The 288,358-nt window shown below is 36.1% G+C and overlaps 20 protein-coding genes, 1 long non-coding RNA gene and 1 pseudogene across 35 annotated transcripts in view; 8 read left to right on the top strand and 14 right to left on the bottom strand.

The window, feature by feature from the left end:
* LOC140800777 (callose synthase 10) overlaps positions 1–47,268 on the bottom strand; it is a 49,361-nt gene extending 2,093 nt beyond the window's left edge. Inside the window, exons 1-49 of one of the 2 annotated variants that reach the window (XM_073155616.1) lie at positions 46,826–47,268; positions 44,691–44,788; positions 44,398–44,561; positions 40,154–40,274; positions 39,723–39,833; positions 36,635–36,760; positions 35,692–35,781; positions 29,617–29,714; positions 29,424–29,541; positions 28,629–28,757; positions 28,283–28,359; positions 28,127–28,205; positions 26,231–26,323; positions 26,037–26,139; positions 25,766–25,889; positions 25,484–25,673; positions 25,330–25,382; positions 23,192–23,252; positions 22,945–23,026; positions 20,298–20,347; positions 20,097–20,183; positions 19,871–19,956; positions 19,761–19,788; positions 16,169–16,266; positions 15,975–16,056; positions 15,712–15,872; positions 15,463–15,583; positions 14,694–14,791; positions 14,503–14,593; positions 14,263–14,423; positions 14,065–14,174; positions 12,315–12,446; positions 11,852–12,098; positions 11,412–11,529; positions 10,039–10,158; positions 7,593–7,708; positions 7,412–7,495; positions 7,143–7,255; positions 6,570–6,622; positions 6,315–6,491; positions 6,196–6,243; positions 5,872–6,030; positions 4,495–4,608; positions 4,324–4,412; positions 4,070–4,228; positions 2,805–2,907; positions 2,395–2,514; positions 772–822; positions 488–670 (exon numbers count right to left, since the gene is read on the bottom strand). In XM_073155616.1, coding sequence (XP_073011717.1) covers positions 488–670; positions 772–822; positions 2,395–2,514; positions 2,805–2,907; positions 4,070–4,228; positions 4,324–4,412; positions 4,495–4,608; positions 5,872–6,030; positions 6,196–6,243; positions 6,315–6,491; positions 6,570–6,622; positions 7,143–7,255; positions 7,412–7,495; positions 7,593–7,708; positions 10,039–10,158; positions 11,412–11,529; positions 11,852–12,098; positions 12,315–12,446; positions 14,065–14,174; positions 14,263–14,423; positions 14,503–14,593; positions 14,694–14,791; positions 15,463–15,583; positions 15,712–15,872; positions 15,975–16,056; positions 16,169–16,266; positions 19,761–19,788; positions 19,871–19,956; positions 20,097–20,183; positions 20,298–20,347; positions 22,945–23,026; positions 23,192–23,252; positions 25,330–25,382; positions 25,484–25,673; positions 25,766–25,889; positions 26,037–26,139; positions 26,231–26,323; positions 28,127–28,205; positions 28,283–28,359; positions 28,629–28,757; positions 29,424–29,541; positions 29,617–29,714; positions 35,692–35,781; positions 36,635–36,760; positions 39,723–39,833; positions 40,154–40,274; positions 44,398–44,561; positions 44,691–44,788; positions 46,826–47,054 — 5,505 coding nt within the window. In that variant the 5' untranslated portion in view covers positions 47,055–47,268. The remainder of the gene's footprint in view (positions 1–487; positions 671–771; positions 823–2,394; positions 2,515–2,804; positions 2,908–4,069; positions 4,229–4,323; positions 4,413–4,494; positions 4,609–5,871; positions 6,031–6,195; positions 6,244–6,314; positions 6,492–6,569; positions 6,623–7,142; positions 7,256–7,411; positions 7,496–7,592; positions 7,709–10,038; positions 10,159–11,411; positions 11,530–11,851; positions 12,099–12,314; positions 12,447–14,064; positions 14,175–14,262; positions 14,424–14,502; positions 14,594–14,693; positions 14,792–15,462; positions 15,584–15,711; positions 15,873–15,974; positions 16,057–16,168; positions 16,267–19,760; positions 19,789–19,870; positions 19,957–20,096; positions 20,184–20,297; positions 20,348–22,944; positions 23,027–23,191; positions 23,253–25,329; positions 25,383–25,483; positions 25,674–25,765; positions 25,890–26,036; positions 26,140–26,230; positions 26,324–28,126; positions 28,206–28,282; positions 28,360–28,628; positions 28,758–29,423; positions 29,542–29,616; positions 29,715–35,691; positions 35,782–36,634; positions 36,761–39,722; positions 39,834–40,153; positions 40,275–44,397; positions 44,562–44,690; positions 44,789–46,825) is intronic. The other variant, XM_073155617.1, reaches the window with a different exon arrangement.
* An 11,380-nt stretch (positions 47,269–58,648) lies between these two features.
* Positions 58,649–62,150, bottom strand: LOC140801341 (protein LSD1). Its single transcript, XM_073156405.1, has 6 exons — positions 61,515–62,150; positions 61,195–61,340; positions 60,507–60,620; positions 59,831–59,944; positions 59,288–59,397; positions 58,649–59,045 (listed from the first exon to the last, which is right to left on the bottom strand). Exons 2-6 carry the CDS (start codon positions 61,250–61,252, stop codon positions 59,010–59,012), a joined length of 432 nt encoding a protein of 143 aa, XP_073012506.1. The 5' UTR covers positions 61,253–61,340; positions 61,515–62,150; the 3' UTR covers positions 58,649–59,009.
* Positions 62,151–73,513: 11,363 nt separating this feature from the next.
* On the bottom strand, positions 73,514–83,762 carry LOC140801216 (uncharacterized). Of its 4 annotated transcripts, none has more exons than XM_073156223.1 (7): positions 83,558–83,762; positions 83,340–83,478; positions 81,597–81,676; positions 81,424–81,502; positions 81,231–81,340; positions 80,959–81,023; positions 73,514–73,772 (listed from the first exon to the last, which is right to left on the bottom strand). In XM_073156223.1, the coding sequence occupies exons 1-7, from the start codon at positions 83,654–83,656 to the stop codon at positions 73,679–73,681; spliced, it is 666 nt and encodes a 221-aa protein (XP_073012324.1). In that variant the 5' UTR covers positions 83,657–83,762; the 3' UTR covers positions 73,514–73,678. The 4 variants fall into 4 exon arrangements, with proteins under 4 accessions (XP_073012324.1, XP_073012325.1, XP_073012326.1 ...); XM_073156224.1 differs by having other exon boundaries at positions 81,600–81,676; positions 83,558–83,756; XM_073156225.1 differs by having other exon boundaries at positions 80,959–81,042; positions 83,558–83,720.
* A 1,835-nt stretch (positions 83,763–85,597) lies between these two features.
* Positions 85,598–89,791, bottom strand: LOC140800679 (ent-kaurenoic acid oxidase-like). Its single transcript, XM_073155452.1, has 8 exons — positions 89,553–89,791; positions 87,844–88,321; positions 87,292–87,555; positions 87,100–87,189; positions 86,899–86,977; positions 86,676–86,782; positions 86,441–86,562; positions 85,598–85,895 (listed from the first exon to the last, which is right to left on the bottom strand). The coding sequence occupies exons 1-8, from the start codon at positions 89,774–89,776 to the stop codon at positions 85,805–85,807; spliced, it is 1,455 nt and encodes a 484-aa protein (XP_073011553.1). The 5' UTR covers positions 89,777–89,791; the 3' UTR covers positions 85,598–85,804.
* Positions 89,792–93,995: 4,204 nt separating this feature from the next.
* LOC140800614 (uncharacterized) lies at positions 93,996–97,022 on the bottom strand. Its single transcript, XR_012111283.1, has 2 exons — positions 96,817–97,022; positions 93,996–94,420 (listed from the first exon to the last, which is right to left on the bottom strand). It is a non-coding gene; the product is annotated as an uncharacterized lncRNA (long non-coding RNA).
* A 3,296-nt stretch (positions 97,023–100,318) lies between these two features.
* On the bottom strand, positions 100,319–102,502 carry LOC140801121 (pentatricopeptide repeat-containing protein At5g66520-like). The gene has a single exon (XM_073156125.1). It carries the CDS (start codon positions 102,497–102,499, stop codon positions 100,676–100,678), a length of 1,824 nt encoding a protein of 607 aa, XP_073012226.1. The 5' UTR covers positions 102,500–102,502; the 3' UTR covers positions 100,319–100,675.
* A 1,633-nt stretch (positions 102,503–104,135) lies between these two features.
* On the bottom strand, positions 104,136–108,163 carry LOC140800790 (tobamovirus multiplication protein 2A-like). Its single transcript, XM_073155643.1, has 6 exons — positions 107,340–108,163; positions 106,573–106,672; positions 106,263–106,343; positions 106,085–106,189; positions 104,512–104,712; positions 104,136–104,415 (listed from the first exon to the last, which is right to left on the bottom strand). Exons 1-6 carry the CDS (start codon positions 107,582–107,584, stop codon positions 104,308–104,310), a joined length of 840 nt encoding a protein of 279 aa, XP_073011744.1. The 5' UTR covers positions 107,585–108,163; the 3' UTR covers positions 104,136–104,307.
* A 1,445-nt stretch (positions 108,164–109,608) lies between these two features.
* Positions 109,609–116,458, bottom strand: LOC140800789 (transcription factor MAMYB). 2 transcript variants are annotated; one of them, XR_012111308.1, is made up of 3 exons: positions 115,453–116,458; positions 110,549–110,591; positions 109,609–109,793 (listed from the first exon to the last, which is right to left on the bottom strand). XR_012111308.1 is itself a non-coding variant. In XM_073155641.1 (2 exons), exon 1 carries the CDS (start codon positions 116,412–116,414, stop codon positions 115,476–115,478), a length of 939 nt encoding a protein of 312 aa, XP_073011742.1. In that variant the 5' UTR covers positions 116,415–116,458; the 3' UTR covers positions 109,815–110,591; positions 115,453–115,475. The 2 variants fall into 2 exon arrangements, 1 of the variants encoding a protein (XP_073011742.1); XM_073155641.1 differs by lacking the exon at positions 109,609–109,793 and having other exon boundaries at positions 109,815–110,591.
* An 11,273-nt stretch (positions 116,459–127,731) lies between these two features.
* LOC140801373 (uncharacterized) lies at positions 127,732–146,735 on the bottom strand. Its single transcript, XM_073156451.1, has 14 exons — positions 146,515–146,735; positions 145,515–145,630; positions 143,782–143,902; positions 143,607–143,671; positions 143,355–143,468; positions 142,619–142,693; positions 140,566–140,604; positions 140,362–140,433; positions 133,121–133,234; positions 132,459–132,530; positions 132,326–132,362; positions 131,582–131,694; positions 128,219–128,410; positions 127,732–128,099 (listed from the first exon to the last, which is right to left on the bottom strand). The coding sequence occupies exons 1-14, from the start codon at positions 146,627–146,629 to the stop codon at positions 128,010–128,012; spliced, it is 1,335 nt and encodes a 444-aa protein (XP_073012552.1). The 5' UTR covers positions 146,630–146,735; the 3' UTR covers positions 127,732–128,009.
* Positions 146,736–152,205: 5,470 nt separating this feature from the next.
* Positions 152,206–157,311, top strand: LOC140800928 (haloacid dehalogenase-like hydrolase domain-containing protein Sgpp). Of its 2 annotated transcripts, XM_073155862.1 has the most exons (6): positions 154,389–155,799; positions 155,934–155,964; positions 156,036–156,144; positions 156,236–156,390; positions 156,497–156,758; positions 156,862–157,311. In XM_073155862.1, exons 1-6 carry the CDS (start codon positions 155,709–155,711, stop codon positions 157,057–157,059), a joined length of 846 nt encoding a protein of 281 aa, XP_073011963.1. In that variant the 5' UTR covers positions 154,389–155,708; the 3' UTR covers positions 157,060–157,311. The 2 variants fall into 2 exon arrangements, with proteins under 2 accessions (XP_073011964.1, XP_073011963.1); XM_073155863.1 differs by lacking the exons at positions 154,389–155,799; positions 155,934–155,964 and adding an exon at positions 152,206–152,410.
* A 2,978-nt stretch (positions 157,312–160,289) lies between these two features.
* LOC140801192 (haloacid dehalogenase-like hydrolase domain-containing protein Sgpp) lies at positions 160,290–162,070 on the top strand (annotated as a pseudogene).
* Positions 162,071–162,620: 550 nt separating this feature from the next.
* LOC140801340 (phragmoplastin DRP1E-like) lies at positions 162,621–172,285 on the bottom strand. Of its 2 annotated transcripts, XM_073156403.1 has the most exons (15): positions 172,037–172,285; positions 171,897–171,960; positions 171,697–171,804; positions 170,250–170,351; positions 168,795–168,845; positions 168,650–168,711; positions 167,752–167,842; positions 167,335–167,399; positions 166,947–167,141; positions 166,731–166,850; positions 166,578–166,648; positions 164,459–164,684; positions 163,905–163,955; positions 163,438–163,809; positions 162,621–162,948 (listed from the first exon to the last, which is right to left on the bottom strand). In XM_073156403.1, exons 1-15 carry the CDS (start codon positions 172,184–172,186, stop codon positions 162,820–162,822), a joined length of 1,857 nt encoding a protein of 618 aa, XP_073012504.1. In that variant the 5' UTR covers positions 172,187–172,285; the 3' UTR covers positions 162,621–162,819. The 2 variants fall into 2 exon arrangements, with proteins under 2 accessions (XP_073012504.1, XP_073012505.1); XM_073156404.1 differs by lacking the exon at positions 172,037–172,285 and having other exon boundaries at positions 171,881–171,926.
* Positions 172,286–173,174: 889 nt separating this feature from the next.
* LOC140800621 (pentatricopeptide repeat-containing protein At3g12770) lies at positions 173,175–176,688 on the bottom strand. Of its 3 annotated transcripts, none has more exons than XM_073155382.1 (4): positions 174,284–176,688; positions 173,694–173,780; positions 173,509–173,595; positions 173,175–173,412 (listed from the first exon to the last, which is right to left on the bottom strand). In XM_073155382.1, exon 1 carries the CDS (start codon positions 176,338–176,340, stop codon positions 174,448–174,450), a length of 1,893 nt encoding a protein of 630 aa, XP_073011483.1. In that variant the 5' UTR covers positions 176,341–176,688; the 3' UTR covers positions 173,175–173,412; positions 173,509–173,595; positions 173,694–173,780; positions 174,284–174,447. The 3 variants fall into 3 exon arrangements, with proteins under 3 accessions (XP_073011483.1, XP_073011484.1, XP_073011482.1); XM_073155383.1 differs by having other exon boundaries at positions 173,682–173,780; positions 174,323–176,688; XM_073155381.1 differs by having other exon boundaries at positions 174,323–176,688.
* Positions 176,689–178,087: 1,399 nt separating this feature from the next.
* On the bottom strand, positions 178,088–186,129 carry LOC140801257 (uncharacterized). Its single transcript, XM_073156273.1, has 9 exons — positions 185,873–186,129; positions 185,556–185,802; positions 185,309–185,458; positions 180,672–180,729; positions 180,489–180,581; positions 180,144–180,242; positions 179,055–179,146; positions 178,774–178,833; positions 178,088–178,678 (listed from the first exon to the last, which is right to left on the bottom strand). Exons 1-9 carry the CDS (start codon positions 186,040–186,042, stop codon positions 178,409–178,411), a joined length of 1,239 nt encoding a protein of 412 aa, XP_073012374.1. The 5' UTR covers positions 186,043–186,129; the 3' UTR covers positions 178,088–178,408.
* Positions 186,130–201,350: 15,221 nt separating this feature from the next.
* Positions 201,351–204,669, top strand: LOC140800568 (large ribosomal subunit protein uL6-like). The gene is made up of 3 exons (XM_073155307.1): positions 201,351–202,032; positions 204,119–204,241; positions 204,378–204,669. The coding sequence occupies exons 1-3, from the start codon at positions 201,670–201,672 to the stop codon at positions 204,459–204,461; spliced, it is 570 nt and encodes a 189-aa protein (XP_073011408.1). The 5' UTR covers positions 201,351–201,669; the 3' UTR covers positions 204,462–204,669.
* Positions 204,670–207,806: 3,137 nt separating this feature from the next.
* On the top strand, positions 207,807–209,812 carry LOC140801148 (berberine bridge enzyme-like D-2). Its single transcript, XM_073156153.1, has one exon. The coding sequence runs from the start codon at positions 207,973–207,975 to the stop codon at positions 209,761–209,763; it is 1,791 nt and encodes a 596-aa protein (XP_073012254.1). The 5' UTR covers positions 207,807–207,972; the 3' UTR covers positions 209,764–209,812.
* Positions 209,813–210,343: 531 nt separating this feature from the next.
* On the top strand, positions 210,344–212,207 carry LOC140800904 (berberine bridge enzyme-like D-2). Its single transcript, XM_073155825.1, has one exon. The coding sequence runs from the start codon at positions 210,465–210,467 to the stop codon at positions 212,055–212,057; it is 1,593 nt and encodes a 530-aa protein (XP_073011926.1). The 5' UTR covers positions 210,344–210,464; the 3' UTR covers positions 212,058–212,207.
* Positions 212,208–214,350: 2,143 nt separating this feature from the next.
* On the top strand, positions 214,351–218,257 carry LOC140800903 (protein NTM1-like 9). Its single transcript, XM_073155823.1, has 7 exons — positions 214,351–214,712; positions 214,808–215,094; positions 215,989–216,324; positions 216,513–216,806; positions 216,905–217,603; positions 217,682–217,772; positions 217,864–218,257. Exons 1-7 carry the CDS (start codon positions 214,544–214,546, stop codon positions 218,094–218,096), a joined length of 2,109 nt encoding a protein of 702 aa, XP_073011924.1. The 5' UTR covers positions 214,351–214,543; the 3' UTR covers positions 218,097–218,257.
* Positions 218,258–226,497: 8,240 nt separating this feature from the next.
* On the bottom strand, positions 226,498–227,755 carry LOC140801043 (B3 domain-containing transcription factor NGA1-like). Its single transcript, XM_073156034.1, has one exon. It carries the CDS (start codon positions 227,365–227,367, stop codon positions 226,747–226,749), a length of 621 nt encoding a protein of 206 aa, XP_073012135.1. The 5' UTR covers positions 227,368–227,755; the 3' UTR covers positions 226,498–226,746.
* Positions 227,756–240,714: 12,959 nt separating this feature from the next.
* LOC140800624 (nascent polypeptide-associated complex subunit alpha-like protein 1) lies at positions 240,715–245,700 on the top strand. 3 transcript variants are annotated; one of them, XM_073155387.1, is made up of 5 exons: positions 240,724–240,914; positions 241,045–241,120; positions 244,451–244,569; positions 245,135–245,481; positions 245,567–245,700. In XM_073155387.1, exons 1-4 carry the CDS (start codon positions 240,840–240,842, stop codon positions 245,477–245,479), a joined length of 615 nt encoding a protein of 204 aa, XP_073011488.1. In that variant the 5' UTR covers positions 240,724–240,839; the 3' UTR covers positions 245,480–245,481; positions 245,567–245,700. The 3 variants fall into 3 exon arrangements, with proteins under 3 accessions (XP_073011490.1, XP_073011489.1, XP_073011488.1); XM_073155389.1 differs by having other exon boundaries at positions 240,715–240,914; positions 244,457–244,569; positions 245,135–245,700; XM_073155388.1 differs by having other exon boundaries at positions 240,720–240,914; positions 245,135–245,700.
* A 969-nt stretch (positions 245,701–246,669) lies between these two features.
* LOC140800901 (protein CCA1-like) lies at positions 246,670–268,919 on the bottom strand. 4 transcript variants are annotated; one of them, XM_073155822.1, is made up of 9 exons: positions 268,699–268,919; positions 268,586–268,614; positions 268,293–268,498; positions 268,079–268,190; positions 267,852–267,913; positions 250,457–250,684; positions 248,943–250,364; positions 248,442–248,849; positions 246,670–247,777 (listed from the first exon to the last, which is right to left on the bottom strand). In XM_073155822.1, the coding sequence occupies exons 3-8, from the start codon at positions 268,329–268,331 to the stop codon at positions 248,487–248,489; spliced, it is 2,226 nt and encodes a 741-aa protein (XP_073011923.1). In that variant the 5' UTR covers positions 268,332–268,498; positions 268,586–268,614; positions 268,699–268,919; the 3' UTR covers positions 246,670–247,777; positions 248,442–248,486. The 4 variants fall into 4 exon arrangements, with proteins under 4 accessions (XP_073011923.1, XP_073011921.1, XP_073011922.1 ...); XM_073155820.1 differs by lacking the exon at positions 246,670–247,777 and adding an exon at positions 247,980–248,221; XM_073155821.1 differs by lacking the exon at positions 246,670–247,777 and adding an exon at positions 248,054–248,218.
* A 15,283-nt stretch (positions 268,920–284,202) lies between these two features.
* Positions 284,203–286,810, top strand: LOC140800927 (caffeic acid 3-O-methyltransferase-like). Its single transcript, XM_073155861.1, has 4 exons — positions 284,203–284,985; positions 285,470–285,780; positions 285,968–286,032; positions 286,314–286,810. Exons 1-4 carry the CDS (start codon positions 284,570–284,572, stop codon positions 286,608–286,610), a joined length of 1,089 nt encoding a protein of 362 aa, XP_073011962.1. The 5' UTR covers positions 284,203–284,569; the 3' UTR covers positions 286,611–286,810.
* The last annotated feature ends 1,548 nt before the right edge of the window (positions 286,811–288,358 follow it).

Here is a 288,358-nt window from a genome sequence, read left to right as displayed (position 1 = left end):
TTTCTTCTCCTAGGGTTTCAGCCGATGGTGGGTCCTGAGAGGAGTGGAAAGGAAAGCATGGGAGATAGAAGTGGGCACAGCATGAAAGGAGGAGGTGGAGGTGGAGGCAGAGGCGGAGGCAGAGATGGGAGAACATGAGAGGCAACAACAGAGGAGGATACAGCTGTGGCACGTGCCATGCCATATCGAGCTGATGGGTGACCGACACAACAATCTTTGATTATCAGAAAAATATAAGATTATGTGGGCTACTTATGGACTAGCAGTGGAACTACTGAAAAATTATGGTGACAAAAGGCACATGTCTCTATATGAAACTTCTGTAACACACAAGCATACAATTAGATAACCATGCAAACACAACTAACACATTGCGTGTTTCGAAAGACATGTCTGCCTAAAGCTGATATCACCAAGAGCGTAAACTCAAAAACAAACTTAAAGAATTAGTTCTGCAGCAGAATAAAGGGGATCACAATGGGCTTACACATAATAGAGCCCAACCAGTTGCTATAAATGCCAATGCACTTGCAAATAGATCAGGTATTGTCATTCTTGTGAATACGACAACAAGTACAAGGGCTGCAATGAGCCCTATGGCTGTGACTCCCTGTACAAACCGCATGACAAGGTGAAAGCTGGTTGATTTTTTTGGACTGAACGTGAAAATCTGCAATGGCACATAAAAACAAGTCGTTATCAAGTAGAAGTGGAAAACAACATCAAAGACAATTCTGCAGGATATAATGCGCCGATTTTCTGATGACAAACCTTAAATATCATGACACTGCCAAAAAGAACAACCCAGGAGAAACCATAAAGCTGAAAAAAAAAAGGCAAACCCATTAGACATAACATACATAAAAGATGAGATCTGCAAGACTTTTCCAATTGGCTAACTATATAAAACTAATAAGAGAATTGCTAGTATTGCAGGCACAACTACTGAGACATTTGCACAAAGAAACCTTTTAGTTTTCAAAATAGTAAAAATGGGCTCCTGTATGCAGTTGTGCGCATCTCGTGTACATTGTGCGTATTTCATTATAAAAAAAATTTATATTTAGTATAAAAAAAATGAATACATTCATTTAAAGAGCCCAATCTTATAATTACTAAAACCTAAGGGTTTTTTTTTTCTGTAAATAGCCCCACAGCTACTAAACTCAGGAAGTTCTATATCAGTGGCTAAAAAAATGCACGTTACCATCCTGCAGCTAATTATGCAAAAGAGTAACGCACCCCAAAAGTATCATTGTTCAAGCCTGTGGAAGGCGGTGAATTTTGCACTATACTATCACTAAAGTTACCAAACAGCTGTGCTATTCTTGATTATGGAAAGACAAGAACAGAACTATTACACAAATAAAGACAGAAAGAAATCAAACAACCAATATTGAGCACATATATGTATGTGAGTATCCACAACCATATCTTTAACCAAGCAATAATTTTTTCATGACACAACATGATTACTCAGTAGTTTCCCATTATATACATGCATGAAGCAGTTGCACCTCTTAGCTTACCAAGAAAGTATCTTTCAACTGTTGGACTAGTGATATTGCCTCAAAGTTTTAGCAGAAAGTACAAAAATAATATTGGCATATTAAAATAGATATCAACTTCAGATTAAGTTTGTTTTTATCAAAGCCCACGAGAACGGAAGCGAATTATAAGTATTGGAGTTTTTATCAGATGTTGGCCAGTGTGTAGGGGCGAAAACGAATCAGATATGAACCGGATAGTACTCAACCCACATTCAAATCCATATTTTTAGTTCGAATATGGATTCGGATATTGGACGGATAGCAAAATTTAAAATCATATCCTAACTAAACGGATACAGATAATTTTTAAATAGAGGATCAGATCTTAAACAGATATTGATCGAATTTTAAATAAATTATAATCTTTTGCATGTTAAATATATATAAAATTAGAGAAATTAATCTCTACAAATAGTATATAACATATCATTAGTAATAATATCAACATTCACTATCTAAATAAGCAAACTAAAAATTATAAATCATTTAAAAAAATATGCGGGTAAACGGATACCCGATATCCGTATCTGAATCCAAAAATTATATTTGACCCATATTCGAATCCGTATCCAGAATTTTTTCAAAAATTCTATCCGTATCCGAATCGGATAAAAAAATTTTATCCGAATCCGACCCGAATCAGGTCGAATAGCAGGTCAGGTCGGAGTTAATCCACCATTTCCACCCCTACCAGTGTGGCAATTTAAGCATGTGTAATCAACTTAAATTTTATAAGGAAAAATTGAAGCCCTGACAAGCACCAAACTATAACAATATAATGAGATGAAAGAATTCATGAGCTATTAAAAGAATATCAAGGAAAAAAGGTAAAAAGTGGTCTTACTGCAAGTGAAGTATCAGATCCAGTAAGACGCAGCTTGTATACTATGCCATATTGAAAAATGAGAAACCTGAAGGTCAAGATAGTCTCTAGGATTCTTCCCCTTAGTGTTTGGATATGAACCTGCAGAACCACATAAAATGGTAAGTGAAGAATAACATACATGGAATTGAAATTCAAAATTCTGAAGTGTTGGAAGAGAAATAACACATGATTTTTGTGTTCAAAATTATAAGTTCAAACTATATTGAAGAAATTCACTTTTACCAAGGATATTAATTCAGAATAAAATGAGAATGTTAAAACTGATGAGCAGTATCACTAGAATAATTAGATTAAAAGATTGTCCTTTTTGGCGAACTAAGAGGTGAATCAGCACCTATGCAAAGTGTCTCCAAAATATAGATTCTAACCTGTTCTTCATCCCACCAAGATTCCCAACTGTTTTCCCCTTTCACACCAACTCCACCTTTGTAAAGAAGCCAAGTAGTCCAATCATCAAAATCCTCAACGGTCCTGGTAGATGCACATCAATAATGCAAATAAAAACATCATAAAGAATTGCTCAAGAACAATTTTCTTTTAATAAGGAAAAGGAAAATAAAGAAATCATAAGAGACTCAGTGATTTGACAATTGATAGCACAACCATTGTTGTCGGATATACAACCTAAGGGAGTTTGTAGGCATTTTTATGGAACGGATGCCCATAACAGCAGTATTATATGTTTTAGCTTTGAACCAAACTAGACCGTTTTCAAATTTTTTTTATCGAAATGGCTTATATTCCAAACTTAATACCAAAATGGGTCTATTTCATTTTAGCCCTAAATAAAACGCTAAATTAGTAAGCATTTTACTAAGCCGAAAGTAAACGTTGACCAGATCAGTGTTTTTATTGAAAGAAAAAATGCTAAATATTTCAGCGATTTAGTAGAAAAAATGATACACATAAAATGCTGAAAAATTAAGCATTTTTATTATTAAAAACACTAAATGAGAAAGATAAAATAAAAATATAAAGAAAAGTTTATAACATCATAATTTTGTACTTGGTTATCCACTTTAATCATAAAATATATAATTATGAAGATATGGAAGAGTTTTATAAGCTGGAATGATGTAGTGATTTCTTGAATCCAACTATGCTCAAAATCGCCCAAAAAAAAAAACTGTAGCTCGTTTAAATTTTCAGATAAAATGCTTAATTCTTCAACATTTTCTAAACATAAAACGCTGAAGAGTTAAGCGTTTTGTAAAATGAACTTTTCAACATTTTCATTTAAAGGTAAAACACTGAACTTTTCAACGTTTTACCTAGAGCTACAATGTCACACACCTATTTCGGTATTAAGTTTAAGGGATATGATGTTTTAAGGGTATCACTTAATCATTTATCATATAAGATAGTTTACATATTTATAATATATGATGTTTTTTGTATTTAATTTGGGGAAACAAGCTTATTTATTTTTCCCCTTTTTTCTCTGTTGGTGCTGCTTCTGACTGTCAAGTGATCCACCAAATGTCTGATGGTCCTTAGGCAGTTAAAAGCATTCCCTAACTACTTTGGCCAAGCTCCACCAGCTTGACAACCTTGATTCAACCTAAATAATGAATTTTTGAATTTCAAAAAGACTAACAGAAGCAACTATTTATATTTATATTTATGAACTTACTTCTGCCACTCAAATCCAGAGGGGTTGAAAATGTATGGCGCAAAGAGCCATGAGATGACCATGAACCAACTACTGATAGTAAGAAGGATAAAGGAAGATGCACCACGGTTAGTGTAACCATATGCTATATAGACAATGAGGAGGAGTGCAACTTCAAGTCTGCAGAAAAGAGTACTTGTTAAGAAGGGCAATCGCCAAAAGTATTAAGAATGACAAAAATAACATCAGCAAATTGTCTATATCAACAAACATACGCTTTAACAAAGTGACTCCGTGAATAGATCCTATAATTCTCAGCAAACTTGATGTGGCGAACAACAAATCCTCTTCCAGTGGCCTTATACTGTGGAGGCATATCAACAATGTTAAATGAATGACAGGTGAAAACATTAATAAAGGGATGGTAGTTAGTTTAAACAGCATACTTTAGCTCCTCCATGAAGGATTGTTCTCCCAAAATAATGTGTTCTGGTTCCAAGAGAAAATGTAAAGAAAACAGAGCACAACTGGAGCTGCATAGTGATAAAACTGAAAATAGCCTGCAAAATGGTATATAGTTTATGGTGCTGAATAACAACTGACCATTGTTAGCAAGAATATACATGTTCCAAATAAATGACTAAAGAAATAAATAAACTTTGAGGTAGTGTTCCTTAAAAGTTCTCATCCATGCATAGTTGCCCAAACAGTAGAGATAACAAACACCTTCTTCAAAGAGCACAATACCAACATTAACATTCTAAACAGTCCTAGAAAATATTCCACATTCCTGCAGCCACATATGGAACTGGACATGATTTCTTTTCAAGATCTTTTATTTCTCTTGAATTTGAAATTTATTTGCGTATGGTTAGTAATTTAAGTATTATCAAATATCAAATGCATATGCACGTACATGTCTCCTCATATCACATTATGCGCTATGAATACCTTGATTGCCTGCAAACTGCCTTTCCAGACATTAGTCATACATATAGGATATCAGGATCATCATGGATACAAACAATTTCAGATAGAGTATAAGGCTTGGCTCTATACTCCTGAAATGCTAATTCTCTTGAAACCATAAATATCAAAGATAGGTCTTTATGTCAATGAGACTTTTTTTTATCAATTACTTTTCATTTTTTCTACATTCAAATACTAGGAAACTGCTTAGAACTGAAATTCTAAGGGCCATTTGGAAGAAAGGACATTATAAGTCAACATGAGAATGGCCCTTGATGACAAAGAGTAATTTCAAGAGATCATTTTGTGACGTCTGAAACTCCACAATACATGTCTATTGAACTCCAACCATCATTATGATGTCCTCATTGCAAACAGAAATTCCACTATTCCAAGAACTAACCAACAGATTTCCATCAAATCAATGAGATAAAGATTGCTTATTTATAAGTCCTTCCAACTTCCAATCTGTCCTCTAAAGTGCCAGAATATAAATGTTTTGTACTTTTATCAGATATCCAGACTATGATATACATCAAATATCCCCTTAAACTCTTTTCTTAACCCATGTGACATTAGGAACATCTTCTGAATGAACAGATCCACCTTCAAGAAAATGAAGATGGCTGCAGACATATGAACTGATAATCAATTGTCAACAGTGAACAATAAGGTTTTCATTCTTGTGCTTTGGATAATCTTACGATAACAAAAAAGGAGCCTGGATAGAGAGTTAATGGCTTATCTAAGGGGAATGACGACTCTTACACCTTCACAATAATAAATAAGACCAACCAGACAAATCATGGAAAAGAAAAGATAATTAGGTTTACTCTGGTAAATGATAAGCATACCTGCATCAATCCTAGCTCCAGTATGAAACCCATTATCATGGGCACTGCAGTAAAAATACCAATCTGGACCAAAAACTGAGCATTTAAGGCAGCATCAAGTGCAGTATTGCCCAGTATTCTGGCCTCTCTTGATATTGCAGCATCAAGTCCAGAAAGTGCCTGCAAATTGGAAAACTCACGGATATTAAACAAGTTGCAGAAATGATTCATATGAGTAACAGTAGTTGCAAGATAAAGTAGAATTTTACTAATACAATATCTAATAAATACTTCTTAAACCATGAATAACATAACAACATTCTAGGAGGAAGCAGGCTAACTTACCAGGTATACCCTTCCATATAAGAAGATGTACACAGTAAGAACAGTCATCTGTAGAAAGATGTAACGTTCATTAATAATCTATGCCATAGCCTAAAGGACAAGACAGTCAAGAGGTTTACCATTGTGCAGACATAATAACCAACAGTGGTGAAATAAAAAGATAGCATCCGGAAGAAGTCAAAAAGCTGCCCAAGCCGATATACATCTCGACTTAGGACTTGCTCTCCATTGCCACCAGCGACTTTTCCCTCAAAAAGTGCAATTTGGTTCAAGCCAACATCTCTACCTTTGCCAACCTAAATACAGGCAAGGATTCAATTAAGCCCAACGTAAGATTCTCCAAGTTCATACTAAGAAGTCCAATTGAGAGAAACCTGAATATATTCATGGTGTGTGATATTCCCCTGTCGCAGTGTTGAATTGAATCCTGCAAAATATGTCAAGCTTAAGCAGAAGTTATGTAAAAGTTTCTCAAATATGTCCATCGACTATAAATATTATATGTCAAACTTAAATTCCCTTGAGAATAATTTCTGTGAAGTCCTTTTTCTACAAAATATCAATCAGTCGACTAATTGCCTTTCTCCTTCGCATTTATTTGCCAATAACATGTTTAAACTATAAAATATCTGCATCTTCCTATCGTATTCTCTCATTGTCCTCAGGTAATCTACCATCCCACATATCCGTTCCTTGTCAGCACATTGAGCACTGCATCTTTCACTGGTACATCCCATGGACAAACCATTTTATTTAAGGCTTTGCACTATAGGTAGACAAAAAAAAGCCTTACTCAAAGGGCAGATTGTACATTTTGTTCTTCTGGGGGTACAACATTATACTGAGTCACAGATCAAGGAATGAAAATCTAATTTAGCCAAAAATAAAATGGCAAAAATCATACATGAACAATAGGAATAGAATACTCTACATTACTTCTAAAATACCTGCATATATGTCTTCACTTATATTGATCACACGAGATGCCTTGCTTATGCCACCTCTTGTTATGTGGAATATCCTGTCAAAGACATCTGGATGCCCATAGTGCATACGAACCCTGTTAAAGGACGACATAGGTTGATGGATGATAACAACATATAATCAGGATTAAGCATAGGATATAAAATTGTTTCTGGAAAAACAGATGATAAAAGACATAAATATGGTTAAAAAGAAGATTCACAAAAAAGAGAAAGGATAAGAGTAAACTTACTTGAGGGGATAAGCAAGAACACGTTGTCCCAAGGTAACAAAGCTAGTTTCTTGATTTGACATAAACCAAGCTAATGATGACACACTGAGATAACAAGAGAATAAGATCACATACATAAATTTAGATATGTTCCTCTATATTCTAACTTCAATACGAAAACTGAAGAAAGAGTTTGCACAACCTTCCAGTGAAGACATGCTCTCGAACGCCAAGAATAGTGGGAGGTCGAAGACCGTAATTTCCACTAAATTCTTCAAGTAAATTTCTCATTTTCAGAGCTTCCTCAAGGTAGTTGTCCTGTATTTGCGAAATAATTATTTCTGGATTAATCTCTGAAACTTCAAAACTGAGATTCTCAGTCTAATGTACCAAAAAGAAAAAGAATTAGAAATTTAAAATTATTTCATGACATAGCAATAAAGAAAAAAAAGGTATCTATACAAAATATACAACAATAGAAGTAGTTAATTCCCACATAAAATGATAACTCACAAGAATGAGATGGTAAAGGTTCTATCCTACATTAGAATAGGGCTAAGGAATATAATTCTAAAATATCTCTCTTGTTGTGGTCAGACACCGTAGGCCTCAGGAAAATTATTGTACATGTTGATGAATTAGCAAACTCTAATAGTTTACTATAGTTATTAACAAGAATGCATTAGTATATTGTTTAGATTGTAGATATTAATATTAACATATTCTCAAACTATAATTTCTTTTATTTGTTTATTTTTTAATTGCCTTTAATTCTTGTCACTGGCCTAACGCCTAAGTACTACATGATCCCTTATTCGCTCGTCTACTGCCTATGACCTTTTAAAACCTTGAACGAAGCTTATCTGGAATTAAGCTCCAACTAGAGTGACTGGAACAATTGTGATGGATCCTTTTTATTCTTTGGCAATAGCTATTTGGTACATGGAAGACTTGAAGCCATATTTTTTATCAGAAAACAACAGAAGCACCAGGAGTGTAGAATATGTTGTTAGTTTACGATATCTTTAGAGATAATTTGTGTTCTAAATATGGAGTGTATGTAAGACATTCAACTAAATAGCAGTGTAATGAAAAGGACCTAAAGGATATAACATGACCATAGGGAGTTATAATGCTTAGCCAGTAGTGGCACCAATGCTTTGAGCCCAAAATAGTATGCTAAAGTATACTAGCATTTCCCATCATGACAGTTTGTATAAGATTTGATGAACAATAGTGACAGTTTGAAAAGACTGAGAATGACTTGCATCAACGATACCCATCTCTTTAAGAATATTTCCCCAATTCACCATAAAGTCAAGGTTCACTCTACTCTCTCTTTCTTCATCTCTGTTCCTCTCTCTCTTTTCTATTGCGGCAATTTTTTTTGCCGTAGAACAGATTGTCCCTCTATCTAGCCTTTCTCTGACAATTCCCTCTCTTTCTTCCTCTCACTTCCTCTGACTCTCTGTTACTGCAAGCAGAAAGAGAGGGGAGGAAGAGAGCAGAAGAAAGAGCGAGAGAGGCTAGAGAGAGAATAGAGAGAGGTCAGAGAGAAAGAGAAGGTGGGGAGTCAAAGAGAAAGGAAAAAACATATAGAAAATAGAAAAAGAAAATGACATACCAAGTTGCTAGAGGTTAAGGAGTCAAATCTTCATCAGATGAGCTCATCGGACCGTCAAACGGCATTGGTTTTTGTGTTTGTGTGTGTGTCTGTGTGTGTGTCGGGGAGGAATGAAGGATCCGACCCATTTAACTATATAAAAACCCATATCGGGTGGTATAGGGCAAAACGGCAGATACCAACCCAAAACCAGTAATAATTGAAATTGGTCATAACCAATCCCAATCCATCTCAGGATTGGCCAAAAATGAGATCCTTTAACAGCATCTAGAAAATAGATTTAACATATTCCCATGGTCAAGAGACCCAACCCAGCCCCAACCAAGTCTAATTAGTTATTTGGGATGATAATAGTTCATTACAGTCCATCAACATGGTAGAGCCATAATGGATTTTAGCTTGTATTAGCATCCACCATGAGCTTGATCGTCATAATAAACAGTCAAAGAGCATAACATGGTACCAAGGTATTCGTATGGCTATACTCTGTAAAGTCTTATGGATTGTTTACAGCAAGCCCCAATCAGATCTAAGAGATTACCTTCTACTGTATGGATTAGCTGCAGTTATCAATAATAATTAGATTACTCAAGTTTGAGGGTGAAAAAAGATATGCATGACCATGTTTGCACCAACAAGAATGCAACTAAACAACAGTACAACTTAAAAATAAATCATTAGAGCTAGTAGATCTAACATTCCTCAAATAGAAAAAGAGCAAGAAATTAAAAATAAATCATTAGAGCTAGTAGATCTAACATTCCTCAAATAGAAAAAGAGCAAGAAATTAAAAATAAATCATTAGAGCTAGTAGATCTAACATTCCTCAAATAGAAAAAAGAGCAAGAAAAGCAATCAATCCAGTAAAGAAATAATAGGAAAAATATTATTCCCAGCTAATCCCAAATAGTAACATCTTATAATCCCTTATAAAATATACTAATTTGGCAGCATAAAAACCAAAAAAATCTTTCAAAATAATCAAATGAATATCATCAAATAAGGAAGTTTCTTGCAACGTAACCTGATTCATGTCAATAGTCTGGATAGCATCCCCACGGGTGAAAACTATAGCATGATTTTGATTTTCAGGTTTCCCTTCTCCAAGCTTAGGGTCTCCTGGAAGCTTGATAGAGTATATTTCCTGCATAAGTTAAAAAGTAAAGAAAAATGGAACAAAGAAACTCTTATAAGTAGGAAAAAGGCTTTAATGAAAATTGCAGACAAAATAATCCTCAATTCTTGAAAAATGACTGATGTCCTTTCAAGAGAAAAGAAGCTTTGAACATGGTGTTGCCGTTTAAGAAGTAAGAAAATATCAAAATTAACTTCAAGAAAATATCGAAGTTAATTTCAACACTAATGTATACCATACTTGACTATATCATGCACATACATTTAGAAATAATACTCTAGAAAAGATTAACCATTATAGCTTATATCATAAAGAGGAGCATAGCTATTTAAACTGGTATTCACTTCTTAAATATAACCTCAACACTATTTCCAAGAGTTGGTCAGGGGAAACTTACAAAACTAGATTCTAGGTTCAGCAGGGTAGGAGTTAGCACTTAGTCCTTTTCATAAAACAGCAAGAAATAGGAAATCTAAGCATCTTACCTATTTTAGATGACTTCTCGACATATTCTCATTGCCTTATGGTTATTTCCTGGAAGATATAACTATGTGACTGTATGACCTATATCATAGCCTTTGCTTTTATGTGCGAGGATCTATATACTTAACAAGCAGTCCTTGATGCTGTGAGTGACTAACCTGAAGTTCAGTGTCAAGTGTCCCAGGAAAAGTTTGCTAAGACTAATATATTACATAGTTAAGCAACTGCCTTCTGCTATCTGATGTTTGGACCTCCATTATGAATATTTAGTAGAAGAGGAAAGGGACAAATTAAAAGTACCCAGAAATGATGGACGAAAAGAATAAAAAAAAATTAATGTCCTGACAGTAATGCTAAACAAAAAACAATCGTTTTAAGTAACTTTATCCTTCAAAAATTAGAAATATTTAGAGCTAAATCTCGTTCAACATGGGGGAAGGGCAAGCCAGTTCAAACCAGAAAACCACTTTGCAATGGCAAATTAAAATCCTTGACATAGATAACATACAGATTGTAAGAATAAAAAGAGACAAATTAGGATTTTATGAAACCCCCAGAATGAATAACGAAAAGAACACCTCTTCACAATTAACTTGTAAGGCCTACATGTTTCTCACAACCTTCTTCCGTATGTAGGATAATCAATATACTTAACAAGGATACCCAAGAAAGGTCATCATGGTATTTAAATAACAAGAAAGAACAAAAGCAACTGGCAAACACAACGATTATTCCTACATTTCTGGGTGGAAATATTTAACAATGAAAAGTGAACCCACCTGATCCTTTCCATGAACATCAGCTTTCACAAGCTTTGAGTAGAATTCTTTTGAGACTTTCCCATCACTTGATACATTTTCCTCCACATGTATGAAAGCAACACGAAGTGCCTCATTTCTACAACTCCAGTAGGGGCAAAAGAAAAGGATCATCATGTAGCAACAGCAATGATAAAAGGAAGTGATGATATATATGCAAGAGGTGCCAATAATTTCCAAACATAGGAAGCTTAAACCAATTAATCATGTTCAACGATAAGAATTCAATACCTAGGAGGCATTGGACTGTTTGCAGCTTGGGAAAATATCTAACCTAATATGATTAAATATTGTGAATAACTCATCTAAGTATGATAATTTATAATTTAACTATATGAAACCTAAAGGCACACTCCAATGAAATAATTACATCAAAGAATAAAAAAATGAAGTAAATTAACCTTTGCATCAGAAGAGCAATGTCAGCAGCCTCTGGAGCTTTCTTCTGTTTCTGTTGCCCATATATTTGGCACGATACTACATAAGTAAATTTAAGATCTGCCTGGGCACGTGCCTCGGAAGAAAACTCATATCCTTGCGTATTTATATAGTCAATCCCAGAATATCCAGCTTCCACACCCCCCACGTATCTCTTTTCCAAATAGCTTTGCAATATAAGAGCTCTTCTATAGTACATCATACCACGTACTGCTTCAATGTATAGAATTGTTAATAGCAGGACATAAGAAGAAACAAACTACATCTGAAAGAGTTAACTCATGAAACCAAACACGCAACCAATTCCTAGTTTCTGCTAGAGAAGATTCAGTGTATGATAAAAGACAAACATGTGCAAAGTTCAAATTTAGGTGCATTGAATGAATACAGTCTGTAGGATTCAGCAAGCTGACAACACAAACTGACCTGTCCTTGCTAAGGTCTGACCACGATAGGATACCCAAAACCGTAGATCCAAGGTGTCTGTTGAACTATCCTGGAGATCATCTTCTGAATACTCACTACGACCAATTCGCTCCAAAAAGTTCTCCCACTCATCTATAACAAAGAAATAACCAGTTACAAAAGCTTCTGAGATCAATTCTTTTATTGAAATAACTGAATAATGCAACAGTATTTGGTTGAATAATATAACAACAACATAGATATCTCTCTCAATTAATTGAGGTTAGCTACATTGATTCTTCTCCTGATTTTTCTCTACCGAACATGAATAATTTGAGGGGCAATACTCTCGGCGATGAAACTAGCATTACGTAGTTGGCTTCAAAGGTAAATAAGCTGATATTAAGCTTGCAGAAGAAATGGATAAAAGCCTAAAAAGATTTCCAGGAACAGACAAATCACTATAAAACACCTGAAGATACTCTTGTTTACCTGAAATGGAAGATAGCATTACCTCGACAGAGGCCTAAATGTATCATTATGAGTTCATACCGATGCCAACTTTAGGTGCATCCAGTGTCTCATTTTAAATTTTTTAAAGAACATCATAAATTGGTTGGACTCATTGAAGTAAAGGAGAAGAAATTTACAAAGCTCAATGGGTCCACTGAGTCCAATATACACCACCATTTTACTTTATAATTGATGAATAAAGAAATTTCATTGTATGGAATAAAGTTGTTTTCCCCAATAGTTCTTTACTAGGGATCAATCAATATCAAAAATTTAATAGAATGTTAGGAAATGAAATATCAAAGAGCATAATCTAAGACTACAAATTGTCCAGATCTACTTTCAATTGTAATTAATTACTTATTTAAACGTATTTTAGATTCTTTCATTTTTTGTGCAAACACTTTTACTGCTTCAACCCAAAACTGAGAATTCTCATGCTTGTCGGGTCATCTGGCAACCAGCACAGCAGGACTCACAATCTCACAAAAATGGCAAGTCTAGCACCACCTCCTAGAGGAGATTTAATAAATGGGTTGAATGGTTGATTATGCGACAGAGGAAAGAAATAGCTAAAAAGAAAATAAAAATATGGGAAAATAAATCACCACATAAATCTTACAAAACTTCGTGAAAAGAACTTAAACTTAGAAGTACACAAAGCACATCTTGGACATCACAGTTATATCTAATCAAATCATTTAATAGAAATCCATTAGTGAAATTGATATCAGGAATATGCTTATAGACATCCCCAAAAATAAATTCTTATCTTTCTCCTTCAACTTAAGGTTTGCTGAAAACAAATTGATCAACATAGAAGTTTTTAATTCGTCTCATGAATCAGAATATCCATATCGAATCTCTACCTTTGACGGTTTATATAACAACATTTGCATAGTTTATCACTATGAAAAACAAAACTTTTGGGGGGGCAATAAAACAATTATAATAATTCTATTATTAGTTCAAAAAAAAATGAAAACAGGCAGACTTTACAAAACTTCACAAATTTTGTAAAAAAATTTAATTTGTAAAACTCAAACAAAAAATAAATATTTGTATTCGTAGTCACTTATTAACACTACATATATTAGAATCGTTCCACTCCAGATGTCAAGTCTACACATGCAAAACATAAGAATTTATTTTTAATAACAGGTTTATAAATGCATAATGCATAACTCAAACTAGGCAGATACAAAAGGGATCCATTCTAAATAAGGATGGCTAGTAGTTTTGGCAACTGAAAAATTACCAGGAAAGATTTTCTGAAGATAGAATAGGATGGAAATTCCATCCTCATTTTCCATCCGTAGCTCTGATGAACTATAGAGCACCGTCTCACTGTAGTATGGAGTAAAAACACTATTCCACCACAGGTAAAGTTTTTCAGTAATACTGTTGAAAATGTTCTTGGAACTTCTGAGAAATTAAGAAGATACTATAGCACTACCTAAAAGGCACCATCTCAGAAACAGGCTTTGCTGCAGGCAAGTCCATGAATAATGAATTTGTAAAAAATTGCAATCTCCTTCTAGCTTCCAAATTTTTTGGAATATTGGCAGCAGAATCTTTGACGGTCAAAAGCAAATGTAAACGTTTAACTTGCTCCTTCTGCAAATACAATAACAAAACATCAATATGACATTCCAAATAAAGGTAATCTATAAGAAGTGGTTAAGAAAGCACTTACAATTTCAGGATCCCTGGGCCAAGAAACTTTCGAAAAAAGGCGTCCTTCTTTCCTTGCTTTTGCTAATATATTCCAAGTATCAAACTGCTCCCTGCAGTACAAAAGAGTTATATTTAGGTCCTAGAGGAGGAGAGGCTACCATACAATGCACATGTTCACACTGAAATCGTTCATCAACTGTTCCTTGATACCTCAATTGTGATGTCAATAAATCATGTGTGACAACATCATATACATCATATATAGCTTTTGAAACACCTTTTGCAAGTTCAGGAGTTTCATTTCTTATCTGCACAAAAATAGATGTAACAGTAATGAAACTCCATCATAAAAGACAATATAAACCAACTGAAAATTTAAAATGAAGAGTAATTGTCCAAACATGCAGGACTGGGTCACTAAGTGAAAGAAGAAAAAGAGAATTGACAACTATGAAAACCAGAAAAGACTCACATCAGAACCACAAGTTGAACTATTAGGAAACTGCCCAAATTGGCAGCAAAGTGTAAAACATATATGAATTTGTGTGATTGAAAACAATCAACTTTATCAAACTTATAATGATGTACTCCTCTTTATGACCAGCCATATTCAATTCCCATGGACCAGTAAAATTTAATTAGTCTTGTAAGCCTTATCTTAAATTCCACTGCAGTAATATTAAAGTTAATATCTTGTGATGGAAAAAGCATCCAAAGGCATAATAAAATTACTTATTAAGCTACCAAAATCATAAAATGATAACTAGTATGGATTTGCAGAAGACAAGAAATTTTTTTGAAGAAATATAACACCATATTATATCACAACATTCAGCATTAGAGCAGAACATTGTTCAAATCTAGCAGAATACAGAAACTATTAAATCTGCAATTTAAATTATTAATATTCCAGACTATATCTAAGAAGAATCCAAATAAATACTATGCACATCACATGTACAAAAAAGTGCAGACTTACTAGTAGTCCAGTCAAGGCAGTAAACCTTGATAATACGAGCTGCAATTTTTTAAGACTAATAGTCACCACAAGTGAACCCTCAAACATACTACTTTTCAGCTCGCGGAAAAGCCTTTCGACCCTGTTCCAATGTGTGCAAAAGTATATAAAATTGTTCTAATGAGAAATGAACTAATGCAAAACAGAGGAAATGAGAAAAAAAAATAATCACAGATTTCATTTTTTTTATCTATTAATACGGAAGCATACCAAAGCCTCCCTTCATCCTCAACTATGGAGTACAAAATCTTTTCTGCACTATAGTAGCACTCCTTAACAGCATATGCCATGTATTCATCTCTTGATATTCTATTCCACAAATCAAATTGGGTATCTTTGCAGTCCAACGCTAAGTCAATTGCCAACAAGATCTACAGCAATCAAACAACAATTGGAATCAATATCACATTACTTTACCAAGTAGACTTTCCATTTTTTTTCAGCATAATAGTCCATGACTTTAAATAGCACACCTTACTAGTTAGAAGGAACAAAGGCCATTGGACAAGTCTCAAGCTTCCGCAATTACTTGGAATGGTAAGCAAATCCATTTCCCTACAAATGAGATTTTAGATTGATGACTAGCTCTCATACAACATATCTACTAAAATAACAAGCATAACTTAAGACAGAAGTATTCTGCACTACATTATACAGATATGGATACCTGTTACTGACATAATCTTCTTCACGCAAGCTCTTAATAATTTCATTCCAAAATGGAGAAAATGTTGCCGCATAAACCTTGTTCATATCTTGAGGCTCCTAATAAGAAATCATTGAATTTCAATATTTACACTACTAGATTCAAATAATCCAGTTAAGAGAAAGCACTGCACAAAGAAGCTGGGAGAAAGATTGCAAAAATTTAGCAACTCTTTCAAGGTTATCAACTTAACTACTAAACACTCCGAGAAATCATTCTTCAAGGATAACAAGGTTGATACAAACTTATTATAAAGGGACAAAATCCCATAACAGTATGTATTAATGATTCAACAACATGATTTAATGATAATGCTTTGTTGACTAGTAGCTGAAAAAAAACTGTTTTCACCTCATCGGATCTTTTCACTTGTTCATTTAATGGGCTTTTACCATGTTGAACATTGACCATTTATGACTACAAAATTAAAATGGATTAAAACATGACTAGGGTTCTAATGTCAAATAGACCATACTCATAAATCACCAATATCTTCCCTCAAATGAAAAAAATAGAAAGATCACCAATGTCACTTTACTTCAAACCAACAATGGCCATGCCAGTGGCACGTGCCATGTTGTGCTATCATTAGCACGGGACATGCTTTAGGATATTTAGAAATGCTTTTAAATTTTCGACATGTCAATATTTAATTTTTAGTTAAAATATATGTATTAAAACTTACATTATAGTATTTTATCTATACATTATTTTTGTAAATGACATATTTTATTAAAAATAAAATAACAGATAAATATATAAATATTATTTAACATATAATATGATTGAATATATTCATTAAAACTAATATTAATAATTGAACACTTCATAATATAATTGAACACATAATATTAATTGATAGTAGTTTAAAAATTAAAACTAATATTTAGTTTAACATAGCATGATGAGGAGGATCAAATATTTTATTTGTCAGCACAAGAATAATACGAGAATGTTGTACTTAATACTGTCGATAATCTTCAAAACTCATTCACTAATAGTATTGTTTGTTATAACGTCTTACATAATCTTCATACTAACGATGACCGTGCTAGTGGCACGTGTCGTGCCGTGCTATATGTCAATCTTAAGTTTTTGATTTAAACATATGTATTAAAAATTTAAAACCTACATTATAATATTTTATCTTTAGATTATTTTTGTAAATGACATTTTATTAAAGATAAAGCAGCAATTAAATATAAATATTATTCAACACATACTATAATTGAAGACATTCATTAAAACTAATATTAATAATTGAACACTCTATAGTATAATTGAACATATAATATTAATCGAAAATAGTTTAATAATTAAAATTAATATCTAATTGAACGTAAAATGATGAGGAGAATCAAATACTTCATTTGTTGGCATAAGAATAACACAAGAATGTTGTATTAAATACTATCGATATTTTTCAAAACTCATTCACCGATGGTATTGCTCGTTGTAACGTCTCACATAGTCATCAAACAAATAGAAATTTTCTAATTCAGTAATTCTCCTATGATATGCTATGAATATTGTACATGCACGGGAATGAACTGCACCGGCACCGGCACAGGCACACCATAAGTATATGCAGATTGTAGATATAGAGTATAATAATGATATTCTGGCTCTGATGGATGTGATTGATATAATAGTAATTATGATGAACTTATATCATCATATAGGTACACCTCTCCTAAAATTCTGCTACCTACAGACTCAAGTCCTATGTAAAAAGAATACCTCTCTCTATAAAGGTTGTATAATAGGGACGCATGTTTCATCTCCATAATCACCGCCACAAGACTGAGTATCGTTATTATCACCATCACCATCATCATCTCTAGCCTCATTATCATCAATTTTATCTAAGTCTTCTAAATGATCAATTGATCAGTTGATATGATAATGACCAATGAATATAGAAAAAATTTAAAAAAAGTTTTGGCTCAACATGGCACAATGACTGGCACAAGGCTGTGCCAAACGGCACACAGCCGTGCTAGCCCCCGGCACAGGTCAGTGTCGTGCTGGTGAGCACGCTTCGGCAAGTGCCGGTCAGCACAGCACCCGTGCCAGTCGGCACGCTTCGGCAAGTGCCAGTTGGCACGGCCATCCATGCTTCATACAAATAAAAATGTGCAATTCTCAATATCAACATGCATAGGAATTAAAGTTGATTTGATAATTATCGATGAAAATATAAAAAAATTTAAAAAAAGGCTATACATGCCATACCAGATGGCACCCAGCCAACGCAAGACCGGCACAGCACGCAGCTCGGCACAAAGGTATGCCACTAACACACCCCGTGCCAAATGTCGTGCCACTACCGGCACAACCATCCTTAGTTCAAACTGCATCCCAAATACTACATTGATTGAGAAGCAAAAGTGTATCTTCTCATACATAATGGTGTAAGAATGTCTGAACTTTTTAAGAATAATTGGGTTATTCGGCACTTCTTGAATTTCTTTTGTCCTTTAATCCCCTCAATTTAATCCTTGATTGGTGAATAAAAGCTTAAAAACAGTACGAAAAATGCCATTGGAAGCATTGCCAGTTCTTTCAAGGAACAAGTTAATTGCAAAGCAATCCTAGTGATACAGCAAAGTTGATATTTCACAAATATGAGAAGCAAACAATATTTTCGCTAGTAATTTGCTTCACAATTTTGTAGAAGAAAAGGAAACCAAACATAGACCAAGGAAAGAGGCAGAAGAAGAAATTAAGAAAATAAACGGGGAAGGGAAAGCAGACAGCAGCTGGTGCTCACAGCCAGAATATGGCAAAGAACTGGAAAGAAAAAAAAAAGAATAATACCAGCAGAAGCAACAAGGAAGAGGGAGGAGGAGAAAGAAAGGCATCAGCAGCAGCAAGAAGTAAAAGCAGTCGTAGGCAAACGAGAGCAGAAAGCAGAGAATTGGTAGTCTTAATTTCACAGATGACATCCCACACCTACGATCAACAGCAAATGTTGTTGATTTCATTTATTTAACCCACCATTTAGGTTATATCTAATTTTTGGCAGTACTACGAAGCTACAAAAATTATCTTTCCATATATAATTCAAAGTCCGGTTTACAGATTTCTACAACGAATCTCGATGAACTTCAGGGATGCATTAGATCTCTACCAACAATTGGATCCAAGCTCAGATCAAGGATTCCTTAGATCAAAACAGCATCAAAATAAAGTCTGGGTATTCTCATTACTAGCAAGAGAAGAAATTGTAGATCATCATAAAGATATAGCAAAAATTGCAATGCTGCGTTACAAACTGATCACCAAAAACAAACTATTAAACTATATAACTTTTAACAATGACTAAACTATTCACTTAGCACTGTATATCTAAAATAAGATATCAGGGATCTATATAGGAACAATTGTCAACAGAAAACATGAGATGAAGTGTGGGTCTGTTGCTGAGAAGGTAATTATATGAACCTCAACAAGAAAAAAAAGACCATAAGTCCATAACAGCTTCCTAGTAGAAGAGAATAAGAAAAGTAGAAAGTATTCACAGTATGTCAAAGAACAAGTTTATATTTACCTGAGTAGCCTGCCTATTTGGAGGCATCCTAAAAAAGAGCAGAAATAGTCAATAAATGAAAATAGTGAGATAGTTACAAGAAATAGGAATAAGCAGAGTGGAGTAGAGACCCCTTTGCTTGCGGGGAGACGAGATTCTTCGTGAAAGCCTCTGGAAAGCTCTCAAAACGTTTATGAAGCATTTCAATAGACCGTATCTGGCACAAATATTATCAAATCAAAACAAGCAAGTTTAATAACAATTCTTCTAAATAAAAAAAAGAAGTCAAAATGCACGTTTTGTAATCCATTTCAGAGAAAACAAAAACAGAAAAACATTGACAGATGAGAACATTACCTCCCCTAAGCGACCTCGTGCGCCCATCAGCCCACCAATCAGAGCAGACAAGAGAGTGTACCATATATGAATGTCCATCAGGTAAATCTACCAAAAAGAGACACATACATCAAGTAATATTAACAAAACAAAAGGTGAACTCTCAAAGCATGCAAGGAAGTTCCTAACGTGTTACATAGAGCCAAGCAAAACAGAACTCACAGCAAAGACAGGTGCCCATAGACTAAGAATAGTCAAAGCATTTCTGTTGCCTAAACAAGAAAACAAGAAACTGATTAAATTTGGACAATGAACTGCTCTGTCGAACAGCATCAAATAGAGATTACTAGCAGTTAAGCATCCCACTATACTAACACAATTCTATATATCATGTTTGGAACAAGATCAGATAAGCATCCTGTCAAAACCAATAAAAAAAAATAAAAATAAAAAAAATAAAAAATTTAGGGGTTGAGAGAGGAGGGTGCACGTGCAGCCCCTCCTCTCTCCCTCTCCAGCACGCGTCGAGGCTGATAAGGGGGGATTTCATCTAATCCGAATCGGATTAGATTTAATCCTCTTCTAATCTATAAATTAGCCCTAATCCTCTCTCTCTTCAACCCCAGCCCTTTTCTCTCTCTCTTTCCTCCCTTCTTTCGCTTTTTCCTCACCGTCGGAGTCGTCGCCGTGGAATCGGCCAGCCGGAGCGTCGCCGAAGGAAATTGGAACCACCACACTCCTCCCATGTGAGCCCTCTCTCATCCCTCTAGTTTTATTTAAAAATAGATAGGTAAATCTGAAATACCTAATTTGCGGAATTCGGCCTCGTCGGCAAATCTGGCCGGCCGGCGGCTTCGAGTCGCAACCGCATCGTCACCGGAGGCTCCGTGCTCCAAGCCTAGTGTCGGAGATGTCTTCTACGGGGTCCTTGTGGCTCTGATCGGCGTTGGATTCCGCGTCGGCCGTCGTGATGAGTCCTCCTCCACCTCGTGAGGACGACAGAGGAAGGGTGAGAGAGAGAGGAGAGGTTGAAGGTGGTCGCGAAGGGGTCGCCGGCGAGAGGTCGCCGGCGGTCACCCTCTCCCTCAGTCATCTTCTCGCGTCGGTCGCGAGGGGGGGAAGAAAATGGTTGGCTGGGCTCGGGTGAAACCCGAGCCAACCACCTTTTCTTTTTTTTAAGTCGGGTTCGGTTCGGGTTTGGATTTCGGATCCACAAACCCGAACCGAAACACTTAAGTTGGTGGGCTACGGGTTAGCCCGAGCCCAATTCAACTAATTCGGCTGGGCCTCGGCCCAATCCGATTTAGTTGATGTCTTTTGGATTGGGCCAGGCCAGCAGCCCAACCCAATCCAATGGGTAATTTTTTTAAACCCATTTTAGTTATTTTTTATTTTTAAATTTTAAAAATATTGTTATTATTCAAATTAAAATTTTAAATATTATTTATTATTTAAGGTGGTGAATTCTAGTACGTGAGCTAGAGATTTGAGGTTTCAGTTGTCTTGCCTAGACTCAGGTGAGTGAATTCACTCACGTGTTTATTTTATTATATTTCGTATTTTTTGTCAGAAAATGTAAATTTTCTGTGTGCAAATTATTTATTTCACCCTTATATGTAAAAATTAAATTGTTGCAATTTATGTGTGCAAATCTATTTATTTCATCCGTACGTGCGAAAATTTAATTGTTTTATTTTCCTATGTGCATTTAATTATTATATTCAATGCATCACCATACTTCGTGCAAATATTGAAATTTGTGAAAAGAAAAATAAGACTAGTATTGATACGACTTAGAGAACAGTCCCGGTATAAATCGTTTGCGATTTTCCGTAGTGACTCAAGTCTATCTGGCAGTCCAGGGGAAAGTCCTAAATTATATCACTGCGGTGACTTTCTTAGGTGACTCTGGCAGGGTTAGGGAACAGTCCTAGGAAGTATGAGAAAATTTCCTAGGTGACTCTAACTTCTCTCAATGGTTAGAGAAAAAGACAGAGTGTGTTGATCACAGGGTGATACCCTCTGATGACCCTAACCGGATCAGCTATGAAGAAAAGTCCCGAGCGTCATCTCGAGATGACTTCTAGTTGATGTGGATTCACAGGGTTTAGACCCATTGAGACATATGACAGTATAAATATCAAGAAGATGTTAATATATTGAAAACGTGCAAGGTTACAAGTTGTGACATTTCTCTATTGTTATCATTGTTATTATGTAGAGAGCATGCCTATTGCATATTATGATGGATATTGTTGCTTTTAGTTTAATTTATTCAGCATTATTATATTTTAAAATTTATTTGGTTCGAGTGGATTCCACTCACTAAGCTATAATTGTTGGCTCACGAGTTCTTTTTTTTTTGTATTTGTTTATTTATTTCAGGTAATAGTCAGCGGGGCGACTGAGCGTGATGTACCCGGATTCCACCTCCACTTAGGATTCACCTATTTACCTTTTCGCTCTTTTAGATTTTGTGCTTTAGATTAGAAGTTTTTTTTTATTTTTATTTTTTGTTTAGAAACTCAAAAACATTAACATTGTTTTTATTTTAATTGCATTTAGAAATAAAATTTTAATATAGCACATTTTTATTTATTTATTTATCTTGTCATCGTATACGTAAAGAGTATTATTAAGGCTTCGTGCATCTCAAGCATATTGAGATATATGGCCGGTCATGATTCCTATTTTGGATCGTGACACATCCCAAGCATAAAACATATGTTAACCTCTCCTCTGTAATAGTACTTTTCTCATAAGAAGTCAGGCTGAAACATTGGTGCAACAAAAGTCTCATGAAAATGATTGACGTACAAATACAAACACTACAAGTAGGATGAATTTAGCAAGATACTTATGTACTAACCCTTTGATACCAGATCATGCCAGGAGTATTTCAAATCATGAAGTTGCACGATTATATTGGTTGGTTGGACCAATGGCTTAATCTGCCAACATGAAAATGGTTAGCAAATGTCCAAAAGCCGACATTAGGATTAATTAGTTACCAGTGTAGAGTAAAAATAAAGATTGTAGAAATTAAATCAATAATATATTATAAGAAAACTACATAGTATCAACATAAAAGTTGTGTGAAAGAAAATCCCACTTACCTGCAGATAGTAAGCAAAAGTAAATTTGCAAGCAAATATCACCAACCAAAATAGCACATATCTGCATTGCAAATGTTGTGAAAAGGTGTGATAAAAGAAAAGCAAGAAAATATATCACATGCCTACAAAAGAGTGAGAATGACAATATTCCATCATTATCATGAATAACCATTGGAGTTTTACACCAGCGAATAGAATTTCAATATGTTAACCAAATGAAAGAGTAGATAAAATTAATTACAATTAGAAGTAAAAACCATGGTTCAAAGTTCCATTTCAGTTTTGGTTTCAATTTCAGCTCGGTACAAAACATTTTGGTCAGTTTCAGTTCTAGTTTTGTTGTATCGATTTCAGACATCTTTTGATAAATAGCCTCACTTATCTTGTTTTTCAATGCATCACACAAGATCTAATAACATTTAAGCAATGAGGTTGATATTGAGTTAGTACAAGTTGTAATTAGGTTTGTTTTCAATTCAATGCTAGTTTCAAGGGGCAGTTTCAAATCAGGGGGACTAAAACATAGAAGGTCTCAGTGAAATGGCTTGATTTCGGGTGAAACTTCAAACGAAGGTAAGAACCATTGCTTACATTGGAAATTATCATCTATTCCTCCATCTGGAATCCTTTTGGGTAAAGGAACAATCACTCTAGGATTCATTGGCATATACAGTATCAAATTGGTAAATAACTGCAGGCTTATGACTTCATGGGAAATCCCTTGCTTGCCTAATTTTTCTTTGGCAAACAACTTGATAAAAAATTCTATAGATCAATGTAAGATTGATATAGTCATAAAGTTTCTCTTCCGTGCACCCTTCTCAAACTTCGAGGTGCTCTTTGTGCTCATATTGCTGGGAGAAGGCCATATGAATGACAAGATGTGCCACATCCCAAGCACAAATTGATCTGTTTATTGCAAACTTTCAGTATTCCTCACTAAGTTCAATCAGAGAACCTCACCCAGAGTTTATCCATTTGAAAAAGCATATCTCCCTTTGAGATTCTAAGAAGATAGCGACAACTGACAACCGGCAAGGATCAAGCAGTGGGAGAAACGATATTATAGAAGAAGAGTACTGATATTGATGGAAGTTCATAAATGAGGGGCAAGATCTAGTATCAAATGAATCAAAGGGAATTGAAGTAACAGTATTCCAAGGAATCAACTTAATAAAGCTTTGTCATAAGTTTCTAATAGGACAAAACTGGATTTAGGTTAAACTACGATAACAACAATACCCAAACTTTGGGCTGTCTATTTAGACCCTTTCCTCCATTAGCACTATTAAGTTCAAGTTCTATGCCAAACCAAGTGCCATCATATCATTTCCTCCTTCCCTTCCTTCTTCACCGTCCGCTTGACATGGACGTGTGTCTACCCTTTTCATTTGATTAGTAGTTAGATTTGACAAGATTAAATTTGGTCTGATCTTGCTTGATACAACCAATTAATCTAGCACTTTTAATGTTAGCCAAGTTGCAGGGAGCTTTTGTCCAAAGTTTGCATACCAAAAAGATGTACCCAAGTAGGTGAGCTGCAAATTTATTTACCTCAGTAGATACACTCTGGGCCACATGAGCTTTCATGGGACAACATGGGCATGCCAAGAAGAACCTTCCCATGACAACAATTTCGTTCAATAGAAATTGCTAAACCAATAAACAATACCAGGCAGTTGCTATATGTAGGATTAGAGTGCAGCCGTTAAACAACCAATTGTTTCAGAGGTTATTTTGGCATGATTTCCCTGGTTACAACTTACAAGTACGAAACCTCGCTGACGGAGTTCACAACTAACATCAAGTATATTCTCTAACTCCGAGGGGTGCTTAAATTCAGCCCATCTACCATACCTTGTGTGGCATCCACATGGAGCATAAGTCACCTATTAAAGTAAATAAGTTTCCAAATCACCCATTTGAGTATATTTTGGTGTACAAACTTTGGTCAAAAGCATGTTGTGGCAGAAAGCAGAACGTGAAATATCATGTCATAGATACTGAACGGGAAAGCACATTGATATTCACTTACAACATCTGGTAGAAATCATTGAGGATAGCCAAAAGAAATCAAGTATGAAATAAAAAATGTCAATACACTTATGGAAACACTCTTTCAAGAGAAAAATAGATACCTGGCATAGTCACTGGTCTTCTCAAAAAGACCACGTCCGACATAATATCGCTCCTAAATTCATCAAAGTAATTAAAAGGAGTATTTAAAGGAATTAATCGCACATTCATATGTCAAATTGGATGTTTAATGATGCTAAAGGGAAGTGCAATTACTTGGTAAATCCACTTGAAAAACTGAAAGAAAGGCCATCGATCAGATATGTCTGACAGAGTATGGCAAGCTGGAATTTTCACTAATAATGCAAATGTCATCCGTATAGCAGCATAAACACCAAGAACAAGAACATATAGTCGAAAATAAGTTGAATCTGAATTCCGGTTATTTCTCTCATCCAAGACCTTCCTGGCTCATATTCAACAAATATGTTCATGAAAGCAAGAATTGGACAAATACAAAACCAAATGCAGAATACATGTAGCTGACATAACACTCACCAGTAAAGATAAGTCATAAATGTTGAAACTGCGCCCAACCAGAAAAACCTGATAATCAGCCTTGAAATTGCAAAAGCTCTAGCTGTTCTATAAGCACCAAACATAAGTAGAACATCCAAACAGCCTACAAGAAAAAAACAATAGTTCACCTGAAATAAATTAGTACTTAAATTTAAAAAAAAAATATTGCATTAAAAAGTAAATTAGTCAAGAAATTAAAAATGTATGTCAAGTAACAACTGAAAAACATTAGAAAAATAGATTAACGTACTCTCTATGAAGTTCAAGATAAAAAATGCTGGTCCAGTGCTAAGTACTACTTTAAAGGTATCCAAGTTAATCTTTCCCTTGTGAAAAGCTATGATAGTTAAACCCTGCACAACATAATCAAAGCAAATGATAATTCCATTTTCAACTTGATCACAAATATTGACTTAGAAGGAAGTAGTGACTAAGCAAACTTACTTGGAACATTAGAAATAGAAAAATCCACAAACGGTGAAAACTGCGATACAGATGTAAAAATGTGCGGTGCTCAACAAAGCTACTTTTTCCTGTCTGCAAATGACAATAGATACATGTCAAGATGCCGCTTCGGAACCAAAAAAATTAAACAGAAGTCTTCTTCCCTTCCACCCACCATGCTTCCCCTTTGGGAGAAAAGCACATAACTCCAATAGTAGGCACATCCAAGAAGCACAAAAAAAATTATATAAGATAAGGTATGTAGATTATAAGGCATAAACCTTATAATGAATTGGCACAATTAGCCAATATTCTTTAAAAAAGTAAATATTAGTGTCACACTGCTTCATAAAGGGAAGATAGCTATATGAAAAGGAGGGGCAAACAAAGTATCAGTGCTGCATAGGCCCACATACATAGAGTATATATTATATATCCTATATAATTCATTTTTAAATATTAGAAATGCTAGATCGCCTAGGCATTATGCTGTGGAGACAATGCCCATATGTTGTAGGCACCTTTCAAAACACTAAATGAATGTGTTCTACCTTCTACTAAGGTATGCTATAATATACCAAAGGAAAATCTAATTTTTAGATCCTAACAAGCAATGTTCGACCTTCAAGGAATGCCAACAACTTCATATTTAATTGAAGAATCTCAATATTATGGTATGAGTAGGAAAATATGCAAACATTCTAAGATAGTTGAACTTATAGCCATATGATATGGGGATAATGTAATAACTAAAAAAAAAAAGGTCATCTGCCTTGCACATGCCTTGCATTCTTCTTCCTTTTCTTCTTTCCTTTTTCTTCTACCTTTCTATTCCTTTTTTTGCATGTATCCAAAAGCCCTTGACTTATCCTATAAAAGCCTTACCATCTTCTCCTCCCCACGCCGCAACGATTTCCATTTACCTCATAAGCAACCTTATCAAGCTCTCTTTTTCCACTACTCTATCTTGAGCAACCTCCTCATGCCAAACCCACCACAGCCCCATCACCGGCATCACAACTGCCATTACCCCCTCAGCCACCAGTGACTCCAGCGAGCCCAACCCTTTCCGCACTTCATTGTCATCACACCTAACTCCAAGCAACACCAGCAACCCCAACCCTTTCCACACCACAAAAACATCTCTCGATATCTTAAATTTTTTTATTAAAAGTATGATAATGCATGTCAATGACATACAGGGAAGTGCCAATGGCACGTCGGAGCGTGTCAACAGTGGTACGACACGGCATGTGCCACTGCCACTGCAATCATTGCATGAAATAACAAGAATGAAGCATATGATTAATATTGGCATACTACCTATGTTCATGAAGTTAAAAGGCATTTATAATAGAAAGTTTAGAACATGAAAAGCTAAAACTATATTTTCGTAAGCATATAAAAATATGATAAAATCATAAAGAAGGAAATATATTGTTTACATAGAATGGTGTCTTGAGGACAACATGGCAAACAACTACAACTGCTAATATGGAATACTTTATGAAAGGTATACCCATGGGCATGAAAAAGCTGAGTCAAATAATACCACAGTACAAAAGGAATCCCAAAGGAGAAGTGTACTTAGCATATGACAAGAATGAGAAGGAAAAAATGATTGTCTAATTATGACAAATAAAGTCTTTCATCTAGAGATACAAAAAGGAAAAGAATGATCATTCTAGGTAGCAAGTAATGCTACTGAAATACACCAAATTTTTTAACAGCAATAGGCCAAGAGCTAAATGAATTTAATTTAATGACTATGACATGAACCAAGAGAATAAATGCAAGAAGCAAAAGTGTTCAACCATGTCTAGTGTTTCAACAAACAAAGCTCATAACTATTTTGTTGTTCATATGAAATTTTGGCACCAAAGTTATCTGACATACCCTCTTCCATTTTTTTGGCTTCAGCAAAAACTTAGAATCCTTCCTAGGTGGCCAACGCAGCTCAAAGCAAGAAGGTGACCTGAAATTATAAAACTCATATAAGCAAAAAGAAAGAAGAAAAGCATTGGAAACAAAATAATATGATAAAAGTACAACCAGAAATATTCATTGAAATCATCATAGTTCCGCCATGAAGAGTGTGCAGCTTTCCCATTATTATTGCTAGCAGCTTCCTGGAAATTGCAGGAGGTATATAGATTAAGAAAAGCACACAACATAGAAAGAAAACCTTGAAGCAACAATTTCGATATCAAAATTTAAAAACTAGCATAAGTGTTTAGTTTTTTATTGTCAATATAATCGTTTAAAATAACTATATATGAATCAATACTTATTTATCCTTAAAGCCATTTACAGTAAGCATAAAAGCATGCAACTTCAAACTAATAGACAATGCGGTCAGTTTAGCAATTAAACAATGTACACAAATTCAAAATCCTACCGCTGCCATAGTCTCATAGATTGGAGAAATTATTTCCCTCAGATATGAAACAGAACCATCACTAGAGGTACAACTTTTCGCTACAGTCGCTTCAGATGAATCTAGGATAGCATCCAGTTCCTTTGCCATCTGCAATAACACATCTTCACAGAACTCAATGCATGGGAATAGATACAATAGTTAGATACTAGATAGGTATATAAATTGAAAAAGAATAATGTGCATCAAAATGCATTAGCACATTCTTATATGTAAAAAGCACAAGCAAAGAAAATGCAGAATTGGGTTTTTCTTCTGATCGACTTGTAAAAAGAAAATGGACATTAAAATAAAGTCATCTGATGAGTCGGAAAAAAACCAAGCAAGCCAACAAAAAAAAGGAACTGAAGCTGAAAGGCATGAAAACTTGGCATTTACAGTGTAATACTAGGAAAAGAACAATCACAACGATATAAATCTTTTATTTGGAAATAGGAAAATAACAAATAAGATATAGAAAAGACAGAAATAAGATCCAATGAACACAAACAGAAGCCGGTAGAAATCTCAAAAGAGAATATCTTGTATATTGAAGTTTTCACATATTGCTGATTCTCCAAAGTCATCATCTAGAATGGATTAGGTGTTCCACCGCAAAAAATTAAATAGCATGAATGAAGTGATTATATCGTAGTGTGTCTGACATGTGCCATGTATACATGAACGAGATTATATGATTCATATTTTTCAGGTGCAAATGAATGCATGTGGTTTTCATAACTATTCAAAACTTGACAACTAGAACAAATCACTCACATTGTGAAATATGTAGCAAAGGCATTCTGGAAGAAACCGAACATTTGCAGCCTCACCCCAAATAAGAAAATACAGAGAAATCAATACGAGTTTCCTGCTTTTGTTCAGTGCTTCTAGGCTGCAATTAATGATTTATATAAGTGACAGCCAAATCAAAAGGACAATTATCTCCACAAAATATATTAGTGACTACCTGTTCCATGCTATTCGTATGCCCAGGTATCTACACCACTTTATATAGTTGTCTAGTACTTTGCGGAAAACTTCAGTGATCGCCTTCTCATCAATTTTCTACAGTTGAGTCAAAGAATTAAAATATATCCATGCCTAGGCTATAATTTGTAGCCATTAAAGATCAGGATGTACACTTGCATGATTCACAATCAGATCCAAAGGGAATCAGAAAAATAATGCATGCACAATCACAGTTCCAAGTTTCAAAGCTAGTATGGACACAGCAAGTCTCAGTTTGAATCTGACATTTGAACAAATTCCATGCTACAACTTTTCAGATATCATCTATTCCTCAGTTCTTTTTCCTTTAAATGCATAATCTGGATTTAAATTGATTATCAATGAGAACAACAAGGAAGAACAAGAGCATGCTTTAAATTGTTGAGAAACATCTAGTGAGACACCAAATCTCTTGCATTTTGTTGGGATACAGACTGTATACTGCAAAACCACACAGAAAACAGACAACCAGATATAATCCAATTTTGGCATATGCAGCTATCCATAATGCCTTAATTAGTTCAATATAAGTTCAAGAGTTACTTGGACATGTGACATGCCTGTACATTTGTTGGAAAAAAAGACTGAAATATTGCAATACCACAAGGAAAAAAAAGGCAACCAGATAAAATAAGTTTCAGCAAAACATTCATAACAGAAACAACCCAAAATTGCAAGCAAATGTTCAAGAACATATTATCAAATGTAAGCTAAATGAATTCAGCAATACAGAGAATGAAAGTTGTAAATGATCATTAAACCGTCTATTAAAATATAAGCAAGATTAAATCCACTTCAGCTTAAACTTAACAAACCAGGAAATCTAAAATTCACAATCAAAATATTTCCAAAGAGAACAATAGATCGACTACTAGACTTAGATCAATCAAGAGCGAGCTAAAGATAAATCTAGGCTTCAATACCTCAAAGATGGTTGCAGGATTTAGGACCAAAACAGTAGCAAAAGTTAGATCTCATCCGGTGCATTGTTTTAAAAAACTTCTGCCTTCGGCTCCTTAGATAAAGTATAACTAGGCTCCACTTAAGTCCCACCTAAGTGCCACCTTAGCATCTCCTATCATATTTTACTATGCAGATTAACTTTGCAATTAAAAAATTGTTGTGCATGTTGCTGAATTAGTGGATTCAAATAGTTCACTTTAGTTCTTAACAAGAATGCATTAGTATATTGTTTAGATTACAAATATTAATTTAACTTCTTCTCTAACTATTATTTATTTTATGTATTTAAGTTTAGACCATCTTGAATTCTGGATGCACACCTAGGCACTACATGATCTCTTGTCCGTCTTTCTACTGCTTACATTCTTTTAAAACCTTGATCCAATGTGAAGGATAGTGTTTAATTTAACACCTTCCCTTCGTCTTCAACTTCGAGCACTAATAGTCCTTGTTTTATTGCAACAAAACATCAAATGGAGCATAGTGATAAGATAGATTGACAACAAACCCACAAGGTTTATGGGAGGTTTATAGAGAGGAGATAAAGGGAGGAGTCACACAAGGACAGTGGGAAAGAGTAAGAGTAGAGGAGAAATTTATGTGCAGAAGAAAAGTGTTTGATATCCTTCCATAGATGATCCCCCTCTAGAGTCTTTATAGGGTTTATAAAGAGGAGGGGAAGACCAAAGTTTTCCCTGAGAGGTCTAAAGGTTAAGAACTTAAGGATCTATATTGGGAAGTTCAAAGGACGAGAAGAAGTCTAAATAGTTTTCTTGAGGATTCCCAAAAGGTGGAGGCAGCCCACTAACCTAACCTAACCCAAACTGAGTACCTAATCTAATAACTGATCCAATAGCCAAGCACAATGGTGCAGACATCCTCGCACATCATGCTAATATTATAATTGTTCAAATAAAGAAAGTAAAAAATCCAATTGGAAATTGATGTCACATCAATAGCATTAATTAGTTGGATATAAGTTCTAATTTTACTTGGACATGAGACATGCATGTTCACTAATACAGAGTGAGAACTGATTTTAATGAAATATATAAACTGAAACACCAACTTCTCATCAATATAAAATTTCATGTTAGGATAAATAAACACAACCTATCCTTGAGTAATCACCAATTTCACTTATCTAACTCTTTTCTATAGATGCCTCAACTTCCCCCGTATACAAACAGGAAAGCTTCATTCTAACCTAATTTTGTTAAAAATTTCAATATTCTAAGCATCGAGATCGGCCACTGAAAAAATGATATGTAACTGTCAAATCAATTGGATTGGGTATCAGCTGCCCCTATCGGGTGATACAGTATCGAACTATTTTTATAATTACGTAAAATTATAAAAAAGATTTTATAAAGCATGAAAATTTTTAAATTTTAGAAAAAGTGATAAAAAAATAATAATGACTCACATATAAAACCTAATAACTATAAAGTACTCACTCAAAAGTCAAAACCATAATAAATTTCGAGCTTAATCTCGTAAATTTCTATACTTGTAACTTATTACTGTAGAAGTGAAATGATTCACTATTGTTTTGCAACAATAAAAAAATAGGGAGTTAAAAGAACAGTACATAAAGAGAATTTATTCTATATTCAGACCATGAAGCATTACGCTACTTAAATTCACAAAAGAATCTTAGTAAGTGGCATGCTAAGTGGTCATCATTTTTACAAGAATATACTTTTCATCTGAGACATAAAGCCAGAGTGAGCAATCGAGTACCTGATGCTTGGAGTTGGAGATCAAATTCACTGGTTACTATGTCAATACAAGTTGTAGGCATTGAATCAATTAAAGGTCAATATAGTGATGATCCATACTTTGGACCTATCCTACAGTCATGGTATTGATTCAACATCAAATTTTCTTCTGCATGAAGGATATTTATTTCCCGAGACACAACTATGTATTCCTATTGGTTCTCTGAGAGAAAGTTTAACTCATGATTTGCATAGTGGTGGGCTAGGTGGACATTTTGGTCAATATAAAACCCTTTCTTTAGCACAAGAGATATATTTTTGGCCTAAGATGCGTAGTGATGTTGAGAGGTATGTGAAAAATTGTCATATATGCCAATCTTTTAAGGGTCATACACAGAAAACTGGATTATACACCCCCTTACTTATTCTTACTATGCCTTCGAAACATATTACCATGGATTTCATACTAGGGTTACCTCGCACTGCACGTAAAGTTGATTCAATCCTTGTAGTTGTTGATAGATTCACTAAAATGGCACACTTCATTGCATGTCAAAAATCATCTGATGCATCTCATATAGCAAATTAATTTTTCAAGGAAGTAGTTCGTCTGCATGGTTTTCCGAAATCATTTATTTTAGATAGGAATACAAAAAATTTGAGTCATTTTTGGAGAACTTTATGGTCTAAACTGGGCACTAAATTACAATATAGTGGTGCATATCATCCTCAAACAGATGGTCAAATTGAAGTAAATAATCGATCATTGGGTAATCTATTGAGGTATCTAGCTAGAGAGAAACCCTCTTAGTAGGATCTAATTCTTTCTCAAGCTGAATTTGCTTACAATAGTTCCATCAATTGATCCACTGGAAAATCACCCTTTGAGAGTATTATGGTCATCCTATTTCCCACTACCTTGATAGAACCCCTATACCATATAATGGAAGAAATAGTGTTGATGCTAAAACCTATGTTCAAAGAATTCACCAAGTGCACTAAGAGATTCTTGAAAACTTGCAGGTATCTATAAACAAATATAAAGAAGCAGCAAACCAACACCGCTAGGAGAAAGATTTTGCCAAGTTGGGAAGTAATGCTTATTTGTTAGAACTTCCACCTGTGATGTCTACTTCACTGATCTTCAATGTTGCTGATTTATTCACATATCATGGAGGCCCAGTGTAACCAATAAATGTTAGCTCACTACCTTTTGAGCAATCGACAGCTGTTGACCAGATTGATGATATACTTGATATACGTGAGACCAAAACACGACGGGGTACACACCGACAATATCTGGTTCAATGGAAAGATCGCTCCATTTCTGATGCTAGCTGGATCGAGGAAGACAAATTAAGGAGACTACAAGAAGATCTATACCAGAAATATATGGAGGCTATCTCATCGGAGTCAAGATTTTTTCCACTCATAGGGAATTGATGTGGGCATCATCTTCAATTTGACCAAAATAAAATTGGTTGAGTCTAATTTTGGTTTAATTGAGCTAATTAGGCTCAACTTATTTTCACATTTAATTTGTTGAGTTGATTTTTAATTCAAATGATTAATTGAATTAGTCAATTGATAGATATGATCAGCCTATATATGGGGGATGTCCGCATTGAGTTATTACCTAAATTGGGTTACTCAATTTAGATAAGACCTAAGCAATTAGGGTCCTATTAGAAAATGAATTCTATTAGAATCTTAATTGATAGTTATGGTAAGCTTATATGTGGGGGATGTCCACATTGATTTATTACCTAAGTTGTGTTAGTCAATTTAGGTAAGATGATCAATTAGTGTTCTCTTAGAAAATAAGTTCCTATTAGAATCAGGTAGAATTAAAATTGTTAATCTATTTTAAGAGTTATTACATGAGAAACAAGGAACGATTGAATAAAATTTATTTAAATTTCTCATTTTCTCTCCTACGATCTTCTTCTCTCTCCCTCTCTCTCCTCCCATCCTCCTACTCCATCTTAAGATTCTTCTCTAATCTCTTTTACTTCCTCTTTAAACATCTCTCCTTCAATCTTTACTTTTCATTTGCTACTGTTGCTGTCTAGAAGATTCCAATAGTGAAAGAGAATTTTTGAGTGCCCGGATGTGAAGAGGAAGACCAAAGTGAAAGCACTACTATTTCATTTATTGATAAACCTAAACTCTAAAGTCTTTCCATATACCATATTTTATGTCTTTCTACTGTCAACATATCTATTTGAGAGTTGAGGAAGTTGCTGCCTTATTAGAGTGATTTTCTCTCATTCCATCTAGTAGTGATCATTTTACTCAATTAACTTATTATCAATTATTACTTACTATATTTTATTGTAGTTACTTATTAGGGTTGATTGTTCTCCAAAACATTCATTCATACAAGATTTGCAATAATTGTGCAATCAGTTCTTCCACTTGGCTCAATAGACCCAACTTCCTCATTGTTGTCCTCCTTCTAGCACTTGAATGTTTCTAAATTAAATAAGTGATTCCCAAGCTCATAAGCCAAATTCATGCTTGAAATAACTATATATCAATCGATACAAAAGGGTATTGCGGTACCCTACATATCTATGTCATGGAAGGTAAGCACACTAATCATCCAGTAAATCCACACCTTGCTTGGGCCCTAACTTTTCTTGAAAGTTTCAACTTGATTCTAGCAAAACTGGTTTAGGTACAAATTAGACTATGGTCACTTATGTTAATCTGTCACTAGAAAACAAATTGCCACCTGATTATCCCCAAATTACTTTCAATAGATTGAATCCTAATTAGCATTTTTTACTAAGATTTGAGAGAGTACAAATTGAGAAATGGAGAGAATAATTTAGTTACTATTGTTGACGCCCAAAGTTGTAAAATGAGCCGCCATTTAGTCTACCATGACTAGCTGCTACTCGCTAAGGTAGCCACTAGCCACTATAGTCCCAAAATGTCTTTCCAACCTGCTATAGTTGTAGAATAGCACTTAGAGAGCGAATCCCCCATGGCAGCCACTGCAACATTTTTTGGTGAACACTGTTATTAACAACTTAAACCTATAGCATTAAATATCAAAAAAGCAAGTTTGCAAAGTGTTGAGTTTTGCATATATGTTTTAAGTTAACATGACTTAAAGCTCAGCAAAGGATCTAGGACTGTCATTAACCCTGCAACTCAAATCAATAATTAGAGAAGAAATCATATAATATTAAAGCAGCAAAAACAGAATTAGAATAGTAATTGTCTCATTCACCACATTACACAAAGTAGCTTACAAGGGATGCAGGAGCTGGTACAGGAAAGAGTTTATAAATGACAATGTCGTTTGAAACCATCAACAAGAAAACTAACAGACAACTAACCGGTTCCACTCCGACAGGTATGCCAAGTCGAGCCTGAGCATTTGCTATGGTGAGGACAACATTTTCACGCTGATTCCGAATGTTATCTTTCTGGATATATCAAAGGAAACAGACAGTTAGTGCTAAATAAAAATACAAATTAGACACCTAACTGTAGATGACTCCATAGCTGACAAATATTTAGAAATATGTGTATATATATATAGGTAAATCATATACAACATCCCTTAACCTCTCTCACCCTCCGTTTCTCTCCCTCTGACACAGTGCCAAAGCACAAACCAGACCAGCAAGATGATGGTGTGCCACAGCGGCCAGTGTCGAGACACACCAGCATGCCCCACTTGATTTGACTAATTGCAACACTCAGTAACACCATATTTTATGGCACACCACCAAGATTTTGAAAGACAATATTATAAAGTTGTTGAGCTATAAGTGGAAGTTAATCGGTGCAAATAATGCTTCTATCATTTTCCCAAATCGTATAAAACTGAAATATCTTTCCTAAAAAATTGAAACAGATGCAGTAGAAGAACAAAGGAGATAAATTATTTAACAATATTAGCATCACATAAGTCACAGGAGGAGAAGAAAGTAAGCCTAGCCAAGAATAATAGAAACAAGAAAGAAACATAAATACTTTCGAGTCAGCAGAAGATGAAATAGCATCTCTAATGCCTCATTTATTTCAGCCATATTAGACAGGGTACTTTCAGGTTGTAAGGCGTCATAATTGAAGTGTAAGTTATCTGATAGCATTGTGAGGGCAGAATTGTACAGCTATTTCTATCTACTTATTTTCAAATTGCACTAACTAATAAAGTGAAGAATGAGAATTTCGTCCAGTGCAGAAAAAAATACCAAATGCAAAATCAGTTATTCCATAAGCACCAAGTAGCAATGAAATGCATGAGTTAAAGGACAACGAGCAAGTACAAACCTGGAAACCAAAAACAAATTCCAAGAGATCAAATATATCCAAATTTCTCAGCTTTGGAAGTTCAAAAGCACTGGGAAGTCGAGGGAAGTCTGAAGTGTATCCAATTGCAGATAATGCAGCCCTGACCTGATAAGTCATAGGAAATTATAGCACTTTTAACTTATCTAATAGAAAATCATTTTTCAAATAATAAATGCATATCAACAATTTGTATCACCTTATTCTAGAAGTTTTTTTATAACTTGGTGAATAGACTCAAAATATGCAAGTTTTTTAGTTCTTGATAGATGTGATTTGGACCTAATCAGGTCTCATGGAAGGACATTGGGCTCGATAGATTAAGTTCATTTACCTTATCTGCTTTACATGCTTATGTGGTTTAGTCTGAGTCCTAGTCGTTTAAGTCATTCATTTATTTGCATGAGCTAGATGGATCACATCAGAGTCCAAGTAAGTAATTAGTCTAAGTCTCTATATTGCATGGAATTATAGTATGCGCAGTTCCAAAATAATATTCATAAGATATTCATACGAGGTTCAAATAATATGAAACCAGATAAATTAGATCGGTGACATCAAATCGTCTGCTGTCAAAAGCTATTTGGGATCACTTCCGTATTCAGACTTTGTTCCATTTAGACTCTACCTTGGGCAAAACAGAGTTACAATCAGAGAAAAAGTTCAAAGACAATTTAGATGGTTAAATTATTTGGTTCTTATTTGGTTGATTTATTCTCTATAAATAGCATCTTATGACTTGTATCTTACACATGCTTTTGAATTATTGAATAGAATACTCTTTTCTTCCAGCACTCTATTTCTCTTGGTTCTAGCCTTCTATATGTCTTTGACTTCTCCCCCATCATCTCTATTTGCCTTAACCATCTCTACCTTCTATACGGTTCTTGTCTTTGCTAGCTACCACAGCTATAAGTTAATAACCTTCAACCATTTATCATATCAATTTGGTATCATAGCTCGAGTACCCCAAGCTAATCCATATCATTGATTAATAACTTGCAACTTTGATGAGTTATTAGATTTTTCACATGATAGTGCATAAGAATAAACTAAATGTCAAATGATATTGTACTTCATATGCAAAATCTAAGATGGATATAAGAGATAAGATATGTTAATGTATATACTCTTATTCTCAATGAGAAAATATCTAAGGGCCTCTCCAATCGTACATGGTATCAGAGCGACATCTTCTAGTACGTGCCCTCCCCAACATTCTCAGCTTCTCGTCTTCTCTATCGCTAAGAGCAAAAGGAAGGAATCCCTTGCTTTGACAATCAGAAAGCTCGTATGCGCTTAGGGTAGATCTTCCCCTACTCCTCTTCTCCACTGGCGAAAGCAAAAGAAGAGCTTGCATACTCCTCGCCTTTCACCTTTCGACCCACCCCAACCTCCTCTGGTGTCGTCCACCTCCAACAAGTTACCAAGAAGAAGGAAACCCTTATGTATCACCAGACCAGATATTTCTCATACTGTAAGCATAGTTAGTTTGTGGCAGCCCCTCGATCTATTCAATATGCAGCACTACTTTGAATTCGCAGATATGTGTAGCCATGTAGGGGATTATTACTCACTATCTTTTGATGTTTGCTCATACCTCTCGTGTTCCGTGCTTATTCTGATCTAGATTAGGCAGGTGATCCTACCACTAATCTTTCTATCACTGGATTTTGTGTGTTCCTTAGTGACTCTGCTATATTTTGGCGAAGCAAGAAGCAAGATATTCTCTCTCTCTAGTACTAAAGAAAAATATAAAGCCATGTCCTTCATTTCCATCATTTATTGGGAGACATTGGCATGTCTATTCTTTTGGCCACTGGTCTTTATTGTAATAACAGAATTGATATATAGATTGCAAACAGTCATATATTCAATGAGTAAACAAGATAAATTGAAGTGGACTACCATTTTGTTTGACATCAGTCTCTCTCCTATGTCAACAATGGAGTAGATAACTGATTTCTTGACTAAGTCGCATCTCACTCCACATTTTGAAAATCTAATAGGCAAACTCCTTTGCTTGATCCACCGTGAGTTTGAAGCCAGGGGTTTTGATGTATATATTATTATACTCTTATATTGTACCTGAGACATGTACATGTATATACTCCTATTCTTAATGAGAAAATACCAAAGGGTTTCTCCAATCGTTATAAAGTAAATGTTAGGATTCACGATAATGGCCAACAAGCTCCTAATGTCCACTAAAGGCATGAGCAGAAATTACTTAAATGTAGACCCTGAACCAAGGATTCTAGTTTCGGCCGATCCCGAGTGGGATCGGCCGAAACGGATCGGGATCGGCTGGTTTCGGCCTGCTGGGTGCCTGCAGCAGACAGCTGCCTGCTGCAGGTGCCTGCAGCAGACAGCTGCCTGCTGCAGGCGGCTGCAGCAGAGAGAGAGAGAGAGAGAGATTAAAAAAAGATAGGGTGAGAGAGAGAGAAAAAAATGAAGAGAGAGTGAGGGAGAGGGAAAGATTAAAAAAAAAAAGAGTGAGAAAGAGAGAGAGAGAAAGATAGGAAAAAAAAGTATGGGAGAGAATGAATATTTTAAACTAACAGTTAGAGGAATAGGAAAGAAGAGAGGGAGAAAGAGAGATTTTTATTTTATAGGCTTTATATATAAGTAATTATTATTTCTTATTTTCTTATAATTTTTCTAAATTTTTAGAAATTTCTCAATATTTTTAATAATATTTAGAATTTTATTTAATTAAAATAGTCCGATCCGATACAGGCGGCCGATACGACCGATACGTATCGTTTTTCTGGACGGCCGATCCCGATCCCGATCCCGATCCCGATACCGATTTTTGGAACCTTGCCTTGAACATATCTTATTAACATTCAATTAAATGTTTCATCAATAGCAATCAGGAGCAACTTATCAAGATTGCACCTTGTATTGATTGGATTACAATATTTACAGTTCAGTATACTTGTAGAAAAAATTGTACTTTAAGTAAAACCTGTGTAAGCAGTCAGCATATCACAACTAACTTCTACAAATAATGCTAATAGGCAAGAAAATACTACCTTAAATAACAAGATTAAACAAGGGCACTTACTTCTGGTAAGAAACCAACAGCATTGGTTAGAGACGGTGCATCAAGAGGTACAATGTTGTAAGGAGTAAGTTCTCCTCTTAATGTTGCATCAGATTTCTTTATTTTCCTTACCTGAAACGAATCAAGAAACGCAACTGAAAAGGTGTTGGCGTGTTGCAATGCAAACTCAATACTGAACAACAATGCTGCAAATGAGACAAATCCTGTATAAAAGCTAACAAAACAGAAGTGGCAACCCATCCATCATTCCAGGAAAAAATGATGGAAGGAGCATGAGATCTAGGAGGAAGCTTAAGGAATTCTACAACTTCAAGTAAGAACCACTGTAAGGTAGAGTTGGGTTTATAAATGCCCAACAGAATGGAAAAATATACAGCGTGAACCTCAGAAAACCAGAAAGCTTGTTATCAAGAAGTAAATATAAAAAATACCTCCTCCATAACTAGTCCACCAAGTCCATCAGCAGAATCATGAACAAGAACTTCGAGTACATCAAGTAAGGCCCTTAAAGTAGCATAAACCTTCTTCATTTCTTGTGCCCTTGTTTCCATCCTGAGTTGAAAAGTAAAACAGACTGTTAAAAATAATCTAAACAAAAGCAAGCACAATGCAAGAACAAGAATAGTCAGCTTGTTATCAACATAGAGCTTGTGGTGCACTTAGAATTATGAAGTTATAAAACAATGGCTGTGCCGATCGGCATGTCCTGTGCCAACCAACACTTGCCATGCCGACCCATGCCAACATAAAGACCATTTATTTAAATTCTTTTTTCTATTTTCATCGCTCATCATTAATTAATTTTAATGTTATTCTTGTGCTGGCAAAATGAAGCCATCATCATCAATATGATTGAAGATTATCAACAGTATTTAACGCGACATTTTTGTGTTGTTCTTGTGCTGACAAAAGAATGCTAAAATTCAGCAAAAACTCCAACCAGAGAAGAATAGAAGAAAACCCAAATTTGCTTGTAATAACCAATAAATAAATAAATTTAAAAATATAAAATAATGATAAGGATAATAAAGCACTTCTCCTTAACCCCTTTAATATCGAATCCTATTAGTAACTAGAAAAGAACACTAAATCATATCTCTTTAGGTTTTATTTTTTCATATATATAAATATATATATATATGTGAGGAAATATATATACACACACAAACTAGGGTAGAGAAAAAAAAAGAGAGAGAAGACAAACCCTAAACATTAGGGACAGAGTGAGAGAGAGCGACAGCAGCGACAAACTTCAACGTCGGCAGCAAAGAGCATGACCATGAAGAAAGAAGAAGAAGAAGAAGAAGAAGGAATGAGAAAGAGGGGGAAAACAGGGATTGCCCCTATAGTACACTCGATACTATGGAAGCAACAACCTAAGGTCTAGGTTAAGAAAAAGGTTAGAGAAGAAAGAACGATTAAAATAGAAAATTGCATCAAGAATAGCGGTGAAAACGGATCGGATAATGCTCAACCCATATCCGGATCCATATTTTTAATCCGGATATGAATTCGGATACGGACATTGGACGGATAGCAAAATTTAAAACTATATTCTAACTGAACGGATATGGATAATTTTTAGATAGAGGATCGAATCTTAAATAAATATTGATTAAATTTAAAAGAATTATAATATTTTATTTATATATAATTAACACAAAAATATTAAGAATTTTACAACAAATAAATTTTTTGTATGTCAAATATGTAAAATTAGAGAAATTAATCTCTAGAAATAATATATAATATATTATTAGTAACAATATTAATATTTACTATTTAAATAAGTAAACTAAAAACTGTAAATCATTCAAAAAAATATACAGGTAAACAGATATCCGATATCTGTATTCAAATCTAAAAAATATATCCGACCCGTATCCGAATCCGTATCCGAATTTTTTTCAAAAATTCTATCCGTATTCGAATCGAATAAAAAAATTTTATCCGAATCCAATCCGAGTCGAGTCGGATAGATTCGGCCCGTTTTCACCCCTAACCGGGAACCTTGGTTATTAAAAGTTTCAAAAATCAGAATTTATTGCAAAAGACACTAACATCTACGCATTATTTAGGTGGCGTTTGGTTCGTAAATAAGGATATTTATTCATGAATTAGAACTCTCTTAAATACATTTTGCAATAAAATACTCATATATATATATTGCCATATTGGTCAAGCATTGTATAAGATAAGTCACATAACAAGTTATACATAAAATCTTATCACAGGTAGAGAGTATGATAAAGTTATGCACGTTTTTTAAGCAAGATTTTTAGTTTAAAATAAGTTACGTAATAAGTTATACACAAAATCTTATCACAGGTAGAGGGTGTGATAAAGTTATGCACATTTAAGTAATGTAATAAGTTATATATAAAATATTATCACTAGTAAAGCATGTGATAAAGTTATGCACATTTTTTAAGTAATAAAATACTAATTTATATATATATATATATTAGCCAAATATTATATAAGATAAGTCACGTAATAAGTTATACACAAAATCTTATCACAGGTAGAAGGTGTGATAAAGTTATGCACATTTTTTAAGCAAGATTTATAGTATAATTCAAGGTTCCAAAAATCGGTATCGGGATTGGGATCGGCCGTCCGAAAAAACGATACGTATCGGTTGTATCGGCCATATCGGCCGCCTGTATCGGATCGGACTATTTTAATTAAATAAAATTCTAAATATTATTAAAAATGTTGAGAAATTTCTAAAAATTTAGAAAAAATTATAAGAAAATAAGAAATAATAATTACTCACATATAAAGCCTAAAAAGTAAAAATCTCTTTTTCTCCCTCTCTTCTTTTCTATCCCTCTAACTGTTAGTCTAAATTATTCATTCTCTCCCACACTCTTTTTTTCTATCTTTTTCTTTCTCCCTTTCTCACCCTTTTTTTTTAATCTTTCCCTCTCCCTCACTCTCTCTTCCTTTTTTCCTCTCTCTCATACTCTTTTTTTTTAATCTTTCCCTCTCCCTCACTCTCTCTTCCTTTTTTCCTCTCTCTCATACTCTTTTTTTTTAATCTTTCCCTCTCCCTCACTCTCTCTTCCTTTTTTCCTCTCTCTCATACCCTTTTTTTTTAATATTTCCCTCTCCCTTACTCTCTCTCCCTTTTTCCCTCTCTCTCTCTCTCTCTCATACCCTCTTTTTTTTTAATCTTTCCCTCTCTCTCTCACTCTCTTTCTTTTTCCCTCTCTCTCTCTCCCTTTCTCTCCCTCACTCTCCCTTCCTCTTTTTCTCTCTCTCTCTCTTCCTCTCTCTCTAGCCGCTCTGCCGACAGCAGAGAGCCGTCGCCAGAGACACCGTCTCTGCAGCGCGCGCCCGCAAAGGCCAAAACTGGGTCGGGATCGGCTATAGCTGATCCTGATCCGTTTCGGCCGATCCCACTCGGGATCGGCCGAAACTCGAATCCTTGGTATAATTAACATATGTATCCATAATTACTAACCAAACATAAATTATTGCATAAATTTATTCAAGATAATCATTACGTTTTACAACCAAATAACAAAATATAAGTAAAATTACATATGTACATCATTTACATTTAAAAGATGTGCATAAAGTTATCCTAAGAAAACTTTATGCACAAACAAAATGAGACATTAGTTTATGCATAATGAATTCTTTGATAAAAATTAAGAAACTAGATGTCAAATGATCACGACTTGATTTTGAAATGACTCTGTATGAATTACACTAGTAAAAAAGATATTTAAAAGCCAATTTGAGCGATAAATCCAAGCAAAAGATTTTTCAAATATAACGTGTGTAACGGCTAGTATAAAAATCAATATGGTACTATAGAGATACTGTGACCCCAGACGGATTGACTAACTAGAAAAGTCTCAAGTGCTAACCCGACGGCGATTAATGATGCAACACAGCCACGGATCACAATACTCATTAAAAAGACAACATGACATTTTGTCGGTTTGATGAGTATCCAAAATATTGATTTCAACAAATATAAATTCTGTTTTTTGAGTAATTTTTTCAGATATGCATGTTAATGCAATATTTATAATTTATGCATTTTGGTTTTAATAGTATGGAAAAATTCTGCAAAATATATTTATTTTGGGAAAATTGTTATATATGAGCTATGATCCCTTGTGCATTATATTACATGCTGATTTTTCTGTTATTAGACATATTTATAAATAGAATAGGATAAATTGCTGAGCATCGAGCTCATTACACATCTATTTTTTCATGAGCAAATCAAAATATTTTAAAATTAGAATCTCGAGACCAAGCTCAAGATTGAAATCTTCTACATAGGAGTCTACGGATAAGCCTTAGTTATTTAAATTTTTATTATGTTAGATTAGTGATTGTTGAACCTTATAAATTATTTGGTTATTATTTTAGTTGGATTAATATGTGAATTAAAATTTCGAATTTATTTCAGTTATGATAAATTTTGTTATCATTTGCTTCATGTCTTTTGAGATTATTTTCTCAGGTTATATAGCATATCATGTCTCTAAGCAGAGTGTGACTTTGCAGCTCTACTTTATTTCCACAATAAATACAATTTTCAAACACCATGTCCTATTTCAAGGAAGACCATATGTTATTGCTTGGCATTGAAAAACTAAGAATAAAAGGCAAATGGTTGTATAGAGATTAGAAAATAAATTATGCATACTCTCCAAGATTTGTACTAAAGGTTCCAGATTCCCTCCATTTTTGTTGCTCCTTTTGGATATCATCAACTCGATGACGCCTCTTATATCCTAAATAAAATTTCCACAAACGCTCAATGTCATGATGACGATCAATGGCAGCTCCATCTTTCTTAGCAAGCTTTTGCTGCAAATTATCAAAGCCAGTGCATCAATATTTTCATCAAAAACACAACAATTGTGAAAAGAAGATGGATGGAAAACCTGAGGAGTCGAATAAATGGATAAACAAAATACCATGAGATGCATCTCATACCTTGATCACAGACATTAAACCAGTCTTGAACTGCAAAACACCTCTGCCCTCACTGCTAGGGTCCAAATTTTGCGCCATAGTATATGCTTGCTCACACACTGCACGTAAATGAAACATAAGGTAGAGCGAAATAACAAGCAAAAAAGAAAAGGTAAAAGGTACACTACCCATTAACAGCCATCACATTCACCACCAAACACATTTGCGGAGGAAAACATTCACGAGCATGCACATGCACACAAGTCCCAACCAAAAATCAACACATTGAAATAGATACACACTAACAAGATAATTGTTTGAATGCTCCTATCCAAATGCATGAACTACTCACACTTGGTAAAAGTGTTCTCAAAAAGCAACCATAGAGACCATTTGTGGAGTTGAGCTACCACTACCATGCCATTGGTCTCACCGGCCTATCATGCAGTTGGATCCACAGTGTCTATGGTGGTCATTACTAGCGACAAGCATCAAAATGAATAAGGTAGGCAGAATTGCAGAATTGACCAATATATGCATAATGTGATCCAACATCAGGGGTATAATTGAATTGGATTTAGCCGGATAGGCTGTACCTTTGAGTTTGAATCAGCTTTATGACTTTTATCAGATTTTATGATTCAATGCATTAATAGTCAGAACACTTTGGATTCCAGTTGGATCATACTTGAATAGGATATTGAACAAACTTTCAATGCAAATCAACTCTAAGCATAATATTAGAATTGATATGCAAAATTGTTTACTGTTGATTATAATTATAGGTACATGTGTGTACATTGAAATATGCCAGAACTCCATAGGCAATCCATTTAAAATTGATTCTTAGAGATGACAAAACCATCGGGCCTAAATCTATGTCCATCTTATTCAGATTGGAATCAGATCATCCAGATCCTAGAGCATTCCTATCCAACATCAATTAAAGCATGCTAGGTTTAATTCTGACTAGCTGCTCGTCTAGTACTGCATATTTAAATTTTTTCTGAAGCATCAGTACTATGAAAAAATTTTCCCTATTTACTAAGAGAGAGAAAGGAAATGGATAAAGAGGAAAAGAAAAAGGTCAGTGACAAAGAAAGTCATCCATGTCTCCAAAATGCCTATGACTTTGGCGCACAACTATCATCAAAGGTAGAAATTCATCGGCAACATGTATCAAGACATCACAGCTATGTTGTTAAAGTCATATAACATCAAACCAACCTCCTACGATTCCAATGGGATCCATTTCCTGGTGCATTTGACAGTGTCACATGGTAGGATTCTTACCAATTGAAAGCACAGTTTATGAAAAATATAGCATTCATCGTCTCATTATATCTCTCCAGATCATGTACTAGTTCCATAAGAAAGTGAGTAACTTCACCAAATATGAACATCACTCATCACATTCATCATTCATGAGTTCCATTTACTCAACCTAATGACTCATCCTTTTTGCCTAACTGAACTGTATAAACACGATAACTTTAGCGTGCAACTTCCTTTCAGTGACAAAATTATACATAATTGGTAAGGAAAAACAGCAAATTTTATCATATCAATAGACCACAACGATGGTAGCATGCTAACCAGTATATACTTGCACAGTGGCACCCATATGTGCATTTTAGGAGATGCCCAGCCTATCCTCCCAATCCTTAATTCATTAATCATAAAAGTTCAATCAAGTATACTCTAAATCTAACTTAACCTAAGCATTGTTATACCATTATCATAGAAATGCTCATCACTGCAACCGCTACAACAATTTTAGATCCACCCAAATACTTTATATATTCTAGCAGCTGCAAATGCTATCTGAGATCATGTATTGCCATGCTAAGCAAAATAATTATTGTTCAAGTGTCTTAAAACTATAGAGAGGGAACAAGACTAAACAGATAATCAGTATTCAATAAAATTAGTTTCAAATAATCCTTCTTTGACACACTCAGTGACTGGTGGCCGTACCACGTTTTGACATATATTTTCAATTCTGTAGCAAGCAAAACAGATAATTTCATAGAAAATTATATATTTTCAGCGGCGAAAACCTAAACTTACTCAGAAGAATACTTTTCCCCCGTAAAAGTTTACTACTTTACTAATTCATCCAACTCTTAGAAAGCATAGGGAGAGAAGTAACTCACGGATCCTGGCGACATTGGGGTCCTCGTCCTCGATGTCATCAGCCGCCTGCAGGATCTGGTCGATGTTGGTAGTCTTGGCTAGCGACTGCGGGACGGCACCGGCGAGACCGGATCCAGCGAGCCGTCCGCCAGCGCGGCCTCCGCCACCAGCATTCCGGAGCTGCTCCCGCTGAAGCGTCGCCCGCAGGAGGCGCTCCCAGTTCCTGTGAACCCTACTATTCCTCGACATCGCTTAAAAGCGAGGAACGAGAGCTCCCGCGAAACACTAGATCGCGTCAGGAGGAAGGAGAACGGCCGGATCTGAGCTCGGAAATGGAGGAAATGGAGGGAGAGGACGAGAATTGCTAGGGTTTGTTCGCGATCCGCGTGGAAATCTGAAGAGGAAATGGGAAGTGTGAATAGAAGAGATGGTTTCAAAAAAAAAATATTCCAACAATGGGCTTAGTCCAATGACGGAAGAACCCGCCAATGAAGAACGAGAGCGTGGAGAACTATGACACGTGGCGCGACCTAATGAGTGAGTCGAGAGAAATTAGGTGACTATAGAATTAAACTGCAAGGAAGTAGACAAGATCTGGGCCGTCCGATCTGTTCGCTTTATTTAGACAGACGGTGATAGGGGAGTTTTAGAACATTAGCATCTTTTCCTCCTTTCTTTGCTCATGCAACTTTTTTGTCAAAAAAACAAGGGAAATATATTGAAGATAGCCTGTAACGCTCCCGCCCGACACGAGCACGTGCACGCCCACGTACCCACACGGCACGGCATACGCGATAAGTCGAGCGGAGTCTGTCACGTACAAATACTCTTTTGTGCACATATAATCATGACATCATCAAATAAAATATGCTAACATATCCATGATTACATAATTCATCACCAGATAAATTATACTATTAACCAAATAAATCTGTTAACATATGAATATCCCAGTCCACAATAATATACATTAAACCACTACATAATCAGGCAGGACCCACACAGGCCACAACAAACCATCAAGATACAATTAAAATAACTAATACAAGAGTACGTCATGATTCAACATTTATCATACAAATCATCGTCTAATACAAAAGAGTATAAAAATATTAAATACTGGTACAACTCAATTTCTATATAAACTATCATCTATACCGTCTCGCATCTATAGTTTACCTTATCTTTGCTCTAAAATATCTTATTAGGATATCTTAAGGCGGTATCACGTACCATAATATCTGTGGGGGTTAAAAAGAAATAAATAAAGAGAGTCATAAGCAAAAAGCTCAGTGAATAGACATTACCCCAAATCAGTGATGTCAAACAGAGAGTAAATTATGTACTGAATAATATGAATCAGCAATAGCATCAATAATATATAAATGAAAGATGATAATGAAATCACATGCATTTTTTTACATCTCAGTCACTAATGTCATCATCATACTAGACCACTGTGCACAGTCCACACCCAGTACTCGGTCTCAACATTATGTCCGAAGGCTCAAAGCATACTTCGTCACCCGCAAGAGTATCTCGAATATAACCATACCCCGCCACCGGCTAGGGTATCAACATCCATCCAGACCAGGTACCCACATAATTGATAGAAAACCTCGTGAGGATAACTCGCCACATATGTCTTAGCGAACGACATGTGTCCGAATGTCTGCTACGCACACAGACTAACAACCTCAGATGTAAGGCCAACAGGATTGCGACTATGTCAAGTGATCAATCATCTCTAGGCACGCCCTAACCCTTGCGCCCATTCGGGTATCCTCACACTTTCTATCAACTATTCAATCAATTACATTTCATGTTTTCCTCTAAATGACAGACCATATGCATATATCTAATATGATAATAAGTCAATGCATAAAAGAAATTTAGGTGGAATAAGAATCAAGAGAAAATGATGCAATGTAGTCTCCAACTGTGTATCTAACACATGCATACTCCTGCTAGTCTATCACATGCACACTCATACTAGAATCACTCCGACACAAAGTCATAATAGTATAATCATCTCTAATAATATTTATTTATCATCATCATACTCATATCTAAGATCACCGAATTCTATGCATGATAAAAATATTCTCAACTGTAATCATCTCTAGATAAAATCATATAATCATGTTGCAGGCCAAAACATGCATATACATAATATATAATATAACATAATTTGAGAAATACGTCTAGGGAATAAGACTACTCACACTTGATAAGAAGACGCAAACCACGTATCCCTCACATCCGTCAATCAAGCGAGTGACACTCATCGCTAGCAAGGTCCACGAGGTCTCAAATAAGGGGTTCGAGATCTGAAAATACATAAGTAGTATGATGTTAGCCCTTCATCTAATTAGAATTAATTCAATTAGAATATAAATGTTTATTAGGTTTAGTATCACTTGTCTTTATTTTTTTATTACATAATTAGGTCTATATTATAGATACGCTTCAAATACTATAATTATATTATTATCATGAAATGTTAGTTATAACATAAGGAGAAGAGGTCTCTTTCCCTTTTTATGAGAGTATTTTTAAATATATAATTATAAAATAAAATAAAATAACTATAAGTATAGACAAGGTCTAATTATAATTAATTTTATAATTCATACACTATCTTAATTAATTAGGGACAATGCAGTCTTTACTCTATAAAATAATAAATAAATAAATAAAAGTGTTACCTATATTTATACCTAATTAATCATTAATTATAAAAATTATCATTAATAAAATTATATTGGAGAATATATAATATTATTAAAATAGTTAATATCTAGATACTCTATTTGCATTAATTAGGAAGAAAAATACATAAATAAATAACATAAATAAAGTAATTAATTAAATATGCCATCAGTGCTGGGCCGAGCCCAGCACTGTGCAGAAAGAAGGAGAAGGAGCTGAGGAAGAAGGAGAAAAAGAAAGAAAGAAAGAAAGAAAGAGAAAGAAACAAGAAGAAGAAGAGGAGGAGAAGAGGAAGAGAAGAAAGAGAGAAGGTGATGGAGGAGGTTGCGGACCCGGGCCGGTGGGGAGGGCACCGACCGCTGCTGGCCAGCTAGCAGCCGGCCTCTCGCCGGCGGCTCAGCTCCGACGAGCCCGAGCTCGGGCGAGAGAGAGAGAGAGAGAGAGAGAGAGAGAGAGAGAGAGAGAGAGAGAGAGAGAAGAAAAGGAAAGAGCTAGGGAATGAGGGATCTCACCGGCGGCAGTGGTTTCGGGAAGGTGGCGGCGGGCCGACGTTGGCAACGAGGAGAGGAAAGAGTGCGAGAGAGAGTATAGAGAGAGTAGAGTGAGAGAGTGACTAAGAGAGAGATAGAGATAGAGAGAGATTTAAAGAGAGATAGGGAAGGCGGTGGAGGAGGGGTTGCGGTGGCGCCGGGGCCCGCCGCGGCCAGCTGGCCACAGCCCGTTGGCTGCGACAGCGACAGTGGGCGCATGGCGCCCCCACCACGCAAGCTGCATGAGCAGCTTGCATGGGCATGAGGCCGGCCACACATGTCGTGCCCAAATTTTTTTTTTTGGTTTGGGTGGTTACATAGCCATTATTGTAAAAAGCGCCGCTAGCATCGGTGGCCAAAAGCTACAACAAAGGTGTAAGAAAAAGAGCCTCCCAAGTGCACCCAAAATTTGAGAGGCGTCCCATGTTTGGCAACCAATCGGAAGCCTTATTGACTACACAAGACACATGGGAGAATTTACATCGTGAAAAATATTGTAAAAGTAAAAAAATATCATCAATTATTCTTTTGGTAGCCCAGCTAGGGTCATAGACCTGATTCAACATATTTGCTAATAGTATGCAATCGGTCTCAATTCAGATCTTTTGTGAGATGTGTTTACATAATGTAATGCCTCTAGCAACGCCAAGCTTTAGCTTCAAGAGGGGATTAAAATTTTCTACATCTCGTGGGGAGCCATTAGGGCACCAGGCCACAAACTTAATATTGACGAACTCATGGATACTTCTAAAATACCCATCAATGTTCACTTTTAATCACCCGATGGGTTGGAGCTCCTATTTGACAAGTGAGTTAGGCTTATTGGGTTTAAGGATACCGGTGTATAGAAGCTCAAAATATTTATGGGTAAGACACAAAACTCGATCTCATACCTTAGATGTTCCCTCATCCTATTAAATATGTGTTCATTTTGTTGTTTTCAAATTATCCAGTTTACCGTGCCAATAATAGCAAGGAGAAACATTTTCTTGTTTTTCGGCATATAAGCCCCTTCAAAGTGTCAACCACCATTAGGCCAATGATTAATCAATATGTCCAAAAGATGATTGACTAATTTATTAATAAGAACCCAGTTAGGACATGTGTCCATAAGACTGATGTGTAGATAATTCAAATGGTCAATAATGGGCACTCTGCCCTATCAAAGTTTTCACATGAGGACTTTGATTTTGGGAGGAGAGAGGAATGACCAAAGTATTTTCTATCCCTCTCAAGAAGGGGAAGAATGGTGGTGGTTGGCTCTCAGGAAACAACAAGTTGACTTAGAGGTAGCATTGCTAGGGGGTGAGGGTGTCGAATCCATAAGTCGTTAGTGTCAGAATGAGGAAGGTGAAGACTTAAAACATGGTTACAGAGATAAGGCACAACCAATCGATTCACCTTGTTATCGTTCCACACCCTATTAGTGGTAAGAGTCGAGACCATCGAGTTGGTTGACTAGAAAGGGGTTCACAAAGTAGATGCCTTTTTCCACGAAATACTAGAGAGCCGAGAATCTGCCTAGAGGTTCGTGGTCCTACCATTACCAATACTTAATTACAAATAGTAAGTTAAGAACTAAATGCCAGCTCTAGGTATATCGCATAGGACGAGTAAGCTTTTATGGATGTGGCACCATACTTGGCCAGAACTAAGGAGGTCCATAGATCTAGGGCTCGGTTCAAAATTGACAAGACACTATATGCAATTAGATAAAGCCGCACAGTTTTAAGATCACGGATGGCAAGACCACCATATTTATGAGGCCTAATAATATTATCCCATCCAATCAAATGAAGCCTAGAGGAACCATCGCTTTTGGCTCGAAGAAATTTCGTAGATAACTAAGAGATTCTATTGGTGATACCCGCCGGAGTCAACGTAAAGGAAAAGAGATACACAGGCATAAAATTTAGGACGACATTATGATACAATTCGAACTTCACCGATGTCATCTCGAGCATGGATACACTTTATGGGTGTCTTTTCTTATTTTTTTAGTATTTTATTCAGAGAAAAAAATAAGATTTTTATAGGTTGTGTTCCAACGTGGGTGGGTGCGTTCAAATGCGTTTGTGAACGCCTGCAGACACTACAAATCCAGAGAACGAGAATTGTGCGTTCGAACGCACTTGCGAATTACAGAGAATGTATTTGGTGCGTTTGAACGTGTTCGACCCCGTTCGAACGCGGTTGGCGAAAATCAACCATTTCTAGGGTTAATGATTATCATTTTTGAATTGTTTAGTTAGCCTCTTAAAGTGTGGATGGCAACCAAAAAGGTGATATTGAATGAATTGAAATTTTTATCCTAATCTTCTTCTTCTCCTTCTCTCTCGTTCTCTCATCCTCCGGTTCCGCCGCCTCTAGCCTCCCTCGACCGGCCACTCACCCTAGTTCCCGCCCACTCCTCTCCCTTCTTCAAATCTCTCTACCCTCGCCCTAAATCTTTCAATCATCCGTAATCCTTCCACCACCACCTTACTCACTAGGTGCCACCCCATTACCGTCGGCCTACCACCTCCATAATCCACCTAGGATATCATGCCTCCATCCACGGATCCAAAGAATGGACTCCCTGATGTTCGCCCACTTATTCGAAGATATCTTCATATCTCGCCATCCGATTCTCTTAAAATTAGATTCTTTTGAAAGCTTTTTTCTAGGGCTATGACCTATCAAAATTTCACATTGATCCGACGGCTATATCTTTAGGAATTCTTTTCTAAAATTTTGTGTAAGATCTTGTCTAGATCTGAAAACGGGATAGATCACACCTTAATCCAAGGAGAGATCGTATCACATTAATAAGAGTATGTTGGTTAAGGTTGCCCCCTTCTAGCCAGCAAGCTTATCATCAATGGTGGTAAGAAAATTCTCATGGTCTTTAATGAAAACTGCTTGAGAGAGATTTTGGCCCCAAGGTAAGAGAAATGAAAAGTATCTTCGCACATATGGAGAATGTCAAGGATGTCAACCTTACAGTCCTTAGAGAAATTATATGAGAAGTAAACTTTCAACTTGTGGCGATTAATATACATATTAGTGATCAAGAGATACCGGGAGAACAACTTATAAATGGCATGACAAGAAGAATTATTAACTTGAATAACAAGTACTAATAAATCATTCACATACATCAATAGGAAACCTGATAGTTAGAATTAACCTAGAAAAGCGAGATCTCATTTAACAGAATGGACTCCTTAAGTAAAGACGAGAAAATATTTGAAATAATTAAGAACAGCTAAGGAAAAAGTGGGTCCCCTTGCCTGATGCCCTTTTCCCCAATGAACTATTTAGAAGAACCACCGTTGAGATTGAAAGAGAAATTAGAAGAGGAAATACAAATAGTAATCCAATTCACAAATTTGGAAGGAAAACCCATTCTGGTCATTGCACTCAAAATTGCCTCCCAATTAATCCGTTCATAGGCTTTTTCCAAGTCAATTTAATCATGATAAAATTTTAGTTTTGCTCTCTCTGATTGATGGAGTGAGCAATTTCCTAGGCAATAACAATATTACCATGAATGTGTCTACCCACCACAAAGTTAATCTACTCAGGACTAATAATGTCATTTACGATAGGCTTAATACAATTAGCAAGGAGCTTAGCCAGAATCATGTAAACAACATTACAAAGGGAAATAGGCTTATAGTTGACGACACTAGCCGAATTAGCCCGCTTGGGAATTAGGATAATACAAGTTTTCCCCTAACTAGGAGGGATAACAAATCTGTTCTAAAAATACAAAATAAAATTATAAGCATCCACATCAATGATATCCCAATAATATTAATAATATCAATGTAAAGAGTTTATTATGACTAATTAGTATAATTGTTTTTTTATTTTTAATTAATATGTAAAAATCATAAATAATTAAATTAGAATTATCTCATAATTAATATTTAGAGATTTTTATAAATCACACATTACATTTTACCTATTTTGTGATTCACACACATCTTTGATGATTTTGTAATCCGACCCTTTATTTTTTTTTTCTATAATTCTTATTTAACACCCTGACGTTATTTTGACTAACTGACGTCAATCAATTACTAAAATACTATCATCATGTTCTTTTATTTTTAATATATCTCCGCCATCTTTCCCCTCCATTTCTTCTTCTTCTTTAGGAAGAGAAAAGGAGGACGAAGAAGATATAAATAATTTAAATATTTATAAATTATTTTATATATTATAATGAAAATTTTTTTTCGCGTACTGTATAAATTAATGTTTAAAATGAAATTATAGAAAAAAAAAGAGAGGTTAGGTTATACAAAATCTTCAATGACGGATATAAATTATAAAATAGATAAGATATAGGATATAATTTGTAAAAATCCTTAATATTTAATATCTCAATTTGATATGATCAAAACTAAACAAAAATACTAACATAAATAAATAATCAAACTAAACTAACCTATCAATATAGTCTGCTTCTTCATCTTCTTCTTAAGAAACCATTGAAGAAGAACGAAAAAGATGGTAAGAAATGGAGTTCATCATTCGGTGAGGACGCTAAATAGACCAATGATAAATCCATCCTAGAATTACTTCTAAAACGTGAATGAAATCTATGGTAAAGGCATGATCGATTGTTGAATGGAAACAACATGCATGATCGATTGTTAAGGTGGTTCCGATTATACTAAACAACCTGTACGGTCTGTTCATCAAAAAATTATAAAATTTTAGTGAATGATTGCTTTGTGAGTTAGAGAATTTTTAGCTTCAGAATATCTTGATTCCGGGGTTGAGATTGAAAGATATGATCAAAATAGCAAAAATATATAATAAAAATATTCGACATTGCAACGGTAATCGGAGAATAATAATAATCTGACTAAATATGAATTATGACTACAAATAAACTATAACTACTCCTATTTATATAAATAAAATCATAGTATATCATATACTCACGTGAATTACTCACTTTAATTTAAAAAGTAAATATAACTAACTAGACTCACACTGGATTCCATGGAATACCTCACAGGGCATCAATAGACTCCCTGAAAGAAGGGAAATAAGCCGGGCTAAAATGTCTTAGCTAAGATCAATGATAGATTGAACGCGAGCTTCATAAGACGAAGCTCTCTCGGAGACCTTGACATGCCTGCTCTTCGGCTCTCCAGACCGGTGCAACATTTCAGACGAGGAAAATGAAGAGAAGAAAATAGTGTGGAAAAAGAAAACGAGTGGCCATTAAACCGATCATATATTTTTAGTGTTGACTTTAGATTTTAGGCCTTGGATCTCTCTTTCCCTTTAAAAGGTAGATAAAATAAGATAAAAATAGACGAAAGAAATAGATAAGTACCTAAACAACTCTAATAATAAATTAATAGTTCAGGGAAAAAAAATAAAGAAATATTTATGAAAACTGAATATAGTTTGCAGTGTAATTAACCCTACGGCCTCTAATATTGAGAGATTAATCCCTCTTTGAGAGTATCTTTTATCGTTTTGAAAAAATTGCTATGTAGTTAATATCATTTAAAAAAAATATTAGTATAGTAAATATTATCATTTGATACTTCTAAATCCATAAGAAAAATAAAAATAAAAAGAGAAATAATTTACACTTCGAATATCACAAACTTGGGATATCCTCATTAGATCATTTGTCATATAAAGGAAAATTTCTGCAATATATTCATAGTATAATTGGTCTTCTGCCACACACAAAAAAAAAAAAAAAAAAAAAAAAAAAAAAACCTATTAATCCAAATAGAACGCTACTATATATTTATTTTTTAAAAGAAAAATACACATGCACGTACTTACGTAGAACAACAATGACAACACGGAGTAATTATTTAGATATCCTCTCCATCTACAAATACTTATTCCTCTCCGGCGGACGCGTCCCATAAGCGGCCGCGTACCCAGGCGGGCCAGCGGTTGCCGCCGGCGCTCCGATGGGTTGGTGGTGGTGAAGGTGATGGTGCGCGAGGGCTTCTTCCCGATGCTGAGCTTTCTCTACATGCATCTCCATCTTGGCCTCCGCCTCCTTCGCCTTGGCGCGCTCGTGGGCGATCTCTTTCTCCACCTTCGTCCTCGCCGCCGCCGCCTCCATCTTCTCCTCCACCTTCGCCTCGTGGATCTTCACCTTCTCCTTCGCCGTGCTCACCACGTCCTTCACCTTCTCCTTAGCTGCCTGCATCCTCTCTCTCTCTCTCTCTCTCTCTCTCTCTCAATTCTGTGTTCTTTGGAGCTTGGTTGTCTCATGACGACGCTTATCTAGTGGGCACGACGTCGGAATGAGAGGTCCGAGAGGACGCCACGTCGCGTCCACGTGGCGTGCATGCAGAGGCTATGCTCTTCAATGGCCGACACGTGGATATAATGTCAAAAATCCTGCTCTTTAAACTTAACCGACTTGATTTCGAGTTAAATGTGTTAGAATAATAAACAAAAACTTAACCTGTTTAATGATCGCATCAGTATCAGGTGAGTCAAATTGTTTATGATCGAATTCAACTATAATAGATCTAAATTTATTGAAAAAAAATCTTTTTGAGTCAAAAATTGCTACCTTACTAATCCAAGTTATTTATTAGTAAAGTGTCAGAATATTTGATTAGTTTTCGACCCATTTCAAACAGTTTATGTAATATTGTAAAATAGTAGTACCTTAATCATCTTAATTAAGTTTTTAGTTTTAATTAGTTAGATTAAACTAATAAAATAAGAAATGATTCACTCCAAAAGTCCACCCATTTTAAGGTCAAACATAATATTGTCTCCAGGAGCTTTATTTCTGTTATTTAATCACCTTATATGGTTCTATGTAGCCGTTTAAAATATGTTAATTTTGATAGAAAAACCTCAACATAACTTCCTTTTTTTGTTTTGTTATTTAATCACCTTCTATGTAACCGTTTGAAACACGTTAATTTTAATATAAAAACCTCAAAATAATTTTATTTTTTTTGGTTTTACAACAACTAATTCACAAAATAATTTCTTTTGTGAAATCCTTTTTGTCTTATGCTTATTTTATCTTAATCTTTCTTGCTTTTATATTTTAAGACATTATAAACATTCCAAAACTAGATAGTATAGCTAGCAAAATACTAAATACTTATATTGCTTTAATAAAAGATTACCTTGCACATAGATTATGAATTCTTTTAGACACGCGTATGTATTTAAAATTTATGCAATATTTTTATCCATTTGCTTAAGTAAATATGCGGAATAAAAGTCAATGAGTAAAAACAAATATGAATACTAAGATTTTTATGTGAAAAATTCCAAAGGAAAAAAAAATCACGAATCTAAACTTGAATCAAACTGATCACTATTAAACTATAGCAGCTTATAAGATTGACTTACAAAATAACTCATCGATCCTCATGACTTTATTTAACTCAATCTTGATTGCTAGAGCCCGCGGTTCATTGTTTCACGTAATTGATATACAATCTCAATAACTCTCGAGATTAATCTTTCGCCTTGATGACTCTTAAGACGAAAATCTTGATATGCAGAAGATAAGACAAACCTTAGATGATGGAACCTCACAAATTGCGGATATTAATTTGTCGTTGTTTCTTCAAAAATTTCACTTCAAAAGCAATAATCGACATCACTAGTGTTAGGGTATCTCAACCCTTATATACATTATAAAGATAAGATCAAATACAAGTAAAATTAGGTCTCAGTAACCCAAAATTTGTTAGTTATGTAGGGGCAGTCGAACACGACCAAAGTGTGTTTGAACCTATTGACTTGTTGTGCCAAGCACGTTTGAACAATCGAATATGCCCCTTTGTATGTGTAAATGTGCTGCGAATTTTTCATGGTGCACTTGAACGGCCAAAATTGCACTTCTGTATATGTGAACATGCTACGAACGCCATGACTTATTTATTCTAAATCTCAAAAATCTTCAATCCAAATATTATTAAATTTATAGATATGTTTATGTATATGTATAAAAATACATAGAGTATTTTATACTTTTTGCCAACACTAAAAACATTAGAACTACAATGGTGTTACGCGACACAAAAAAAAGTGCAAGGACACTTCAAACTTTAGCCAAACTACGTATGGGTAAAATATATTTTTCTCATATTTGAAATCAAAACCACTGACTCTGAGTTGCAAAATCCCCAATTGCCTTGTTTAGTGTTCAGCTCATAGGAGCACTTGTGGAATTGTATAATTGAGCCAATTGATCCATCTCTGAATTCCTTTTCAGAAAGAACCAGAAGTACATTGAACTTGCTTCAAATAGAGGTTGAAGACTACTTCAACTTGTCATGGTGATCAAGATATTCTTTTAAATTATCAAGTTGAATACTTACACATCCCTAGGAAGGTGGATTATTAAATCACCAATGGCAGAAGAGAATGTAAGATTTTGTTTTTGTTTTAAAAATTACACAGTCCAATATGAGTTCAATCCAAGCATTTTGATCTTGTTTATTTCTCCTTGTATATTTATGCTCAATTACTCAACTTCTTACAATAGTCTCTACAGTTATTTTCGGAAGAAAATCCATTGAAAGATGCAATTTCTGATCAAGGTAATCATGCTCAAGTATCACAGCAGATAATAACATGCCCTTAGAAAATTCAAAAATTTCACCAAACACTTGACAAAGATATAGCTGATGTTCGTACACAAATATAACAAGTTCAGACAAGCACCAAAGTGTGAAAAATATAATATCTCAACTGTCCAAATCGAGGAGAAAGCTTTTGTTCCTTCAACAACCTTGGAAGCTAAATGATACCAAAACTGCATTTTATTCGCGAGTTGACAAGAAATGGAACTCCTAAAGAAATACCTCTATACAAATCGAGCGAAGAGAAGCTAGATAAGCAGCAATCTTCACCCTTAAGATCAGCATAAATTCCTCAGGTAACAAGAAAAGTCGACGTAGTTTTATTAGTCAGGAGTACCGACATTATTGATCTTAGAACTTCAGTTGCTAGATTTTTGTTCGGCGCTTGGTAAAACCTGTAGGGACAAAAATATCATCTGAAATTATAATTGGGAACGCATCAACAACATTGACAAATACTAGCTTATGTGAATTGGAAATATACAATCATATAAACAATGTATAAGTCACTGATGATGTATGCAGAGCAACTCAGTTCATATATCTGTCAATATTAACCAGAAGAGAAAAAAAAAAACTGAAATAGAGTCATAAGATGGCTAAGGAATAACAGAAGGTTGCATGGACGAGTACGAACCCCAACTGATGTCACAAAATTGCATACTGCACATTTAACGGATCTTGCTCCATATTGGTACATCAGCAGCATTCGGCAGTTTCCACAGTTGACGTGTGCGATCTGATTTGCTGCAACCAACATTTGAAATTCATTCCTTATGTAAATGAAACCTAAGTTGTTAAATGGCTTTAATTCCTTAAATCTTGAGCTACTTCTTTCGTAATCTCTGAAACAATCAGATTAATGTAATCTCATACTTTTTCTTTTAACATTGTTATCCTGCAATGACTCATTCCGTCACAAGTCAATATATTATCCAGGAATTCATGAATGTTCAGCATTACTGTTTCAGAAGACGATTTGATCTCTATGATTGTTACCATGTAGATCATTATCAAGAGAATCACTACTTCCTTTTGATTAATTCCTTTATCTTGTCATCCTTACTTTAGATGCTATTCCAAAATAGGGTGGTTTTGAATGCTGATGGACTTCATTTTTCAATCATGCTTAATTTACTAGATCAATTTAAACCCAGATAAACCAATGTCTTTTGCTCACCTTCAAGAGCCAGATTGACAGTGTGACAACAAGAACATTGAACGCTGGTCGCTCCACGTATATACATTAAAAGAGTGTGGCATCCTCCGCAAACTAACTGAGCCATTTCTGTTCCTGTCCAATGTCAAATAGGTAGTAGTTTGTGAGAAAAGAAATTAATTTTCCTTGACTGAGAATCAGAATAAAGAACGTTAGAGTTTCAAGCATGAAATTAACACATAATCATGACAATCTCATCAGACGTCTGTTGTGCAGTACATTCTGTGTAATAAGTTAATAAGAACCTACTTGCTTGCAAGGATATTATCTACTAGAATCAAACAATTGTGCAGAAGTACATATATATCCAAATCAAATATGTATGGCCAGCTCTAATCTCAAATTAAAAACCATCAGAAGGTCCATTGGAGTAGCATTTATTTACCAGGATTAATGTTTAGATTCTGGTTAACTACTCTGAGTTTTCATGAACCTTTTGACATAATTCCTAGTATTCCCATGATCATCGAAGATAAGAATAGATAGTATATAGGTTAGAAAGTTAGAAGCAAGTGAACACATCAATATTTGTACAAAATATCCCATGAGCATTCACACTGAAGGAATACCAAAATTTAAGAGTGACACAAAAGAAAGGGAAAGAAGATCAAGTAACTGTTTAATTTTGGAAATATACCAGGAGGAGGTACAGAAGTCACAGCACTGCAAACAGCACAACATACTGACGTTGCACCTATCGGATAGAGAAGGAGATTTCGGCAGCCTGAACATACCAATTGGCTTTGTCCACCTGTTGAAAAGTAATCATTCTGTCAGCAATCTAATCTTCTCAACGAAAAAGTCAAGCATTACATTTGGAGTATGACTTGTAAAAGAAAACACCTATTTAAACCCCAATCAAAGGCAAGAAGATAAGAATAAAATGTAAATAAACCACCCTTTTGTAACTTTCTTCTATGAACTTGTAAGTTGCTGCTTTATTCATATCTCCAAAACTTTAAAGTGTAAGTTTCTGTCATACAGATATTATCCATGCCTAGTTCTGTTAAAAATAGGTATTACAGCATGATATGATACTTTGGTAAAAGAAAACTTCTACCATCTGTCAGTCTGTCACAGGATGTTAGCCCATAAATCTTCAGATAAAAGTAAGAAACTGACAAGTGAAAGATGTACTGATTAATAAAATTACTACCTATTCGTCAAAATTCAGAACCGATAATTATTCGTCAGAGTTCAATAACAAAACCAGATATAAAAGCAATCATCTTAAATAAAATCTTTTTTTTTTTAGATTCTTGGCCTGGATTACCTAAAAAAAGTGGAAAAGGTGTAATCTTTCAATATATAGAAGTAGGATATACCATTTGGTGGTGTGACTGGAACTGGAGGTGTTGGATATGGGGCAAGAGGAACTGGCATTGCTTCTCTAGATCAATATCTTCGCACAATACTTCAGATCCTAGAGTCTCAAGCAGAGGAGAGGAATACCCAACTCCTCTATCCACACCTATTCACAATTAAAGGGAAGATTAATCAGAAAAAACAACACAATGAGGGAAAAATATGCATCAAGAAAATGGAACAGAATTAAAGCTATATCCAAGCTCCACAAGTTCAAAGGAAATCCACTGCATTCTTAGAAAGTAACCAAAGCAAGATGCAAAACAGGCTAATGAAGCACCTTTGTATAGTATATATGTACATAAAAATATGTGCAGACCACTGAATTCCTTCAGTTCCAGATTAAGCCTTTCAGTCCTCCCTCTATCTTCTTTGCTCTTTATCTTGCTGTTGTTTCTTTTAGAGAGAGAGAGAGAGAGAGAGAGAGAGAGAGAGAGAGAGAGAGAGGATTGAAGCCACAATCTCAAACTCTTGTGTAATATATATATGATGTTCCACAATCAAATAAACCAAAGCTACCTAAAAAAAGTACCCATTAACTTAACTTTTTCAAAACAATAGGCTTGGAAAAAAAAAGAGGAGACATAATAGTGTCAATGAAATTGAAAAGAATGATAAATGCACCAAGCCAAATGCACGGCTACATGGGTTCTACAAGTAGCTCAATTTGAACCAAAAAAAAAAATTTATATCTTCTCGTCTCACACTCACAGGGAGGTCTTTTAAACTTTTGACATTTATCTCGAAAAGGATGAAAAAGTTAGTAACACCTGATGCAAAATAGTAAGAAACAAGTAATCAAATCTTGCTGTAATTGTAATTGGAATCGAAATTTAACTTTTGAAAGATAATATGAAGAAACTAATAATGGAGCCAGAGAGTTTTGGGTAGTTGGTTGGTACCATAGATGTGTTGCTCAGAAGTGTATAATATTATATATATATATATATATATATATAGTGATTATCTTATCACAGTAGGCAAAAGCCTCCTCTTTATTTTATTTATTTTATTTTATTTTTTAAAGTTACAGTGGCTGGAAATATAATCCCTCCAGGCACGTGAGAAGCACATGCGGAGAAACTAGAGGCCGTCGAGCTGCCACGCGCGGCGTGACAGGTCGGCAGACTCGTACAACGAGAGATAACCACAGAGATTGGGTCCCACCTACGTGATCCCCACCCCCACTCGGCCATTTGAGCTACTACTCACCTTCTCTCTCTCTCTCTCTCTCTCTCTCTCTCTCTCTCTCTCTCTCTCTCTCTCTCTCTCTCTCTCTCTCTCTCTCTCTCTCTCTCTACTCAAAAAGATTTTTACCTCTTTGGTTTCCTTGAGAAGAAGAATTAAATCACTTGTTTTGTATGCCCTTGATATATATATATACACTCATTGAAATACAGGTTTCGTGTATATATATTTTTTAATTTTCTTTAATGCGAAGCTCTCTCTCTTTTCTAGTGGCCATTCTCATCGCTTGTATTACTCCGCCCTGTGTTATCATCTGCCACACTGCCGCTCCTTCGTCACTCTACCATTCCTCGGCTCTAGCCATCATAGTTGTGTTGCTAGATTTTTTATGTATTGCTTTTAACTGTATTTATTGTGATGCATTTGCTTTAATCCGGTGCCTCTCCTTCCACTTCTTATTGCGTCGATCTAGACATTGTGCATTTTGTGGGTTTTGTTTGGTTTCTCTATTTCACCTTATTGTAGATTAGTGTGTCATAGTTTTTTTCTTCTCTTTTTACTGAGGTGTAGATTAATCTTGGATCCTCCTACTTTAAGGGATTCTCAAAGCCGTGTCTCAAATTGCTAGCTTGATAAAACATGTCGGTTGACTCAGGACTCTCTGATCTTGTGAATCTGCCTGAACTATGCTTTATTCTTTTTTTTGTGCTTGCAGGTTTAATACTTTGCATCATCTGTAGTGCTGCCAAATATAAGTCAAGTGAGGGGCTTGTGCTCTACCCTCTTTCTGTGTATGCTATTTTACTGTTCTATTAAAATTAAAGAATTGTTCGGGCCTACCAGCTTTTTTTCCTTAAGAAAAAAATGGCATTTATTTTGCATTTGTGGAGGGGGATTAGACTTAGAATCTGGTGAAAGAAGATGTGGTGTATTTGCTTAATTGTCTCCCAATTAGTGAAAGCATTACAGAGATATTAACACATACAAAAGTTGGCTCTCATCCTATTTAATCATATCTAGTAGGTGAATAACATGAATTTTACAAACAAAATTATTCCTGTACTTTAGTTTATATATACATATACATATATATATATATATATATATATTCATAAGGACTAGTTTATTTAAATGCAATATATTTTGTGCAATTATTAAATTGCCTTTTGTTGTACTTACTGCATCAATCCCTTTCCTGTATACTTATGAACACACAAAACATGGGACCATTCCTAGTCCATCCCATGTAGGGAGGAAGTCTCTAACATATGCCTTCAAATTTTAATGAGGTGTTTGTTTAGGTGGCTAAGAATTTAATCTCAACTCCTCACCTACTCCTAAAAGGTTTATTCATTCTTCTATTAATTATCTCAACATAATTTCATAAAATGAGAAGCCAATATGATAATGCTTAGATAATCAAATGAGCCCAAGAGCATATCTATAGCTAAAATAGTTCAAGGTTTTTAACTGAGACAAAAGAAATCACAAGATGAGAAGAAGAATTCAAATTATTAATAAAATGAGAATGATAGTGAAATTATTGTTGTAATTAGAGCATACTTCTCTCATCCTATATCCCCCTTATTCTTGACCACAATTGTTTCAGATTATATTGAACTGGACTTGATTAACAGCACCATTTGGGTTAGAATATGGTGATTAAAACCATTGATCCCCAAAAATTCAATCATATATCTCAACAAAACCATGTAAAAAAAAAAAAAAACAAAGCTTTCTATATCAGATGGACAAGAAATGGTCCCATGTTCTGAGGAGTTGAAATGTCAACATGAAAAGGACTAATTCATTAAGCACAATCAATAATATATTTGTACAAATTCCAGCCTTATACATAAGTTTTTTTTTTGTTTGTTATATAGTACTGAATCAAACCACATTACCTTTGTTCATTTCATATGTCACTAACCTTGCCTTGAAACAGATCCATGTCAATTTCTTACCTATTTGGGAACTTCTCAACTACCTCACATTTTAGGAGGCAAGAATATAAATGAACTCTTCACAACCTCTCAATTCCTCATATATATATCTATATAAATACAATAATTTATAATAATTAGCTTATTCTACGAGTAAGTTTATTTTGAGTTTGGAATATTTGCGCCAGTCCACAAGAAAGTATGTCATCATTGTAGGCAATGTTAGTTTGATTGCAACTTCCTCCTCGACAAAAATAAGGTGAAATTGCCTATCTATTTGAGTTGAAATTCTTTTGTTTTTACTATGATATTGGCTTTTGGAGATTGAATTATCTTGAACAACAAGACAAATACTACAGATCTTTCTCTGACTTATTGAAGAACAAAAAATCTATGTCCATGTCTTTTTTTTTCTTTCACAGCATTAATGATTTGGTCTAACAAATTATTTGTCTAAAATATCTAATCCAATTATTGTTGCTATTGCTAGAACAAATGCACTTTATAAGGTTTGTCGAAAAATCGACGACAGAGATGCGATAAAAGCTTCATCTTGTAACAATAGAAACACAGAAGCATCAATGTCTTTTTTTTTGTTGGCTATCTAACCTTAGAAAGAAAATATGCAACAATACCATTTGGGTTATAGTATTGTGTTAAATGGGGAGTTGAGATTAAATTTTTAGACCACCCAATTTCTACAATTAATGACAAATTTCAGCAGGCATCTCAGAATCAGTTCTTCTTATAAGTGATAGACAATAATTGGTCCCATGTTTCACATTCTATCAACTCGAAAAGGGCTAATGCAGTAAATGCAATTCAATGATTGTACAAATATATATCAATTAAAGACACTAAAAATGCCATCTACCATATTCCTGTCTATATTTTTTCTGATGTATAACTCAGACATGGATCATGTCTCTCACCTGTAGTTAAAAGAACCAACATAATATCTGCGACGATTGTACACGTGTTACGGTTTTTGATCGTTGCTTCTCACATATTAGGAGACAAGAAGTAGATAAAACACATCTTTCACCAGGTCAGACGCATATCGTTCGTCCAAACTCTAATCGTTGCAACTGAATCAAATGAGCATGTAAATAGTCTAATTCCTCTCATTATAATTAACAAGATACCAAAAAGTGTTCACTATTTTGTGCTAGTTAAGCCATCCAACCTATCCATTCTAGCTTTTCACTCATTTTTAAGTGCAAATTTCTGCAGGTTATAATCTTGTTTCTCCTAAATCAGATAGTGCTCTCTAAATTGACCAGATATCACTAGTTTCCTACTTATAATTTTTTTTCTATTTGATTTTAAAGCAGTTTGGTGTCTATGAGAAGATGTGTGTATTGTTCTATTGATTCATATCAGCAACCTAAAGAAAGTATGTAGTATTTGACATTGCCATCAAAAAGGTAAGTGAGCTGATATAAGGTGAATGTAGTCAATGGTAATGCATGTCACCTTCTGATAGATGCCCAAGATCTAATAAAGATACATTGCAGATTTGTAGTCAATGGTAAAGCCATCCAATTAATTTACATACAGTTCCCAACTTAAAGAGTTAGATAGATGTAATGGTTCAGTATATATATAAAAAAATCCATTAAATTCATATCCTCCAAAATTTTATTGATATTGGTAGGTAAGGAGAAAACAAAGTCATATAGAAGAGTGAAATATAAAGAACATAGAGAAGAATGTTATTATTTTGTATGAATAATTCTTCACTTTAATTTCATAAACAAGCAATTCTTATTTCAATAGCTAGAACATTGAACCTGAAAGACTATAGCTGATGATGAGACTTTTTTTTTGTCAGATGAAAAAAATTAGCAGAAACTGCTCAAATATTTAGAAAAAAAGAAGTATTGACAACATTTCATTAGCCTATAGGCATGTCCAGTTTTGTTCCAAATGGATAAGATTAGCATAACTTTCCAATTTTACTTTTGAGTTAAGTAAAGAAGCAGATTAACCTCATCCATAGATTAACCTCATCCATCTATGGCAAAGATTTTCTCTTTGTGGACCAAATAACATTGGAAAATGACATTCTTGTTACATCTTGAATAAAAATAAAGGCATCCAATTTAGGTCACTGTCAGTAGAAGATAAGTTTCATACACCTTAGAAGAAATTAATGGCAAGAACTTAATGAGCCTTAGGCTGGTCATTATCTCTTTCTTATCAGGTGACAAGATCAAAAAAGTGATCAATTAATTGAACACCATGAGGTACTACATGACCAATGAAAAAGAGATGTTTATGTCATGCTAGCATGAATATATATATATATAGATTTTTTAATTAAAAGCTTATATCATACCATTTAATGAATTTCAAACAGATATTACAAGCTTGATATACAGATGAAAAGGCATACAAGATGGATATAAAAAATAAAATTAAACTGAAATCAGGTTCATATGTGTAGAATCAATAAAGGAAATGAAAAATAGTTAACTTTTCAATTGTAAGTGACAAAAAAGAGGATTGGGCTAATTTTAACTTAAAAATTAAGTGGTTAGGACCAAGTTACAATTGTCAATTCTTCACCCAAAACTAATGATGGTTCATTTGGTATCAATATCTTTTTTAACAAATAAGTTGCTAAGCAATCAAACTATTTCTACCATTCTCCTACTAGACTACACTTGCCGAGAATAATTAAATCTTTTTATATTCTCATTAATGGTTAATTAACAGTTACAACTTAGTAAACGCCATGTGAATTAAATACTTAAATTTAAAGTACGTGAGAGTAAGTTAAAATCAGGTGAAATCATAAAAAGGTAAATTGTAAATTACCCAACAATATTTTATTGGAACTCTACTATCCAATTAATTCTGAAAATGATATCCATCTCAATCAGATTTTGTAAATCCTCTTTCAATCACTCAAGCACATAGTATATAGTATCTCCTTGACTCTTGAAAAGAGTTAACCACTCACTGGTCCCTCCACTGATAGCAAATTTGAGTACAACTGCAAGCTGCTATGCAAGGGACTTAGAAGAAGAAAACAATCCATTATTGGGACCCCATCTCTCTGCAAGTATTAATGCTCAGATTCTGCACTCACATATCCATCAAACTTAGTTGATGCTTACTAGTTAAGAAAGATTAGTGATTGTGCTTTGCTATCTTAAATTGCACTCTATGATGTTATTGGTCAATGAAATTCTGACCATCATCGACAGCATTCTAGGATGCTTTCTCAGAGACCCAAATATTTAGTCCTTTTTCTTTTTAGTAAAAAAAAAATCAAGAGGCAATGACATTATTTTAAAGGATTTTGTCTCTGATGACAAGGGAGAGGATGAGTCGCAAATTAATCATTGATAGAATGCAACAAATTTTAGCTGGCGTGGCATAGGTACTTGTCCCATGCTAAAGTCACAGAAAATGCCATGTTATTTGTCCAACAAGATATACCCTATGCCTCAGCCTTACCTTGTTAATGAATGGCCACAAAGAGTACACATGCTTATTGAGTGTGTGTGTGTGTGTGTGTTGTAGACTACCATCCTCATGTCCTTGTTGGTCCTAATAATTGTAGTTACACTACTTCACAAATTTCACATGATGCAATCAATTATAATAATGAGACCTTAGGGATCCATTTAATTGCTGAGTAAAGCAGTAAAGTTCATGAATTAGCTCCCATTTATTGATGAATTACAGCCAAACAAATATTTTATGTATTTCCTTCTCTCTCTCTCTCTCTAAAATATACCAATAAAAGATTGATATATATAAAAAATAGGAGCTTTGATAGAGAATGCATGCTTATAGCTTGATAAAACTTACTATATGAGTTAGATTTTTTGGGCATTTGATAAACCCTAACCCTAGCCGTCAGCTCTTCCTTGCCCTATGTTTGGCCAAGACCAGCCAGGCCAAGAGCCATCATCCCCACAATTAGTCACTTCCATTGTTGCACCCACCTTATAAGCGCAAGTGCTTAAGATTGGCTGCTATCATATTAATGGAGGAGCTGAATAAGGCCGACTCCAAGAAGAAGCGATTTGGATAGTTGAGTCAGACTACTTGGCTTGTTTTTCGATGTTCCCACCTTGAGGACAGGGTGGATGGAAACATAGTGGATTGTCACAGTTTGAGCTGAGTCCGCATTTGAGTCTTAGCTAGCCCAAGTCTGTCGATCTATTGAGTCGAGTCCTTTGCTTATTGTATTCAGGTAGCCATATTATTGTATTAATTTAGGTCCTTATAAAGTTCATCCTGAATCAATTATTCATTTACTTTGGTTGGGTCTTAGCTAAATCATCTAGTTGGTTCAGTTTACTAGGGTTAGCCTTATACATATATGTGGAGTGTAGTCAAGTCAATCCCATGTTGAGTCTGAACTAATAAGTCTCCTCCTCTATCTCTCATTTCCTCTCCCTCTCCCTCCTCATCCTTAAAACCAACCATAACCTAGCCATCGGCTACTCTTACCTAGCCGAGCTCTCCCCTTATCTCGGCTACCCCTTTCCTTCCTCATTGGCCCTCACGTGGCTGCCTCTCCCCCATCCTTATCTTCATCTAAGACTAGTTAGATTGAGATCCACTATCCCCATGGCCCTAGCAATGTTACGACCACCCTCCTAACGGCGCTAGCCTAGCACTAAGCGCACATAAGCCCTCAACCTTCCCCTTCCCTTTGATAGCTCGTCCTCACTTGTGGCCACCCTCAGCACCACCCACGGCTCAATCTAGGCCACCACCAAAATCCACACAATCATCCTTGTTTGTGTGCACCACTCTACCTAGATCGGCTCCATCTCTAGTCGGCCGCACCCTAACACTAGTCGAGTTTAACATCCGTATCCAAGCTAAGCCATGCTATAACTCTTCCTAGGGTTGTCCCCACCACAATCGGCACATGATAGTAGCGACAGTAGTGATCGTTTCTTAGCACCACACGGTCCATGATAGTAAGAAGAAATACTATAGATCTGAGTTCTTCAACACATACCATGATGCAGCCCGATCCAACCCAAGATTGAGGGCATCATGGAGGAGAGATCACCCACCCAACCAAACAACTCGATCTCACATCACTAATGGCTATAATATGCTCTCCCCTCACAGAGTTGAAGACATCCATCGTGGAGAACACCCGTGTTCTCCTTGAGATAAAGAATGAAGGCAAATTCAAATTAGTGATTGGATTGTCGATCATGGCTACCTTGGCCACATGGTGTGAAGCCCTATACTACCTCCTTCATCATATCTTGGCATGAAGACATGACTCTTCCACCAATGGGATAGCTACCATATGCGTCGTTGTTGCCCATGCCATATTCGAGAGCAACTAATTCACCTGCAGACTTGTGCAATGCTACAAAGAATCCATAAATGAGCAATTTGAGCCATGACTACTATAACAGAGGGTAGCGGAGGGGCCCTATAATGGCAGAGGAGATTTTAGATTTGGGGACACTCGTGTACCAACAATCTAAGGTCGGACCACACGACTGGATTATCTAAAATTCAACAATAAAGACTCATTTAATTTTGGTTTATAATATGCAACAATTCTTTTCATACCAAGGCACATGAAAAGCATAAGTTATTGTTGGCTTCTTTCATCTAGAGAACAACGTGATATGGTTCTAATTACCACAATGAAATTATCTATTTTTGGACATGGGATGAGTTTATATAGGCTATTTGCTAACATTTCAGACTGTCCAAATATGAAGACTTTGAGACAATCTTTTCGAAGCACACTCAAACCATCTCTGTCTAGGCTTCATGAGGAGTTTGAGAGTGGTCAAACTTTACTCTTCGATGCACTTCTATTAGCAGACTCTACCATGACATCCAAGTAAAGTTGAAGATGGTTTGACCCGCTTATGGATGCCTTCCACGTAGCTCAAGTGATGGAGAAGAAGCTTAAGATTGAGGGTTAGAGGAAGGACACCTGCGACAACTATGGATATGCAAGAGCTGCGTTAGCCACCTATGGTCAGACCCACCCCCATAGCAAATGTGTGTAGCTAGCTCGACCACCCATAGTTAGATTTGGTCCCATGATGCATACAACATTTTAAGAGCAGGTACGATCTACTACATAGCATCTTATAGCAGTCCAAGTTAAGGAACGAAGGGCAAATGACCTAAGCTATTATTGTGAGGAAAAGTTAGTTTGCGAGCACATGTGCACAAGACCAGTTGCTATCATGTTGGTGGGGGAGCCGAAAAGGTCGACTCGAAGGATAAAGCAATTTGGATGGCTGAGCTTCTATCTTAAGGACAAGGTAGCCTTAGGTCTACCCCGAGTCAAGTGTTTTGCTTATTGTATTCAATTAGTCATTTGCTTTTGTATTACCTTGAGTCCTTGTGTGGTATATCTAATACCAATGATTCATTTGCTTTTGTTTGGTCCTAGTTAGGTCGGCTAGTCGGTTCGATTTTAGTCTGATTAGCCTCCTACATAAGTGTGAAATGTAGCCGAGTCAAATGTATGTCAAGTCTGAACTAATTAGTGTTCTCATCTCCTTCTCCTTTTCCCTCTCCCTCCTCTTCTTCTCTCGTCAACCAATCCTAACCCTAATCGTCGACTCTCCTTGCCACGACCACTCCTACCTAGTTGAGCTCTACCCCTTGTCTTGACTACCCCCTTTCCTTCCTCATTAGCCCTCACGTGGTTGCCTCTCTCTCATCCCCACCTTCATCTAAGACAAGTTAGGCTGAGAGCTATCATCTCCACAGTCCTAGTCACATATATTGTTGCGACCACCCTCATAATCTCACCAGCCTACAACCAAGCACATATCGGCCCTCAGCCTACCCCCTTCTCTTCCATTTCTTGTCCCTACTCATGGCCACCCTCAGCACAACACTACGGTTCACACGAATCAACCACCAAAATCCTAACAACTAGCCCATCCCATACGCACCACCCTTACCCCCCAATAGCTCCATCCCTAGTCGAGCATGCCCTAGCCCTAGATGAATTCACCATCCATATCCAAGCCTTGTTCGCCATCTTCTAGCCTTGCTACTACCTTCCCTATGATTGTCCTCACGATAGCCGTCCACTTACATATCTTAGATGTAGCCCACAGATGTAAGACACACACCTCTCTATATCCCAATCAACAACACTTTCTCTATGAACCCTAGCAAGTCTAGCGTAGGCAACTCTCGTTTGCCCTTCTCGAACATGATGGGGCTTGGGTTAGAGAGGTCAAACCTCAGTTTAGGCCAAGATGATCAACCCTATATTGGGATGTTCATTATTTTTTTTTTACAACATTAGCTTGCCATCTCTTTGTCCAGCATTCTAGCTTTTCTTACCAATTCAAGCTGCGCAGACCTCATCTTAGCTCGCTCGACCTTTTGCTTGTTTACCCTCCTACTTAAATTACTCATAATAATTAGTGCGCCTTAAATTTTACTTTCTAACAATATTACTTTGAGCTGTTAGACAAGGATACAGAAATTAGAGATTAGTACCGAATCATTTTACTTTGTCAACATGACATTTATCAGCATAAGTATCATGCTGAGAAGAAGAAAGTTCCAGTGCTCACTGCTAAACCTACTGGTTCAAAAACTCCCCATTTCTCAATTGTTTTATTCCACATGCCAAACAAGGATTCCATATGCCTAAGAAAATTGTGCCATCTGAATGAGAGAGAGAGAGAGAGAGAGAGAGAGAGAGAGAGAGAGAGAGAGAGAGAGAGAGAGAGAGAGAGAGTCCAAAAAAAGGGTTAAGGACCCACAAAAGGGACAGTGTCCTTCGTTTGCACCCAAGTGGGATTTTCTCCGCATCCAAAGCACCATCCTGCAGATCCACAGTGGATATTCCACCCATTTTATTTTTCTCCCTCCACCATCAAAATATTTATCACCACAAATTGCTGTCGGAGATCCATTACTTCCAGTCAAGTACTGCACGTTGCTGTCAGATATCCTACCAAAGGAAATAATTAAAGTGTCCATATCTTGCAACTTTAATAAATGTTAAAAGTTAAGTTTGTGGGATAGATATTTATCGAAACAAAAAACTTAGATGATTTTTTTTTAAAAAAAATTTATTAATTATATTTAAAAACTTTTGACCTAAATATAAATTACAAAGTTTTAGAAAAAAAGTTTCTATATAAATTATTTTCAGATTCAAACGACTTATAACTGGCTGAATAAACAATGGACTCTCATAATTAAACTTAGAAATAAATTAAATACGTTAAAAGAAGGAAAAATTAAAATAGTCAAATACTCAATTTAGAATGCCACAAGTTTTATTTTATTTATTTATTTTTTCCTAAAAGTAGATTAGTTTGTAGTCAGTAAAAATAAAATGGATAAACTGTTCGGAGACCAGGGGAAATTTTTTGGTACATGGGCTTTCCACCAAAATGGTACTTAGATTTCTAACTTGTATCTATCTTATCAAAGAAGAAAAATACATGGTTTTCATAAAAAGAAGAGAGAAACTAAAAAATTAAGCAAATCATAGAGAATCATCCTCATTTGGCTTTGTAAACTCTGCAATTTTAGAATGATTCAAATGTGCATACAACATAAGATAAAGTGTTTGTGTTAAATAAAACCTCATGCGTATATAAGTTGTCCTAAATAGAGGACGTTGATGAAATACAACATAGTAACAAAAAGGATATCAGCAATCAACCTATTAAACAACTTTGATTTCAAATGACATACAACATGGAACTGCAGTAAGATTGAGAGAGAAGTCTTACAAGACTGAGGGTAATTTAAATTCTGGTATTTAATGGTACTATCTGCATCGACATAGACTGTTATCAGCTAGCCTCTCTTCCATGTCTCTCGCCTAGTATACAAATGCAAACAAGTAATTACAGCAACATTTGGAGAAGCAGTATCTGCAAAACTAGAGCATGAGCAATTCTAATGGGAATCCAGAACAGCACTTGCTTAATACTTCTGGTGAACAGCATCTGATTTGTCCGTCTTGATGGATATAATAATGTCAACGGTCTTTCATTTTTAGTCTTCTGAATATTACTGGATGTGTACAATCTTCACTTGATAACTGGCTGCATGATTAACCTTTGTCATCTTGCAAGAGAGCAGTCAACTACAATGTATGACCATTACAATGCTCACCATAATCACAGACAGCTCTTGCACATGGCGGAAGTTGGAATACACTTTTATTAGTTTAGAAAACTGTTTTCAGAATTACATATGCATGAGAAATCTATGGTGCGAAGAAAGAAGCAGCTGTGAAGAAAGACGCTCCATAGTGTGCTCATGTACAAACCCATTTTGGTGGATTACAAGGTAGTGAAAGGGATCAAAACTGACCAGCTCGAATGTCTCTATCTAAACGATCTGCATTAAGTGTACCTGGAAGCTCTCTGAAGTCATCGTTGAATATTGAATAAGCACTGCATAAAAGAAAAGGATCCATAGAGCGAAGAGTGAATCAAGGTGTAATGGTTAGATATGAGTTGATTAAGAAGGAAATAAAAATTCCAGCAGTCGAAAGAATTTATCTCAAATGAGAGCAGAAGAATAAATAGGCATTCGAACATCCCCAAAGCAGTTCGAATGCATTTTTCCAAGAGCCAGAAAATAAAATTGGTGTTCGAACGCCCTCAAGGCCATTCAAATGCCCAACAGCAAGTAACTCTATTCTAGGTGTTTTATTTTATTATTTTTGCTTATGTTAAGTAATAGTATTCGAGCATGTTCTATCCTATTACCAAGTCTAGTCGAGTCAGAGAGCCACCTATAAATAGATGTGTGCACCTAGATAATCATCTTGGATTATTGAAGTTAATTTGCAAGATCGTCTTTTTTCTCCTTGTTCGACTACCTCAAAGCTTTGAAACCCTAACCATTATCTAGAATCTTCATTGCTGCCTTCTTTTTCGTCTGACCGCACCCCTTTGACCCTACTTCTTCTCTATCCCTTTCCAACCGACTACCTTGACTTTCACCATTGTCATCTCCACCACCTTACCATAACCCTGGGCCGATCACCACCACGTCTCTTCGGCCTCTTCTTTCCACAATCCATCTCGAATCTATCTCAATCCCAAAAGTACTATACCATCTAACCGTTTGATCTAGAGTTACATCTTAACTTTTGAGATCCACGGTAACCCTAACTTTCTCTACGTGAGTCAGAATCTAATTTTGTCTTCGGATTTGAACTTGCAGTGGTCGTGGGGATTGGACGTGTTCGCTACAGTGTAGTGCTAGAGCTGGTTAAACCTTGGACCATCTTGAAGCTCCATTAATGGTGAATACAAAGTCTTGAAGGAATTTATAAGAAATGACGAATATGGAGGATCATCAGATTGCCTTTAACCAAGAAGAAAGATCGAGGGATGCTCCGATCGACCCTAGCCAATCGGAACCCACGGTTGGCCAAGTTAGGTTGGAGGGTAAGCATGTCTCCATGGACATGCTACTCCTTCGTATGGTGGGTGAAATGAGGGCCAAATGAGAAGCCGCAAGAGCAGCCAAAGAGAAGATGGTGGCACTCTTAGTCGATGCACTTGCGGTTAGGGTGAGCATCCCCACACCTCTGGAACAACCTCGAGAACAACCGTCACCAAGGAATGAACCATTATTGCCCATGCCACAAGGGCGAGAAAGAGAAGTAGAAGCAGAGCTACCGCTCCACCGTCAAGCGTACCAATTTATCGGGAGAACCTAAGGGACTTCGCAAAAGACGAAGACTAGCGTGACTCCGATGAAGATGAACCACATCATGAAGACATGAGAGGCTACCACTGAATAAGCCAAAAGTGCCCTCCTTATAGACTTGCACTATCGCGCCCACCTGTGGAAGATCGGAGTATTCGCACCCGAACGACGAACATTGACTTTCCCAAATTTAAAGGTAGAGACTTTGTCGAATGGATGTACCATGCTGAGCAATTTTTAATACTGGAATTTTTCGACGTTTCGTTGTTGGAGGTATGAAGGCTTTGACGCCTTATTCACCAAGCTTGTGTAGCGAACTACTGCTAGTGCTTACCAAGAGGAGTTCAAAAAAAAAAGTAGTAGGTGCAACCCAACGTGGTTTGGTGCACTACTACGAAGTTCGTTTGTATCAAGGTTGCAAGGGGAGATCCAAGTGGATGTGAATGCTCTTCGACCTACCACCTTAGAAGATGCCTTCCAATACGTCATCCTAATAGAAAGGAAGCACCGAAAAATGAAGAACCAAACCCACACTCTAGTGGCAAGTCAGGACAACCACTAGTCGGCTCGGCTGCTAGCAGCGTTTGGTGGACCGACTACGAGATAGAGAGCAGAGAGGACTTACCAAGGCCAAAAGACTCTACTTAGGCCATCTACTGATGTAAAAGGGAGTACTAGACTTGCGGTCTGAACTCTCACACTTGCGTAGGTGGAGGAGCAAAGGGCTTAGGGTCTTTGCTTTCGATGTGATAAGCATTTCACACCCAAACACCGCTGCATGCAAGTTACAGGTAACGTAATCTCATTTATGGTCAAGAGGACTTCGAAAAGGATGTTGTTGTTGAGGTACAATGCCCAGAAGTGAACCAGGTTCTGAACCAAAATGAGTACGAGGAGGAAGACATACCGGTAGAGATCTTTTTACATGTGTACTCGAGTATTGACACGCCGAAAACTTTTTGAGTAGACAGCCTGATCAAAAAGTGATGTGTACATATCCTTATTGATTTAGAGAGTACACATAACCTCTTAGATCGACGGTTGGTAAAAGGGCTTGGATTGGAAGAGGAGCTGACAATAATGTTCGATGTAGCGATCGGCAACGGCATGAAGTTGAAGTCGGAAAGTCTTTGCCACGGGTGGGAATAAAGGTGCAAGGATATGATCTTATTGTCAATTTATACCCTCTTGCCTTTCGAGGAGCTGACATTGTCCTAGGCATGCAATGGTTGCAGAGCCTAGGGCTGGAAACTTTTGATTTCAGCACTGTGGATGATGTTCAAGCGAGGCGGCATGGTGGTGCGGTTTGATGGAGTTAGCACATCGTCCAGCCCTACTTTGCAGGCCATGGCGGGTCTATCAAGACCAAAGAGATGGCCCACATGCTGCTCATGGCTCCAGCAACCCCTGAGCTAAAACCAAGCTAAGGTATAAATGCTAAATTGCATCGATTACTAACTAGATTTTTTGGTGTGTTAGAGGAACCAAAGGGGCTGCCACCAACTAAAAATTCTGATCATCGCATAGAGATTACTCTCGGGGTTGCACCTACCAACGTGCGACCTCATAGGTATCCACATATCCAGAAAGAGAAGATCACGAAGATGGTGAAAGAGATGATTGACTAAGGCAACATTCGGCCGAGTATAAGTGCTTACTCGTCTCCCATTTTGTTGGTGCGAAAGAAGGACGACGAATGACAGTTTTATGTTGATTATCGGGCCTTGAACTTCATCACCGTCAAAGACCGATACCAATACCGGTGATAGAAGAGCTCTTGGATGAGCTAGCGAGAGCGGCATACTTCAGCAAGTTGGACTTGCGCGTTGGCTACTATCAAATACGCGTCGATTCTGCCAATGTGCACAAAACGGCATTTCGCACTCATGACGGACACTGAGTTTCTGGTGATGTCATTCGAATTAACCAATGCTCCAACGATATTCCAAGGACTAATGAATGATATTTTCAAACCTTTATTACGTCGGTTCGTCTTAGTATTTTTTTTTACGATACTTTGGTGTACTGGCGGAGTTTTGAAGAGCATTTGCAACACTTTTGTGAAGTGCTGAAAATTTTGGAGACAAATTCGCTGAAGGCAAAGATGTCCAAGTGTTTATGGGGCGTACAAAAGCTGGAATATCCAGGTCATACGATCTCAAATGAAGGAGTAGCGGCTGACCCAAGCAAAATTGCTGCTATGCTCAATTGGCTGCTTTCGAAGACTGTGTGAGCTCCAAGGATTCCTCGGGTTGACGAGCTATTACCAGAGGTTCATTGCTGGGTATGGGAAGTAGCTCTTCTCCTAATGGTGCTGTTGAAGAAGGATGCATTTGAATGGAGCAATAAAGCTACTACTGCTTTTGAAGAACTAAAATCAGCAACGATGACGGCATCGGTTTTAGCACTACCGAAATTCACCAAAGGCTTTTGTGTTAAATACGATGCATCGATAGTTAGGATAGGTGCTGTTTATATGGAAGGTCGATCTATAATGTTCATGAGCAAAGCCTTGTTTGAAAGATCACAACTCTTGACATACGAGAGGGAAATATTAGCTATTATCCATGTCGTTACTAAATGAAGACCATATTTGATCGGGCATCGCTTCACCATCTGCACGGATCATAGGAACTTTTCCTACTTCAGCGGATACATACCCCGGCGCAGCAATGGTGGGTGACCAAACTTTTGGGGGTATGACTATGATCTACAATACAAGAAGGGCGTGGAGAATTGGGTGGCAGACGCACTATTGCGCCAAACCGGGGGGGTGGTGGTGTTGAACTTGCTACCTACTCAGCCCCTATTTTTCTCTTCCTCAAGGAGTTGCTACCTACTCAGCCCCTATTTTTCTCTTCCTTAAGGAGTTGAGAAGAGCAAGTATGACCCACCCAATCATTAAGAGTTTCTTACATGAGATAGCAACGGACTCGGAGAACCATCTAGAGCTAGAGGAACGAGATGGCATCCTATTGGACCACAGACATATCCAAGTGCTTGCGGATGCTCCGTTGTAGTCACGGGTGCTTGACCACTTCCACAACACTCTAGAGTTGTACATGGACTGGAATGCGAAAGGATGTACTGGCTCATGTGAAGGGATACGAGACGTGTCAACAAGCAAAATTGGAGACGTTGAAACTAGCTGGACTTCTCCAACCCTTACCGGTGTCAGATCGAGTTTGGAAAGATATTTCTATGGACTTCATAGAAAGTTTTTCGCTTGTACGTAGATTTTCAGTAATATTTGTTATTGTGGACAGGTTGAGCAAGTACGCTCACTTTTTAGCTTTGGCACATCCTTTTTTAGGAAAAACGATCGTTGAATACTTTGTCCAAAATGTTGCCAAACTTTATGGCATGCCGCGAACCATTGTTTTAGATCGTGATCGAGTGTTCATCAGCGAGTTTTGGATGGAATTTTTCAAACTGCACAACACTCGTTTGGACCTTAGCTCGGTATATCATTCCCAAACCGATGGGCAAACGGAAGCGGTAAATTGGCGGATTGAATAGTATCTTCATTGTTTTGTAGGAGACCATCTAAAACGCTAGTTGGACTTCTTGTCATGGGCCAAATAGTCATACAACACCGCTCAACACAGTAGCATCGTAATATCTCTATTTTAGGTGGTTTACGGTCGCATTGCATCGGATTTACGAGTTTTCGCATTGCATCAGATTTACGAGTTTATGACAGATCGGCCACTTCGAACTGTATGGAGGTAGATATAGCACTCTTGGACAGAGACGAGACTCTACGACAGCTACAAGCACACATGAGAACAGCCTAGATTGCCAAATATATGATCGAGGCATCGTGAGCAAGAGTATGATGTAGGTGACATGGTTTATGTTTGGGTTGAACCTTATCACCAAGTACCCTTGAGGCTAGTGCAAAACCAAAAATTATCGCATTGTTTCTTTGATCCTTTCAAGGTGTTGGAGAGGATTGGACCAGTTGCATACCGTTTGGATTTGCCGAAGGGAACATGTGTGCATCCGGTGTTCCATGTCTCTCTACTGAAGGCGAGAATCACCATGGACCAGATTGTGGGAGATACATTGCCCAAGCTAGAGGATGAGATTGAGAGGGTCAAGCCGATCAGTGTGCTAGCAAGGCGCCGTTGGAGACATGAAGGGAGATTACAGACAGAGACACTTGTTGAGTGGCTTGGCAAACCCTCTGATCAGGCTACTTGGGAGTCCAAGATTGACATGATAGACAGCTTTCCTAACTTCACACCTTGAGGACAAGGAGGGGAAGCATGGTGAACTGTAATGGTTAGATAGAAGTTGATTAGGAAGGAAATAAATGTTCCAGTAGTCGAAAGAATCCATCTCAGAATTGGGCGTTCGAACGCAAATTCTTGAGAACAAAAGAATAAATAGGCGTTCTAACGCTCCCAAGGCTGTTCAAATGCATTTTCCTGAAAGCATGAAAATAAATTGGTGTTCGAACGCCCAACGGCGAGGAATTCTAGTCTAGGTGTTTTGTTTTATTATTTTTGCTTATGTTGGGTAATTACACTCGAGCATTTTCTATCATATTGTCAAGTCTAGTCGAGTCAGAGAGTCACCATAAATAGATGTGGTGTGCATCTAAATAATCTTGGTTTATTGAAGTTAATTTGCAAAATCGTCTCCTTCCTTCTTGTTCGACTACCTTCAAACTTTTGAACTCTAGCCGTCATCTAAGATCTTCATTGTTGCCTTCTAGTTCGTCTGAACGCATCTCCTTGACCCTACTTCTTTATCCCTTTTCTACCGACTATCTCGACTTCCACTATTGTCATTTCCACCATTACCACAACCCTAGGCCAATCACCACCACATATCTTCGGCCTCTCCTTTCCACGATCCATCCCGATAGATTCATTCTCCAATCTAAATCTATCTCAATCCCAAAAGTACTATACCATCTAACCGTTTGATCTAGAGTAACATCTTAACTTTAAAGATCCATGGTAACCCTAACTTTCTGCACGTGAGTAAGTATTCAATTTCGTCTTCGGATTTGGACTCGCAATAATCGTAGGGATTAAACGGTGTTCGTTAAATAAGGAGATCAAGGTAATGGCAAGACACTTTCAGAGACAAAGAATTGCCACTAGCTACAAGGTAGAAAGTCAAAATGCTACTGAAGACTCGTACGATTTGATTCAAATCTAATACCTAAAATTTACAGTATACAACATGATAAAGATCATGAAAGGCAATTTTAGCTTTCTTCTATCGCCCTGAGGTAAAGAGACCATCCACTGGTTGAAAAAGTAAAAGCATTTCAGACAAATGTTGAACCCCACAAACAACCAGGCTTCTTAGGACTATCTTCTCTGGTGCAAAATTTGTATACACAAACTGTGTGAATACTCTGATTGTTGGTACTAGTGTAGTTTCCTTTTTTTAAAGCTGGCTGTCCCAGTCAATTAGGTAGACACCTTATCCAGTGTCATATCAGGATTGACAACTACCTTTTTGCTACTTCTTCACCTTACAAAATTTTGCAAAAGGATTTAATAAACCTTTTTTTTTCTTGTGGTGTAATTGGTTGACATGGTTTGTGTGGGTTACTGAGCATTCTATCTCATTCTCAAGTCTATTCTTGTCTATTTGTAGATTATAGAATGCCTCTGTAGATTAGGGCTGTCCCTTGTTGTGTAGGCCAAGCTAGCATATGGCTAATCATTCCAATAAGGAAAAGAAAAGAAAAAAAGAATAACCAAAATTCGAGTAATGAGATAGAACTATGACAAAGATATAAAATACAGCGCATAAAAGAAAGACAAATGAAAAGCCAAAATAGGATAACCTTTTTTAATTGAATATGCACGACTTATACTGACATGCTTGCATCAATACTAATTGGCCAAAATTTGAAAGCAAGAAAGGAAATATAAAGTTAGCTCATACCTAAGATCACCATGTTGCCGCTTTCCAAGATTCAGAAGTATGATCAAAAACCCGGTTCCAAGAATCTGCATAGGGCATGAAGCACTAGAATGAATCAAAAAGTGCTTTGTCAGATCCCACAAGTCTGAATTCTATTCTAAAATCTCTATGTTATTTCGTAATTCATGTCAGCAGAACAGACATCAAAATCTTTTACCTATCTCAAATGCCCAACAATCTTATAATCACTCCAGTGAAGGCAATTAAAATTTATGAAAGAAAGGAGTACTTACATATAGGGGTCCTAAATCCCATCTGTGAGCGACAGGTGCCAATGCAAACCATAGAATAATAGCAACCCATGTCCTTAGACTGATAGAGAACATTGCCATCAACAGGACATCTAGTGAAATTGATAAAGAACGTGGTCATATGATCTGCAGACCACCCTCTCCAAGAAATAAGATATTTTAAGTACATGAATACCAGGCAATCTCAGTTTCTCATGAAGAAATAAGAAAATCTTTCTTTTCCACCATCTTGTTGTTTGTGGAATCTGAAATTTCTGAACATTGGAAAGATAGAAAGTTACTGCAAAGAAGAATATCCAGTTTCAATGCTATGAGTAAACACATTAAAAAAATAATTCACGTAATAACCACTTCATCGTCATTATCGTCGTCATCCTCGTGAAGATGCTTAGCAGGTGGCTTAGGCATGACAGCTACTGTTAGACAATCTAAGAAAATAATATACATTTAGCAACTCAAAGAAACGAATCAAAACCTCAATATCGTAATCCATTTAAGTACATCAAGTATCAAGCATGCATTGTAGCAACTATATGTACAATAGAGGAACAAAAATGGCAAATACATCCATAACTTAAAGGTATTATACTGCTTTCTCCTGATAAACACAAGTAAATTACATACATATTCAGATAGCACTAATTGCATAAATGGCATTCTCCAGTACTCTGAAAGTGTTGAAATTTACATGCTACAAGTTCAGGTCAGTACACTACCGGTCTAGAATACACATGTTGAACAAAAAGAAGTTCAGGTCAAGATGACTATCATATATCTACAAACGATCACTACTCTAGATACAGGAAAGCATCAGAGTACCCCTCCTTATACATGTAGTTAGTGCAGAATATAATACACATCCACTGGCACATATTATATAAAAAAGGGACACATTGACATGATCATCCATGGTATCAAATCTTCAATAAAATACTCAAGTAAATGTAGTTTGGCGTCCATACTTTACACATGTATTCTACTCAATTCTTTGCATTCCACATATATCTTATCTCAGCCACATGATCACCTAGGCATCCACCTTCGACAGAGTATATCTATGCTTCCCTTCGTGTTGCCCAGGTGTTTTCTTGGTAAACTTTATCATGTTTTAGTATATAGTTGACCTCCATATTCAAATTTGTTGTGGATTCCATTACCGTGTTACAATTATTAGTAGAGATGCAATCATTAATTTATTAACTTGAAGTTTTTTTTTAATGATTATTATTTTTGTTTACTTTTTAATCTCCTTGATTTCTAGGCATCTGCCTAAGAACACTTACTCGGTGTCTACATAACAAGTGGCTCCTTATCCACCCATCTACGATCTACAGTCTTTTAACACCTTGACCTAAAAAAGAATGACTACAAAAGTGATATATCTAACTAAGCAAATTTTGTTCAGCACAAGTGTAGAAATTATAGAAAGAAAGATAATATAAATGTGTCATAACGCTGTATGTCAATCCTAAGTAAATGATCAGTTGACCATATGTCAAGAATTTTAGTCCAAGAGCTAACAAAGGGCACATGGAGGCTAGGGAAATCATTGAAGATGTAACAGGAGATCTTTTTCTTGTTTTAAATATTTCATTTACAAAGTATCGTTGCAACTGATAAGGCACAAATTGAAAATTATGTTTCACATAACATCAACTAAACCTTTAAGCAGGGGCATACCACAAGAGAAACCATAATAGAGTCTCATAGTCAGATCAACCAACAAAAGGGCTTCAAATGATAGTCCAAGCTATTCGGTATCATAAATCATTAAATCCTTTGAATTATTAACAAGGTATTTCCAAGATTCCTATCTTATGCATCATTTTAAAATGATATGGAATGATGGAAGGTCATCTGGTATAATCCTTGAACAGCTGCTCCACTAGCAGCTGAGTGTCCTTAATCACAAAATGCAGATTTAATCCATTAAGGATACCACTTAAAGGTAGAATTGATCAATATTATATAACATCAAATTAAACAGATTTTCGATTGCATCAACAAAATTCCACCATTACGTCACATACAAGAAAAAAACCTAACTACCTCGATCCTCTAAATGTACCAACTTGGGGTAAGGTGACCCACCTCGATCCTCGAGCCTAACGCAGACGTCTTCGATCCCATCGCTCTTCTTGTCGCAAAGGGTCTTTCCTCGCAGGACGAGCTTCAGCCGGTCCGCCGGAAGCCGGCGTTCGGCGGCGACCAATCTCCTCAGATCTCCGACCTGCGTTTGAGATAAGCCGAGGGGAGGTAAGAGATAGAAGGCGGAGAGAGGACAAAATTAGGTTTAGGTTTAGGGTTACCGAGACGGGGGAACGGAGGCGGAGGGTGGTGGGGCGGGTTGGGCCGATCGATCGGATGGTGATCTCGACTACCTGCCTCTCCTCTTCCACGCCCGTCATTGCTTCCGTCGACCACGACGACGGACTCGATGGCGTCGCCGGCGTTTATCGTGAAACGGGCCTCTGTATATATGCTTATTTACGGATATTAACATATAACACCCTACATTTAAAATTTATTGGGTTTTTTTTACATATGCCATCGTATTTTTAAAAATTCTTTTGTTTCTTTCAAATTGCCATATAATTAGTTTTTCAACATAATATTCCTAACATATTATTATTATTTTAAATTAACGAACACATATAAAAGCCTAAATTCCCTTTTTCTTAAGTTGAGTGTAAAATATTTATTTTTTTTGCATAAAAGGGATATTTTTCCTTGTACTATGATATTAAATAAAACATTTGATAGTTTTTAAACTATTTAAAATAATATATACAAGGGCAAAATATATTTTTTAATTTAAATGTGATTTTAATCATAATTAGTTAGATTTAACTAATGAAATATTATTTTTAAAAGAATATAATAATTTTAGTAGTAATTATAATTGTATTAAAAATCCCAATTTTTTAAATTTTCAAAATTCCTAGCCCCCAATTGATTTCAGACTCTCTTTCTTTTCTATTATAGTTAGAAGATACCATTCCAAAATAGAAAATAAATACCAAATTATCCAAATTGTAATTAGAAAAATTATTTAAATTATTACATATATAAGCAAAATTTTCCACCTCTCTTCTCTCTCCTATGACCCACATATCTCATTACATATTTATAAGTATGCATTGCATATCTACACGTCTGCAATTATACCTATAAATATGTGATGCATATCTACAATAAATAAGACTACTTAAATTTAAATTTAGATACCAAATTCAAAAGCATTTGAATCTTTTTTTTTTTACTTTTTATTTATATTTTATCTTAATTTTATGTCACGTTAAAAATAATTATTACACAATTATACTAGATTACAAGTAAATATTAGAATGTCTTACTCGAAATTAGAGTTATAATAATTTTTAGGAGTAAGAATCTAGAATAATTATTCTAGATTTTCTATTAATCTCAAAACAAAGAGGCCTTAAAGTGCAAGGTGTCAAATATAAAATTTCTAAATAAATTTCAGCTTGCAGTTTTCAAACCACTTCTTGTCTTTGGATAAATTAACTAAAATAGTCAAGATTATCATCATTGAGTAGATGAAATATAGTGAGTAATCTCTACTTGTTACAGTCATGGTAATGCTCAATGAAATATCTATTCTTCTCAATTTTTGGGGGTAATAATTCTTAAATGAATTTAGCACTAAATCTTGTAGAAATTACTTTGGGTACTTTTCATTATTTATAACTTTTTTTTTCTTTTAAGAGAGAAAACTAAGAACTTCATTGCGTCATAATTAAACTAGTACTGCTAGAATTCGAACTCGGGAATACTCATGAAACATAAGCCTCTTTAACTATTTGAGCACAATCCAATTTAGCGACTTATACCGTCCTCTCTCCTCTTACTGATGGCTTAGCCTCTCTCCTCTTACTGATGGCTTCCAATCTAATCTCTTATAGAATGAGAGCTACCCTGAATATTTCACAACTGTAAAAGATGTAACTAATTCCACAGTTTCAGGATATCTTTGCTGAATGCACAACCAACCAACCAACCAGTTCAAGAAATTTCACTATTAAATCTCGCTAACGAAAACTACGACACTTCTTATCCTTGAAATTATCTCATAATAATGCTTCTGATCTTTTATTCAGTGTTGAAACACAAGATAACTATTTGTGTAGTATTCCTAAAAATAATTCAAGAATGACACAAAGAAAGAAGAAGGCACAATAGATAAAAATCGAAGTATTACGTTCTTCGCTATTGTAGCATCAAACCAAATAGTTCTAGCAATGCAGCAGTTCTCAAGTAAACCTTATCATGAGCTCAATCTCTGCAAACGGCTAATGAAGGTCATTGCGCCAATCTTCGCCAGAAGGTTATTAGCGAAATTATCAGAATAGATGAACAGAGCCTCTATATTAGTGGATCTACTCTTAGATCACTTATGAAACTAGAACATCTTATAACCCTGCTTTGTAAGTTGTAACTGGAAGAAAGAAAATGCAGCTATCCTCATTCAAAATTTATGATGTTGAGAAAATAAAAAACAAAACAACAATGTAACTAGCTAATGCTAACACATTTTAAAGCTTCGTAATTTTCGCCATGCAGTTGTCAATGGGACGAGGATGAGGCAAGTATCTAACTGGACACTTTGGATTTACTCTTGTAATCCTGCACAAGAAAAAAGAAAAGATTTTTAGGTAAGTATATCCTGCACAAAAGTTATGTTTTAATTACATAACTAAGTCAGTATATTTTATTGGAAACTTTTGACTTGCGATAATATTTACTCACTGCAACTACCATTTTTAAGGAAAAAGAATTTGCAGTGAAAATGGGCGTAAGACTAGATCTTTTGAAGGAATTTTGGCACAACCGTGCACCAAGTTTTCAGCACAATAACTAAGTTTAGTTTCTATATTAGCAAGTGATAAAGATATTATAAGAACCTTAGACTTGTAAGATAACAACCTTTATCAGAGAAGAACTAAATTCACTAAAATAGTTGCCAATTATTCATCTTGATCTTTATCAAGCTGGCAGGAAAAAAGTCTGACATATGCTTATGTAGATAGTTTAATTGATCATTGACCTAACTACTTTTAGTACTCCCTAAGATCTAGATTTAAAAAGAAAAAGGCAAAGAAAACACAGTCTAACTTGTGCAAAGATGGATATGTTTCAGTAGAAAGTGTCTACTAGTACAAAAAACTGACCGATATCCAAGGAGAAAATGGTGGAGGAAGACGGAGATCTCTAGTTTCGCTAGCTCATTTCCGGGGCACAACCTGCTTCCCAATCCAAAGGGAAGGAAAGTTCCTGCTTTTGGTAGGGGACCCTGGACAAGTTAAAACACATTTGTAGATTTACTGATATAAATCAGATCTTCTAAAATAGTCCAAAAATATGCAAAATTCATACATAAAATATTTTACAACAAGTTCAACTTACATCCCATCTAGATGGATTGAACTTCTTAGGATCAGAGTGAACCTCTGGATCCATATGGACACTTCTGTACCAAAGCTGAACTCGCCAATCTTTCGGTATGATATAACCTGTAAATAAACATCCATTACCTATCACAATGTTATATCATCTGTGACTAAGTCTCCATGTTTGTTGCTTTCCTATGCCTTAATAGGAAACTAACGGTTTATGAAATGAAACTAACCATTGAAGTAAACATCATCGGTAGCCTTGCGGAATGACACGAATGAGATGTTCACTACACGTAGTGTCTCATCAATAACCTTAAAGAAATAATTAAAATGATGCACTTAGAGTTTAATATATCCAACCTCAAAAATGTATAGTCAGTAAACTTTAATGTAACATAGTTTAGTAAATTAGTAACATAATCATTTAGACAGACCTTTGACAAATAGTCCATCTTCCTGACCTCCTTGAGAGTTAATCCCTTTTGCGTAGGTGATTTACTTTTCCTGATCTCCTCTTGCTCTGCCTAAAAGAATTTAGCAAATTATAGTTGAGATTATTTCAGAACAGAAAACCTTAAACTATCAAAAGATTAAAATATGATGGCTTATTTGATTTGTTGAAGGACCTTGGCTTTTTTTAGAACTTCTGGGTGTTCTTGTAGGAGCACAGTGGCCCACATGGTAATATGACCAGAAGATTCATGGCCAGCATTAAGGTACATGATCAATACATCGATGATCTCCTCATCAGTTAACCTTCTACCATTTTCATCTTCAACCTCCACTAAACCATCCATCATGTCTTTATCTGTTCGAAGTGAATCTCTCCTTCTTGTTGCCCTTCTTTCATCAAGAACTGTTTGGAGAACTGCCACTAACTTTTTCCGGGCCTGTTGTAGAAGAATGTACTGATGAATATAAGACAAGGAGAACATATCTAGCTAAAAATGTACTGCTTGATTTGTTTCAACTGTACACTAACGCCGTAAGAAAAAGGATCTCAATGCTAGTGGCATGGAATTTGCTGATGGTTGGTCAGCATGGAATGTGATGACACATGGTAAGCAAGAAAAGCAAAGGAACAAAGGCAGAATACTAGATAAACAAATGCAAAAGTTTAACGAGCTGACAAGTATCAAAACATAGATGAGAAAAAAGAGGTATAGGTTGGATTATACCTTAAGTGCCCTATGGTAAGCAAAACCAGGGAGGTTAATAGCCATTGCCCTCATTCCATAGTTCAGATCAGTGTACACTTTCTCCAAGGGCTCAATTATGCTATCACCCTCCTTGCTCAGAAATATTTTCATAATGATCCTAAACGTAAACCTCCGCAACTCCGTGAGGAATTCGATTTCTCCCATCATGGCCCATCTCTCTAGAGTAGATACAACGGTTTCTTCAATGAACTGGAGATAAGTAGTGAGTGCTTCATAACCATTGATTGGAGTTGCTGTAAGTTTCCTGAGCCACTTGTGTTCATCCTGAGTTATGCCAATGAATGATTTCCTCCCAATGAGATTGCAAGTAGCTTTAGGCCAACCAGTCACAAAATGCTTGTCATCCATCAATACTTGCTTGCAGGCTTCTGGTGTAGTAAGAATGATGGTTGGGCTGCCAAACATGAAGGCCTTGTATATCCCAATCCGGTTATATCTGCATTCAGACATTAAAACATATGCTTGGAAATCTAACACATCAAGAGAGATAAAAAAAAAGTAGTAATATGCTAAAATTTAACTGTATTGCATTGATGCTAGTCATACTTGAATTAAAGTTTCGGTTCATAAATTTTAATAGGTTTCGGCAGCTACTCTTCTGTTTAGAAGTTTAAACAAACATCATTCATCATACCTAGGATGTCAGATCATGATGCATATCTAAGAATAAATTTCGGATCTAGAGCTTGATGCAAAGGATTCAAATAATTATATTACTCTGTTTGTCATGTGTAATCTCCAATAATGTAATCCTAGAAACAGCCATCACTTAAATCCACTGAGGAACATGAGCAGAAGCCCACTTGAGCCACTATCTAGACCCCACCACAATGGCTTATTGTTCTCATTCGACCTCCTTCAATCTTCTACACCAGAGTCTAGACTAAAATCCCAAGAGGATCATCCATTGAACAATTGAGTCCAAAAGAAGCAGACAAAGGTCAAAAAACAAGAAGAGAGGACACCACTGACCCACAATTGCATGATGACCCATCTCCACTCCCACCATAGCTAATGACAAAGCTTCATCACTACACATTGTACTACTCCATCTGCATGATCCAAACAATGCTTTGATGCATGATGGAGATGGTCAAAGTTACATAGCTTATAACAATTACTCAAATTGTCTTCTTGTGCATCAATTATTTTATTTATTCCTTGTAGAATATACTGGACTTGTTATTTTGTCATGTCAATGAGACTGCATTGATTCTATCCGTTGTCCCCACATAGATGAAATCCAAAAGATTCATAAGTTCCAATGTTAGGATGGCCCCCACAAGCTGCAACCTACAAACAAACAACTCTTGCATAGTACTAGAGTTGCTTATATCCACACCAAAATGGATAATGAATTCTGATATATGCTAACTAGTTCAATATTTATTCTCTAGAGGATTAGATAACCCAAAAGGATACGAAAGAATGTGGCCGCAATCCGGCGTAGATTATTCAGAGCAAAAGAATAAGGATAATAGTTATATTATCACCCGTTCTTATAATAAAGACTTTCTCATCGGCTATTTCTTCAGACGCTCTGACCACCTAAATTGTTTACCATCTTTCGCCCAAGATAGATGGGAAGGATAAGGAGGAATAAGCACGAGTTTTAAGGCACGGTAAATTGCAGAGAGAGGGAGAGGGAGAGGGAGAGGGAGGCTGACCGTTTGATGAAGGAGTTGATGAAGTGATCAGGATCGTTGGATTTGAAGGCCCGGAGGAAAGCCCACATGTTACCAATGACGGGCCAACCCATATCTCCCGGCGGAAGCCGGCGCCGCCGCCGGTTCCCGAGGCCCCACTCGTGCACCCACTCGTGCACCCACTTGGAAACCCACGCCAGCCCCGCCACCAGAACCACCACCCCCGCCGCCCACCACGGTTCCATCTCTCTCTCTCTCTCTCTCTCTCTCTCTTCTCTCTCTCTCTCTCTCTCTCTCCTCTTTCTCTCTCTCTCTCTCTCTCTGTCTAATAGTGAGAGATGAAAAGGGGAATGATGGTTGCCTTATATATAGGGGGAGAGAGAGAGAGAGAGAGAGAGAGAGAGTGTGTGCTGGCCGTTTCGTGAGTTAGTTGGTGGGATTTTGTCGGGTCATGATATGGTGTGATGCTTTTCATGCGCCTGCCCCTAGTCACATGCCTCTCTCTCTCTTTCTCTCTCTCTCTCTCTCTCTCTCTCTCTCTCTCTCTCTCTCTCTCTCTCTCTCTCTATATATATATATATGTATATTATTTTCTAGCTCATTAGTTTTGAGAATTTTACAAAATTATTCAGATAATTATACTTAGTATCTCCAAAACTACCACCATTTTCTATTTTCCTTATGCCTCTCATGAACTTTTTTTTAAACATAAACTTCTCATCACCCTGAGAAGCTAAAAAGACCAAAATACCCTCCCCGGAAGGTAAGAGTAAATATCGGGGCATTTGCGTAAAATATACATATATACACTTAGTTTTATATACCAAGTAATTCATAAATATAACATATAGTTGTTATTTACAAGACTAAGTTTGACATAATTGCAAAACATATCATTATCTTCTATTCTTTTTTATGTGGTAATTAAATTAGTAGAGATGGAGAGAACTTTTGAATCAAGAGTACTTAATTTGTGGAATTAAATCTCCAACACTTCAAGACTAACCTTCTATGTAAATTATATATACTACATTCTAAAAAGGATGTGCATCTAATGCAAATGTCTCCTTGTAGTGCTAATGCTCTAGGACAAATCCACATGATGTTATAGGTAAATTTTTTTCTATTGGTGGATTTGATTGGTTCACACATAGGGATAGGAAGTGTGAGTTGGAGGTGTTCTCTTTGGTGAGGGTGAGGTGTCAAACCTTTTGGCCTTTGCCACATTGGTGAGGTTTCATCACCATCATGTTCCCTCAAGGGAATGCACAAGGGATGGGGGAGAGATACAATATGGGCTCACACAAGATGGTCCCTCCTCATGGGAATATAGAGTTCACTTTGGTCCAATCAAGCTTGCCCTTAATTGAACAAGCATTTGATGACTAGGCTCCTATTATTTGTTCAAAAGATACATTGACCTAACCCATAGGACACTTGGTAGTTTGTGAAGGACCACATCACTACCTTCATTGTTAATGTTTTTGTTAGAAATATAAAATATCAAAAAAATATCGTTATCTAGCTGTTTAAGTGTTTAGAGTAATTGATGAATTCATATGATACCGGAGTAGATGTATTGAGTTTGAATCCACTCATTTAAATCTAAATTCACTTCTTGAGCTTACCAAAATGACGTTATCGAAAACTGCCTTAATTAAATGACTCTTTTATTTTTAACATTACTGTTTGCTACACTAGCAGAGTTACCAATTACTAGCCCGCAGCAAACTTGCTGCCCTAGCCTTTATGAAACCAAATGTACTCAATCTTGGGACTAGATTCCCACTGTGATATGTGTTTGCCCTAACTTAACATCTTAAGTTTTTAGAGTAATTGATGAATTAACAGTTTTATAATTGAGTTAATTATATTCTTACCCCCGACACTATGACCTGATATCGCCTTTTTGCCAGAAGAATAAAAATCTACCATTTAACCCTTGTACTGTCTAAAAAATTAACACACCACACCTTTTAGCAATGTTGAAGGTCATTATGTTTTAGAAGTTCAACTTTTTAGGGAGGATGGAAGATGATACTGAGTCATAAATCAGAGGGATGAAAATGTCTTTAAACAGTGCCCTATGATTTACAAACTTTCTACTTAAACAATGAGACATGCAGCATCTCAGCCCATGATGGTTTCTTTCTCTACATCTCCCTTGATAATGGCATGGCTGCAATATGATAGGCATCAAGATGGTAGTGCCACATCTAGTTCTTTTGATTGGAACATAGTGATTGGTGGTTGTTGGATAGAGAATATATAGATGAGTAGAGAAAAGGAATGAAAATATAGTCAATCCCTTGTGATTGACTATATTGGTTGTTTGTGATTGGTTGTTTGTTGTTGATGTTGCTTTTAATGAGCATTAAATTAAATATGGGTCACTTTTAATATTTCATTATGATGTGCAATTGTATTGGTTATGTAACAATCTGATGAAGAATTTTATTGTTGATGTTACATGATTCCCAATTTTATTACTTTCTCTCTGTTGTGTTTCCAATACAAGGAAACTGTCTACATTGATTTGCAATTTTATATCTAAGAAATAAAGTTCTAATTGCAAATTTGCAACCCAGTTAAATAAATGTGTTATTTATACATAATAAAAAAAACAAACATAATTAAATAAGCAACTATTTGGAACTATAATTCTATCTAGATACCTCTTAGGATGGAATAAACAACAGAGTCTTGTAATCCTTATATTTATATTCATGTTAATGGTTACTGCCTCTATATTATTAGGAACAAGGATAATAGAAAATGCAAATAGCACTAGCCTTGAATTACTTTATTCTTGATGACTTCATTCACCTTTCTCCTTCACCATCTGCTGAACTTAAGAAAATTATCTAGCAGACAAAGATCAGAAGCCAGACTTGACTGATAATATCTAAGTCAATTGTTTTAATCTTTTGTATCTCTTTGTTTATAATCCTAATGTGTTAGAAAGTCTTATCTAATGCATTATTTAAGAGGTGGGCTGCAGGCTGTTCCTAATTAAGATGTTTGATCTCTTCATCCTATTATAGTAGTTGGCCAGCTCCCTCTGTAAGATAATTTCAATAGAGTCAACATATCTTAAGGCAACTACACTTGATAAAAGAAACACAAAAGACTAAGTCTTCTATCAGAGTTGAGTTTAATAATAGATAATGTAGTTATGAGATGTTATTCAATTAAGACAAACATAAGATATGAATGTGCAAAGGCATGTATTTAATATTACTCAAGAGTTTAATAAAGAACAGAGGACATAAAAGTTCTTAATGAGACTCGGAGCAATTTGTAATTTTGTTAAATAACCAGTTGACCCAAGTCTTGTAGATCAACTTGATTACTCAATAATTCTTAGGCCATTAGGACAACCAGATTAACTTATACTTCATAGCAGGATGATTCACTAGGTGATCTGGTACTAGTTCATAGAATCAAGTACTTGCTCTTGTTCTTTCTCATAATCTTAATCAACAAAAGGTAGAAGAAAAAAGAACCAATTTTTAGAGGATAAATACTCTAGCAAAGGAAAAGAAAACAAATGGACAGGGATTATGTGCAGATTGAAGGCTTAAGCAGGCATTTCTTGCCAATTGCTAGTTTTAACAGGTAATCCATCTTAAACAACAAGACTCTCTTCCAGATAAAAAAAAACACAGACACAATCAAATTGACTTATGATGCATGGGCAAACATGTTTAATTGCATAGACTTATCACTAGAGGCAGTACACCAGAATGTTAAATTTAGAAAATGTTCTGTGAAAATATAGCTGGAAATTCAGTACTAAAGATATCTCTAATTCATATATGAAGCAGAAAAATCTCTTAAAAAATATACTGATTGTGAGCTGTAGAAGTACTGAATAATTATGTTGAAACATTGAAATGCTACCAGAGGTATGCAATGTATAACGACATGATATCAACAATGTCAACTAGAGCAGTACGGTATCTTAGAAAAATAGAAGTCAAATGCTACCATCTGATTTCGGAATCATGATCAGCATGTACCCAAGATACACGAAGCTTTAATATTTAATTCTCAAATTCTAAACTATATACAAAATAATTATAAACCAAGAACTCTTAACTCAATTAATAATAAAAACTTTCCAAAGGCAAGAGAGAAGTCTCGTACAAGGCAGCCAATGCCAACCAAAATAGCACTAAAACTTAGTTTTACTTTGCTTCGTATTAATAACTAAAAGTTAGTTTACTCTACCTTGTATATTGCAAATATATATATTTGTCATAAGTTATCATTTCTCCGTGTAATTGTATTCTTTGTGTTACATTACTTTTTGTGTCATCTTATCCTTCATAAATTTTTATTCTTCATGCAAAAATTCAAGTATACTGATCATAATTATCTATCGGAATGAGAATAGTTTCAAGCTAATTGGAAAACTTCCTGTGACGACTAAGCCTACCTTGAAGTCCAAGAAGTAGAAACTTTTCCAAGTGATGCATTGTAAATTTGCACATGAAGAAATCAGTTCAAACAAGATTAGGAGTTACATAAGATACATACAAGTTTGTATCGCATACAGAACATACATATAACATGACAAATCCCCCCCCAAAAAACAATAGTTTCCCAGCTAAGCACCAAGATTTTCCAGTAACGACGGCGAGGGTTGGGTGTCAGGCGATTGAGTGTAGGAGATGGAAATCAACTGAGACCTAAATTCTTCTGCTGCAACAAAGTCATCTATGTCAACATCATCAGCAAAAACAGGCATATCAGGCAATAGTTTTGAAGTAGAGACTGTATCTGGAATGCACTCTGAGATTGCTATAAGTGATTCACGAGCAAGTTCTTGAATAACCTCTGATTCAGAAGCAGTGGTAGCCATGAAAAAAAATGTTATGCTCTGCCTGAAAATTAAAGGTGTTAGACAATGATTTATACCTGTATTATTACAACTAAAATGTATGAACCATAATAAGTGAACGCTGTGAAGAGCACTTTGTCTCTCTCCACCCTGAAGAAGGGAGATGTGCTAAAACTTTTCTCCGAGTTTTAATATAAAACTTATAGTCCAAGTGTCCAACTCATGCGTATTTATACAAAAGCAACATTGATTCTATCAGATTAATTGAAATTTCATACAATAGGAGCACAAAATTCAAAACCGGTTGTTTCACTTCTAGTTCGCCAGTTTCAAGTGTACATGTAGAGAAGAAATCAGATATCTATCAACTAACATAAAGACAAGTAGACCAAAACAGTAAAAACATATACAATAGTTCAGGAGAACAAATCAGACCATTTTGAATTAACTCCACATAATCTAAGCTCAATGGATGTGCCATATCATGGCGTCACCAGGAGTTTTTTTATTACATATTAAATGAAAAAGTAATAATTGTGTTAACTGAATTATCATGGTGTTAGATAGAAATTCAAATGAGTAAGAAGATTAGAGACCTAATATAACTCAATTATGTCAAAGAATTTTCGTATCTCTGTAATTTTGTTACGCAAATGCCAGGATTCTCTTATATAATCAATGAATATATCCTATTTAGATTTAAAATTTACCATAGCTAAACAATTCTTAACAATTAGACTAATAAAACTGCGAAAAAGTTACAAACTATTATGTTAATAGGACAATTATCATCTATAAGAAAGTTTTGAATGCAACAATTATTGTTTTTCTAGTTTCTACTGGAAGTCTTGAACCATATCGTTTTGTCTCAGCTCACTTTTGTTTTTCAAGTTTGAGGTGAATATCTGAACCAAAGCTAACACAACATTTTCTTCATGATTTTGTTATATTGTGAAGCAATATCCAAGAAGCATAAAGAGAAAATTTATTATGAGAAATATCACAATAATCGAAATGAATTACACCAGATAACAAGACAACTGAAACACTAATCCATATATAGTATTCATGTAACTGATCATAATCATTATTTTGAGGCCAAAAGCCCCTTCTGAACCAAACAGTTGCTTGATATACCTCTTTCCTCAACTCTTTCTTTTATCTTGTGAAATATAGATCAAACAATCTTATCAATGTGCCTCAGAGAAGATTTGTTAAATAGAATATCACAAGTAAATTTACATCAGATTATGTTTGATGTCAATCTAATACATCCTTTTGTTGAGGTTGCTACAATTACTAAGAGCACAATAGAGATGATCCAGTGATGGAAAAGATGGCATGAGAAGATGAGGAAACAAATCCTCCAAACAACTAAGATTTATGAATGCACACACCACCTGAATTCTGAAACTATGGATCATTACTCATTAAATATCTAACTGAATTAAACTCCCAATCATGCAAACAACATGCCTGCAAAGTTTGCTCACTTTAACTCTGGACAAGATGCCTGCAAACTTTGCTCACTTGAAAGAACAACTAGGAATTCCTCTACAGGCCAAAAGAAAAAAAGAGGAAACAAACAACATTGTCCGCACTAGCTCGATTTTACAGCCTTCCACATAATACAAGTCTTACCTTATCGGCTCGTAGAATGGAGGAACTGTATTGTTAGATAACCAATGGACTTAAAAACTTATGCTGTAAGGTGCCAGACCACAATGTATAGCATACCTTTAACACATAGTGGTCTATCACATAGTTATCGACCTATTGGTAATTCAAGTTGTAAAACAGCAAAATATATCCATATACATAATTTTCTAAAAGAAATGATTGCAGAAACACTTACAATTCCTCCTTAAGAAAGTAAATGAGGTATAAAATAATTTGCCATGCCTTTCACTATAAAAGGAAAAGAAAGCAAATGAAGATGCTGAGCTAAGTTACAAAATCGTATAATTCACATAAAAGTCTTGTATGGCTTAAGACAGGAAGCCCTATAAAACAACATGTTTAGGAAATCTCATACTACAACAGGAAGCATATCTTTTGCTCCAAAGTAGGAAACAAGTTCCTAACTCCATTATGCAGAACATCCTGCATACATCCAAACAAGTGATCCATCATCTAGATGGTCAACCCTCTATAACCTAAATCAAATCAAGCTTAATTGTCACAGTAATTCGCAGAGTTCTTTCTCAAACACAAACAGCGTAAAATTTAGCCACCCAAACATGCAAAACCATAATCTCTCGAGACCAATCAACCCTAAAACATCCATATTCTTCGCGACGATTACCCAACCAACCAACAAGGATTAAAACACAAAGAATTGATCCCATCCAAGAAGACCCACAAGAAGAACAGAAGCAAAGTAGTAAGAAGTTAACAAAAAGATCGGATGCTGCTACAAGAGAAAGAGATCGACGATACCTGTTTGACCTCAAGCTTCCTCTCTCTCTCTCTCTCTCTCTCTCTCTCTCTCTCTCTCTCTCTCTCTCGTTCTCGATGAGGAAGTGTAGATAGCTTGCGTTCGCGTTCGTAATTGTAGAAGTTTCCTGGCGGCGACTTCTCTCTCTCGTTCTCGACGAGGAAGTGTAGGTAGCTTGCCTTCGCCGTTCTCTGTTCTAGAAGTTTCTAGCCGGAGATTTGTCTTTATATATATATATATATATTCCAAAAACGTTCTACTAAGTACTTTCGGAGATTTTATAAAATTCAATGGCCGAATTGCATTGAAATTTCTTTAAAAAAAAAGAGTATAGGGGGTGAAACGTAATAAAAGCATAAAGCTAAGGTGCCAAATGAAAAAAAAAATCCTTTGGAGAGCCAGACAAGTTGATTCCCAGAAGCCGGCAGCGAATTATGAAATCGGCAACGATTAGTAAGTCAAAAATAGCTTAATTGGGTTAAGGTAATAAACATGAACATAACCGATTTAACGATTCGTTTATGATCTGAACTCGATTAGATAAAACTCAAGCCCATTTAATATTCGAATTATTGTGTCGTATTATTTTGCCGCCCTAAAGTCAATGTGTTAGAAAATAAGATCTTTATTTTAAAAGTAATTATTCTTATCTTTATGAATAAAATAAGAACGTAATAATTATTTTATTTTTTATAAAATTATCATGAATGCTTTTTAATTTGATATAATGTAGATTGAGGAATGGATTTTAAGAATAAATTAGTAACTAAGTTGGTGAGCGGTATAATTATAATTTTGATGCATAATATTTATACTATAGAATGAGTTATTACGATGTTTACTTACTTTTCTCAAATAAAATAAAATAAAATTGCTCTATGATTCTTTTGATATAAAAACTTTAAGTCTCCTTTATACAATTAATCCTGTATATATAGGTAATAATAGTCATTCAAACTAGGTACAAGAACAACTAGTACACATTACTGACGAGGTCCAAAGCAATCTCAGAGAGATTGATTAAATCGTTGTTCTCCTTCGACATCGGTGACGGAATGTCGAACTCAGGGAAACCCAGTTCGCAGATCATGGGCCCGTAGATGATCGAGCCCAGAGTCTGCGTAGCTTCGTCGTACCGGTATGACAGGATGAGTCTCTCGGATTCAGCTAGAACGTCTGTTGCATTCGAGTATATACGTAGACACATCTGTAGGCATTCTTCCAAACTGGGATCTGAAGCCATGTTCATCCACCGATGGATTTTAGAGAGAGTGCTTGTGGCGTTGGTGATCGCTAAGTTTGTCGCAATGAGAGCTAAATCGTTCATGTCTAACGATGAGCTTCTCGGATCGACCTGGAGAGATGACACGCAGAATTCGACGCTTACTTGCGGATCGGAGGAGGCAAGAGCCATGCAAGTCTGCAGAAGAGAAGCATCAGTGAGAGGTAGAATGTAACAAGAGAGGAGGTTTACAAGGAGGAAGAAGAGGATAGTAGAAGAAGAAGAAGGCTTCATTATATTTTGTTAGGTGTGATCTTAAGTGTGATCCTTTTTGTAGTAGTTTTGGAGGTGGGGTTAGTTTGTGAGTTGCTGTGGCATGAACAAGGTGTGATCTTAATATGACATAAGTGTTAATTCTACAACTAGGTTTGATTATGAGCAAATGCATCCATCTTTCAGTGTCTTATAAGTAGGTGATCACTAAAACAATTGATATTTGTATGTAACATCACACATATGATGCATGTTTTGCCCAATATAACATGATTTGATTTAGAACTCTGTGGACCAAGTACTTGTTACTCAACGCACTCTATCATCATCACGTATATTTAGAGTACTTGACTTAACTAGGGATCCTCCATCCCTCAAACTTAATTAATATCTAAGTAGATGTTGAACACATCAACATTTTATATCAAGATTACAGATATTTAAAGACACTGAATTATATTTATTAGAGCTTATAAATTCTTTCACAGAGAAATAAATTTCCAGAGGCTGGCCTAGTTTGGCTTTTAAAAAAACTCTATATTTTAGAGATGAGAGTTACAAAATAGTTACCTAACAATTAGCTTAATTTGAATTCATTCAAAGAGAAATATCCATGATATATTGATATTAACACTGGATCTTAAACATTAAACCTTCAAATGTTATAACGTGCACATATCATCATAACGTACGTAGTACATAAAACTTTTTATTGGTCACAACTCACAAACGAACTCTCTCTTTCATCTATTCGATCATTTAAGCAATGTGACAGAATGCTTTGAGGAGAGGAAGGAATCCTGGGGTGAAGGGTGGGTTGGCGAAGGCAGTGCGCGTGCACTTCTCGTCGGTGGCGAAGCCCTTTTTAACGGCGGCGCAGCACGCGGAAGACACGTTGACACGGTTGGCGGAGGCGGAGTCGAAGAGGGACGGGACGCAGCCCTTGGCGTCCTCCATCACGTCTATGCAGTTGTGCTCGCCGTCGTCGTCGCCGCCGGGCGGGGCCGGGATTCCTGCGACTGGCGTGATGGGGACTCCGTCTATAATTAGATCCTCTGCTCGTGTGATCGCCAACGCCGAGAGGCCGAGGAGGAGGAGGAGGAGAAGGGCAAGGGTAAGGAATGATGAACTAGCCATTATAGCTATATATATACACATACAAGTGGAGGTGGTGGTAGTACTAGTAGAAGTAGAAGTTAGTAGTTTTGGATGTGGGTTAATGAATACTGGGAGTATTTATAGGGGAAGAGAGAGAGAGGGAGAGAGAGATATTATAGTGGAGATTTAATGTTCTTTTCTGTAACTTTAATTTTGGATTTAATTTCTGGACGTTTTCAAATGGGTTTGTAAATTAAGTGCTACATGCTCTTGTGGTTTTATACTGGTTTTATTTTCGCAGAGTGGGAGAGAGAAGTTACTGTTACTTGAGGCATCTTAATAGAGTTATTTTAATTTTTTATATTAGTATGAGAGAGTTTATGTTGGTATAAGTTATTTTAATATTTAGTTGTATATAAGTATAATGTATAATAATTAAATTTGATGTAATATAAAGTTAAAATTATAGTTTGATAAATTACTAAAATATTCTTTACAGTGAATGGATAAAAGAGAAAAGAAAGCTACTGTAATGTCTTTGAAAAGTAAAATAATAATTGATAATTATAAAAATATTAGATGGGAGGAGAGAGAGAAGACAAATGAGGCTTATCTTAGGGGTTTATTTTGCATGCTTGTATATCATTCTAAATTTCATTCCTACTTTTCAAAATCTATTTTTGTTTGCATTGATACCTATCTTAATTATATATAAAAATCCAAACCAATAGATGAAAAGATTAAAGATTCTCTCCACTGAATAATGTATGCAGAAACAAAACAGTAAAAGTAATTTTTTTTGCAATTTTTTAATTGTTAAATGGATCAAAGTTAATTTTTATGGTATCAAAATATCTTTTTTTTAAAAAATTTTTTTTGGTAATAACAAATTTGAAATCTTGGGCATATCCTATATAAATTGTGCATACTCCGCTATAGAAATAATAATTACACTTAGTTTTCAAGAGTCCAATCTTCTGTGAGTTTTCTGGCTTTTATAGCTTCTAAAAGTATCTCAAACATGATACTTGAGTTCATGCAATGTACCATTTATGCCTGTAAGGAAGAGTACAATTACTAATCTGGTGGTATACTTACTTGCCGGTTTGTGAGCTAAAAGGCATGGCAAAAATCTCAGAGGAGAAGAAAATCTTTCATGCTTCATGCTCTTTCTTCCATCTTTTTCTCTCTGCAACTGAAGACAAAACCAGGAAAGGTGAAAAGTTCTTCTTAGTTTACAGTATCTAGTGATGCGCCAACCTCTCCTCCTACCAGTAGTCCCTGCAGGAGCAAGACCCATTCTTGAAGTGGTGGAAACGGTTGCGGTCCCTAACAATGACGACTCGATCGAAAACTTCAGACACCAGTTTCATAACCGAATGGCAATCCTGGCAAATCCTGAGGTTCTTCACAATTCGAATGACATCTCCCTTTCTTGTATTGATCAATCCAAAAGCAACAGCCAACTTCTCACTGTGTTGAGATAGGCAGATTTCCTTGTCCTCCTCATCGATGTCGAAGGTAACCCCTTTTGTTGTCGGCCTGTGCCCTCTGAGGCTTGAGATCTTTGCCATCTCATCGAGCATTGCATATATACGATCCAATTGGGGATGTGAACGGTCCCCAGATAAGAACTCATGAACAACACCATCTAGCTCAATCGAACTCGAGCCTGGCGGCTTATATACTTTTTGCTCCTTCATCAACTTCCTAACTTCTTCCACCAAATCCCATTTTCCAGTCACAGCGTAAACATTGGATAAGAATACATGAGCCCCTGCATTATAAGGATCCAATTTGAGCATTTCCTTTGCGACAGTCTCTCCCATTTCGACATTCTTGTGCACCCTACAAGCTACTAAAAGAGCACCCCATAGAACAACATCAGCTTTGGAAGAAACCCTCCTGATCAAAGCCAGTGCTTCCTCCAACTGTCCAGCCCTGCCCAACAAATCGACAACACAACCATAGTGCTCGATCGTAGGCTCAATGTGAAAATCCGTACTCATCCTGTCCAGAAGTTGCACTCCCTCTTGCACCATACCGCCATGGCTGCATGCACTCAACACACCCGTTAATGTCACCGAATCCAGACCAACTCCATCTGATTGCATCTCGGAGAACAGCTCCAACGCGTTGTTAGCAAGCCCATTGACTGCAAGCCCACTAATCATCACGCTCCATGTCCTGACGTCCTTCTCTCGCATCCCTCTAAACAAGCTCCACGCACTCTCAACCTCCCCGCACTTCGCATACATGTTTATTAGTGCAGTCCCCAGATTCAAAGTAACCTTCATGCGGTTCCGATCAATGTATGTGTGCACCCATCGCCCCATATCCAACGCGCCAAGATGCGCACACGCCGAGACGACACTCAACATTGTGATCTCATCTCCACGGATGCCTACCTGGTCCTGCATCACCCGAAACACGCGAATTGCATCCGCATACCGCGAGCATCCAATATACCCCTTGATGAGCGCATTCCAAGAAGTGACATCTTTCACAGGACTTTTATCAAACACCCACCTGGCACTCTCCAAATTCCCGATGGTAGCATAGAAGCTGACCAGCGAAGTCTGGATGAAGGGGTCGAAGCCTTCGAGGCCACGGCGGAAGAGGGAGGCGTGGAGCGAGAGGCCAATACGGTGTTCAGGTAGGCGAGAGGAGGCCTTGAGGAGAAACGGGTAGGTGTAGTTATTGGGCAGGAAGCCATGGGCGAGCATGGATTGAAACAAGAGGAGGGCTTCCTCAGGGCGGGCACCGTGGGCGTAGCCACGCAGGAGGGAGTTCCAGGTGAAGGTAGTGGGAGGAGAGCGGAGCTGCACGAAGATGGCGCGGGCATAGGGGAGGTGAAAGGAGGACACGTCGGCGACGAGCTTGCCGGCGGCGAGGGGGTCGTCGATCTCACCATTGCGGAGGAGCTTCGCGTGGATTTGCTTGAGATGAGTGACAATTTTACTTGGAGAAGAAGAGGAGAAGGAGGAGGAGGAGGAGGAGGAGAAGAGGGAAGAGAGGAATGGATTGGTGATTTTGAGAAGGAAATTTGAATTTGAAGGTGGAAGGAATCTAACGGCTATGTGAAGAATCATGTGTCCATGGAGTGAAAAATACGATGGTTTGTCTCTATTAAGGATGACTACATGTATAGTTTACTCTTTTGGATCTTTTTGCATATTGCCACCTATATTTTAAGTCTTATTCCCCCTCAAATTTTCACATATTGTAATTCGCTACCTCTTTTCTGAAAATATTTGCAAAAAGAAGCCTACAAGTAGCATCCAGAGGAATACTCAGCTAATGACTAAAATGGAGTTTTTGACCAAACTAGCCTTGTTCTAATATATTTTTATCCGATTAAACTTATTACCCAATAGAGTCTAATTTACTGTAACTCTAATAAAAATACTAAACTAATTAATATTTTATCTTTAAGCAAAAACGCTAATTATTTCAGTGTTTTTTGTGTCTCGTCCTAAAATACTGATTAGTTTAGCATTTTATGTATGTAAATTCTTTTAACTTAATCTTTCATTAATTGAGGAAAAAAATTACCTAACAATAAAAATACTAAAATTATTAGCAATTTTAAAATATGCTAATTAGTTTAGTATTTTTATTAGGACTATAATAAATTAGACCTCATTTGGTAATAAGTCTGAACGGTAATCTATTTTGATAAAAGAAAAAAAAAAAAGGTGTCAAAAACTCACTAAAATGCCTTCAGATGCTTTCCACAATTATCTTCCTTGTAAACTAAAATGAGGTGATATTATGCATGTATATACTGAAAATGGAGGAGTCAATCTGCAAATCTTTCTCATAATTCTTAAGAAAGACATAGGAAAAATGTCAAATGAGGAGGTATTTTGCAATAATAGCTAAAATTTTGTTAGATATGCAAAATGATCCTTTTTTTTTTAAATTTGTAGAAGGATATTGTAAGTCTTAAATGCTAATTTTTATATTCATTACTAAGTGGAAAAATGTTGACATTAAGATTTATTTGAAGCTTTTGTGCTTCTTTTTCCACATGGGATCTATTTAATAATAAATTTACTCCATCTAGTGATAAATTTACTCATGATTTCTTAAAAAGAAAATGAATTATACTTTTAATGATTAAAAATTATAAGCTTGAGCTTCAAAATGTATATAACAAAAGTTGATTATATTTAAACCCTCTAAACTATTACTCTTATTCACGTAACACAACTTTTTGAACTATTGAAGATATTTTTAACACCATTTAATTTTTTTTATCTATAAATTGCTACGTGCAAGTCACGTAAATAACTATACGAAGAAGAGAGAAATTTTAGGTTATTAAACATATTCTTATCATTTTTATAGGAGTATCGTAATCCTTTTAGCTTTTTAATCTACTGCATCAAAGAGGTAAAATATTTTTAATAATTTAGAGAATCCATGATAGAAAAAAAAAATTCAAAAAAGGTACGTAAAAAATTGTGATAGTTTAGCGTCCAAGTGTAATTATCTATCTAAAAAAATGCTAATATTTCCCTTTGCTGTTCAGAGCAATTCAATGGAAGGCCTATTCCCTTTGCTTACAATTTTCAGAAAATGCATTCACAAAATGTTTACCTATAAAGCAGTGCACATATATAGCAAGCAACCAATTGTAACAAATGCACAGTGATTAGTCTTCTTGTCAAGTCTCAAGGCCTACTTTTCCCCAAAAAGGAAATAAACAAGAAAGACTTCAACTTGTAAAATAGAGATGGTTTTCATAGACTATGAGGGTCAGGATACAATTAGACACAAGTCCATACTCCATACTACAGAGTTATCTCAGGTAGAGATCTCCAAATGTTTCAGGAAATTACAACCATGACTAGAAAAATGAAGTTCAGATTGAGTACATGTCAAAGTTTATGCTTCAAAGTATAGTACATCTGCTGCTTTTTTCTGCGGGAGTTATTGTCGCCTGCTGAAGTCTGCTAGGATCTGATGGGTTGTAGGTGAACTCCGATATATCAAGACCAAACTGCCAAAAGCCAAGAACGAGAACATTAGAATTTTCGATAGAGAATCCATACAGTTACAAATGAGACATAATTTCTTTCGAGAAGGAAGTTGGCACCTTTTCCCTCATCCGTTTGCTCCAGGCATCGTTCCGAATTGGACGGTTCTCAAGGGCGGGCACCCCAGATGCTGGAACACTCTGTCTGTTAATCAGTGGCTGCCGGACTGCAGATCTTGGGTTTATGTACTCATCATCACTGTCGTAGTCAGCAGGTTGGTTCACTGCTCGCACAATGAGAGCTAGCAAGAATGCTGTTGCCTGCAAATCATTAGTTTCATAATTATGTGTTACAGCAAAACAATGGGACACTAGAAAATTTGAGTTATGATTCTTTGCATCTTCAAACTTAAAAAACTGCAGCATTCATGTTTCGTTTTTCTAATATGTCCAACTTGGATGGGAATTACAGCATTTAGGCATTTAGAAACACAATTAGAATATCACTAGCAAGAAAAAGGTTGTTAGATAAGCTAAGGGAAAGAAAGATTGCCATGAAGAACACGCCAACCAGTATCTATCCATTGGCATCTTGGTTTGCAGATCTAGCCACAAAACAATCAAAGCAATCTTCAATGTGATTTACCTCTATTTAGGATATCTTCCATTAACAGAACGATCATCATATCTTTTCTTACTGTTCACATGGTGTCTTTCAACTGAACTGAATTATTTTTACTTTATGTTGTCTTCCAGCTATTGCTTAAGACTCAGTTAATGAAGGATTAGCCCCATGACAAATAACATCCATAACAAAGCCTGATATCCCAAATGATATGCCCACATGAATCTTTTTTCTGCATTTCACTCTTTTAAAGATAATGTCAGCCTTGTTAAAAGAAGGCTCATTATATCTTTCCTTACTATCTTCCTTGCTAATTTTTTGTCTTCTTTTATAGTTTCACCTTCACCTTCACCTCACCATCATCCGTCTTTCACATTAACACAATTATTCTTTTCTTGGCATTGCATTGTTATGTAGTCTTCCAATGATGTTACTCCTCACGAATCTTTACATGGACTGATAGTTCATTCTAGACTAGTCATTTAAAATGACAACCTTCAGAACACTAGACTGCAGGGAATCTCATTTATTGTCTATACATTTGATTGATTATGCCTTCTCAAACTCTCTTAATATTGCAGACTGTTTGGTCCGTGAAAGTTTATGTAACTCTCTATATCCCCTTATTCTTAGATGTAGGTAAGATACTCTCTGTTTACCTCATCTATCATCCTCTTTCTTCACAAATAAGTGATTATCAATCCAAACAACCATGTAAAATTATTTCCCCTAGAACTTCCAAATGCAAGAGAAAGGTAGGTGACTAAAGAATACACATGCAGAAGACAGGTAGGCGACTAAAGACTGCAACTAAAATCAAATAAGAATGTGCAAGAACATGCAGTGCAAAACGCAAGCAGGAAGTGATAAGCAGCTGACTAGAGAATGAAATTGGATATTCCTAAATTTGTGACATCTAATACATAAAAAGGGAAGAAAAAAGGGAATTGTAGATGAGAAGCCATTGAAGGCTTGAAGCATTTGTGTGCAAAGACATAAGATGCTCACTTTCTTTTCTGTTTCAACTTAATAAGACAGAGAACAGAATAAGGCATCATCTAACTATACCTCCAACAGAACTGCTCCTAGGGCAACCCATTTTGCGATTTTCCAGTTCTCATTTAAAAAGTTATAAATCATGTCAAAGTCCCCAGTTTTGTCAGCTGGAATTTCCTGCATGAAGACCATAACCATTAAGTTAACAGAAAATGATGAACCAGAAAACTACAGTAAATGAAAAACACACCTCCTTCCAACGATGATCGAAGAAAATGAAGGCCGCAGCTCCAAGCTCCACTAGTATCAACAAAATAACCAGGAAGGAGTACTAGTGTAAATTAAGAAAACCATGAGCATAAACTAAGATAAAGCCTCAAGTGTTCTTGCAGCATCTATTGACATATATCAGCAGGGAAGTTATAGAAAAAGGAGCATCAACTTAACTGCATGTTTCCCTTTGAACTAATTAAATATTCTTAAGAAGATAATAAAGAATGAATGTCCTACCAGCAACAATAAACATGATAAAATTATAAACAAATTGGAAGATAGGATACACAAGACAGGCAGCATCCATTCCTTGTTGTTGCTCCAATACAGCCAAAGCAAGAAATCATTAAGAATAAAATTCCAATACCAATGAATAGGTAAATAAACCTGCAAGAAAATACCACAAACAGATGATGGTAGCAATCCTCGAAGTCACAAAAAAGGTAGTAGGATACTAGGATATCAGAATAGGAAATATGCTTATCAGATGTTTTGCAACATGTGGATGATGCATGTCTTGCTTTCATAGACCAAGTATATCAGAACTAACATAAGCAAGTATAGCTTCAGCTGACTCGCAGATAGGTCGCTTCACTTTGGGACCTCCTTGTTAACCAAAACTGATGATCATTAGGAATGTGTTTGACACTCCACACACATGTATGAGGGTCAACAATGAGGGGAAACCGAAGGGGCAAATCCAACCTTAAGACACATGGAAAGTTATTGCCATTATCATATACGGCAAAATTCTCCATCTATAAGGATATAACTAATATCCTTACTATATATTCACCAATATGCAAGAACTGCTCATACAATTAACAGTAGAAAATGCTTCCTCTGTTCTTTTTCACCTAATTTGTCTTTTTAAGGATGGGGGTTCTGCTCACTCATTCTTAGCCTACTCCATCAAGATCCCAAAGGTAACAAAAGTGCCAATAAAATTTTCTAACAGTATAATGACAACTTATAGATAATTACAAATAACAAATCAAAATATCTAAACTTTTTTATGAGTTCACATAAGGAAAAGAGAATAAAGAACAGATACCAGGCTCTGGAGAATTCATCGACGGCAGTACTTGACAAAGATACCACGAGAAGCATGGGCCTCCCAAGCTTCAACAATTCTATATTATCATCAATCGGCGAAATGGGATTCTCGTTATCCCCAGAAGAGACCTTGATCCATTCCGCCAACAAGTAGACTCCGTACCCAATCATCGCCAATCCAGTGACCGTTAACAAAAAGTTAAGAGTCTTCAGAACGCACTCGAGGAATCCACAGCACGCCATGGCGCCTCCTCTCCAATCTCTTCGATCGCCAACACTGAATTCGAAGCCCTACAACTCTTTACGCCGAGTTCTTGACGACCCAATACGGCATTTGTGGTAAGAAACAAGTGATGGGCACCGCGATTAACAGTAGAACTTGGCTCAGAATCCGATGGTAAGGGAGAAAAGTCGCCCCGCCAAACTTCGAAGCCTTCAATTCCTCGCACCGCGATTTCGACGACCCAAATGGGATTTCAGATTGGGAACGGGCGATGGGCGCAAAGGAATGAACTTGGATCGGAATTCGATGGTAATTTCTGCTTCTTTTACTGGTTGGAACGGAAAAAAATGGAGAAAAATCGGGAGAAGAGCTATAGAACGGAGAGCAATCGGATTAATATATTGGGTGGGAAAAAGAGAGAAGAAATCGAAGCTCGCATGAGAGAGAGAGAGAGGAAATAGTTCTCGCTCTTCTCGCTTTACCCTTTCTCTCTCTCTCTCTCTCCAGTTTTGCCGGCGCACCGTTGTGGCCGGTAGACGAGGACGGCTTGCCACGTGGCGGACGAAGGAAGGAGACTGGTGGAAGATGGACAGCGGTCTGTGAGAGAATACGAAGTTCCACAGTGTAATAGGAGCTCTGATCATAACGTGGCGAGATATTATTCGTTCCTTGCGCCGACGTGGCAATTAGAAGGAAAAAAAAGGCTTATGCATTGACTCTTTATCACCAAATTTCGTAAGATAATCTACAGTCTTATCAACTTAATGCATCCAAAGAACTCTAATAAACTATTACATATTTTTTAACATAAACTACTTATTTACATAACTTATAAACCCTTCAAAATACTCTCTTTTTTAAAATTATTTATTAAAAATAGCTGATTAATTTTAAACCCTCTCGAAACTATTTTAATTTTTTCTTTTTTTTTTAAAGAAAGAAAAGTTAAAAATTAAGAGGGGTCAATCCCAATTAAAGAAATTGGTCCTCTTCTCCTGGCTACAGACAAAGAATCTCTCTTGTGCTACAGACGGAGATATTTCAACATTTCTCAGCTCCACTTTTGGTATGATATTTTTTTATTATTATTCTTGAGCCCAAAGACTAGATATGAGCCGGATAAAAGACCAATCATCTCTAGATATAGAGACAACTTAGACTCCATTAAGCTTTTAGCTGCCTAGTCTAGGTTTCAAGTCATATGCGTCCCTGAATAATTGCTCCGAATCAAATGCTGTAAAGATTTATCTAAACTGTTGCACTGCCGAACTGTTCTTCCAAGCTAACCGCACCATCAAGCGATCAATCGAATTGAGTCAAACTATCAAATCACCAAACAATTTCTCTAAGGTAGTATTTAGGATTAGAGGTGGTCACAAAAAATATTCCTACCAACTCTACTAAAGTTGATTGGTCTTCTTGCATGGCATTATCAAAATCAAGGAGATTTCCTATTTGGTTGGTAATAGATATCATAGGATAGATAACTGGTCAAAGAAATGGGATACGGAATTATCTTTGAACTACTTTTTTCATTGGCTCCAAAAAACTGCTAGATGACTCAACTGCCCAATTCCAAAGAGCCTTACTATGATAGTTAAGGTTCTAGTGATCTAACCTCCATCTTCCCAACTCCTAGGAGATTAGATCCTTTGATCCGGAATCATATTAAGGATCTGCAAGCACAAATACAACTCATTTCATTACCACCTCATCAGACCAAGATATGATCATTTGGAGCTTCAATCCTGTAAGGGATTTTTTTAATTAAAAAAAAATCAAATCTTACTATGAGTTCCTTCGATCAAATCATTCACAGAAAATTTGGAAACTTATCCTTCCCTCTGGCTTACTTCTTGGACAAAACTCCACAGCCAACTTTGCTAAGCCTTTCTCTGAAGGGATTCTTTAGAAACAGTTGAGTATATCCTACTCAAGGCTGCTATGCTTCAAATCACCTACTGACCAAGACAAAATTTTTACTTTCAAGGCTTTAAGCCCAAACAATTTCTTCACCAAAATGACTTCCCTAAATAAACTGGAATGCATGTAATAAGATAAATCTTTATTCCCCTTTGAAAGCATCAATAAGTTATTCTTACAATTGGAGATCAAAATATTCTTGAAAATTACATTGAACATGGAAACTAATTCTTCTTTAATTCCTGACAAGGTGTGTGACGTGATTTGTTTCAAGTAAGAGTATAACAGCCTTGATAAATCATCCATCTGATAGACAGATCAGAGGAGTGAAAGAAAGTCAAACTAATAACCTTATCATCATGAATCAAGGAAAAGAATACAGAACTTTTTAAGTTCAAAATGTAGTACATATAGTAACTCATAACTGACTTCCTACAGAACACAAGCACTAGAAGAGAACTAAAAGCATGTGCTCATTCACATGTACAAACAGAGATAACCACAAACAGCTAGAGAGGAGCATGCTATTATCGATCCTAGCAATAATTGCAAAAGTGTTCTTCGTAATTCAGAATAATACAGCCGCTTTCTATTAAATGTAACCAAATAATCAAAATAATAAGATATGAACTAGAAACAAAAGTAGAGAAGCATCACCTATAAGACCTCTACGAACCTCTAACAACTTTTCAACATAAAAGGCAACAGAAAACATAGCATGCTCTTGCAAAATATAAATATTCTTGAGAAACTAAGTGATAGTATACTTAAAATGCAAATCAAAATTCCTTAGTCGACTTTGAAGCATTTCTAGCATAAATTGCCCAAGTCTTTTTAAGAGAAAAATCTTCAAAATCATTCTGATAATTACTCATTTTACCATGCCCTATTTCAACAAAGACATCTTAGCCTCTTAGGATATTTCTTAAGACTATGCTAACATTTTTTTTTTTTGCCTCGTGATTTTTCACAAATGCATGACACAATATAAGAGTAGAAAACATGGAGTTTTAAAGGCTTAGAACTAATAAATCTACAAATGCAAAAGAAAAAGAACCCACTTAGAGATCACATCTTTTACTTGTCTCCAATACTTTGATAAACCTGCAACCAGAAAGGCAAAAACATATTAGAGGAGAAACTTGGTCTCTTGGAGAAGTTGGTCCCAAAAGATTAGAGAACAGGGGAAGTTCAAATAAAACACCATGTGATAAAATGCATCAATAATGCATTGTATTTTTTGTTTCGCAAGTCATTTATATATATATATATATATGATGTAAACTTACAATTTCACAGAAAACCAAAGTGTAAATCCATAAGTGGTTGCATCCTGGTTGAAATATTAGTATATTACAGTTTCAACAAGACCAAATGTTTCCCGAGGCATCTTTTGTTTTGGCCCAGCCATGTTCATTCACATGTATGACTTGTATCACTCAAGAGGGAGGTGGGTGATGTCCATGCTTAGGATTTGAAATTTTAAACACAGCATAACATAACTGTAACTGAAATAGCTTCTCTTGTCATTTTTCTTTTTCCATTTCCTTCTGATAAAGAATGACTCAAGGCATTTTGGTAGAATGAATCAATGCAGTATGGCACAACTCAGTACCATAAATCCTTTGTTTGGTAAGTGAAATTTATCCATCCAGTGATACAAATGTACTGCTTGAGTGAAGTCAAAGTGAACGCACAGCATGAACCACACTAACATGATTCCCACTTTCTGTGTCAGAAAATCAAATTGGAAAAAAACCCAACATATTCCATCTTACATTGTACAATCCCTTTCTCCCACTTCCTATCCCTCCCAGCTTTCTTTCACCTTTCCCTGATGGCATCCCCATTACATGATGTTACTCAGACTGAGACTAGGAAAGGTCAACTTTGTGTTGTTCTTTGATTTAGATATTGATTGATTTACTGCTAGGCATTATCACCTTCTCTATTTTTTCATCAAATTGTGTTCCTTTCTACTGATGGAAAGAACAGGAAGCCGATAGTCCATAACATGCAAAAGAAGATAGTGATACCCATGGCCGAAACGGATCGGCAGCCGATCCCGATCCCTGGCCGAAACCAATCTATTGATTGGTAAAGAAAGGGGAAAGAGAGAGAGAAAGAAAGGGAGCAAGAGAGGGAAAGAGAGGGAGGAAGAGAGAGAGGGAAAGAGAGATGGAGCAAGAGAGAGGGAAAGAGAGAGAGAGAGAGAGAGAGAGAGAGAGAGAGAGAGAGAGAGAGAGAGAGAGAGAGAGAGCGGGAGAAAGAGATAGAGTTTGTGGGTTGTAGCAGTAAAAGGGAGAGGGAAGAAGAGAGAGAGAGGAAGAGGAGAGAGAGAGAGAGAGACATGGAGAGAAAACAAAAATTTAAAAACTATGTTAAAGAGGGAAAAATGTGGCAGTCGGTGAGGGAGAGAGAGAATTTTTAAAGTTAATAGGAGAGAGAGTTAATTAGGGAGAGAGTTTGATAAGAGAGAGTTAGTGAGAGAGACACAAAAAGAGGAATTAGCATTATTGACCCTATGATCAAGCACTAACACCTTCCTCGTTGGGGCTCTGTAAATGGGAATTTATTTTGTCCCACAAAAATCAAAACAATTTTTTTGAACTGTAACAAAGAGTTTGATTAAAAAGAGAATTAGTGGAGAGAATGTAAGAATTTTTTTTAATTTTGTGTGGGAGAGAGAAAGTGTGAGTGATAGAAAGGGGGAGAAATAGAAATTAAGAAAATAGTATTTATTTTTTAGATTTTAGACTTTATATATGAATAATTTATATTTATATTTATATCTTATTATTATTTTTCTAAAAATTTAAGAATTTTTCTGTATTTTAAAATTTAGGCCGATACGGACTGCCGATACGGACTGCCGATACTGCCGATACGACTGATACGTATCATTTTTTCAGACGGCCGATCCCGATCCCGATTCCGATACTTGGAACCTTAGTGACATCTGCCCAGGTTGAACAATCATGATAATGTTTTGTCAAATTTGCTACTAAGTATTGCTGAATTTTCTTGTATGCATTGGATTCGACTCATTAGAATCAAAATAACTGTGTCATATCCGAATATTTTCTATTTTCTGTTTGACTGTTGCCAAGCTAATATTTCTCTTTATTAATAATTATAGTAGTGATAATATCAACTAATACCATAATGCTAAATTTTATCTACTAAAAAATTCGTCTTTGCCACTAGACATTACAAGTCTCAACCTAAAAAATTATAGAAATGTGAGAATCAACATGATGATATAACCAATTAGAGTCCTAAAGTGACATTGACCTTATCATTCTCTTAAATCTCGTTTACATGTGAAATAGGGTTGGAATAGGAATAACAATTCTCACTTGTTATTGCTAAAATGGGGAATTTATTCTAAATATAATTATTCCTATGTTCACTTATATTTTGAAATAAGAATGTAATGTAAATTATGTGATATAAAGTGAATAAAAGGATAGAAAATTGTACTTTATTTCTTATGAAATTATGACAAATATCATTTGATTTGATATAAAATAGGTTGATGCGATCAAGATTCTAAATATTGGAATCGAGATGGAAATCCGCCGTCTGAAAAAATGATACATATCTACCAAATCTATAGTATCGATCGTTTGTATCAGTATGTATTTTAAAATACAAAAAAATTATAAATTTTTTGGAAAAAAATAACAGTCATCCGAATAAATTAAAAAGTTAATATGATTTTCTCAATCTCTCTCTCTTCCTGTTTCTACCACTCATACTCTCACACAAATAAAAAATAAAATTCTTACATTCTGTCCCACTAATTTTCTCTTATTAAACTCTCTCCTCCACTGACTCTCTCTCTTAACTCTCCCCTACTCACTCTCTCTCTCTCTCCCACTAACTCTCCCTCTTATTAACCCTCTTTCCCTTAAAAAAAAACTTTCTTAAAGTATTTTATCATTCTTTGCAACTTCAGGTTTATTGTAGATATTGCTCAATTGGTGCATTTCCATTTGATTACCATACCCTTAGTAAAGTACAATACTTTGTTTCTCAAATTCCATTTCTTATTTTGGAATTTTAGTCACACTATTTTTTGTTTAGATATTAACTTTTAAGCGGCCTTAGAGGTTGTAGTCATAGTTCCTAGTTTTGGCTAAGCTCGAGATGGACCGAGATCAGGCCTAATGGTCAAACTGGGGGTTTTTTTTTAAGATTTAGGTCGAATCTAAATTGATGTTCCCAGCAGGTGGATATTAATAACTAATATGTCTTTCTTTTAAAACTTTTAGTCTATCTAATACACACACACTCTCCTCCCACACTTCATTGAACTCATTTGGCAACCGATACGACGAGCTCCTCCAGCTCCTCTACACTCTAGTAAACTCAAGTAAGTATTTTTTTTTTTTTCAATTTCTCTCCCACTTTTTAATTTCCTTTCTCTTATTATTACAAAACAATAGTGAGAAGAGAAAGATTATCCCATTTCTGCAGTAGTAATTCACAAGCACAGAAATTTATCAAATCTAGTTCAAAAATTTATTATAATTTTGAATGTGTACTTATTTAGTATTAGGTTTCATATGTGAATCAGCTTTTCTAAATATTTAAATTTTTTCTATATTTTTAAATAATATTAGAATTTTATATAATTAAAAAATAATGCAATACACTAACGGCGACTTGCTATGACCGATTACAATCGATATGTATTATTTTCTTTTGGATGCCAATACTGATCCTCATTCCGAGTTTTAAAACTTTAGTTGTAGTGCATGTTCATCTATTATCTACAGATAGGGGTATAACCAAATTGAATTTGGTCGGATATGTACAAATATTAGATTCATATCCATTTAGTTTTGTCGAATTCAAGCTTGAATCAGATTTTAGATGTATAGATAATTGTAATCCATGTTCGGTCCATTTTTAATTTGACTATGTCAAACTCGAGTCGAATTCAAATTCAATCGAATAACTGATTATAACTGATTGGATTTGGATTACTCATGGATAACCAAGTACTATGAAATAAAAGAATGTAGTATTCTTATTCCAAAGCAACAAGTCAAAGCTTTTAGCATTCAATTATGATAGTTTAATAGCTAAATAATAGAGCACAATATCTTAATTATCTTACTAAAGTTTAATATATTAAACAAACATAATACTAGTAGTACAGATATTATTTTTTAAGAGAAGATTACTCATACCATATGGAAATTAAAGTAATTCTAGGCTTCTATATATAATTTAAGCATTGGACTACATAATCATTGCCAGCGGACAAAAAAAAAGCTATATATTCTATCGGAGTTCCAATGGATATTCACTCTCGATCCAAATCCAAATTCGATTGCACCCCTACTTATAGTTTTTTAAACCTTGTAACATATTGCTTTCATGATATGATTCGGCCATGTAGGTTAGATCAGTCGAGTCAGTTGAATCAAGTCGAGTCGAATTGAGTTAGTTAGTTAAATTTACTTATTACTTTAAATTTCAAATAAAGTGAATATAAGTCTCCTAGGGTGAATTAAATTTGATCTACTATGATTCTACTCCTATAAATAAGAGTGTTCATGGGATAATTATCATCATAGAATAATTCTTGAGTTAAATTATTTTATTATCTCATATTTACCGTTTTATCATAGCTGTTAAATTGCATTTATTTTCGAAGGAATAGATTGTAACCGTAGTCCTTTCCAACCTTCCAAACCTTAGCCACCATCTTTCCACAATTTTCTTACATCCAAATGGGTTGAGATCTAGTTTGCATCATTTTAGCATTAAACCATAACCGATTACGAGTTCAAAAGAATGCAATTCATCAGCTCAAAAAAGTATTTGTGGTATAATTGTTAAGAATTTTACCTCAAGGGGTCTGTTTAGGTTTAATTTATCGCCTTCCAATTAATTCAATGAAAAAAATTATGATAGAAAACATGGATGGAAGCACTTGCAGTAGACTCACTTCATTAAATTAGATGAAATTGTCTATGATTCAGAAGCCTTGGAGCTCCGGAAATCCTTCTTCAGCTCAGCAACTCGTTTGATGCAGCCGGCCTTCGACTTCCCTGGTACTGCCGCTGCAATCTTCTCCCATCTCATTGTCGCATCTTTTGGAAACACCTTCAATGCGTTGAGCAGCGCAAGATCGTCTCCTGCACTCCATTCCTTCTTCTCCAAATCATCCGAGTCCTCCATCAAAATCTCATTTTTATCCGCTTCTGTTCTTTTATCCAGCGGTTTCCGATGCTTCAAGAATTGCTGAAACGAATCCGTCGGTCTCTTATCTGGTAGAGATTTCGCCGTCCGGATCACGGAATCTAATGCATGCCGGCCACGGAAGGCTTCGGCTATCCGCTCCCACCTCTGCGGCTTCCCGACCGGATTCTTAGCGATCTGCTTCTTGAGGAGATCGAGGTCGTCGTCAGTCCACTCCTTCTCGTCTCCTCCGACCGAATCTCGATTCGTATTGGGATCCGGATCTAGGGACTTCTCCTCGGATCTGTTTTGTTCTAAGGCTTTGGGAGCGATTGGAGGTAAGGAAGGGGGTTGGGAGTCGATTGTCTTGCGAGATCGGGAGCGACGAGCGGGGATCGAGGAGGGTTCGGTCGGAGTCGGCGACGGTGTGGGGTCGGGGAGTAGATCGCCGGCGCCGACGTGGATGTCGCCGCCTGTGACAGAGGAGGGAGCGAAGGGGGCGAGGAGAAGGGAGAGGGCGGACCAGAGGAGGAAAGTGGCGAGTGTTTGGGAGGACGAGACGAGGGAGAAAGCGGCAAGGAGGACGACGGAGGCGGCTGACAGACATAAGAAGAAGTGCAGCTTGGAGAATCCTAATGTGTCGGAGTTCTGTTCGGCGGAAGTGGCGCCGCCGCCGCTCCCACCGCGGAAGACGAACCGCGGCCGCGCTTCGTCTTCGAAAAAATCCATCCTCTCTCTCTCACTCTCTCTCCCCTAACGTACCATTTAGATTTAATCCAAGAAAACGTACAGTTTAGAAAGGTATTTTTTTCCTTCTATGCCCTTCTAGATCTTTTGAAATATAATCTTTATTATACGATAACAGCTGATCATTATAATAATTTAATTTTAAAATATAAATACTATTTATTAAAATTATATCTTATATCACACACTAACTCAATTACTAATTTATTCTTCATATATGTCTCATCAACCTACTTTATATTAACACAGAGTATTTATGATAATTTCATAAAAAATAAAATAATTTTATTCTATCTTTTTCTCCACTTTATATCATATTAAAAATAATTATTATACCATTATTTTAAAATCCAAATGAATATAAGAATAGTTATTTTTAAAAGAAAATTCTTATTTTGAGAATAACAAAGCCGAATATATTGTAGAATTGACATTATTTTTAAAATAAATGATGCATTAAGTTTTAACTATTTGGATGTTTAGATTAGTTCATGAGTTTTTGACCAAACTAGCCCTCTTTTTAATTTTATTTATCTAAATAGATAACTCCTAAACTTAATATTAAAATAGGTATATTTGACTGTAGCTCTAAGTAAGATACTAAATTTATGAAAAAACATCGAAATATTTTTGTGATAAAACGTAAAATTGTTCAACATTGTACATTTTAGAAAACGCTAACAAATGAGCATTTTATCATAAAAATTAGGAAAAAAAATTTAACTGTAAAATTTGGAGAAATTATCATCCTTTTCTTGCGATTTTGAGCACAATGATAGTGCCTAAATACTGTAATCAATTGTTGATCGTAGATTTGGACTCACAAAAATATGAGAAGTCCATATCAATTTTGATAAGAAACGTGAAAGCCGACGGTGGTGGTGGTTAGCCAGAGATCCGATCATTAGAAATGGATGAAATTAGGTAGATTGGTAGATAGACGATGGATGAACGATTCTACTACTGGAATGAATGATGGATAGGTGGCCGAGTGATGGTGGTGGTGGATGAAGATGGTATCGATTGTATAGAGGAAGAGGGAGGTAGATACTCTCTCATATACGAGAGACGCCGAGCAGATGAGGAGGTAAGCGGCAGTGGTTGACATAGGTCCGCCATGACTTGGAGGGAGAGAATTAAGAGAGAGAGAGAGAGAGAGAGAGGGAATAAATAAACTACAGGGTCTAAAACGTGATCCTCTGGATGGTAACTCGCAGTTGGTTGCGAGGAATAGCTATACAATTCCAACTTCTAGATTTTTTCTATATCTTCACAATGACATATTTTATAATTAAAATAGATAACTAAGCAAAAATTTACGATCCTACAAATTTTTTATATATATTTTTATCTATATCTTCCTGTTTGAGGTCCGACTAAGTTTCAATCAAAATAATTACATTCGACTTTCTTTCATCTTCATAACACTATATCATATGTCCAAGTTATCTTCCCGTAGTAAAGTGCTGAATTTTTTAGCATATTTTTCTTTCAATAAAACCGGTATTAAGATCAGTGTTTACTTAGAACAATGTGGATATAATCAATATTGGACTCGTCTAAAAGTAAAATGCTTGACAGTTCAGTGTTTTACTTATAGCTATAATGAAATAGACCCCTTTTGATACTATTTTAAATGTATTGGAAAGCCTATCTAATCTTCTACAACTTTGTTTATATTAAGGATTTTCAAATTCGACTTCTAATATGATACTGATGCGCTTTAATCAGAATTAACCATATGCAGGGTTAAGTGCTTAAGTTAAAAATACACAGTAACTTTGTAAAATTAAGCCAAATCAATAAAGGGTGAAGTGTAATTAACCCTTTTTATTTTCTTATTGTAGGGCTTGGTTTAAACCTTTAAACATATATTGCCTAATGTTAAAAATGGATAGTATGAGAGGCATATGTAAGCCAATTTTAGTAAAATTTTCAAAGTAAAAAAAAAATACAAGGATAGCGCACACACACAGGGGTGCTAGTGCATACACTGTTTAAGAGTTTGAAAAGAAATTAGAGAAAATAAATGTTAGGAAATTTTAAAAAGTAGTGGAATCAAAACAAGAATTTAAGTTTACAAGGCAAGATGCTAGAAGCTATTTTTAATATAGTATTTTCCTACCAAGATATAGATAACTCTTGGAAATTCTCTTTTTAAGATATAATGCCGTCACAAATAAATTTCCAAGGATTGTACTTCCAAGAAATTTGGAGACTAATTATTAACTTAAAAGATCAAGAAGAAAATTAAAAATCAATGCTTTTGTATGAATAAAGGAGGATGTTAGGACTCTGATACCAATTTGATGGGCTCTGATACCAAACTGATAGGCTCTGATATCAATTGATAGGCTCTGATACCAGATTGATGGGTCACAGAATAATTCCTTAAAAATCTGAATTTATTGTAGGAATCAGTCCGTGCAACCGTGGGAAAATATTTGTTAGATATTCTCCGATAGTCATAAAATTGCGAAACCAAGTGGATTCGATTCGTAACTTCCTTATACAACTTTCGTATTTACGCCTTTCACAGATTCGGACTAAAATTGGGGCGAAAACATAAAATAACGTGGGTGATGGTGGTGGTGACGGAGGGAGTGGATGTTAGGGTTATGGATGGGTATGGAGATGGAGGTGGATGGTAGATGTGATTAAGGGATATAGACGAAAGGAACGAAGTGGTCGAGATCCCAAAGAAGATGGGTGACTCGACAGTCGAGGGAGATTAGAAGTTATGAGAAACCTTGCCAATGGTAGAGGTGGAAGGATGGTGAAGAGGGAGGAGGAAGATTCAGGTAGATAAATGATAGAGAGGCAATAAATCAATATTCTAATAGCATTATGAATTTGGCCGCCATCCACATATATATATAGTCTAGCTAACAAGTTCTAACACAATAAGTAACTATAATTCTAAAGGATTCTCGCCGATCGCGTTCGAACGCGCCCGATCGCGTTCGAATGCACAAAAGGCGTACTTTGTATGTGCGAACGCGATGCAAGCATATGCGTTCTCTGTATTTGCGAACCTGATGCAGGCGTTCGCAAGGACGTTCGAACATGACGCCTCCTGCTTTTGAATGCAACCTACATAAATTTTATTTTAATGAAAATAAACAACTAATACAGTAAAAAAAATCCTAACTAAATGTATCAGCCTACCACGTTTCCCCCACCTTCCTCTCAAGGTGTAAAGTTGGGAAAATACTCCAAAATGTCAGTCTTCAATTCCCATGTAGCCTCATCAAATGGCTTGCTAAGCCACTCAACTAGAATCTCCATCTCCAATCCATACCATGTCGTCCTCGGCGTCTAGCAAGTACACGAACTGGCTCAACGATCTTTGTCTCCTATAATGGCTCTGGTAGAACTGATTCAACGACCTCATGATCTCCAATCCACTCCCTCAGTAATGAAACATAGAAGGCAGGATGCACTCTTGACCTCTCCAACAGCACCAAACGATATGCAACCGGACCAATACGCTCCAACACCCAAAATAGACCAAAGTATTGATGAGCTAACTTTTGGTTACGCATCGGATGTAGTGTCACCTGTCAATATGGTTGCACCCTCACAAACACCCAACTGCCAATGTCGAATTCCTGCTCCCTATAGTTACGATCATAATTTGCTTCATGCAGTTTTGAGCAAGTTTAAGATAAGCACACAACCTCCTCAATGTGATGTCTCTATCTATCAACGCTAAGTCCACCTCCATCCGATCTGCCAATGCCACTAGATCATAAGCGCGTAACGTCGAAGCCGTGCGTCCATACACCACCTCAAATGGAGTCATGCCAATGCTGCTATGGTAGGCGGTGTTGTAGGATCACTATACCTATGGTAAGAACTCCAACCATCGTCTCGGCATCTCTCCAACAAAGCACTTCAAGTACTGCTCAATGCCTCGATTGACCACCTCGATTTGACCGTCCGTCTGTGGATAGTAGGCCGAACTGAAGTTCAATCGAGTCCCCTGCAATCTGAAAAACTTCGTCCAAAAATCGCTCATAAATACACGATCACGATCCGAGACAATAGTGTGTGGCATACCATGTGTAACCGAGCAACATCTCTAACAAAAAATTCGGCCACCGACTTAGCTGAAAACGGATGTGACAATGCCAAAAAATACGCTTACTTACTCAATCCGTCAACCACCACCAAGATAATGGAATAACCACGTACCAGTGGAAGACCCTCTATGAAGTCCATAGAAATGTCTTCCCAAACACGGTCCGGTATAGGTAAAGGCTGTAGTACTTCATCCGTCCATCTAAAAGAGTCATTCTTCAACAAAAAAGTGAGAAGAGCAGCGATCTTGCCATATCCGGCGATGAAATGATGATAGTATCCCGTAAAATCCTCTCAATTCAGTGGTAGTAGTAGGAATAGGCCAAGCAGTCATGCATGCAACCTTTTGAGGATCCGCCGCGACACCATCCGCTGAAATGATATAACCTAAATACTCCACTTGTGGTACTCCCCATAGGCACTTGGACTTCTTGATCTTCAATTAGTTTTACTTCAATAAATTCAGCATGTAACGCCTCTGTCCAGCACGGGCACGTGCACGCCCGCACGCCCACACGACACGCGCGGCGCACACGATAGGTCGAGTAGGGCCCGTTACGCACAGATACTCTCATGTGCACATAATATCATGACATCACCAAATAAAACTTGCTAACTTATCCATGATCACATAATCCATCACCAAATAAATTATATTAGTAACCAACTAAACCTGTTAATATATGAATATCCAAGTCCACAATACTATACACTAGACCACTATATAATCTGACATGACCCACACAAGCCACAACAAACCATCAAGATACAACTAAAATAACTAATATAAGAGTACGCCATGATTTGACTTGTATTATACAAATCACCGTCTAATATAAAAGAGTACAAATATCAAATACTAGTACAACTCAATTTCTATATAAACTATCATCTATACCGTCTCGCATCTATAGCTCACCTCATCTTTTCTCTAAAATATCTTAACATGATATCTCAAGTCGGTATCACATACCATAATATCTGTGGGGGTTAAAAAAAGAAATAAAAGAGTCATGAGCAAAAGGCTCAGTGAATAGGCCTTACCTCAAATCAGTGAAGCCTAACAAAAAGTAAATCATGTACTGAAATAATATGAATCGAAAGAGCATCATGTCATGATTGAGTGCATAAATGTAACCTCAATAATATATAATTAAAATGTAGATAACATGTCATAACTGATAAAAAATATATAATCCTCGACAATGAGTAAACAAATCTCCATATCATACTATCATCATAACCCTCTCTCAAATAAGACACATGATGCATGCCGATCATGACCATGCTATGATATCAAATGCAATCATATATGATGTATATTGATCACTCGATAATCAGGTAACCAAATGATAATGAAATCATTTGCATTTCTCAACATCACAATCATCATCAACATCTCAGTATAATATCATCATACTATACCACCGTGCATAGTCACCACCTAGTACCCGGTCTCAACATCATGTCCGAAGGCTCAGAGCATACTCGGGTATCCTCCCGCTTTCTATCAAATATCCTATCAATCATATTTTATGCTTTCCTTCTAAATGCCAGATAACATGCATATATCCAGTACGATAACGAGTCAATGCATAATAGGAATTTAGGTGGAATAGAAATCAAGAGAAAAATAATGCAATGTAGACTCCAACCATATATCTAACACATGCATATCCTGCTAGTCTATCACATGCACACTCATACTAAAAATCACTCCGACACAAAGTCATAACAGTATAATCATCTCTAATCATCTCTATTTATCATCACCATACTCATATCCAAGATCAGCCTAATTCTATGTATGATAAAAATATGCTCGACTATAATCATCTTTAGATAAAGTCATATAATTATGTTGGAGGCCAAAACATGCATGCACATAATATATACTATAACCTAATTTGAGAAAGACGTCTAGGGGATAAGACTACTCACAGTCTGATCAGGAGACACAAACCACGTATCTCTCACATCCGTCAGTCAAACATCAACTCATCGTCAGGGTCTACAAGGTCTCACATAAAGGGGTTTGGGATCGGCGGCGGCGGCTTCAGGGAGGTGGCGGCGGGTCGACGTCGGCAATGGGGAGAGGAAGGAGTGCGAGAGAGAATAGAGGGAGAGTAGAGTGAGAGAGTCGCCAAGAGAGAGAAAGAGAGATTTAAAGAGAGAAAGAAGGCGGTGGAGGAGAGGTAGCAGCAGTGTCGGGGCTCGCCGCGACCGATTGGCTGCGGCAGCGACAGTGGGGGCGTGGCGCTCCACCACGCAAGCTGCATGAGCAGCTTGAATGGACACGAGGCCGGCCATAGTGTGGCCTGCCACATCGTGCCCAAAATTAATTAATTTGTTTTTAAGGTTGGGTTGTTATACAGCACATCCTCCAAATGCCTCCGATGCTTCAATTAGGTCCTACTATACACCAAAATATCGTCAAAGAATATCAAGACATACCTTCGCAATAAGGGCTAAAATGTATCATTAATGAGGCCTTAAAATATAGCTGGAGTATTGGTGAGACCAAAAGGCATCATCCGAAACTCATAATGCCCGTTCGGAGTCCGAAATACAATTTTGTGCACATCCGCCTTGTGAACTCTAATTTGATGATACCCGGCCCTCAAGTCAAGCTTATTAAATATAGTCACCCCTGCAAGCTCATCCAGCAACTCCTTAATAACCGGAATAGGATACTGGTCCTTGACGGTAATAGCATTTAATGCCCGATAGTCAACACAAAAATGCCATGTTCCATTCTTTTTTCGCACCAAAATCACGGGGGATGAGTATGAGCTATGACCTGGTTGTATGAGACCTTGCTCCAACATCTTGGGTACCATTTTTGAGATAACTTCTTTTTGCACATGTGGATACCGATATGGCCTCACATTCGCTAGTGCAGCCTCGGGTACAATCTCTATGCGATGGTCTGCCGATCGCCTCGGTGGCAATTCCTATGACTCCTCAAATAGTCCAGAAAAGTTATCTAATAAATTAGACAATTCAATAGTAGTACCTGAACTCGTTTGAGGCTCATCTCCTGCTGGTTCTAACTGTAGAAGATAGGTCAAATCATACGTACATGACAGCCCCACCATAGGCTATATCACACGAATCGGCTAAGACCGAACGCCATCAAGCCGCACATCTTTATTTCCTTGTTTAAATTTCATCCACATGCTTTGGAAATCAAATGTGACGAGTCCCAAACTCTGTAACCACCGCTTACCAAGGACAATATCCACTCCTCGCAGTGCTAACGGATACAAGTCCACAATGATGCCTTGTCCTTGTACCTGTATACCGACTCGGCGACACAAGCTCTCCGCCTTAAGCTTCGTACCGTCTCTAATAGCAACGTCAAATCGCGTGGTTGGTTCGGCCTCCAAACCCAATCTCCTCACTAACCTCTCGTCTAGAAAATTGTGTGTACTCCTCAAATCGATGAGGATGTGCACACAATACTTTCTAATGAATCCGTCTACCCATAACGTCATCGGCGCGGAAGTACCCGAATATGCATACATCGATATTTCAACTTGGATATCTTCCTCCGCATCCTCTACAATGACCTCCTCATGGACCTCCTCTGGACACTCTCCATCATCAACAATCTCATCATCCACCTCAAGACCGTCGATAAGCATCACACTCCTGATCGGTTTAGAACATCGATGACCGGGGGTGAAATGTTCATCTCATCGAAAGCAAAGGCCTTTCGCTCTTCGCTCCTCCACCTAGGCAGGTGTGAGAGTTCGAAAGGGGGGTTTTGTGCCTCCTCTAACATCGAAAGAAGGTCTCGAAGGTGGTCGTGGTCTAGTACTCGCAGCCGCTGTTTTTGAATCCGCAGAATTTCCTGCTGGCGTTCTAAGTGCAAACCGCCCATCTAGGTTGCCCCAACTTATTTTTGCTGTCATCTTGAGAGCCTTATGTTTTTGCTCCATCCTCACGGCCTTCTCAAAGGCCTCCTCAAGAGTAGTAGGATAAAGAGCACAAACATCCGTTTGTATCTCATCCCGCACCCTGAAATAAATGTGCTCATCAATGTCGGTTCGGGCCAAGGTGGCTCACAACGACTACTAACTCTTTCAAACTCAGCTTGGTACTCCAATACGTTCGCCCTGTGAACTATCTTGCTTAATGTGGTAGCAAAATCTTCATATGCCGCTGTCCCAAATCTGTGTAGTCTTCCTACAAAAATCAACCCAACCGATAAATTCTCTACCACGAATAATCGATCTATACCAATGCAATACCGTAACTTGGAGGTGAAAGCTTTCCATTTGAACCTTTGCATCTTTCGTTGTACCTTGACAATTAAAGTATTATTCAACTTAAAACACCCAATCTGTTGAATCACCGTCTTAGAATTTTGCAAAGTCCAAGCATGCGGTTCGCCCCCGAATAGCGTTGTCGTGTTCGTAAAAGATCCTCGGTTCAGTTCTAAACCTTTGGGCATGTTGATCACCTTCTCTAAATCCTCGAGCACGTCCATCACCATCTACAAAGGGATCAATCTCATCCTCTAAGTGTCAATCCTCCTCATCGACAAAGCGCATCAGTGCCGCATGCCTCTCGGGTTCCACCACCGCCGGTCTTGGGTTTTGTAATGGAGGTGGGGGATGATGTGTAGGCATATGTAAGAGGAGATCATTAACACTTACATGACGCACCTAGACCTGTGGGGTATCGGTTCGATGAGGTCCCACCACTGATCCTTTTTGAAACTCCGATCGTCGTCGAGGAGATGACGAACCCAATCGGTTCACGACATATTCCTTGAATTCATTATGATCCTTTTGAATTTTGTCAACTCTATGCAGCAATGTTTGGAACATGCCCCTAAGTTTATCCATATTCGCACCCATGGACGTTGGTTGACTCGGTCCTGCCGTGATCTCTCCAAAGGAATCGGCCTCACGGTTAGAATCATCGCGGATTGAGTCTTCCCTTGTCAGTGTGCTCTCCATAGGTTTCCTTGCTGATGTTATCTTCTTTGTTTCAACCATTAATGGAGGTCTGAGGTTCACCTGCTCTGATACCAGTTGTTGCGAATTAGCCTAATCCGATCAGCAACGGTTCTAGACTCGATGAAATATGTAACTTCCAAGGGAATCTGCGAAAAATCTAACCAATGGATCCTCCTAAATTTTGGATATGTTATTGTTATTGGAGAGATATTTCCAACAAATCCAAGATCATGAAATTCGGACGGTTAGATCTCAAGATATCGATCAAATAGTGGCCGAAGGTCGATTAGATCCTAGCTTGATTGCCCTCCAATGGCTAGATGGATACTAGATTTAGTTTTTGGTGTGAAGAGGGAGAAATTGTTGTAGAAGAGGGAGGTTAGAAGCTAGAAGAGGCCGACCAAAAACTTGGATGGTGGAAGAAAGAAAGTGGGAAAGGGCGCATTGGCTAGAGATAAGTATAAGAGGAGATAAAGGCCAAAACCAATTCCAATATCATTATCAACATACTCCAATTAGGGTTTCCTCCACATATATATAGAGACTCACCTTATGACTTATCAACTAAATTAAACAACTCTAACAAATCCTAACAAATCCTAACAAATCAACAACTAAGTTAACAAACCAACTAAACTAGTCTTCCTTTAGATAGATTTCGAATCTGGAGAAGTCGTGAATATCAAAGTTGTAGATCTAGAGATTGGAGAACTTATCCAACTAGTTTGATATTATTTGGATATGTGTAGAATATTCTGCGAATATTTTTCCAAAACTGCGCGGAGCTGAATTTAGCTAATTAAATAAAATCATAACCTACTAAGACTCTAACTAAACTAAATAACAAAATAAACTAAACCAAATAACCAAATAAGACCATTAGACTCAATCCATTGAGCCCAATCTCCCTTTGATGTGATATGATATGACCCGGTTCGTGTATCAGAGGATCAAAGTATGATTATTTTTTCTTCTCTATTTAGATCTCTCTCTTATTTAAAGAGTTTTTGAGATGAAATATATATCTCTTCGTAGTAGGAGAGATCTTATTTGAAATGACACTTTTTAGACAAAATAGAACTATTTTTTTAACCAAAAATAATTATTTTCTAAAAGTCATTCAAATGGGTTTCGAACATTGAATAGAATTTGCTTTCTGAAAAATTATGTCCGAAGAGATCAATCTCATTCAAATGGTTCAATTTCGTTCGAACAATTTTCTAACAGTTTTTCTTGCAATATTATCTTTTCAAGAAAACAGCCACATTTATGCACATTTTATTTTATATTATTTACGAAAATACTCTCCAATAAAAGCTCTCAATCAAGCCGCTTATGATTGGGTTACGAAAGAAAACCCTTGACATTAAGCAAAATGTATGTTTAGCACATTGAAGAAAAACAAAACAAAACAAAACAAAATGCTACTAGGGTGTAAACTAGTCGAGTCTGAGCGACCCTCTAGCTCAAGTTTAGCTCAAAATTAATTTCAAGCCTACTAGTTTGGGCTATGCTCAGCTCAGCTTAACTAGAGCCGAGCTAGAGCTCAGCTTAGCTTAACTCGAGCCTAAATTGAGTCTATTATCCAGCTATATTCAAGCCAAGTGACTGAGCTGGAGATGGCAGCTTGAAGGAAAAGGAGGCTGATGGAGAAGGGGAATGATATGGATAGGATGGATGCTCGCTTGGTATGGGTACTCATGCGCTGCTTGAGTGGACTACACTTGCTATGTATGCGATGGGCATCCATGTAAATGTTGTGATGGGATGCATGAGGCCAGCTACTAGATTTGGGTGCACTTCATCCTCCTCTATCAACACTATTAATAATACAAATATTTACTTATATAAGAAAATATACTTGAATATGTATATATAGAAAGAGAGAGAGAATCAGAGGTGTAATGTAGCCTATAGAGCTGAGTCAACCAGCTTCGACTCAGAAATTTAAATCAAACATCAAAATAAGCTAAGACGCTGATCATCTTGAGCCGAGCCGAGTTAAGCCCAAGTTGGTCGTTTTATTTTGACACCCCTAAAAATGCCATGATGAGGGTATTTATTAGATAATTTTGTAGAAACAGGGTTTTTTTTTACAAGTAGCAATAATGTAGATTCAAATCATAAAAAAAATCCATAATATTGGGGCTTTTTTTTAAATTTCTTGTGGAGAAACCACTGGATTATCGCGTCCATACAAAACTAGAAAGGTTCTTTGGGGTATAACAACATCCAAGCATTTAAACTTCGTTGGAGATAGTAACAAACAATCCAATAAGAAAATAAAGTGCTATACATGTAAAGAGAGAGAAAGGAAGTAACAAGTACAACATTTTATGAGAACCTATGTTATTGCTACATGTCCTACATGTTTCCCTTTGCCTTTCTATGAATAAGTAATCTGAAGAGAACCACTCTCTTTTGAATGTATTGACAGAGGAAAAAGAAGAAAAAAAAAAGAGAAGAAGAGAATAAGCATGGTAAGATCAGCAATGGTTCACGGACAAATAGCACCTGTAGGAGCTTAAGAACTTTCTGCCGTTTCTTGGCTTTCTTGATCGCTTTTGATTCGATCCATCTGGGAGATTAGCAGCTGATGAACTCTGCCCTTAAGCTGGTAAGAGGAATTTGAATGCTAAGAACTCTGGATGTTATTGCTTAAATAACGATCATCAAAATAATAAAGCTACAACACAATATTATTCAAGAGCATATCATGAACTGTGAGCTAACCTCATCAACACCAACTTCGCTTGTTATTGAAACACGTATAGCACCATGAGGTCCAAACCTTCTGTATCTTCCCACATCGTCGTCATCTTCCAGTATGCAGGTTGTAGACTCTTCCAACAGATCACATTTGGAAATAACATCGAGCCATAGGTGATCCCCAAACTTTTCCTTTATTTCTTTGTATGTTATGAACTGAAAGAAGAAAAGGAAAATATATTAATGAGTAATCATCAACACGGTGAAATAACAAAGGTAAAAATAGATGCTTTTGTATTTAATGTTCTTGTCAGGCGTTATAAGTTACTCAATTTAGTAAGAGTATTCACATAACCCTAAGTGGTCATAATCAAAGTATGATCCGTACTGACCAAATTGAATTCAAGCTTGCAAGCACCTGCCTGTGGAAATATGAGCTTAATTAGTGGTTAGTTGGTACAAAGACCTACCCTTGGCTGTTGTTACTTAGTCCACGCAACGAGAGAGGAACACTCCAAACCAAACTTTCCTTAGGAGTAGATAATTTAGATGAGAAATGAAAATTCTCAGGGAATACTGCTGATCGCAGGACATGCAAGAAAGACATACAGCGGGGGTGGGGAGAGCATAATCTATATGGATTCATATTGTTGTTATATTTGGCTCTTGAATACATAGTGGGGGCAAAAGTGGTGGCTCCACAATCATGACTAGGAAAGCCCAAAAGCATAGCAAAACAAAAAGGATACCAATTTTTTTTCTTCCATCAAGATGATTGAGAGAAACAACAATCTGTTAGTAAGTGTTCTTGTAACCGCCAATTTTATAGTGCTTTATTTTATCTCAAAGAAGAGGTTGTGTGATTTTTTATTCTTGGTTGATAATAATTTTTTTTACGTTAAGTTTATGTTGTTGGAGTGTGTCGTTACTTGCCCTTTTCATTTGCGGAATACCATTTGCTTAAAGGTTATTCTTCTAATAAGTAATTAGTTCTTTCAAGTGCTATTAGAGATTAGACCATTTTAGAGATGAAACTTTCTAGAGAAGAACTATCTACTATTAGATCTCCTCTGCTTGATGGATCGAATCATCCATGTTAGAAAGCTAAAATACGAATACTTTTAAAATCTATTGATGAATGTGTTTGACTTTCAGTTATTTGTGGTTATGAATCTCCTACTATTATTGAATAAAACAGAAATTTTATTGCTAAGCCTATTACTCAATGGGATAAGGTTGCTATAAAAATGTTGCCTTAAATAATAAGGCAATTAATGCTAATTTAATGGTTTCACTCCCGACAAATTTCGTTTTGTGTATACTTGGGAGATTGCTAAGGATGCTTGGGACATCTTTAAGACTACTCGTGGGGGAACCACCACTGTTCAGAAAGAGACCTAAGAATATTTCTGACCACCTCACTCTCTAGTATTCTTTCACTAAGATTGAAACTATAGTTCACCACATCAATCAGTTTCGTGTAAAAATCATAAAAGCACTCGTTCTTCCATCCCAAGGTTTTCAAAGGTTATGATTAACCTTGGCAACTTGGACAATTTAACAGTGGTGATTCCCTCATTAGTACTCTCAAAGATGTCTCGAGCATCCTTGACGACCTCACAAGTAGACACAATAAAACTCGTTGGGAGTGACACTATTGAAAATAGTGTTAATCGTCTTACTATTGAAGCCAGCATTTTCATAGTCAACCTTATCTTATTGTGCAATAGATTTAACAACAACATTCCTATTCTCATCAATAATAGTAGGAGATTCATAACCATAAATCATTGAAAGCCAAACATAGTCATCAATAGATTTTAAAAATGCTCACATTATAGCTTTCTACTATGGATAGTTTGATCAATCAATCAGAGGAGGTTTAACAGTAGATAGTCCTCTAAGAAGTTCTATCTCTAAGAGGATATCTCACTTAAATGAACTAATTACTTACTAGAAGAAAGACCTTTAAGCAAATGAAACTTCACAAATAAAAAAAAGCAAGTAACAGCACACCCAAACAATACAAATTTAACGTGAAAAATCTCATATCAACCAAGAGTGAAAAAACAATGAATCTCTTGTATGAGGTAAAATGAAGCACTATAAAATTGACGTTTATAATAACACTTACAAACTGATTGTTAATTCTCACAATCGTCTTAATAGTGTTTTGCTCAATTCCTCCTCAATGTGTCAACATCTGTATTTGGTTCCCAACTTTGTTGACACTTAATGTTGTAGCTCAGTCTCTATAACCCTTGAGACAATAGTCAATCTCTTCTTTAAATGCGAGATCAATGAACATGAAATGAATCAAAAGTCTCCAAGCTTTCATCACTTCCATGGCACATTCCAAAGCATCATTCTTATCACCTTTGAGACGCACCTTCTATTTTTGGCAAGTCCCCCTTTTATATCACCAAAAAATGAGCCTCCATAAAACCGTAATTTGGTTCATTAAATGAAACATTTGTAAACCGTTCGAACCAAATCTAAGGCGTTCGAACGGACTTGCATTTCAAGCATATCACGTTCCAACAGTTTTCAAACATTGGAAATAAATTCTTCTTTGAAAAAATATGTTCGAACGTCATTCCTACGTTGGAAATAGTTTGCTCTCTTGAAATCCGTTCGACCGTATTTTCAATATTAGAAAAATTTTGCTCTTTAGAAAATTCTATTGGAACGTGTTTCCCATGTTGGAAATTTTTTTGCTTTCTAAAAGATTCTATTTGAACATTTTTCCCACGTTGGAAATTTTTTGCTCTATTGAAAATTGACTTCAAACCGTGCTAGCCACATCCAAATGGGAATGATTGTTTCAAAATCCGTTCTAACAGTTTTCTAACTCCTCAAGAAATCAAATTTTGAGCGAATGAAACATACTTGACTAATAACCAACATTTTCGAACAAAATATCTTCCGCCTCCACTGGTCTCCAAAACTGATCAACCGAAGAAAGATTATGCTTTTGGCCTTTGTAATGAAATCTAAGGAAATACAACCCATAGGGCTTTCCTTTGTCAAAATTTTCTCAATTACAAGTGCTAATAGAAGATAGTCTGTATGGATTCACATTGTTGTTATATTTGACAATTGGAAACATAGTAGGGGTAAAATTGGTGGCTCCACACCATGACTTAGGAACATCCAAGAACACAGCAAAAAGAGAAAGGAAAACCAATCTGTTTTTCTTTCAATTATGCACAAGTCCTTTTTTTCATTTCAATTACCCAGTTAACAACTATATATATATATATATAAGGTGTTCTTAGACTGGCAAGTTCCTGTTTGTGTTCGTTAAACAATGATGCTGAAAATAATTTAGCTACATCACAGTAAAAACGTAGTAATATGTGGACATTAACCATCAGAAATGTATACCTGATCATCAGGTGAGGTTCCACATTGTCCAGAGAGGTCATGAACGTATAGAATAGCCGTTGGCAGATGAGAAAGGACAGCAAGAGTTAATCTTTCTATGTTATTCCTGTCATCTGGAGGTTTCAGAAAGAAATGCATGAGAAGCACAAGTGTGTAAATCATTAATCTAGACTAAGGTACAGTCATAAGAAATCCTAAATTCTCAGGGGAATGGGTAATTTTGCATTATTCTTCTAATAATTGACCTAATATTGAAGATATTGAGTTTTAAATTCATTTACACTATATATCTGCTACACACCCAGTAGCACCTATTCCTTGGTAAATTCCGTTGAGAAATAAGAAATTACAATTTCTCAGAATAAAAGATCCCAGTTCAAATAATAGACATTCTCCCAAATGACATCATATACTATTTTAAATTTCATTAAATAGTCATCTTCACTCATACATTTTTAAGCCTGCATGTCCTCCAGGTGCATCTAACTAGTTTTATAGAAGAGAGCCCATGTCATCTTCATGGGTCATTCTTATTGGTAAAGCATCTACAATAACTCAATCAAAGAAATAAATCTAGTCAGAGCTTTGAATAGCCTTCAGTGTGATTGAGTAATCAACAAACATAAGAATACAGCAACTAGTAGCCTGAAAATAGATTATGTAAAATTCTAAAATATGTCTTCATCTATGATGAAATGTTACAACATAATTATTTACTTGAATATAGCTAGTCAGCTGACTCACCATCATGTCTCGTAAGAAGACCTGGAGTATCAGTAACCTGCATCAAATTTATTTGGTTTAGATTAGTGAGATGAGACTACTTTTTGATCTTTTTTGGGGTTTGGGGAAGATAGAAGTCGCAAATACTTTGAACCTGAAAACGCTCGTAGTTCAAGACAATGTGACCCATTAAAATTCCTCTAGTCGTGAAAGGATAGTTGCAAACCTGAGGAAAATAGCCAAAAATTAAGAGGAAATACAATATAAACAAAGGTAGATATTTCCATTAATATGTTAAGAGTTTAATTACTGTCCTAAAGACTCATGATTTCATTATTTATTTAAGTACATGATTACTCATAATTCAGCAAAAAGAGTACAGATTTGTTTCAACTGGATCTCATAATTGCTGCTTATGGCATCTGACAATCAACAACATCAAGGTATCGGTTGAATCCTATAACTTACATACTAGCCACAAAGACGTACTTACATACTAGCCACAAAGACGTACGATGGTAGACTAACTGATCTCAAGTAAAAGATTATTTTAGTCGTAAGCTACAATGTAGATCATCTTTCCTGTCTCCCTGTTCTGGCAATATGCTATTTCTTCATATGGGAAGAGGCTCTAAGTGATATGATCACAACTAAATGGCACTTTCATGTATCCCAATTTTCTCGGAGAATGCTACTAAGTACTAACTGATGCTTATGCATCAGTAATCATAATTCAATTATGCCGCATCAAACCAATTAAACTGCATATTGAGCACAAAACAGTTTTCCATATGGAGGCTGGGAGAAGATGTTTACCTCTGGTTTTCCTGTTGAAAGTATACGAACTAATGATGATTTCCCCACATTGGGTGCTCCAACAAGACAAAGTGTAGGTGTCTCTGGATCAATAACTGGCATACCACGCAAAGTCTGCAGCAACTCATGAATAAGTAAAATGCATCTGCTTCATAGTTAGATTTATTAATCTAGCCATCTAGAAAATAAAATTAAACCAAGTGAAAACTGCACCAATAACAGGTTCATGAAATCTGTACAAGCAAAAAATACAGCTACAAATACTCTAAAATCAGATCATGATTTAGAGCTCCAGACTATGAGGTCAGTTTCATGAGTCTTCATGCATGTTCCTACTTAAAATATGCACTAAAATCATGAAGTTAATCAACTAAGAACTTGATCCAAATTTTGTGGCATCAATTTCATGTAATTTTCTGCAAGTTCCTACTTAAAGCTAAAATCATTTTTCAGAAATGAATTTCAATCCAAACACACATTAAGCCATGTTTTCTCAGGCTACTCTTTGTATTACAACACTTCTTTTGCAGTTTTACATGAAACAATATTGAATAGCATTTATCTGTACTAAACTTATATGGCTGAACCCTGTTCAGTAACTAACAGTTTGACTCAGAGAATTGCCAACCACATTCTATCTTCATGGTATAATCATCAAACATCCTTGAGAAAACAGGCTTAAAGATGAGATTAAATAAAGGGGGTGTGCCATTATGTTTATGCAAGATGGCCTTCTGAGGTACACTCTGAAAACATATCCATTTTACATGATTTTGGATCTCAAATTCAAATGGTTAGGAAGTGCCTGAATATCCATCCCTTTGATCGAACCATAAAGTCAGTGGCTGGATCCTTCCAAGTTACGCTTATGTTATTGCTACAAATTCAGCAGGTATGCTCTCAAATGCATTCTATATGTTGAATATACTATCATGCTTGCTCTAGATTCTCTTACATGGGCAAAAAGGTAGTTTAAGAAAGTTACGACAGAAGACTTTTATCCTAGACCTCCCAACTCTCACCGATCTCTGTTGGTTTTTCATCTGGAAACTTTGAGCAATAAAAGATCAGGACCTTCATGTATAAAATTAGCGGGAATAGATGGACTGTCACTCTTTCAGAAGGCCAATCAACTTGCTGTTGTCAGTCAAGACTCAATTCGAGTTTTGACTTTTGAGGGTATACATATAAATATCAACATTAGAGTATTAAGAATTACTAAAATAACTGCTTCAGATTAAATTAGTTTTCAAGATTTTCGACGTATTATACTTTACAATCTATATGAGTTACCACTGAATAATATAGAAGATTAAAGTATTAAACAGCTCCTTCATTTACTGTGATATGAAGCATCTATGCTTATATTTACTCTTTTAGGCCATAATATTTCTACCCATCACACTCAGTATCTATCCTCTCATTGGCTTCCTCTGAATAAGACAGACGTTTCTTTAAGGACTTTTACTCCCTCTCTAACTGGACTTCTTTACATATTATATTGCAGACACTGATACCATGTTACCTGACTTTCCATTTAACTATTTATGTGAAATTAATAAATTATTGTGCTTGACACAACCCAAATAAGCAAGAGTATCAAGTTGGGCCAAGGCCAACCTTAGGGATTGTCATACAGGCCATGTCAAATCTTAAACAGGGCATGCACATTTACACCGCTCACATGTAGAGTAGAAATCGCCAAATACTGGATTGTGTTGTCTCATTGGCTTGAGTACAATGAATATGACCATTCTATATTTCTATGTTTCACATCAATCAAGGAATGCTTTACATTTTCATATCCCTTTGCAAAGAAGGCACAACAAAGGTAGAGAGTGTTCAACCACGAACTTTTTTGATCAATAGCATCAGTTGAAGTTTCAACATCTAATATGAGCCACAAATCAGAGAAATTTTTTCTTGGTGCCACCATATATCATAACAAAAACTCTTTGCAACTCTCATACGAATCATCCTTGTTAGCTCTTGCCTATATTTAAGCATAAACTTAGGTTCTAAAAGTCAAATCCATAGCTGCACGGTACTAGGCTATGAAATAAAACTACCACTAGAAGATCTTTTTCAACATGACTATAAGTTGATAATATGGCACCATGAAGATAATGCATCGGGTTTGTAAACAACTACTGTAATAACCAGAATAAAATAAAATAAAATTTGAGTGTCATTTGCAGCGCACATGCATCTCTTTCCCTCTCCCTCGCCATTACACAACGAGAGGAGTGGCCGCAAGTTTCTCGGGAGACTTAGTTAATTTCCAAATCAAAATCAAACACAAAAAAGCTTCCCTCTATAAAGCCCTAGGTAACCATTCTCTTTTTTCTTCTCTCGACACAACTATAATATCTCTCTCCTTCTACTTCATCTTCTTCCCCCCTTATCAGAGCACGTCATTGGATCCGGCCAACAGAGCTTTGTCGGAGCAATCAGAGCTTACCTTTCAACATATCTGTGAGTCCTCTTCCATCCCATATATTTTATTTGAATTTAGTTGAGTAAATAGTATAGTACCTTAATTTCTAGGTTTATGGCTTCATCAGCGAGGTGCATCGACTGGCGACTTCGATTTCATTATTGCACCAGTCTAAACAGTGACTGGGAAGTGGCAATGGTGAGGATCGCCATGACTCCTTTCGTGGGAGAAAGTAATGGACTTGAGTTGAATCCAAGTGAATTGATTAGGGTTTTGTTTTTGGGTTTGGACTTTTGGTTTAATTGGATGAAAGAAGACCAACCCAAATTCATTAGTACATGTGTCGCAGGTTAATCACAGCCAGTCCACGAGTTGGGTGGATTTGGGTCCTGGGCCAACCATTTAAATGGGTTGAGTGGGCTGTGAGCCAATAGCCACCCAGCCCAATTCTCTAGGTTTGATTGGGCCTAAATTAATAATTTAATTAATTTTAATTTCAAAAATTATGTTTATGGTCGGACTAAAATTTAAATTTATTTATTATTAAAGGTGATGATTTTTCTTCGCACCGGGACTAAAGATTTCAACTATTTACTTAGACTCAGGTTAGTGGATTATTCATCTCATATTTTGTGTTTTTACACTACCATGTTATTTTCGTGCAGATATATATGATGTTACTTTCGTGGAAATATTTATGATGTTATCTTCGTGCAATATCATCATATCATCTGTGTATTAAAATTATTAGAGTTATATTTTATTTATTTATTTATTTAGATACATGATGGCTTTATATAAATAAAGCTAAAGCCCCTTTTTTATATTAAGCAATATAATTTTCACTGAATCCTCTCCTCTTCCTCTTCTTACTTACCTAAACTCATTTAAGGTTTAGAGCTTAAATTATTTCATGATATCATAACATCCCGATCTTTATGGACTCATTATTAAATTTCTTTTCCTTCACCCTTATTGTTCACCTTCATGGAATAGACACGAATGCACTGTGTCTTCTTCTCCATCTTCATTGAACCGACTCACGGCGACAACTCCGCCGCCGTCGCCGTCACCGTGCTCCTATTTGAAGACCTCGATAGCTTGAGCAAGCTCCTTGTAGTCCTACTATTGTGCCAACGAAGGGGTCGTCCAACTTCATTGAATGGCATGGAACAATGATGCTGGAAATGAGGCTATAGGATGCCAAGACAGAGTTTGATGAGGATAGTGAAATTGAGCAAGATGTAATTGATGGATTTGGTCCTAAAGTTGGTCACATAATTGCCAATACAACTAGATTCTCCTCCAATTTGCAATAAGTTATCCCCACGGACAGCTAAGTGCGTTTTTTTAGGATATAGTCCTTAGCATAAAAGCTAACATTGTTATAACAATTCTATTCATCAGCTTAGGACATCACGCCATATCAGTTCTCTGGAAAAGGTACTCTTTTTTTACCTCCAATGCCTTGACTCCCTCGAACTTATCCTTTTTGGATCTTTGTACCCCTATTCTATCCTCTGTTCCTTTGAATGTCCTTGGTCCAGTTTCCATATCTTCCTTCCATTCTCCTCTACCCATAAATACTCATGTACAATCAGTTCCATTTGCCCTTCCGGACTACTCTATCACTGAGTCCCCAGCCCAAAGAAGAACTTCCCTTTCCATGATAATCCAACCATACTTCTCTACTTGCAGGCCGTGTGCCCTTCCTATAGCTGGGCCTTTTTCTCTTGGTAGTGTCTCTCCGATCATCCCATCCTCTATTGTGATGACTTTTGTACCCGCTCGTCATTATCTAAAGCATGAGTATCGCCCTTCTAACTAATATATTTTCATAATGTTTTCCGCTACATACTCTCCATTATCTCATACATTCCTTGCAGCCATCCACTCCACCCTTCGGCCCAAGTCCTATCGTGAGGCTATCCAAATTTCAGGGTGGCAGCAAGCCACAACTAATAAGCTTCAGACACTAGCAAATGGATACTTTGAATGTTGTCCCTTACTCGCCCGACATCGTGCCTATCAACTGCAAATAGATCTTCAAGATCAAGTATTGATCTAAATGTCCATTGCCAGATACAAGACTCATCTGGTTACTCAAGGCTTTACTCAAAATATAGGATAGACTATGAGGAGACCTTTACTCTTGTTATCCAGATGACTTCTATTCATACTCTTCTTATTATTGCTTTCAGTCGTCAATAGCCTCTGCCATCGATGGACGTGAAGAATGCGCTTCTTCATGATCTTCTTGACGATAAGATATACATGGACCCTCCACCTAGTTCCCACATTCCTTCAGATCATATCTGTCGACTGCGACAAACTATCTATGGGCTCAAGCAGGCTCCTTATGCTTGGTTTGATCAATTTTATAGTGTTTTGACATATTAAGATTTTCAGGAGAGCTCATCTGAACCATCCATGTTCTGCAGTCTTCTGCTCAAGCTCGGATCCTTCTATATGTCGATGATATGATTATCACCTCCGATGACTCGGCAAGCATTCGCTTTCTTCACCAACATCTTCAGCACTAATTTGAGCTGAAGGACCTCGGTCCCTTTTAGTACTTTATGGGTATCGAAATTGCTTACTTATGTTATAGACTTTTGCTATCCCAAGAGAAGTATATTACATACATTCTCAGTCGTACCACCGTCACTGACACTCGTCCCACCACTACCCTACTTGAGCTTCATATGAAGCTTCAACCTGACGGCAGTCAACTTCTTCTAGATCTGACTAGATATAATTAGTTAGTCGAGGCTCTCGTCTACCTGAATATTATCCAACCTGATATCTCTCATGAAGTTGGTCTTGTCACTGAATTCATACATGCTTCTCAATCTACGCGCTATGCTGCTGTCATACGTATTTTTTAATACTTTCATAGCACCATCACTCACTCTATTTCTATGCCATTGACTTTCATCTTAGCACTATAGGTTTTTTTTCGATCGAAAGTCTAATAGTGGCTTTTGCATTTTTCTAGGATACTCTGATAAAAGAAGCAGAGTATTTTGTCTCTCTCTAGTACTGACTTTAAGTATTATGCTATGTTTGTTGTGACTAAAAGAGATCATTTGGCTCCGTTGCCTTCTTAGTGAAATGGATGTTCTCTTGCCATTGCTAACTCTTTTTCATGTCGACAATGACAGCGCTAAAAGAATTGCTGAGAATCCTATTTTTATGAGAAGACGAAACATCATCTCTCTCCATCGTCTCATCACTGAGTAGATTATTGACTTCTTCACAAAGTTTCTTCCTTTCCATGCTTTGAGCATCTAGTTAGTAAACTCTTGGTTTATAATCCACCTTGAGTTTTAGAGGGTTATTAGAATTATTAGGGTTATATTTCATTTATTTATTTAGATGTATGGTGGCTTTGTATAAATAGGGCTAAGGTCCCCTGTTTTATATTAATCAATACAATTTTCACTAAATCTTCTCCTCTCTTTCTCTCCTTTCCCTAAACTCATTCTAAGGTTCAGGGCTTATATTGTTTTAGTGTGCAATATATGTATCACGTTATCTTTGTGCATTGTTATTCTTTGTGCTATTCTACTGTAGAACAACAGTGAAGAAACATATCTCTCTTTTCACTATTATTCTGCAGTAGCAAGAAAATGAGAGTTAAAAAGTGGGTGCAAAAGAGAAAAAAAAAAGAAAAAGAAAAATAAGTACCAATTATTGATATCTCCAAGGTTAGAACAATTTTAGATTCAACCTAAATTTAGAAAAAAGAATTAGTTTTGGTCGAGGCGGATTAGTCGATCTGGCCGAAACTGGCCAAACCTAGCTTAAACTAGCCCGATCCAGATAGACCGATTTTGGGAACTATCATTATTATTGTTGTAAGCATGCTTAGTATTACTTTTATGCCATAAACTACTGAGTCATAAATTTCTTAAACCATGCTTACGGATTTTTTTTTTAAAAAATTAACTCTTGTGTTGATTCTACTAACTAAACTATAGTTGTTTGGCTTATAATATCTCATCTAATAATCAAATGCTAGTCAGCGTGGCGACTGAGCGTTGTGCATTGGGACTCTACCTCCGCATAGGATTTGGTCATTTACTTTCAGTTGTATTAGTCATTTCTTTTTCCATTTTAACACTATTTGTTGACTTAGTTTATTTGGGAAGACATTGGTTGTCAAATTTGATTTCCATTAATACCCTTTGGAGTTTTTATTAATTATTGACTTGGAATTAGTAGTTCATATTGAATTCTTTTATATTGTGGATTTGAGATATTTATTTGTTCCGGTCATAATTCCAAATTCGGATCGTGACAACTACAATATAACTGAAATATAAAAATCAAATTTGGGTCAAGATACATCACAACTAATATTAGGAGTATCACAAAAATAAATAATAATACTGTGTATAAATGTGAAGATGACCTAATTACAAAAAATACAAATTCAGAAAGCTAGCTCAAAATTGGATCTTCATTCATGACCCATATATTACAACTTTGAAAAGCTCTCACATGCATATGTATATCCCTGCATAAAGAGAACAAATAGGTAGAGTGGTAGGCCACCAGCTAGTCTTGCTTTCTACATTAACCACCCATTGTGCAGGTGTTAGAAGGGGAAGAAAATGGAACCACTTTTGGTGGTTTGACTGACCTATCCAAGTGTACGTAAACAAGACAAACAAAAAGCTTAAATAACTTGACTTCTTTCTATTATAATTTGGCTCGACATGTATTTTGATGCTTGTGTATCAAAATAACCTATTTGATAAGTAACAGGTATGACTATGCAAATGATTAAATAAACTACCTTTGCAACATATAACAAATCATCAATGGCATTTCTCCCCAGCTGGAAAACTTCCTCAACCTTCTTTAGACCCTGCATATTTAAGCCAGAATTGAGGTGATCATTAAAATAAGCAGTAAAATTGAAACACTTGCTAATCAAAATTGAAATGAAAGAAACAGAAATAAGGCTATAAATTGCATGTGCATGAAGCTTTTAACTAACCTCGCCAAGACGCTCTTCTGCTTCACGTTTTGATGATGACTGTCAAGTTAAATATTCCTGAATAAAAATCTACTAATCATAGAATGAGCAGATGAAGCATAGACATACTAAGTTTATCATTGACAAAAATTTCAACGATTACCACCGTGATAATTAAAGAGTAAAGACATCACAACAATAAGGTCTGAATGTGGTGTTAGTTCTCTTTACCAATTTACTAACCATAAAGCTACTATGTGATGTGAACTAGGTGAGGTTGGATTACATCATGGGGATATTGGTCTCGATGAATTGAGTCTATTTATCTTATCTTCTTATATAATTTAGTCAGAGTCTTAGTAGGTTAGAATTTATTTAATTAGCTAAATCTAGTTATGTGCAGTTTCGAAAAAATATTTAGAAGATTTTCATGAAATGTCCAAATAATATGAAACCAATTAGATAAGATCAATGATGTCATGATCTAGAACTTTCGTATTCAAAGTTTCTTTAGATTTGGACTCTATCTGCGGAGGAATAAAAAATAAATCCGAAAAAATAAGGAAGACTAGTTTAGCTAAAGTTATTTAGTTTGTTTAAAATAGTTAGCCTCTATATATGTGAAGTGCAACTCTAATTGAGTTATACATTCATAAAAAATTAATTGGCTTTTGCCCTTGCTTCTCCCCCCTCTCAACTTGGTCGCCGACTTCAATCTTTCCCTCTCTCTCTCATCAACCACCGTCGCCTCTCCTGTCGGAACTGTCTCATCTTGTTACTAATCTCCCTCGTTCGTTGCCCCTAGACCCGTAAAGCCGGCCTATTTCTACACCGACAATCACCACCACACCAGCCACCAACACCACCATCAGCTTTTTGTCTAGATTTGACCTAGATCTAATCTAAATCTGACAAGGGTCTAAACATCAAAGATCTACTTGAAAGTTACAAAGCTACTTTGATTGGTTTCATAATTTTCTAGCATCAGTAGAATATTTAGCAATTATTCTCCCTAGACTGTGCAAAACTACTCGTGATTCGAATCGACCCTAACTCAGTTCGTATCACCATGCCTAGATATTGCCACTCTTCTTAGACATTAAAAGTAAGTAGAAAAACACTTTGATTGATGAATTATCACCATGCTTAGATGTTGCCACTCCTCTTATACATTAAAAGTAGAGTAGAAAAACACTTTGATCGATGAATCACTTGGGCATGGGTAAACACTGAGATATTAGAAATAGAAATGCCTACCATTTCTGTAAATACCTGGGCCAACCATTCTGATGGGGGATCTAAATGGGCCATACTCCATATAATCTCTTCTATTGAATGCAATTGGGCATATTGAACAAAAATACAGATTCACACTAATGGAGCTCAGCCAAATTGAGGCGAATGGAAATGGATTTTAGAAACTTAAGAAGAATATCATAGAAAACCATCTGCCACAGTTCCCATGTTGTAGTGATTTATGAAATCTTGCTACAACAGTAATGCGGTACTGCTAATACTGCCAGTCTGCCAGTAAATGATCAGAGTAAGTTTGCAAGGAAGACAAATTAAAATTTGCTAAGGATATAAAAGGTATTCTGTATCAGGGGCACTGGAGGAGCAAGTGTTCTCATGAAGAGTAAGTAAAACACCAGGTAAATTTGGCAAATGATATCGGTAAAAGAATTTAAGAAAGCCAAAATCGGATGTTAACCTAAAAGACATTTATTTTCTTTTCCTTATTTTCTTTTCTTTTTGCCCTTTTTTCCTTTTTTGTTTGGTGAGATTCCAAATTGGACAAAACAACAAATATATATATACACTCAGAAGCCTAGCCACAAGAGTTTTTGTGAAAGTGATAGATGCATCTGGCAAGAAAGCTGGAAGTGTTAGGAAAATAAGCAGATTGCAGTAGCCTCCTGCAGTGTCCCTACTTACTACTAAGAGTAATTTTAGACGAACCAAGTAAGGTCCATATATATCATCTGGGATCTTCTCTTCCCTATGCACAAGACTTTCAGGTATAGAACTGCACATAGATGATAGTTTATGGAAAAGTCAGGTATCTGTGTCAAACCTGAGCACAAAGAGCTGCATGCTGCTTTGCCACAGATATAAGCTTTTTCCTGAGAGCATCAACTCTTCCCAATACCTGTAAACATACCATGGAACACCACCAAAATGAGATATCTAAACGCTTAAACACATGGATGAAATTGCATATAAAAGATAGTTATGATATGTATGCACAATAATAATAAGACCTGCAAAGATAATTTAAGCTAAATTCACTTTCGACATTCAAGTGGAAATAAGAAGTATATGAGGAACTTTATGTCTCGTTTCATGTGGTTGCTGTCATGCATACAACCTTAGTCCGGAAATATTTGCGCCTATATCATACATCAACATGTGTGAAGTAAAGCAGAGTAATAAATTTATTTTGCCAGTTGCTTCTTAAATATATAATCATAGTCGTCAATTCCAACTCACCTACAGTTCCATATACAATAAGGATATGCACATCTAACAAGGACAATGATCTGTTTCCAAGTTTTTACAGTTACATTTTTATGGGGTACTAGCCAAAAGACATAAAGATAAGAAAAAAAACTAAACAGAACAATACTTCTCCATGATAAGGAAGCAGAGATGATGACCATCCAATACATACAACAGATGGACAAAAGTAAGGGAGGATTCAGATTCTTATATGTGAAGATTAGAACACTGCCAATAGAGAGTGGTAGAAGCTGATATGCTCATATTACAAATAAACCATATGGAAGTCTCGATAAAAGAGGCAGACTTACCTTTTCATAGTTGCCTTCACCCAAGGTCAGTTCAATAAGAGATCGCTCATATGGATGAAGATATCTTTTATTGGGGAAGTTTTCAACGTAACCTCTCAAAGGTACAGCTAATTCCTGAACATGAAGACAACTGCACATTCAACTACTTTACAAAATTCCATTAGTAACATTGATGTTATATTTTAAAATTGGTAAAAGTACTATCGAAGTATCAAGTTTCCAGAGGATGATAAACAAAACCTCATAACTTACCTTCATCAAGGCATCAAGTTGTTTTGCACCTCTATTTCTCTCCCGCTTCGCGATATTTGTAATACCTATACCAAAGTAAATCTTGGCCGTTGAAGATTAAACTATATTAAATTGGCAACTAATTGATAGAATCAAGATCACAAGAAATATACATGATACCATGATAATTCATTACCCTTTGTAGGAGAGATATTTCTTGTTTTCCTCTGTGCTGAAGAGATTATGTCAACTGCAGGCATCACCATGGGTAGCTTCTGGAATGCTCCAACTAATTCATGTTTCTTTAAAGGTTTCTCCTGAATACAGATTTGTTCAACAATAACAGTGAACATCAAGTAACATATCTAGAAAGAAGAAAGCCTCGTGTAATCTATTTGTTTAATATAATTATATAAGAAGCCAATAGTGTTGAGAAAGAAATGATTTATTTATTCAAGCAAGCAGTAATAGAAATGTAGAACAATGAGACTAAAATACACGTGTAAGCAAGTAAAACACAAGCACCATTGGACTTAACCAAGCAAGCTCTAGGGTTTAAGGCAGTTCGGTTGCAGATTTGCAGGATTAAAATTTTGGGGCCAAGAATTTCCTTTTAGGATTATCCACTATTCTAGTGTAGCAGAGAAGCACAAATTTCCCTATGGTTGCAGGTTGCTTACTTGACTATAATGATTATGGGGTTGTTTAGTTGTGTTTGCATAATAATTACATGGGGATTACAGTGGTCCAAATCTCAAAATTTTCAAAAAATTAATAGATTATTCTTCAACACTGTAGTCATGAAATCATATCGACATAATCCAGTGGCTTCTTTATCAAATATTGGAATGATATCCTGGCTATAAGATATCGCTGAGGACTTTATATATATTGGCCTTATGAGTATGACTTCTATCAATTTTTATTCTAAAAGAAGTTCTTACATGGCAGTAGTAGTGGAAGTTTTGGATCCTGTCCACCTTGACATATGCCTTCACCGTCTCTTATATTGTCTAGGTTCATAATTGCTGCCGTGATTGACTGATATCTCCTAAGACATTCTCTCTTGGATAAACTATAGTGGGCTGCCATTAACTTGTGCAGCTAATTAGTCCCTTATTGGTCCTATATGTGCTGATGATTTTTTGTGACCATTTTAATTATGTTATTTTATAGATCTTATTTTCCCATATTTTAAGTATGTGTGGCTAATCATGTTACTAATTGCTTTAAACTTTTATGTTTTCTATTGCAATCATGAATTACTACTTTTCTACAAGAATTATTGCTGCTTATCAAATAAAATTTAAGTAGTCTTTCATAATTCTTGATGCTACTAGATGTACCAACTACCAAGTTAATATCTTTCAGAGATATAACTTGAACTTAAGGCATTCCCAGTGGTTCCCATTATTCACTCAACCCTATAACTGCCCATCCTTCTAATTCAGAATAAGAAATTAAGACTCCATTTGACTTTCAAAGCACAATTCTACTTGTTTAACTACAAGCTGACCTACTATCAACAAGAAAATGCACAGCAATTTCTCTTCCAAGTTTCCAAACAGTGAAATCATACAGCACAAAAAAGATTTATTTGGGTAAGAGCATATACTTTGTGAAGAGTAAGGATATATAGGAGAAGAGACCTTTCCCCCAAAGAACTTAACAAAATCATGTATTCCTTTCATCAATGTTGCAAGATTTAAAAATTAGAGTTGGAACTTTTCCTATAGTTGCACACTAATAACTCTTAAGCTTTCTGAAAATTTGTCATCCTTCATTAATATCTTCTGCTATTATCTAATATAGCATCTAACCGAGATTTTGTTGCGAGGGCTTCCAACCATAATATTTAATCAAAAATGAAAAAGATATCCAAAGAATTATATCTTTTGCATAAGACAGTTCTGTTTCTGTAGGAATTACCGTGGTGCCAACTGTTGTCTCCGCATCAGATCTTGTTGCTTGCTCACTAGAAATTGTGCAACTTGATCTCTGCAGTTGCCGGCAAATGCATATAGAAGAGCAAGAGGGAAAATAACCTGACAGAAGACAATGATAAATTCAGAATCCAGAATCCAGCAAAAACTAACAGTCAGTCAGTCAGCAAGATACAAATTCTATACCAGAGTTTGTGATGTCAAATCATTTTTAATAGTAAAGAACTACAAATTTTAGCTGAAAATCAACAAATGTACCAAGCAATTGCATAAACAAGGTCTCCTCGAGGCAGAAACTAGCAGCACAAGCCCATTCAAAGCTAAGAAAATGTTTAAATGTCTATGACCCATCTCTAATCAAGCTCGGCTTAAAATTAATTTCAATGCCTTGGATCATGATCAAGCTTGCTCATGTAATTTCAATTCAAGCTCAATTTTGAGCCAATTATATGTCGAGTGAAACAAGATCTGCTCAAATAACGATAACTAGATGAGTTCAAATCCAGCTTGAAGTTACTTGAATTAGTTCGTTCAAGCTTAAGTTTATCAGGCACGCAATGGATCAAATATGAATGTGATCAAGCTTAAATATGGTGTCGTGAATATACATACATATATCCATTCCTTTATAAATTTCGAGCCTAATCAGGCAGAGCTTGCCCGCCAACTACGCTTCATGCTCGTCTTAAAAATAATTCCGTGGCAGAAAGAAAAAGTGATCAAGATTGACTCGTTAAATTCGAGCAAACCTCGAGCAAGCCAAATTCTGAGCCAAGTGGATACTGACATACATATATGAACCCAAAAGAACGCCTCAATATACTGCCTGAAACATGTTCGACGAAATGACAATAATAAAATAAAAGATAATTTAGCTCCTCTTCGTTAACATAATAAAAGTAAACAAAAACCCTCTTCTTTTTAACAATCCAAGGCCACAGAAAGGAAGTTCTTTTGACAACCAAACACGAGTTTGACGAAATTACCTCTAGGAAGATGATAACCGCTGCAGTTTCTTCTAATTCTTCTACTTCCCTGGGATAGTTTGGCGGAAGGAATCCGCCATTGCTGAAGCAGATTGAAGCTTCTGCTAACGCTCATGGCTTCCTCTTCTAGTGTGTTATCCCACTCTTCTTCTCTCACGGATGCTTTATTAACTTGCGAACGAGATGAGTTTGAGAGCAGAGCCCGGGCCAGTACGTTTTGGGCTACTAAAAGAAGGGTAAAGCCCAAGAGATGTCCATTTATCATTTTAGAATATTTTTTTGAAAAAAAAACACCTTATATTTACCTTTATTATCATCCTTCCCACATTATCCAATGAATATTTATAGTTCTTTACTTAAAATGCCTAAAAAAACACTCTCGCACTAGTTTTCTTAACAGTCACTTGCCTTTTAAGGAAATAAAGTAATTATAAGTTTTTTAGATTAAGGTAAAAATTAATGAAAAATTATATTTTATAGTCAAATGAGGGGTATTTTATTTATTTATTATTTATAAAAGTATCTATATTGTTAGTCATTATTAGAGTAAATTAACTTAATATGTTTTTAAGACATTAAAAGCAAAATATAGAATGATTTTTGATAAATTTTCCAACAATTTATAGAGCTTTATTGTATGTATACTCTTCTAAAATCTCTTATTTACATGTATATCCAACTAAGTTAATATTTGCCCATTATTTAGTTTTTGTATAGATTCTATAGTCTATATCCTTTAAACCCCTTGTTTAATTAATTATTAATTTTTTTATAAAATAATATAAATATCCTTATTCTTATTTATATTCTTATTTTTAGTTAAGGCTATTAATTGTTGAAAAGGAATATGAAGGGTTTTGATATAAAATTCATAGATGTTGAAGGCAATACATGCAAATCTAAAATTAAAAAAGGTATACATGCAAAAGAAACTTTAGAGGGTATACACACAAAAAATCTAATTTAAAATTTGAAATAATCATAAGCATTGATAGTTGTTAGCAACGCAAATACGCATGTACTAAAAATTCAAAGATAGGAAGATCGAAGCTCATCCACTTCGAACAATAAAAATTAAAAGAAAATCTTACAACATCTTAAACCCAACAACAAGGCATAATAAAAAAAATAGAGCCACAAACCCCCAAATAGCACGGTGTCTAGATCCGATCAATAATAATAATAGTTAGATAAGAATGTTGACGAGCATAGGCTGCTAGTGAATGAGTTTCATACCAGCACCCCACCTAGTGAATTCTCACCCGCTTGGCAAGCTAGTAAAAAGCTAACAATAGTTGAGAACCAATTAGAGGAGGAGATCGACGGCTACGGAGCAATTGCGGTAGCAGCAAAAAGATCAAGTGGAGGAGGCAAGAGAGAGATGTAGGAGAAAGAGGAAGAGCTGAGGCGAAACATGGGCGAACTTTGAGGAGGAAGGCGACTGTGAAGAGGTAAGGCTCGGATCTAGCGAGAGAGTGGTGACAAGGCTTGGATTTAGTGATAGAGCTTGGATTTGGCAGAGAAGCGGCAAAGCCCAGATCTAGCGGGGGGCCGATGGCAAAAGCACAAATCTAGCAAGAGAAGAAAAGAGGAAGACGATGGCAGGTGTTAGAGATAAAAAAAATGAAGCTTGAAGAGAGAGTGTGTGGGTGTGATGGAGATAAAGAAGTAGGAGGTTGAGATGGATGGCAAGAGGGAGAGACAACGACCAAGAGAGGTGGTTGAGGGGAGACACGAAAGAAGAAAAGGGGAAAACAAGGAGATGAAGAGGAGACTTCTCCCTTTCCCTAGCCACTCGGGCTAGGGGAGTGAAGGGGGAAACTCGTCAGTATAAGGGGAAAAATCTTCTAAAGAATGAAGAAAGATATGCACCAAACTCTAGCAAAGCTAGGACTGACATGGGGAGAAATCCAAGAGAACTCATGAGATATCTAAATCTTATCAATCAAGTGAATTCTAACTAACATAACTCACTTCATTAATCAATCAAACTAACCCAAATGAGTACCCAAACTAATTGGTCATCTTGAATGTAACACCCTGAAATTAAAAAAAAAAACTGACGCACGCGCAACCCCTGCCACTGTCCTCTCTCTTCCTCCTTCTTCTTCTCTTGTCGTGCACACCATCCATCTCCTCCTCTATTTCTCCCCCCATCGCACCATCTCTCCCTCCCTTATCTTCTCTCGAATTGCCGACGCCGGAGCCGACGAAGCCAACCGCGTGACCCCCTCGGTAAATCCTCTTTTTTTTATTTTTCTTTCCCTTTACTTACCCTTCTCAGCCGTCGTGCCTTACCCTGCCACGTGGCTATGCCGTCGACGCCGTCAACCTCGGTGGTGGCTGCGTCTCTCTCCTCGATTTTATCTTCTCTTTTCCTTCTCCTTCCCTCCGACTAGCCACTCGCCCTAAGTGAGGGTCACGGGTCGTCGACCTCAAGGGCGGGCTGCCGGCGACGTGGGCCACCGGCAGCAGCGGGCCCTTTTCTCTCTCCCCTCTGTCTTCTTCCTTTGGAGCCTTAGAGTTTGTGGGCTACGATCTGAACCGTAGCCCATGGAGCCCATAGGCTGCAGTTTGGATCGCAACCCACAAGCTAGTTCCTCCTTTGCCTATTAGGTTGGACTCAAGCTAACCCAACACCCCAGCCTAGGCCCATTTGGGGTCATTTGGACCATATAGCCTCATTTCTCTATTCCACCTGATTAATTAGCCTAACCACTCCCCTAAAGACAAATTATTATTATCGTGAATTTTAGGATGATATGGAAGTCACCCTAGGGACCCTTGACTCATGTATATGCCTAAACCTAAATTCGCTAATAAGGTAATTAATTCTATTAATTCGTTAACCTTACGTATGGCTTTATTTGGGTGAATTAATTAGATGGACATTGCGTGAGAAGGATTTTGAGATTCCGGAGGAGCCAGCTAGCTGAGGAAAACTAGAGTACTATGGAGACCCTCCAAGCGAGTAGAGTTTATACTATAGGAATGTTAGTATTAATGCATGCATCTGGTGTACCATGATATATCTTAACATGTGTAGTTATTGATAGTTTACTTATCATGATGTTATGAGAATGTAACAATGATCTACATGTATCCTGTATGAGAAACCCTTGTATGAATATGTGTTGTGAATATATAATGTAACGATCATGATGACTATGACATGACTTATACACTCACAAACACTGCACCACTTTCACCTATCATTAATAGTCGGGTTCTGACTAGGCAGTGCCCCTACTCGCTCAGCTTGGAGTTAAAGGTAGAGTGTATCATATATGACTTATATTATTAGCGGCTTACACTTGAGGTCGGGAGCTTGTGTGATATTCAGGTAATTATATTGAATAGTCAGAACTGGATTATGATGATAGTAAGAACATGATTGTGAGGCGAAAATATATCTCTAGCGGTACCTGACGACGCAGGGTTAGGGCATCCATTGATAAGCTGAGGGCTCTTGACTCTCCCGCTGAGGGCGGTGATGATTTAGAGATAGTGAGATATGGGCCCAGTATCGCCATGCATGTTTAGGTGACATTACCACTAGAGTATATATATCTCTTCTCGATGTATGAGATGATGGATGGTTATGTGATGGATGATTTTTTTTAGAATATCTATATTATGTGGTGAATGGCTCGATGAGCTATGATAAAACATGATTAATGCCTTGGTGAACATGTAATGACTAAACTACTATTTTACTTCTAAGCATAACATGTAAATATTATGATTGAGATTTGTATGAATAAGGGATTGTATCAAGCTTTATACATGTGTGGACTTATCCTGATATAATTATGAGTTGGCATGTTCCAGAATAGTAACGTGTAGTTTTTATCGATTGCATTAATTTAATAACTCATGATAAGTCATTTAAATAAGCGTATTTTATTGCTAGTAACTATAGACATGCATTAGATATGCACCTGTGATTTTATTGTTATAGATTGTATGGATTCTATTTACTAGGCTATGTGCTCACTACCTCTTGGTGGCATCATTTCAAAGCTAGGGGAAGTAGATGCGGGTAGCGAGGAGTAGCTGCCTTTATTTTAGTTATTACTATTTCTATTAATTGTATTGAGCCCCTACGAGGGTGTTATAATTGACGTTGTATTTTGGACATTAGAATTGCATTTTGAATGTGTATCTTTGAAGGCTTATTGTGGCCCGTGGAACTTGTATCCGGACTCATTGCTTAAGATTATTTATGGTATGAACCTATATTTCTATGTATCTTATGGAAACATATTATTGACAGGTCATATGATGAACCGCGTTGGAGAATTTACCCATGCGGTATACACATGCATTTGGAGTTTTTGGTGTTTCATTGAATTTTTGATATCACAAACCCAACAACATCAAACCCTACTTAAAAATGAGAATACTTTGACTCATTCATATCGTCACGCATAATGTTGCCTTTTATTAGGATAATTTACATGACAAGATTATAGATGTATAAAATTTTTAAATTCTTTGTATCACAACTTTAATTCTAATAATGACTACATTATTTTTTATGTATTAAGTTTGTGACCCTATCAAATTACACTGAATAACAAAAAAGGATTCCTATGAGTCCATTATAGAATTTTTTAATAGTACCAATAATATCCCATGTGGCATAAATAGAAATATAGGCTTGAGATTCAATGCAAATCGTCGGTATAGACCGCCGACACATTATTTGCTTATATTTGATTGTTTCGATCATGTTTGCTCAAATTTCACAACCTCTTTATAATTTGTTTCAAATATGATCAGTTGTTGATCAACGATGTGTTGATATACATCTAATTATATGTTAGGACTAACATGTACAAAGTGACATAGTAAAATTATTACGATAACCTACATAGTAAGATTATAGTTGTATAAAAGGTTTAAGTTCTTTTGTATCACACTTTTTATCCTAATAATGACTATATTATTTCATTGTATTAAGGTGACGTTCTATCAACCTAAACAATAAATAATGTTACGAGTCCATTGTAGTGTTTTTCAAATACTACTAATAAATAGGATGCCCTATGTGGTATAGATACAAATATAGGGTTGTGATTTAATGCAAGTTGGCTTTCTATAAATCAATTCGGGGATGACAACATATTGATTAGGCACATTCGATAGCTCCGATTATGCCTAATCAAATTCAAATATTTTTTTTATATTTATTTTTAAATATGATCGAAATGTCAAATGCATGCGATCAATATATTGATACACATCTAGTGATATAATATAACTAACTAGCAGATTGACACACAATAAAATCGCGCTGAAAAACATAAGACATGAGAAGATGGTAAATATTAATTCGGATAAAATTATAATAAGAGAACTTATGTTATTAATTAAGGTATTTAGTTAGTTGACTAATGTTGTGCTTACTAATTACAAATAAGATGACGTGGCAACATAAACCGGTTTCCAGAAATATAGCTTACTGCCACGTGGGAGAAAGGATCTCCACGTGCTAGGTATGCTGGGACTACCGATCGTTCCCGAAAAGGCCAAGTTTGACCATGGGAGAGAAAATGATTCGGTCCTCTGGAAACAAAAGAAGGATGCAGGAAACATCTCCTCAGCCAGTAATATCTCGCCAAGCGGTCAAAACTACTAATTTCTGCATCTAAGAGATGCAGGAAATCCTCTTCCCACAGAGAGAGTTCCTTATTTGTCGGACGGAAGTTGTGGTAAGAGACAGGCAAAAACGAATCTTCCCTTTTCCGATTCGTAGTCTCTTCTTTCGTCTCCTCTCTTCTATTATAAACCGCGAGGGAGGAGAGAAAGAGGAATCGCTAATCGAGATCGGTGTTAGTTGTGCACCGCATAATACGATGTCGATCGTATCGAACGGTCGCGCTTCCGAGAGGTACACTGTTCTCGTCTCTGCTCTGATCTGGATTTGGATCTCTTCGATGAGTTTAAAATTTGGATTTGGATCTCTCTTGATCGTTTTCATCTTGGTTTCGAGATTTGCATTGAATCTACCATTGATTTGAGTAAATCAATATAGGTATAGTTATGATGTAGATCGACAGGATTTAGGGTTTCAGGAAGCAAAGGAAGTGTTGGAATGAATGATTTAATCAAGTGATACAAGAAGCTCTGTGTATAATACGGGAGAGAGTAGACTATGGAAGAAAAGGAATCAAATGATTTTTGTTTTTGTTTTGTTCGACTGTTACTAACCATTTAAAGTATTGATTCTAAAGAGCGCTAGCTGTACTAACTCGCAGTTGCTGTTCACTGGTCTTAGTTTTTTTTCTTCTTTATTTTGATCTAGTGAAGGCGACTTGCATGCAGTAGGCTGTCGTGGAGAAAGGCTCAAATACCTTGTTTGGAATTCCTAAATTGGTGAAATTCAATTGATTTGGAATTCTAGTTTCAGCAAATCTACTGTTTGGAACCATTAATTTATGAGATTTCAATTGATTTCAGTGGATTTAGATGGATTTCAGTGTATGTAATGAAATCTGAGGTCAGATTTGGATAGAATTTATTTGCCACTTAAGTTACTTTTCCAAATCTCAAGACTAACCCTTATTTTGTTAAATTCTTATTGAAGCCTATGGGTAGAATAGGAAAATGTAACATAATTAAATGAATTCCTATAGTGAGCAACTTTTCTTCTTTGAGGAAACTTTGCCTACTTACCTTACTATCACATAGTTGAGCAGCTTGGGCTTCTCTCTAGGATTTTAAATAATCTAGAAGAGGAAGGAGGAAATGTTAACCTGAAGTGGGATTATAGGTGTAATTCTATATCAAATGAAGAAAGGTCTTCTAGCAGATAATCTAGTGTTTACCATTTTCCCCAGTAAGAGGTTTACAATGTTTCTTGAATTTTTCATCCTTTGACTTGGCTGCATGCATAGCATATTGTCAGTTGAGGGGAACATCATGACCTTCTTGAGAAGTTATGGGGAGATAAACTTTATATAAGATTAAAGTCTCAATCTTTATTTGTCCATGAAGTTGCAGCCATTTACTGATTGAATTAATGTGTAAGTTGGGCATATTGTGCATGTCATTCTTTGAGATGACTGCAGTGGCAGCTTAAATATCTTTCGACTTGGTCATGTGTATTGACAATTTGAAGTATTAATATTTTTCTCTAGAGCTTTATCTCAAGGATATGGACCTAAATGGCTAAATGTGTCTATAGTTTGTCATTTGGTATGAAATTCTGAAATGTCAAATCTTATAGGCCAACTTGTTTAGAACTGTTATAGGTGCATGCTCATTAAGTTAAACCATCTATAGTGAATAGCTACCTAATGTACTTACTGAATGAAGATGTATTGTGTAGCTATTAAGCTTTTAACATAAATTAGTATGATACCTAGTTAGTAGTTACGAATCAGAGAAGATGAGATGTTTGCTTTTTAAATGTGATCTATAGGAATGAGGTCAAAATGTGTTTGGTGCCTATTGTCTTCATGGAGGATAGGACAATAGGAAAAGTTAAAAAGGTTAGTTCATGGAAGACAAAATTAATTTTTTCTCAGGAATATAAGGTTGGTTAATGTGAGGCACTAAAGTTATACTGAACTTATATTTCATTGGGCAAGTTATTACAAATTAACATATGTACTAACTAGAAAGCCAATGATGTAGCAATAACATAAAGTTGTCTCATTCCAGTGGAGTCTCTTATGCATTATGAGATGTAGAAAGGAAAACTAATAAGACCGTTGATGGTATGGCGCTATAATTTTCCTAGAATATCAGGTTGCACTGCCACTCACCTATGGTCCCCTTCATTGCTACGATGCTACCTAATCTTTTCTTTCATTATCTATGTCCTATTCATCTTTTACATTTGGAAGGAGATTTACAATGGATATTACAAGTAGTGAGATGTCTTCAGATGAAAATTTTAGGGAATAATTAAAAATTAATGTTTTGCTCTAATAGAGAATCTGTGTGGAAGATAGAGTTACTTGTGTACAATGGAGAATCAGCCTTGGCTTATTAATAAAATTAGGTAGTTGCTAGCTCAAATGTACGCCATTGATCTTTGTTATAGGCATTATAGATTTTTTTAGTTCCAATATCCTTGGTTTCAGTTTCCATGATTGTCCTCATGGCCCTCCATACTTGCAACTTCTTTTTCCCATTTCATTCCCTTGAGTCCTCCAATAACAACTCCTTCCTTGCCATTTGGTTCATCACTGCCTCCCCGTTGACCGTCATCTAGTTCTCCAACGGCGGTACACAGGTTGTGCCCATTGCAATATTCCTTCATCAACTCAAACAAGGAAGTACAAAGGCTGCCCCCTGGACTGGTCAGAATGTGATGTTAGCTTGCTGGAAATCAGTGCCTATATTCTGAAGGACAAAGTAAAGAGAAACGCAGAGAGGGGCTTGCAATATAAAAGGCTGTGATGCTTAGATTGATTTTATTGGTTGCACTTCAGATATAGACAATTGAGAAGAAAGACTTTAAAAACTACTTTAAGAATGGGAAGAGTCCAAATGAAGGGCAAACGTTTTGACATTTGAACCCAAGAGTTGCCTTCTACTTTCTGCCAAATAATCTAAATAGCAAGTGAAAGGCAATTATGTGCTTGATATTATATGTTTGATGCAAATTGCAGTATTGTTTAGGCTTTGTTGTGCCATGTCTTAGTTCATTATAAGCTTGTTTAGGAATGCCAGGTAGTGAAGTTCACCTATTGTTTGATGTTATATATTTGACACAAGTTCCCATATTGTTAAGGTTTAGTTACATCTTGCCTTATTGTATGCTTCATGCTTGCTTAGGAAGACTTATTCATATATTTCTTGCAATTAGAGAGAGAAAGAGTAGTTGACCAAAGAAGGAAAAGACAGGAAACTGAGAAAAACTCTCCTATAGTTTTGTTTAAGAAAGTGCTTCAACTCTGTCATCCACTTCTTTTTTCCATGATGTCCTTTGAAACCTAATCGGTATTATATATTTCATTACCGCTTCTAAGTTATCCAAGATTTTTCTTTTGGACTTTTTGCTACTCTTGGTATGTGATTGAATTGATTTATTCATGACTGGATTCAAACTTTACCGAGTTGGCAAGTTACCTTTTACTGAGCTTAATTTATTTGATTTTGTCATGACAAATCTTTGAGTTATCTAGATGTAATTTCAAGCCTTTACGAATATTAATTTGCGATGAACATTGGGTCTTATGTTAATGATTTTTTATGCAGACATATATTCAAGGTCTTGTTTTCCCCCCCAAATTATAAGTGCTGTTTCCTTGTTCTATAATTCTATCTGTAAGAAGCTGATCTAGCTGTTTCCTTTTACTGAGCTTAATCTATTTGAATTTGTCATGACAAATCTTTTGAGTTATCTAGTTGTAATATCAAGCCTTTATGAATATTAATTTGTGATGAGCATTGGTCTGCAGACATATTTTCAAGGTCTTGTTTTCTCCCAAGGTATGAGTGCTGCTTCGTTGTTCTGTATTTATATCTGTGAGAAGCTGACCAATCTATTGAATTTATTGCAGTTCTCTATGTAAACTTGCTCCACTTGAAGCAGTTCTTTTCGATATTGATGGAACCCTATGTGATTCAGATCCGCTCCATTACCAAGCTTTTCGTGAATTGCTTTTGGAGGTATGAGATCTTTTAAATGGATTAGCAGTGTGTATTTATACTTTTGTAGCCATTGCCAATGGAAGTTTGATAGAGCTGTGCCTATTCACAGATTGGGTATAATGGTGGTGTTTCCATAGATGAGGAGTTCTTCATAAAGAATATTGCTGGAAGGAGTGAGGTGGATGCTGGTCGCAACCTATTTCCTGATTGGGATCATGAGAAAGCTATGAAATTCCTTGATGATAAGGAAGCTATGTACCGTAGGTATACTTCTGCTACCATTTTGAAATGCCCTTTTAATTTATTCAACTGATAGTTGATATGCACAACGTAGCACTGAGGAGTGAATAATTCTGTGCTTAATTTACAGACTGGCATCTCAGCATCTGGAGGCGATAAGTGGCCTCCACAAGTTATGCAAATGGGTCAAGGACCGAGGCCTAAAGCGTGCAGCGGTGACTAATGCTCCAAGGCTTAATGCCGAGCTTATGATCTCCCTTCTCGGCCTATCGGACTTCTTCCCGGTTGTTGTAGTTGGAAATGAATGTGAGAGAGCAAAACCATTTCCTGATCCTTACCTCAAGGCTCTGAAGGAGCTCGGAGTATCACCAGAACACACCTTTGTTTTTGAGGTTGTTTTCTTTTTAGACAGAATCGTATGCTTCTTTTCTTCATCTCTTTTTTTTTTAGTGTTTTAAATCATCTTTTAACATTGTCGTTCAATTGTTTGTAAAGGACTCGGCATCAGGAATAAAAGCAGGTGTAACTGCTGGGATGCCTGTAATCGGTCTGATGACAAGAAATCCGGAGAAATCCTTACTGGATGCAGGAGCCACATTTCTCATCAAGGATTATGAAGACCCAAGGATTTGGACGGCACTAGAAGAACTCGATAGAATAACAGAAATGACACCGAAGAAAATGGATGTCTGAGGAGGATTCTTTCTTCGCTCATCATGAATAAGATGGTTTGATAAAAAAGGATTAAAGCAAGCCAGCAGCAGTTCAGCAGCGGAGGGTTGCCATAATCCTTGGAAATCTTGGTCAGCCGTCATTGGGAATTAAATTCTTTTGATGTTATGATCAAGTTAAATTATTATTTGACAAATTTGAAGAGACATTACAGGATCGAGATATTCTATTCATTATTAATACATGAATAAGAGGCGAAAATCTTCTTCCCCAGAGCTAATTCTCCTTTTTTACCTGGAGCTAACCTTCTCCCTTCCCCATTACTTCCCCTTCCCCCCTACCCACTCACTGCAAGTTCTCTCCACAGTTACCCTTTCTCCCCTTTGTGCCTCGTTTTCAATCAACCCCGACTCCATTAGTAGTTATAAATCTTCTAATGGCCCTAACTGATGAGGAGCTTCTGAGTAAGTTTTAATTGTGAGGAGGGAGTAAGTTTTAAGTTTGCCATCCTCTTCTTTGACGGAAAGATCATCGCCCTCTAGACAGAGAATACCCTCTCAAATGGATCGTAAACCTGAGCTATGCTTGGTGGGGAAACTGATAAGTGATAACTGATTGCCCTATTAATGTCAATGGCCTCAAAATCTCGCTCTCAAAGGCTTGGAACTTGACCGGCCTGGTAGAGCTCATAGAAGCAGGTAAGGGTGTTTTTCTCTTGGTGTTTGAAAAGGAAGAAGAAAAAATGGAGAACCTGGTTAGGATCTCCATTGTCTTATAATAGAGATCTCTTCATGCTCAACGACTTCTTCCCGGATACTTGGACGAACTGTTGGTGCTTCAACGTCAATTCTGGGAGTAATTCCACGGCTCAAAAAATGGTCTCAAGGGTGGGCTCACCGGTCCTAGGGGATGCTTTCGACGTTGCAAAGTGGATGAGGTTTATCAAACTAGGATACTACAGATTGACATAACCAAGTCATTTATGGAATCCTTCTTGCTCACTCTTCTCAATGATGGCACAAAGAAAGTCCTAGTTAGATACGAAAAGATGCTATGGCATTATGTGTTCTGTGGAAGGATTACACATGACTTGTCCGAATGCCTCCATTGAGGAGCACTCGAAGCTCAGATGAGGAGAGGTCTTCCTTCCCTATATCCATGGCAGACTAGTAGAGCTTCTAAAGCTATAGTATCTTCACTTTGCAAGGAATCTAAGCTCGTTGGAAGCCACCGGCAAGGGAGGAGACAGATCACATCAAGGGCAAATGGTGCCATTTTAGCCCAGCCTCGTACTCGACGCCCGAAGGCTCCTACCACTACCTAGAGGATGTTTTGTGCCCAAGCATAGATCGCACTAGAATTAATCATTAATCATTATTCTTTTAGCGCGCATCTTATAAATTATTACTTGAAAATCTTACACTTGATTAATCATCACCTTAGTGTCAACCATCATGTACTCAGAAAATTTACCGATTATAAATTCCTTTGAACTGACATTTGCTGCTTCGTACTTTTTATCCAAGGATTTCTATAATTTCGTATGCATATTACTACTGAACTATGTATATGTTATAGAATATGTTGTCTATCCCATTGAGGATATATTATTACTTGAAAATTATTACTTGAAAATCTTACACTTGATTAATCATCACCTTAGTGTCAACCATCATGTACTCAGAAAATTTACCGATTATAAATTCCTTTGAACTGACATTTGCTGCTTCGTACTTTTTATCCAAGGATTTCTATAATTTCGTATGCATATTACTACTGAACTATGTATATGTTATAGAATGTGTTGTCTATCCCATTGAGGATATAATTTCTGAAAAATAAATATAGCATGCTAAAGCTGCCACTTGCTTATATGTTTCATCCTAACTGTGTTCTAGTAGATCTTTACGAAGAAACTTCGCCAAATTAAGAGAGGTGAGATGTTCTACATATCACTTGAGAACTACTAACTTCTCATACTTTTCTCCATAAATAGTACTTACTGTTGGGAGGCCATTTATAAGAATGAAAGTGAAAAATAAAAAAAACCAGTAACAGGGACATGAATTAGATTAAAAACAAATTAGTCTTAAGATTGTTGTTGATCAATCCGATTCAAACAATGCCACCAATAAAAAAAAAATTTAAAAATTGATGGTACAAAATTTGCTGCTCAACCCGCAACCATTTAGTATGGCTATTAGCACATTGAAATTGAACCATTATCAGCTTACTTATTGTTTGCATTTTATAATGGCAATGATGGATCTATGAGAGTTGACTCTGACCAAGAATTAATTAGGGGTTAAAACGGATCAAATAGGGATCGGTAGTGTTCAACCCACATCTGAATCTATATTTTTTTTATCGGTATACTGAGTTTATCGGTATACTGAGTTCGAATCGGAATGATGATCGGATTTTAAACGAATGTTTATCGAATTTTAAATAAATTATAAAATTTTATTTAGTGACAATTAACATAAAAATATTCAGAGTTTCAAAAGAAAAAAAATTCTTGCACGTCAAATACATATAAAATTAGCAAATATAATTGCTACAAATAATATATAACATATCATTAGTAATAATATCATTATTTATTATTTAAAATAAACAAACTAAAATTATAAATTATTTAAAAAAAATATGCGAATAAATAAATATCCGATATCCATATCTAAAAATTATATTAAACTGATTTTCACCCCTACCAAGAATAAAAGAAAATCAACTATTCTCTGAAAAGGTAAGCCGTTTCATCTGTCAACCAAAATTGAATTCAAATTTGAGAAGATTTCTATTGTGGCAAATTTGAAATAGAAACTTACATTCTTATCGTTTCTTTTCTAAATTCTACACACAAAAAACAAAAATAAAACAAAATATTCGAAAGTTACCAATATACCGTTCGTGAGAGAATAATCTGAATACCCATCGACACAGAAGAACTTAAACTAAAAAACAAGAAAGAATTAAAACAAAATTGTCATTGTGAGAACAAAACAATTACATGTGAGCTTGATAATATTATTTTAAATAAGATAGAATACTCTTCTTTAGATTCTTATATGTTATGATGAGATAACATAGAATTAAGATATCTCTTATTCTAAAATGGTAGGATCTTTTTTTAAAAGAAATAAGTAACGTAAACGAAGTTAGGCCTTTGAAGTAGAGAATGCAATCAATTCATTATTCTTTGGAGGAATCACCATTTGAGACCACAGCAGCATTAGTGAGGAGAGAAGATGTCCATCTCGCCAAATCCTCAACCTCTGGAATGGTATGTTTCTTCCCATCCTCTTCTGTTTTTACTCAAATTTCGGCACCATTGTTGGCAAAGAGTGCTGACCCATTTGGTTTCTTGTGCTAAATTTGAAAGTAAATTTGTTCATATGGTTGTGTGATTTGCACCTTTGTAGATTTACTTATTGTTGTTTTATCTCTATTTTTCGTCAGAGAGATTTGCAAACTCTTATTCTTAGTACTTACGTTTCGATTTATAGCAGACATTCCTATTGGGTTTTAACCAACTCTATATATATAGTTGGTACTAGAAACTAGTTTTGGGTTTATTTGTGCAATAGAGATCACATCTTGTGACTCCAAATCATAGGGAGTAATTTCAAAAAGTCATGAATCATGAGACTTATTCAATATCATAGCAAATTATAGGGTTCTCTATGATGAACATGCATTCAGATGAGTACTTAAAAATTGGAATACCAGATGAATCTAATAAAGCAAAATCTCAAGGTGCAATTCCTTTTAGAAGTTCTTAGTTCTTCAGATGTCAGAGTACCTGATTCTGCTGCAAAAACTTGATGATGAAACAGTAAATTGACGTATCGCCTCAAATCTTTGCAGTTTTCTATCTAAACTTGGTCCTCTTGAAGCAATTCTGTTTGATGTTGACGGCACCTTATGTGATTCAGATCCTATTCATTTCTTTGCTGTCCGTGAACTGCTTCAAAAGGTATGTAAAGTTTACTGAAAGGATTCACTTCTGGTAATATCGAGTTGTTTGAACAGCAGATTAATTGCAGATTGGTTTTAATGATGGCATCCCTATAACTGAAGAGTTTAGCCTCAAAAATATGGTGGGGAAGAACATTGAGGAAATCGCTCTCGCCTTATTTCCAGAATGGAATCATGAGAAGGTCATGAAATTCTTCGATGACAAGGATTCTTTGTTTCGCAGGTATATCTTTTCAACGCTTCGCTATAATCCCTATAGAGGAGGAGTAATTTCTCTAAAAACTAAAGATATTAGGCAATGAATGAACGATATATATCGTACCTTTATAATGTCTGCCTAAAAGTTCAGCATTAGACTAATATACTTGTCTAGAATTTTTTAACCTGTTATGCATGGACCAACAATTTATATCATGCCTTAGCAATTATATATGCAGGTTGGCACCCGAACAGCTTAAGGAAATTAACGGTCTCAACAAGTTTTGCAAATGGATTGCAGATCGTGGACTGAAGCGCGCAGCAGTGACTAATTCTCCAAGGCCTAATGCTGAACTTATGATCTCTCGTGTGTTGGCCTATCTGATTTCTTCCAGGAAGTTGTGATCGGCGATGAGTGCGAAAGATCTAAACCATACCCTGATCCTTACCTGGCAGCTCTAAGGAGACTAAAGGCTTCCCTTGGTCACACTCTTATCTTTGAAGTTGTTCATCTAAACTTAAACTGTTATTATTCTTGTAATTTGGATGGAAAATTTATCATAAATTTAGTCTTCATAATTTCTTTTTTGCATTAGGATACTGCAACAGGAATAAGAGCTGGAGTTGCTGCTGGGATGCCAGTGATAGGAGTAGTAGGAAGAAGCAGTGACAAGAAGTCCCTCATAGAAGCAGGAGCTAAATTTCTCATTAAAGATTATGAGGATCCAAAGCTTTGGATAGCATTGCAAGAGCTAGATAAGGTGAGAGCTTGACATCCATAAGAACAGTCATTAGTAGAGTTTCTTGCTTACCATGTTCAGATATCCATTTAGTTCCTTTGTTCATATCTATGCTTGGCTCTCTATGTATTAATGAATGGTTTGGTAAGGCTGATGCCTGAGTTTGTCTAAATTCTGGTATATTTAAAGGAAGAATTTTAAGTTCTATGACTCTATTCATGATGCTGTTCAAGCATTCCACTTTTATTATTAACATATCTCCCTTTTTTTTCTTCTTTCCCTGAGGGTGCACTAAACATGAGTTGGACTGCCATAAATTTCCACTCTCTCTCACACAACGAGAAAGAAAGGAACAAAAAGATATCAAAGGCACATACAAAAAAATTACCATTTCTTTTTCTTTTCTTTGTTTTTCCTCTCAACGTTTGATTGCCTTGGATAAATGATCTTATAATCCTTATAAATTTAGGATTCTCCTTAATAAAATTTACATTAAATCCTTTTGCTGAGACCACATTATACATATGAACCACTATATTCAAAGATGGAAAGTTCAGTGGTAGCTCTAATGTTTTAAACCAAATGAAGAACCACCAAACGACAAGCTCAAATACTTCTGCATCACATGTAACGAGAGAGCGAGAGAGAGAGAGATAGTACACATAAAAGAAGAAGATTCATATTAATCACTGTTGTATATGGAGACTGATGTGTACAAGAAAAATACAAAGAAATGGGAGAAAAATAGGGTGAAGAATAGAGAATTTCGCAAAACTTAACAACATCAATCACAGACAGTGATGCGGATGGTGCTCAAACTCTTAACAGATATAATAGTGCAAGAGTTACTAGTGGCATAACCTCATTTAGTCCATGCGACAGTATCAATCTCATCCCTCACAGACTTGTATAACTCAAGCCTCTTGACATATTGCAGCCTGCGCTCCATCATCGCAGGGTCCTCGTCCAACAGAGCGGCTAGCTCTTTGCCCTGGAGAAAAGAGATTCATTTAACAAAATAATGTTAACCAAAGGGAAAAAAGAAAGATAAATGACTTTCGAATATTATTATGCTATGGAAAACCCTAATATCTTCTACAAATTTGTTACCATAGACAATCATGCATCCATCCTTTGTTGTCATGAAGTTAGAAAGGAACATTCATTGAGTGTAACCTTTTTCTTTTGTTGTCCAAGACATCATTATTTTAGTGGATTGAGGCCTATGCTACACACTTAGAGCCACAACTCTACAAGAAGTGCATTCTAGTCAAAGGATAGGTAGATTATGTGATTTATTCCTCTAAACTGACATAAAAAAATGGGACGTGAGTTTTGCAAAGTACTTCAAACATCTGAAAACCAGAGGAGTCGATTGGAAAATATATGTGATATAAAGGATGATTTCCGCAATGGCCAATGATATAGGCGGTGATATAAAAAATGAATAGAGAACCGAAAAACAACATTGGACATTTACCTCTTTATTTCCAAGTTGTGTATAGAAACGATTGAGCAGAGAACGTTTAGCTTCTCGAACTTGGCAGTAAACCACTGCCTTTGGAATTGTGTTTCTAAGTATTTCTGATACCATCTTTACGTAGGAGGATACGTTTGAGGCTATCCTCCTGAAATGACCCTCATTGTAACGGTCCACCGTCGGAGCAGCACGATTGCCTTCCTTCGGTTCCACCTCCTGAGGGAGCTTCCGAAAGAATTCCACTGTCAAGTATGATGCCTCCATGTCTACGAGGCGAAGCGCTGTCACCCGACCATCTTCACGAAATCTTTCTAAGGCTTCGTATGAGGCAGCCGCCAGTTCACCTTGGAGAGTAGGAAACCTTTTGAGCTCCTGTCATTTATAGGAGAAGCATACAGTGTGTCAAATGTCAGCAAGGACAAAGCACACAAAGCTCTCTATGATGTTGAATTGCTTAAAACTCTCACCTGAGTCTCCCCTATGGATTTCCTTACCAGTTCCTTTAAAACATAGTGCACCTGAAATGAAATACAAATCTGTTAAGACTTTGAATTTGAAAAGATTGAACTCCTTATCCTTGAAAACTTTGTCATGAAATTCGCCCTCCCAGTGAATATACCGTAGGTAGAATTTCATTTCACACTGTCTTTTAGCAATATTATGGTTCACACCCTATATTTGTTCACTGTTTTTGCTGTTTACAAGTAAGGCCCTCCCTTTCTGAGTTTTTGCCTTTAAAAAGATGTACACTTCGTCTGCCAAAAAGACCTTAAAACAAAGGTTTTTATTAAGTTGCCCACATATAAACTGCTGCCAAGTTCTGTCAACCTAACTATATTAAACAAAGCCACACCCTACCAAAACCCCAAAAGAGAAATTTTGTATTTTTTATTGGGTCAGATCTAATTATAGGAACCTTTTCGGAAATAAACTTGAAAACTTATGGCTTGGTATATAGATAGTGAACATGCAGGGAATGAAATGCCATTTCCCTTCAAAGTAACACAGAAAGATCACTTACCGCATCTACTGAAGCTTCAGCTGGACCTCTAAAATAACTGAGAGCAACCTCTATGAGGCGACGATACCCTTGTTCTGGGGCAATTAGGTGAGGCTGATAACCATCTGCTTCAGAGACGACCTTCTTCACGTTTTGCAAAGAGAGATGCTTGTCAAATGGAAGTTTCCTCAAAGCGGCAGGGAGTTGATTATCAAATACTCCATATATTCGATCACCACCAGGCCGCCTGTGCTTAGGAAGCCATACAAGTCAGAAAAGCCAGATGCTTATAACATATCCTTAATCTAAGAAAAGATTAAGGAATATAAGAAAAGTAGTTCATCTTCCAGTAGCTTAAACCAGAGACACTCCTTGTGCTACGTAGTTTATATTTCAGTAGAGTTTCAGTCAATATGCATAATGGCAATAATGCAACTCTAATGATCTGGATATACTTCCGTGAAATCAGATTCTATAGATTACTGTTTTGCCACTGACTCTTGCAGTATAAACACAAGGGATGAAAACATTAAGGCAATAACCAATCCAACATGGCTCCGAGCCCAAGTTTTGGAAGATATGGACGTACCTGGATGTCCTAACACCTAAGTCATAAATGCTATAGATTGAAAGATACTATCCTAAATTCCTAATAAGCATTGGTAGATCCAGATAGTTCAAAATACTATGAAAATAGAAAAACAAGAATATAATAAAACATATTTTTGTTACATCACATTTCTCATAGCTTAAGAAATCAATTATGAATATATCCAACATCTGCATTACATGAATAATTTGCTACACATCTAATATTCATTTCTGTATTCATTCCTGGGAATGAAAAGTGAATTCGGATATATTTTTTCCACGATCTGATCCGTATTCAATCTGTTTCTACCCCTATACAACCTTATATTAACAAATAGGAACTAGACTTCATAAAGGTGTTATTTCAGTACACATGATAGTATGATATTTATGCTCATTGGGATGTGATCAAATAATAAGTTTAACTAGAACTTGATGTTTCTTCCCCGGTATTGCCCTAACAGTTTGCATTTCCAATAGTTAGAACCATGGATGGCCGTGCCGATCGACACGGAGCCTGTCGGTCGGCACTTGCCGTTCCGACGGCGTACTGGCACGTTGCACGAGGGGTGCCGCACGGCACCCCTCCTAATAGCTTCGCCGCTCACCATCGACCTCGTTGTCAGGCTACCCGTCACCGATCGTCGCTCGCCACTTGCCGATCACTGCTTGCCGTCGCCGTCGCTCTGTCGGATGACCTAGCCTGAGTAAGAGAGATAAAGAGAGGTGGGTTAAAACTTAAGTTGGATCCGGATCCACAACTTAAGTTTGAACCTCCCTCTCTCTCTCGATCTCGATCTCTTCTTTCTCGGGCTAGGGCATCTGACGAAGCGACGGTGACGACGAGCGGCGAGCGATGGCGACGGCGATGACAAAGGCAAAGATGAGTATTCTTTACCTTTTTCTCTCCTTTTACGACACGTGTCGTGCCGTGCTGATATACAAACAAACTCAATAAAGAAGCTCCCATTTTATGACTAACAAGAGGCAATCATAATTATATCACAGTAATACCATTTCCCAAATAACCAAACGAGCTTAAGCCTCTGTCCTCCTTAGTGGGTATGTACTTACTACTTACAGACCCTACATCTTCAGTAACCAGGTTAAGATTTGCATTGCTCAACATTTGTTTGAGCTGAGTACATCGAAAATCACAAGTGGTACCTTATTACATCCAACCAAAGTAACAGAGGGGTTTACCATAATTCTTGTCAGCCACTAACATAAACAGTAAGCTAATACAAAAAACCAGCATATATTTTCATATTGATAAAACAAAATAAATCCTAGTTCGAAGTAACTGCACTACTTGACTGTGCCAGGAAAGAACTCATACTAATTATTCCTAATAACCCCAAATCTGGACTGCATGTAGGCTGATAAAGATGTCTATCTGACAGCTTATTTCTTCACAAACAATAAAGCCGATAAATGGTTGTTAAAAACAAAATATATGTACCGCAGAGTAACATCTACCAATGCTTAAAAACATAAAGAAAGGGCAGGAAAGAATCTCTTTCTAATAATTAAAGGCATATGCACTCACCCTCCATCTAGATGTTCCTTAAAAACCCGGTCAAATGCACGGCAGAGATCCAAAATAGTATACAATTGGGCCTGAGGATACACAATATGTAATAAGTTTCTGAGAAAAGAAATCTTTCAGATGTCACCAACAAAGTTGATTTAGATCCCTCACCCCTGCATCAACGGCCACCGGTTTACCGATCTTATCCATCTCTGTTTCAAGTTCATCAATGGTCCTATTGACCAAAGATATGATACTTGGAATTCGGGCCTTGATGACAGACTCGAGATTCTGAAATATTGTCATCAGAATATGGCGATTAAATCTTGCAAGTCATCCAGGAGATTGCTTTAAAATTTAAATACTGGAAAATTTGCATTGTCTAACCTGTGAAAGAAGCTTAGCAAGATATTCAGAACCCATTTTACTGGCTAGGTGTGAATAGTCAGGACTAGATGCAAAATATTCTCTTTCCTTCCGTCTGGCAAGAATCATATCAACATTTTTTTTAATATCTGCTTGTGAACGGTTGACAACTCCAACCCAAGGATGTTGCAATCGATAAGATCTTCCTTCAAGAACCTTACAAGGCAATAAAATACAAACAATTTTAAAAAAGAGAATTCAAATGATAATATAGGTGTGCCTGAAGCTGCACAGCCACAGGAATATTAATAAAGGAGAAAGACAGAAAGCAATCTGCTAGTTAGCACTAAGAGCATCAAGGCTCAGTATCTGATAAAAATTATAATATCGAGAGAACACTTAATCTTACCTCAAGAGCATTTGTCCCTTGATCCATCAGGTCCAGCTTTGTTAACACCCCAAAAGTTCGTTCACCTAATCATGAATCACGAAGAGCTTCACTGTTAAAGGGAGGTAATAGTATCTGACAGTACTGACATTAATAGCACTTGCATTAGTTAGTAACGGAAACACCACTGCCACCAACACCAGCAGCAGCAAATGCTGAAAACAGAAAAAATTCCAGCAATAATAGTTGCAGCCTCATAATATCATTATGCTTTTGCTCCTACTGATGTTGTGGCAATTGTTTGCCTTCATTCCTAACCAAGTTCTTTCCCAATATATGGACTTAACTACTGTAAGGACCTCATACTTAAGGAGGCGTCATGCAAACTTTTTGGATCACTTTTACGAATTATTAATCATTCAAAGTTATAAAAGTTACCTGTTGGATCAACATCCCGAGATAGTTTTATGGCATCAGAAGTTGCAATATCTTGATTGGCAGGTGATATTGCCAGTATAATGCAATTAGGCTACAACAAAGAAAAACTATTATAGTAAGAGAATAGCTCAATAAATAATCTCGGAGATGACAAGATGAAAAATACATAGTAGAAAACCACAAAAATGCTGCCTACGTACCATAGTAAACCAAAGATCATTCAGAATGATGATCTTAACATTACTCATGTTATAAGAATATAAGAAAGAATGTATCTCATGCTATTGATATTTCAGGGGTCTATCTTAACATGCTTATCTCTTATAACAAATCATAAACATATATTTCCTTATTAAACAATGAGCCTCGACAAACAAATTATACAGGAAACACTCTATTTGAGAAGAAAATGATGCTCAGATTTAGATAAGTGATGTATCTCATGACATGGAAATACTCCATGTTTAACAACTTCAAATATCACACTTGTGCAAATAATGTCACAGTTCTTTACACTGGACAAACTTATCGAATAATCAGAGAAACATAGCTGATATCAATCAAATAAAATCAAGAGGCCTGACAATAGAGTATGATCCATAACCATGAAATATCAATAGCATTATTCATTTGATAACTTTGGATCTCTAAAAAGATATTGCCTTAAGAACCTAAAAGCTTCGCACTTGAGGAGAAGAGAATCTATTTAGCCAAAACCACTTGAAACATTGTTACGATGATTGAAACAAATATATATAATGGTTTCTGTGCCTCAATATTCAAGATTCTAAGATACTAAGACGCGGATTGCAGTCCTTGTGACAGATACTGAAACACCAAGTACTTGGTCTTCAGGACATAATCAGTACAACCAGTAACAACAAAAACTTGTGTATACCTTCTCAACGTATGAAAGGACCATATTTTCAATATCTTCAGCAATACTTTCTGGCTGCCCCTCTGCAAATCATTGACTTACTAAATCAAAGGATCATATTTACTAAACCAAAGTAACAAATAATCACTTGGGAAATTATACATACCTACAGCAACCTTTGTTAGTCCAGGTAGATCAATCAGTGTCAAGTTTACAACTGCCAAACCAACCAAAGCAATAGATAGTGTCAAGGAAGATCTGATCTTCAACTCAGACATAACTCACGATAGAGTACTAAAAAACCTAATATATCTAAAGAAATGTTAAAAAGTGTTGATAAGATATGTACCAACAACAAAAAGAACACAAATGTTGGAAATTCCATCATTTGAATATGAATTTTATCCAAATTTTGAACCCAAATTTAAGTGGGGTCCACAAAAATAGTGGAATTGAAAGAGCTCAAAAGGTATTTTAATATCATATATTCACTTATTCAAATTTATGAAGAGAAAAACGAAAAAAATTTACTTTAAGGTAGTTATCATAACAATGAAAAAAGAAAGAAAGTAAATTTAGTATCACATCTATTATTTAAGAAATATTAATAGGATATATAAGTACCAAGTTCTATTTAGGCTTTGGGCCCCAAGGGTATCCATTTTTGTATGTAAATAAAATCAACTAACATGCCAATTTGCACATGAGATAAGTCCTAAAATTTATTTTTGCCAGATAGGATTTTAGTGAATTCATTCGAGTCTTCTGTAACTGAAGGAGTACACTGTATTTTATTCTAGTTCGATAAGATACTTGAATAACAATTTTCTTTCATATGACCTCTTCCGGTCCAGGCGAAATGGTCGCTGTAGGTCGGGACATGACTCGAGATTTGAGTGCGTCTGGCCGTATGGGGACGCTTTGTGGTTGTCGCTCAAGCAACTGTGGAAGCAGACGTAGTTCTAAAGTCGTGTGCAACAAAGAAAGTTGGAAGATTGAAATCTTTGCTTCCAAAGTCGAAGACGCATATGGTGCATCGCATGCATGTTCTGCTTGAGTATCCTATAAGCCAGAAGCAGGCGTGTATGAGTTGCTTCTCTTTTCGAGATCAGCTTCTCCGCTTTCGCGGCTCAAAGACAGTCTAACCTTATTCTTCCCCATCCAACAATAAAGCAAAGAAGAAGTCGTAGTCCTTGGGGCTACTCCCGTAGAAGACAGCTTCATTTCCAGTATCAGATCTTGCTTGCCAAACTATTTCCCCGGTATGCCGACAACTTACTACTGGGAATCGTGGGTGCCGTATTTCTTCTCATAGAAATACAAAAACGTAGTCTTTTTTCATTCATTCTTTCTTGTTCTACTGGTGTGAATGACGCGCTTCTTTGAACGATTCGTTGTATCCTATCATATGTAAGCTCTTGTAATTTAATTAATTATTATACTTGAATCGGCTTTTGTAATTGTTTAAATCAGATTGTTACCACCAACAACAAATTCATTACTGGCAATAATACTAATAAATTATATTACAGTATAGCAATTAATACAAATATAAGACAATGACAATAATATTAGTTTGATCGGATAACAATAAGAAAAGAAAAGGTATGATAGTGCATACCATGCGGTGAGTAAATACTAAGATGAATTGGAACGGGGGATATCTGCTTTGTTTTCCCAGTCATTCTATCAGTTTCATCCTGGATTTCATTGCGAACAAGACCTGTGAGATAGGAAAGAGAATGAGTAATTGAGAATAATTTCCTCATACATCTTATTAAAAGGAATACACATTACATCTTTCTAGAACAATCTTATGCATAAACATAAGATTTCTACAGGAAACAAGATTCCGTACCAATTGACGGTACCTTGTAGTGTAATATGTAGCTCATCCTTTGTATAACAGGAGCAATTGGTTTAACCAAAAAATAATCACCTTAAAAAAAACAACCTCTGGTCCCCATGACTGATAATTGATCATCAGTCTAAAAGTTTCTAACATATGATTTACTCCAGATGTGAAAAAGATAGCATAGCCTAAATTTATCAGAAAAGTTCTAAAGAACCATATGTCAAGTTTTTTGCTTCTATCAACGCCAAGACTACAATGTTTGGAGTTAATGTGATATTCCTTTATAAAAAAAAGTTATACTAGCAGTAGAAAATTATGGCCTCTCACTTTCTTGCAAAGCATCAGTAGATATTGGCTAATTCAACTGACTCATCTATTTAGACAATCCAGTCATTTGACAGAGCTGAATAGTTCTGCAACCTTATTTATAACCCAAATTTATCAGAGGATCTGGCTTCCAGTAGTTCCTGCATTTACTGGATGACCTGCTCCACTGCTACATCTATGTAGTTTTGAAGTAGCCTTCATGCCATGATCTTTAACCAGTTAAGAAATATATCAATCTTTGATATTATATGCATTTTCTATTAGTTAGCTCTTCCAATGCAAAATCTTCAGTCAAATCAGAGTTTAGGGAAAAAATATATACATATCCATATGGTCAATCATAAAATTCCTGAGCAGTTAGTGATCAATTGGCCTTTATAAGAACATGGTCCAATAATCACTTATACAGAAATTTTGGTTATAAACCTGAAATTTTGTAGATTCAAGGTGTTGCAAGACTGAAGATATATAGTTCACAACCGTTTAATCCAGGATGATGGAGAATATTTCTAATACAATTGATTCTCATAGGACGATCAAGATTGTCCCAGATGGCCAGCAGCAGTCAGGGCAGCTACAACAACTGCTAACTTCCCTGAAGGCCTTACCTCTTCCAAAACCCAAGATACAAACTTTTTTTGGCTGCTTAGAGATATTATTCTCTACTGTTGTTTATGTTCCGGGCCTTAATGTCACTCTGACAAGTGCTGTTCAGCTTTTCCAATTCCACTCTCTATAGTTTCTATCATCCTCCAAAATATATGGAATTCTCTCTTATAAAAGGAGAAATACAATTCCAAATGAAACTTTTATTAAACAACCAAAAAATTTCAGCACAGCACAAACAAATCAAGCACCTCTATTTTAAGGGAAAGAACATATATACCAAAGTCAGTGAACTTTTTTCTCGGCAAGTGGAGAAACTCGGCATACTCTTGCTGCCCTTTCTCTATCTGTTGCAATTGCAGCACCAATGGCCTCCTCGTCACGATCCCTTCACAATACAAAAGAATCCAAACCTCCTCAGACACATCTCCTCACATCAGAAAGTAATCGATCAACGATCGAACCTTACAAAACACGAACCAGATCCACGGGGGAGGAAATCTCTTCCGACTATGCTCTCCAACACCGATGACTTCCCCGAGCTCTGCTCTCAAATCGCACCAGAGTACAAGGTTAGGAGACGAAGACGACAACGCTGAGAACAGTTTAGAGTTACCTACCTGTCCTCCGACGACGGCGATTGAGGGGAGGGACTCCCATAGAGTCGGCAAGTCGGCGCCGCTCTCGTCGCTGATGCCGTGGTCGCCAAGCACCGTGCACGCCCTCTGGATCCGGTTCATGAGCCCGATCAAGCTCTCCATCGACGCCATGTATCACCCGAAGAAACCCTAACACTAACCTTAATCCTTGTCTTTAAAGAAGACCGAAGAGAGAAAGAGAGAAGAGAGGAGCAGAAGGAAGGAAGAAGAGCGGGTCGTTGAACACGGCAACCGTGTTCAAAAGCGACTATTCTTTGGAGTTTCGATCGCCTGCAAGAGAGGTAGCATGATTGTTTTCCAATAAAGCCAATCAAAACGTGCCGAGTGTTCTCTAGATATGAGAGACTATCATCTCCACCGTCCAAAATTTCCTGATAGGGTGATATCAGCCGTCCACTGTGGCTTGGTCGGACTGACGGTGGCGGGAAATGTCGGTTTACTAATAAAGTAAGAAGGGACGACGCGCCTCAGCGGGAATAATCTTTATGAATCACGGGTAGAAACTTCCATGCGAATCTCTCGAAATATCTATAGACTTATTTGGATCAAAGAAAACCCCTAGTTTCTGGGTCCATATGTTGATGGTTGAATTCTTCCTTCCTATGGCGGCTGTATTAAAGGAGATTCTTTACACCATGGGTTGCAAGAATTCCATAAATCCATTAGTCCATGACCACCTTTTGGGCTGTTGTCCTAGAATTTGATAGCTTTAAATTAAGAGTAATCTTCATATTTTGTCACATGAGATTTTTTTTTTTTTTTTTTTTTTTTTTTTTTTTTTGGGAGTTGATTGTAATGGTTGGACCGATGAGTTATGACCTGTCCAAAACTACTATGAGTTGAGCTTGGCCCAATTTAGAACACTTATTACAGCTTGTGAAAAATAAATATATTGTATAGGAAGACTAGCATGGAATGAAACTCACAACAATACACCTTCAGCCTAAAGTCTCATACATATAGTTTAATTTATCAACTTGATATACACAATATTTAATAACTTTCCATTTCTTGATACTAAAAATTGATTTTATGATAAACCCAAAGAGAAGAAAAAAATAATAATGAGGCTACAACATGTAGATCAAGTAATATGTGATTTCAGTTGGATAGATGTCAATTTATTTCATTTTGAAATGAATTCCATTGTATGAAAAATAATGAAACTGAAAAGAAAATTACAATGCATGATTTCTTAAAACCACTAAATACCATCTCCATGCATGCGATTTAAGCAACATGGCAAGGATAACAAGCTTCTTGGCAGCAATACAAGACATGATTCTGCAAACACCGATCTCAAATCGATCAGCCAAAGGGGTCCTTTAAGGCGAGGCCTGAAAAGGACAAGATATGTTAAATTAAAAGGATGAACATGTGCAATGAATCCAATGATCAATCACTTGGTAAATATTTGAGCTCAAAATGGGTACCTCATATGGGCCATGAGCCTAGCAGCTCCTACAAGTTGATCTCTCCTTCAAAATACTCGGGTTGAACTTAGTTGCTTTCAAGTTGTGCTAAAGAAGGCCAGTAAGAGACAATATGTAAGAAAAGAGATGAGCAAGCAGCACACTTCAATAAAATCCAAAGCTTTAGTTATTACCATTGGACTTACATCGCATACAACTCTGAACTACATGAAGCAACAAGTTTGCCAATATCCATATGCTGTAATTCGGGTCACTTTCCAAGCGCAGACTCTCTGGAAAATTTTCATGAAGTGAGGGGCCATATATGCATATACAGAGTTATGTTGTACACTAAATTAAAGAATTTTTTCAAATCAAAAACAGGGAATGAGCATCATTATACATTAAGAAATGTGAGTGATGATTTGAGAGCCAAAAAACTTATAAGCTTGCTATTGCTTAATCAGATACCATAGGATTAGTTAGCTTTTTCTTCATATACCAGTCAAATGCCAATATATTATATTTATTACATGGAAACATTATTTTAGAGCAGTTACAACCTTACAATATCGTATTCAAATTCAGGCATAGGAAGCAGAATTCAATATTTGCCTACAATCACATGTACTTTTTGGCTTGACTAGGCACTAATGTCATGTGGCTCACCATGTAATAAGATAAATAGGCCATCCAACTGCACTAGATACTGGTTGCATATAACAATCAGATAACAACAAAGTGCATTTAATAAGCTACAAACTCAGAATTAATTTATAAGATATAAAGATTTGACCTGTCTCGCTAGTTGATTCAGATGAAAGCTAGAACTCACCAGCAATCCCTGTAGGAACAATCCCACTATTCAAGTGCCAGATTCTCTTTTTATCCCCGACGGCAGTTTTCTTTCAACCAGATTCAAGATTACTTTTCAGCAGATTTGTCACAGAGTAGTACTGCTCAGCCAAAAGCAATGGCCATTCTTTCATTCTGATTACATAAAAATTCTTCATTCTCATTGATGTCAAGGTCAAGTAAGACAGACTCCAAATGCGGCAAAAATCCAGAATCTTTTAGCTTCCTCTCCATTTCATCAGCCATAGTGAAGATCTCCTTTGATCTTGGGTGTCGTTTGTCCCCAACACGGAATGAGTGAAGCTCTCCGTCTATCTCAATCGAACTGCAGCCAATCCCCTTCATAACCCCCTTATCTTTCATCATAAGACGGACCTTAGAAACATCATTCCACATGCCAGCGGAGGCATAAATATTTGAGAGCTGCACATAGTGCCCAGCATTTGAAGGTTCAAGACAGAATATATGTTTAGCTGCATATTCGCCTAAACTTACATGGCCATAAATCTTGCACGCTGTGAGTAATGCCCCCCAAACCGTTATCTCCGGCTCTATAGGCATATCAAGGACAAATTCATAAGCCTGCTCAAGACGACCAGCACGAGCAAGGAGATCCACAACGCAGGCAAAATGTTGATGTCGAGGCATGATGCCATAATCTTTCATGGAGTGGAAATACTTCCACCCTTCATCTACTAAGCCTGCATGATTACATGCCGAGAGTAGTCCTATGAATGTAACATCATTAGGCCTGATCCCAGCACACTTCATCTCCTCAAAAAGACTAATAGCTTCACTACCACAACCATGCATTCCATAACCCACAATAATAGCACTCCAAACAACTACATCCTTGTCATGTATCCTCTCAAAAACTGCATGGGCATGAGCAATGCTTCCGCATTTTGCATACATGTCAATAAGCGCTGTATTAACGAACACATCATCCTCAAATTCACTACAATGAGTGTAATCTTCCATCCACCTAGCAACTTCAAGCGAGCCCACTTGGGCACAAGCTAAAATTGCTGACCTTATCGTTATTGAATCAGGCCTCACAGATCTCACAATCATCCTCCGAAATAACTCCACTGCTTCCTTGGCATAGCCATTCTTAGCATACCCAGAAATCATCGCATTCCAGAGAATCACGTCGGGTAATGTCACTTGATCAAAGAATGACCTAGCAATCTGAACATGCCCACACTTTGCATACATGGCAGTGAGAGTAACGAGCAAGTCTAGCTCATTATCAAACCCACCTTTCACCACTAACCCATGAACCGACTTGCCATGCTCCAAGTCGTCGACATCCGTGTATGCCTTCAGAACACTAACAAGCACCACAAAATCAGGTCTAACATCCGAACCTGTGCTCCGCATCATTCTAAACAATCTAAGGGCCTCCAATGGTGAGCCATTCTGGACGTACCCTGAGATGGCCGAAGTCCAGGACACAACATTCCTCTCCTCCATTTTGTCGAACATCTTCCGGGCACTATCCAAGTCGCCGCACTTCACATACATGGCAATAAGCCCGTTCTGGATAAAAACCTCCTCTAGAAAACCGAGACGGAGCACGTGGGCATGGACAGTTCGTCCAACAATTGGCGCCGGGAGGCCACCGCAAGCCTTGAGGACGCTGGGGAAGGTGAAGCCATCGGGGCGGATGGATTGAGAAAGCATACGGCGATAGAATCGGAGAGCAAAAATGAAAGAGTTGTGGCGGGCGTGAAGGCGAATGGCGGCGTTGTAGAGGAAGATGTTTGGGTGGGGGAATTCATCGAACAGTTTGCGGGCGTGGGAGAGGAGAAGGGAGGAGCAAGAGAAGAGAGTAAACGAGTGGAGAAACCTGGTGGCGAGAAAGGGGGAGAGATGGAGACCGGAGAGGACGAGGTGGGCGTGGAGTTGGAGAAGGTGGGAGGGGTGGGTGGCTGAGTCGATGAGAGCAGCAACGCGGTGGACGGCGTTGGCGGTGATGGGTGGCGGCATGAGCATACAATGCTCTCAGCTCAGCACAGCCATTGATCTCACGAGGAATTGGCCCAAGCAAGCAATTTTAATAGAGAGCCTTCCACAAAGCCCCACATACAAATCCAAACACAAAAAGGTGACACCTTTACCTGCCAACCACCATCCTTGCTCCAAAAAATCTCAAAAACCCCAAATCAATTCAAAAAGAAAACACGAGTACATGACAAGCTTGCAGAGATCACTCCTCGAAACTGTGTATTAAGGAAGATTTCTGCAACCAAGTACCAAAATTTAAGAAAAAAAATGGAGAAAGAGAGAAAAATAGATTACTTCGTTTGCATAATCTATTTTATGCGGTGTCTCAATAATTCTATGTTCATCAGTCAACTGTTCCCTAAGTGCAAGTATATTCTGAAAGTATAGTAAACATAAAAATAGTCAATATATCACGGACGGCAGTAATTAGAAATCTTATTTTATTTACTTTTTACTACTAGAAAAAAAAATATTAAAAAGCCATAAGTAATAAAATAATTATTAAAAAATCTTTATATAAATTTCTTATAGTTAGCACATGAGAACATAGTCATGAGTCATCTTTATCTTTATATAAACCATTACAAAGATTGGTCTACTTAAATTTAGGTTCTAATAAAATGTTAAAATTAAGCAAGGCATCCAAAAAATGTAGCATATTTAGCTTTTAATTTTCATAAAATATTTTATAAAGATCAATCAACTTAAAAAATTAAATAATATTAACTAATTACGTTCCCACGATGGTAATCATATCATAGGAGACTAAGAATTCGGCCACATCTTAGTAGCATCAAATAATATTTTCAAAAATCACTCTATTTTTTCTGTATTTTTTAAATTAGTATGATATTCTAATTCATTATTAGTATCAAAAGTACGAAAAAGAAAGAATTTTTATGTAATCAGAATAAAAAAGAATAGCCATTTCGTTTGGCGGCTGATCATAGCTGCTCGGAGACAAATCCGCTGAAATTTAAGTTTCAATCTGGCACTTCAAAAATGGGATTAACTAGCGAGATGTCAAATCTTTAGGGTTTAAGTCCCGTAATCGATTAGTTAGTCTTATTTTTTAGCGTTAATTTTTTTAAAAATAAATTTAATTAAAGATAAAAAAGACGAACAAGTTTAGAAGTCCCTAAATCAGTTCAGAAGGATCCTAAACTCAAAACAAAAAAAACCTTATATATTATAATTTAGTTCCGAGTATGCAGCTTATTGCATTCTTTTTAAAAGGTACATGTGATTGTAGGCAAACATTGAGTTCTTCTTCCTATGCCTGAACTTGAATGCAATACTGTAGCTGCTCTAAAATAATGTTTCCATGTAATAAATATAACATATTGAAAGGTTTATAGGGAAAATGCTAATTAATCCTATGTGATTAAGCAATAGCAAGCTTATAAGCTTCTGTGGCTCTCCTATTATCACTCACATTTCTATATGTATAATGATGCTCATTCCCTGTTTTTATATTCTATGTTTTTTTTTAATTTAAAGGAGTCACAAACAGCTACTTACATCTCCCGAGAGTCAAAATTCAAAAGGTCCCTAAGATCTGAGGAAATATGTTCATAATCCCCTTTAATCTTGCAAAAAGAACTGATACCTAACGAGTGGGCCGTGGCTTGCAATCCAATCAGCACCTAATATTCTTTTTCCTGTAAATTTGTTGAATCTTTAAATTAGTAAAAATGGATGACAAATATTTAATTTTTCTCCACCAAATTCATGATTGACCAAGAATGGATATCAGCACATTATATCAGAATCCAGCTACAAATGACCAGTATCTCCTTGTATGCAAATTGGCTTTACCAGGGAAAAAGAAAAAGTAAAAATAAATGAAACTACTCTGATCATGCGAAGAAAGACAATCGTCTAACTTATTGCCCTGCCCTAATTCTTTTCAACACTAAGGATACAACATCAAAAATATCAAAATCCCTTCACCTGCTTCTCAGGACAAAGTAAACGCATGTAAATCTCATATCAGTTCCTTTCAGAAAAGAACAGCTGAATCTTTTTCTTTTAAACTGGTCGAACCCGCCGCCAACTAACTCAGTCCTTTTGGTGGACTCTGGAGAGAGAAGACGCTCTCGGCAGAATCATCACTATGGACAGGTGCAGTATATGTATATGTAGATTCAAAACCACTAGGTTCTGGGAGGCCATTGGTTTTGTTCTCATCTGCACCTTCCTTCTGGTGTCTCTCACCTTGTGACAAATGAGAATTGTGGACACCGAGTTGTCGGTATATAGCTAGAGCTTGTGCTATCATAGCAGAAGGATTTCCAGCAGCACTTGGGAGCAACATCGTGGTTCCCTGCATGGTGGAGTGAGGAAGCAAAACATAACAATGATCAATGGTTTATCAGACTTTAGTTTTATAAATTAATTATCACAAGTTCGTTGCTTCACCTCCTTGGCAATAGAACCAAATGCTGTGATGTATTGCTCCGCGATTCTTAAACTTGCTGCCTAAAGAGTGATAAAAGAGAAGACAATTGATCTTTCAGATAAAGTAATACTTAACCAAGAAAGGAAGCTAAAGTTTGGAAAATGGAAAGCATCTAGATCTACAATAGGCTAACCTACTGAGACAGTACCTGCGATGACCATGTCATAAAATTCAGTTCACACTTCACACGGAATGAATCCAGAAAAAGAATCAGATATTAAAAAGGCAACAGAAATCTAACCTCAGCACCACCCTCTGCTTTCATGGCTTCTGACAAAACCCTGAGTCCTTCTGCAGTTGCTCGTGATCTAGCAAGAATAGCTTCAGCCTCTCCTGGTGGATTCATCAGAGATGAGTCAGCCCAAATCTTGGTACAAGTTTAACCAGAGAGCAAGTTCAGAAATTGATATCCTAAATAGTTGTTTCCCAGACACTTGTCCAGTGAAAAAGTAAAATAAATAAGGGGCACAAGAAAGCATGCACATTACAACTGAATCAGTGCTTCAAAGAACAGACTTCACATGCATTCTGATAGGCATAATGAAATTTTTTATTAATGATACTTAGAAAAAGATTGTCATATAGTCCCCAGAGTACTAATATAGATGACTCATATGAATATATAGATAGATACTATCACGAATATGTGATGAAGCTACAACTAAAACAAGGATGATTTTTTTCTTTCTTTGGTGTGGGGGTGGGGGTGGGGGTGTGTGTGGACCACCCTGAATTGGTCATCAACGAACAAACTACAATTATTCAATGAGGTTCCATATTACTTGATAAGTTTGTTTTTACCACATTAATCACTAGGCTAAGAAAAAAAAGGGTAGGAAATTTTGAAGTACTTTACCCACTAAAAATCTTTTGTTTACGTGTGTACCCATCTAAAGTTGATATTTATACATAAATCCCTCAAAACACTTCTATTTTTTGGCATGGATATCCTTAAACGAAGTTTCATAAAAAAAAATAATAATAATCTTACTCTTGCATCCATGCATTTCTTCAGTTAAAGGTATTTATATATTTTTTGTTTATTAAATTAATAATATTTATTTTTTATTTTTTCCAGAGAGAAGTGAGAACTTAATGGCAATATATGCTTGATGAACAAGAAGTACCTAAGATAGAATACTTTGACGATACACAAGAAGGAAAAATTTCAGGGATCCTAATCAACAAAGTGGTCCAGACTCTTTTACATAGATCCAAAAGAAGCTATTATTATGATTTATAATCAAGAAGGGTCTAAAAGGATTGTCCATGCATATCAAGGGTATATGCAATGCTAGAAACTATATATATAAGGAGACAGCATGCATACCTTTAGCCCTATTCACCTGATCCATCATTGCAGCTTCTGATGCCAAAATCACAGAACTCTTTTTCCCGTCAGCAATGTTAATGTTAGCTTGTCTCTCTCCTGTTTGCATCAAATGAAATTGAAGCATCTAGAATATATTATACAAGATGAAAATGTAGGTCCAGCTTCCAAGGGTCGCAACAAAATGCATAAAATTCTCTATTTTTCAATTTTCTCCAATAAAGACACCACTATATTTACCATACTGACAAAGAAGAAAAAGAAAAAAAACCTCTAGAAGAGATGAATTAGTAACAGTACATAGAAATAACAAACAAATGAACCTATTGATTTTATAATAATCACCTTCTGACTCAAGAACTTGGGCACGTCTTCTTCTTTCTGCTTCAGCTTGCATTTCCATAGCTGCCTTCACTCCAGGTGGAGGAGATATATCCCCTGTAAAATAGAAGCTTGAGTAAGACATGCAAATCAATCTTAAACAAAGAAAACATTACAAGAAGAATAACTCAGCATGCATATACTTACTTATTTCATAACGCAGACACTTAAGACCCCAGGCTGTGGCAGCCTCATTGATAGCTCTCTGTTGCAGAAACTCATTCTATTATATTATGAACCAAAAAAGAATATGCATAGCCGTTCATGCTCACCAAATGCAACTAATGGTTCTTTAAAAAAAATGAATTAATGCTCACAAGTATCCTAACTAGCATTGAAGAAACAGATGGGAAGTTTCACAAAATAAAATTAATGACCAGATGTCCACAGAGCTACAATTTGTCATTATGTATTATTATACAGGATTCTAGATGGAAAAAGTGAGTGCAACAACAGTCATGCCGGTCAGCACAGAACATGCTGATTTTTAGGGTATTTAGAGATATTTTTAGGTCTTCGGCATATCAATCCTTAGTTTTTTTTTATTTGAATATATATATTAAAGCCTACATTAGAATCTTTTAAACGTAGATTATTTTTATAAATATCCTATTTAATTAAAGATATAACATTAGTCAAATAAAAATATTATTAAACATATAAAATAATTAAATATATTCATTAATTGATAATAATTTAATAATTAAAACTAATATCTAGTTGAACGTAGAATTATGGAGAGAATCAAAAACTTCATTTGTCGACGTTGCATCAGATATTGTTGATAATCTTCAAAATTCAACTATTAATAGTATTGTTCATTATAACGTCTCACATTATCTTCATACAAAAATGAATTTTAAAGAACACCTCTAATATATTTATTTTTTAAAATATTTAGAGATATTTTTTATTTGAATATATGTATTAAAGCCTACACTAATGGGTTTGATAAAGCATTAGACCTTTCAGGACCAAAGGATGCCACAACTATGGTCAGAAGAATCATATAGCGACAAAGTGCTCTCAATTGCCTATTTAGGACAACTGCTATCAATGCAAACAATCAGGCCATATAAGTGTGAGATGCGCATTGCTATATGCTACGCTAGCCCCGCACTCTACTACCATCATATATAGAGCCTCTCAAGTTCCTTCTTCCAGAGGCCGATGTCGGATATCTACCGAAGCTAGCCATACCCATCGAGTTTTCATGATAACAAAGCAAGATGTCATGGCAACCAACCAGGTGGCAACAAGTATCATAACTTAGTTTTCTTAGTTTGTTGAGGTTATGGCACGAGGACCACACATTCTTTTGTTGCTTATTTTTTTATGTAACAAGTTGATCATATAATTGAGCCCTTCAAGGAGCCTCTTTCAATATCCACACCTATGGAGTATGGCTTTAAGATAGATCAACTGTTTAAATCTTGCACGATCGATTTTGGAGAGTGGTGTAACTTACTAGACCCCCTACTCTTGAATATGCAAGATTTTAACATGAGTTTAGGAATGGTGAGGTAGTGGCGTACTATGCTAGCATTGATTGTTTTTATGAGGTAGTGTTGCAACCTAGCAACAGATAAGAATAACAACTTTGGAAGACGCATTCAGGTATCTTCTCCTAGCACTTTTCGGCATTTCATGCCCCGTGTCTAGTTCATGGGGACTACTTTGGCCTCTTGGAGAATATGATTAGTGTGCCCTAAGCATCTCACTGTTTGGCCAACATTGCGATTGTTTATAAGTTCGCTGATGTTTTTTTCTGAGGATATTCAAAGTGAGGTTTTAAGTATCAATTTCGAGACTAAGATAGGCAACTTGAAAAAACAATACATACCAACCAAATCGACTAAATCGATCGTCCATTTCAGATGATTCAAATTAGAGATCAGCCAAACTATTTTAGCAATATGAATTGGATCGATAAAAACTTCATTCCATAATTCAAAGATTGCTCCCCAACTAAAAGGTCAGGTTAGCAATCGTCCTATTTCTTGGGGCAAAATCTGTCTCAAAAGCTCCCTATTAAAGATCAGCCAAACTATTTCAGCAATATGAATCGGGATCGGTCGAAACTTCATTCCATAATCCAAAGATTGCCCCCCATCTAAAGGGTCAGGTTCGCCATCGTCCTAGTTCTTAGGGCAGAATTTGTCTCAAAAGCTCCCTATCAGATGGCTCATACGAAGATGGCAAAGCTCTGGAAATAGGTTGACAATTTGTGGGTCAAAGGCTTCATTCACCCCAATGTGTCTCCTTGGGGTTCCTAATGCTCTTTGTCAAGATGGGATGGCACTCTAAAGCCTATGCATCGATTATCAGGAGTTAATTCAATTAATCATAACGAATAAATATCCATTACCCCGCATCTAGGACCTCTTTGACTACCTTTGAGAGTCTAGGTGTTCTCTAAGATCAATTTGAGAACGGATTACCACCAGCTTCAGATTAGCACAGAGGATGTGCGCAAGATGTGCGCAAGACAGCCTGCCCTTGTATTCGAGAATTATGTCCTGTTATTGTACCATCGATGGATTGTTGCGGCCTGCAGGCTCTTTTGTGTTTCTATTATTTTTTTGTTATGTTTGAATCTTATGTTGTTAGCCATCATAGCCTCCACGTGAGACTCATGTAATGATAATCTCACTTGAGGGGCATGTGATAAACTGCAGGTATTTCAATAACATACAGTAACATATATGACCTCTAGCAAGTGGGCAATATACATGAGAGCTCAACATCAAGAAAGCCGAATGCCATAAGAAAAATAATATTATCCATAGTAGCATTAAAGCCAACGTACAGACAATATCACTACAAACTCTTGCTAACACAATGAAAATGAACTCAAGACTAACAAAGTATTACTACTAAACCATGAGGAAACATACTTTTTGATACATCACAGGTACAAGATTCAAAGAATGAGGATGATCGGATGCCCTAATAGAATATCAATATTGACATATGGACATGCCATGGGTGGGTACAATTCCTGACTTTTTCCTCCTCTTTGCCCTTTTTTAGAACTAATGATGCAGTAGTTAGATAGAGCTTCCTTACAGGCTTGATATATAAATGGGCTTAATTTAATGTAAATTTCAAATCTTGGAGACGTTGACTTAAAAATAGTTAGTTTTCTTATTTCTTTCTATCTTCCTTTCTTTCTCTATTTCTTTCTTTCTCTATTTCTTTCTTTCTTTAATCTCTCAATGTATTCCTTATCTCTTCATCATTTCCTAAATCTCCTCCTTACACTTTCACTTCAGATTCAAAGCCAAAATAAGTTCCCAACAGGACCTTTTTTGCAGTTCTAAGTTGCAAAATTCACTTTGTCTTTCCACATTCAATTTCAGATCTGAGATAAATCGGTACTTACCTTGATGGACTGTACCCTGAAAGGCTAAAAGCAAGCACAAACTTTCATAGATGCAGCCATTTTAAATTTCTAGGTTCTTTTCACAACAGAGGCAGCTTTGACACAAAATTAGACAACCTAACTAGATGAAGACAAAACAACCTAACTATAGGACATCTGATAGTTGGAAGCGCCAACCAAATATATATACACTTATTCTTTACCTTCATGAATTGTTGCCATAGCAGCTGACTTTCCTATAAGATAGGGAAGCAAATTCAACCATTGATAGAAAAAAAAAATCATGGAAAGATCGCATTGTTCCCACTTGTTTCAGAGTCCTCCACTGACTAAAGACCTCATCAAAGATGGATGATGTTTCAAATTTCACAGGAACCTCTATATTTTATACACAAGTCTTATAAAACAAAAGACTACTTGAGATAAAACTCTGCCACTCAATAACATATGTAATACCAAAACAAATTTGCATTCTCTATATTATTAAAATGATTAACCTACAATATCTACACAAAGGGATGACTATTAACAAATACAAACAACCAATTAGCTCTAATTGATGGCCTTTTAAATTATCAACCTTTCATCAATAACTCCGCAATTGTTCCAAAATCTTATCAATTTTCTGACTGAATGCAATGTTGATCCTTACCGACCACAAGCATACCCCTGCAGCCATGGATTGACTTGGTAGATATAACTCGATATAATCTTCTGGCATCTTTTGGAATTAGTGAAGTAGCTCAATTCACTTTCAGGATATGCAAGATTTGCACACCCCTTCATTGATACACCAAAGGTTAAACTCAAAAACATCACACTACAAGAACTTAATGAGTTCTATCAGGTGAAACAATTGATATAAGTACGCAAAACAAAAACTAAACTAACGTAAGAAAAACATTTGAGCTTGACAAACAAAAAAATATCTCTTGGCAGCACTAAGAGCCAACATATAGAAAATTGTGCCACCAACTACTCTTTGAAGTGTAAGACAAACAAACACAAACATCCAAGGGGTTACCGTGAAGTGAAACTATGGGCATTGTTTGTCAGAAGCATCACATGTCCAAGATCTGATATGTTTTTTACCTTTTAAGATAGGGATAAATATACTCAAAATCATCAACCAGACAAACTGTGGGATTGTACCTAAATCAGTAATTACATTCAGCGGGACAAAGGCATCAGTTATGAATATGCAACATCGGTTGGGATTATGTACAAAAGAGCAAGATACAGAATCTCCTTTCCATAGAATGTAATCACGAACCAACGAAATTAATGTCGGTAACCATCAGAATCTGACTTTAAGATTACTGACATAACCTAGCAATTTAGCAAACTCCAAATTAAGAATGTAACTCACGGAAAACAAAACAAGGAAAAAAAACCATACCACGATGTTCTCATTGAGCGTGTCCCTCTCCTCGAACGTCTTATCCAGCGTGATCTTCCCCAGCTCGCTCCTCATTGTAGTCTGCGCCAGCTGGATCACGGCAAATATCGGATTCTCCACACCATAAGAAGCAAGAATCGGATCAACAATCTGCAACAAATCAAATAACACACAAATAGAATCACGCGAATTCACCAAGCACGAGACAAAACCGAGACTTAAAGAGAAAATTTTGGCAAGCTTCGACCTTGACATAGAGGACGCCATCAATTAGTATGCTGACATTGTCCTTGGTGATGGCGGACTGATCCGGTATCGGAATCGCCTCCTCCTTGAGGGAATGGACGTAGGCGATCCGGTCGACGAGCGGCACGAGGAGATGGATCCCGGAATCGAGGGTTCTCAAATACTTCCCAAACCTTTCCACCACGTAGGCCTTCTTCTCCGGCACGATGCGGACCCCCCAATTCGTCGGCGTGGACGGCTGCTCGAACCTACACAATAAGAAGAGCTGAGAGATAAAGAAGAGAGAGAAGATATCTCGGATATTAGGGCTTTAAATACCTGGAAGAGGAGAAGTCGTCGCGAGAGCGGCCACCGCGGTAATGGCGGAGGAGAGGGAGGAGAGAGGAGGGGAGGAGGTCAGCGTGGGAGATGGGGGAGTTAAGAGAGGCGACGTAGACGAGAGAGGAGCGGAGAGGGAGATGGAGGGATTTGGCTCTCCACATCGCCATTTCTTGGGGAAGAAGAAGGAGAAATGAAAGTGTTTGGCAACGAGTAGCGGAGAGGAGAGGGAAGGAAACCCTCGGAAAACACACGTGAGGGGTGTGCCAAAGCGGCTACTTTTGATTGTAGGTTTAATGGATCCGAATCCGTTAGCATAGAGAGCGGATTAATAATTTATTAACATGTGAGATGCACAATTAATTCTTTTATACAAAATATTTTTTTTGAGGATAACTTTATGTACTTCACTTAAATATAAATTATATATATCTACAATTGTACTCATATTTTATTATTTAGTTGTAAAATATAATAATTCCTTGAATAAATTTATACAAAAGTTTATATTTGATTACTAACTATAAATAAGTATGTTAATTATACTAAAATTTTACGTAGAAAATGTGGATAATTCATCACACCCTCTACTTCTAATAAGATTTTAGGAATTTTACTAGTCACACTCCATATTTTATCTATTCTGTAATTCACATATCGTTTTAAGATTTTTATAACTCGACTCTTACAATTTTCTTATAATTCTTATTTAACACCTTTTGCTAATTTAAACGATACTGGCAAAAAATATTCCGTTATAATATATAAAATAAGTTATAAATATATAAATTATCTATGCCTTCTTTAGAGGAGTGGCAGAGAGGAGGAAAAAAACGGTGAGGGTAGTTTAGTAATTTAGTCAATATCAGTTAGTCAAAATAACGTTAGGGTGTTAAACGAGAATTATATAGAAAAATGATGGGACGGGTTACAAAATTGTTAAAGACAAGTGTGAATCACAAAATAGGTAAAATATAGGTATAATTTATAAAATGTCCTAAGATTTATTAGATAACTTGTCACGTCACTTACATATATAATGTTTAACCAAAATATATAAGTGAGCATTTGGTTGTAGATGTATTTAAGAGAGTCATAATTCATAAATAAGCATCCCTTGTACACAAAACAAACGGCACAATACATAAATTAGAAATATAAATACATGACTTTCTATCGTGAGTTAATATGTCTACTACTAAATTGTAACTATGGAAGTCATATTATACTTTATAAAATAAATAATTCGATACTAATATCTAATTTTTGTCTCAATTCAACTACTGAAATTATATAATATTTTATAAAATAAATTAGAAGTAACAGCTAGTTTGACCTAGGGCTGTCAAGCTTTGACGAGCGGCTCAAGCTCGGCTCGAGCTTGGCTCAGCTGAGCTCGAGTATCGGCTCGGCTCTGACCGAGCCGCTAAAAACGGCTCAAAATTAATATTAAGTCGAGCTTGAGCTGGAGCTGGCTCGCTCAGGCTCGGCTCGATAGGCTCGGTTAAAAGGGGTGAGATTTTTTTATATATATATAACAGGAGCTTGTATTAGCTTTTAAATTGGCCCAGCTTCAACAACGCTGAGGATTAAATGCAATAGCTGGCCAACGTTGAGGATTAGATGCAATAGCTTCAACTTCAGCAACAAATGGGAAAGAGATCCACTACTTGACCATGCACCAAGTAATGGATCTCTCTCTCTCTCTCTCTCTCTCTCTCTCTCTCTCTCTCTATGCCGGTGCTACCTTGTCCTCCTTCGCCAAGCCGCCGCCGTTGTGCCGCCTCGTCCTCCTTCGGCAGCGACATGCCTCCACTTCCCACGTGCATTGTCCTCTCCATTTTGGATCTTCTTCTCCTTCTAGTTACTTGAGTTTGGAAGTCTTCGATCGAGAAACCCTCGAGCTCCAAAACCCTAAAAGATGATCCATCAACAATGGTGAGGGTCGCCTCCCTACTCCTCTTTGTCGTGATCTCTGTCATGCCTCTGCTCTCCCACTCCTTTGCTAGGAACCCTATCAATCGTTGCCTCCTCATCCTCGTCAATAACCATGCAATTCGATCCTCCCACTTTATCTTCTTCTTCTTCTTTTTATTATTCTTTTTTTTAAGCCACGATGCCGCCTTCTCCATCAGTGGCAAATATCTGTGGTGCCCCGTCTCCTCCTCCTCCTCCTCCTCCTTCTTCTTCTTCTTCATATTTGGCTCGGCTTGGGCTCGATCTGGCTTGGCCCGGCTCAATGTGGCTCGGCTTGAATGAGACTTGATGATAGGCTCATTTTAGGCTTGAGTTCGGTTTGGCCCGACTCGGGCTCGGCTCGAGTTGAGTTGAGCCGAGCCTGAGCCCAATTCTAAGACTTGAAATTAATTTCGAGTCAAGCTTGAGTCGGAGCCAGCTCGCTCAGGCTTGGCTTGTTTACACCGATCAATCACCTTTTTAATTTTACAAAAATAAATTATCTTTTCATCATTTTTTTTTACTCATTACGTAATATTTGTTACCTTTAAATTTTCAATTTTCAATTTTATTCGTTGGAAAAGCGAGCTTGATTTGGAGAAATTAAAAACTAACATTCTTATTAATGATAAACTATTTATTATACTCTTGATTTATTAGTAGATAAAAAAAGTTTAATAAATACTTATGTTATATTAAATGATCGCTCAACAAGGAAATAGATATTTCATATTTTATTTTGTGTGCTTTAAAGTGAAAGAAAGTTTATTCTTATATTTGAATAATTAACATTGGGTCACTCAATAAACTCTTCTATTTCAAAACATATTTATATAAAAAAATTAACAAGTTCAAGAATAATTATAACTCTCTCATTTATTAAGAGTTGAATTGCACTAAAATTAGATATAAATATTGTCCTAAAATAGATCTCTCAAATTTATCATAATGATTTCTTATTCAATCTTTACAAAGAGTTATCATGGCTAATAGTATACAAGATGAAGTGCAATTTGCACTCGTGTTGATTGATGATATATTCAATATCTTTAAGGATGGCATAGATTACTTGAACTTAATACCAACCCTTTGTTCTCGTCTATTGAAAAATTAGTCTCATTTACATATGATGCATCGCGAAGCTAGTTTCAAAACATGATCATAATATCATTAACCCCGTTGCAAAGAAGCAGAAGCAATGAAGACGATGATGATGAGAAAGAAATAAACACTACAAATGAATATGATAATGATGATGCAGACGACGATGACAAAGATAAGTTGACTAAGAAAATCGGTTGCATCATATTGCAAATCCTCTACTAGATTTCATAGCACCCTGGATAAATATTTGAGGTGTCAAGTAAGGGGCATTAGTAGATTTGTCGACAATTTATTGTTTGAATTGTTATTTTTTTCAACTTTTATTTAAATTTATATGTGGTTATGAAAAAAATATATAAAAAGTTATAATAGAGCGAGATGGCACTAACTTAACGTTTTTCTTGCCCTAACTCGAACTCATGAGAAGGATATGATAAGTTTATATATATATATAGTTTGCCCTTATATAACAATAATAAATGAACACAAAATATATATAATGTGACAAGGCTATTAGAATTCAGCAAGCATCACCTTGATCTTCTTGTATACACTAGTAAGGAGACTGGTAGCAAATGGCTAAGGGTGAGCTCCCATTGGCTCCTATTATCATCACCATCCACATAGATTGTTAGCTGATTGAAGGTTTCTCCCAAGTCTAACAAAGGTTGCATAGTTTATTCTTATCCAGCAGTGAGCAGTAATCAAAATAGTCATGTGTGTTAGTAGATCCCTTGAGCAAAATACTTAAGTATCATTTAGGAGAACAAAGTGAGTATCAAGGCAATAGTTTTAAGTTAAAAGATAGAGTGCTCATAACCTGCTTATAACCTAGAAAATGATAAGAACTTTAGACTTGAGTAAATTAATAATTTATTAATAGGTCGTAAGAGATAATACACAATTAGTTTTCTATACAATTGTACACAAATGTCTATTATTGCTCGAATACTCTCCAATATATAAGTTGGATATAAGCGACCATTCGGCACAATACCCCTTTTTTCTCTTGTAATAATACTTACAAAATTGACGTTATATTTATACTCATACTTAACATAAAATTTATAAATCTTTCTTCTATATTTTAAATTATATTAGTCATAAAAATTATATTACAATTCAAGTGAGTAAGTATAAATTTAAATTATGTTTTAATGAAGCAACCAACAAAGTATTATATGATTAATTTTTTGAAGTGTTACTCATAATTTTATTTTTAATATTTCATCGTGTAAAATAATAATATTATCTATAATTGATAATATTTTGGGTCATATTACTTTATTTTATAGCTTAATATTTCTATCAATGAAATATGTGAAAATGTGTGTATATGTATAATATTTTTTATAATTTAAAAGGCCTATATATAATTAGGTCAACTCTATTCGATAACCACGTTAGATAACTAGACCAACCCTCATATAAAAACTTATTACAATAGTTCATAGCGTTATTTTCTTGTAATGACTTAAACCATCAACATCTTAGTTCGTGGCACAATCCTTCCAAAAGAGCTTGAGCCTCACCCTCTAAAGTTGAAGAACATGATTGGATATAAGGAATACATTTATTCGGAAGAGTAAGATAAATGCTTAGTCTAGCATTGGAACCCTGACGCCAACTCGCATCAACCCAACATGTATAATGTGTATCCAGAGGAAAGGATGCAACGTTGCTAGTGATATGCTGTGTAGGGAGTGAAGTTGAAGGAGGTATGGTAGCAAGGAACCTCTTGATGTCTTTAATGAGTATCTCATGCGATGTAGGAGTGTTGCCAAAGTTTACCTCATTCCTAGCTTTCCACAAGAACCGCATAACAGAAAAGTACATTGGGAATAAGTCTTTGGTCCTTGATGAAATAATCTCAATCATCCAAGCCTGAAGGGAATAGATATAAGGCCATCGAAATCCAATTCCAAACCAAATAACTTGAGCCAAGGGGCAATTAAAGAACAAGTGAGTGATAGTCTCTCAAGTTCCTGGACATTGGCAACAAGAAGGCTCTATATCCGGCCACCTTCTATGAAGAATCTCATTTGTGGGAATAGCATGAGAGAGGCAATGCCAAATAAATAGAATAATGCGTGGAAAAGTGTGCTTGGTCTTGTAGAATGTCTTCCACATTGTCATCAATGCCACAAAGAAAGTACTCGCAAAACATAAATCAGCAGAAGCTAGTCGATAGGCCGACCGAACAGAGAATAAGCTTGAAGTAGTAGGCTTCTCGATAAATTTGTTTGCCGCCAATGAGCAGGGTGGAGGTAAACGTAATATGGTAGCAGCATCAGGCTTAGAAAATAGAGAAGATATCAACTCCCTATTCCACCCACCAATAGGAAAGGCTAAATCAGTAACCCACCGAATAGTGAATGGTAGCGAGGAACATCCAATCTGTGCCCCTAAATCCAGTTGTCCTAAAGAATAGAAATATGTTCTCCACTACCAAGCTCCCAAAAGAAATTAGCCTTTATAATATCTGAGAATGGATTGCCAACGCCAGGAAGCTATTTGACGAGGCCCAGCAAACCATAAGGAGCAGTCCCAAAAATATTTTGCCTTTAGATTATCAGTCCAAAGACCTCATTGGGTGAGAAGATGCCATGCCAACTTGATAATAAGAGCTTGGTTTATAACAGCGAAGGATCGAACACCAAGCCCTCCATTTTCCTTTGGGCGACATATAACATTCCAACTGCAAAGACAAAGAGGCCGGTCCTTTGTTAGATTCCACCAAAAGTTTCGTAGTATTCCATCAAGCTTATGGAGTAGCTCCTTTGGCAAGAGAACCATTGATATGTGGAACAATGGCAAAGAGAAAGAACCGACTTGATCATCACCAACCTGCCTGCTTGACTAAGCAATTTTGCCTTCCACATTGTTAATCGACTCTTTAGTTTTTTAGCAAGGAAATTAAATGCTTGATATTTGGAGCGAGGGCAAAGCAAAGGAGAGCCTAGGTATCGTTCAAAGTTCTCCAACTGCTGAATCTGAAGGATGTCCATCACAACTAAATGTGATTGAGGTAGAGTGTGTTACTGAAATAAATTTTGGATTTTTCAAAATTTAAGGCTTGACCTGATTAAAGACAATATGAATCTAGAATATCCTTTAAATACAAAGCTTCCTGAGATGTCACTTTCCCAACAAGAAGGAGATCATCAGTGAATAGCATATGTGTAAGGACTGGAGCAAACCGGGCAATCCTCAACCCTGAAATGGCCCTAGAAGCTAATCCTTGTTCGAGCAAGATAGAAAGGAAATTAGCCCATAAGATAAAGAGATAAGGCGATAGAAGGCATGATGGATAGAAAAAACCACCGCTACTACCATTAACATCCACCGAGAAAGCAAGGTAGTAGAAATACATTAAAAGATTAGATGAATGAACTCGTCCGGTGTAGGTGGGCAGAAAAATCCACTGGAACCGAAACCAGAATATTATTAGCAGTGGCTGAATCCTGTTGGTGGTGGATGGGTTTGCTGATGTTGATTTTTGTCTGGAAGGCTCGCTTGGTGAGGATGGTGATCTTGCCGAGCTAGCAGATTCTGACCGATAAGAAGGAGAGCCTACTTTCTCATATCCTGAGATTCTAGAAGGTAGATGTGATGTAGTAGCTGACAAATCTTTAAATCTTGGTTGCAAAAGAGATAAAAGCATGTCATGTAGGGGTGAAGGATAATCCAATTTGATTTTGGTTGTTAGAGACAGACGATATCCACAATCTGCATACTCATGTCCAATATGACCACAAAATGTGCACATACGAGGTAAATGCTCGTATTTCAATTAGATAGTTATAGCATCACCATTTGAGAGGGTAGTATGAATAGAGCTAACAAGCAGCTTTGTGATATCAACCGCAACATAGATACGAATAAATTTGGACTATGTAGAAATATCGTCAGAATTATCTAAGTTCCATGAGCCTATCAAATTAGTAAAAATCTTGGCCAATGCAACAGTCATATAATCTAGAGGTAATCCATAAAATTGTACCCAAATTTTATTAGATGAGAAATCCCAAGAATCCACTGAGGTACCTGGCGTGAACGGCGCAAGAACGAACAAGTCTCTAGAATAACACCATGGTCCACTGATCAAAATCCTCCATTTATCGTCCTCGGAGGGAAAGATAATCAAGTAAGTATTCTTTTCCATCTCTTCAAATTTTATCCACCATTCTAAGGACCATGCCTTGGACAAGGCGGACCGCAGCCCATAGGAGTTGACTGATATGGACGTGATGAGTTTTCCTACTAAGCAATTTTCTGGTCGACGATCAGGAAGGATGCAATCATTCTGGAAGTTCACCTACAATGGCTCCTTAGAAGGAAAAAGTGCAATAAATTTATCAATTATCTCTTTTGCGTTTTCCGTAGAATAGAGTACAGGAAACACTCAAAGAAGAGAGATTATAGAGGTGATAGGTGGCAACACAAACTCCAAGGCATGCAACGTAGAAAAACAAAAGTTAGGTAGGGAAAAAATAGATTTCTTTGTCCAAGGAAAGTTGTAACACTCGCTACCAAACACGTGCCCCTCACGTGGGTAGAACCAACGTGATTACTACGTGACTTGCAGGTTAATATTTTAACACAACATACAAACGAAAAAGCTCATATTTCCACAAATAAAATAGACAAGAAGAAGCTCATTGTAATAAGCCCCAAAATACATATTTATAGACAAATAAAAATTACACATGCAGGATCTACAAGCCATCTAGCTTAATTTACAAGAATAAATAAATAAGAGAAATTAAAAATAATTCTTCACTAGCTCATCTACTAATTTGAAAATATTTCTACGAAAAGATGATGAGTATAAAACTCAGCAAGTTTCTATATCTACAGTCTAAAAGTAGTGTAATGAATAATGCAACAATAAGTAAATATGAATATGCGCATCATAATCAGCTCCAAACTATCAAATCCTTAAACTTAGAGCTCATACTAAGCTTCGCTCATAGGCCATGTTAACACTATACCACATAATATGCATCATCTTATACTACCAAGTTTGTAACATAGGCTCATGTAGAGCTACACTCGTAGACCACATCAATACTCATGTCTGGCCACACACATACCCCAAAAGAGGGTAAACCCTAGCGGTAGAATCATCAACCCATTACCCGACGAACAGCATGACCAATTATCTGCCACCGCAAACTAAGAACCTCAGTTGTAAGCTTATCATAAGGGTCAGTATGCACAACGATACTACCATTCGAGCCCTCAGCTCTAGTTCATTGCACCACCGTGCAAAAATCATGAGCCGTCGCTCACGCCCTCACCCTACGTCATCGGGTACTGTTAGGTCTACGTCACCCGACCATTTTTGCCCTTTATCTTAAATACTCTAAAGGGTATACTCTCGTCGATTGACAGTAAATTGCCTATCATCCGGTGAAACAGTTGCTTGATTGTCTATGATTAACAGACTAAAACCTCAGGTGTGGGCCCTAATATATATAAGTATAAGAATATCCCCTGCCCCTAACCCTGGTTAGAAAAATGTAGGGTGCTATCGAGACCCAACAGTCATCCCCTTTATGGTCATATACGTGTGCAGGTGGCATAATATTACACATCACAACAAACATAATGAAACGCATCATTATCATGATTTACGTGCGAACATACACGTTCATGCCCAATAAATATGCGCAGAAATTATGATATGTAATATCTTACCGAACAGGAAAATAAATTACTATGCATGACGTGCAATAATAACAATAAGAAAAATGTATGCACATGCATGCTATGAATGTAATGATATCATAAGATAAATTATTTCATTCTCTAAAACTACTATTATATTGTAGTTGTTTCACTTGCCTGAACTGCTTTCCTAATAATAGTCGCCACAAGATCATCCTCATAAGGTATGGAATCCACCTCGATAAGGAGAGGAATAAAAAGCATAAACACAAATACTTCTCACTGATTAATTAAATAACTCTACTGACATTCACTATAGGCTTGGGTAGGTCAATCTATAGATTCCTATATTTATTAATTAGGCTGAGCTAGCATAGTTGTACTAGCGCCTAGCACATTATTAAAAGTAATTTAAAATAATTTACCTCAAATTCTCGTTCCACTAATTATTATTACTTAGGTAAATCACATAGGCGACACTGAACTAATCCATTTTGCTAATTAAAATAATCTGCTTACTATACTTTTTCTATATTAATTTGTATTAATTCTCCAGCAGGAGAAATTAATATAGATATAGCCGGATCACTGACTCAAATTGTTAAAATTAATTTAACCAAGTATACATGACCACACTAAGTCCCAATTAGAGTTGGCTTCTGCTATGTGTTATTTATAACGGCACTCTCAGGCCACAGTCTAATTCATTAAAAATTAATTTATAAAATAATTAATAAAGTGAACACTACTACCCGCTAAAACTGATTAATGATTAGGGCTTAGGTTGACAAAAAATAAAAGAATAAGATGACTAGCATAAATTAAAAAAAGATTATTATGAACTAATCGGCTTGGCTAGCTCAAGGCTAAGCACAAACCTATGAAAATGGGCCCAAAGCCCTAAGGGAACTAGGCCTAAAGGCCTCATGCCGCAGCCCACTCACCAACAAACTTGGGCTGTGCTACTAGCAATCCAAACCCACAACAAACTTGGGCTAGGCTACCTGTAACCCAAACCCAACACAACCTGGTTTAGGCTACTAGTGGCCCAACCCACCACATGGTTTGGGTTGCCATATCCCAACCAAGCCTGAGTTGGGCTAGGCAGCCCAACTCAACATTACCCTTCTTCCCCCACCACACCTCTTCCTCTTACCCAATTGAAGACCAACAAAGAAGAAGGAGGTGGTTGCCAGCGTGCACCACCATCGGCAGTCAAGGTTAGTGCACCGGCTGAAACCCACGATAGGTACGGCACCTAAGGTGCGACCCAGCCGGAGGCCGAGCAAGGAGTCCTCAGCAAGCTATGACTCCACAAGAAGAGGGGTTATTGGTGGTCCCCGCCAATGACACCCCCAACCGACCACACCAAACGTACTCATGCGACCCACCCAGCCCACATGAGGCTATCCTGAGACTATCAAAACTAAACTAATAACCATAATATATTTTCACTATCATACAAGATATATCCTGAGAATTTCAACTTTAGCAACTATCATCACCCTATATAATTCATTTCATTATTATTCTTTCTATCTAATCAAATTCACACAGTCAGCAACTTCTAAACTAAACATATTATCATGTCATCCAGAAAGATATACATTACTTCTCAATTACTAACATTACTCACAAACCAATAACTGTATCCATGTCATATTTCTTATACCTATTACCCTATTTGGTAATCAACTCAAAGGTTTAAACGAGATGTTAACCCTCTAACAATATTGTTAGCTACACATATCCCTACTAAATCACCCATCTTATCGATATAATTAAAATTTCATACCTAGTAACACAAATATCTTGCAAACATAATTTATCATACTACTCATCCGAAAATTATTTTATATATACAATCTACAATCATTTATCACAACACATAATTTCTTTTCCAATATACAAAATCATCATGTCTTACTCATCCATCCACAATCCATAATTATAACTCTCATAAAGATCAAAATAGTCTCTTTGCACATATATCTCTTTACATCAATCTCCTAATATCAAATATATCCATAACAGATCAAAAATCCAAAAATATGCTATATCTGCTCAGAATAACTTCAAATCTACTTATAATAATTCTTCTGTATAAAATACATATCTCCACATATTTATAAATTTTTACACTTTATCACAACATATGAACAACTCTATATATCCAATATTATGCTCCACAGACTATTACACCTCAATATCAATATCAATGCATAATTTTAATAATACATCTTCCTATTCATTAGTCGCTCAGATAAATTCTCCATATATCAATATCACAAATTATTTCTATCAATATCGACAAGTATCAAAACTTAATAATCTTAACATCACAACCTAGATTCCTATCTCAACCAATTAATATCAAACTCATCGAGATTGACTACTAGGGTAGCCCTAAGATAAACCGACAACTACTATACTTGATGGTTTGCCAGATCATCCTTAAACCTAAGCTCTGATACCACCTGAACTGTAACGCCCCCGCCCGACACGGGCACGTGCACGCCCAAGCGCCCACACGGCACGCGCGGCGCACGCGACAGGTCAGGCAGGACCCGTCACACCCAGATACTCTCCTGTGCACATATAATTATGACATCATCAAATAAAACATGCTAACCTATCCATGATCACATAATCCATCACCAAATAAATCATACTCTTAACCAAATAAACCTGTTAACATATAAATATCAAAGTCCACAATAATATACACTAGACCGCTACATAATCTGGCAGGACCCACACAGGCCACAACAAACCATCAAGATATAACTAAAATAACTAATACAAGAGTACACTATGATTCGACCTATATTATACAAATCATCGTCTAATACAAAAGAGTACAAGTATCAGATACTAGTACAACTCAATTTCTATATAATCTATCATCTATATCATCTCGCATCTATAGCTTACCTCATCATTGCTCTAGAATATCTTCTTAAGTCATTATCACGTACCACATATCTGAGGGATTAGAAAAAAAATAAAGAGAGTCATGAGCAAAAGGCTTAGTGAATAGACCTTACCCCGAATCAGTGATGCCAAACAGAGAGTAAATCATATACTGGATAATATGAATCAGAAAGAGTATCATGCCATGAATGAGTATATGAATGTATCATCAATAATATATAAATGAAAAGTAGATAACATGTTATAACTGATAAAAGTATATATAATCATTGACCATGAGTAAATAAATCTCTGTATCATACTATCATCATAACTCTTTCTCAAATATGACACATGATGCATGCCGACTATGACCACGTTATGATATCAAATGCAATCATATATGATGAATATTGACAACTCGATAATCAAGTAATCAAATGATAATGAAATCATATGCATTTCTCAACATCATAATCATTACCGACATCTCAGTATAATATCGACATATTAGACCACTGTGCACAGTCAATACCCAGTACCCGGTCTCAACATCATGTCCAAAGGCTCAGAGCATACTCCGCCACCCGCAAGAGTATCTCTAATATAACCATACCCCGCCACCCGCTAGGGTATCAACATCCATCCGGACCGGGCACCCACATAGTTGATAGAAACCTCGTGAGGATAACTCGCCACATATGCCTTGGCGAACGGCATGTGGCTGAATGTTTGCTGCGCACACAGACTAACGACCTCAGACGTAAGGCCAACAGGATCGCGACTATGTCGAGCGATCAATCATCTCCATGCACGCCCTAACCCTCACGCCCACTCGGGTATCCTCACGCTTTCTATCAACTATCATATCTATCACATTTCACGCTTTCCTTCTAAATGACAGATCATATGCATATATCCAGTACGATAACAAGTCAATGCATAACAGGAATTTAGGTGGAATAGGAATCAAGAGAAAATGATGCAATGTAGTCTCCAACCGTATCGTCAACACATGCATACTCATGCTAATCTATTACATGCATACTCGTGTAAATCTATTACATGCATACTCATGCAAATCTATTACATGCATACTCATGCTACAGATCAACTCAGTAAACAATCATAATAGTAGAATCATCTTTGATCATCTCTATATATATCACCAATGTATTCATATTCCAAATCAGCATAATCGAATGCATGATAAAATATGCTCAACTATAATCATCTTTAGATAAAATCATATAATCATGCTGGAGGTCAAAACATGCATATACACAAATATATAATATAACATAATTTGAGAAAGGCGTCTAAGGGATAAGACTACTCATCGTCTGATCAGAAGCTACAAACCACGCATCTCTCACGTTCGTCAGGTAACCAAGTGACACTCATCGCTAGCAAGGTCCACGGGGTCTTAAATAAGGGGGTTCGGGATCTGAAATATTTAAGTAGTATGATGTTAGCCGTTTATCTAATTAGAATTAATTCAGTTAAAATATAAAGGTTTATTAGATTTAGAATCACTTTTCTTTATTTTTGATTACATAACTAGGTCTATAATATAGATACGATTCAAATATTATAATTCTTTATTATTATAAAAAGTTAATTATAATATAAGGAGAAGAGGCTTGTTTTTTTTATATAAGAGTATTTCTAAATATATAATTATAAAATAAAATAAAAGGCTAAATAAGTATAGAGGTGGTCTAATTTTAATTAATTTTATAATTCATACACTATCTTGATTAATTAGGGACAACGCAGTCTTTACTCAATAAAATAATAAATAAATAACTAAATAAACTTAGTATTTTATTTGTTGCAGAATAATCATAAAATTAATAGAAATACTTAAAATATATATGATGAGGGTATTAGAATATAAATCTAATAATTATAATTTACAAATCTATCTATTAATCTAATAGATATGTAAATAAATAAATAAATATAAGTATTACCTATATTTATACCTAATTAATCATTAATTATAAAAATTATCATTAATAAAATTATATTGAAGGATATATAATATTATTAAAATAGTTAATGTCTAAATAATCTATTTGCATTAATTAAGAAGAAAAATACCTAAATAAATAACATAAATAAACTAATTAATTAATAAATTAATTACATCGCCATCGATCTTTGGGCCGAGCCCAACACTGTGCAGAAGGACAGAGAAGGAGCTGAGGAAGAAGGAGAAAAAGAAAGAAAGAAAGAAAGAAAGAAAGAAAGAAAGAAAGAAAGAAAGAAGAAGAAGAAGAAGAAGAAGAAGAAGAAGAAGAAGAAGAGAAGAGGAAGAGAAGAAAGAGAGGAGGTTGCGGACCCGGGCCGGTGGGGAGGGCACCGGCCGGTTGGCTGCGGCAGCGGTCGCAGGCGCGTGGCGCCCCACCAAGCTGTATGAGCATAGGCACGAGGCCGGCCACAGTGTGGTCGGTCGCGTCGTGCCCATGAATTTTTTTTTTTTTTTTTGGGATTGGGTTGTTATAGCTGGTCAAGGCAACCAATAGTGAGCAAGCCTCACACTAAGGCCAGCGGTCAAGAGGATGAGTCACCTGACAATCCCGACCACGCCGGTTCCAAAGGACGATGTCGGAAGCTTCGTCTTATGTAGAGGAGACTTCAGACCAATTGAGGGGAGGAGATGGCGCCCTTAAGTTCGGCGCACATGTCGATCAAAATTTTGTTTTGGATGTTACAAAAGCAAGGCGTGGAAAGAAAAAAAAAAAACCAATGCAAGTTAGTATGGTAGAGGGCGATTAGGACAATGATGTGGAAGTGGAGAGGGAAAGATGAAGATACAAGAAGGCAGTGAGGCAAAAGGAGAGGCTCGCCAGGAGAAGGGAGCAATGGGAAGAGCCTCGCTAGGAGAAGAGAGCAGTGGGAAGTGGGATCGTGGGGGGTTTGTGGGAGAGGGCGCGATCAGAGATCTGCGAGAGTAGATATTATGACAATGATGTGTAAATGTAGACATTCTAATAACCATGAAGTTACACTCATGATTTTATGGTGGTAATTCTTTTTCAACTTGAGTAGTATAATTATGTCAGAAAATAAAAGCAAATACAAAATTTACTTTGTATGTATGTTTAAATATTATTCTATTAGTAGAAAATCTTATCATTCTATATCTTTCCAAAATCTTACATAAAGCAGTAGAGTATTGTAGATAAATAAATTAATTCAAATTGTATTGTTGAATTTACATTTCCTAAGATATTCTAATTTTTTTATTTGTAAATTCTCACCCAACTTTATTTTATTTTCATGTATGATATCTAGCTCACATATTATATAACCTATATTAAGTTAAAATATGAATTTATTGTGAGAAAATTTAGCAAAAACTTATATAATTTCATTCAATTGCATACATAGAATTGTCTTTGAGGTAATAAATATACTAATATGCTAATAAGGCTACAAATTAATCACTATCGCCTCATGATTATAAATATTAGTGATACAATGATGATTCACTAATTTATTTTCTTATTTCATTCAATGTGAAATTGTAAAAATAATAGTGATAAAAGACTGAATATAATTCTATTGTAAAAATAAATTAAAATATTAAATATCTTACCATCTCCTTACTCTGATCTCTCTCCTGAGGCCTCCTGTCCCAAGCGGCTCGCCGCGGCCTCCCCATCCCATGCAGGGGAGGGAGGGAAAGAGGGAGGAAGAGAATAGGGCGGTGACGATGAGGAGTGAAAAAAAGAAATTAATTTTTATTAAAATATTTTTTTATTCTAATTTAACTAATGGGTTGCGTAAATATTATAAGGGCATTTCGATTATTTAGAAGACTAGCCTAATTTTTTTGAGGGTGACTTTGAATTTTTTTAGGATGTTTAGAGATGAGATTGTAAGATAAAAAAAGTTGAGGGATCTCCTTAAAAATCCGGTACAGTTGAGAGGTTGTTGAAGTAATTAACCCGAGGTTCCACTAAAAACCCTAATTCCAAACACCCCAATATAAAACACCGCGGCCTCCCCACTAAAAACCCTAAATCCAAAATTCCTATATAAACGCCGCCGCCTCCTCCGGTTCCCATCCCTCTTCTCATTTGCATTCCATCGATCAAAAGGGAGATCGAGATCTCAACGAAGCCTTCTATCGATCCGAGATGAAGACGATCTTAGCGACGGAGACGATGGACATCCCCGAGGGGGTGGACATAAAGGTGAAGGCGAAGATTGTCGAGGTCGTCGGGCCGCGAGGTAAGCTTACTCGCAACTTCAAGCACCTCAACCTCGACTTCCAGCTCGTTGAAGGCGGACGAAAGCTGAAGGTGGAGGCGTGGTTCGGCACCAGGAAGACCATGGCGGCGATCCGCACGGCACTCTCGCACGTGCAGAACCTCATCACCGGGGTCACGAAAGGGTACCGATACAAGATGAGATTTGTGTATGCTCACTTCCCAATCAATGCCTCGATCACCAACTCGAACACCTCCATCGAGATCAGGAACTTCCTTGGGGAGAAGAAGGTGAGGAAAAGGGGGAAACCCAACTTGGATCTTTGCAGATATATTGGTTTTGTTTCAGGTTTTTCGGCAAAATCTCAATTTTAGGTGTTGGTCTGTTAGATCCGTTTGGGTTCTTTTTTTTTTTATCTTTGTGGAAAATTAACATCTTTAAAGGTAGTCTTCAAAGGGTGGGTTTTCTTTTCTTTTCTTCTGATCTTTCACTTGGGCTTTCGTCTTTAATGTTTTGGTCGTGCTTTCACTGAAGTTGTTTCATGATTAGAATTATTCAGTTGCTTCCTGTGATAAATTGTGGTGTTATAGCTCTCTTGATTTAACATGTAATCTGTTCTCTTTCAATTGCTCAGAGAATAGAAAAGACAGAAGATTGTAAAAAAAAATAGTAGAGGTAATGAGAGTGAATAATCTGATAACTTAGTACAGATGGTATGCTTATCTTATAAGCAGGACTTGTTGTATCCTGGTTGGTGAGCCACAGCTCTTTATCCGTGCAGTGGTGCATCCATTGTTTAATCTACTGCCTTGAACCCAAAGGACTAGAATGATAACATATCATTACACTCCAGTATTACTTGATCATCTTTCTTACGTTTCGTGCACATATAAATTTTACAAGGGGTCAGGTGAGTCTTATTGGTTTGAACAGTGCAGCACCTTACCTAAATGTGGAGGATTTCAGTCCTTAATTAATCCTAGATCAACTTGGCAATTTTGCGATCATACATAAATCTTACCATTTATCAGTTTGGTAGACTTCTCAGTAAAATTGTGTATTGAGAAGAGGGAAGTTGGATTGAGGTCAGTTGGTTTCAATTAAACCTTTGTTGGCTCCAACTGGAGGCGAGGTTGACATACTAAATTCTTGCTAACCCAAAAAGACTTTCTCATCTAACCTAAACTCAAAGTTTCTGGTGTGTTGGGAGGTTTGGGCTTATGTTCTCCTCATGTATACCATTCCTACTTCCTACTCATTGCCCCTTAATTCTGAACTCCTTACACTAATCAGTTGGAAGTATACCTGTTTATCCAGAGAAATGGAATTTCTCTCATCATTCTGTCTTTCTATACCCACAGAGGGACTATTTTGTTCCCCTCATGCCTACTGTTCCTACTCAGCTGCGTTTAGGTCTTAACTCCGAATACTGATCAGTTGGAAATATGACCTTTTAAACTTGCAAAATGGAATTTCTCTCATCATTCTGCCTTTGAACTCCCACATCCCCATTATGTATTATTATGCTGACTCAGTGTTTGCGTTCATGTCCCTGATTCTCAATTTAGGACTGGTTCCTTTTTTTCCAGGCAACGCCTCATGCTACTGTAGTATTGTCGGCATTAGCTTCATATATTTTGTGAAAGTAGTCTTTCTAGTTTATGCAGCTAATTCTTTGAATTTGATTTAAGTTCTGTTGATGATCCCTGTTAGTATATGCATACTGAAGTACTACCTTTCTTAGCCATGAGCTTCTATTTATTAGTAAAACTACATATACCAGTTTAGTTGAAATAACAGATGATTCCTGGAAAATATTGGCTAACTCAGAACTACGAAATATAAAGAAGTGTGTCGCAGTGAGAATTTCTGACTTATATTTAAGTCATGGTTGGAATGAAGGGAATCCCTTTGAGTAGTCTTTAATTTTTTAGCCTCTTATACAAAAGTTGTTGTGTAGCTTTATATAGAAACTGTATTTTGTCCCTTCAAGTGTGTTTGGTTTTTGACTAGTCTTTAATCATTAAGCTCATTTTACAAAGGCTTTTAAGTAACTTTATGCCCTAAATCCTAAACCCTAAACCATAAATTCAAAGTTTGTGTTTGTTCTCCAATTTGATGCACATTCTCTATTCTTTCAAGGAGTTATTTTAGTTGGTTACCAATTTCTTACTCAAAATTTCGAGAGATTGATTTTTGCTTGACACCATCTTTTTCTGTAGGGCAAGCATAGTTGTTCCTTGTTTATTTATGTTGTGCCTTTTTGTAGAGTGAAAAATTTAGGTTGTGCTTTTGCATCTTGCTGTCCTTGCTTCCTGTCTCCTTGAACGATTGATTCATATTCTGAACTGCATTTTCCTTTTTGGGCTTCAATAGGTAAGGAAAGTCGATATGCTTGAAGGTGTGACAATTCTTCGTTCTGAAAAAGTTAAAGATGAGCTCGTCCTTGATGGCAATGACGTTGAGCTTGTATCTCGATCTTGTGCACTAATCAACCAGGTTTGCCCTTGCTCCAGTGACAAGCTTGTTGCTTGATCTGCTAGTCCGAGAAATCTTTCCCATCTTTTAGAATTTGCTATTTTTGATGCATTTAATTAGAATACTAAGACTGAAGTTATCTGTTTTGTTCTAACAGAAGTGCCACGTGAAGAACAAGGACATCAGGAAGTTTTTGGATGGTATCTATGTCAGTGAGAGGGGAACTATGTCAGAGGAGTGAGGTCCAGTTAGCACTGTAGTAGTTTGCAGGGTGGTTCTAATATTTTTAAGCAGTGTCAAATTTCGTTTGAGACCTAAATTTTGATATCATGCTATTGTCTACTCTTTTGGACAATTTGTTCTCTTACTTTTTGCTAGTGAGTTGGAACCCAATTCTATATTCTCTCTTTCAAGACAATTAGTCGTGAGTTAAATTTTCTCTCTTCTAAGATATCATGTTTGGGTATGTTCTTTTAACTGAATATGCTTGCTATTCTTTTTCATGTGCATGTGATCTCTGCTTAAGAATATCATGTCTGTAAAACTACATGAGTTCACAGTAGCTGCTTGTTTTCAGGATAAAATTGTGACAACTACTCTCTCTCTCTCTCTCTCTCCTGTTTATCTGTGAGTTGTTTTATTCATCTGAACTAGGAACTTAAGGAGAAGTATATTTTAAGGGTAAAGAATAATTAGGTTGGTGTGTGGTATGTATTTTGATGAATAATATTTGTACTCTAGAATGGAATTATTATGATGTTTAGTAGTATTATTATGAAATAAGAAAAAAGATTATTTCTGAAGTGAATGTGTTATAGTGTAACGTTTACTTTGTTGCTATCCATGAGCTTAAAGTAGGTAAATCAAATCTTTATTATGCAATAAGTCAGTTTTTGACCAAACTAGATCTCCTCAAAACCTATTTGCCTAGTGGTTCATCTCCTAAACTTAACATCTAAAGCGATTTATTTTGGACAGATTAGATAGGATCACAAAAATTGGCTCAACTTTTAGATGATTTATGTAAGATATAAAACATCAAAAGGTTTAGCATCTTATCTTAAATATAAAATACTAATTTTGTCAATGCTCTAATTGAGAAGTACAATATGTGAGGAAAATTGCCAGTGAAGATTTAATATGTTTTTATTTTATTTAATTAAATTTATTACTATCTAGCCTATTTCTCTAGCTTATCTCTAGCTTATCTAATTAACAAATAAACAAGAAATAATATTCTCTTTCTTTCATTTTTAATATGAATGAAATGCTGATAATTTCAGCATTTTATGTTTAAATAAAACAATAAATTTGTCAGTAATTTACCATTCATACCAAAAAAAAAATGTTGTTCGTGTCTAAATCTTAGTTTTGAGTGGTGATCTTCTTCACAAAAAAAAAACCTTTGAGTGGTAAACTATTTGGTAAATAAGTTTATAGGGAGATCAATTTTGATCAAAAGCTCTGCACAAAGTTTACTAGTGTGATCAATATTTTATTGTTACCAGACTCAGAATTGGGATAAAAGAACATGATAATTCCTTTTTTATCAAGATTTTTTTAATTTTAATTTCAGTGACTTATAAGTTATTTCGTTTCATCTTTTTTTATCCCATTAAAGTTATGGTCTTTATATATGTGCAACAAGAGAGAGATACTTTGAAACTCAAATGCATCACATAATATTTTCTTAATTTGATATGCTCTGTATTATCTAGAAAAAGAATTATGGTTGGTTGTCCAAGTGATTACTCTATGAATTATTCCTAACATAATCACTTGAAATTAAGGTTTTTGCTAACAGAAGTAATATATTCATGTCTACGTGATTAAAATATTTGCATCCATTGGAAGAAGGTGGAAGTATTTAAGTTAACAAAGAGCATTAGGTAGTTGCTATCAAAATAAACTGTATAGGTTTGGTAGAAAAAGTAGAAGGATTAGGTGATGAGTTAGGATATTGCAATCAACACATTGAATCCAATTTAGCTGAATGCATTTGTTGGATTAGGCCTCATGCTTAGGAGTTTTTTTTTTTTACTAATATTTTTATATTTATATTTTGTTTGATTAGATTAGATTACACATGGAGTGCGAGAATACCTCTGATGGTTGGTGTTAAATTATGTACGAAAGAATTTCATTGGTAATAGACTACGATAAAATTAGCAATCGAAAATAGTTCTATTTTCACCTTTCATGAGCAAATAGGAAAGATCATGAAATTCATGGTCAAGAATGTGATTGAAAAGTTTCGATGAATAGGAAGTAGATAAGGAAGAGAAACTTGCAAGGGTTGAGAAGGCTGAGGGCAACAACAACAACAAAATATATGATGATGGCATAGAGCATATGTTGATATTAGGGATGAGATGACAAGGGATAGAGAGCCATATTAGATATGTAAAGAACATATAAATGTTGGAGTATAGTTCTCAAAAGCTTAGCAATTTTTTGAGTCAAATCATAGTAAGTCATTACTCTATTTTATATATCTAAATATTTAATTAAAATTAACAAAAACACGAGTCTCAAATCTCTCAATCTAACTTTCTTCAATTCCTTTCTACATTAGTCTTAGCTCTACTAGGGTTAGGTCACAGATTTTTTTTCCTCTCTTAGAGGGGATTTTCTCTTATTATATTAACCCCACCATCGTCGTATTTCAATCTCCATCCCTTTCAATAGTTAAATGTTCAAGATTGTTTTAGTAGCCATCGACCCACTTCTCTCTTATTCGTCTTTTATTTTATTTTCTTTAAGGTCATATTACAAATCACTCCTAAATCCACGACAAATGAAATGAAGCTACCGTTGGCCAATCAACTGCGTTTATGGGTTCTGAAGGTTGTTTTAGTTTGATCTTATTCATCCTCTTGGTTTGATGTTCATTTCTCCTTATTGCGTGGTTAGTACGGTTATTCAGCGTATCTTTCCTTTCTCATGTGTATTAAGTTTCACCACAAAAAAAAAAATTAACTGTTTCGGATTTAAAGGATCCGAACAAATGATTGGAGTTCAAAAAATATGAAATTGGATCAACAACTTAGTAAATATTCTAAGCTACTCTTGTTAAAAGACTAGTCAATCCCATTATAGAATATCTTTGTGCCATGAAAAGGATATTCCATTTGATATAAATTAGCTCACTTTCTAATTTAACCCTCCTCTCGCTCTCACTTATATAACTTCTAAATAACTAGGTGACAAAAGGTTGGTCATGTAACTTAATCACAAACTAATCAAACCTAACTTCATTATCACCTCAAAAATTATCACCTTCAAATACCTACACGCAAACTCCAAACTAAAGATGCCCCACTAATTATGTTATTAACCACAACATTTTGTTTTTTAAATGCAGGGTGTTATTTGAAAAAATACCCTAAGTTGCACCATCCCATTGGTTGCAAGAATTAGGTTGTACGAGATCTCTGCGACCTAGTCTGTAGTGGATCCTTCCTGGCCGGCTCCCTTCCGCCCTTTTCTTCTCTTTCTCTGGATAACTTGACGGATAACTCCCACTATCCTGATATAATTGTTGTTGTTTTTAATTTCTCTATCCTGATGTTAATTAGATAGGACAAGCGAATCGCTTTACGATTCCTCGCCGGCATCCCCGATATTTTGTCAGCAATCCGGATAAAATTGTAATACTCCTTATTCCACCCCTCAACTCTTCTTTATATGTCCCGCTCCTATTCACCTTTTTTATCCGCTATTTTTATTCGCTATCCGCCACCGCTATCGGAATGGCTACTTACTTGCGGCTGCTAGTCCTCCTGCTCTTCTCTACCCCTCGCGCTGCAGACTCCGACGCAGGAGATCATCTTGCGACGAAGCAGGATCTCGCCACGTGTCTTTCCTCCGCCGGAGTGAATAACTACACTATCCGCCCTGCCGAGCTCTGCAGTGACGCCACGTTTTCGTACAACCGTTTGCTAAAATTTTCAATTCAGAACCTTCGCTTCGCGCGGTCCTCCGTGGCGAAGCCCGCCGCGGTAATCCTACCAAGGAGTAAGATGGACCTGCGGAGTAGCGTACTTTGCCTTCGCGCAAGTAATCTCGCGATACGCGTCCGCAGTGGGGGGCACAGCTACGAGGGGCTATCCTACTCCGCGGAGAACGGAACCCCGTTCGCGGTGGTCGACCTTATGAATCTAAACCGGGTCCGAGTCGACCCAGTTTGTCGAACCGCTTGGGTCGAAGCGGGCGCGACGCTCGGCGAGTTCTACTACGCCGTCGCGAAGTTCAGCAATGGAACCCTGGCCTTCTCGGCTGGTTCGTGCCCCACCGTCGGCTCCGGGGGGCACATAGCCGGCGGCGGGTTCGGCCTCCTCTCGAGAAAGTTCGGGCTCGCTGCCGACAACGTCCTCGACGCAGTCCTGATCGACTCCGCCGGCCGAGTCCTCGACCGAGCCGCAATGGGCGAGGACGTCTTCTGGGCAATCCGTGGAGGCGGCGGTGGGAACTGGGGAGCGGTCTACACGTGGAAGGTCCGGCTCAGCCCGATCCCGGACCGTGTCTCCGCTTTCATCGTGAACCTGCCCGGGCCGACTCGGCTGATGTCCGAGCTGGTCGACGAGTGGCAGCGAGTCGCGCCGAGCCTCCCCGACGAGTTCTTCCTCTCCGCCTTCGTCGGGGCAAGGCTGCCCGAGTCGACCCGGGTGGGGATGTCGGTCACTTTCAAGGGCCTCTACCTCGGCGCGAAAATTAAAGCGGTCGAGATCCTAGCCGAACTGTTTCCGGGTATCGGGTTGTCGGATCCGGACGTGGAGGAGATGAGTTGGATCCAGTCCGTGGTGCACTTCTCGGGTCTGCCGAAGGGGAGCACGGTTTCGGATCTCAAGAGCCGGGCCCTCCAGGACAAGACCTTCTTCAAAGCCAAATCCGACTACGTCCGCGCGCGAATCTCAAAACCGGCCCTAATCTCAGCCCTCGATCTGCTATCGCAGGAGCCGAGGGCGTACCTCATATTAGACCCGTACGGCGGGGCCATGGATCGGGTCGGGAGCGATCACCTGCCGTTCCCTCACCGGGGCGGGAATCTCTACGCAATCCAGTACCTGATCGAATGGACGGCGGAGGATGACGGGGAGAGCGAGAGGTACATGGGCTGGATCCGACGGTTCTACGAATACATGGAGGGACACGTGTCGAAAGGGCCGAGGGCGGCGTACGTGAACTACCTGGATCTGGATCTCGGGAGCAGGGAACGGACGGCGGCGATCGACTGGAGCCGGAAACCGGTGGAGGAGGCGAGGGCGTGGGGGGAGAAGTACTTCCTGGGGAATTATGAGCGGTTGGTCCGAGCAAAGACAGCCGTTGATCCGGATAACCTATTCAATCACGAGCAAAGTATACCGCCGGATAAAGGGACCGCATTGGGTGTAATTCGTAAAGATCCAAATAGCCCAATAGTTTCGGTGCTGCAAAGAATTTTGGGAATTCGTGAGGGGGAAAACGGTAATGTCAACCATGCCACGTGTCCAAGTAAGGGTTGCATTGAATATCGTGCTGTGGATGATGACGTGTTGATATAGATGTTTGGAATTGGAGCAAGTTTGAAATATTCATAGAATGTTCTTGGAAGAGAGTTCTCAAAGTTAACTAATGTATGTAAATAACTAAAATAACTTTGATTCTAAAAGTCTAGAAGGATTATAATATCAAATAATATTCAATAGCTTTTAAACAGTTTTAAAGAATTTATAAAGAAAAATAAAATAGTTTTTTAAAAAAAAATTTATGCTCGTTTTAACTGTGCTTAGTCCGACGACAAAACTACAACACTTTTGTTGATAACTATGATAGCAATTATATATATATATATATATATTTTTTTTTTTTTTGTTTTTTGAAAGGGTTTTATTATTTTATTGTTAACTTTTTAGGCCCAGGTTAGGGGTATTAGCATAATAATAAGGGGGTGATTTGTGAATTAGCATAAAGAATAATTTAACTAAAACGTAACAACCTAAACGTCCTTAGACTTTCCACGGCGGCAGCCGCCTTAGTCAAACATCATAATTTCACAGTCAACTCCATCTGGAAGATGTTGAGCTGGCATCAGCCGGAAAAGAGGATTTATGGGCATAGTCAACTCCATCCATGCGCAAAGTCTTCAGGTGTGCTGATTACTCCACTACCTGATAGGTTGGATAAACCTTGTCTACTTTCTAGCTTATAATCACCTCCAAATTGATAAGAAACCTTACAACCTCATCAGAAATCACATGCAGCCATGCAAGCTAGTATGCATCTCTTCTTCTTCTTCTTCTTCTTTTTCTCTCTATTCTTCACTGCTATCCATTCTTCTTCTTCTACTACTACTACTATGATCACTACCAACCTCTCCTCTTGCCTCGTCTCTCATGATATCCACAACTTCTCTATTCCTTCATCCAGCTCTTATTCCACCCTCCTCAACTTCTCCATCCAAAACCTCCGCTTCGCCGTCCCCTCCGCCCCGAAACCCGCCGCCATAATCCTCCCGTCCTCCCTGTCGGAGCTCCAAAACGCCATTTTCTGCATCCGAAACGACTCCTTGGTCATAAGAGTGCGCAGCGGCGGACACAGCTACGAGGGCTTATCCTACACCGCTGGATACCACAATCCATTCGCAGTGATCGACCTCATGAACCTACACCAGGTCCGAGTCGACCCGGACGAGCCGGTGGCCTGGGTCGAGTCGGGCGCGACGTTGGGCGAGGTGTACTACGCGGCTGCCGAGTCGAACCGGTCTTTGGCGTTCTCGGCCGGTTCGTGCTCGACGATAGGCGTCGGCGGGCATATATCCGGCGGCGGATTCGGGTTGCTGTCGAGGAAGTACGGACTCGCGGCCGACAACGTTCTCGACGCGGTCCTGATCGATTCCGAGGGCCGGGTTCATAATCGAGCCTCGATGGGGGAAGACGTCTTCTGGGCTTTGCGAGGTGGGGGAGGAGGGAGCTGGGGCGTGGTCTACTCTTGGAAGCTCCGACTCGTTCCGGTTCCGGAGCGGGTCACGATGTTCGTAATCAGCCGACCCGGTACGAGTCGATTCGTCGCCGAGTTGGTCCACAAGTGGCAGTACGTGGGCCCGCGTCTCCCCGACGAGTTCTACCTGTCGACCACCGTCTCCGGGACGCTCGCTTCCTTCACGGGTCTATTTCTGGGTCCCAAAACGAGGGCGCTTTCAATGATGACTCAGCGGTTTCCTGAGCTGGGCCTGGTCGACTCGGAGTGCGTCGAGTTGAGCTGGGTCGACTCGGCGGCCCAATTCGCCGGGTTGGACTCCGCGGCGGAGTTAACGGATCGGGTCTCGAAGGGGAAGGGGTACTTCAAAGCCAAGTCCGATTACGTCAGCGCACCAATCTCAAAGCTGGATCTGATCTCCGTCGTCGATTGGATAGCGAACGGCTCGGCTTCGTACATAATACTGGACCCGTACGGCGGCGCCATGGGGCGGATCGGGAGCGGTGAGATAGCGTTCCCCCACCGCGCCGGGAACTTGTACGCGATCCAATACATGGTGGACTGGACAAGAGCGGAGAACAACGGGACGGCGGAAGGGTACGTGGCGCGGCTGAGGGGGTTCTACAATTTCATGGGCCCGTTCGTGTCGAAGCACCCACGAGCGGCGTACGTGAACTACGTGGACCTGGATTTGGGGACCAACAATTGGACCGAAGGGATAGGTGGGTCCCCGGAGGCGGTGAGTCACGCAAGGGTGTGGGGCGAGAAGTATTTCTTGCAGAATTATGATCGGCTGGTGCGGGCTAAGAGTCGGATTGATCCGACGAATGTCTTCCGCAATGAGCAGAGCATTCCGCCGTTGCCTAAATTTTGGGCCTAAATTTGCCAAATTATTTGACCAATAAGGTGTCACCTCTGCTGCAGCTGCTGCTGCTGCACAGCACGTGCCACCACATTGTACCATCGCTTTCCAAAACTGTAGAAAACTTGTCCACCAAGCTATAAAGCCTTCGTCTTTTCCTTTAGCTCACCACCACGTGAGGCCCAAATTTTAAATTCAAATTCAATTCGAATTTTCAGTTACGGATCGTCGGATTAGGATCGGGCGGTGGGATTGGAGGAGGCTACGTGTTTCCGCGCTGCTTTTGCTTTTGCTTCGAGAAGAATCCCCCGGTCGCGGACTCGCTTGGGGGCCCACCGCCGACCAAAGGACGGAGAGGGACCCACTTTTCCCGCTTCCACATCTGCTCCTTTTCTTTGCTCCGAAATTACGGAATTGTACATCACCTCTCCGTTTAGTCTTTAAAACTAGAAACGCCGTTTACCCTTTTACTGTAAAAATTGGCAAATACTTCCATACCCTCTTAAAAATTATAAATATAATAATTCGGTTCTTTATTTCAAAATCATATTACATAATAAAATAAGCATATTAGTCCAGAAGATTTAACTACGTGTAACTAACTTTCTAATTATATATTTTTCTTTCATTAAATTTTTTTCTCTTAAATATAATTATACCTTAATTAAAAGAGATATTATTTAATATTAAATAATTTAAATTTGATTCTTTGGAGATAAATTTTAATTTAAATATGATTCTATATCTATCTCCTAAAATTTAATTTAAATTAATATTAAACTAATGATATATATATATATATATATGTGTGTGTGTGTGTGTAAATAATAAAAAATAATTAAAGAGATAAAATAGAATTTAATTTTCATCAAGTTAAATGTAAAATACATTAATACCTTTATTTTAATATATATATATATATATATTATTCTCATAATGATATATATGTCTTTTACTTAATAAAATATTAAGATAATATAATTATCAAAAAATAATGTGCAAGGTTGTATATCTAAAAATAATAATAACTTACTGAACCGGTAATATTTTTCATTTCTATTATACCTTTGAAAATCTTAACCATTAGATCTTCTTTAAACCGAATGATAAATAATTAACTCTACGATACCATACGGAATAAGCCCTCCTAAAAATTTAATAAAAAGGAAATCATCTCTCAGTTAATGTGGTTTATAGATTTAGTCTAAATTACTATCATTTCATTTTTTATTATATTTAATTAAGCATAAGTTTTACTTAAATTATTGTGTTAGATATAAAATTACAGAGGATGGGATAATTTTTTTTCATTATATTTAAAATACCACCCAATTTAATATTAGATGATAAAAATAATATAAATATATTTAATAGATATACATTTTTATATAGCTTTAGTATCTGGTTGATTAGGTTTTAAAATTTGACTAGTAACTCCATGATTCAGATTTCCTCGTTCACGATTATAAAATTCGATCCCTTATTTTTCTTTATAATTATTATTTAACACATTAATATTATTTTAATTAATTAACATCGATCAAATTAATAAAATGCCTGTATTACCATCTCCTCTCCCCTCGTCTCTACTCCCCACTAATCCATCGTCTTCCTTCAATTTTTCCAACCGTGCCTCCTCTCGTTGTTGTCACCACCGCCGCCGCCACCTTCCCTCGTCTTCCTCCTCATTATCTTCTTTATTTTTTCGAAGAAGAAAAAGAAAAAGAAGATAAAAAAGACATGGTAATTTAAGTATTTATAATTAATTTAGTATATTATAATAAAAATATTTCTTTGTTGATACCGTCTTAAATGAGAATTATCGAAAAAAGATAAATTTGATTACAAAATCCTCAAAAACGAGTGTGAGTATCAAAATAAGTAAATTATAGACTATTATTTTGTCAAATTCCCTTAAAATATAAATTATAGAAAGTAAAGTAAATTTAGGTCTCGAGGGTAAAATATAATTTATCCTAAAACATATATATTAAGAGTTGAGTAAATCTACAACGTATCGTTTATTAGAACAAAAGCACCGTTATTTATAAAAATAAGTAATTTACTTTTCATAATAATATAAAAGGAGGGCTTTGTTTACAATATAGATAAAGTATAGGGTGTTAATTGTAATATAATAATTATTTTTAATAAAAGAAGTAACAAAGTTTATATGATTTGTTTACTTGTACGCTTTGAGAGACGTCGAAGTGGACGCGGTAATAAAGTGGCAGATCTCGTAATTACCACTAACTCCAAGCCCATTCTGATAAGTCGGTATATGCAACGAAAATCCCTCGGGCTAAGGCTCGGGCAGTGGTATAAACCTCCCTCCTTTTTCTCTCTCTCTCTTTCCCTTCTCTTCTTGTCCTACTTTTCTCCCTTCCTTTCCCTTCCATTCCCAATACCCTACGCTCGTGATCACACAAATTGATCCCAAACCCTAGTCCTATACGATCTCATCAGTGTACCTTCGTCGAATTCGTGGTGGATTTCGTGAAGCGATGACGGTAATCCCACTCCAGCAGCTTCCCCTAGGGTTCCGGTTCCACCCCACCGACGAGGAGCTCGTCAACCATTACCTCAAGCGCAAGATCAATGGCCGGATCAGGTCAGATGTTGAGGTCATCCCCGAGATAGACGTCTGCAAGTGCGAGCCGTGGGATCTCCCTGGTATCATACTCGCGATTCCACCCTCGTTTCCTTTTTCGAAAGATGCGATTTTGATGCGATTCTGATGGTTTGTTTTTTGGGGGTTCGTTACCCAGATAAGTCTTTGATCAGATCGGGCGATCCTGAATGGTTCTTCTTTGCGCCAAAGGATAGGAAGTACCCGAATGGGCACCGATCGAATCGGGCAACGGAGGCTGGATACTGGAAGGCGACGGGGAAGGACCGGATGATCCGGTCGAAGGCGGCAGCGAAGCAGCAAGTGGTTATTGGCATGAAGAAGACTCTCGTTTTCCATAAGGGGAGGGCCCCCAAGGGTAAGCGAACCGGTTGGATTATGCATGAGTACAGGACTACGGAGCCGGAGTTCGAGTCCGGCGATCAGGTTCGAAAATTTTAAATTTTTACTCATCTTTTAGGCTTCTATGTCTGCTTGCTCAATTTCTAATGTTGTTTTCTGGGTGAAAGATGCTTCATTTGATGTAAACTAGGATACGTCATCCCAAAGTGATTTTAATTCAAATTGACATTGCACTATTTCCTTCCTAATACTTCTAATGGAAGGAGCACATGGAATAGCTCTAGCTTAAAGCCATGTCAAAGTGCGATCCCAAAATGTAGTTTTCTCCTCCTATTTCCTTTTAGGTCTTGAGTTGTGTGGCAGTTTTTTTTCCTATATGATGCTCTGAATCTCTGATCATGCTGGACGCTAGAAAGAGTATTCCAGATTATTATACTTATGATTATTCTTCGTGATGGTATAGTATCTCATTCACGGTCGCCTATATGTATTTCTTAGAGATATTGCTATATTATTTGCTTGTAGTAGGCTCACTTTTTGTCCCTGTAATGCACCTTAATGTTGTGCATTCGTTCAATTTGCACCAATCAGCCACTTTCTAGTTATATAGCAAATCAGGTAACTATCTGTAAGATAGTGCAGATCATATTCCTGATGCACTTGTATTTTTTTAATGTAATTCATGTTTTCTTAGTCTGATTCTTTATCTTTTATGTGGATAATGTATCAAGAAGCATCCAATCGGAAGGGAAGAATTAGATTTGGTAGTCTTTGAATTTAGCAGGTACACCATTGCATCCATAGTAGTCTTCAATACTCCCACTTATGGTTAACCTCCCATCATTTGGGGAATGCGGATATTTCTGCTCACTTCTTTTTCTTAGATCTTCTAGCTTTTGCGTAATCAGTCTGTATTTCCATGTAAACTCTTATGAATACTTGTTTGAAGTAATTAAATATCTGGTATATTTTGTGCAGGGAGGTTATGTTCTTTATCGCTTATTTAAGAAGGAAGAGGAGAAAAGTCGAAGCTCCAATGTGGATGAAATGGAAAGAAGTGGTTTTTCTCCAACTCCGTCCCGGTCCTCTCCTGGTGATGTGCAGCATGAAGCAGAGGCTATGGAGGAGATAGAAACCCCAACAAACCAGAAATCTTCAGCATCTGTGTCACAAGAAGATCCATTAATTGTTTATGATTCTGTCCAAAGCCAGTCTGCAGGTAACATGAGATGGCCAGCTGATCAGACTGATTCTTCAACACCTTATCCTGTCAACATGGCTCCTGATGATCATGTCGGTGAAGCGTGGGATAAGGTAAGAGAAACTATATATGGCAAAAGTTCCCTTTTTGTTTTGTCCTCATCATTCATGCTTTTCTACTCTCTTTTAGAACTCAATGTATTTCATCTATATATCCATATGTTCTTGTTTACATTTATCACCTATTCAATGTTCAGCCTATTGGCTAGAGAATGATACATGTTTATTATATTAAAATGCAGGGTCATCCTTCTCCGCAGAATGTTTTAGCTCAGTTATCTGACCCACAGTATGGGCAAATTGATCCTGACAGATTTCCCGATATTAGTTCCCCAATGTTTGAATACACAGATTATCTTGATAGTGATTACATTCATCAGTACTTGAATTCAGTGCTTCCTAACCCAGATGAGTGTACACTGCATCATAAAGATTCAGCTGCTATAGCAATGCAACAGAGCAATATATCAGATGCTGCATCATGCAAGGAAAGTGTGACGAGCAGTGATTTAGATACTGAAGGAGGATTAGTTCAGGTGAGCATACTTGTCCTGTCAATTTTATATGCCTGCAACAACACCAACTGAGATATTTTTGTTTGTTTGTTTGGTTTTCCGTTCTTTATGTAATTCAGGAAGCTGCTGGTCCACATGCTTCTGATTTGTTCGACACACTGTGTTTTGACACAGTACATTTTAATGAGTTCAATATGGAACCATCCGAGGGCCATTCTGAAGTGAAACAGCAGATGAGCACACTCTATGAGAATGCAAGCCTGCTTCCTTATGACAGCACTGGTCCAGATGTGTCCTCGATAGCTTCTGCTCTAGATCCTTTCCAGGATCTGTTTAATGGCGTGGAAGAATCAAGTATTCAGGAGAACGTAATAAGCCTAGGGGATGATCTTGTGGGGACTGGAATTGCAATCAGGCCTCGCCAACCGCAGCAGTCAAGGGATTCAAATTTCAGGCTTCCACAGCAGGGAACTGCAACAAGAAGAATTCGGCTACAAATTTCTAACAAGGAAAAACTATATACCAGCACTGATAGAGAGACAAAGAGTAGTAAAGGTGATCATGAAGATGAAGGAACAGCTTTGAAGACTTTGAAAGATTTACCTGATAGCATTGGAGTCATCGGACAACCATCCACTGAAAAACATATTCCTACTAATGGTGATAGTCTTAAGTCAACTGAATTTACTATCAGAAGTCGGCAACTACAGAATCCTCCAAATACAAAAAAAATCTCAGCTCAGCAGGGATCATCTCTTAGTGTGAATAGTGCATCAAGCAGTAACAGTGGCCCTGAAAATTATGTGGCTAAAACTAAGGTGAGGAAAAAGGACAAAAGGACAAGATTTTGCTATCATTTTTCAAGAATCAATATACCCTAATCTATGTTATTACAGGTTCAGGAGCATGGGGATCAGAACATGCCCGAGAGTAACAATATTTCAACATCAGCTATTGTGGAAAAGCTTGAGGAGTTGTCAGTACATGGTAATAAGAAGCACTAAGCATGCTAGTGCATCAGTAACTCCTGTTAAAAGAATCCTAAAACTAAACAATCTGTTATTTGTGTAACATGCAGATGATACATCCCAGCCAGAAAAGTTATATCAAGAAACTAAAGATACATTGCGGTTGAGAACAAAATGGACTGGAAACAGCGAAGAAAACACCACTACATTGCTGAAAAGCCCACATTCGCATATAAGAACAGCAAGAGCTGGCTCAATTGCTTACATAATCTGGTTGGTTCCCTCTGTGATCCTTTTGCTACTATTTGTTGGAATATTATTGAAGTCCCTGAACTCTAGGTGATCAAGTGGGCTATGTAGTCTAATGCTTACATAGGTTTTGTCTGTTGTAGTCCTTGTAAATAATTATATGCACCTTCTGACATATTAGGGGCTTTCAGATGCCCAGAGCTGTAAAATTTCCTAAATAGTGAAGAATATGAATGTAATTTATATTGTAATTTATATGAGTTTTTTTCCTTGATCTGTTTTGCTGGTTACTAACAGAGAATCTGTTGATATAGCTGGTGTGAAGAAATCAACGGCACAATCAAGTATCTATTGCTGTAGTTTTTGTTACCATTATATTGCTGAATGAAATAGTCTCCTGAACTAGAAAGATTAGTTGATCTATTTGAGCAAAAAATAGTAGAAATTGCTGTGATACCTTAACCTCTACTCGAATTTTCACATTTAGCTTCTATTTCCAAAAAAGAAATAACTTGAATAGGTCTTTCTGCAGTTGGATATGAATCTCATTCTCCTGCACTGTTCAGTTCCCTACCTTTTTGACCCCTTCCCTTCGTAAGAACCTGGGGGCATGTCTTGAATCTTATCAACTTGTTAATATGTGCCATTAGAACAATTGGTTTCTTGCTAGGAATATAGAGAATTGCAAAAACTTCTGGTGGAGATTGAAAGAAAATCATATCCTTAGATTATGTAATAACATAGATAGATAAAAAGAAAAGCTATAGAGACAAAAGTTACAAGTTACATGCATGACAAAGCCCATATAAGTGGAGAACGTTTAAAACATGATGTGACTTAGCACAACTAATCCAACGCAATGTATATATGGGTTAAACTGCATGTGTTGTGATCTCCTTGCTATTTGACTTCACGATTAGATTCCCCTCAACTTCATGTCTTCATCACCTTAAGCAAGAAGAGAAAAGCTAATTCTAAAAGTAATTGAAGTACAACATTTACCAGAAAAAAAAATTGTGTTCCTTTGGCATTGTGCATGAATGGACTTTGAGGCCATAAGCTTGTGGCTTTTCTTAAAGATGGTCGACACCAATCAAATTCCTTTCTATAGACTTATTTTAGAATAAGCCTCTTTATTTTTTTTGGTGTAGTAATTAAACATCTTACCTTATTCTAGTATATTAATTCAATATTCTCTTTCATCTTATTCTATATTATTTTTTAAAAACTATTTATTAAGAATCTAAAATTATTATTTTATCTTTTGAGGTGACAACACATAATTACTAGTCATATTAAATAATATTACTATCTTCTCTCTCTTTTCTTCGAAGGCGTAGTGTGGGGTTATAACCTCGCATATCTGTATAATGCAGAGAAATTTTTGAAATATTGTTTTTTGCCGGCTTAAAAGTATTTTCGTCATTTGGGTTAAAACATCACTAATTCTCAATACTTTCATATCAATTTTATCAATTATAATTATTACTCCTTATATTAATATTGAACTAAATATTAGAATAACTTATATTAGTATTAGCTCTCTTCTTCTAGTATTAAAAATTAGAATAGTTATGCCTATTTCACCTTATTCCACAAAGTGAACACTACCAAGCTTTCATTCACTTGTGGAATAGGAATAATATACTAATTCTCACTTTGTCTTCTTTTATTTCATACAAATTTTCTCTTATTCCCTACAACTTTTCTCTTATTTTATACAACTTTTAAAAATTAATTTAATAGTAATAATTTAAAAATATTATTTTGCCTCTAGATTAGACAATACTTACATTCGATTAAGAATATTTTTGTCAAAAATTTACTATTATTTGTTACTTTAATATCAACTTTATATTATATTAAATATAATTACTGTTCTTTATACTAGTCTTCAACTAAATAATAGAATAATTTATACTAGTATTAGCTCTCTTTATTATCTAGTGTTAAAACTTAGAATATTACACACAAGGGAACGGCACGTAACTCCTATGGTTGAAATTAATGGCCAAAACTAGGCCAACTAGATCGAAATGAGTCAAGTGTGTGGAAGCATCATCCTTTTACACCTAAAGAAAAGAGTTTGATTGGTGTCGACCATCTTTAAGAAAAGCCACAAGCTTATGGCCTCAAAGTCCATTCATGCACAATGCCAAAGGAACACTAGCTTATACTTCAATGACTTTTAGAATTAGCTTTTCTCTTCTTGCTTACGGTGATGAAGACATGAAGTTGAGGGGAATCTAATCGTGAACTCAAATAGCAAGGAGATCACAACACATGCATTTTAACCCATATATACATTGCTTTGGATTAGTGTGCTACGTTACATCATGTTTTAGACACTCTCCACTTATATGTGATTTCGTGGGCTTGTTATGCATGTAACTTGTAACTTTTGTCTTTATAGCTTTCTTTTTATCTATCATATAAGGTCATATGCTAAGAATCTTAACATGCGGTATATATTGAATAACGGGGCCAACTATTTCCACTATTGACACAGGTGTTGTGCCAAACCCTAAGCCCCACCTCCCCTCCCCCGTTACTTGTGAAATAAGGGTAGGATAAGTATATCAGAAGAAGATAGTTAGTACTAGCGTAAGTTATTCTAATATTTAGTTTAATATTAGTATATAGAGTAATAATTACATTTGATGTGATATAAATTTAATATTAAAGTATTGAAGAATAATAAAATTGTATTGAGAATTAGTGATGTTTTAACCAAATAATAAAAATGCTTTTGAGTATATGTTAAAGTAGTAATAGTAAGTAGTATTTTTCTAAGACAATGTTATTTTTTATTATAAATACGAGCTTAAAATGCTTCATATATCTGCATTAAGAATAAATTTGGCCTTACAAATACATAGCAGTACGTAGCAATGCGTGCATGCATGAGTGAATGACAATGCATTGGATATACAGTCGTAATGTAACACATCATACTACATAGCAATGCATTGTAGTGTGTGGCAATGCAGTGGCTATGCTGACAATATGTTGTGTGCGCTGTAGTGCGTGACAGTACAATGCGTGACAATATGAAAATCTATGTGGCATGACTATTTTTCAAAAGAAAAAAGAATCTAAACTATAGCTGAGGTGATGTGTAATTAAATGATGTCTAATCTGTATAAATTATTTTTTAAAAGTTGTATGGAATAAGATGTGTGAAAACAATGAATTACTATATCAGAATAAGCTTAGTTATTGTTTAGTTATTACAATAGAATAATAAAACTTATTATAAATAAGCCTTCCTATTCCACATATGAAAGAAGTAAGCAACCCCTAAATAATTTTCTCTGCAAATTTTCCTAGGCAACTCATGCATGAGAGTCATGATATGCCTCATGAGTCCTATATGTATTTAGCGAATTATCTAACTAAGAAAACATATTTTGAGTTAGTAAAGATTTAACTTTGAGAAAGAGTTGTTTTTGATTTGTTTTTTATTTCTTTGGTGTATTCCGAGTAAAGAAAAAGCGTGCTCATATTCTTCATTAAGATATTCTTCTGCAGCTAAATATATATGATCGAAAAGTTTGATCAGCATGATAGAATAAAACTATAGCTTGCCTCTATCCATATATACTACTTTTGACTTAGGATCGATCATGTGGTCCATAGCATGGAAACCCAGCTCATTTTCCTTGCAAAAGGATGGCGTTCCATCTCTTCTGCCATACTTTCAGATCAAAGTTAATTGTGTCCCTCTTTGAGAAAGAGAAATAGAAAAGTTATTCTTCCAACTCCTTTATTAGTTCTCTTTTCCTCTCTTCTTTCTTTAGCTTTCTCTTTCTAACTCAACTAAGCTTAGTGATATATATAATCTCCATTTTGTGATAATACCTGCACTTAGCCTTGAGGGCTGTAGGTAGCTTCATGAAATGTAATCATTCTTCTCAAGCAATGATAATTCCAAGCTTCCTAATCTTAGAGTAGCATCAAAGTATCTATGGAACAACGAATTGCTAACTATTATATATGCTTCCCTCGATGTTCTTTTTTGTTTTCTTTCCCTTGGAGTCAGTCATGTGGTGCAGAAACGGACAGTGCGAGAAACTCTTCATCATCTTATTAGACTTAAGTTTCTCGTGCCAAACTCTTCCTCCTCCGAGGGTAGCATCTAATCCTCCTTTTACAGTCACCATCACTATTGCTGGCTAATTAATTGGTAAGTGCTATGTCTCTATCCTTATACGTCAATGATCATCTCACATTACATTTCAGTTCTTTGAAATCCTTAAACTTATCGTCCATAAAAATGGGAATGCTCCCTCTGTGGAAATTACTTCAACCAATCCTGTGGGTTAGAGTAATTGTTGGACTCCATGGCAACTGTGGCAAGTGCATATGAGTGCAGAAACTTACCTTGCTTGAAGGAGACAAACTGGAGGTGACAAATGTAAGGTAAAGGAAGAGGAAACGAGATCTATTGGGTTAGATTTTTTTGGATAAAATTAAGTAATAATGATATGGACATGCAAATAAAACTTTAAATTACTCTGTAAACAACAAAAGTTACCCTGTAAATATCAATTCCCTTTTCTTTTAAAATTACATTATGGTTAACCATATAAGCATTGTGTCATAGTCTTTTTTTACTGAGCTAGCCGCCTATTAGTTTTAGGATTAATTATATCTAGACCACCTAAACTATAACCCATTTTCACATAGACATGCTAATATTTTTTTTGTGTGTGTGTGTGTAATATATGACCCCCTCCCTCAAACTAACCGAAGGGATATTTTTAAATTTTTATATAATTAAAGGGGATCAATGCGCCACAATAAATAGATAAAAGAAGGAGCAATAATTCAAATGTCTAAGATTTATATAATTACCCCTTGGTTTTATTCCAAAAATGAGTTACACCATGAAATACACAATGTCGAAATACATGATAATATATCAAGAAAACAATATGCATGTAAAACGAGAGAAAATTCTAAATAGTTAAGTTCACTTGGGAGGTGTACAAGGAACACACAAACCAATATAGAGGGATAACAAAGTAAGTAGTTTAATTCAACCAGAATAGGGAAGGAGAAATATCGCCTGAGTTTTCGATATAATGAAAGGACAAAGGGTTCTTTGAATGAAAAATTAGGATTATTGGGCAAAATTTAAATGTTTCTATGTTTCACCTTGGGTAATTTCTTCCTATTCATATTTCTTTGCAAGCTGCACAACATAATGATAATTCCAGTTCTGCCTCATCTGCTAGTAAATAATCAATCATAAGAGGAAGTTTTTGATAAAAAAATCAGTTTTAGAATGGTTTTATGACATGTTTATATTTTGTACTGCTAATCTTTTATTTTAGAGCTCCTAGTAGTCAATAATTTAATGGGAGATGAAATAAGGTTATATTTTGTACTACTAGCGTCGACATTTCTACCCTCTTTGTCATGCTTTATCTATAGTAATGTTTTTGTTCAAGTTTCAAAGCATGGAAAATAAGATAAACAGTCTTAGCTCATGAACCTGAATTATTTCATGTGTGAAATTATGCATGTAATAATTTCCTGCTTATCAATGCATCCATCACTAGAACTTAGAAACATATAAGCAAAAGAGAAGCAGTAGTGTCATTAGGTAGCTAAACTAGTGCTTAGAAGATTTACAAAGATATGGATTAGCACTTGTATTAAGCATTTGTTTTCCCTCTATATATCTGATAATATTGATGAATATTGAATATTCAAGTGAATATCCTTGTTACTTTTATACAAAGGACATTGTCAAGAATAAAATAAATACCCAAGAATATATTATTCTTAATTTATAGCTCACCTGCTCTTTATGCAAGTTTTCCCAAAAAAAAGGCCTGTTAAAATGTAGTATTCTCTTACTCCAATCCATGCATTATTAGAATTATCATCTTGTAGCAATAACTTATCAGAAGATCAAATATTACCTTACAAGTATAGGAGTACAAATGAATGTTATTACTGCTTAAGTGATTGAAAATTTGAAACTATGGCAGCTTCTGTTGCTTTTATCAATCTTTTTCAACTTATCCTTTCTTGTACCGGTCTCGAATTAATATATGGACATATAAATTGGTCATGAGAAGATTTCTAACTTGTATTATATCTGTTCTGAAAATTGTCTGATACATTATTTCTCAAAGCAAAATTAAAGAGAACTTTCTTATATTAGATATAGTTGCTGCGATAGTAGTTTCTTTGTATTATCCACAAGAAATTGGTGCATCTACAAGTCAGCATGAAGTATATATACCCAAGGATTAGGACCCGGATAGTGAAATATGATGCAAAAGGACTAACTACTTATCTTGCATCAAGAAATTCTTAATACCAAATTGTCAATAATTTACCTTAATAAACAGACTCATGTTGCACTTTGTGAGCAACAATCAACCAAAAAGAACATCAAGTCAATTCTTATGTTGATAAAATGTAAACACAACCTGACTGATACATGTATCTCTTTCTCAAACTCTCAAAATTGTCATTCTCCAAATTTGAAGTACTAATGGTCTCATCAATATTTACATGTCTTTGTCAATAGCTAATGAGTATGTATACAGTTTCCTACCTGTTCTGACATTTCAATTTTACTACAAGTGTAGTAATTAGAATCAATAACTTCTCCATCATGATATTCTTCAGATATTTTGATATAAGATTAGATCTCTGAGTAAAATAGTTCTACAGTTAAATAAGTCAAAAGTGCCTTGCGTTAACACCTCATAATTAGAGAGACGTTTCTAATCAATTAAATTATCTCACTTAGACTTCATTATGAATCCTAGCTTAAGGGGGCTAATATATTTGAATTCTTCTTCAACAGGCCAAGTTAGTATGAAGATTTGATTTTACAGACCTAGCCACCATCCTAGGTCTCAAAATGAAAATTAGAAAAGAAGATATATTAAGAATTCTTTATAGTGATCGGTTATAGATAGAATGTAATACCACTTGAAAGGTAAAAATGTTATAGAAGTTGCTAACTATCGCATCTAAACTATATCCTACGGTCCTACCTTTATTTAACATATTTTTCAGTACTTTCCGAAATTAGGGAAACAAAAAAGAATATAGTAAATGTTAATTAGTTTAAATAAAATTACCGAATGTTTTACTTTAATATCTTGGAGTGTCTTTCAAATACTAGACATCCTATTGGCCATTTATCTAAATTCAATAGACATCTTATCCAATTCATCATTTCAAAGACATTCTACCGGAAAAAAGAGATTTGATTTTGAATATTTGCATATTCGAAAGGCTAAGATGTCATATCAACTAGCTACTAAACTAAATTAATCAAGAATCTTAGGGTAAATTGTCCTTATCAACCTCAATGATAAAATGCATTTCAAAGTTAATCATTCCACTCACATGCCATGTCCTCTATTAGTGGAAATTGTGGCTCATGCGTGTCTGTTTTCTGATTATTATGAAATGAATGGCGAATAAATTTTTGGAAGCTTCATCCTAATGAAAACATTTTGTCCACTACATTCTGATAGGTCTTGATAGATATCTTGCGGAATACAATAAGACTTAAAAGCTTAGTGAATGAATATGCTTGACACCAATTCTATGTTATGTCTCTGAAATTTCCTCACTTACTGGTAGCAGCAGTTAGGTTTTTCATGAATGCATGAACTGTTACGATGCCATAGAGCATCCATATATGTGGTTCACTCAGAAGCTTTCCTATGTCATGACATGGATTCTTTGTTTCTTTTCTTGATTTATTGGAATGATGAGAAATCTACGTTGATTTGATCCTCATCCAATAAGAGAGTAACACTACCATTCATGTAATCGAAGGCCAACTGAAGTATAGCTAGTGCTATTGAAAGATAACTCATCTAAAAGAGTGTCCCTTTTATGATATTTTAGTTGGGTGACAGTCGTCAATAACTTTTCTCTCCTTTACATTCTCTATGTCTCTTCTACTTGTGTAGGGTGCCTAAGCCTATACTGGGACCATTGGCCTTTTTGATCCATTGGGGACAAACCTATGTTGTCTAACAGCATGCCACTAATATGCAAGCAATCTAATGTAGGTGTAGCTTTAACAGAATTCGCTTGAGTAAATGCCTATGGTATCTTTTGTATCTTCCCATTAAATCATGCTGTCCCCTAGAGTACACAGAATTGAAATCATCCTTTGCTCTATCAACCAAGAGGAATTAATAAACTAGTATTCAGAAGACCTCAAAGGGACAAAAATGGTGGCAAGATGGAATGAGATACATATATAAAAGATAAGATCTGAAGAGTGAGTGAGAGATCTTACCTTTATTAATTTCTTCTCAACTCTCCTCCTCCAATGTTTAGTTGTTTACAGTGCTGGATTTTTCTGTAGCAACGGAAGAAAAAGTTGAAGACAGAAACCTAAAAAGAAATGGAGCCCAAGAACAAGGAGAAAGTTTGATCAGTAATGTAAACTATTAGTATCATTACTCTTACCACTTTCAAGATATATTTGTAACACAATATGTACACAATTCATTGACATACCTCACGATTTAAAGGAAAACAAGTCTACAAATATCATTTCAAGATACATTATTCCTTTCCTTAACTCTTAATAATATCATTTATTCCCTCATGCTCTTATGAGTAAACGAAAGAGGAAACTAATAGCAACAGCAATATGGAACAGATTCTTGTAAAGAAAGAAAGAAAGAAGGAAGGAAACAATTCAAGGATATCACTCTTTCTATCATCCCCTTCCTTCTTCCTCATTACAAGTCCACCCCGAAGAGCCGGACTCGCTTCGGCTCGGCCACGTCATCGTCGTCTTCCACCTCGGCGGGCGGCGGCGGACGGACAATTTGTTGGAATCTGATGTTGAAACCCAGCATGCCCGGCGCTGCATTGAACATGGGGTCCACCGGGGAATAGAACAGCGGGCCAGGGAGCTTCGGTGCCGGGCGGTAGTCGATGAAGAAGTGACCGCAGCGCGAGTAGAAGGAGACGGTGTCGCCGGTGGCGAGCTTCTTCTCCTTGACGAAGCTGCTCCACCCCTTAGTCATGACGTAGCTCTGGCTGCTGCTCCAGTAGGAGTACCGGAATTCCCACACCTTCCCGGTCACGTCTTCGAATCGGAGCATCGTGTCCCTGTCGGCGTTCGCCGGGCCGAGGGGGAAGTACTTCTCGGCGTGTTGCTTCGGGATCACGAGGCGGTTCAGCTTCCCGACGTCGCTCGGCGTCACCACCTTGTCGAACATGTGCTTGCGGTCAGAGGAGGAGGAGGATTGGAAAGGAAAGAGTTGGTATTTGGATGATGGTGGTGATGATGATGAGGAGTCATGCTGTGGAGTCTTCTTGGAGAGGTTTGTTCTTCTACTAAAGTCTAGGTCCATCTTGTAATTCTCTAATTAACTAGGGACTAGTACGATTTCTCTTGGAGGAAAGATGGCCCAGCTACTACTACTCTCGCCTTATGGAAGGAAGGGGTTGGGGGAGAAGAAAGAGAGCGAGAGAGAGAGAGAGAGAGAGAGAGAGAGAGAGAGAGAGAGAGAGAAGGAGATCTGAATTAGATCTTTGTCTGCAAACCTGACTACTGCACTAGAAGGTTCCCTCTCCCTGCTGTCTAAGGATTAATAGGCTACCTAGGCTAGATGTATTCTGGCTATACATTCAGATAAGATTTTTCTACTTTTGGTCTTTGATAACACAGTTGGAGCCAAAAGTTGTGAATGGAGGCATCTGGGCTTTGAGAGAGAGAGAGAGAGAGAGAGAGGAGTAGGGTTGGGGGTTATCTGGATGAGCTCATGTTATCCTTTTCAACAAATGGGAGTATATATAAGGAAGGGTAGGGGTTTTAGTGGTTAGCCTTCAAGGCCAGTTGGTTGTTGTACGACAAATGGATGAGCTCCCCCTTTTGTTTACAAAATGCATCTAATAAATATTTGCAATGTGAAGTAGTTGCAATTGCAAGAAATATCCATAATAAATTCATTATTTAAACATATATATTTGCAATAAGCAATACAAAAACACTGTTGATACCTAGGAGAAGCTGCTTTAAGGATATAAAGAAATATATTCTAAAATTAATTTTTGTTGAAATGTAATTTGATGAATTTTCTTCTTCTTCTTCTTTTTTAAAACTAAATAAATAAGCAGACCTGGTCTTAGCTGAGCGACACGTTTTTATTGTATGAGATTATACATATTACGTGCTGAAAAGTTACAGATTTCATCATACTTTTTCTCTTTAAAATAAATATTAATTAGTTGCATTCAGAAATAAAATGCACTTAGATATATAAAACATCACTTGTTAAACCATCTGGTTTGCGTTGGAATGAATGAAAGTTATTTTTGGTATCGAAAAAAAAAAACCATCTGATTTGCTGGAGAATTAGAATAATGCCTGAGGGGCATCCTCTGACTTCATGCAATAGGAGGATATCAATTTATATTCATGTGCTTATGAGTTGAATTTTATGGATGAACCTTTTGGCAATCATAGTTTACTTTTACTATACCACCCTTATGTAGGAGTAGTAGGATTAATTATAAAGAACAATAACTTTTTGTGAATTTCTCCTTAAATACTCTTTTTTTTTAAATTTCTCTTTAAGACTCAATATATGTATGTGATTTGAGATCCTCAGTTCCTCATCATATGTTATCTTATATATCATTGTCCTTGATTTGAAAACTGTTTTGGGGGGCAAAGGACATAACTAAAAGATGTAGGAGCCTTAATCTTGGAGGTGTTCTGCAATCCTATAGGAGCCTTAAAAAGTGACCCAAATTTGCAAGAAACAAGGTCTCAATCAGTATTCTCGAAAAATAAATTGGTATTCTGAGCATAAGCGGTATGCAACATTATTACAAGAGGATCACAGGTGACCTAGTCCAATCTATCTATGTATATTCTCCCCTTGATGACCTTGAAGTGGTCAAATAAATTGTATATGACCGACTAATTAATCTACCCTATTAGAGCAAAATGATGATTGTTGTTCCAAAACCATTAGTACACTAATCCATAGTTTGCCACAAGTTGACCTGGCATGAAGCCTTAGAACCTATTCTTTATGTTTCTTTGAGCAATTGTTAGTATCCCATGTAATATGAACGACTTGGCTCATTATTAACCACACATTAATTGTCAGATTAGGTGTAGACACTCTTCCAGTTTCAACATTAATATGGTCTCCCTAATGCAAGTTGCACCCTAAAATACACAATAGCTACAGATCAGCTCTCGTGAGCTATATATGATGCCAAGATGCAACAACACCAATCCAAGCTAGTTTGTTCATCCATTGGCAATATTAGTAGTTTGTTTATGAGTTATTTGCTTATTAAATTAGTTCTCTTAGTCGAGATCATGTTGAGATCAACTTCTCTGATGTCCTATTTGTGTTATTTGTATTGTGAAACACTCACAAACCAAGCACCTGGCTGTCTCATACGAGGAAAAAAAAAGGATAAGATCAATTGCGTCATGATCAAGGCATGAATCACATTAAAAGGTTAAAGGTCACTCTAATTAATGCCTACAGTTTTTATCAGGATGTGCCACAAAGAATAGTAAATTGATTGTTGCTTATGTCTACATAAATGAGACCGTAAGAGATTTGATTCTTCACTGTTGATGTTATTTCAAAATAGAAAAATAAAAATAGGAGAATGATTCCTTCAAAGATGCTCTTCTATCTCTTTCATGTTTATGTGTCCTTCCCTTTTGCCACCCCTATCCTCTTTCCCCCTTCCACTGTCCTAACCCACCTCTAGTCTTAACCCTAACCCTAACGACTGCTCCTCCCCTTACGTTAGCCATTTTCCCATTTTTTCCCCTCGGTTGGCATCTCTCTTTCCCTAGTTCTGAACCTTGCTAGTTACTATCTTAGGTGCACTAAGAAGGATCATATGGCAGTAGGTTGCATAAACACCTTTTTCTATTTTTGGTGCGGGAAGCTGGCCATTGAAGCTTTCCTTGCTCTATCCGACTTCCTCATGGTATGACTTTCTCTCATGGTGTGGTTGTTCTGAGTCATTACTAGTCCTTCATTTTCATCAAGGCCCTGGATTCTCCTAAACCATCCCACCCTTCTTTCCTCGACATCAATTGTCTTTGGCTTAAGGAATTAAACTAATTTTGAGTCATCATTCCTTACGAGGACTTGAAGGAGAGTCCCAACCATGTTTTTGTTTACTTCTTTCGCCATCTGGTCAAGGCGGCCATTGATGGTTTGATGGAAGACTCTATTTTTACTCAGACCCCCTTGTCCATAGATGCCAAAGTTAATTAGGACTTGACCTTTTGAGGTCAAGTGATTCTTGAAGCACTATAAGGAGAGGATGAAGGTCATGACTTTTGATCATCACTAACAAACTTATGCTCATGGGGAGTTCAACACTCTATTTCTCTTTTAGTTCACTTCCATCAAGGGAAGGACAATCTTTGATAATTTCATCCTAACCCACAAGCTCGTCACCTAGGTGGCCGGCTGTAGGCGACATAATATCCTTATAAAGCTTGACTTTGTCAAAGCTTTTGACTGCGTAATGTGAGATTCCTTTTTAAACATTATTTGAGCAATGCATTTTTTTATTTTAATTAGTCAATAATATCTCATTCAACACTTTTCATCTCGCCGCAGACTAAGACAGGATGATCCCTTTTGCCCCTGCTCTTCATTTTTGTTATGAACCCCCTCACCATATTTCTCTTCTAGACTTAAGACAACTTAACTCGTGATTTTCAGCCCTTGTTGGAAACAATCTCTTTGTAGTCCAATTTGTCAACAACACCAGTCTTTTGTCTGCATCGTCATTCTTCAACCTCAAAACTATCACCTCCCTATTTGAGATAGTCTAGTGTCCTCCCTTCTTTTCCTTGCTCAGGATGACGATGCTCTGTTATGGGCTAACCTCTTTGATTGCAACGGGTGCTTGTTCCCTCTCCACTACAAACTAAGGCTTTCCATTTAAGCCTAATCCTCTTTTGGCCTAGAACTGGCAACATATAGTAAACAAGTGCAAGAAGTGTTGGTGTGTAGAATTTGAGGAGGTTCAATATCTCTCTCCTTAATAAGCGATGGTGGAGGTTGCTAGGACATGGATCATCAAACACCTCATTAAGGATCCACCAAGGAGATCCTCTCCTTTCTAGAAAAGAATCCTCACAATGGTTGTTCTTTTCGCAATTAGCTCCTCCTTTAACATAAGGAATGTGGAATGAGTGCAATTTTGAATTGACCGTTTGATCGGGGACCTCCCTTTCCAAACTAGCTTGATTGCCATAGCCATACGCTCCTCCTCTTAGCCCTTGGCCCTTCTTTAGGATGCTATTAGCTTGAGGTGGCCTAAGAGTTGATTGTCACCTAACTAGGTCCAACCATGCCAGAATGCTTTGTGAAGGCATTAGCTTACTTGGAGGTCCACCAAAAAACATCTCTTGAAGGTTCACGTCCTCAAAATCCTTTACAGTGGTGTCTTACCTAGACTTTCAACCTTTGAAAAACCTTTTTGCCCCTAAGGTGAAGACTTTTATCTAACTAGCTTTCATATGGGGACCTCCTAGGTATGAAGGGTTTATCGAGTCCTTTTCTTTGCCCCCTGTGTGCTGACGCACCAAAATTTCTTTACCACCTTCTTTATTGGTATGTGTTCCTTAGGTCTTTTGGGATTCCATCCTCTCAGCACTAGAGCTATCATCTCATTCATCACCTCTCCTAGATTATTGGTCTTTTGGGTGAACGACGTCTTTCTTTTGAAGCCACAGTAAACCACAAACCAGCTTTTTGGTTTGTTCTAGTGGTTCTTGTGGTTTGGAAGGAACTACTGAATCTTTAGGTGGGAGGCCGAAATGGCCATATGGCTGTATGTATCCCTTTCTGACATCTAGAAGGAGTGGAAATCCTCTTCCCCCTCCTTGGTGTAGTTCAAGGTTTTCTTTGATCTTGTCTTACCGTCGCTTTCCTCCCCATCTCTCTCTCCTTATCTTTGTTTATTTCCATTTCATAAAATAATATAACTGTATTCGACCTACTTTTCTCAAAAAGGTAAAAGATAATATAAAAATAATAAAAAAAGAAAAGTAAAAAAAAATAATGAATTGAAGTGTAATGCCTCACTCACAACCATGTGCAAGCCCACACGCTTACACAATACGTGATGCATGTAACAAAATGGATAGGACAGCACGAAGATAAACCTATACTCAAGATAATTCATCTGATAAATAAATTATACTATAATCTAAATAAATATTTTAGCATATGAATATCTAAATTCACAATAAAAATACTAGACAATTATAAAATCTGACATGACTTACACATGTCACGATAAAGATATTTTAGTATTGGTACTTTTCACAAGTTAAGTTGTTTTGTTACTTAAAAGGTGGCGCTAGGTATAGTTTAACTCTTAAATCTGGTTAACTACTTCTATTTCTTAAACTTGAATAAAATAGTTTAAATAAATTTCAGAATATATACCGGATGGATGAAGAAAAAAAAGAGAAAAGAGAAGTGAGAGAAAGGGCTAGAAGGATTGAAATGATAAATTGATAATTGACTGAAGTTAATGATGTCAACTCAAAAGCAAAATGATAATTAGATTTTGTTGGTAATGGTAAAGTAAAATATAGAGGAGAGGAAAGAAAATAACGAGTTTAACTAGTTTATAAACCCATTTTACTTTTGAATTAGTGTTTAAATAGTAAATCAGTTTAGTGGTCACTAAATTGGTCTAAAAGTAAACCTCGACCACATCCAAACGCATAAACGTTATGGATCTAAAATCTTGCAGTGTTTTGTTTTATTTTATGATTGACTTTTTGTTCGGTTGTATCAATTGTACCTTCTAACGTTATCAAAGATTGATATATATCTACTAAAATCCCCATCTAAACTGGATCTAGCTAGCAGCCAGCTGCTCCTTTCTTTCTAAATAACAAAGTATATTGCAAGCACAGTATCCATACTTGCCGTACTAATTCTTCAAAGTTGGGTACTGACACTTCCGCCATGAATCTCACAGGAAAAGAGGAAAAAAAAACATATCTAACCTTTTTACATTTAACTAGACTTTCAGATGATAAGTTCTTTACTTGTACTACTATTACTACTACTAATTAAGCTTGTTCAATATGAAAATTAAGTTCCACTATATTTATTTATAGGACAATTTCAAAATATGAAAACGTTAACATGTCACACATGCCAATTAGTCCTGTTATTAATTTATAGGATTAGTCTAATGATGCAGTTCTTTCTTTGCTTCCTCCCTCACCTTCTCCAAACCAATTAGGGATGTCACCGAGTGATGTCATGTTCCTTCCGTATTTTTCTTTTTTCCTTCTCTTTTATGGCTGATATTTTAATTCTTTTGAGCTTAATTTAGATCTCATGATGGTTACTCCTCCAACTTTTCTATCTTAATAATAATTTATGTTCTTCTAATTCTCAAAGAAAATGAGGCAGATTACAGTATCAAACAGGTGGCCCCTTCTTTAATATATGCTAACCATGATCTGAGTAATGGAAGAGAAGATTAGAAGACTAATCTGACGTTACATCATCACTCTTCCCTCCCCCTCGTCCCCCACAAATAATGGATATATTTAAGCAAGAATAGCATGCAACTTTCACTAATTAATTGATTACCCATCAATAAGATGCAGCAAGTAGCAAATCAAGTGACCATTAATATTTAATTTCATTCTTTTCTTTTCTCTAGGTAGGTGGGAGGTGGTCCATAGGTTAAACATACTACTATGAGCAAATAAAAATTATAGGCCACCTTCTTCATTAATTAGATCTAGGTAAGAAGAGACAATGATATGAGGCACCTAATTAAGATGGGGCCTATCATAAAATTTTAGTGTAGAAATTAATATATATAATAAGGAACCAACCCTAGGATGACACCCACCCAATTAACTAGGAGTAGGAGGGGTGCCCTCATCTAAGTGCCTAACTTTTATATCTCCCTAATTACTCTAATGAGATAATTAATCACAAGATGATGGTGTCATCCGCCTGAAGGTTGATGGCGTCAGTTTCATGGGTCTTAGCAAAGTGTGGGAGATGTGCATGAATTGATTAGATTAGTTTAACAGTTTATTTGACCTAAAAAATAGCTAGCCAACTTGCATCTCCTTATATATGTATATATATATGCATTGTTTTGTGAGAGAACATTTGCATCTAAAACCTAGTAGTAGTAGTCGTCCTCCTCCTTCTCTCTTTAATTTATTATCTTTTCAAAGGAACAATCAATTTATTTCTATGGTTTAAACTATAATTAGGAATAGAAACGCTAATGCAGTGAGGATTAATAAAATGAGAGGAAACCGAGGAAAATCGCTGTAGGTTGAGGGAATAAAATATTAGGATTTTTAGTGTTTGATTATGATAAAACTCACAATCTCTAGTAAACCATCCTTTCCCTATTCTCTGATAGGGAATACTATTCTAGATTAAATAAAAAAAGTAATCAAAATTTGAAAATACTATTCAAATTATTACATACAGAAACTGAATTATAATTCTACTTTTGATTATGGTGAAACTTCTACTAAAAATTGTCCTTCCTCTCTCTTACCAGCCCATCTATATATATTGTTCCACAAACTAATATATATATATATATATATATATATATATATATCTTGTTACACAAACCAAAAAGTTCAGGTTAATTTTTTCACTCAATATTTTTATTCAATTTTCCTGCCCATCTCTACTCATTTATATCTTACATACTTACAAGTATAAAATGCATACCTACAAAAAACGAGATCACTTTAATTTAAATTTATATATCAAATCACTTTAATCTTAACAAGAAAGCAAAATCAGCCTAGTTTTTCATGCAATTAACCTGTATATATAGAAAATATATTATTACCGAAGTCTTACTTAATTTTCAATTAGTTGGACTTGTCTACCCTACCAAGAATTGGATCCTCATCTTTAAATTCTATGTATATTAATTAGACTTATTCATAGACGGTATGACTTGACATATTTTATCCAAATCACATATTTATACCACTGTATAAAAAATAATACAACTGGTTAAACGTGGTATTAGAATACATGGTAGTTTTTGTTGCCATAATAGGATCTCTAACTTCAAATTTTAGTACAAGTGGTACAATAAGTGTCAATACACTCAGGTGCATGGTTGGTACGATTATCTACATTAAAAACCAAAACCAATAAGGGGAAGTGGATAGAGAAGTGACTTTCTCGTTGTCCCATGGCAGCCATGATACATGTAGCGGATTAATTTATATTGTAGCAAATTAATCCCTAATGGAGGAGTTGTATATTGAGAGAATCCTCTCATGTACTTTTTGCAACTTGCTAATACCTATCAACATGAAGAAAGGTTGATGTCAATTAATGATCCATGTCTATTTTATTATGTACTACTAATGTACTATCGAGGATTAGCAAACAAATGAACGTAATGGACATTAAACTATATGTATATATACATACTTAATGAATTAAGCAAATAGTTATGAAGATCCTTTTTGCTAAAGTCTACAACATTACTATATTAGTTGAGGAAGTCTTTTGGCATTGGAATATCTTCTTTAATGATAACGTAAACACTTGGTATATACCCAAGAAGCTATGTAATTCCTCATTTTGGTATATACCCAGGCATTGGAATGTCATCTTTTCAAACTTCTGCATCTGTTGTCCTCATTTTGTTTGTCTGTCTTAAGAATTAATACATAGACTTGATCCAAGTGCAATTAATTTCTCTCTCTTAATTGTGTTTCTATGTAATTTATACCGCACTGCCACATGCATTTAAACAAATATTTTTTGGTTCTTTTCTGGGGTTTGACTTTTTGAGATTCGATCACTTTCAGTATTGTTGTTGGAATAGTTTATAAATGTCAATTCCAACTTGAAGTATTATCTAATTAGATTGAGGAACTTATGCCATTGTTAGTCTAAGATCTACCAGGTACTTTATTTCATTTGAGGCTTAAAGGTTTGTTTTGTTTGATTTGGACTGTGTCTAGTCCTCCTCATGGAAGCAACATTTACTATATATTTGGATACTTTTTGAAATTGTAGTCCTTAGTTCTTGACCATGGAACTGAAACATATATCAACATTTTGTGAAGATAAACCAAATAAGGTTATGGCTAATAATGATATGCTGCAAAGGGAGAGGATAAAACATCATGGGGAAGATCAAACACTGCGGAATATTGTAGAGAATAAAAGGTAATAACATAAACATCTTTGAGATATGATTAACTCTTGTAGGCAAGATCAGTTTGCAGTTAATTTACATCGTATACGTTTGTCACAAGTGTGGACAAATCTTTTTCTTTGTTTTATTTTTATTTTTTGTTTTCTCTTGGTTTGCTATGGTGATAAATGTATAACATGTACGTACGTACCTTTTCCATTATCTAGGGGGTATGCTAAACCACCATTCCCTCTAAATGGCTTTCTAAAATAAAAAGAAAAGAAAAGATTGCCAATCCTCTTTTCTACTACACAATTTGAAAGATTTTAATTTCTTTCCAGAGCAACAAAACAAGATCAAGCCATTATGAAGGCTATCTCAAAGCATTTACTTAGGTTGTTGTAAATATCTTCGAAGTGAAAGATAGATTTCGCTTGAAGAATTTTATTTCGTCATTGAAAAGATGCTTTATCCAGACATTCTTTCCTTCACATTGATGCCTATTAGGAGAAAGGAATGGTGATAAAGTATACAATTTGTTACTCTCTTTATTAGTATATAACGACCTCTAGAATTTCACACTTTAATTAAGATACGGATCTCATGTACATATGTTGGATGAAGTCTAATGAACTCATTAGATTCTAGTTTCTAAGATGTTAATGTTTGTACTACCTTAGGAGTTAATTGCATGTATTTCTTTTCCAATTTGAAATGGACACTTTAAATTCGAGTCACAATTCAACTTATATGATCTACTTTATTGTTATCATCAATTCTCTTAGTTTAACATTATAACAAGTGAAAAATTAGTGGTGCCAAAGATACTTGCAAGTAGGACAACAATCCTGTATATATACACAAAATAGCTTACAATGCGCGTACAAAGTACGCGTATAATATATTCAAATCTTCACGATCTGTGTGAAAGATGAAAGAGGCAAGAATTATTCTTCTTAATTAGTACTACAACATAATGGCCCTCTTATTATATTGCTTAGTACAACCAAGTAATCCATAATATTGAATGTTTTGAGACTACAGTGCATATGTGCCCAACTTTTATCAATGAGAACTAAAGATGCATATATATATATATTGAGTCCTTTGATCTGATCATATCCCTCCCATCTGAGGGCTTTGTGATGTGTGCCATTAAGGTAGGGTGCTCCATTGGAAATGGTCCCATATGGAGGGGACCCTTGTAAAATTTTGCAACAGATGTGGTGGTCCTTAATTGTAGTACTCTTGCTCATGCATTGCAATGCAGTTGGAACAAATACAATACTAGCTGTTATAATAAGAAATCATTAAAATCGTTCTGTATGTCTCTTCCACATCAATGCAAGAGGATCGATTATGGAATAACTTGCACATATATACCTAAAACTTTACTATGAACTAGCTTCTTATATATACACCAGATAGTTTGGAGCAGTGAAGTGTTAGGCAGCCTCCATTATAACTTTTCCTATTAATATTGCTAAGGTTAGACTTAGATCTATATATATTATGTGGGTGCCTGATCAGGATTTGTCCTTTGAAGTATTAGAGATTAATATCAAAGATAATAAGCTCGTATTCAACTGCAAGAAACACTACTTGATGATCACTGATACTCATCATGGTCATTAGGGCATGCAATTAGTTAGGTAGTAGATGGCCTTGAAAAGAGAAAGGCAAGAGAGATATGGTAGGGGACCTCTACTGCTCTCTAGTTTGATATGCGTGATCTTATTGAGATGAGAGGGCATTGTACTCCATCTCTATTTGCATGTGAACACTACTACTGCATGTTACCAATATCCTATCTAAATTTAAAAGGACTAGACTTAGGACCACTCTACTCTCTATCTAATCACTCCCATAACTCTCCCATTGTCTTCTCTTGGCACCCCACTTGGCACTACCTTCCTATCTCCTTCCCACCCATGTCAATTTATATCCTTCTTCCTTTCTTCTCGTGTGCGCGCGCGCGTGTGTATATATATATATATATATAGAAGACAAACCAAAAGATAGAGAGATGAGGAGAAGGAGATAGAGGTATATTAATTAATTAAAAGTATAAGTAAGGTATATATTACAAGTCTTTACAGCTTCCCCACCCCTGAATTTTTTTTAATTTTTAATTTTGAAGACAAAGAACTATATTAGCTGTGAACACCAATTGAATTAGCCGAAAATATCACAAAAAAATAATAGAAAGTAGGTCGGTAGGGGTTTGGCTGTCAGCCCCCAGAGCAACACGTTGAGAGACAGTCCTGCTCTTATTAGCTGTCCAACCTGCAACACGGTTACATTCTCTATAAATATTAAAAAAAATTACGATCTTAAAACAAGAAGAAAGACTAACAATATTATCTACAAGATTCCTTAGCCTCAAATAGCTTAGGGTTTTCGGGCCTCAAGATTTCAATCAGCTCAAAAGAGTCTACCTCTACCAAACGGATCCCTAGTCTGCCCGCCTAAGCCTCGACTAATATATGATTAATTCCTTAATTAAAGAGAAAAGAATATGCATATGCTCCTGCAAACTATACTGTAGGAACTTACTTCACTTGGGTACTCGGCAGGCTCTAATTGGCTCCCAACATTGGCAGCCATTTAACATTACCTCAGGTTGTATAAAATTCATGCATTCCATCCTTGCAGAGGATCTCTATTGCCGACTACGATCACTGTAGCTTACGTAGTTTATTATGTTGAACTTTCTCTATTGTAGTTATGAACTGGGTACGTACGGCATGAAGCAATATTTACAATAAAGAATATAAGGGAGGTGCTTAATTTATTATTATTATATTACACACACACACAATATAATACTTATTATCAGAATAGGGTATCCTTATCCAGTTTTGAAGAATATGGTAACTCTCTGATTCCCTACTTCATTGCTAGTTTGAGGCTGTATCGATTCATTCGTTCTAATTTAATTAGGAACATCAACTTATCATTTATATAGAATCATGTTAAACACAATTGATAGATAATGAGCATAATCTATAAGCTAAACAAAATGGTTACTTCTTTCCTATATTTCTCTTTGTAAACAGATCACAGTGAGTCAAAGCTAGTGCATGTATCATAAGTCTTTTAACCTCCTGTCATGGGATAATATGTTGGATTTGATGACCCAAGTCATTGGATTGAAGTGTTGGGCTTTTACTGATGCACTGATGTGGGCTGGCCTGTATGCTAAGATGCAATGCAACATCTATGGAAGATTAGCAATTAAAGCTACAGTAGTCTTCCAATTTCTACTGCAGGAAAAGTATATATTGTACTTAATTCTCCTATATCTTATATAGACAATACTGATAGAACCAATTGGAAGAATTTAGGTTTAGTTTTAAAATGCTTATTTGCATATCAGCTGGCAATGATCAAGTTATATGGGTATGCAATAAATATTTAGGTAAATTATTGTTTACCTATTTTTAGTTTGATCTGATTCTGTTTTCAATTTATTGTTATGTATTTTAAATAACTTGGTTGAGACCAAGTTATAATTATTATATTTTTCATTCAAAACTAATAGTCTGGTTTACTGGCATCTATATTTTCTTTCAATAAGCAAGTTGTTAAATGACCAAATTATTTATATTATCATTAAATTAATTTAATTAAACTATGTTCCTGTAAGTAATTAAAACTTTTCATATTTCCATTAGTGATTGACTATCTTGTTGTAGATTGTAAGGAAACTAAATGTTTTAAATTTAAAGTACATGAAAGTACTTTAGAATTAAACAAAAGGCAAGAGGTAAATTATAATTCAATAATCTAAATTTTTAAGAAAAAAATGGTACTTTGCATATATAGATATATCTTAACTACAGCTACCATTAATTAGGATTATTCTATGTACATTCATTTAAAAAGAAAAAAAAAGACTTCTGACAGCATCTGATTGAGGGTCATTTATACTAAATATTTTTTTTTTATATTTTCATAATAGTTGAAATTGAGTGTATTTATATTCTATATAATATAAATATTTTTTATAATAGAATACACACAATTTATATAGATGTTGTGTACAAGAGCTCAATCATATACTATTATAAAAAATACCTTTTGCAACTTAATCACATTTTATTTTTTGATTAATAATTAAAGGCTCTAGTGTCAGTCTAATATATAAATTATATATATATATATATATATATATATATATATATTCTACTATAAAAAGAAAAAAATTATATCGATTATAAAAAATATATGCGCTTAGTTTTCAAAAGTTTAATTTTAAATTAAAAAATCAACTACAATTGAATGTTAAGAAACTCCACTAGAAAATCTTTAAGAAACTTTTATATGCAAATTCCCCATCATGGTTCCAATTTTAACTACTTATATTTGGAAGAAATTAGTGGCAATTGTGATATTTGAAATTATTTTCCAATGGATATTATATATATAGACTAAATCCTTTGTGGGTCTTCTTCTTGGGCCCAGCCCAAAATGGCCACCAAATGGCCACATTTCTGGTACGTCCCTTCCTCGTGTTACTCAACTCCACTGTATATAAATAAAAATCTCTCTATTTCCCGGACGCGAAGAGAAGAGAAGAGTGATACGACTCGGTATCTACGCCGTTCCTTCGTCTCCTCCATCCCTGGAGCAAAAAATGCCTGGCCCAATGGTGAAGCAGCAGCAGAATGATGAGGACAAGGAAGAGCAGCGGCAGAAGAAGGAAGAAGAGGTGTTATTCCCCATCCTACTCTTTTTCTTGGTTTTTGGTCCTTTTTTTTAATGCTTTTGGAGCAAATGAGAGGAAAATGGGATGTGGGTCGTGCGTAGTTTTTGTCAAATTTTTCCCGTTTACTTGCAAGGACGATGGCCCTGGCGCTGAAGACGCCGAGGACGATGAGGGCGATGAACACGAAGACGACGATGAGGAGAAAGATGGTTATCTCCTTGTTCCTTTGTATCTTTTCCTGTTTATCGGACTTATACTTTTGTGGTTTCTTGAATCTTGGGTTCATTACCATTTGCTTTGTAGTCCAGGGCTATGTCCTTTTGGTTTGAGTGTCCTTCTAATAATTAATGATTGTGTGGGGTTCTTGTCTTTGTTTTGTTGGGATTTGGATAAATATTGAATTTGGTGGAGTCGGCATTGGATGTGATTGCGGTGATGCTCATTTGTAGAGAGAAGAGTAAGAGAGATGATGGAAGTTTTCAAACCCATATCATGTTGGTAAGTAAAGGGCTTGGAAAGATGACTTCAATGGCCAGATGATATTGTCTTCTGCTTTCAGAGATTTGTAGGTGTTTGCTAGCAATTTGTCTTCAACATGAGATTTGGGTTTATATGCTGCCCCAAATTTGAGATTGTCCTAATTAACCTTTAAAGTTCATTAACTTGAATAAAATATTCCCTCTTATTAGCTTATAAGAGGTATCTATTATGTTATTTTTTTCATAGGAAAATCTGTCATGTATAGAAGGCTAATGCCTAGAAATTAAACAGTTTTTCCTGTCTATTGGATAATAAATGCTAAGCTTGGTTCTTAAGCAACTTTGTTTCTTTAGATACCTTAGTCCATGTTTCATTAGTTCTTAGTAATAGCAAGAGATTCTATCGAGGCCTTTGAACTGTTTTATGTTATGAAGTGCTTGTATATAGTGCTGAAGGACTAAACTGATAGCCCATTCTGTAGGATGAAAAGCTTGAATGATCCTTCTGGAGGAGGAGGAGGATAGTAATAATTTGTGGCATTTCTTTTAACTTTCTTGATATTGTTGAACGGACTTGGTATGTTTTGGCTTTGTTAACAAGTTGTGCAGGAGTGTGATTTTTCTGCTTTATTTTGAATGACCTGTGGGGGGTCTAAACTGCATCTGTTGCTCCTCTGATAAAAGTGTAACAATTCTGGTTTCAATGGAACGGGGCAATGTATGCCTTTTAGTCAAAAGGAAATAAAAAAGAAAAAAGAAACAGAAGGGTTCTCAAATTGGACTAATTCTAAGTTCTCACCTCAACGAGAAGAGTGGAAGAATTAACACATAAGTTTTTGCATATCCTTTGTGCTAAGTTCTTCTCCATGTGCTCTGCTCATCCATTGTTAGCCAATCACATAACTCGCTTCTGCTATGGAAAACGTTGGCTCTTTCATTCATCGTCATGTGTCCTGATTCTTTTCTTGATTAAGCGTATTATCTACTTTCTTGTCTGCAGTTAACTTTTTCATAATACCGAAATTTCTTCAGATAAGCTTTTTGTCCAATATGACTCTTGATCTTGTACTACATAATTATTTGTTGCTCTTGGTTTTTCTGACTCTTGGTTAATTCACCTTTTAATGGATAAATATAGATGCAGTTTACAATATAAAGAAATATAATGGCTTCTATATATTTGTATACTTGTTTGAAGTTATTTTCTTTATGTTTGCTAAAATTGTTGGCAGCCAATTAAATACTTTATAGACCTCAACAAGTTTTGATGTTTCACACATTTCACTTTATGTATTAAGGCAAGAAATGCAATGTATGGCTGGTTCAACTTTTAAACCATGATGATTTCATATGAATTAGCACATCATTGTTTGCTACATATGAAGCTAAAGGCCTACTATTATTAATATCTAGAATATTTCTCTAGCACACATACTTTCCATGGCTCATATACTTAATGTTGGTGGCCATTAAACTATATAGTTGTCATAGAAGAACAACTGCACTTTTAAGTAAGGGTTTTACATGTGGCATAAGTTCAACACAGCTTGTTTAAGTGACAACACTTCTCCTTGTGGTATCTATGCTTCGCTTGAATTATCATAGGATCATCAAAGTGATTTTAAGGGCCTCATAAGGTGGTTCTCTTTTAAGACCGAGTCTCTATGTTCCATATGTAAATGTGTGTGTATGTCTATATAGGGATGTTTTGTATGAGTTTGCATGTTGTAAGATTATTTTAGATTTTATACTTTGTAGAAAAAGATAATTGATGTTGAAAGAATTTCTTGATCATTAAACTGTACATCTTAATTAAGGAGACTACATTGCTTGATACTTAAGAAGTTCACATCTTAAAAGTTAAAATTCAATCATGGTTATTTGGCACAATAATGCTGAATTTCAAAAGCTTAAGTTGTATGGTATTGCTTGGCATTTGTATATGTTATCACATGTACAATTAAATATCCAACTAGTAATACCTTAAGAAGCACAGACACGGATATAGGACACGGATACGACACGATACAAACACGGGAATATGACAAATCTTAAAAAAACAGGACACGATACGTTTAGGACACGGCAAAATAAATAAATAAAAGCATTATATATATTATCGATACGTTTAAAAGAATATTTTTCTAAACTTATAGTATAAATACACAAGCATGCATAAATTATTCATAAGAGAAAAACAAAACGTATATAATACTGCAAAGCCAAAAATGATAATGATAATGCTAATACGTGATAATACAATTCTATATTATAAAAATAAATATCTAACTACCTGAGAATAAATAACTAACTACTATTACTTAACTATAGTGGATGGCATAGGTGAATCTGTGATTTTACAATATTAATATTAATTTTCTTGTATATACTAACTTGTGATTGTTGCATTATATTTCTATAGCATATGCAGAAATTTCCTAAAATCGATAATTTATGTTATCAATTTTTATAGTATATGATAAATCTTATGTCCAAAAAGTTTCTCGAGTGTCTAAAAGTGTCTAAGGAGTGTTCGAATTTATTCTATAATTTTTTAAATATAAGATATGTCGTAGAAGTATCCGACACATGTCTAATGAGTGTCTGACGAGTGTCGGTGTCTGACAAGTGTCAGACACGGACACGACATGCTATTTGAAGTGTCCGTGTTTCATAGGTAATACCCTAGGAGCGATGACTGGGGTAAAAGCAGATGTATGACATGTGAGTAAGCAGTCACCAAACTCTCTGAAATACTCTAGGAAGAGTTGACACTTCAGGAGTCTTTGTAACCTTATTCATCTTATTTAACAATAAAATGGATCTAACATTAATATTTACAGTAATTTTGGGGCATGGCAAGATTTCAAATTTTATATTGTAGGTTGCTGATAGTGGGTCATCTCCTTAAAACGTGTAACTTATGGAAGTTGCCATTTATTGTAAATACAGAGACAGGAATATTTCCAGTAACATGAAAAGATATTCTTCTTTTTCTGCATTGTTGGTGACTACTTTTTTCTCTACAAAAAATTGTTCAATAAGGTGACCATGAAACAGGTGCAGGTGGGAGCTCCAAGCTAAGCAGGAGCGAGAAAAAGAGCCGCAAGGCAATGCTGAAGCTGGGGATGAATCTAGTTGCAGGTGTCAGTAGGGTCACTTTCAAGAGAGCAAAGAATGTAAGTATGATATGTTGTGAGGAAATACAGCTATAATCCCAGGAATTTATTCCAAAATCATAAGGAGGTGTATAAAATCTAACTGCTCACTGCTTGGAATGGAATACATGTTTGGAACTCCCTTCCTAAATGGTGATTAAACTAATAATTTGGGTCTCTGGCCATTAACTGTCATATTTGTCAGGGATCATATTGGCCGTAACTCTCTCTCTCTCTCTCTATATATATATATATATATATATATTACTTTTACATGATTGCGGAAAGTGAATCGTGTTATGTCTTTTTTCCAGAAAATAATGTTATGGAAACTTAGATGTTGCAAAGAAATTCCTATATATGGTTATACCACTATACATTGAACCTTGTCTAACTTCTGCATTTTTCAATGTAAAAAACTATCAAGAAAATATGAGTCTAATAATAATTTCCTTTTTATTTCATTGTGTTGGAGACCATTAGTCATCTGGCAGTGTATTTTATTTCTCTTTCATAGAAAAAACCTTGCTGTACTTTTGCATATTTCCAAATACATTGCCCTCGCTATTTTACTTGTATTCTGCAGATCAATTTTGTCATATTGAAACCTGATGTCTTCAAGTGCCCAACTACTGGAACATACATAATATTTGGTGAGGCAATGATTGATGATTTGAGCTCTCAACTGCAAGCCCAAGCTGCTCAACAGTTCAGGATGCCAGACATCAGTAATGCAATTTCTGAGGCCGACGAATCTACTGCTGCAAAAGTTCACGAGGAAGAGGAGGATGTTGATGACAGCGGGGTGGAGCCCCGGGACATTGATCTTGTGATGACTCAGGCTGGTGTCTCAAAGGGAAAGGCTGTTAAAGCTCTCAAGGTCCACAATGGAGATATTGTCAGTGCTATAATGGAGCTCACCACCTATTAAGGGTACTTTATACAGTATATCTTTTCTTGGTTGAATAAAGAATACTTCAAATAGTTTTTCTTTTCCTAATTGTTCTTGTACCTCTAGGTCTCTTGAGAGATTCAGTTTGTTTTGTCTAGCTTTTCACACCCAAGCAGGGGTTTTACTAGTGCAAGATGGATTCTCTCTCCAAAATGTGTCACAAACTTCTTGAGCAGTATTATTGAACACCAATTTTGATCTGTTAGTTGCTGTGATTAAGTAGTTACATCAACTTCTTTAATTGCCAGTGTATGGATACAGCCCTTTTGTCTGGACTTGACAATTCTGTTGTTCTTGTTTGATTTGTTTACTGACTTGCAAAGAAGCCACAATGAGCTCCCACCTTTTCCTGTTTTATTCTGTTATTTATTTTGAGTAAAACATTAAAAATATAGGAGCGTTTTGCTTGAAATACCTAAGTGGTTTTATGCTTTGCAAATTCACCTCATTTTCATTTCCCATTTATAAAATCGACCAATTGCATTGTTTTTGGACCAAAATATGGTTGATTTATTTTTTTTTCATCTAATCTTGGTTGCCTTTTGAACAAAATAATTATTTGTCTTCGTCTTTCTCTTACCAATATTTTATCTAAACAAATTTGTCATTGTCTTCTTGCAAACCATTTATGAGCTTATATGCTTACTAATCCATGTTTTTTTAATTTAATGCCATTTACTCAAATGTTTATCTAAAACTTAAATTTGAACTTCCAAAATCTGTGAAACATACATGCTTTAAATTTGCAAAAAATGCTCTAAATCCGCAAGACTTTGTTAAAAGTGTTTGATATGAAGTTGAGTCTGTTGTCTAAATTTTTTTTTCCTTTCAAATAAATAAATAAAATTATAAATAATTGAATAAGTTTTTTAAGGTATCTAAATAATATCGATCTGATTTTAAACTTGGATCAATACTATTTTATATGTATTAAAAAATTTACCTCTGTAATTTTTTTTTGAAAGAGAAGTTAGTATTCAGTGTACTCAACCTCATATGAAGCACTTTTCACGCAAGCCATGCAGATTTTGAGTATTTTCTATTGATTCAGATAATTTCCCAATAGATTTAGAGCATTCATACATATTTTATAAGTTTAAAATTTGAGGGTTAGATAAATATGAGTAGCAAATAATATCAAATAAACACAAATCGAATTAACACACATATGAAATCATATATGATTTATGAAGCCGATAATAACACGTTTAAATGCTGGTAAAAGAAATATAAAGAAGAAGAAGAGGACATAATTCGTCTGACTTAAATCTGTACTGTTTTTATAAAAAAAAAAACTATTGTTTCCAAGTAACATTAAATGAAAAGTAGTTCTTCTTTTCCCTACTTAAAAGTAAAGTAAGGATAGTTTGGTCTAAAAAAAAACTGGAATTAATTGATTCGAAAACGAAAATAGGGTGAATTTGCGAAGCCCAAAACCATTTAGGTTTTGTGCCAAGATATGGAACAAAAAATAAAAAATAAAAAATTACGGCATTATTTTTCTGTCCTCATAGATGCTCGAGTCATGAAGAATTTGTCCTGTCACATATGTTGGCAGTGAAGGAAAGGTTGGCTTTAGCTAATATCATACTTTCATCCTTGTTTGGCTCTTAGGCACACTTTGAATCAAATAATAGGAACATAGAAGCCTTGGTATGTAATGCCAATGCAGTAAAATTACCTCTTAGTCAAGGAAGTAGCTAGGTGGGGGAATGACTTTGTAGTGGTTGGATGCTCATGTAATCTTGTATACACCTAGACTAATTGAATAAAAGTACCTTTTATATGTCATCCTGGGAGTTTCTGTGAGTAACTACTACTCAGAGGCCTTTTGGTTTCATTCATTCAAGACGCTGCTGCGTCTAGCTCTACAGTAGAAACCAACAACTTTTGACATCCACTCTCAAGATGCAGCACTTGGGTGTAACCTGTATCTATAAAACAAAAGCTGATGTTCATATTGCACTTTTAAGATGCACAGGTGAAGTTTCTACAAATGCATGAAATCATACACCCCTGTACTGCTTTTCTTCTCCCCCCAAAATTACTCAAAAGTTTGTATCCCTTAGATGTTAATAATCAGATATTGTTATCCAATGTAAATAAACTGACTGTGATGCACTCCCTGAGTTGGAAAATTTTGGTTTTGTAATCAAGGCTTGTTAATCAGCATCAGAGATGCCTCAGTCTGCCTTACTGTGCTGCAGCAACTGACTAGTTCTTCTTCTTGCAAGTTGCAAGTTGGCAATTTTCTGTGTTCTTGCTCAGATTGTGTGCCTAAATTCCAGTGTCATGATAAGAAGCACATACAACTAGTAGTATCTAGTTCAATAAAGGAGCATCTATATGTCATAAAAAAGGATGCCAAGCCATTTACCAAAGGCAAATGCAGCAAGTGACTGCCATTAAAAACCAGTGTAGTTTATCCGCATGGAACGGAATAACCTAATCTCCAAAGTTTCATTAGTTCTGTGTAAAATTACTGAAAACAAGATAACATATAAAGTCTATTACTTGAGGACTTCGATAGACAAATATAATGCAATTAAATCATTTTGAACTAACTAGCGAAGTCCATTTATAAATCAGAGTGATTCATGTATAAGGAGGCTATCTTTTTAACTTCCACAAAGATTCTCATTCTACTGTACGCATCGTGAGAAAGGGAACCATGACCAGCTCCATCAAGTTGATAGAAACCGCCAAGCCATGAAGTTCCTGCTACATGACCAAATAATACTGATCAAGGAAGTCTTCTATTGGAAAGTCCAATGAATTACTTCTATCAAGTCCAAGCAATAAAGCAAAGCTATATAAGCAGTTTACCTTCAGGAAGGCCTGCTTGATATTTCCAATACAACAATGGCATAAATAAGTTTAGCAAGTCCTGAGGGATAGAAACTCCATGTCCTATATTATGGCCTAAATCTGATATACTTACCAAAAGCTATGAACCAAATTGCAAGAGATCATTTGTCTCATGCCATTAGGTTGAAGCTTTCCCATCCAAACGTATCCTTTTATTACCAGTTTCTTCACCAGCTGTTGCCCGGTTCTCCTTAGCTTCTACTGAACACCTTTTGTAGGGCTTGAATCCTGTTCGAGGAGCTTTCAGCTTTGCGGGACACAATTCACTGGCAAAAGTGCTTTCATTGCTCTGGCTTGATATTTGCTTTATAAAACCATGAAAATGGTTAGGATCAGTACTTGAACATGTATTCTTGTTAAGATCATATGGCATTGTGGTTGCTTCTTCTGTGCTTAAATTTGCTGCTTCGTTGGCTTGCAGAGGAGAAAAGCTTTGCGGCAATACTTCTCTACTGAAGAGTGCTTGAAAGGCAATTCGACCCTGACAACATAAACACAAATTAGAGAAGCAGTGATGGGTGCTCAAGAATTTCTATCTTATTAATAAATTAAGATGATCTAGGCGCATTACAACCTCTTCAGAGACTTCCTTCCATGAATCATTCATGCTTCCACTGCTTTTGAATCTGCGATGATTAGTCTCACCAGCCAAAGAATTACTGAAACAAAGTTGCTTAACACTATCATTGGCTTTCTCCTGTTTCTCCAGGACAGTATCAGTTTCAATGTCACTACTGGAAGGAGAGTTAGAGCCACAAGAAGAACGATCCTGTTTCTTTTGGCTCCTGGATGTATCAGCATTTTCAAGTTCAATAACTGATGATGCTTTAGAATTACTAACACTGGAAGCTTTTAACTCATTGCAGAGTGACTTTTCACCTTTTGCACTCTCATCTGTATCCGATGATGATGACAACGACGATTTAGAGGAGGGAAGCCATGTCTTCAGTGCTTCAGACTGATCTGGGTTCATGGCATCCTGACCTTGCAGAGGATCCTGAAATATGCTACCATTTCCATTTTCTGAAGGTCGGGTGATGTCCACTACTGGAACCATGTGTGTAGGTGCAGGAGCAAATGCAAAACCAACTGGTGGAGGGAACAATGGCAATAGCCCTTGTGTTGCCCACCATGCTGATGCAGCTGCAACTGTAGCAGCAGCAATACATGCCATGCTTGGAGAATGGTTTATGTGCCTTACTGGAACTCCCTTAGCTTGGATGTCTGGATTGGGATCAAGAGAAGTACCTATATCTGCAGATGGCCAGAATGATGCTGCAAGTCTTGCTGCTGCATGGACAGCTGGATTTTGTAATAAGGTAGATACAAGGAAACCAGAAAATGTGGACGAGAAGTTGACAAATGACCTATAGGCCTCTTGGTCACCATGGCACTGAGTGAAAGGTGGATACAAGGGGTAGTTTTGAAAAGAAGGAATCGCAGAGCTTGGGTGAACCTTTGATCCATCAGAAAGTGTAGGATCTATGGGTGAGTTGACATTTGCATTAACTCCTACTTGATCAGATACTTGGGTGAGATAATGACCATCAGCATCAGTCTTCTGATTGCCAAGAGCACCATTTATGACCACGGAATGGACATGAACATGTTTTGCATTGACTTGATCAACTTGCATTGTTTCCTTTAATTGTGAGCCTATGTCTGGTTGCTGCTTTGGTGTATTCGCACATTCATCTTGAAGAGAATTTGATTCTGAATTTACATGAATTCCTTCAAGATTTCCTGTTACCTGATCTGTACTATCACTTATCTTTTCATTCAATAACACAGAAACTGAACTTTTCTCTATTAAACTCTTCCCTTTGGTTTCTTTGATCATTGGCTCCAATTCCCCATATGTACATCGATTTGGAGTGCACTTGTTTACAGAAGAGATGGAAGCACATGGAGTGTCTCGAAAGAGGTTAAGAACCTCCGAGCAGCTGCTATTATCAGATAGCTCTTTCATGTGCAGTTTTTCAGTGCAAGTAAGTTTCTGATGAAACAATGCAATGGTTAAAGATTACAGAACAAAGGCGGATAATAAATAAGTTCTGAATGGTAAGCAAGTGCTAGACAAGTTTGTACCTCTAGAGGTGCATTACTTTCCATCCTATAAGCTTCTTTATTGGTGCTCAAGGGAGAGAGAGATTTTGTCGATTTCTCATCCACCACTTCCCTAGTATGAGAAACTGCACCAACCCTGTTCTTTCGAGGATATGGACTACTTGGCTTTCTTTTAGGTCGTGGAGGTGGAATATCAATGTCATGAGTCTGTCCCAGGGGAATCCCTTTCGTGAGAGCTTCTTTTTCTAACTGTAATTTGTTAACTTGTTAACCATTGAAAAACATGATTTTCCACTAGGAAACCAGTTTACCAAAATGTTAAAAGCAATCCATATACTACATAGTAAAAATATTTGAAATGAATTAACCTTTATGAGTTGACATAACTCCTTGCTTAGTAACTGAATACTGACACCTATTATATTTAATATTATCATCTCCAAAGATTCACCTAGTTTCCAACTTCCAGCTTCTGAGGACATTTTTAATCTGGGAACTCTTGATTAAGCCATCATATCACATGTTAATTAAATCCACATTGACTAGTTGAATCCTTGCAAGTATGTGGACGAATAACTATTGAAAATAATATGAAATGAGGCATTTAAAATTTTGAGGTGAGTACGAACTAATGAAAAGCATTTAGGGAAACTTCTTATCCATTTCATTCAGGTACAGACATGAATGGAAGGAAGAACAAAGAATAATTTATTCTGTTGGTGAGGATATAGAGCCTTGACAACTTACCACATGAACAAAGGGTACTAGCCCTATCTTGGTTGGGCATTGCCGAGCAAGTGTGCTAATGACACAGCATGGTCTCAATATGTCTAGAAAAATATTTTTTAAATTATTGTAAGACCTCAAAATCAAGGTTTTGAAACTTAGTATCGAGATAGGCTGCTAAAAAGAACGATAGTATTAGCTGTATAGATTGTACTAATCGTCTGTATCGGATTGGACTATTTTAATTAAATAAATTCTAAATATTATTTAAAAATATAAATTATTTTTAAAAATATAAATTTGTTAAAAAAATTAGTCATATATGAAGCCTAAAAACCAAGGTTCCCAGTTTCGGCCGATCCCAAGTGGGATCGGCCGAAACGGATCGGGATCGGCCCTAGTTGAGAAAAGTCAAGGAGACATAAGGAGTGAAGACAGAGAAACTGAGAATATATATACATATCAGCGATGTCGTCATGAGATGCATTTTGATTCCTATGATTATGGTACATCAAGTATTTATTATTTTGAGCTATCACAAGATCCATATGCTAGTTATTATCCTCAGTATTCTCATGCACAAGATCCAAATGCTGGTTATTATCCTCCTCAAACGCAAGTCACACAACAAGATCCATACAATATGACTAGTATGATGGAATCACTTTTTGGAGCATCAGATCCCAGACATCAATATTTACAAACTTATGGTGATTATGATAATAAGAATATAGAAATTTACGAGAACCAGCTCGGTATTCAACAAAGTTTTAAATTTTGAGTAAGTTAATACATTTTTTTAAGTTTTTACACTTCATATGTGAGTAATTTTTGTTTTCTTATTTTTTGTCATTTTTTTCTAAATTTTTCTACATTTTTAAATAATATTTAGAATTTTATATAATTAAAAAATAGTCCGATCCGATACGAACGACCGATACGGCCGATACGTATCGTTTTTTTGGACGACCGATACCGATCCCGATCCCGATATTGGGACCTTGCTAAAAACTAAAGAAAATACTCCTTCAAAATAACAATGGCAAATTTGTATGCTAGTAAATTACTATTGCAGCACAACAATAAAAAAAGTTAGTAAAAAAAAAGAGTTAAGTAGTGGGTCAGAAACAGAGAAGAGAAATAAGAAAAAATAAATGTTCGTCCAAATTTACCAGAGTGCAGAATAGCCAGAGGGGTTTAACAGATTAGCTATTGGATGAGCTTGGTGAAGTGTGAGGGGCGGGAGGAGAGTATGTGAGAGATAGAAGATAAAAACTAAAAATTTGAAAAGAAAGTAGTTGAGGGCATCAATTACTAATTTATCCTAGGTTAGATACATTTTAGATTCGACCTAAATCTTTAAAAAAAAAAATTTGGCGGAGTTTTGACCAACATGGGCGAGACGGATCAGCCAATATGGCTGATCCCAAACCGATAGAATGGTTTCGGGTCAAGATTGACCGGTCATCCTTGGGATCGTCGATTGATTTTGGGAACCATGCTCGAGATATATTTTATAGGATAAATTGAAGAATTTTAGCACTTGATATTGGTTCGACACATGTAATTTCCCATGAAAAAGTGATTGACCTACTTAAAGACATATATCAATTTGATTCAACTTTTTCTAATATTTTTTTAGCTTTCATAAATTAGACCAAAACAATAAATTTTCACCCTCCTATATTTTTTGACAAATTTATAGTTTGTATCAGATATGTGATAGGTGGGCTACAAAAGAAATAGAAGAAATACATATATGTAATTTCTTGTTCTACTCGGGCATAGGGAATATTCCTAAATTTTATGGGTGTTACAGCCCAAATAAAAAATGCAAATTACTTTTGTTAAACAAAAAGATGATGTAAAAGAGATTGGTGAGAAAATGGTAGACCAGGTGATCATTGATAATGACAAGCAGTGGGAAAATTGTTAGAGCATTATTGATGGAAGAGGCAATATTTGTATTAGACATCATTTGTTGCACATTGCCTTAACATCATATTGGAGAATATTGCCAAAGAAGTTGAATCAAAGAGGTGACACAACATGGGCAAATAATGATTGGGATCACTCGATCTCGATCTGGATTGAGATCAGTAGTTTTTGGGTCAATCAAGTTAGATTCGATCTGGGACATTAATATTAATGTCCCCAATCTGAAACTCTATCTCTCTCTTACACTCTCTCTTGTCTCTATCTCTCTTTTTTTTTTCTCCTTACCAAATAGCCATCATTCCTTACGGAGAGATTTAACTTCGGCAATACAGATCTAACTCCGACGAACTCCGGTATATAATTTTTTTAATTTTATTTCTTTATTTTTCTCTTTGTTTTTAAAATTATTTCACTCTCTTTTTCTCCCCTTTCTTCTTCTCCTCTATTGCACCATAGTTTTCCACTTTTTCTTTCTCTTTCTCTCTCTAATCTCTTCTTCTTTTCAGTGAAAGTTGGTAGATTTTAATTTTTTTTTCTTTTGGTTTTCTTCTCTCTAATCTCTTCTTTTTTTTATCTCTTTCTTCACTTACAAATTTTCATTTCATGTAATAACTTTCCAAATTGTTCTTCAATAGTTCTAATTGAGTAATTTCTAAAAGCACGAAGAGAAGGTACTGTAGAATATCTATTATTTGTATAATGAAGAAAGGATGAGTATTGTTGCCATTAAAAGAAAGTATACATTAGAAAACATATTTTGGAGTTGCCGTAAGATCAATAACTTTCTAACGGTTCATAATCCATATATAGAAACTACAAGTATAAATAAACTTTGATACCAGTCCACTTTATCTCAGAATTTTCTCAAACTTATCGGAAGAACTTTGTGGTTAACAATCATTAAAGTTTTAAAGCACATAAATTGGAACATGGTCACTGACAGCCGATTTTTCTATTTTATTTTTCATTTTTTCCTTTTTGATTTCTCTTTTACTTTTTCTTTTCATTGTTCACTGATAGAAAATTTTTCTTTTGTTTTTTTTCTTTCACTCTCTCTCTCTAGTCTCTCCTTTTCAGTTTTAAGTGGCAACAAACTTTTTTTAATATATTTTTATATTTGTTTTGAATTTAAAGCTCATATTTTTCTTCTTTTCCTTTTGTACTAAAAGAAATCTTTCCCTTCTATTTATTCTAAAAGTAGCAAAGTTGTAGTTGCTAAATTATTCTGAAGGTAGCAAAACTTTTATTATTTAATTTTCTAAATTATATATTTAAATTTGATCTCTGTTTAGGTGTTTATTTAAAATTAAAATAGCTCAAAAAGAAAAATCATAAGATATCATTGGTCGGCAACATTACATCCCTCTTGACTAAAATAAAAAGTGTGTCAAATGAAACTGGTGTGAAAAAAAAATGAGTTGCAGCGTTAACCGTTTAAAAGAACATTTTAGCTGAAAGACAAAAAAATGTAACAGCTTGTACTGAAATTAGTTTGGAAGTCAAAAGGGAAATGTTGGCCTATCTAATAGGCAAAAAGAAGGATAAATAAACTGCACAAAGAAAATATTCAATAATTCATCAAGAATTGATGCATAACCATGAAAATATTGATGATAATAGTAGTGAACAAAGTGGGGAGGATGATGAAAAAAGACATAAGTAGGGATATGAAAGAAAACAGAAACACACAAAGAGAGAAGGAGATGAGAGTAATTTTAAATTAGTTCATATGTAGGGAGAAAGAGAATATGAAGGCAATAGTTCTATGACTCCTGGTTTTACAGCGGAGTCTGAAAATATTGGATCAATAAATATATATCTTTAGAAAAAAGAGTTGTACATAGACTACTATTAAGACAATCCTCAAAGGATAAAAAATGCACAGAATCATATTGGTAAGGCTATCTCTAAATTTTTCTTCTACAATTATATTCTTTTTAATGTAAGTGATAGTCTTTATTATCACACCATGGTAGATGTTATACAATCAGTAGAGTCTGATATTCCGCCACATAGCACAAAATATATTAATACTAAATATCTTGATTTAGATGCAGACAGTGTTTTAAAAGGCGGAATAGGCGGCCGCCATGGCGAGGTGGCATACCAGCCATCCCATTATGTTGAAATGTGCTAGCAAAAGGCAACCAACCACCTTGGCAGGCCGCCTAAGCAGGCCAAGCGACCCAAGAAGGTAGGCCGATGCTTCGGCTCACTAAGACGAGATGCGGATAATAAGTGAATGGGTCGGATTTTATAACAGATCGGATTTAATAACTAACCAATATATAAAAGAAACCCAACTTGCTTCTTTCTTGCTCGCTGATCTCTCTCATTTCTCCCTCGCTGCACACTAGCAAACCCTAGAACTTTCCTTCCATGGTCAAGTGGCAGCGAAGGAGGCAACTAATCTTTCCCATAGCAAAGGCGGTGAGTGGCTAGCGGCAGCATGCGACGATCTCTCTCCCACTCTCTCAGTTTCTCCCACAATGGTGCTCCTCTGTCTCCTCACTCTCTTTCTCTCCCTCTCACTCTCTCTCAATCTTTCAAGAGCTTAAATGTTCCCAATTTCTCCTAAGCTTAAATTTTCAATTACTCTTAATCTGCTACGGTATGCAGCTATAAGAATTCATTAGAAATTTAGAGGAGTTAATTGCTAATTGGTTTATGAATTATTGAATTAAGATTACTGATTTTTAATTTTTTTTCACTGTGTTGCATCATTAATTGGGGAATTACTAATTGCCTGCTAATTATGTAAATGATTTCTGATTAGAGGATTTCGAAATGTGATTCTGATTCATGTAAAAAAACTAGAGTTATCACTAATCAGCAATTAGTTACTGATGGAGTAAGTAAAAGTGTAAATTGTAAAAACAATAATTAGTCAAATTAATTAGTTACTTATTACTGTTTGTGTTTTACTGTTTTTTACTTTTTACTTTTACAGGAGGAACTGAGGAAGTAAAACAGTAACTAGTTACTATTTTCCTGATTCTATACAGTAATTTTAGTTTTTTAAATGCAAGTTAATTGGAGGAATTAAAAATCTGAAATATGAATTATGTTTGTTTTTACTTTTTTTGCCTAACTTCATTCACAGATAATCAGATATGACCACTAATTTCTCTCAAATAGTATCTATGGATGGGCTAACATCATCTGAGTTTTTCATACTTTTTGGCTCTAATGAACCAGGGTGGCATTATGGATACTTTCCAAATAAAAATGATGCTAACACGGTGAAATATAGATTTTGTGGGAAGGTCATAGATGGAGGAATTAGTAGATTTAAGAAGCATATTGCACATATTAAAGGCGATGTTGCGCCTTGTCCAAAAGCTATAGATGAGGCAAAAAATGTTATTAAAGAGCATATAGAGCGAAACAAAAAGAGAAAAGAGGATAAACAAAAAAGGAAGCATAATTGAGGGCAAAAGTAAACATATTTGGAGAAAATGAAGATTAAGAAATGTTAGATGTTGGAAGTAAAAGACCTAGAAGTAAAGGTTCTTTAGACAAATATATCTCTATCAATCAAGAAGTTGCAATTAAAAAGCAAGTTTAGATGGTATAGACAAGTATAAAAGATACTTTTGCAAACAAACAAAGAGATAGAGTGTTAATATACTTAGCTTATTGGCTTTATAAATGTCGCATTCCCTTAATACTGTTACTGATAAATCATTTCATGTACTAACGGAAGCTATTGTTTAGAATAATTTGGGTTCAAGCCAACGTCTATGTATGAGTTACATGAGCCACTTTTAAAGAAACAAATGACTAAAACAAATGATGATTTGAAGAACTATAGAGATGCATGGAAGAAAAATGGTTGTACCATTTTGATTGATGCTTGGACAGATTAAAAAGGAAGAAGCATTATAAATTTATGTGTCAACTGTGAGTTGGGAGTTGGGAGTTATTTTTTTATGTTTAGTTGATTGTTCTAAAAATTCACATATATGTGAATACAACCATAATATTGTTGTTGAGGGTATCAAGAAAGTGCAAGTGAAAAATATGCTTTAAGTTGTGACTGATAATGCTGCTGCTAATTTAGTAGCTGCACGGTTATTAAAGCAAAAATATCTTTGTATATACTGGACATCTTGTGCCACTCAATGTATAAATTTGATGTTGGAGATAATATCAAAGGAAGGAAGTATCAAATGTTTAGTTGAAGGTGGGAGAGAAGTCATTATCTTCTTTTATGGTTATCACAAGACATTGAGATTGATATATCAGTTTATACAAAAAAGAGAGATTGTGAGACCAGGAGTTATAAGATTTGCCACTTTATTTCTTACATTGCAGAGTTTTTTTTTGGAGAAGAAAGAAAAATTAAGATTTATGTACACTTTTGATGAATATTTAACATGCAAATAGTCAAAAACTGCTAAAGAAAAGAGAGTTTACTATACTATTCTCAATAATCAATTTGGAGGTAAGTGCCATTAGTAGTTAAAATTTTCACTCCCTTAATGAAGTTGCTTTCTAATTTATATAATTATTAACTCATTAAAAGAGTGTATATGGAGCTGACACCCCCTTACTTGAAAAATATGACAGTTAAGATTCTTAATTTGACATGTAGCTCATCTAGATGTAAAAGAAATTATAGCTCATTTGAATGGGTAATGTATCATTTTATTAATTAAGTTATCAATTTTAAATTATAATCGACTCATATTAATTTGGTCTTTGTTTTTAAATTCATTCTTTTGAAAAAATATATTGGAAGTGAAAAGATTGAATAGTATAGTTTATGTACAATTTTAATGCAAGAATGAAAAATTAAAAGATAGCAAAATAGAAGAATTCTGTGACTTCAAAAGAGAGAAATAATGCAATTGATTAGTTGGATAATGATCCTCAAGAGCAAGAGGTCTTCCCAGGTGAAGGGTTAACTTAGGAGATGGTGACAAGTATCAGGTGTGGAAAAATTTTTATCATCAAGGAGGAGGCGCTAGTGTTACTCAAGCTACTACTAGTAGCACTCCTTTCACTTCTCTATGAGCAATTGATCTAGCCAGATGAGGAAATAGAGGATGATAATGATATTGAGCTAGAGCTTGATGATGATTTAGATGATAATTTATTAGCAAATAAAGCTCTATTCGAAGATTGTAAAGAAGACTAGAAGTCTAGAAGAGGACTCAGGACTCCTTTTGTTATGGACCTATGATTGTGAACTCGTTAATAATTTGATAATTTTTGAATCTTTAATCATGTTATTTATCTTAGGTACTTGGATGTGATGATTGTGAACTTGTTAATTTGATAATTTTAAATCTTTGATTATGTTATTTGTTTTGAATATTTGGTTGTGATTCTTGTGAACTTGTTATGAATTTGATAATTTAATTTTTGATTATATTTTTTTTTATATTTAGTTGTGATATTTGTGAACTTGTTATAATTGTGAATTATTGTTATGTTATTCGATATTGTGGCATAGTACATCATTACAAATTTTATAAATACTATATTAGTATAAAATTTATAAATATATCATATATAATTTGTTTATTATTTTTTTAATATAAAAAATGCTAAATCACTTTGTCACTTACCTTACCGCCCACCTTCCTCCTTGGTGCTAGGCGGTAGGGTGACTACTCGCCATCCGTAGCCGCCTTTTAAAATATTGGATGTAGATAAACTTTAGACTTATATTGAAATATTTAAAAAGTATACGGATGAATTTAGTTGTACATTAATGTGTAATGAGTGGATTACAAAGAATAGAAAAAATATAATTAATATTTTAGTGTTCTCAGGCATGAAGACAATATTTTTCAAATCTATGGATGCTTTAATAGTCAAATTAGTTTTTTAGTTTATGGATGAGATAGAAGAAATTGTTGAAAAAAGAATAGTCTAAATAATTATTGATAATGGGGCAAATTATAAGACTGCTGAATAATTACTTATGATAAAAAGACAATATTTATATTGGACATCATGTGCTATACATTGTTTTAATCTCATATTGGAAGACATTATCAAAGATTATGAAATTAACATAGTTATACACTCATACATGTAGCTTTGAAGAACATCGTTCTTGGAAATGCATTTTAGGATAATAATATAATTGTTACCGCAGTATTTGAGCCTCTTGTTAAAGTTTTACGACTTGTAGACAGTGACGACAAGTTTGAGATGAGTTTTTTATATGAGGTTATGAAAATAGCAAAAGAGTCAATAAAAATAAATGTGAAAAAAAGTTATAGTAAGTGATGGAAGTTGATTGAATCTAGATAGAATAAACAACTACATAGATATGTACATACTACTGGTAAGCATGCTTTTAGTTTAATTTGCTTTTATTTAAATATTTTAAAGTTTGAATATTTATAAATGTTAAATTATAAATTTCCACATAATATTTTCTTAATCCAAGATTTTAATTCTCTATAAATATCAATATAATATTAAAGTCTTGCTAGGAGTTAGGAAAGTAATCAGCAAACTAGAGTTTGATATTCATAAGCAAATCATTTGTAATATAGAAGTGAGCTATTATTATTTATTTTAAGTTTTAATATAATTAATTTTTATAAAATGTATTCAATAATGTATTTTAGATAGAGAAATATAGATAAAAGTGGGCCAATTCAGTACTGCTAAAGTTGGATATTACTTCCTATAACTATAGTTCATCAAGCATTTATAGTTTAAAATCATCACAAGATTCATATACTGGTTATTATCTGTCTTAGTATTCTCCAACACAAGATTTATATATTGATTATTGTCCTTAGAAATAACAAGATCTATTTAATATGACTAATATGATGCAAACACTTTTTGGAGCACTAGACCCTAGATATTATTATTTATAAATTTATAGTGATTATGATAAAGACGACCACAGGCATTTACAAGAGTCAACTCGGTATTCATTGAAGTTTTGACCTTTGGGTAAATTAGTATTTTTTTATTTTTAGGATTCATATGTGAATAATTATTATTTTCTTATTCTTTCATCATCTTTTATAAATTTTACGAAATTTTCCTTCATTTTTAAATAATATTTAGAATTTACGTAATTTAAAAAGTCTAATCCAATTTGAGTGACTGATAAGGCTGATATGACCGATATGTATCATTTTTAAGGAAAGCCAATCATGAACTCAATTCCGATTTTTTGAACCTTGTATATAACTATAATTTGGTTTAAATCTACTCAAGAAAATTACTCTTGATAGAGAAACAAGAAACAACACCACAAAATTTACTATCCAGATTCTAGCAATGAAAAGCATGATAATACATAGGGATGATCTCATGCGAATTATCACATCGTAGAAGTGGGCTAGTGGTGCAAGAGAAACAAAAACAAAAGACAAGTGACATTTTCAAGTCTGTGAATCATGGAAATATCTTTCGTTATAGTTGTCACCATAATATTTGTGCCTCTTGTCAAATTATTACAAATGATGCAAAGTAATGACAAGCTTGAGTTTGGTTTCCTGTATGATAATATGGATATAGCCAAATAAACAATCATAGGAAATATTAATAAAGGTTGTGTGATATGGTGGGAGTGTTCGACTCTAAGTGGAACAAACAACTACATTAAGATATACATGCAACTAATAGGAATGCTCGCAATTTGCTTCCAAACTTTTCATCTTTAATGACTAAAATCTAAGTATTTGAATGGCTATAAATTAAAACTTTTGTAAGTTATTTTCTTAATCAAAGATTTTGGTTCTCCAAAATTTCACTAATGATAGTGAAGTCTTCAATCAAAGTATCAAACTCTATTTTCAACACAATATGAAAGGCATGAATTATCTTCTCTTTAAATATCAAATCGCAAAATAGAATGACAATAGAGAGAATGAAGAAGTTAGTATTCTACCACAGTGCCACTACAATATGAAATTGAGAGAGAAATTTTATAAGGCAAAAAAGTGTTCAAATGATTTATTTGAATTCAGTGCTTGATAAAGAAGACCATTTGTGTAAGAACTAAAAAAAGGGCACACGTGCAGAGCACCCCCTCCCTCTCCTTCGTTGTTACGTGACAAGAGGAGTGGTCGTGAAATTTCTGGTCACTCCAAATCCAATTCAGATTGCAAATTGAAGTTTGAAACCTATCCTATAAACCAAAACCCTAACCCTATTCTTTTTCCCCTTATGTCTATATATCTCTCTTTTTTTTTTCTTCCCGTTAGAGCACCCATCGTCAAATTAGAGCACTAGAGCACCGTCGGAGCAATCGGAGAACACAACTCGACTCACCAAGTGCTCTCCCACCCCACGTAATTAATTTAAGTTTTATAAAATTAGAATACAAATCCCTAATTTTTAGTACTATAGCTTCATTGGCAATATGCGCGGCCAACGACTTTGGATCACTACCGCTTCATCACCGGAAGTTTCGTGCTTTGGCTTTGTGCCGTAGATACTTTCCAAGGAAGCTATCGTGGCACCAATTGCCATCGAGAGAAAATTTCCCTACTGTCGGTGTAAGAAGGTTTTGCCTGTCGCCGACCGACCTCCTCTCTCCTTGAGCAAGTGGTTATGGTGATGATGAGCCATTGGATGCTGCCGATGGACTGCCAGCGATGGTGATCACTGATGATTTTCCCCTTTCCCTCTAGTTGAGAGCCCTCGTGAAAGATGAGTCGAGCTCGGGTTCAACCTAGCTCGCTCCCTTTTAGTTTGGGATATAGGTTGGGTTTGGTTGGGTTAGGCGACCCAACCCGAACCAATAATCTGGCTACGTTGTGGGCGCAACCTAACCTAGTTCGACCTTTTGAGTTTGGGTGGTGGGCGGTAGGCTAGCTGCAACCCAGCCCAAGTCCTTGGGCTAATTTTGGCCTATTGTACAATTAAATTAAAATTTTTTTTCTGAAATCCTGATTTTTGATTATATTAAAATACATTATTTATTATTAAAGATGGTGATATTTTTCTAACAAGTGCACTCGAGATTTCAATCAATTTACCTAGACTTATGTGAGTGGATTTCTTCACATTTTATTCATCTTAAATTTCATATTTATTTACATGATCACATTTTCTGTGTGCAAAATAAAGACCATATTTTTATATGCAAATTAAATATTATATTTCTATGTGCAAAAGACTCAATGCATTACTATACTTTGCGCAAGTAGCAATAATAATTATAAATATTAGTGGAAAAACATAATTAATATTTTTTTTGACTTGGAGAATAGTCTCATCATATCTCAATATAGATCGCTCGTGACTTTCCATAGTAATTCAAGTCAACTTGGAAGTCTAGGTAAAAATCTTATTTTAAATCACTATAGTATCTTTCTTAAGTGATTTTGGCGAGTTAGGAAACAATCTCTAGTTATATCAAAAGACTTTCTATAGTGACTTTAATCTCTCAATGGTTATTGTAAGAGACATAGTGAGTTATATCATAGTAATACCTCCTGGTGATTCTTAAAAGAAGAGACAAGGTGCATTTATCACGTAGTGACATCTCATGGTGACTCTAACTGAATTAGTTACGAAAAAAAAACTCGATCGCCATCTCGAGACAACTTCTAGTTGATATGGATTCACAGGGCATTGACCCAAGGTGCATTTATCACGTAGTGACATCTCATGGTGGCTCTAACTGAATTAGTTACGAAAAAAAAACTCGAGCGCCATCTCAAGACAACTTCTAGTTGATATGGATTCACAGGGCATTGACCCAATTGAGACGTATGACATTATTAATATTAAGAAAAATTCATTATATTGACACGAAGAATGTTATGAGATATGATTTACATTATTATTACCTGCGTCGTTATAATTACTGTTGTTATAACCATGCTTAGTAATATTGTTATTCGATATGGTTGGAGTTAGATTTGTTTAAAGTTATGTCTATGAATTTTAGATTTATTTCGATTTGGAGTGGATTCTACTCACTGAGCTATAGTTGTTATCTTATAAGATCCCTCTTCAAAATTTCAAGTACTAGTCAGCGTGGTGACTGAGTGAGATGCATTAGGACCTTTACTTTCACTTAGGATTTACTCTTTTTATTTTTTAACTAATTAGTCACTATATTTTAAATTGCCTATTATTCTAATTTGGTTAGATACATATTAGTGTGGACATTTTGTCATTTTCTTAATTGCTGGAGTATATTTGGTTGAAGTTAGACATTCATATTAAATTTTTTTTCATTATAGATTTAGAAAATTTTTGTTAAGGCTTCATGCATCTCAAGTATATTGGGGTATATGATGATGCGAACCGAGTCAGATCGGATCACATCAAGAGGAGATTAGACTCAATGGATTGAGTCTAATTATTTTATTTGCTTATTTTGTTTAATTAGAATATTAGGATTTTATTTAATTAGTTAAATCCAACTCTGCGCAGTTTTGGAAAAATATTCGCAGAATATTCTACAGACATCAAAATAATATCAAACCAGCGGAATAAGATCGCCAACTAGATCTACAACTTTGGTATTCATGACTTCTCCAGATTCAGAATCTATCTACGGTGAAACGAAGGATTAATCTGAGAAAGATAAAGAAGGCTAATTTAGTTAGTTAGCTAGTTTTATCTTGTTGTTTGAATTTCAAATAAATTGGATAATCCGCATGTGGATCCGATCCGCTATGAATTTTTACTCCTATAAATAGGAGTGAACATGTATTGATAATTAGGGAATTGAATCATTGAGAGAAATCTGAGTTTAGCCAGTTATTATTTTCGTCCTTATCTTTTTTATATTAATCGTTGGATTGTCTTTATCTTCATAGGAGTAAATCTTAACTGTAAATCCATTTGAAACATCCAAACCTTAGCCACCTCCTACCTCCAATAGCCACCCTACTACATGGCCGTCCACCACCCTCCGACAACAGCCACAACGTCAAAAATTATCGTTCTGCCCTCCCTAACATATCTCCACTATTTTATTTTTATCTTTTCATCCCTATCTCTGATTTAGGTGAAACTAGAGCCATTAGAACCCTAACTCATAAGACTACTTCCATCTAAATTTTCATAATCAACCTACGGATGGATCGTTTCAGATCTGGTCCGTAACATTGGTATCAAAGCCGACGTTCCTCGGATAATGGTGAGCATGTGATCCAAAGCTAACCCAGGAGAGATCGCAGCCATGAAGGACCAAGAACTCATCTCCATCCTTGTGGAGGTTTCCTTGGGACAACCAACAACTATCGACGATGAGTCGCCAGCGTGGGCAAAAGCATTTTTTAAAGAATTTTCGGCTGTGTCGAAGAACTCGAAGGAGATCCAAACTGCCCTCAAGGACTCATTTCAGGCCTTGACAGAGGTCCTACTAGCCGCCCTCCACCATCCTGCACCACCTGCGCCGCCGGCCACCGTGGAACATGCACTACCTCCACCCCCAAGCATTAATAATGGTGAAACCGTGGAGACCATCCAAACCGCGGCAACCATCCCTTCTCCGGTTGTGATGGAGCACCCTCCATTCTTGCAAATCAAGACCTCCATTGTAGCAATGCGTCGAGGTGGAAAATAAAGGTCGAAACCCTAGTTTTCCATCGATGGTGATCCATGCACTTTCAGTCCAAGCCACCACCATCAGCATCTTCCTTGGACTAACTGCACTTGAGCCATGGCCTAAACCTCATGTGCTAAGACCTTGGCTGAAGCCACCTATGGCTAGGACGGACTATGGCTTAAAACGATGGGCCCTAAAGCAGCACCCACAATGAGCCCCTCTTCCTTGTGGTAGATGAGACCCACATGAAAATAGAGGACATAAAGTTCGAGAGCGAACGAAGATTTGGAAACCATCATAGACACCTTGAGGATAAGGTGGTCGGAAACGTGGTGGATTGATATAAACCGGGTCAAATCGGATCACATCAAGAGGAGATTAGACTCAATGGATTGAGTCTAATTATCTTATTTGCTTATTTGGTTTAGTTAGAAGGTTAGGATTTTATTTAATTAGTTAAATCCAACTCTGCACAGTTTTAGGAAAATATTCACAGAATATTCTATAGACATCCAAATAATATCAAACCGGTGGGATAAGATCATCAACCTCCAGATCAACTTTGATATTCACGACTTCTTCAGATTCGGAATCTATCTATGGAGAAACGAAGGATTAATCCGAGAAAGATAAAGAAGGCTAATTTAGTTAGTTAGCTAGTTTTATCTTATTGTTTGAATTTCAAATAAATCGGATAATCCACATGTGGATCCGATCCGCTATGGATTTTTACTCCTATAAATAGGAGTGGATATGTATTGATAATTAGGGAATTAAATCATTGAGAGGATATGTATTGATAAATAGGAGTGGATATGTATCCGATCCGCTATGTATTAAATCTTGGATCCTTCAAGAGGTCATGTGCTCCACGACCACTACAAGGATTGGGCCCTTCTCCACTGCCTCGGATCCTCCAAGAGGTCACGCTCGATGACCACTACAAGGATCGGGCCCATATTTGCCACCTTAGGTCCTTTAAGAGGTCACATTCAACAATTACTGTCGTGATAGTCTAGCTCAGACTTGGTGCTCTTCTCCACTAAGGACCCTGACGTAACTAAAATGAACTCACTGAGACGAATTGGGTCTAGACCAGTTTGGCCAAAACAGACCGCCATCTGGTGAGCAATGAGTCGACCTCAAAATCACTGAAGTTAGCCTATTGTTGTTGATCTAGTTGTCGACGACACAAGAACCAAAAAACACAAAGATGAAGGTAGGAGAGGAGTGCGTGAGCAAATCGAGAAGGAACAAAGAGGAGTGCTCAGCCTGTTTCACTGCTTGGTCTTGGTGAGCAGCAAACCTGGAGATGAAGACGAAGATGAAGATAGGGGATGGCCCGTTTAGCATCTTGCTCAACCATAGAGGTGATCATTGGCTGGGTCAAGCTAGATTTGGGTTCGACTTTTCAAGCCAACTAGGCTTAAGTATTTGTTCACAACTCAACCCGCCAATCACATAAGCCAAGTCGGATTTGGACAGGGATAGAATACTATAACCCATTACCGACCACTGGCCCATGAGGTATCTGGCTTGGGCTAGGCGTAATGGCCCAGCATAACGGCTACGCTCCATCTCATTTTTATAAATTATGCTTAATAAGGCTTATGTTACCAAAACATATTTTAATGTTGCCATTTATGGGAGAAGTAAATTTGCTACCTAATAGAAGCCATTCAGTAATTAGAAGGAACAAATGTTGATTAGTAATGGAAAGAGATTAGTTAACAAATTAATGCTTATATTACCAAAAATGGGAAGTATCTGTCTAATTTCAAACCTAAAAGAATATCTATCATTTTAATGGTCCATTAACTTTATATTTATGGGTGATTATATCTATTATTTTACAAAATGCTGAAGGCTAAAGATGAGTATAAACCACCTATTTTGGATATTTCAGTCGAAACATATTATAGAAAGGCAAAACTTACCAATTTCGACTATCTTTTAGGATCAATTTTGGGCAACTTTTCAATATATCTATTTAATATACCTACAACAAATGCTATATTAGGTATAGAGCATGTCATCACATATATCAAGTCACCAATTATTCAAGAATCCCAATTTAGACCAATCTCGAGACGCATTAGGATCAACCAAGGAGAAAGGGAGAAAGAGAAGGAGAAGAAAGAGAGAAGAAGGAAAAGAGAGAGGAGGAGATGGAAAAAGTGAAACAAAAACTTGACCAAAGAAAAGAAAGATGGATAAAAAGTGAGAAACGATGATTGTGCTGGCGGTGTGTCGGCACGTGGCACGACACCCCTCCTAGTAGCTTCGCTGCTAGCCATCGACCTCATAGTTGGCCTCGTTGTCGAGCTTGTCGTTGATGTTTATCGTTAACCTCGCCGTCACAGCGGTGAGTGGTGATGATAAGGTCACCAGCAAGAGGTGAAAAGTGAGTAATATCCCTCATCTTTTTCTCTCCCTCTCTTGCGGCACATACTATGCCAACTGGTAGTCGGCATGAGCCGTGCCTGTGGCACGGCCATCTTTGGTATCAATACCAATAAAATTTGTTAGCTCAAGACCCATGCTTAAATCAACTGAACAGCTCCAAGAACCCTCAATCACTAAGGGCATCTAAATATTAATCTTTAATGTGGTGGACTATACTAGATTGCGCATATCAAGCTTGAGCTGTTATACCAATTATTGTGAAAATAGAGTTGAAACCCAGCGAAGGAGGTCTTGGCAGAAAGCCACAAATATTGGAAACTCTGCCCAACCCAAAAGCTTAGTCCTTTAGAATGTAGATCCAATATCCCTTCACATCTAATCTTATATTCCATATAAATCTCACATGGGACACTAAAAGTGGTGTTTAAATATGAATCTTAGTGTGCAAGGGATCCAAACATCAATAATAAGAAGAATATCGACATATATTGAGCCCTCTCATTGCAGACTAACAAGCATGACATACTGTTCGGTTGCAGACTGACAAACATCAATAATAGTGCCTAGAAATTTCTACCTAAGATCAATATAGTAAATCTTCAACATGCGATAATGAATTCCAAGGACAAAGCTAATTTAATGCAGTCAAAGTTCCTTAGTTATCTCCTTACTGATAGGCATGCAATCCAGTGAACTTCTCAAACTGTGTAGAATTGAGACAGAGTAAGAAACATAATAACTGCAAGAGAATTGATATCTAAAGTCTCTACTCGACCAAAGCTGACTAAAACAGAGAACCCATAATAATTGTGGCTTTAAAATAAACAGGAAAAGAAAACACCGGACCTTTGTGAAGAACTTTTGCGCATGACTTCTTATCTGCACGGCTGTCTTTGTACCAATATGCTCTGTAACAAATATCAAAACTAATTATGCCAAGCACATCGCTGAATTGGTTCACTGTCTCAATAGTACAACATAAGAGCATTACTTGCTTTCCTGTTTGTTGAGTATGTCAATTAATGTAAAACAAGAATTTAATCTAACTTAGAGGTAAGATTGGGCATGTCAACCTTCTATTCGCTGCCAGGCTCTCCCATACAGTTTCAGAGCCTCGAGAAACCTATTATGCTCCTCTTCTGTCCACCTCTCCCGCTGCTTCGTGATCGTGTAAGGCTTTCTCACCTACGCCCAGATAAATTCACATACAGAGAAGAGGGGAAAAAACAAGAGCTTTAACATCAAGAAAAGCACAAGATTAGCTCACTGAATCCAACCACTGCTCACCTTCACGACCAACTCTTCCCCGGAAGAGTTCGCATCCATATCCAATAAAAAAAAACTTCCAAATTCCAACACGGAAGGAGCAACCACAATCCCGATTAAAGATCAATTGGACTTGAAATCCTCCACTAAAAGCAGCACTCCTCCCTCCATATCTCCTACCAGTCGCCCAATTTGCCGACAAAAGTACCTCATACCTCACTCAAACCCTAAATCCCCATCTCGAACGCAATCAAAACCAACAAAACCACAGAGAAAAACCAAATTTGAAAGCCAGAGTTCTGAGATCGCCTCACCTAAATCCGACCGATCCAGTCGCCGCGGTCTAGAAACAGCGCAAGCAACAACTACATGAGTAGCCAGCCACGTCGAACCAACTCCAACTAAATCCTAGATCGGATTAACTCACCTCAGGCGACCGGCATGGGTGCGTCAAGAGCGACCTCGACGCATCCCTCCTTTCTTACACTTCCTGGTCACAAACTATAGAGAAAAGGGAACCGCGAAGAAGAGAGGAGAAGCCTACCCCTCTCTCTCCATATATGGGTTTAGATATGGATTCTAATGGCGATCTCGGAAGCTTCCACTAGGTGGAGGAGAAGAGAACTCTATAGACTCGCGGCGGTCGCTGTAAGTAGCTGCGAGAAATCTCAGCCACTATAATTTCTTGTGGATTTCTCGGCCTCGAAACCCGAAAAAGAAACCAAAATTTATTTGGAGTGGCCACTAATTTATTCCAGAACAAAAAATAAATAAATAAATAAATAAAAAAGAATGAGGAAAAAAAATTAGAAAAATTTTGAGGCTGGCAACGACTAGCGACTAGGGAGAGAGGGCACTGTCCGCCACGTGGCGATATTTTAGTGGCCGGACTCGACACAAGGTGCGCTTTTTCGAGGGCGGAACCTGTGGCTTAAAGTGATCCACAGGAACGCGCTCTTGGAGCTCCGTAGAACCTCCTGTGCGGGGGTGTAAACAGCCGCTGGATTCGTTCTTCTAATCCATCTCGACCGTTGAGAAGTAGTGGCTGGGACGGGTGGACCCAATGGACGCTAGAGATGGGTTTGTGTTAATATCAACGGCGGATGGGGCAGTGGCATAGATTAGCTCGTTTGCGGGGGAGTCGGATGGGATTTGAAAAAATGGGCGGTATTCTTTATTTGAGGCTGTGGGCGAAAAGCGCGCATCGGTGGGGGCCAGTGAGGAGGTGGCACGTGGATATGAATCTCTCCGTCTTATCCACAAACGGACGACTGAATGGGGGACGCTGTTTTATTACTCAAGGAAAGAGAATTTTGTGCGCTTCTCAAAAAATACCCAAATGTACCCCCAAATAGGTCTAATGGAACCATCAGATCTCGGCAATCTTTAAGATTAGGATAAAGTGATACGCCACGTGGATTAGGATCCAACGGTAATTCTTTTAATTTTAGATTATTTTTAGGATAATTTGCAACAAGTTGGAGTGGTATTCTATCATTGTGATTCTAAGGTAAGGTGTTGGTGTTGGGCCTTTTTTTGTCATGTAATTAATAGGCAATGTTAGAGAAATGGTGCTACATGATACATCATGTAAAAAAACTCCCTTCCTTCTACTTGAACCAATTGAATTATTTACCCAAAAATATATAAAAGGTATTTACAACATAAAATTTTTAAGTTTTAGTAAATAGTAAGATTTAGCTTCTGTGTGTACTTCCTATGTGAATTATATGCTCTTCGGTATAAAGAAAAAATATGTGCATCTAATGTAGAAAATAAACGCACACAATTTGTAAGAGCCCAACCTTGTTATTACTAAAAGTTAAAATGACTTTTTATGCAAATGTTTGCCCGGTAAGTAGATAGATGTTGTTAACGGTAATTCAAACTAATGGAACAATAATTTGTGAATTTTAACTGCTTTAAGTTATGACACTACCCTTGTATCTAGGGCTGGGATATTTTAATAGGTCGGGCAGATATTTGGATCCATGACTTTTTACTCTAAGAAGTTGATAGAGAATAATAATCTTAATTCTATGAATTCTAACAGTAATTATGACGTAATTTGTGCATCAATAATTGCCTTGTGTAAGTCCTCGAGATCTAGCTATATGTAGGGGGTGTTAACGGGGCAAATTTGACATGTATATTAAAGCTATATCAAGTCAAACATGAGCCTGCTAAATCTTACTCATGTTCGGCTCATTTATATCTCAAACTCAAATCTTAGCTCATGTACAGCCCATTTCTTAGACAAGCGAGCCAATCTCAAATAATATTATGAGCCGAACATGATTTATTCGCAAATAAGTAGCTAGATTAATACTGTCAAAATATGATAGTGCTCATTTTTAAGAAAATAGGAGTTTTCTCTCATTGACAGCCTTGATTACACTGCTCAGAATGAGTGGATGATTGAAGTGCCTTCAATAGTCAGTCTAGTGACTTCATTGGATTGAGCCCCACTTTCCTTTGAAAGTTCATATATTAGATGTGACTAATTTGATGCTAAGTGAAGTGGGATTTAGCCCCACTCTCTCTCTCTCTCTCTCTCTCTCTCTCTCTCTCTCTCTCTCTCTCTCTCTCTCTAAGAGTGTGAAGTTTTATGAGAAGATTCCTTTTGAAGTGAAGTAGTTGGGTGTTGATAACTTCATCTGGTTCACTTTGCATGCATGGAAGTAGTAGAAAAGATGATCCATCATGTACCATGCACGTGCTAAATTATAGAATATGAATGACATAGAATGCCTTTCAAAGCTCACTTATTTGTTTTGTTCCTATTTTTAGAGAGTTTGTTCATAACTTCATCCTTGAGACCTTACCTTGTTCTTGAATAATACTTGCACATCCACTTGCAAGTTATATCATCCAGTGTTTTCCCTTGCAAAATAACTTATATTGCATGTGGTTGAATTTGAAATGGGCATGAAATGATGTATCTTTTTTCCTTCTGTTTGTTTTTTGAAGATGTTAATGGTTGGTTTCTGGCCTTTTTTTTAATATATTATTGTACATGTTTCTAGCTGTGATTATAAAAAATTGCTTTGCAAGTTTGCCGGGAGCTGTGGGTTTATGGGTTTAGATTCTAGGGTTTAGGGAATTCAATGTTGATTTATGCGTTCGGGTGTTCTCGGGTGTGTGCATATGTGGTCCAAATGTGGCGAATAAGCCTAAGAAAGAATATAACAAAGGGTTTTATCTTATAATTAATATGCATCTAAATTTGAATCTTATTCGACAAGTGAACGAGGCTTGAGAAGACAGTGACATAAGATATGCGATATCAGATAAGGAGGTTGGAAGGACAATAATTAACTAGATATTATGTATATTTGTAGTGCAACCTTAGTAATATCTACATGAATCACTATTCCAATAAAATCTCAATAACAATCTAATGAGTATTAGACATACCCAAAGTATTCCAATTTAACTCAAAAACTAAAAAAGGTGAAGAGTTTTGAATCCAATTATTCTCCATAATTCCTTCTAAAACCATCTTTTTTAATCTCACATTTGACACTCAACAGTAAACAATTCCAAGAGGGCCATGAGGAAATGCAATTTTGTCTACATAATATAATGCTCATGAAATGAAGAGATCAAAATGGTCACAACGTGATGAATGTGCAAAAATAAAAGTGTTGCAGCTTTATGCTTTTTTTCTCTCTCTCTTTTGTTAGTTCCCTTCAATCTATAGAGCTTAATGGCAATGACCACCCTTTTGATCTCATCTTTCTTCATTGCTTTCATATCTAGCAATCAAAGTGTGCCAATTTGAAAAACATGGGTTGAATGCTTTCTTTTGCAAACTTGCATGCACTACAAGTGATGAATTAAATGGAGTCTAGATAAAGTACTATATCACTAACTTATGGTTCTTGTAATTGTAGATATATTTTTAAATCTTTCGTGTGTAAACTGGTGTAGCTGCAATTCGACTTTCGAAAACAGTCATATAACATGAGCCCCGTTAACTATCTAAGTACTAATGTTTTGTTGGAAGTTTCTATATGTCATGTGTTAATAATGTTCAGTAGTTTCCATATTTTTTTGTTTCTTTTTTCCTTTCTTTTCCACTCTTTCAGATTAACATGCTCATATAATTTTCTCAAAGATATTTTCAAAAGAGAACCCTTTTCTTTGTTCATAGGCTCACAAAAAGAAGGGAAGATATTTTGGCAATATATATATACACACACAATGGAGGAGTTTTTTTTTTTTTTTTTGTGAAATATGCATGAAAAAGGAGAAATATAGGCAATAAGTTGCAAAAGAAAGAAATCTTTTATTTTCATTAATATTGGTTCTTGGGCCCATATTCAAATGAAATTTGGCCCATTTGTGTTCTGGGCCACGTATTCAATCTTCCCTTTTTGTTTATATATTATTATTATTATTCTTTTTTTTTTGGTGTGTGGATAGATTACAAACATTTAAGCTAATCATGGATGAGGCAAAGATGTTAGCTCTCTCAATATATAGATTGGACACCTGAGTCAAACCGTGCACATATAGCACTATAAATTATCAAGCTCAATATCTACTCTGAGAATCAAACACATGACTTTTGTCATGAGTTGATAGGATTCGACTACTGAGCTACAGTGATCGACTTGCTTTTTATTTAGATTTTGATGTTTACCTTGCATGGTGTACTTCTTGGGCTGCTATGCACATTGAGGCATTTTTAAGTAGTGCTTTGAAAAGAGGCAAAGTAAATTAAAGTAAGCACCTTTTTATTGAATAATTAAATGACAAAAAGGGGCCTAAATGGATTTCTACTTTACCCTAGCTTACAAATTCTAGCTAACACATTTGATATAAGGAAGAATTGAACCATAGCAAAGATTTTATGACTCCCATGTTTTTCAGTAGTTGGGTTCGTTTACATAAGAATAAAATTGTGATTAATGAAAAAATTGTTGGTATTATAGTTTTCAAGTATTATGATTTGTAGGCGTTCCCTTCAACATTTGATGAGTCTTTTAAGCATCTCTTTGGAACTACATAAATACAACTTGGGCAATAACAAAAAATTGAAATATACTGATAATAACTTTCCTTCCCCAATTCTAACCAATTCCTGTGAGCATGGTAGTCTATGGATTGTCTTCACTCTCACTAACTTCTCCCTTGCTTACCCTTGTTTTTTTGTTATATTTCCAGCAAATTTATTGAAAAAAGCTATGCCTTTTGCTTTTATTATTATTCACATCTTATCGTATAGATATAGCATTTGACTTATATGTTATGCTTTCAATGCTTTTAAAATACCATGAGTTAATTTTAACTTAACAACAACTAACATAACAGAAAATATTTCATTACCTTTAAATAATAAACAAAATAAAAAAATCCAAACTACTCCTAATTTGACCATAAAATCTAGTTCTTCTTTTACCTAAATCTTGACCCTTAAAAAACTTACTCAAGGGCATTAAGATTATTTTATATGTATAGTTAATTTAATTCATTTATATAGTAATTGTTTAGTAGCGAAAACTAATATAATAGTTTGTTTGAAATATTAGAAATAAAATACAAGGGCCAAATGACAAATGTCGATATTGTAACATAAAAAAATATTAAATTTATGACACGCGATTGATTGGCCACAATTAGTTGTTGCCGGTCGTGCAGTGCACAGGCTACGCATCTGCACTTTTCTCCCCTTCCCCTTTCTCTCGTAACTATTATGAGAGATAGGGTTCATCACATTGGAAATGTCAGGATCACCAAAGAGTTGGATTCATCCAAACCCTAATTTCCCACATCTCTCCCTTTAATTGTCTTTGATCTTTCTTTTCTTCCCTTGACTGTCGCCTTCCTCTCTTCTCTTTTCTTCCTCATCTCTCTTTTCCTTACTTGCACGCCAAAGTGCTCGACGAAGTGATTTCACCATTCAAACCAAACCACAAGTTAGTCCCATATCCCTCCCTACAAGTAATTTGAATTCCATCAAATAAATTATAGTTTATTTTAATTTTATTGCTTCGGCTAGAATAGAGAATTTGTTGGTCAACGACCTAAGGTGTGTATGAGAGGCTGCACTATCTAGCGTCTCACCACCAGTTTCTCAGCTTGCAACTGGCCGCCCATGATGAATTTGGCTGTCTCGCTCTAGCCTATCTATTTCTTCTCCGTTAGACAAAATTGTAGGTGTCCTTGTTGGGAACCCTTATGGCTCCAATGATCTCAAAAGAAGTCTAAATGGCCATTAGCCATAGAGAAATCTTTCTACCGACATCGGCCACCCTGGCTGATGGACTTCATAGTTGCGTACACCATACTCACTTCATAAAATGTTCTAGAACTGATTTCATGCTTTGTCACCTTCAGTTTTCAGGTTTGCTTCTTTTCTTTTGCTGCCAAGCTTGATCCCATCATCTCAACCAATTCTTATCTTTTTCTGGCCAACCACCCACCTTGAATTCTTATATTTGGCATAGTAACTTTCTTTCATGTGCTAGGCTATTGTTGCATCTAAGAAGATCGATGTCTAGTATTCTAAAAGTAGCCAATGAAGGACGAATTAGACTTAAGGAGATAAAGAAAAATTATTTAATAAAGAAATTTTGGCTTTTACAAAAAATATTAATGTCTTTTTTAATTAGACTCGATTTATACTGATATGACATTATGTAATCTATAAGTGTAATTGATTAATTATTATCATTGGATTAGATTTTCTGATTGTTTGAATCAGACTACCGCTAATAAAAAAGAAGAAAAATGTAGTAGCATATAATAATAAAGAATAAAAAATTTCCTATTGTAGGGAATTCAGCACTACAAGAACTTCTACGTTCTTTGTGGTGCAGAAAAATGAAAAAGATGTAAAAAAAAGACGACAACATATAATTAAAATCAAACAAGAAAAGTTTCCTTGCATAAGAAATTGAACACTACAAGAATTTCCTACCACAAGAATTTTTGCATTCTTTGTGGTGGGAAAAATGAAAAAGATGTGAAAAAAAGAAGGCAGATATACTAGCATACAATAGGAAAAAAGAAATCAAACCTAAGAATCGAACAAGTCTAGGGAAAATTTGGGGCAAATTCTGATATGGACTATATGACCTCTTATGTAAGACAATATTAAATAATGAAGATAAACGTTAAACAACACAAACGCGTAAGATTTGTGGAAAACCCCAAACTAGGGTAAAACCACAAATAAAGAACTGTTTTCATATTTACCTGCTGAATCCCATAGCTATATCTGAAGATATCTTGTTTGCTAGATCCTACAATGAATTGCTTCACGTGGTTGATTGCACCAATCTCTTTGACCTTCGAGATTGAACAAATTTGTCTTAGTAACCCTCGAAACGAGTTGTTTTAATGAACAATAATAAAATGATCAAGAAAAATCTTTAAGAACTCAAATTCTGTCTTCTTGATCAATGAAGAACTCCCAACAATTTCTTCGCTAGAACTTCAATTCACATTCTTCAATCAAGTCACCCTCTTCTAGGGTTCAACAACTTATATAGGTTTCCAAAATAGATAAGAAACCTAGTTTAAGTTGATGCAGAATAAGTTGGCTTCGTTAGTGCGTTCGAACGCTATTAGTAAACTAGACAAATGAACCAAGGTTGTTTGAACACCCGCAAAGACCGTTTCGATTCCCGCAAAGGTCGTATAGCAAGTCAGTGCGTTCGAATGCCTGCAATCGCTGTGAGAAAGTTGTGTAGAGTGAACCTTACTCTTGCTAAGCATAGCAAGTCCCAATGGACTCAAATGATGGACCACAGACTTTGAGGAATCAATAGTCACTCTGTATCGTGTACACAACTCCGTGATAAATATACCAAAAGGCAAACCCTCCACCGGAGTCAAAGAATGTGCAGCAACCACAATGCAATGGAACATGACAAGAGGTAAATCAATTGGAATACTAGTACCAATAGCATGTATCTGATATGCACATTGCTTATCAAGGGAAGTTTTCCATGCCTTGGGAGTGATGTTAAAAGAGCAAATTAAATTCAGAATTCTATATTTTTAAGTTAAGGATGCATGACTAATCATATTTCTAACCCACACAGCATTGGGCCCCACTATTTTTTTTTACCACAACTTGAATGTCTAGTTTTATGCCATGCTCGTATCGGTATCCACCTGATGCACGATAACAGTTGAAAAAATCAGCAATATCCTCCATTGTGAAATCAATCTTAGTCCCACGAACAACATACTCAATGTCTTTGGACACTTCAGCATTAGAAAAGAATTCTCTCACAATTTCAACACATGCAGCACTAGTAACTTTCAAAACATTCATTCATTTTCTCCCCCTAAAAATTATATCTAGTCTTAACTCAAAAAATTCATAAATTTGAACCGACCGTTCAACAAGCACAAGGCGGCTCATAAAGAATTTTTTAAAAATATTTCTTCATTTGAACTTCCAAAACTTCCAAACCCAACCACTTTTACCAATATTTTTTTTAAGCTAACATTTTTATTCGAGGCATGATTCTAAAACATAGATGGTAGAGAATATGAAACTAGGGATGCAGACAATTAAATATGATCATGCATAAAAAAATGCCTGAAAAGATGAACCTAAAATCCTAAAAAATAAAATTCCTAAAATCATTAAGAAGGTCTAACCCCTAGTACTCAACAAATCAATTACAATTAAGCATAAGATCTAGTAAGATGCAGCAGAAATCAACCCGTAAAAGAAAATATTTGGGAAACTATCATTATCAAGGTAAGGTAAATCAAACTCATGAAACCCCCCATGTTACGAACCAGATCTAGACTAATCCAGACTTAAAAATTTATGAAAATTTAGGTGGTGGCTTCATGAGTTAGGGTTTTAACGGCTCTAGTTTTACCTAAATCGGAGGTCAGGATTAAAAGTTAAAAATAAAACAGTGGAGATAGATCAAAATAGGGCAGAACGATAAATATTCGACGTTGTGGCGGTCATTGGAGGGTGGCGGATGTCTAAGGGTGGTGGTGGATGGCTGTAGGATAGGCTGTTGGAGGAAGGTGGTGGCTAGGGTTTGGAAGTTTTGGAAGTTCTATGGATATGATCTACTTCTAGAAAGGTAAAGATAATCTAACGATTGCGATAAAACGATAAATATGGTAATAAGAAAAATAACTAAACTCAATTAATTCACAATGCTTGGATACTTAACAAGGAGCCCAACCCCTCTATATATAAAGGTAGGTTAGAACGAGTCCCATTAGGACTAGCCCTAAAGGCTGACACGACTCGAATTAGAATTTTCCTTAAAAACTTACATAACTTAATTGGATTTATCTTAAAGGCTTACTTGACTTAACTAGATTTACCTTAAGGGTTGTCTTGTCGTATTTCGACTTGTCTTAATGGTTAACATGACTAAACTAGACTTGCCTAAAAGGCTTCATCGTGAAATAATTAAAAGATAAATAGACTCGATTAATCGAGCCCAATGTTCCCATGAATTAATTTGATAAGACCCGGATCACATCAATCCACTACGCTTCCAATCACCTTGTCCTCAAGATGTCCATGGTAATTTCCAAACCTTCGTTCGCTCCCAAACTTTATGTCCTCGATCTCCTTGTGCGTCCCATCTACCACGTGGAAGGGGGCCCCATGATAATTTCTTCTCTAGGGCCCATCGGTTTGAGCCATAGTTTGCCTTAGTCATAGGTGGCTCGGGCCAAATCCTAGCCACGGGTGATTCAAACCAAACTATAGCTACAGTTGGTCCTGCCATAGCCCTAGGCATTGTCAATTCAAAGCAAACCCTAGCCATTAGACGAGGTGGATTTTCAGCTAGTGGCATGTCGTCATGTGGTGGGGCTGGGCCTTGAGATGCGCACTCAAGGGGTGCGTCCGCTCTAAACTCTAGGGTGCTTTCGTCTACCACCAGTTCGATGCACTCTTGTTCGGCCATCGTGGTGTGCATGGTTTCTCCCGTGGTCGGTTCATGGGTGGGTTGTTCCAACATGGCCGATGGCACAAGTGGTGCGGGGTGGTCATAGTGGGCTAAGAGAACTTCTATCAAGGCCTGAAATGAGCCCTTGAGGATGGTTTGGATTGAGTCCATGAGGGTGGTGTGGATCTCCTTCAACTCAGCGAAATTTTTAAAAAAAAAATGCTTTTGCCCACGCTGGCAGCTCATCGTTGATAGTTGGTGGTGGTGCTGAGGAAACCTCCACAAGAATGGAGATGAGTTCTTGGTCCTCCATAGCCGTGATCTCCCCTAGGTTAGCTTTGGATTACGTGTTCACCATTGTCCGAGGAATGTCGGCTCTAATACCAATTTTACGAACCAGATTAGACTGATCCGGACGTAAAAAAAATTATGAAAATTTAGGTGGTGGTAATCTCGTGAGTTAGGGTTCTAATTGCTCTAGTTTCATCTAAATCGGAGGTCGGATGGAAAGTTAAAAATAAAACAGTGGAGATAGGTTAGAACGGGGCAGAACGATAAATATCCAACGTTGCGGCGGTCGTCGGAGGGTGGCGGATGGCCAACGGTGGTGATGGATAACCGTAGGGTAGGGTGGCTGTTGCAGGAAAGTGGTAGCTAGGATTTGGAAGCTTTGGAGATTCTACAGATACGATGTACTCCTAAAAAAGTAAAGACGATCTAACAGCTATGATAAAATAATAAATATGATAATAAGAAAATAACTAAACTCAATTAATTCTTAATGTTTGGATGCTTAACAAGGAGCCTAACCCCTCTATATATAGAGGTAGGTTACAACAACTCGAATTAAGGTTGACACGACTCGAATTAAGATTTGTCTTAAAGGCTTACATGATTTAATTGGACTTGCCTTAAAGGTTTACTTGATTTAACTAGACTTGTCTTAAGGGCTGTTATGACTTATTTCGACTTATCTTAATGGCTCATATGACTAAACTAGACAATTAGAATATTTGCAAAATCAATGAAAATACCAAGTATAAATCTAGCTAGGATTTGCAAAATCAAGTTGCTAGATCGACAAGAAAATGGTGGATGAAAAGAGGTAAACAAAAAAATTAATGAAAATACCACAAATGGAGTCCACTCAGATTTTTTTTTAAATGCCACACAAATTACATTCCAAGAATTTGAAACAAAGAACAATCAAAAAATTAATGAAAGGCAAGAAGAAGAGTAATCCAAAAAATAATAATTTGTATCTAAAAATTGGAACCACCCTAATACATATTTGAATCAAATATCTAAACAAATGCATAAGTCAAATCAAGATAAGTCAAAATAAAAAAATACTTCTTAGACTCTAGGATTAGATAACCCCTTTTTTGTTTTAATTAATAGCTTCTTTCACTCTTCGTGGGAGGTAGCCATTTTCTTGTTAAAAGAATGATAGAGGCTAATTCTTCCCCTCAAATGAACAATCAAATTTCAAAGAAAATGCCAAATTGGATAATTTTTAAACGAGATAGTTTTTCACACTCGTCACTATATAGCTTTTTCGATTGATCTACACCGTCAAACTAGACAATATATTTTTTTCACTAAACTAGAGGATGAAGAGAGTACAAAAAAAATATGATGGTCCAAGAAAACTAATGTCTACTATGTTCAAATCAAGGAACAAATATGAGTAGATCTAAGTATCTAATGAAAAGGTACTAATTTTGCAAAGTCACTCATGGATAAAAAACTGTATAAGATAAATCTTGTCAGACGTTAATCTAAAAATTGTTCAAGGTCACAAACTAAAAGAGTGCAATCCACAATGAATAAGATCTGTCAAAAACTAAAAACACAACAGCTTTTTTCAAAAGAGGGAATTGAAAAAAAATAGAAAAAAAAATGCAAAATAAAATTACTGAAATATGCAAAACCCTAGAGATTTTCTAAGATATTCAAATCTTTAGACATCTACTAAGATATTCAAATCTTTAAATATCTAGAGCTTTGGTAAAAATATCACTGAGTTGTAACTTCGTTTGAATATATTCTAAAGTAATAACTTTTTCATCTACCAATTCACGAATAAAATAATGCCTTATATCAATATATGTTTTGTTCTAGAGTGTTGGACTGGATTCTTAGAGATGTTAATGGCGCTCATGTTGTCAAAAAATAATGTCATGGTTCCTTGTTCAATCCCCTATGACTATGTACTCTGACTTTGCTGTGGATAATGAAATAACATTCTACTTTTTACTTTGCCAAATATTCCACTCCAAACTCTAGGGTGCTTTCGTCTACCACCGGTTCGATGCACTCTTGTTCAGCCATCGTGGTGTGCCTCTTAGCAACTAATCTAGCTTTGTTACTAATGACCATACTATTCTCATCAATCTTATTCTTAAAAAATCCACTTGTTTCCTATAATGGTCAACTCTAGAGAGCCCTCCCACATACCATGCTCTCGTTAATACAATTTTTAAACCCATGTTGTTGACATTCGTGTCTGTGAGGAGCTTCCCAATCAGACAAAGTTCAGGCTTCCGACTAGGAATTGAGTAAGTTTTAGCCAAGGGGATCACCTCATCTATCTTATTCTCGGACATGAGCTGATATTTTTTGAAGAACTTCTAACTCCGAGTTCAACATACTGTGAAGAGAGGAAGAAGTAGGCGAGAAGAGAGAGAGAGAGAGGAAAGAAAACTAGGTAAGGAGAGAGAAGAGAGGATAGAGAATGAGGAGAAGAAAAGAGGTGATATACCTAGTTGGAGGAGAGGAGAAAAAAAAAGCATGAAGTTCCCTTTACCGTGTGTAATAAGTTAGAATCTTTTTTACATTAGTTAGGACTAAAATTCCAAAGTGGCAATAGCTTACCAAATTTTTAGAATGGACACTTCTCCAACTTTCTTAGTCCTGAATCATGACAACAACATCATCCAATTAGTCAAAGCAACGTACCTAGAAGATTAGAAAAAAGATGTGATATATGAACTCCCACATATACATGTCTACCTTCATGGCCCAACAAACAAATATCTCACTATTGATTCTCACCTGGTATCTTTACAACCTTGTATTAATGTGTTAGTTGTGATAATCCATCAGAAGGTAAACAAGGAAAATAATTGGTTATTATAAAGCACTTCATTTAGTGTGTTAGTTTTCTCATTCTTTTTAAAAGGACTATTCATTTAAAGTAAGTATTATTTAACTACCACAGTTATAAAAGTATGCATGCATGAAAAAGTATGCTTAAGCTTTCAGGTGACTTAATAAAATAAACACAATATCAGATTCAAAATGTTATTGATCTATATTTACATCACACATATATCTAGCTGCAGTATTCGCTAGAGCAAGTCGCGTATTCTGTTATTTATCATCTATCCACGTAGAGGCGATACATGCATGAACATGCTATTATTAAGTGTATTATCTAGTAACTTAGGTTTTAAGTTAAAATGATAACATATCAATCATGATGCTTTGCTTCACCCCTAACATTAGAAAAGCTACAATAATAATAGTGTACCTTTCTATGATGTGAGCATTCCTACTTCACTTTCACTACTTATCAAATGGTCTTTTTTATGTTTACAACTCATAGCACAACAACAAAGTAGGTGGTGACATACACCAAACTTAGATGACAATAAGAATATATTTTATCCCGATTATTTTGAGTTGCCAACCACCTCGTATGAGTGTCTATCTTCACTGAAAGAAAGAATTCAACCGTTGACAAAGACAGAAGAGAGAGCGACAATTTTTTTAGGTATTTTACAAATCACATCCTATATTTTATCTATTTTGTAATTCACATTCCGTCTTTAATAATTTTGTAATCCGATCCCTTATTTTTTTAACTAATATTAACTAAATTACTAAAATACCCTCAGTGCTATTTTTCCTCCTCTTTGCCCCTTCTCTGAAGAAGAGATGAATAATTTAAGTATTTATAAATTTTTTTTGCTAGTATCGTTTAAATTAACGGAGGGTGTTAAATAATAATTATAAGGAAAAATTAAGGGTCGAGTTACAAAAATCTCAAAGTCAAGATATGAGTTACAAAATAGATAAAATGTAGGATGAGATTTATAAAATTCTATATCTTTCTAATTCTTAAGATGTTAGATTTAAGAAAGACTAAGCTTCTAGAAAAATAAATGATAGATTTAATTGTATGTGGACTCATCTAAAACATTTTTTGATATTATTTTAAGTACTTATAAGAATTTAAATAAAATTACTTTATCCTTTTGTACTTACATTGTATCATTTAACTACTCTCTATTTGTGATAACATAGATCTGTCAAGTGTTTTTGTCCAAACTAACGATGACAAAGACTTCAAATTGATTGACCAGCTATATGTTCTTCCTTTCTTAATTTTAATGGACTAAAATACCTCCTCGATCATCACATATAAATTAAAGAATAAATTAAAAAAAATACCTCTAATCAAGTATAGAAGGGGAAGGGATGGATTTTGCTGTTTAATAAAAATTATTCCCCTAATAATAGATTATTGTCTAATAAAAGTGATGGGTGTAAAATATTTTTAAGCCAAAGTACAAAGTGATTAGATATATTAAACCATATCTATAAGTTTATGTCTCTCTCTTTCCATGTATGAGATATAAGGGCTAAAGTGATCTTTATAAGACCTAAATATTTTGCATCCATACTTATCAAATCATATGTTATTTGCATAGATATTCTTCTGATTATTTCTCAAGTTATTTCTAATAATATAATAAAAAAAGGGATAAAAATATTCCTTTAACTATGATAAATACTTAAAAACTAGAACAAAGGTATTTTTATCTTCTTACATTCAAATTATTCAAATTAGAATGGTCAGTTAACTCCAAAAAAAAAAGGTTTTGAACGTATGTATATAGAAATCGTGTGTATTAATGCGTATGTATATATATATATATATGGAAATACCAACATAAATCTATTATTGAAAATATAATTTTAATTGAAATAAGAAATTTTTATAAATTATATTATATATTTTACCTATTTTGTAATTTACACCTTGTCTTTGAGAATTTTATAATCTAAACCCTCATTTTCTCCTGTAATTCTGACTAACTAATGTCTACTAAATTACTAAAATACTTCCACCATTCCATCTCATTTTCTATATTCCTCCACTGTCACCGTCGTTGTCGTTGCCGCTACCATCTTTCCTCCTCTTCCCTCCTCCTCATTCTCCTTTTCTTCTTCTTTAGGAAGGGAAAAAGAGGATGAAGAAGACAGAGATAATTTAATTATAATAAAATAATTTTTTTCTAGTATATTCTAAGTTAACTCAAAATGTTAAATAAGAATTATAGGAGAAAATGATATGTTGAGTTACAAAATCTTGAAAGGTGTGAATCATAAAATAGGGTGTGATTTGTAAAAAAGCTCTTAAAATAATATTAATTTAAAAAGAAAGTCATTGGTTAAAGCGTTTGCCAGTCAGTGACAAGTAACCACATATATAAAAACTAATAATAATAATAATAAAAAAACCAATAGTGGGACCCACGCGTGTTGGAAGACCAACCAAGTCGCAAGTACTGACCATTTATTTCTAAGGAGATTAAAAAAGGGAAATTATCCTTTAAAAAAAGAAATAAGAAAAACCCTTTTAATTCTTTATTTGTGTAGGTAAAATACCACGAACACTATAGCTTGGGCAGTTGCTGACTAATTACTAAAATTAATATTCTAATAATTCGTTAACTCTGGGTAAAGTACTCATGGAAAAGTTTTAAGTTTTTTAAGAGTATATATATAATATATAAACTGTGTATTTTAGAGGGTATATATACAAGTAAATGTAAACATTAAAACTCCTAAAAAGAATATAATTTCTATGAAAAAGAGAAAGAAAGTCAATGAGTAGTTTATCAAACAACCGCAAAAAAAAAAACTAAGGTGGGGATGGGACCCACTCCCTTAGTTGGGAGAAACCTCAGCCTTACGCCATCCTTCTCACCCAAAGCGGACCTGACACGCACCCAACGTTTCCAGGGGGGAAAGACTAATTAATAAAAGATCTGGAGGACACAGCCTGGCGGATTCTTTTCATGCTATCGGATCCGAATCAAGATCCGATACCTTTCGCCGGAGACACACAGAGGAAAAAAAAAGGAAAAAGAAGACTAGAAGAGGGGGAGGTAAAAGATACACATCATCATCACCTACAATTTCCTCCCAAAATAATAAGTAGAAAGAAAGAAAAAAGCGAGCGTAGTTGGTGCGGTTGGTGAACTCACTGCCCATAAAAAGGACCCTCTTCCTCACTTCCCAGTACTCCAACATCCACCATCCTCTTCCCCACTTCCCAAAACTCCTCCTCCTCTCTCTCTCTTCCATCTCTCCAGCTCGTGTAAGTCCATGGGGTCCACGAACGCGAACGTGTCGGCGGTTCCGCGGGACGCGGAGGACGAGGCGGCGTGCATGTTCGCCCTCCAGCTCGTCAGCACCTCCATCCTCCCCATGACCCTCAAAGCCGCCCTGGAGCTCGGCCTCCTCGAGATCCTCGTGACCGCCGGGAAACCCGTCACGGCGGAGGAGGTGGCGGCGCAGCTGCCGACGGCGAACCCCCAGGCGCCCGTGATGCTCGACCGGATGCTGAGGCTGCTCGCCTCCTACAAGGTGGTCGGCTGCGACGTGGAGACCTCCGGCGACGGAAACGTCGTGAGGAGGTACAAGCCGGTGCCGGTCTGCCGCTGGCTGACCAAGAACGAGGACGGCGTCTCCATGGCGCCGCTCGCTCTCATGAACCAGGATAAGGTGCTCATGGAGAGCTGGTATGGGTCGCACTCATCTACCTACTTTTTTTAATACGATCCCATCCAGCTGCTAGATGTAGGAATTTATTACCGTCCACTTCTTTGCTGCATGTCTTCATTAATGATCTAAGTGCCAAGTACCCGGGATTTACAAAATTTATAATTCACGCCCCCGCTTTTTTCATGGGTATATCTGCAAATAATTATCTCTACAGATGTACAAAAATGCCCCTCAGGATGTAGAATATACTTGGAATATTTGAAGGAATTTCCTGCAGTTGTATTTTTGTAGAGAGTTTGGCACGCCTTAAGATCAAATTTAAATTCAAAAGATCATCATGTCAAACAACACTAGGAAAGCAAGTAGAAGAAAAGAGACATACATAGATCTCCCCAAATCTAGTTCTTTCAATATGCCTGTTCTTAGGTTGATGACATGTCGTTAGTTACTTAGTTAGTTAGTTAGTTGCGTACCGGATTTATGGAATGATGTGAATTGCAGGTACTACTTGAAGGATGCAGTGTTGGACGGTGGGATCCCTTTCAACAAGGCATACGGCATGACGGCGTTCGAGTACCACGGCACGGATCCCCGCTTCAATAAGGTGTTCAATGAGGGGATGAAGAATCACTCAGTCATCATCACGAAGAAGCTTCTCGAGTTTTACCGGGGATTCGACAATGTCAACGTGCTCGTCGATGTTGGCGGCGGCATTGGCGCCACTCTCCACATGATCACCTCCAAGCACACCCATATCAAAGGCATCAACTTTGACCTCCCCCATGTCATCTCTGAAGCACCTCCTTTCCCAGGTACATTAATTAATCTTTAATCAGCACCTTTTGCTATTCGGCAAATCACTTAGGATAGTTGTTGAATTGAATTGAATTTCAAATTTGGAGAGTTTTGATCCATGAATTTAAATTCCAAACTGCAAAACTCTTATTATGTATGGATTAATTTGGTGTGGGTCTGTACTTTTTGGTGGGTTTGGTGCAGGAGTGGAGCATGTAGGTGGAGATATGTTTGCCAGTGTCCCAACTGGAGATGCCATCTTGATGAAGGTCAGTTTACCTAATCAACTGTTCAATAAGATTCGGTAGGACTTTGATATTAGGTAGATCATGCACATCATTTTCGATGCCTCTCTTCAACTGTAGACTTGAAATCAAGGGAGCAGTTCAAACATGGAAGGCTATAGAAATATAGTATATATTTGTTGACTTGTAAACTTATACAAGGTTCAGACTTAGGACCTACTCTGATATCATACTAATTCATCAACTATTCTAAAAACTAAAACTGTTATATACTGACAATAATTATCAAAATGCTAATCTTGCAGTGGATTCTTCATGATTGGAGCGACGAGCACTGTGCGAAGTTATTGAAGAATTGTTATAAGGCTCTGCCGGAGAACGGCAAGGTGATCATCGTTGAGTGTATCCTTCCGGTGACCCCAGAACCAACTCCTGAAGCACAAGGTGTCTTCCATGTAGATCTCATCATGTTGGCTCACAACCCTGGAGGCAAAGAGAGGAGTGAGAAAGAGTTCAGGGACTTGGCCAAGGAAGCTGGCTTCAAAGGATTCAATGCTTCCTATGTCTTTGCCAATGCTTGGGCCATAGAATTCACTAAGTAGAAGAGGGAAAGAGAGAGAGACAGAGAGACAGAGAGAGAGAGAGAGACAGAGAGGGAGAGGGAGAGAGAGAGAAAGAGATTATTGGATGGTTTAATCTTGCTTAACTTCTTTGATGATCATGGCATGAAGCTTTTGGCTTGTTTCATTGTGAGGCCTACTCATGGGTTGTGATTGCAGTGAATAAAGATATCATTTTCTTATTCTGATGTTTTGAATTGTTTGGCCCAATTAGAGTAAATGAAGCCTATGGCTGGCATGATATGAAATAGCTAATTCTTGTCGATGATCCAAAAAATGGGAGTGCTAGTTTTGTTGACAGATCTATAAAGATGGCAACCGAAGGACAATATAACCACATATTCAACCAATAAAAGATCTTGAAATCCAAAATAATGGCCCTGCACTACAGCAATTTATATATTTAGTAGTAGCAACCATAATTGCTACTAAAGAATATATTTTTGTTGCTAAACTATTTAGCAGTAAAAGAATGATTTGCGGTGGCAAATGCTGTCGCTAAATCTTAACAGCAAATTAACATTGACGGCTAAAATTATAGTTTATAGCAACAAATATATTTACTATTATAGGTAGAATTCACAGTGATGATTATAATTGCTACTATCACTAATTTTTAAGATGATAAAAAACTTATAGTATCATTTGTCACTGGAATTTTTTTTAGTGACAATTATATTTGTTGCTAAAAATTTGAATTTCTTTAGCAGCAAAATATATATGCTACTTATGTACTATCATTTATATATATATTTAGTAGCAAACACAATTGCTACTAAAATTATTATCCATTAAGCAATTAAAAAATGTTAGATTATATTAGAATTTATTAGTTTTCTACCATCATTTTGTAAAAGTGAATACAATTGAATATTAGAGCAATATATTTTCATATGCTCTTATTTAACATATTTACCTAATTTGATTACATCCAAAATAAAAACATCTCATACAATATACGATACCTCCAAAATATAATTTATATTACAAATATTTAAAATATCACATAGTGTATCAAGTTCAAATACATATATAATATATATAGAAAAAAATAACATAATCTACTACAAGTATCTTAGTTTTGTTTGACATATCCAAAATAAAATAAAAAACATAGTAATAGATAGAAACCAATGTGAATAGATTGAAGTGACTATTGTTTTGCACCATATGTAATCAATCGACAAAAACTAGAAAATTTAATTTATCTTCAGTTATATAAATTTTCTGATATAAGAAATAAAATAATAAAATAATTTAGTATAATTACATATGTAGATAGCTAAGCAATAGAGGATCCAGCAGCATCATCGATAGTTTTAAATCGTTCGTATTGTCTATTGAATGGCTCACTTTTCATTATTATCTCATCGATAACTACTTTTCAAAATTGTTGCCCTAATAGCACTCCTCCTACGTTAAATAATGAGTTACGACTTATTTGCATCCAACGTGCTACAATATTTTTATGAGAGTATTTGTAATTTTTCAGAAGAACCTTTGATCCAACCTACAATTATAAAGTAATGATATGTCATATAATCATTACATGTCTTGATATTTAACATATGTAGCATATAGCTCAATTTTTGCAATATTGGTGTTGAGTGTAAAGACAAAAAGTTTGAAATATAATTGCATATATTTACCGGAGAATCTGATGTATAATTTAAGACAAATTATTATATTTCAATACAACAAATTATGATGTAGTATGTACTACCAAGGAT

This window comes from Typha latifolia, chromosome 14, assembly GCF_019914945.1.
Source record: "Typha latifolia isolate L0001 chromosome 14, TyphaL0001v2, whole genome shotgun sequence".
NCBI lineage: Eukaryota > Viridiplantae > Streptophyta > Magnoliopsida > Poales > Typhaceae > Typha > Typha latifolia.
Note: the sequence above shows the minus strand (reverse complement) of the source record. Positions and strands in the feature narration are given on the sequence as shown.

Excerpts from the sequence above, each read along its gene's own strand:
- LOC140801341 (XM_073156405.1), bottom strand. The coding sequence starts at position 61,252 with ATGCCAGTTCCTCTTGCCCCATATCCAACACCTCCAGTTCCAGTCACA. Across the intron at positions 59,945-60,506 it reads GACTTCTGTACCTCCTCCTG|GAACAGAAATGGCTCAGTTA; the intron begins GTATATTTCCAA and ends GACATTGGACAG. Across the intron at positions 59,398-59,830 it reads TGTCAATCTGGCTCTTGAAG|CAAATCAGATCGCACACGTC; the intron begins GTGAGCAAAAGA and ends TGTTGGTTGCAG.
- LOC140801216 (XM_073156223.1), bottom strand. The coding sequence starts at position 83,656 with ATGACGGGCGTGGAAGAGGAGAGGCAGGTAGTCGAGATCACCATCCGA. Across the intron at positions 83,479-83,557 it reads GCCTCCGTTCCCCCGTCTCG|GTCGGAGATCTGAGGAGATT; the intron begins GTAACCCTAAAC and ends TCTCAAACGCAG. Across the intron at positions 81,341-81,423 it reads TGAGAAACTGAGATTGCCTG|ATGTCCTGTTGATGGCAATG; the intron begins GTATTCATGTAC and ends CAATTTCACTAG.
- LOC140800679 (XM_073155452.1), bottom strand. The coding sequence starts at position 89,776 with ATGGAACCGTGGTGGGCGGCGGGGGTGGTGGTTCTGGTGGCGGGGCTG. Across the intron at positions 87,556-87,843 it reads CTTACCATAGGGCACTTAAG|GCCCGGAAAAAGTTAGTGGC; the intron begins GTATAATCCAAC and ends CTTCTACAACAG. Across the intron at positions 85,896-86,440 it reads CATTTTCTCCTTGGATATCG|GATTACAAGAGTAAATCCAA; the intron begins GTCAGTTTTTTG and ends TTTCTTGTGCAG.
- LOC140801121 (XM_073156125.1), bottom strand. The coding sequence starts at position 102,499 with ATGATTCTTCACATAGCCGTTAGATTCCTTCCACCTTCAAATTCAAAT.
- LOC140800790 (XM_073155643.1), bottom strand. The coding sequence starts at position 107,584 with ATGGCGTGCTGTGGATTCCTCGAGTGCGTTCTGAAGACTCTTAACTTT. Across the intron at positions 106,344-106,572 it reads ATGGATGCTGCCTGTCTTGT|TACTCCTTCCTGGTTATTTT; the intron begins GTATCCTATCTT and ends AATTTACACTAG. Across the intron at positions 106,190-106,262 it reads TCGATCATCGTTGGAAGGAG|GAAATTCCAGCTGACAAAAC; the intron begins GTGTGTTTTTCA and ends GTCTTCATGCAG.
- LOC140800789 (XM_073155641.1), bottom strand. The coding sequence starts at position 116,414 with ATGGATTTTTTCGAAGACGAAGCGCGGCCGCGGTTCGTCTTCCGCGGT.
- LOC140801373 (XM_073156451.1), bottom strand. The coding sequence starts at position 146,629 with ATGAGCGTTAGCAGAAGCTTCAATCTGCTTCAGCAATGGCGGATTCCT. Across the intron at positions 132,363-132,458 it reads TGAACTACGAGCGTTTTCAG|GTTACTGATACTCCAGGTCT; the intron begins GTTCAAAGTATT and ends AATTTGATGCAG. Across the intron at positions 131,695-132,325 it reads TCTTCTTACGAGACATGATG|ATGACAGGAATAACATAGAA; the intron begins GTGAGTCAGCTG and ends TGAAACCTCCAG.
- LOC140800928 (XM_073155862.1), top strand. The coding sequence starts at position 155,709 with ATGTTAATGATTTTTTATGCAGACATATATTCAAGGTCTTGTTTTCCC. Across the intron at positions 155,965-156,035 it reads AGGTCTTGTTTTCTCCCAAG|TTCTCTATGTAAACTTGCTC; the intron begins GTATGAGTGCTG and ends AATTTATTGCAG. Across the intron at positions 156,759-156,861 it reads AACACACCTTTGTTTTTGAG|GACTCGGCATCAGGAATAAA; the intron begins GTTGTTTTCTTT and ends TTGTTTGTAAAG.
- LOC140801340 (XM_073156403.1), bottom strand. The coding sequence starts at position 172,186 with ATGGCGTCGATGGAGAGCTTGATCGGGCTCATGAACCGGATCCAGAGG. Across the intron at positions 170,352-171,696 it reads AAAAAAGTTCACTGACTTTG|GTCTTGTTCGCAATGAAATC; the intron begins GTATATATGTTC and ends CCTATCTCACAG. Across the intron at positions 162,949-163,437 it reads CACAACTTGGAAATAAAGAG|GGCAAAGAGCTAGCCGCTCT; the intron begins GTAAATGTCCAA and ends TCTTTTCTCCAG.
- LOC140800621 (XM_073155382.1), bottom strand. The coding sequence starts at position 176,340 with ATGCTCATGCCGCCACCCATCACCGCCAACGCCGTCCACCGCGTTGCT.
- LOC140801257 (XM_073156273.1), bottom strand. The coding sequence starts at position 186,042 with ATGGCGATGTGGAGAGCCAAATCCCTCCATCTCCCTCTCCGCTCCTCT. Across the intron at positions 180,730-185,308 it reads CGCTCAATGAGAACATCGTG|AGAGCTATCAATGAGGCTGC; the intron begins GTATGGTTTTTT and ends TTTCTGCAACAG. Across the intron at positions 180,582-180,671 it reads GTGTCTGCGTTATGAAATAA|GGGATATATCTCCTCCACCT; the intron begins GTAAGTATATGC and ends TCTATTTTACAG.
- LOC140800568 (XM_073155307.1), top strand. The coding sequence starts at position 201,670 with ATGAAGACGATCTTAGCGACGGAGACGATGGACATCCCCGAGGGGGTG. Across the intron at positions 202,033-204,118 it reads ACTTCCTTGGGGAGAAGAAG|GTAAGGAAAGTCGATATGCT; the intron begins GTGAGGAAAAGG and ends GGGCTTCAATAG. Across the intron at positions 204,242-204,377 it reads CTTGTGCACTAATCAACCAG|AAGTGCCACGTGAAGAACAA; the intron begins GTTTGCCCTTGC and ends TTGTTCTAACAG.
- LOC140801148 (XM_073156153.1), top strand. The coding sequence starts at position 207,973 with ATGGCTACTTACTTGCGGCTGCTAGTCCTCCTGCTCTTCTCTACCCCT.
- LOC140800904 (XM_073155825.1), top strand. The coding sequence starts at position 210,465 with ATGCAAGCTAGTATGCATCTCTTCTTCTTCTTCTTCTTCTTTTTCTCT.
- LOC140800903 (XM_073155823.1), top strand. The coding sequence starts at position 214,544 with ATGACGGTAATCCCACTCCAGCAGCTTCCCCTAGGGTTCCGGTTCCAC. Across the intron at positions 214,713-214,807 it reads CGAGCCGTGGGATCTCCCTG|ATAAGTCTTTGATCAGATCG; the intron begins GTATCATACTCG and ends TTCGTTACCCAG. Across the intron at positions 216,325-216,512 it reads TCGGTGAAGCGTGGGATAAG|GGTCATCCTTCTCCGCAGAA; the intron begins GTAAGAGAAACT and ends ATTAAAATGCAG.
- LOC140801043 (XM_073156034.1), bottom strand. The coding sequence starts at position 227,367 with ATGGACCTAGACTTTAGTAGAAGAACAAACCTCTCCAAGAAGACTCCA.
- LOC140800624 (XM_073155388.1), top strand. The coding sequence starts at position 240,840 with ATGCCTGGCCCAATGGTGAAGCAGCAGCAGAATGATGAGGACAAGGAA. Across the intron at positions 240,915-241,044 it reads GGCAGAAGAAGGAAGAAGAG|GACGATGGCCCTGGCGCTGA; the intron begins GTGTTATTCCCC and ends TTTACTTGCAAG. Across the intron at positions 244,570-245,134 it reads CTTTCAAGAGAGCAAAGAAT|ATCAATTTTGTCATATTGAA; the intron begins GTAAGTATGATA and ends TGTATTCTGCAG.
- LOC140800901 (XM_073155822.1), bottom strand. The coding sequence starts at position 268,331 with ATGGATGCGAACTCTTCCGGGGAAGAGTTGGTCGTGAAG. Across the intron at positions 250,685-267,851 it reads CGCAAAAGTTCTTCACAAAG|TTAGAAAAAGAAGCTCTCAC; the intron begins GTCCGGTGTTTT and ends AACAAATTACAG. Across the intron at positions 248,850-248,942 it reads GGAAGGAAGTCTCTGAAGAG|GGTCGAATTGCCTTTCAAGC; the intron begins GTTGTAATGCGC and ends TTATGTTGTCAG.
- LOC140800927 (XM_073155861.1), top strand. The coding sequence starts at position 284,570 with ATGGGGTCCACGAACGCGAACGTGTCGGCGGTTCCGCGGGACGCGGAG. Across the intron at positions 284,986-285,469 it reads AAGGTGCTCATGGAGAGCTG|GTACTACTTGAAGGATGCAG; the intron begins GTATGGGTCGCA and ends TGTGAATTGCAG. Across the intron at positions 286,033-286,313 it reads GAGATGCCATCTTGATGAAG|TGGATTCTTCATGATTGGAG; the intron begins GTCAGTTTACCT and ends CTAATCTTGCAG.